Below are 246,308 nucleotides of genomic sequence, written 5' to 3'. Positions count from 1 at the left end.
GGCCCGAACCCAAAGTACTCCCCCCAGTTGGTAAGTGTAGATGGAAATGGAAGTGTAGATGGAACTGGAAGTGAGGAGATGGGGTGGAGGAGGGATGCTGACAAACTTTCAATGAACAGAGATAGGTCTGCTGTGAATTTATACTCTGTCATTGAGTTGATTACTGATTAATCAACAGCTGTGCATGATTTGGTTAATTATCTGAACCTGCTCCTCCCGAACTTTGTTAAATAAAACCTCATTTTGTGAGGTACCTTCATGCGCAAACGCTGCCTACAAAGTCATTGCCTTATAGGGCAGCGAGGCAACAAGTCAGCTGCCTAAGTTTCCGCAACCACCTTTTGGGCTCATTGTGTTGTCTCGTTCTTCATCGAGCAAGGATACGTGAGTATTGCGTTTAATTTAGCCTACCTCAGCTATCAAACACAACCTACAACTTTAATTTCTAATGTGATTAATGTTGCTTCGCTTGCACTGTTTAGTTTTTCATTAGATTTTTCCGCTATTTATTCTCATTCGTTTCTTTGCTCCTCTTGTTCGGCTTTCGGCTACTGTCTGCCATACAGACCCGGTTTTGTTCATTAAATGTTCTGATCTGCCTTTGCTTTTTATGTTTTATTTATTATACTTAAAATACATTTGTATATTCGTTTTTTTCTTTTTTTCTTTTTTTTTCACAAATGTATTACTTTTGGAAGTGCAATTTGATTACCATGAATTAACGAAACCTTCTGTCATTTTTACTCTTCAAAGTGTACACTTTGTGTAGGTGTTGATAGCCCCATTAAATAATAATATAGATAAACAATAAACGATAAAAAGTATAGAATTATCTAACAAAATATTGCCAGAACTTCGTCTCTCAGTTGCTGAATGTTGCGCAACAACGTTGCTACAGCCCTGTCGTGTCTTATAACAATTCTACGTTGTTACAATGTTGCGAGCACGTAGACAGCGACGTTGCCAGAGACGCAACGTAAATGTGTTTGCTGGGAATTAGATTACTGGCAGTTAATCAAAGTCATACATAGCTTACAATACGACCCAGAATCTGCCCCAACTAAATTTATGGTCAGGAGCTGCAGCTGCTACTGGTTAACACTTTGTATGTTAAAACTTATTGCATGAAAGTTTGTACCGTGCCGACGTTTTACCGCAGTGGGTAAAATTTTCAGACGGTCCCTTAATATCATGCGCTTCCGCGTCCGTACATTAACCTGTATAATGCCGCTATAATAACATTTGGCTGTTAGTAATTTTTTATGCCCGTGCACAAATGCTGACTATCATTTAAAACTAAATGTAGTATTTAGATGGAAATCAATTCTGGTCAAAACATCCCTTACGAAAATTAACTATGGTTTTATTATAGTACAAGTGTATGGTCTTTTGACAGATTGATTACCACTTGTAGGCTACAGTTTGACTACAAATACAAATACCATGGTTAAACTAACAAAAACATAGTGGTTACCATGGTCTAACTATATTAACCATGTTTTTTTTGTTTTGTTTTTTAGATATAAAAAAAGTATAGCATGATACATTTTTGTAGCCTAAGGGTAGTTGCTCAATACAATGTATACTGGTACTTACCTAAACGGTATCACATTGTAAGGTGCAAACTCAACTATATAACTAGACAAATTAAATTAAAGTGTTAACACGTCTAATTACGTCAATAACTAGCCTACTTTAACGCTGGACTGATTCAGTTCACTCTTTTTATTTTGAATGATCGGCCAATAAACTTAAAAGCTTCTAAAGTGGTTAATATTCTTACCTTATTCTTCTTCTTTTTAGTTTAACCAGCTCTTCGTGTGTTCCGCCACTACTGGGTGTGATTCCCTGAATGTCGTGTATAGTGGCAGAGTCTTTCTGCTTGTTCTTAAAGCCTTCGCGTTACGCGAACGTCTACAATTATTTCTCTCTCACTGTCTGTGATTATGCATAATCGTCCCAACAAATGAAGTTAAAGAAGCTGAAGCTACTCTTACCAATCATTTTTCTTCTTCATTTCATTTGTACAAAGAATTGTGTGCTTACTGAGGTTTCAAAAAGCTTCTTTTTTTTTCTTCTTTTTTTTTTTTTTTCTTTTTTTGGTGCATTAGGCAAAATTATTCTTCATCGCTGATTGGTTATATCTAAGCATCTTGAGATGTAGAAATATTGTGGATAGGCAACATGTATTTGCCTCTGATCTGTCAAAAGCTGATGAATAAATACAGGGGAAAATGTGAATGTTATTTTCTGGTTGATTAAAGTAAGTGAATTGAAAAAGTGAAATGGATAAAGTGAATTAAAAGCTGGTAAAAATCCTCCACTTCAGTGTCCATTTCCTGATTTAATCTAGAGCAAAATAATAACTGTATTTTAAACAATATCTCAGCGAAGTACACCAGCATCTTTAGCATAAATGTGAAATTGACTGTGCATTTCAGATATATATATTTAAGGTTTAACCTGTTTAGAGCAGGAAGATTATAGTACACTATGGAGGATTTCTTGCATAATTTTTAGCTAAAAATGTATTATTGACCCAGTACCTAAAAAAACAGTGTTCAACACCACTTTATTCCTTTAATGAGTCAATATGATAACCTGTATAAGAGGATTAAGATGTTGATAGAGATCCCATTATTCCGTAGCACCTTTATGTTTGTCAAGATAAAATGCAGACAGTTCTAAAAACACGGTGTGTGTGCACATGATTTAGGAATAAGTGTGGATAATAAATGGATGGATAATTCTAATCTTGGATAGTGTTTAGGGTGAATAGTATGTGACTATATGATGTTTCGGTGTGGTTGCATGCAAACATCAATTTCAGTTGCAAAGCAATAATTTATCTTTTTTTTAAATGTAATGTAAATTCTTTAGTCCAACTGAAATCGTATTGTTTTTTTTTTCTTTGTGAAGGTGGACTTTGCCATTAGTCAAATGCATAATTATGCAAAACCATGCATGAGCAAAGTTCTCTGCTTGAAAGACCCATGACCATGCAGCTACTTTTATATATGGTAGGAAGAATTGTTAAGTAAATGAAATGTGGAGTCAGTATATGAAGACATTGACCGTGACAAGATGATTGCACAGTAAAAATACAGTAAACGGTCCATGGTTTCAAGACTTGCCGACTCTTCTGCTACAGATTTAAAAACATACCGTATATACCCGAATATAAGACGAGGTTTTTTGTCCTAAAAATAGGCTGAAAAATGGGGGGTCGTCTTATATTCGCGATATAGACAAAATCACGGGGGAAAGGGAGAAAGAACAACGGAATTAATATGAAATAGTGACTGAAACGCGACCCATTAAGACAAATGATTTAGGCTATACTTTCATGTAAATTAGAGAAGCAACATAATATCTGTTTAACTGAATTAAAACGCTGCTCCTCTCTGCCATGCGAGACGCAGAGCGAGCGAGAGAGAGAGAGAGAGAGGTGCGCGCGCGAGATGCAGAGCGAGAGGGAGAGAGAGGGGTGCGCGCGCGAGACGCAGAGCAAGAGAGAGAGAGAGAGACAGACAGAGAAAGAGAGGTGCGTGCGCGAGACACAGCAAGAGAGAGAGAGAGAGAAAGGTGCGCGCACGCGCTGGAAGAGAGAGAATGAATTATCACTGCAATTTTTAAATAAAATTATTTTCTGTTAAAACCAGATTTTTTCCACAAAAATCTCCTTTTGTCCCAAAAATAAGTCTGGAAAATGGGGGGGTCGTCTTATATTCAGGGTCGTCTTATAGTCGGGTATATACGGTACTTTTTCTTTACAAAACGAGTACATACTTTAATGTTATAAATAGGCGAATTTGGACATAGCACATGCACTTATATTTACTTTGTGGAATTTGTGGTTATCTGTTCAAATCAATGGTGATTGTTTGATAGACTGTGCACCGGCACTTGAGGGCTTTACTTGTCTACAGTTTACAGTCTTTAGTTCTACAGTAAAACAGCCCTCTAGAGGTGAAATAAAACCAGTCACATAATCTACATGGATTTTGTGACACATGCCTTATTCTTTGCATGTGAAGAAAAAACACTTTATGTCAGCATTTAACTTAAAGGTTATTGCACGGATTGGTGTCGCCTCTGAAGTGGCTGTAGGGGTCGTTTCTGTTGAGAACTGCAAGGCAGATCCAGCAGAAATACTGTTGACAGGAAATGCAGGTCATCTTGTTGCAGCCCAGGTCTTTCTAAAAAAAAAAAATCCAGAAAAGTTGAGACATTTTGTAAAATGCAGTAAAATCAGTAATCTGTGATTTGTTAATTCTCCTGAAGCTTTATTTAACTGACAAAAGTTAATTTTTAACATTCCCAAAGTTGTCACTGACCAGCTTAATTGTAATCGTAAATATAAACAAATTTTGATGGCTGCAACACATTTAAACAGTTGGGACAGAGGCGAAAAGTGAAAAAGCTTATAGAATATCCAACAGTCCACAATTACCAGGGGAATTAGTAGGTGATGGTGTTGTGATTGAGTGTAAAAGGAGCATCCACCAAAGGCTCTTTGCCATGTGCAAAAATCACATTTCTCAATGCAACATTGCAAAGAATTGAGGTATTTCAGCATCTACAGTACATATATATTGTGAAAATATTCAGGGAATCCAAACCTCAGTCTGTGTTGGGCAAGGCAGGAACCTCCGTTGAATCTGCGTGACCTTTGAGCCCTCAGACGGCATTGCATGAGAAACCGTCATGCAACTGTGTTAATATAACCACATGAGCTCGGGAGAACATTTTTGGAAAACTGTTGTCAGTCTGCAGCCCCATCAAGAAATGCAACTCAAATCTCTGTTACTCCAGGAGAAAGCTATACATCTGTTCAATGCTGAGATGCCGCTGAGTTCTCTGGGCCCGAACTCATAGATGGTCTAAAAGAGGAATGATGAATCAGATGGATCCACTTTCCTCAGCGACAGGTGCAAAAGCAAACATCTGTCAAGGTATGGGGGTGCATCAGTGCAAACAGTATGTGTGAAGGTACCATTGACGTAGAGGCATATACTGGGATTGTACAGAGGCATATAATGCCATCAAGATGACATCTTTCCTGAGAAGTCCATGTTTATAAGGAAAAGACAATCCCAGGCCTCATTCTGCACATGCTACAACTGAGTGGCTTTGTAGACACTCTACACCTGCAGTCCAGATCTGTCTCTTATTGAAAATGTATGGCCCATCATGAAAAGGAGAATCAGACAATGACGAGCACGGACTGTTGAGCAGATGTCTTGTATTAGGAGAGATTAGGGAAAAAAATTCCACTTGCAAAACTGCAACAATTAATTTCCTCAATTCCCTCAATTCCCAAATGATTAAAAGTGTCATTAAAAGGAAAGGGGTAAACATGCCTCTGTCCTAACTCAAAATCAAATATTGTTTAAATTTACAAAATAAAATAAATTTAGTCAGTGAAATTTTTTATTTGTAGCCTACTTGTCAGTTAAATATAGGTTAAAGGACAAGTTCGGTATTTTACACTTAAAGCCCTATTTTCAGATTGTTTCTGATGAAATAGAATGGTTTAGAATGAAATTTGGACAGATGCTGCTGATCCGAGAATTTTAGGTTTTTGTGTTATCACCCCCCCCACCTTCACAATGGCTCAATAGGTGCATATATGAACTATCCTTCCTAAAACGCATGTGGGGGCATGTGTCCAAATTTCATTCTTAACCATTCTATTTCATCAGAAACAATCTGAAAATAGGGCTTTAAGTGTAAAATACCGAACTTGTCCTTTAAAGAGAATTAGTGAATAAATGTATCCAGATTTGTCAGTCACTTTTAATGACTAACAAATCCATGTAATTTACGATCAAATCTGATCATACATGAGTCTTATAAATCATGCCCCAATAATGCTGCTCCTGGGTCAATTTCTTTTATCTCAGTCAACAAAAAGAGAAAATGAATCCTTTATTTTTAAAAGCTTTTTACTAAGAATCTACACTGTGAAATGTCTGTTTGCAGTCATGAAGCTAGTAGTTGCTGACCTGTATGTTAATGCGACAGGAAGGGCAGCTTTTAGAGTTATCCCTCACCCAGTCTTCGCTTAAAGCATCATCCTTTACTCTTTGAACTCGCTGATTTTCTTGTAGGTCCTTTTCCATTTGTACTTTGTAGAGGAAAATAAGATTGTCTTGTTATAGCATTACAAAATACATAACCCTGTGTATTGTGAAAAGCAATTAATCCCTGCAAACCCATCAGATGACCTCAAAAATCACTGTTCAAATGGGGTCTACAAAACTAACCTAGGACAGTAGGGAACCTGTGGGTAGTGTTCAATGACCAACTGAGCTTTACCACTCACATTTCAACAGCTTAGGTTTACACACACACATACACTTCTTCTTTTTCACATCTCACCTCTGTTTTAGATAATCTAGCTTTCTAATAAAAAACTGCCATTGTATACTATGAATAGTGTTTGCTTTAATTGCTTCCTTTGTTGTAAGTATCTGCTAAATGCATGAATGTAAATCGCTATACAAGTGAAATTGACTTGCCCTAATTGTACTGGTGTGTATTAAAGGACACTCCACTGAGATCTTACCTTCTTTGCAGAGAGAGAGGGCATGATATGCTCGCTTGCAGAGGGTGCAGAAGACGAATCGGCAAGAGGGGCAGATGCCCATGTTGGCATCAGGCTCGATCATCACAGCCATACAGCAACTCATGCGTGGACAATAAACAACATCTGCCATTAGGTTCAGACTCGACTGCAGGAGGAGGCGGTCATAGCGGGCAAATTCATCTTCACCCACCAGAAGTTTCACCTACAGTATAATAGCAGTACAGTGGCGTTAGTTCCTCTTAATCTACTGTTCAAACAGCTAAAGTGCTTAATAGTCAAAACCTATTCATAGCTCATACTCAGGCACAAACACACAAGAAAAAGTACCTGTGCAGGAGAGGCCATGGACATACACTCGGGCTCAGGACAGGTAAGGCACTGGACTTTGCCATCTCTTATCTGGATCTGAAAGTATTCCTTCACACATGCTTTGCAGTAAACATGCTGACACTCTTTAAAGAGCAAAGAGTTGGAACCCAGATTCTCAGAGAAGCAGATTCCACAGGAAAAAACCTTGCTATCAAACTCCTTCTGTTTCTGAGCTTCATTAAAATCCAGCAGCTGGGTTAGTATATCTGTGTGAGGGTCAACTTCTTGGACTGCTCGTTGGTCCAACTCTTGCACTTTGCTCTTTTCTACAGCAGTGTCTTCTGCTTGGTTCTGACCAGATTCACAGTGAGGCTGCCCACCAATGGTTTGGACCTCGAGGGGAGACTGGATGTTCAGAAATTCCAGAGTTTCTTCCTTTAGAAACTGGATCCAGGTAAAAAGAACCACATTGCCCCTGTTCTCTTCCCAAAGTTCATCCAGTCTCTTGCAAAGTGCAGTGATCTTTTAGACATTAAATAACTTATTAATTGAGCAGAGATTATCTTAATGGTTATGCCATTATCATTATGCCAATATCATGTCCAAAAAAAAAGACCAAATATAAAATATAAAATACATTATTTAATCATTTCATGTTATTTAATTACACAAGCTCAGATCAATGCTAAAAATACAAACCTGAACTCTTGAAAGCCACTTGGAGCTCAAAGTAAAGACTGGAGCCGATGATGAAGGGTAGTCTGTAGGTAGTTCAAAACTCAGAACCAAGGGGGGTAGAAAGGATATTCCAAACTCTACGCATGCCTCTCCTATGAAAAATATGCACAAAACATCAGCTTATAAAGACTTTGGGGAACACATGCAATAGGGCTCCAAAGTTATTTTAATTAAAATCAAGATTGCAATGTGGCCTTTTATTTGCAATTATTAATCCACACAATCTGTGATTTAATTAAATAAATATACTGAGTGTGTACTTGGCACCACTTCGTTCTGCCTGTATCCTATGGAAGCTTGTTTCTGCCACAGAAAAAGAAAAAAAAAGGTAATTGTGAATTTTTGTCTCACAATGTAGACTTTTTCTATGTAAGCTTGTTTCTGCCACAGAATAAAAAATACTTTTTTATTTTCGCGACTTTTTATCTCAGAATATCTCAGAATTTATCTCGCAATTGAGAGTTATACTGTAAAGTCAGAATTGCGCAATATAAACTTGCAATTGTGACATAAAAAGTCAAAATTATCTTTTAAAATGTTTTATCCAGTGGCAGAAACAATTTTAAAAACACAATTTTGAATTCTGAAGAAAAATTCTGGAAAAAAAGGGGAGAATTGTGATATATAAACTTGCAATTGTGAGGAAAGACTGTTTCATTTTCTCTTGGCCTTTGTATCACGTTGGTATCGTGAAGGATCTTAGTACAATAGCTCAAATAACAATATTTTTCAAAATAACAGTTAGTTGTTTTGTTTTTTACCATATCTTGTATGAAATCTTACCCTTGACTAGCAGTCTGAAGTTAGGAGGAACCTCAGGGCACAGATTGATCTTGCCCCTCTGTCTTGATTCTGTCCTGTGAAACTCCTGATCGTCATATATGCTCTCTAGCGCCAGCAGTTCATCTGTTTGTGCTTCCTGGTCGGCTGACATTTGAACATACCTGAGATCAATATAAAAACAAGTATTGTAAAACTGTAGCAAAGTTCATGTTCAGTGCATTGCAAAGTGGTTTCTAGACTCTAGATTGCCCTAGACTGTGGCCACTCCCACTGTTGCCAATCTGCCAAGCCCATGTTGATTGTTTATACTTAACAAAGACTAATAGTTTTAGGTCTACAAATATGATCAAACATAGACTTAAATATTTTACATAAAAAATCAACAGCAACTTTAAGTTCTCAAACTCCACCTCCACTTTGTATGCGCACTTAATCGCTACACTAATCGTACTGCAGTGTTTGTGGGAGGATCGCTTTGAACTTCAAATGGACAAAACTCAATTATCTTAATTTATCAAAGTACAAATAGGTCTTTGAAAGAACAATTAGAGGTTGCCTATTTTTTATAGTGTAAATTTCAGTGTCACCTTGCGCCTGTTTCACACGGGATGCGCAAGCAGAGCCGAGGCAGCGCAGAAGCTGTGCGTATGCAGAACGGGAGCCTCATACACTCACTGGCTGCTTTTGTCACACACAGCTGATTTGTCTGTGTCTCAAACTCAGTGATACACACAATACAAGTCGTCCTCTATCTGTGAACATGATACTTCAGCATTATCTTTGTCTGTATTCCGAAAGAGCAAGTATAAAAAAGCTTTGCCTGGACGTGTTCATCTTAGTTTTCTAACCTATGTACTGGTCGCTGTCAACTCGGGTTTAATGTCATTCCCAGTTATAACAGTCCTCCAACGAGGTAAATGGGCAAGGTGCTTGGGTGGAGCCGGCAGGGCAAGACACTTGGGTGAAGCCGGCAAGGCAAGACGCTTGGGTGGAGCCGGCAGGGCAAGACGCTTGGGTGGAACCGGAAGGGCAAGACGCTTAGGTGGAGCCGGCAGGGCAAGACGTTTGGGTGGAGCCGGCAGGGCAAGACGCTTGGGTGGAGCCGGCAGGGCAAGACGCTTGGGTGGAGCCGGCAGGGCAAGATGCTTGGGTGGAGCCGGCAGGGCAAGACACTTGGGTGAAGCCAGCAGGGCAAGACGCTTGGGTGGAGCCGGCAGGGCAAGACGCTCGGGTGAAGCTAGCAGGGCAAGACGCTTGGGTGGAGCCGGCAGGGCAAGACACTTGGGTGAAGCTAGCAGGGCAAGACGCTTGGGAATGGCCTCCGTGGCCATATCGGGGAGAGCAGGGAGCTCTGGGACCACCAGACCTTGTGAGATGGAAGCCTTCCTCCGCTTACGCCAGCGAGGTGATGGCATGAAGAAATCTGCACTGTTTACTGCTGCCTCAGGTGAAACTACAGTGTCTACAGCCACCTGTGGGGGAGCTGCAGTGTCTACGACCACCTCTGGGGGAACTTCAGTGTATATATTAAGTTTATAACTTTAAACTAAGTTTTAACATACAAAAAAAGGATTTTTTTTTTTGTGAGAAAATGTTTAGTGCATCAAAATGCTTACCAATATAGCTGATGGAAATGCCAATTATCGATACATTTTTGAAAACTTTAGCGCATAAATTCTATGTTGATATTTCAAATGTCGGAAAACACTTTTTCTCGACAATAAATGTGCTGTCACACAGAATCAGCCAAGACACAGAATACGCGTTAGGGCCGTTGTTCACGTTAAAGCACCTTGTTGTCTTGTGTTCCCCTTGTCTTGTGTGGACTTTTGTCATTTCCTGTCCTGTGCCATGTTTTGTAGTCCTTTGTAGTTTTTCTTTGTTCTTGTTTTTCTTGTAGTCTTCCCAGGTGTTTCGAATTAGCCACGCCCCCTTGTTATCTTGTTTAGCTTGTTTGTGTATTTAAGCCCTGTGTCTAGTTTCAGTCTTGGTGAGTTCTTGATGTTGTATGTTGGTTGTTCTGTTCCTGAGTCCTGTTTCCTAGTCTGAGTTTGTCTTTGTCAAGTTTTGAGTTTGTTTAAATAAAGTGTGCTGGACGTGGATCCTGCTTCCTCCTATGTTTCAACCGCAACGTTACAAATGTATCTATTACGGTACATTCATATTATTAAATTGTATATACAATTATTTTGTTACTATTGGTAAGGACAAGACTCATTACTTCTCAAACATCATTTATTCTTATCTTTTTAATTTTGTCTCTTTTTTCTTGATTACACATCTTAATGTGATGTTCAAATTAAAATATATTTGTTTTGTTCTAAAGATGTAAAAGTCAAATTGCATTCTGTACACTTAAAAATGTTAAACTTAAAGGGTTTGTGCTGACTTAAAGTTTTAAGTTTAGTCAATTTAAAAAGTGAAGTTTATTAAGCAACAACTTGGATATTTGAGTTAATAAATCCGGGAAAGTTATTCTGAGTTTTTAAGTTGTGATAATATATATTGCTTTTATAGGCAGCTGTTGGTCCCATTTTAAAAATAATATTACCAACTAAGCATTCTTTTCAGATTACAATCTAAAAAAAAAAGTAAATCAGAAAAATAAAACAACTGCACACGTTTCTGAATATTGATTGATGATCAAGTCAAGTAATAGTTTATATAACGAAGTACAAAAAAAAGAAACATGACACTTGTTAATAAAAATAATTTTATGTAGGCTATACACTCAAAAAAAATGATTTTAGCTCTTTGTTCAATTTAATTAATTAAAATGAGCATATACGACACAACCCTTCATAGAAATGATTCCATCTTAATTTCATTAACCTAATTCATTTGTGTGAAAACTACATGAATCATTGTTGTTGACATCTAACTGGGCAGTGGATCTGTAGTTCCCAGCATGCTTTGCAAGGGACTGCATTAAGAGGGTCAATTTAGGGGAAAAGTGTTATTTTATGTGTTTTTCAGTAAATGGAAAGATGTTGTTAGTTAATGTTAGTGTTTAATGTTCAGTTATGTTAGAAACTTAGAGGACTTTCTGTAATGTTTTTGAATTTTGTGGTTACCATTATGCAGAAGAGTGGTGACCGTGTTTAGGCTGTGGGCTCAGTGTTACACTGTAAGTGTATTAAACCTCGAGTTCAGGCTGTGGGCACTCAGTATACACTATGTGTAACCCTCACTCGCAAACCTGCACAAGTAATATTATATTACTATGTAAAAAATGGTTTTAATTCAATTGAACACTAGTAGTGTATCATTAGAAGTGACCGTAGAGTCAAATTAACTAAAATTATAATGTTGGTGATTTAAGGCAGGACAAAAACTAAATGTAGTTAACCTGACAAAACTTTATCTAGCAGGAATAACTAAATTAATTTAAATTCATACAACAAGATTACAACAAATTATTTCAAACTAATTTGATTTTGTTGGAAAAATGTAATTCAATTTTGTGGAAAACCTTTCCTTAATTTAATTAAGTTCGTTCAACAGATTATTTTTTTGAGTGTACAATTTAATAATGTTTTGTTTTAAAATGGATGAGGAAAATGTAGTGCCTTGGAAATCTCTGCAGCTCGTCAAAAAAAAGGGGGGCATCTGTCAAATGAACGAATGGCTGTTGGAGTTTCCAATGCTGACAAAAAGAAAGAGGTAAAACACACATACTTCTGTATCTGAATAAATATAATTAATGCTATAAAATCACGATTTAATGGTCAGAAGCTGGCTATACTTGACAAATGAAAATCACAAACATGACACTTATTAATAATATAATTTTATAATTAAATATGTATTATTAGTTATTTTGTATAATTATTCATTTATTTAATGTAACAATTTTATCTCAAACAAATTAGGAAAATAAAGTGGTTGAATCCAAAAAGCTCTAAACGAATTTTAGAACTGTTAAGACTGCATCAGTTAAGCTATAGACCATTTAAAAAAAGTTAAATATAGGTATACAAATAAAATGTTTAGGTTACAGCTGCATCTGTATCCGAATTTAAAAAAAAAAAAATATCAGCACGTTTTCGATCCATTTGATGTTTCTGAATTCTAAAACCTATAAGAAAAAATAACTATTTGGTTTGAACAATCTGTATGCGTTCTAGGCCATGTCAAATCTCAATTGGCTTGACTGCATGTTCAAGGCTTATGTTGAAGATTGGATATGACTGAACATTTCACTGTACCAAAATTTTGCATAGGCCTACAGAAAAAAATGAGCTGCCCTGTGTCCAAACCCATGGCCTTTGTCACATAAGGGCGGGTACATGCAGTCAAGTCCCACAAGATCTTCTGATTAATATTTCATAATATTAGTAACAAGCCTTCATAAAACAAATTTCAATTGTCTCATTACTCTCAGCATTTTACAAATATTTAGGTTGCGAATTATACAATATAATTTGCGATATGTGTGAAATTATGTGTGGAAACGTCTAGAGGTTATAATGTTTTAGCATACAACATATAGGGTGACCACCACCATCAAACAAACCAAATGTGGTACGAAGTTTGTGTGGGACAATGTGGGATATGTTACCGACACTAAAACATAACCTGAAACTGTTATATAATGTTTTATCTAACTTATTAAAAACATTTGTATTCTGCCTTTCAGCTGATAAAATTCTTTGTTCTTTAGTCCCTTCCAGAAAACCCCATTACATCACAGTGTAACATAACATGTCTTTATTTTACATGTCATTTAAATTCAACATCACTGAGCCCAAAGGCAGCAGGCATCATGCAGATGACTATTTTTGAAACAGTTCTAAAACTAAACTATAAAATCCAACAAAATAAATAGTGAAAAAATAAAATATAAAACAACATGAAATTAGATCATTGACAGTCTTATAGCTTATATTAAGAATATATTAAACCAAAAGCCATTTTGTCCAGTTGGGTGGAAACAGGCTAGAGGCAGCAAATTTAGCAATCTCTCTCTTTTTTCTTTTCTTTTTTTTAAAACTAAAATTCACTTTGTCGACAACAAAACAAGCAAAAAGTTGATGAAAACTTGGCTAATGTTGTTAACAACTCATTGAAATAGCTTGTACCTAGCCGATGTTTTAACGCAGTGGGTAATTTTCAGACGGTCCCTTAATATCATGCGCTTCCGCGTCCAAACATTTGCCTGTATTATGGAGCTATATGTGTTGGCTTTTATAAGTAATTTGTTTATGCCTGTATACAATTGTTGAATATAATTTAATCTAACTGTGGTATGTATAGGGAAAACAATGGATAGTTCTTAGTTCGAGAGCAGATCCTCACATGCATTTCTACATCTGGTCAAATACTAAAAATGTTTCCCAATAGCCTATAATAATAAAAGGTATGCACCTTGGTAAAGTGCTACTGTCAAACTCAAATTTACATATTAACTACGTTTAATTATGTCAACAGCTGCTTTAAAGCTAGACTGGTCAGTTCACTCGTTTTATTCTGAAAAACCTAAAATAAAGCTTCTAAATTACTTAGTAGTAGCCTCTATTTATTACCTTTTTCTTCTGCTGCTGCTTCTTAGCTCAGGGCGGTTGTCAAATCGGTGTTCCGTCACTACTGGGTGTGAAGCAATGACGTAGAGGCAATAAATCGTATCATTCTGTTTATTTAAGACAAGAGAGCTTTACACAGGATTTGTTTAGCAGATTCACACATTTGAAGAAAAAAAAAAACAACAAAAAAAAACCAATTATTCAATTATTTTATTAGTCTAGCCTATTTCTCTTCTCTAAACGAGTGGCCAACTTCCTGTCACAGATAAAGGCGTATTTTATTTATACATTTGTGAAAATGTATTTTGTTTATTACAAATGTTGTGTAATGTATTATGACTGTTCATTTGGAAATTGTATATGAGTATCGCAATAATTTGGTAATAGCGACACCTACAGGTGAACAATGTGTAGTGTTATAACCTGTCATGTGATCTAGCTAGCTTTGTGAATATCAGAACCACAAGGAACCGTACACGAACTAAGGTGTCTGATTGAGAAGAATATTTGCTTGGAAAAATGTCTCCAAATGTCTCTTAATGTCCCCTGGATTTCTGACTAGAAGGCGCACACGGTATATTTGTTTATTTTTTGGATTTCGTCTGTTAATTTGTAATGTTGTGTGTTGATACTGATTTAATAAGATACGGACTTGGAAACTGATATGGACAGAAATACAGTAACATTATGCATCTAAATGTAATTTTATTTGTTTCAGTTTTCCACGGTATCATGATGCAAAGATGTCAAGATGTTGAAAGATCTTGTCAAACAAGGGTGTCACGATGTTCAACTGGTGTCGAAGTAAGGTCACACGTCTTCTTTTGCAAAGAAGATTTTAAAAGTTAAGACATCAGTTGAAGCATGATTCTTTTAATCAGAAGAAAATCTTCAGGAGCCGTTACAAACTTTTTGTCAGCACCATACACTCATTCTGTGAAAAAACAGGTATCATTATTTGTCCATTATTAATGGAAGAAGGGAAGCAAATGTTTCACACATTGTTATGAAAATTATATTTCCTTCTGAATTGCAAAGTAAAATGGGCCATTCCATACATTGTTCAGAGGTACAACGTAATTTGATTAAAAAGTTGATTGGAGAGGGGAAAGCGTATCTAAAATTATCTCGAATGCTTTAAAATGGTAACAAAAACCTAAAACACGTGGAAGAAAATGAGCAACTACTGATAAAACGGATTGAAGAATAGCCTAGTCAGAATGGCAAAGATTCAGCCAATCATCACCCCCAGAAAGATCAAAGATGATCTGAAATTAGCTGTAAGTACAGCAGAAGACGTTTGATCGAAGCTAAGCTAACAGCAAGCTAACCACGTAAAGAACCTTTTTTCTTTACCATTTCCCCAAAGAGAAATGGCGTAACATTCTGTGGACTGATGAGAGTAAATTTTTCTTTTTGGGTCTAGTGGTCCAACGTGATCTCATGAGAATACATGTTTATTTTTACGTAAAGTTTGGTTCTACCACACATGAATAGTTCAGCCATGAAACTCTATTTGCGTTCGGATTGGTTCACCAAACGTAATGTTCCCAGCCAATTGATTTCACATATCCATTAACATGTCCCTATAACCTCGGAGCATCAAACGAATGCACTATCGCTGCGCACTATGAGACTTCTTTTCTTAGCCCTCCACCTCCCCAGCACCACCTGCCTAGATCTACTCTGGGGGGTTTTCCCTCTCTCTAGCAGCAGCAACACATTTCCTTTAATTTATGTTCTGAGCATTTAGCAGAAGCAAGTCATCCTTGCTCTGCAGCAGAAGCAGCGTAGCAGATCTAGTCCGCCAATACCAACATTACATGTACATTAATTTTCATTAATAAAATGTCTTACAAATTATCCTGAGTTGTCATGACTGAAATACATTTACTTACTTTTTCATACACACAGAAACGTACAATATTGACAGCACTAAAACGTAAAATATTTACATACTGACAGAACTAAAATGTCAATTATTTACATTACTCGGGTAAGATTTGTAAGTACTCCTATTTATGAATATTAAAATCATTGCATTAATGCTTTGATTCTGTTGTATTCAATTGCCATATCAATGATGTCACATTTATTAAATGCAGTTTACTCATCTACTTAATATGAAATATCATTTCATTCTTTTTGTGACTTCTGTAGACTCAGGATTCCAGGATTAGTTTCGAGTTGACAAAACCAAACCACCCCAATCCGGCTTTGTTATACCATGACGCTGATATAACAGTGACATCAGTAGGAAACACTCAAACACATGCCTTGTAACAGAGCAAGTGTGATTAACTTCTTGAGAGAGACAGCGTGATTTCAAAATTCTTCTGTCAAAGTTTGAACCCAGTCATTCACTCCTCAGAGCTGGAAAAAATGGGCATGTAAAGCTGTGGAAAACGGCTTTTTTGGTGAAACATTTCACACTCCAAAAATGTAGTACAGTTTAATTACTTAATTATTTTATATGACAAATAAAATTGAGTAGATATAATCAAAATTATAAAACAACACCGAAGTCTTTAGGATGAGCAGGATTGAAGATTGTTGCATAAAACTTTCAATTGAATGTAATTCTGACAAACGTATAAACTGAGGGTTTTAATTGCTAAAATCATTCCATACTTGCGAGACATCAAACAAGGCAGGCCATCTGTCCTTTATGTCTTTGATGCTCATCTTCAGGCTGATGACATCATGTCTTCTATGTGCAAAAGGTCTGCACATCAAGGCATTGATAGCTATGCTGTCTCTCTTCTTTGATTCTTCAATTAGTTGGTTTCGGTCTACCTCTCGCTGCTCCTTAGTGTCTCCTGCGGGATAGCATGGAAGAAACACCACTTCTCCTTTCCGAGCTTTCTTTACATTATTTTCAGGTGTCCTGTCATCAGGGCGCTTGTTCTAAAATTAATTGCAGGTAACTTCAGGATATCCAAAACTTCTGAGCTTCAATCTGTAATTTCCCATCTTGTACTTAAAGGGGTGGTATAATGCCCTTTTCACAAGATGTAAAATAAATCTCTGATGTCCCCAGAGTGTGTGTGTGAAGTTTTAGCTCAAAATACCCCACAGATATTTTTATATAGCATGTTTAAGTTTTTAGGTTAGCAAAAACGCACCGTTTTGTGTCTGGCCCTTTAAATGCAAATATGCTGCTGCTCCCGACACAGAGGGCGGGGTTTCAAGAGCTCGTGTGTTAGCAGCTCCGATTACCTCACGCAGACACACACTAAAATGACAGAAACTGTTCTGCCTTTTATGTTTAAACGGAGTCACACAAAGATGGAGAGACTCAAGAAGAAGTGACGACACAAAGAATGCAACAGGACGTCTCTGAATGGTTAGTTGATGAATTTATGTTGCTGATGTGGAGTTAACTATCTTCATATTCTGTCATTATAATACATAAATCGCTTGTATAGGAACTGTTGTGAGATGCACACAGAGTGACTTTCTATTGCGTGTGAAAAGACGGATGCTACAGTTTAAGCTGACTCACAAATGCTCAACTACAACAACTCTTCCTCTTCTCAACATGGACTGCGTGTTCTGCGGTTTATGTAAATTTTAGGGTTGGTGATGTCACTAACCCTGGAGGAATGTCGTGTAGTCCCTACCAGCTGTTTGTTGTAATCCTTAAAAAACAATTTCTTTTAAAGCAAATATCTCCCTTTGCTTTGAACTTTGAGCGTTGTAACTTTGCAGATGTTGTTTATGCTCAAAAAGCATTATTACACTCTAACTAAAGTTAGAAAAGTGAAATCATACTCAATCACCCCTTTAATCCACCCAGTCTAACCAGTATGACTGCCTGGTTTTGCCAGACACAGGTGTGTGACAGGTGTGTTTTGACTAAAGCCTCTGCCCCCTCACTGATCTGATGTCCTGTGGGGTAGGCTGTGTATAGCTATACATGTAGTCTACCCATTTTTCCAAAATCTCAGACCTGACCTGAATAGTAGTTAGCAAAGTACCATCTTTGACAAATTTTTCATTGGCATTCTTCAGTACTGCCTCTGCTTGGGCAGAAACATGGAATGATAATTTCATCTGGCCATGATGTCCTATTGGCGCTTCCAAGAGGGGATAGTATAACACTGTCTTGTGGAGACACTATGCCATTTGTTTGGATATCTGACCTTGTGTCAGTAGCAGAGCGTGCACTGGTCTCATTTTCAGTCTGAGCAGTACATGTAACGTTTATCAGCAGGTTCTCTAATTTGATGTTGCCATGGTAAACTTGGTTTACCACGGTGACAGCACACATCAGCGGATAGTGTTGCCGACCACATGATGTGCTGTGCAAACTTCTCGTCAATGCTGCCGCCGTTGTGTTTCACAAAGTCAAACACATCCATGCAGTGCGAGAAACGCTTGAGGACCATGACTTAGAAGTCCTGCTGGTCCTGCCAGTCCAGCAGCTTGATGATGTCCATCGCTTGACCTTTTTTACTGGCCAGGATTGTCAGAGCGACTTCTTTGGAAAGGGGTTCGGGATGATCAGGCTGGAAAAAAGAAACATATGATGTCAGATGAAAAAGCAATGAATGTGTGTAGAGATCATATCATAAATTCCAAGCAATTTAAATCCTAACAGGTCAAGAAGAGCCCTAAATAGTGAATATATGATACAGTAAGATGTCTTGCTTAGGATAAAGTGAGATATCAAAGGATGAGAAATAAATTGTATCAAAAACAATTTGGTAAACTAGAAGTGGTAAGTAAAAAAGAAAAGAATCAAACCTTCTGGCCATCCGCCAAACGAGTGCCTTCATAGACGGCACCAAATCCACCTTGCCCCAGCTTACGGCCAATTTCATATCAGCAGCAAATGTCGTCTGTTCATTTTTTAATGAACCTGCTGAGGAATGTTTAGTGGTGCTTTGCAGATATTGTGAGATTATTGTTGGGGACTGTGGCAGGAAACTCACCCTCAGGTATCATGTTCACTTGGTTATGGAGAGGAGACGTTTCACCTGCTGTCAGACGGACTGGAGCGTCGTGGACTCGAGTTTGAAGCTCAGCAGTGGGAAGGACTTCAGGATCATCGACAGGAGTCAAACCTCATCAAAACCTAAAATAAAACTTCAGAAAGGTGTACAATATGGGACCTTTAACATTCCTGATTGTTTGAATGATCAGCCCTCGGGGGCCCCCTTAAAATCCGGGGCCCCAGGCAATTGCATGGCTTGCCTGCCCTTTTGCGACGCCTCTGGCCATTAGTGTCGCCGAAACTATGTACTTCACCCTAAATACACTATTCTCCAAAATTTTGTCTCTGTGTTTTATTGTTGGATTCTCAGTATTTAGACGTCAGTCCCGTTTTCTCAGAATCAGCTGCTGGTGAAGAGTGAAGCCGCTACAGAGACACAATCACCAGAGACTGAAAACAGTCATCACACACTAATGGGTGTGTGACTTTATAGAACTTTTTTGTTTTAATCTTTTATTGTATAGGTGAAAAGTTTTATTTTACAGAAAATAAAGAGCTACATTTGAGATATACTGTAAGAATGCCAGTGTCCCCAGCAGAGGGCAACATAGATCATGTGAATGAATTTCACAAAATTATTTCAGTAAACATTTTTTTTATATATATATTTTCTAAAAGTAATTTAACTTGTTCTTTGTTTCTTGCATTTGGGATCAGAACACATTTTATCACTAATTCCTAAAGAAGCCCATTTTTAAATTTAGATCAATCTTTGCTATTTTTAAGATATAATAAAGGTTCAGCTCAGTCAGTGGGAATTGAGGGAGGGTTTTTAAGATTTTTTACATTTATGGGAACATAGAATTATAAAAAAAAATTACTTAATTGCATGGTTTTTATAACTTACAAATGTAGCCTGTCGCAAACCTTAGTCGGGCTTGTATTTTTTATGCTTTAAACTTAATATAAACTCAAATACAGTATCTCACAAAAGTGAGTAGCCTACACCCCTCACATTTTTGTAAACATTTTATTATATCTTTTCATGGGACAACATTGAAGAAATTACACTTTGCTACAATGTAAAGTAGTGAGTGTACAGCTTGTATAACAGTGCAAATTTGCTGTCCCCTCAAAATAACTCGACACACAGCCATTAACGTCTAACCCGCTGGCAACAAAAGTGAGTAGGCCTAACACCCCTAAGTGAAAATGTCCAAATGGACCTCTTGTGACGCACTTCCGTTTGGAAGTTCCGTACGTCTCAATTATTTCCGGTTATGTTTACTTTCAATCTACTTTCTATCAATAAGATTTTAAAATTTGGCAATTTTTATTGACAGGTGAAGGTATATTCTGATGTTTACTGTGTGCAGAATTTTCCAAACTTATCGTTTTTAATCCAACCAAAGCCGATCTGAGAAAGCAGCGGGTGTTAAAAATACGCCATTATTTCACCACAGGGTGTCAGTGTTCGTCTAAACTAGTGACCGCGACGCTGAAGTGTATGAGAACAGATGAAAGAACATACGAACCACGAACATTTATTTATTTGGATTAAATATTTTAATCATTCTGTGTCATTTTTCAATGTCAATCTTTTCACATGTTTATGCCCAAAATGCTATACTATTCTAAGTAGTTGACTGTCATTCTCCTCAAAGCTGTGTGCATTATTGATTAAATGGCCTAGCCTATTTAACATCGTTCCAGGCACCTCGCGAGCATTCATTCAACTATTTTAAAAGACTGGAATAAACAACAGCGCACACAAGCAATCCTAGTAATAGTCAATTTCATTTAAAAATGTAAACCCAACAGGTATGAAATGTCAGAAAGAGAAAACGAGATAGGACTGCTGCAGGTTAGTGGATGAATATATTTAGCCTATTTATTATTCAGAATGCACAGTTGGAAAGACAATATATTTATAGGAACATTTCAGCAGGCTCAAGATTATTAGCGTGAGAGCGATAACACCACTTAGCACACCTGGGCTGCGTTCAGCCCCGACAAAACGTTGCACAACGTTTTTTAAACAGAAACGGTGATGCGTTGAACACACTGTTCTGATGACGCAAGAGTTGCAACTATGGCAGCTGAGAAGGCCATTCTTTGTGTTCTTTGTGAAGAATTTTCGGAGCCTGATGAAGTCGGTATAAATATGTGTTTAATACTACAAAATATGCCCGATGTTACAGTTACTGCACTTGCCGCCCAGAACAAAAGAGAACATCCCAATCGAGTGAAGGGATTGCTGAAACTGAAGCACACATCTTACCTAATTCAGACAACACATCTATTTAGCCTCACATAGCCTACTGACTTTATTTGTAGTTCATATTGTTTTAATACCCTGTATTTTCTTTCTTATTTTTAGGAAAAGCTCTTAATTACCATTGTTTATTTCTATAACAAATGTCATACACTTGCAATGAAGCTAAAAATATAAACAACTACATCATTATGTTGATATCCTATATTTTTACAATAAAACTTACGACAAACATGTCTTCTAATATCCTCAGTTGTTGCGTATACCGAGCTGCATCGAACACATTTGTAAATTTCCTTGGACCCATTGTGCAAGTTCACTTTAATACCGCGTGCTTTATATACATGTTGCTGCTGATTGGACGGCAGTTCTGACACACCCACCAAACAAGAGAAAACGTATCTCAAACCCCGTTGCACACCGGTGCGCGCCGTTTCCAGGAAACATGACGTTCAACCCGGAAACCGTAGCAAAACGTTGCGCACCGTTTTGAACTTGAACTTGCCCCAGCTCTCCATTCACACCTGAGACCTTGTAACACTAACGAGTCACATGACACCGGGGAGGAAAAATGGTATAACTGTACATATGAAGTAGACTCGCTCCCTCTGTCAAAATCAAGGGAACGAGGGTCTGTCCATAAACTTCCTTTGTCCACTTCACAAAGTGGAACACACTTCAAAATGGCGGCAGAGATTCCCCTGAGGGGAAGTTTGCAAGTGCATGTCTAAAAGTGGACTGGAACGCAGCCCTGGTCACTGGAAGTTCAACATGGCACCTCATGGCAAAGACCTCTCTGAGGATCTGAAAAAGAGAACTGTTGCTCTACATTAAGATGGCCTAGGCTATAAAAAGATTGCCAACACCCTGAAACTGAGCTGCTGCAGCAGTGGCCAAGACCATACAGCAGTTTAACAGGACAGGTTCCACTCAGAACATGGTCGACCAAAGAAGTTGAGTGCACGTGCTCAGCATCATATCCAGAGATTGGCTTTGCAAAATAGATGTTTGAGCAGTGGCGGCTGGTGTAAAATATCTTAGGTGGGGCTGTGTCATATTCGGTCATTTTCAATAGTCTGGTAATCATGGGACTCGGGTCTTTTAGCGTTGTGGCTCCCAGGTTGTGGGATGCTCTTCCTCAAGACATCCGTCAAGCATCCACCCTTCTCTCCTTCAAAAACCTATTAAAAAATATTACTCTTTAGCTCAAAATCTTTTAATTTTACCTTGTTATGGATATGTTATTTGCTTGAATCTTTAACCTAACTTTATAAGTGACCTCTGTATATTACTTTCTGCCCTTGGTATGTCTATCTTTGATGTTGACGTTTATTTTGTTCAATTCCTTAACCTATATTGTAAAGTGACCTTGGGTGTTGGAAAGGCTATATAAATATAAATTATTATAATTAATAACCACCCAAACACAATTTAAAACAAACTGCAGGATACCAATGCTCTGTGAAAAAGTAATTATTTAATGCCAATATTAAAAGGTTGTAGGCATTCTTGCGCAAAAAAAAACCATATTGCACAAACTTTCCATTTGCATTTGAAATTGAACTCAAACAATATACTTAGTGATTAATTAATAAGATTTTTCAATCAAATATTCCACAACATGTACAGTAAATAGCAAACATAGTATTAAAGGGATAGTTCACCCAAAAATGAAAATGTACTCATCCTGAAGCCATCCTAGGTGTATATGACATTCTTCTTTCAGACGCATACAATCGGAGTTATATTAAAAAATGTCCTGGCTCTTCCAAGCTTCTTGCAAGCTAATTTTCATTTTAGGGTAAACATTGGAATTTCTTTACATTGAAAAATCTGCTATTATTTTGGTGCTTGTGACAGCTTTGTCATAAACCTGGAATCTACTGAGCTAACAAGAATAAGGATGCAAATATAAATCGCAGACCACCTGCTCCATCAATCAGTCAGTCAGATGTGGCAATATGCCATCCTTCAGGGTTTTTTTTTTTTTTTTTTTTAATTACATAGCAACATACCACCACAGACATAACAATCTTTGTAGAGAAAACACTGACTGTTACATCTCAATTTACCTCTGTAGCCAGCCTTTGTTGTTCTCCTGTTCCCAATATCCTCTGTCGCTTTATAGGCTGCTACTGCTCTGTACCGTCCCCACACAGAGAGGGAACAGAGGCCCTGGTCCAAAAATAAAGTTAAAGTTGCTAACCTGTCATTAGACTTCTTAACTCCCACACGTGCACATCCACTGCCCTTACGAAAAAGAAGTTTATTCAAGTGTTCTATTATGGCGCGTTTCCACCGAGCGGTACGGTACGGTACGGTACGGGTCGGTACCCTTTTATTTGCGTTTCCACTGCCAAAAGTTGAGAATGGTACCAAAAAGCCGAACCGTACCGTACCACTTTTTGGGTACCCTTCCGTTGGGGTACCTAGCACAGTGGTACGGTACTAAAAGGTGGAGCTAGACTCACTGCAGGACGTTGATTGGTTGACAGAGAATCGTCACTTGCGCGTGCTACGAGGGGAATGACAACATAAGAAGCGCCATTTTTTTATATACAGTTTAATATAATATACTGTTACTGTGTCACGAAATGTAATTTTAAGAGTTTTTCAGGCGAGAATGTAGTTGTTTAAAGCTCTAATCTGTGGTTTATTTATAAAGATGATTTGTTTTTCCCCGGTTGTGAGATCCATGCGATCAGCGGGCGCTCGGAGCTCATGTTTCCCGGCTGGATGAGCCTTTCCTCGGCTAAGTTAGTTCTTCTGACGTTCGCCGATGACTCCGACGGTAGTGGTTAAACATGAGATATAATTCATCTTGTGCAGACCTAACGGGCGATCTTTGGTCTCGTGAATATATAATTCGTTCCCTGTCAATCGTTTTGACTGAGGGCTAAGTTTAGTTTCATATTATAGGCTATTTGTATTTAACTTTACTGTTGTAATGTTAGACTAGCGCAGCATTTGGACATTTGACTGAATTGTTTGCTTTATTTCTTATTGTATAGCTTCTTGTACCTTTTACTTAAACTTTTATATTGGCTATTATTGATAAAACTGAAATTTTACAAAAAGAAATATGGTTTCTTGTCATTTTCTTATTACAAGATTATCACTGATGTTTATTGCAACATTTGTACAAATGCATATATTGCCTGTAATGTGTAATTTTTTTTATTATTTAAACGAAAAGAGGTAACGTTAGGGTTGTGTTTTAAATCGTTTTGTTATAAATAGAATAACGTATAACGTGCAGTGAATAATCAATATGCGTTGCGCATGAACCACATTTGTGTCCCTATAATGTTTAATTTATTTAAATGAAAACGAAAAGAGGCAGAGTAGTGTTTTATAACATATTTCGTTTTATTGTTGCTTAAATTTGTACATACAGAGTAACAGAGATAACCGGAGTAGCAGAGCGAGCTGAGTGACGCTTTTAAGAACGCGCTGTACCATGTGCATGTAGGAGTGAGTCGCACATGGCAAGTACAAACTTTGCGTACTTAATATTGAGAAAAGCCTAATGTCGGCGCTTGTCTTCTTGTGACAAACATGTCGAGGAGCAAGAACAAGATCTGCTGTATGTCATCCATTGTAGTTTACTATGTTCTTCTTCGCGCGAAAATTACGTCGATCGAAACACCACGCCTATCAAGTAAGGGTACTGTTGGCAGTGGAAACGCTAGCCAGATCATGGTTAACAGACCCGAACCGTACCGTACTGTACCGTACCGTACTGTACTGCTCAGTGGAAACGAGCCATTAGTATACTATACTTCTTTTAAAGGTGCTCTAGGTAACTTTTTAACCTTAACTGAACAGCTTCGGAGTCCGTGGAATAGTTATATTACTTATTTCGGGTTGAATGGTGGTGGTTTCGCACCCCCCTGGTGCCCGAGAGCGGAAAAAACTCACTTGCAACTTTGGGCCGGTGGGTCGGCGTCAGGAAGTATCGCGTGATATCAGGTCTCGCGATGTAACGAATTGCTTGACGGCACTGCACACGTACACGCCCCCATTCAAGCACCGGCTAGCTATAAGCAAAGGGCAACGATAGATTGAGTTATGGCTGAGGCTGTAAAAAAGATGCAGAAAGCTAGGAAATCTTTGTCGGAGGACCAATGAAAGAGGAAACGGGATACTGACCGAGCAAGTCAGACTCGAGTAAATATCGGACCGGCTTTTTCAGAATGGGGAAAACAGAGAAACAGAAGCCTGCAAAACGGATGCTGATCCTGCTGTTGCACTTGTAAGTATCTTTGGAATAAACTGTGTTTAATATTTAAATTTCAAGTAATTGCGACCTCAGGATGTTTGCTATTGTCTGTAAAGGTTTTTATTATGATCGCTCTCTGTTACGGGCTTACTAGTACGCTAGATACTATAACTTTGATGTTAGCATTGTCATTAGCAAACACGTTTGATTTCTGTAGTTGTTTGGCCGTTCCTCTGTCGGTTTTATTTGTGTAACTTACACTTTTATTTTATGTCACTAAGTCAACGTGTCTGATAATAGGCAATAAACATGTTGCACATATCATGATCGAGCTAGAAAAAACGTTCTGATGTTTTCTTAGACAAGCAAAGGTAAACCGTCATTCTACCAGATTAACTTATAGACCTTACTAATATAACTTTAGACAAATATTAGCCTATATATATATATATATATATATTTATATATATATTAATGCTCATGCCCATTCTCCCAAAAACAAACAAACACGAAAGCAGTAGTTCACCTCGTTCATATTGTTCGTTCCCGGTAAAAATACTAGTATGCATGACAACACAATAAAATAAATTAAAAAAATATCGCCATCAGTTGGAAAGAAAATATTGCTTTACTTGCCTCGGTAGACCTAACTGGTTTTGAAATAGCTGGTTCCTCTGCTCAGCTGGGTTGCTCGCGGCGAGGGGGGAGGGACAACAGTTCGTTTTTATGACAGAGTGTTTGAAAGCATTTACTACCAGACACTAGGGGGAGCTATGTAGAGAAAAAACACTCAGACTTGCCTGGTGTCCCTTTAAACTAAAAATAAGAAAGTATACTTTCAGTCTACATTTTATATACTTCTCAAAAATATGTACTTCTCAGAAATACACTTAAAATTACACTTAAGTGTACTTGACTTATACTGAGAGAAAAGTCCAAGTATATTTGGCCTGCACTTGTACACAATCTTTTGATCGAGACATACTTAAAAGTATAATTAAGTATTCAAAGTATACTTGGCTTGTAGTTGTAACTCTTTTGATTGAGTAGCCTATTAAATATACCTTTTTTTATACATAGTTTTTCATATACAGTCTTATAAAATTTACATTGTTTGAAAATATTGATTAGAATACTGAAAAATGTCCAGCTATAAAATAAATTCCAGCAATCCATGTTTTCACTGTTATATGGTAGGGGGCGCTATGGCACATCTAGTACAGAATCTCCAGATCAAAACACAGGAGAAGAAGAAGCTGAAACAAGTGATAGGCCCTGTCCCAAATGGCACACTCCGGACTTGTGGACTTCCTCAGAGTCCGCACTTTGGTGACGTCATGTAGTGCAGACCTATAGGGCCCTTGGCGTGAGTCCACGAGGGCGCATTGAGAGGTATTTTTGGGACAGACTCGATCGGCACGCCGGAAATAACGGCCTGGTTGTTGTTGGACAGGAGAAATCACATTTCTGCGCTCTGATGTCTTATCTCCATGTCAACTACACATCCTAATTTTACAGTTCTATATTTTGATATTGTGCATATCACCTGGGCATTAAACAACAGATATATCATGCTTATTTAAATGATGTATACAGTTGTACATAATAATAGGCTACATAATGTTCCATTTGAACTAAGATTACAATTTTAAAACATAATTTAAACATAATTTTTTCAATTTACAGGTTTCAATATTCATACTATGTTTACATATGACTCAGTAAAGCCCTGACATTCGGTACTATTTATTTAATGAATCATAACACGATCGTATTATTAAACACGCTATTATTATGTTTGAGACATCAACCACTGGTCGATGACCATAATGTTTGTATAAACTGTAGGTAACAACTGGTAAAATGTACATTTAGGTCATAAAAACCGTAATATTTTCTTCTCAGCCATGTCAACAATTATCCGTGAGTGAAATCTCCTCCCATCTGTTGTCTGATTGGCCTTTCGCAAGGATTCCTGGGTAGTTAAAGTGCGTGGAGCCTGCTTCTATGCGGGCTTCGCGGAAGACCGCTTCAAGGGTACAAAGGGGGCGCTGCTGAGCACACTTCAGAGCGGTAAAATGCTGATGGGACCATAGACATCATATATGATGTCTATGGATGGGACGGCCTACGGACTCGTAGACTCAGCGAGCACGCGCAATTCAAGTCCACGAGACCGAAAGTCCGCATGAAGTGCGCCATTTGGGACAGGGCCATAGAAGATTGCTCACTCAAATGTAAAATAATGTGATCATCAAACATTAAACAGCTTGTAAATCAAAACTGCTTAATGTTACCAAATGAAATTAAGCGTAACCCATGAAGAGAAAACGACTGTGAAGCTGTGGGGGTGTTGAACTCGATCTACTCCATCTGTGTTTTGATCATCGTTCTGAATCTGATCAAGGCGTAGTCTTTGACAAAAATGAGATTTTCTCAACTTTTTTGTTTAAAATGTTGGATTTCTTTATGAAACTTACCAACATTCAAGTGTTGATAAAAAAGGATGCATGAAGCTAATAAAATGTTTTTAAAATTACAGTTAAAGGTACGTATACTGCAAGTGAAAAACTAGTATAAAAGTATAATGTTATGTTCACTTAAAGAAAACTTACAAGTATACTTGCAGTATAAACTACTAAATTGGTAGTTTACTGAGAGTAGCCTACACTTCAGTGTGTTCTTTCATAAACTAAAAAATGTAGCCTACTACTTGTATTAAAATAGTAAACTACTAGTATACTTATAAGTTCACTTGTAATACAGATGCATTACAAATGAGAAACCTCATTGTGTACTTAAAGTTTACTACTCTTACACTTATAGTACACTTAAACGTATACTTTTATATACTAAAAGTGGGCCAATTTAGACCCAAGCAGTATTGAAATAGTACACTTACAAGTTTACTACAAGTACACATTGATATCAGTATACTTACTACATAAAGTACAGTATACTTAAAAATATACTTACTTAAGTATACTTCATAAAATGAACTTGAAGTATACTACTTTTTCATAAGGGTGACTTGTACACACATAAGGACTATGTCTAGCAGCAAGTAACCTGTGAGGTACATAATTCAATTTCTATCATTGTTCAATTATATTTATGAGCTGGATGCATTCTGATGTGCATTTTTCCTGTGTATATTATAGTCTAAATTACAATAAAGTTAATCTTTAATAACAACTAGGCCAATTCTAGAAATTGACCTGGTGGACACCTGAATAAGCCTGTTAGAAACTACTTTACCTGCATTATTATCCAAATCTAATGGTCTCTTTGCTTTTAAAATACTAAAACACATATAATTGTAATGGGCTCTATGATAATCATCCACTTGGATGGCTAGGCATATTTAGACACACAGATGGAAATAAGCAAATCACATTTCTAACAACAAAAGCTTTATCAGCCAATAGTAAATACAGTTATTTACCTGATCGTTTGCATGCTGTCTGTGAACCTCTGGACAAGTGCTTTAATGAAGACAGGGTCGATGTTCCTTTTCTGCAGCTGGTTGACCAGCATGTCCACGTGTGGCATGATCTTGTGGAACAGTGCCAGAAAAAAACAGAAAGCCTCGTCTTCAAGCATCCTCACAAAGCCCCCAGCCTCTCGGACAGTTAGGGGATCAAAGTTTCCATTGTCTCTGATGGTCTGAAAACACTTTAGTAGGTCATCCCTGTGTTCGTACACTGTGTTTACAGCGCGACTGTGGAAGTTCCACCGTGTTGTAGAGGCTCTGGGAAGTCTATGGACAACCACTTGGTCAAGCACGGTGGTTCGCTTGGGTGACCTGGAGAAGAAAGCAGAAAATCCTGCAAGATCGGAAAAAAAGTGCAGACTTTGGGGATGTGTGACGTTGCCTGCTGCATGATGAGATTCAGCTGATGTGCATAACAGTGGACGTAGTGAGCATTTTCGTGGACATCCATCACCTTGCCCTGCACTCCGCCGGTGGCTCCCCTCATTACATTAGCTCCGTCATAAGCTTGGCCGATAAGTTTGGCTTTTTGTCCATCTGGAAGTATGATGCTTAGCCTCTCCAGAAGCGCTGTAGCGATGGTGTCTGCCATGGCATTCTGGATAGTAATGAACTCGAAAAACTGCTCTTGGATGTTGTTGTTGCCGCCGTCGATGATGTAATGTAGCACAAGCACCAGCTGGCAGTGGGTGGAAATGTCAGTCGTCTCATCGGCTTGTATGGTGATGAAATCCGCGTGCTTTACTTCCTCCAGAATGTAATCCTTCAGCACTGACAGCATGCAGTCTAATAACTCATTTTGTATGGTCTTTGACGTACCTTTAAAAACGGTGGCTGTCTTAAGGTGCTCCTCCAGCACGCTGTCAAGTGAGGCAACGAAGTCCACCAGTCTCCTGAAAATGCCGGGATTGTTTGAGGTGTCAGTCTCATCATGCCCACGCAAGGCCAGCTCTAAAGCCCCACAAAACTTCACATAGTCGATTATTTTGGATAAGATGTGCCGGTTTTTATCCACCTCCTCGTTGTGTTTCCTCACCGCAACCCTGTGGCCTTCGTCAAGATGCGTAGCGATGTTAACTCTTCCCAGTATAGCTAACATTAGCTTAACGGAATTATCCATGTGTATCGTTACCTTCTAAGACAGGTGCTTCATATCTCTCACTCTGGTAACTGTCCATGCTGGATCTGTCCCCGTAGTTTTAAAAAGTAAGCACGGAAAGCAAAATAAGGCATTAGCATGACCACATCCAGCCAGACAGGCCTTTCTAGTATACCAGCAACGAGAGAAGCCTCACTAGCCTGCTGTCTGATCGAGATATCAGGTTGGTCTGGGCCCAGCTCTTTCACAATCAGTTTATTTGCCAAATTCTCCTATCAAATGGATCTTGGAGGAGAGATTGGTCAAATCCTCTATTGGCCAGCCGTCCCTGCATATGAGCGCTGCCAGCCTGTCAGTGCTCAGACCATATGCCACACACTGCATCGATTTGGTCTGCATGGCTGTCGTCCCAGAAGGAAGCCTCTTCTAAAGATGATACGCAAGAAAGCCCGCAAACAGTTTGCTGAAGACAAGCAGACTAAGGACATGGACACACTTGTCTTTGTACTCGTCATCTGGTTGCCGCCACACACGCTAGACACCATCTGAACCAAATAAGCGTATCTTGGTCTCATCAGACCACAGGACTTCGTTCCAGTATCCTGTGGTCTGATGAGACCAAGATACACTTATTTGGTTCAGATGGTGTCTAGTGTGTGTGGCGGCAACCAGATGAGGAGTACAAAGACAAGTGTGTCTTGCCTACAGTCAAGCATGGTGGTGGTAGCATCATGGTCTGGGGCTGCATGAGTGCTGTCGGCACTGGGGAGCTGAGCTTCACTGAGGGAAACATGAATGCCAACATGTACTGTGACATACTGAAGCAGAGCATGATCTCCTCCCTTCGGAAACTGGGCCACAGGGCAGTGTTCCAGCATGATAACGACCCCAAACACACCGCCAAGACGATCACCGCCTTGCTAAAGAAGCAGAGGGTGAAGGTGGTGGACTGGCCAAGCATGTCTCCAGACCTAAAGCCTATTGAGCATCTGTGGGACGTCCTCAAGCGGAAGGTGGAGGAGCGCAAGGTCTCTAACATCCAGCAGCTCCGTGATGTCGTCATGGAGGAGTGGAAGAGGACTCCAGTGGTAACCTGTGCAGCTCTGGTGAACTCCATGCCCAGGAGGGTTCAGGCACTGCTGGAAAATAATGCTGGCCACACAAAATATTGACAATTGGGCCCAATTTGGACATTTTCACTTAGGGGTGTACTCACTTTTGTTGCCAGCGGTTTAGACATTAATAGCTGTGTGTCGAGTTATTTTGAGGGGACAGCAAATTTACACTGTTATACAAGCTGTACACTCACTACTTTACATAGCAAAGTGTAATTTCTTCAGTGTTATCCCATAAAAACATAAAATAAAATATTTACAAAATTGTGAGGGGTGTACTCACTTTTGTGAGATACTGTATTTTTCATCTAATTCTTCCAAGACAATTATGTGAGCTGTTATCTACCACATACTTTTTTAAGGTAATTAAGTTCAATTATTTTTATTTCAAATTATACTCTTAACCGAATGCCAACAATTCATATTTGAGTCCATTTAGTTTATCCTAAGGAATTTTAGAAGACATCATTGCAAATTAAAACAAATGAAGCACCTCAGCACCTATCCTGGACCAGACCTTTACCTGCAGCCGTTGTGGCAGGACCTGCCTGTCCCGCATATAGGCCTCGTCAGGTCAGCCATCAGCGTGCCTTTAGATGACGTGGATGTCCTTCATAAATGTTTGTTCGCGAAGCCAAGCCATGATGATGATGGATGCATTGATATATGATTGTTTAGGTTTGTTGATTCCAATGTTGATAGCTTGGTGGCTAATTAATTACTAATTCATTAAATAAGTGTCATTACAAAACAAATTCTGCAATAAACAGGCAACAGAGCCCACTTCATTTTATCTCTGTTTTATGTATTGTCCTAATAAAATAACTGTATACTATGTTGTTCTTTACGTTCTGAATTATCATTCTGAGTATATTAAAATATATTTCTATCATACACTTTAGTTTTCTATTAATAAAGTTTTCTAAATCTTTCCTAAATAATCTTGAGTAAATACAGTGAGAAAACAGATGCAAAAATAGTTTATTTTTCTAGAGCACAAAATTTACAGGAAATGAAATATTGAGTTTAAATCTTCCCAAAACATGCTTAGCAGAATCAATTCTGTGAAGTATTTTTTCTGTGAAGTACCAAAAGAACCAAACTACAAGTGTAAACACCCTAAGAAGACCAGCAGAAAAAATAAAATAATAATTATACATTATATATATATATATATATATATATATATATATATATATATATATATATACACACACACACACACACACACATACACACACTATGTAGACAGACTAAAATTGTTCCATTATAACACATAACAAATTTTTATTGTAAAAAAATACATAAAAAAATCTCACACATACAAAGAATGCTCCACCGTGATTAAAAAATGGCCTACCATTTAATAAAAATCAATAAAACTATAGTACACATATTACAGAAATTCATCCTGGAACAACATGGAAGTTCGCAGCATGGCAACAAAACCCCATACCCTTTAACAGTAGGCTACATCTATATATTGTAAAATATAATAATACAGCAAAAAAACTTTTTGTGTAAAACTATTGTTTTCAATTATTTGATTAAGTGTTATGAAATGTTGTTTAAAAAAGGGGTCTTTTTCATATACAATGTGTAAAATATAAGAGCAGTGATTATTAAATTTTAATTACTGATGGTTAATTATTATTATTAACAAATCTGTTAAAGAGTACAAAAGACAACCAAGTGAATAACGTGATGTGTGGAATGTTTTGTTTTCCGATGAGGGTGGCAGTGGTTCAAATTCACACATTTGCTCAGGAAAAAAAAAATCTTGTAGTTGAAATCTCATCTCATCTACCCAACTGAAAAACAAAAGCAAACAAGAATATCATAGTTAAGTCCACTAATAAAACAAAACCATAGTTAAGTCCACTAATAAAACAAAACCGTATTCATTTGGTAGTACCTGCATGCTTTACTGCAACAAATATATTTTGTCACTATATAATTTCCATACTTCCATTTCTATGAATTGTGTTGATGACTTGTGTATTCACCTTCCATGCTGAGTGATATTGGTATGATATAGAGGGGGTCTCCAGTGTCCTGATCATACAAGTATTGGAGAAGCACATTTTTAACCATCTTTAGGCTCAGAGTGTAGCGTACCAGCTCCTCGTGATCTAAAGGCATCATGAACTGTAGCTTAAACTGGGCTGTAGTGTCCCTGTATCGAAACAAGGGGTTCAACGCTCATTTCTGACAACTTTAACTTGATATCAAAGTGAAATGTTTGTTTGGGCCACACCAAAAACTGTGCTATGCAAAAATGATGTGTGGACGAGGTTTAAAAGGCACACTACAGTCTGGACAAAAAAGTAAATAGAAGAGAAGGTGTAAAATGTGACAATGGAGTGTGAAATTGACTCACTGGAGATGATTAATGGTGACATTGGAGAAGTACCGTTCCAACGCAGGAGAAGAACTGTAGACTTCTGTTAGCTGAGGGGAGATGAGATACAGACAGAAAGATTGAGTCTTCAAATCAAAGAATTGACTTAAGCAGTGCAGAGTGAGCCATGATGCCTCCCAGGAACACTGTCACAGTGAAAGTAGAAGTGCGAAGAAGTAGTTGTGGCTCATACACTACCCTGCTCAGTTCAAGCAAGTTTCAGTTTCTTTTAAAGAGTACTTTTCATGCCCTTTTACAAAGTCTGATTTAGTTTTTGGGCTCATAAAAAAACCCCACATTATTCACATATTCTCCATTGTTGCAGCACCTCTCTTCCCAGTCTGTCAGTAACACTCTGTTCTAGTTCCTGTCTCTATGGCTACGTTTACACTGACTTTTTTTTTTACTCCCATCTGACACGGATCGGAATTTGTTGCACACGTGTAAACACAAAATTCCGCACAATATCCGATTTTTCCGCATCCGATCTGAGCCACTTACATATATCCATCAGATACATACTTGTGGGTGACAAGCTTGCCCACAAAGATAGCTTTTTAATTTGATATTATGAAACAGATGTGCCTGTATGCGCTTGCTGTGGAAGTGGAAACTTTATAAAGTAAAGAAATTGAACATTCAGGAGCTGGTTTTCAACCAAAACAGCTTTACTTTGCTGTAATTAAATGAAGTGATAACTTCGCTGTAATTAAACCAACAAGCTTCACTATTAGTGTCTTGTCCATGCTGGCAAATAATCATGGCCACTCAACATGAATTATATAAATAATTTTAATAGCATGGCCATTCAAAACCAGAGGGTCTACCAGGTCGCATAAAGCGATCACCGACAATCACTTTGGGCGGGAATTAATGAGTGTCTAAAGAGAATGTAAACAGGTGGGCCAAAAAAATCTGATATGGTCAAAAGATTGGATCTGTGCATTAAGAAGTGTAAACGCAGCCTATGAAGCCCCTCCTTCTGAAAAGGGCAGTTTGCTCTGATTGACCAGTGTATTTTGATTGGTCAACCGTTCGTGTGTTTCGGCAATGTCACGCCCCTTACCATAACCACGAGTTTCAACATTACTAACTATCTCAACCAGGCCCCACCCTTTTTTTTTTGCATATGTCATTATTTAAATAAGGAATATTGTGACGTTCGTTCTGGGAAGAAAACTCAAGACTACAATGGAGGCGTTTCAGGGAGTTTCAAACAGTGTTTACTGATATAATAGAGCATAACTGCCTTTGTAGGACTTGCAGACCTTTTTCATGCTCAAACAGCAACATTACACACTAAAGAAAGTACAAAAACAAAGATGAATTTCTTTTTTTTTTAAACATAATAGGTCCTCTTTAAATGGTTAGCTCATACAAAAATGAGATTTGTTTTGTACTCAACCTCAAGTTGTCCCAAACCTCTCTTACTTTTTTCTGTGGAACACAAAAAGTGTTTGTTTGTTTTTTGAAAGAAAAAAAATCCTGACATCAGTGGTAGCTCTTCTTATTGGATTAGTGAGAATTTATCAAGAAGTAACGGTGTTCATTTTGTGAAAGCATTGTGTATGTTCATAGTTCTAGAGTCAAATTCATTTCCACAGAAGAAAAAAGTCATGCAGGTTTGGAACGACATGACGGTGAGTAAATTAATTTGTGGATGACTGTATATTCATTTCTGGGTAAACTATCCCTTTAACACAAATGTCCTTAATCATAATGACTCAAGGTGTTTCTAGGGGGTTTTGAAATAGTTTAGTGCACATATTGGTTGTAAAAGTCACAGGACTTTCTGTGCAATAAGAAAAAAACAGTTCAGCTATTTATTTATTTTGTTCATTAAATCAACAGAAACGAAATGATTGTAAATGAGCCAGATTTAGCCATATAGGATAATTGACATATGTTACCATTCAGGCAACCTAAAATTTAAATAAAACAAATTATGACATGAAATGATACATTCAGAACAATATCCATCCCAATACAATACAATCCACCAAATAAATACAAAACAACACGTTAACAACACAGAAAATATAATACAAGCTGCCTGCTAACTTTTTTAGTGTTCACATCAACAATCCACAGCTTCAACTGAGTAAAAAGACTGCAAGTATTAATAATTAAAACCCAAAGTGTTATTAAGATAATTCTCTGGGTTCAGTACAACTATGCAGTTTTTTTACTTCTTCCCTTCAAACTCGGTAACCCGCTAACTTTCAAACAATATATAAATGTATGCGAAAGAGACTTGTATATCTACTGGTTCAACCACCTAGAGTAGTCCCTCCACTAAAATGACGATTTAGACAACTTCACAGCTCAAAGAACACACATTTCTGTCCTGTCTTGCCCTTTAGATGTCACTTGTAAGTGCATTGCTGTCAGTGTAAATGCATTATTTCCTGCACAAACCGAGAGATGAGTCAAAATCATTTTCTGTGGTTATTGATAACATCAGATGGTTGCCATAGATTATAGCATTGTTTTGAACACTGAACATTAATTTAGTTTCAGATTCAATATTAGTGATGAAAATCAAGTGAAACTTGACAAAAGGGTCTGGTTAACATATCTTTAAATCCATGAATCGATTTCAATAATCATACATGTCTGTTTGATATGTCTGACATAACATAAAGAGTATGAATGGGTTTCTCAAACATACTTCAGAGGCATAATGTCAAGTAATGGTCATATCATCATTACCTGCTGTTGCAGCTGCAAGATCTCTTGGTCTGAAGTGAAACTGCTGTTGTTCACAGTAAAATGACCTCTGAAGAAGCGCTTCACCACGAATGCTGATTTATCATAATTTTCATCCCCGTCGTCATCAATAACTTTAAAACACAGAGGGTTACAAAACAACACTCAGAATTAGATTGTTATACAGGAAGTACTTAAAATTGACAAATAACACATCAAGACATGATCATGAAGTTTATGCTGTTAAAATATGATTAAATGAGTAAAGTATGAACAGTTATGATTATTTATGTCATGTTCCATCATCTCAGAAACAGCTGAGAATTCATAGAGAAAGGCTTCTCTGATCTCACTACTTTAAACATCAATTTAAAGCCATATGTTCGAGCCAGATCTGACCGGCATCAGCCAAGAACAAGAAGCTGAGGCTACAGAGCAAATACACTCTATAATATACATAAACTGGAAGTGGAAAAACTCAAAATCTGTCATGACCTGCATGGCGTAAAAGGCTGTAAGGGTCAACGACATAATGGTTTTTGGTTCAGATGTATGATCTGGTGTACCATGTGGTCATGTGACGTGAATAACATGCAGAAAAAAGTAAAACGGGAAGAGAGGACTGTTGCAGGACTGGCTTAACTGCGGTCTTTGCAGACAGCGTTTGTGTACGAAGTACGAAGACTGATTTCAGACAGACTTCTGAGGCAGAATAACGGTTTAATGATCTACAAAATAGGGCAAGCTTAGGTGAAAACTAGGCGAATATTTAATTACTACAATCATTTCTTGCTAGAAATGACATCAAAAGTGGACATTGGATCAAAACATTGGTCAAAAACGTACATAACGTACATTTACACACAAACTGTCCACCAACCACAACTTTCAGACGCCATCTTAATTTTTTTGCTCAACTGTCACAGAATGGAAAGCACAGGATTGTGGGATATCAAAGGCAGTGAAGGATACATCTATGCGGTCTTCAAAACTTGATCAGATGAAGGTATCTCAGGAGACAGGAAGTGAAGATAACATTGGATTCGGACGTGCCTTGATGCCTTTCTGCCTTGAAATGGCACCTCCGAAGGCAGCATTTATCAGCTTTTAGACGCAGAGTCTGAGCTTTCCGAAAATTCCCAGTTTCAAGTTGTAATTACAAGTTCTACGAGTACATGAACACTTATTACAAGTTGGAATTATGACGTGAACACACCATAAGAAGTGTACACATGTATTCAAGGAAAATTACTTTTTTCTTGAGGATTTTTTCTCAATTTCTTATTTTTAGAGGAATTCATATTTTTTTACTACTGTAGGTGGCTAAAAGCTGCTATTGCTGAAGGATAATGCATCACGCAAAAGATCACGCAATTCTCACGGCCTAGAAAAAATGACATCTTCACCCTTTATTTAAATATTAAAATGAAAGTTTTGTTAAAGATTTCATAAATGTTCTTGTGCTATTTGTGATAACACAATAAAACATCCCAAATTGTGCAGACATAACTTTTAACCAGGCTGGAATACAAAGAAATAATGAACACATGCAAAAACAAGAGAGAACCAATGAAATATTATTAACTGATTATGTTGTAGTCAATGTATGCTTTTTCTATGCATTTTTTTTTTTTTTTTTTTGCATAGCAAAATAAAGCCTGTAGCTGTAGTTTGCCTTTTTTGCCAAATGATTGTCAAAAAAATAAATACCTTAAACACATTTAGTGTTTTGTTCTTCCCTCATATTTAAAACATAAAATATTGTACTCATATTTTGATGGTTTAATCAAACTTGTAGGGTCATTAAAAACAAACATCCCCTCTGAACATCACTTTTGGACACTACTGAATAACAAATTGCAGTAGTGACATTATCAATAACACTCATAGTAGAAAATGAAAATCAATGGAGAATCTATACCTGCACACACAATTAATGAGATCCCAATAACCAGAGCGATGACTAAGAAGACGAGAAGTATCACCATCCATAGTTTGAGTTTCCACACCACCACCTCATTCAGTTCTGTCTTCAGGCTCTGCAACTCCCTTCGCCACTGCAATCACAAGGGTTTCTTACACTGTGTTTCAAAGTCCGGATACTGAGAGCGGTTTAATTTACAGTGCACATATTTGCTTTTGCAAACAGTTTTCAGGACCAGTGATCTTGACAACGCATCCTCTTATAAAACAAATAGTGCACATAACTGGACTAATATACTCAGGAGGAATAAACATGCACCACATTTTACCATACACATTATTTCCCCATGTATATACACCTAAATAATGGCTTCTAGTTTTCAGATTTACCTTTGAAGTTTCAGTTTCGTCAGTATCGTCATCAACTCCATCCACTTCATGCTGAGTCCTATTGTTCTCAGCGGCCTGAAAACACAAATCCAGTCAGGTCAAAGTAAACTAAACGATCAGTTTGAGTTGTCAGGGTGCACATATCAAGTGAAGCTTTCTTGAATAACATGAGTGAAAATAGGATTAGAGATTAGAGGCACACTTTTTTTGTATTTGTCAACCAGACATGCATATTTTTTATTTGAGTCATTGCATATCAAGTTTCAGTGCAAGACAAAGTGGAAGGACCAGCTTATGTAGTTGAATGAAAGAAACTATGATGGTTTTGTGCCAAAGCAAACACATTTTGTGGTTATGCATGTCAAAAATGGCTTTGCATTGGCACAAAACCATCAGATTCATTTATTTTAAAGCCTTTCCTGTAGCTCAAAGCAACAGGAAGATCATGGATTCAACAAGGAAATGCATGAACTGATAAAAATGCATACCACAGGGCTGTGCGTTAACTTTTTTTGCACATAGCACTGGTGCTACAGAGGATGAAAGCTTTGTAGCACAGGCCACACAGTTGCAGCACAAGTAGAGGGGTGGGCGATATGGCAAAAATATCATATCATGATTGTTTTCAGGAAAATCACAATTCATGATTTTATCACGCCAAACTAATTTTCCTATTTTAAAAACAAAGCTTTACAGGGTTACAAAATATATAATAAAAAATAATGGCAGACATTTAGGCCAAAGTGGGCGAAGATAAAAATATTTTATCTTTATGTCATTATAAGATAGATCTTTAATAAGATAGACAACATAATATAGAAATGAAATAAATGTGCTTAATTTAATTTTTTCAGCTACATACACATATACTACACTTCACTGTATAAATTATACATTCTCATTAAAGCTACTGTATTAAAGTTCTTCAGCCAAGAGTAGTGAGTGATTTTCTATAAGGGATTAAGGGATAGTTCACCTAAAAATGAAAATTCTGTCATCATTTACTCACTCTCAAGTTGTTTTAAACTTGATGTTTATGTTGAACATAAACGTTTTTGAAGAATGCGGGTAACCAAACAGTTGCTGGTCCTCAAAAAATATATATATTTTTTTGGAAGTCATTGGGGACCAGCAACTGTTAATACCCACATTCTACAAAAGATCTTCTTTTGAATTAAGCACAAGAAAGAAATTAATACAGGCTTGGAACAACATGAGAGTGAGTAAATCATGACAAATTATTTTGAGGTGAACTATCCCTTTAAGCGACAGCATGTTTAGTTAAGACCTGCACACATCTAGAAACGGCTATATACACATTTTCTCTCAACTGTTTTCGTTCACTTGACTTTAGACATAACCAAATGTGTTTATGTAAACCTCGTGTGTATTTGGCAGTATTAGCACAATCAGACGCGAAAGATAAAGTCCAGTTTGGCGCGGTTTGACAGTGCGTGGCGACTGCGCGCGCTTCGGGCGTACGCGCTCAGAAAAAGTGCATCATGTCAGAACAGAAGGCCAATGACATGTTTACCCGGCAAAGCTTTAAATCACGAGCAAATAATTAACTTTTGTGATTGCGAATAAGTGCAGTGTCCTGTGAGTGTAACTCTACCGCTGCATTAACATGTGATATGAATGTACGTCGAGTTTTACAGTATTGGGACTGAAGCGCCAGAACTGCGGCTGATAGAATGTGCGCTGTAGCACGATACTAACATATTTCTTCAAAAGCAGATCGTGGAGACATTAAATCATCCACGATCAAAAATCGTGATATCGCAGAAGCACAAGTATAAAACGACTGTAATCGTGTCTGAAAACAAACACAAGTAACGGAGTTTACAAAACTGTATCGCACGCGTGCTACAGTGGGACATTATTCATCGCACAGACCAATCTTTTCGTAGCACATGCGCACTGTAGGCCTACAGCCCTGCCTTAAATGCAATGTAAATCACTTTAAATAAAAGCGTCTGGCAAATGTAAATCATTTACTTCTTCAGCCAATCAAAAGTTATGCGTAAAAGGCATTTACCTGTGGTGTTGGTAGAAGAGGATTAGAAACTTCATCTGTCCCCGATTCGATGTGGTATGTGCAAGATCCATTTCCTGGAATTACCTGTGAACACTTGCACAATTTACACTATATACACACATATTAAGATACAAATATTGGTCTGTATAGTTGCAGTGTTTTTTAAAATATATCTTTAGATATAACGGCCACTAACAAAACAGTGCCGAACATGGCAACAGGGTCAATGTCATAAAAGAGAGTCCATCATGAAGAAAAGGGTAAATCTTTTAAAAAGAAGGGGAAAACTAGTTTTAAAATGTGCCACGTTCTTAGAAATGTACTCTTTGTAATCATGTTGTTTTCATATGGTTTTGAAATATATTTATACCCTTTTGAAGAAACAACTCAGGCAACCATTATGTAAACATTTCCTATCCACTTTATATATATATATATATATATATATATATATATATACACACACACACACATACATATATATACATAGTTCTAAATGGTTCAAATCTGGACTCTGACCGATGCCAAAACATGAGCCTGATGGACTTGTTCTCAAGCCACTTCTTGGTTGTCTTTCCAATTCCTTTTTAGATAACAACTTTTCATTTGTGGGAAGCAAGTTATTCTGCAATATTCTCCTGTACTCCAAAGCATTATAGCTTTTTGAAATTGCTTAGACACTAAAAGTGGCACTGCACTTGAGGCCAACTCAGTGAAACCATGCATTGACTCATATACTTAATCTTCAGACCAAGTCTGCAAAACTGCAAGCAAATGATCTGCTTTACACACAGTTTGCAGTTGTAAAACAAACCTTTTGAAAAAAAGCTGAACAGTTCTATACATTAGACACATTACTCAACTAACAGCTCTTGTGGTTCATTTGGGAAACACTGCCATCACAATCATTTCACAATTACCTACACCCAACGATCATGTGTGAAAACACTTATACAGGATTTGTTCACTTAGAAATCAAATCTCATTGTTTTGAGGGAGAAATAATTTATTTAACCCCTTTGTTTATAGTGTAAAAATACCAAATTTTAATTTAGAAAACAATGTTTTGAGAAACACATTTTTCACCCTTGCATTTCCGTTTATTTTGTAAATATATACAAGTCACCTCTATTTCTCAAGACTTGAGGGTGAGTAAATCATGCGGTAATTTTCATTTTTGGGTGAACTATCCCTTTAAAACAGGGACTAGTCTTAAGCCTTGTCTGTGAAACCGGGGTACGACTTTTCACAGTTAAGTATCTCACCAATACCAGCAGCTAAAAGGCTCCCCACACAATGACACCTCTTCCCCCATGCTTCACTGTGGTAGAGATGCATTATTATTATATTTCTCGACAGATTTTCGAAGACACCACCAAGGAACATCACCATGCAACTCTGTCTTTGATGTTTTTCTGCCTTTTTAAGCAGTACATTTGCTTAATTTTTGCTAAATTACTGAACAGTTTGTGGTTAAGAAGACCATTAAAAGCATTTAGCCATTTTGCCCATTTTTATTTTTTTATTTTTGACCCAGAAGTGTGAGTGTGTTTGTTTTTCAAGGTTCATTTCATGTATTAATTGAATTTCTAGTGTAGTGTGTTTTATAGAATAATAATGAAATCACAGATAAGAAAAAAATAAATAAAATAAAATTCAGGTCACTTATCCACATAATATAATTCATTAATGGCCATATGTAGCCTTGTAATCCTGCAAACAAACCTAAGATGGTTTGCTTATCTTAGCTGAGGGTTGTTCCATAAAAGACGCTTAGAAAAGCGGGGATTAAACTCCAAAACCAGACTTGAATGAGCCTAACAAATAAGTTGGGGCTAAAGTGGTTCCATAAAAGGTAATTGAAGTTCACGCAATCTCACTAATTTGATCCAGGTTTATCAAGTCTAGATAATTGCGTGTGCACGCGTTTTTGAAGCAGCCCTAGAGGTCGATCGTGGATCAAATCGATCCACCATCAAACAGCGTATATTTTGTGCTGTTTTATGCGTTTGTGACATGTTTTTTTTCTTCCTCAGTGCAACATATATTCTCCATCTGTAAATGTTAGAAAGTCATGCAAATGTATCCATTTTACTGCTAATCTTCATATTGAACGAGCGCTGCTGCGCGCCAAATAGGAGCGCAATAATTCTTACTAAAATATACATTTTGCTTGGAAAATTAATATGCAATATTTTATAACACTAGAAATATCTTCTAATTATTATAATTTATCTTTAGGATGTTGGATAAGTTGCAGTGAACTTCTAGCGAACAGAAGTACTTCAGTGAACAGAAGTAGCCTAATTCAGGGAAGATTTTTTTTTAAGAAACTAAATATATAAAGATACAAAAAATAGTTGTGGGTATAGGACCTATGCTACTTAATAAATATGATGTATACTTATTTAGAATGCTGAGAATTACAGCTTTTAATGCAATAATTTTTTGGAGAAAGCAAGAATCCCCAGTTTTAAATGAGTGGTTAGATTTAGTTTCTAAAGTACATTATGGAGAGGATAACATGAAATTAAGAGCAAATGTATACATTTTGAAAAGATATGTGCAACTCTAAAATCAAAGAGTATTCCATAAAATAAAGGAATATATATTAGCCTACATTAACTACATTTTTATATAACCCTCCCTCCCTTTTATTTCTAGGCTAGTTATTTGTTATTTTATTTATTTGCTTATTTAATATTGAATATTTGATATTCAAATAATATTACTTGAATAACTATTAGGAATTATGTGTCATTATAAGAGTTTGATATAAATATGTGAATGTTAAATTTTTATTAATATTTATTTATTGTTTTTTGTCTTTTTCCCCTTAAATCATATGTAAAAGTGTCTAACTATGTACTTTTTGGTTATTGTTCTAATCATGTGTTTTTTAGGCTATGTGTTGGTGGGTATTATCACAAAAGAAAAAAAGTAGAAGGAAAAATAAGGAATATTTATTGGGGGAAAATATGATGTCTTTAAAGGAACTGTCCATTTGTATAATTGTGTTAAATGTGTTTGAATTGAAAGACATAATAAAGTACATTTTATATATATATATATATGCTAAAATATTTGTTATTTGGACATTAGATGTGCCTTATTTAGAATTTTAAACCTACAAGTGTATTTTTATGATAGCAATAACTGTAAAGGGTCTATTGTAATGGGGTAAATCAAATGTAGGCTAATATACTGTCAATTACTAAGCTCAGATTCATCTTACCAGTTAAAATTCATACTGTGCTTTTGTAATTATTTATTTTTAATTTTGTGATTTTAACTTCTGCTTTACAGAGCTTTTTTTTTTAGATTGTGTTCTAATGTTCTTCTAATAATCATAAACATGTACTACAGCTGCCAAACAAAACCAGAGAGAAATGTATTCATAAATCTTTAAAACAATCTAATTAAATCTTGGGCACAAAACATTCAGCCAGTAAAAAAAGAAAACCTGTAGTATATATATTGTATTTAGGCCTATCTATCTATATATCTATATATCTATATATATATATATATATATATATATATATATACAGTATATATATATATATATGTCTATATTGTCTAATTTATCATTGTAGCCTTATTTAAGTTGATTTTCTGTATACTGTGGACTTATTTTTGGACTAATAATGGTTAATAAAGTCCAATAATGGTGAGAGAGTGTCAGTGGTAATATCGGTCAGTGTTAGAGGATCTGTGTAACAGCTGAGGCTTAGCCTGACAGTTAGCCTGCCCTGGACCAGGCTAGTTTCCCAGCATAAGTTGCCAGGGTAACTGAGTTTGAACTATTTTAAGTTTGCTTTATGAAACAGAAATCACCAACAATAAGTCTGACTAACCAAAATAAGCCTGGCTTGTATTCTAATCTTGTTTTATGGAACAACCCTCTGGTCTCCAAGCCTGGTCTGTTGTCTGGTTTTTTAAGTTTTTAGGAGAATCATTAAACTTGCTGATGACCATCTTGGCCAGGCTGGGAGACCAGTTTAGACCAGACAACTTCTCAGCTGGATACATACATGGTATTCTATGAAGCTGGAATACAATAATGTACAGAAATTACATATGAATGTAGCCTAATAATTTGGGTCATGGTATGCATTTAAGTACTAAGGTAGCCTACAACTACATTACTTTTTGTACGGAATTAATAATCAAAGCGTTTTTTCCATAGATCCTTCGACCAAACAGAAATCATACAAGTCCCTCAGGTTAAAACTAGTGCTCTCTAAACTTGAACGCGCTTGCCCAGACACCATGAGAAACTAAACTAGTCAATGAACATAAGACTAGATTAGAATGAATAAAAGAAACATTTTTGCCAATTTACCTCAATTCCTTGGTCACCGGGGTCGTTATTGTTGTCACAGGCAGCTTTAAAAGGCTTTAACTCCAGCTCGTCGCACATACTTCCATAGACACTATTAAACAGACAACCTGCGAAACACACCCGGAACTGACAAGGCAATGAGTAAGAACTGCGTTTCCCCCTGAGCTGTGTTGTGGCTAGAAACAATGCCGTGTTCACAAATGTTAAATTTTTTTGATAAAGAATAAATAAGCTGATTCCATGTTTCTTCTCAATGTGGATGCTGATAATGATAATACAGGTAAACTCCAAGTGTTAAAGCGTGTCTCGTATTTCAATTGCGAGGACTGTCTGTGTAATAAAGCGAAACTGAAGAGAAGAAAAGTAGGCTAAAGCTGAGCTGGGATGTTACAGTAAGTTCAGGAACTGTGGGTGTAGGACATGCCTTTGCTGAGGTCACAAGTTAATTGTCTTCCACTGACGACTGTGATTCAAATTACACCAATGGCACCAAATGTGTTGACATTCAAATTTTTCCAGGTAAACACAGGTGTAAACCCGTCTGCCCCCTTTTGGACACACATAGACTGCATTTTATGCACATTTAAAAGTAGCCTACTGAAAGTCAGTCACTTTCTCACCCCCTGTATTTCCAAAACTATATTTTATCAGTGGAACACACAAATAAATAGGTTTTGATGTTTTAAAGTGTGTTCACTCTGCATTACAGAGAGTGAGGACTGTGGCTCCGTTTCGAGTGCTTACACAACCTTTGCGCTATTCTTCTGAAGGAACACAGTATTGTGTGAGAAAGAGATTTGTATTTAAAGGGATAGTTCACCCAAATATGAAACTTCTGTCATCATTTTCTCACCCTCAAGTTGTACCAAACCTGTATGAATTTCTTTCTTCTGCTGAACACAAAAGAAGATATTTTGAAAAATATGGGTAGGTAAACTATAGGCTATGGAAGCCCTGAACCGCAGCGTAAACATTTTTTTTTTTTTTGAGACTTTAATCTCGAAATATTTCGACTTTAATAGAGAGACAGTATACAGTTACTGTTAAGTTTTCTCGACCCAGATGGCATTGCCTATAGACGAATACGAAGACATGTAGGCTAGCCTACGAGTCACGTGCCACGTAAAGTTTGGACCAGGATTGTGGTACCTCCTCTGGCGGAGTCTTCGTGCTCGTCTATAGGCACGCCATCTGGGTCGAGAACAATAACAGTAACCGTAGCCTACTGTCTCCCTCTTCACCGTAAATCCTTTATGCACCTGTAGAATTTCCTTTTATTGAAAACCCAGATAAAAGTAAAAAGCTACTATTATGTTTAAATCCTTGTCCGAGGCAGTTTGACTTCACGAGCGCATTTCTTTACTAAAAAAAGAAGAAAAGAACTGATATGGAAGACTGAATTCTTATAATTTGTTATTCTCAAAATATTACGACTTATTCTCCTAATGTTTCGACTTTAATCTCGAAATATTTCAACTTTATTCTCGAAATGCTACGAATTATTATCGTAAATTTTTTTTACGTTGTGGTTCAGGACTTCCATAGTAAACAGTTGATGGGCCCCATTTATTTCCATAGTATTTATTTATTTTTTTACATACTATGGAAGTCAATGGGGCCCATCAACTGTTTAGTTACCCATAATCTTCAAAATATCTTCTTTTGTGTTCAACAAAAATTAAGAAATTCATACAGGTTTGGCGCGACTTGATGACATATTCATTTTTGGGTGAATATCCCTTTAAGTCCAAATTAATTTGAACTCATTCAAATACACCATGGCAAGACATCAAACCAAAGCTCTGTCATTGGTTTTCACATGTCTTGTGCCCAATCACAATTGCCATTTTGATATGTAATATTTCAATGGAAAATCTATTTATATTTAAGAGATTTGTTTGGGATTTTTACCTTTCATTGTATTGAAAAAAAAAAGCCATTCTGCAAAATAACTCGAGTTCCACTGAATAAAAGAAGTTGTTAGTGGGGTGAGTAAATGACAATTTTCAAGAACTATGAAAAAAGAGCAAATATAATTGATAGAGATTAACATTTACAAACCGTTAACCCTAAATTACAGCTGTATGTAATAAAGGAAAGCATCTGGTAAGCGTAAATAAAGCTCTTTATTCAGTCTTATACGGATAATAAAAGGTAATTGCAGTACAGTAGCGTTGCAGTCACAGTGATACATCTCAGGCCTTTTCATTTAAAAATACAATGTTTTTGCATACCAGTGGAGACTGCAGGTAAATTTGGCTTTTGCAATATCTCTGTCACTATTTTGTTTGTATTTAGCTTGTTTACCATGCTCGCAAGATTTAACAAAAAACTTCAATAACCATCAGAAATTAAAAGTGCAGTTAGTGGCTTCTGATTTTGCAACTTCAACTACACATAAATCTCCATAAACCCTCCAGCCAAACCAATGTCGGCGAACCCAAACACTCAAAATGATTGACAGGTACAGTACGTTTCTGATTGGTTAGTTTTCTTACTGTCCAAAAAAATGTGCAGGCCGGCCCTGTTTTTTTGCTATTTATAGAGCCTTGGCCTGTCACAGAGGTATGTGAGATTTTTAAAACACTTATTTCAGTCCTAACCTAAATAACATGATCGTTCATATAGGGTAAAGGCTCGAAAAGTGCTTTCAAAATGGAGAATGCTCTCCAAAGCTGAAAGCATTCTCATTTTCTGAACAGCAAATAAGAATCCATCATAAGTTTACCTGAAAGCATAAGAAAGCAATAAAATCGAGGCATATGAATTACCCTAGAGCAGGGTTCACCAATCTCGGTCCTGGAGGGCCGCTGTCCTGCAGAGTTTAGCTCCAACCAGCTCCAACACACCTGTTTAAAAGTTTCTAGTATGCCTAATGAGACCTTGATTAGCTGGTTCAGGTGTGTTTAATTGGGGTTGGAGCTAAACTCTGCAGGACAGCGGCCCTCCAGGACCGAGATTGGTGAACCCTGCCCTAGAGTATAAATAAAAACTCAAATCCAATCCGACCTCTTGAGAAAACATAATCATTTTCCATTTTGGCAGATTGGTGGCAAATTCGTATGAATAATACAATGTGATTTGTACGAAAATACGTTTCAGAAAAAAGTAAGCATGAAGGTCCATCCTTAAACCTATAACCCACAGTGAGGAGTAAACAGATCATACAAAAACGTACAAATTAGATTGTACAAATTCACCGCCAACTCGCCAAAACGTAAAATGCCATGAGGATGAATTGATAACATCCTTTTGTGTGATATTTGCTTTAGCAATATTAAGTCCCCAAATCCACAATCCTAAAAGAGAAGAATTCAATCCTTGCATTCAGACAGAGTCCATCTTCATCCATCCTGGAGTCTGTTTTTTAGAAACTCCGTTAATTCGTCTGTCGTCTGGAATAACTTTCCCACAATTCTAGTTTGCTAAAGCAATGCTTATCTTGCAAAATAATCCATTTTGATGAGCTTTGGCCTATACGTCTACTCTGCATCCAGCACTTCCTTGTCCTCTTTGACTTCTGCCCTGTCCTCTTCTGTCTCTTCTTTCTCTTCCTCTTGGGCCCGTTTACAGTCACAAGGTTCAAGTCCTCCCTCAGTTACTTCTTCCACTTTTCCTGTATGGGTTACTTCAGTCCACTCATTTTCTTGGGAGACATCTTTGTGCTCTGTCCTGTCTTTTTCCTGCTGTGGGTCATTGGTGGGTTGAGCAGAGTCTGTTTTATCTGCTGTATTCTCCTGCAAAGGCCCACCAATCAGTTCCCCTTCATCCCCATTCTGAAGGTGAGTATCTGGTTGAAACGGAGAGTCATATCCTTCATTCGCTTTTGCCTCGTCACATGCTGACTTCCTGTGTTGCCTCGTGGGCAGCCGGCGCTTGAAAGACAGCCTAGCTCGACTCTGTGGAGTGAATACACAAAATCAGACTAGCCGAGTACAAGCTGATTCCATACACAAGTTTAATAAACTACATGCAACTGTTGTTCCAAAACTTAGTTAGCTGCCATAGGACAGAACCTAATAAAATAATCACTTTGCGTCGGCTGCAACTCCATGTGCCACACAAATAGCCCCAATTGATTCCAGCACTTTGGCATTAGCATTTTGCTAAGCTAACAAAACAATACTCTGAAAGCATACAAATACACAAATACTGGGTGAAATGAAGGCTGTAACCAAATATTTATTATTTACCAGGACTAACTGTATTGAGTCATTCATTGCAAAAATAAACGCCCAGTAATCTGAAATTTAGACGGTGAGGTTTGCTGTGGTAATGGCCCTTGAAAAAGTTATAAATTTTTAATTGCACTGAACTATTTTTATCAATACTTTTCAGTACTAAGTGAAATAAAAGCACATTTATTATCAACATTCTTCTCTACCTATCTTCTTCACCTATCATTTGCAGACAGAGCTGTCGTGTTGCTCTTCACTGACAGGACTCACATTGGGATTATACTAGATTTTAAGGACACACAACACAAACAGGATTTAGTAGTTTTATGTTAAACATGGACTCAGAGTAACCATTGACAACCTGCAGTAAGCTATGTATAATGTAATCCTAGCATACTGGACAAAGCAGTGAACACTACATCAGGGGAGTTTCTAGCCATGGGCAAACTGAACCATAAAAAAATTCAGACCTTGTCGGTCAGATATGATCAAAAGTGAGATTTATTTGCAAATCTGGCATCATTCGTTCTGATTCTGATAGAAAACAGGCACAACATGATTGCTGAAATAAGGGATATACAGGATCTCCACATTTCTGAATATTCAAAATGTTCAACTTTTTTCTTGGTTTGAAAAATTTAAGGGAACATTCCATTTTAGAATTTTGAAAACATTATTGAGACATTATTTTTTAACGTTCTGAAAAAGTAGTAACATTTAAAAAACGTTTGTTTTGTTTTTTCATGAAAAATGTATAAAAATTATTTTGTGTTAACGTTTTAAGAACATTGTTAAAGACCACTTTGAACAAACATTTTATCAACATTACTGGAAGAACTTTTGTTCATAACTGAAAGAACCTTGACAACGTTAGCCAAAGTTCTGAGGATGTTCCCTGTTAGCTGGAATACTGCCTATTTCACCTTAAGGGTCACTGTGATTTTGCCAAGACATGTTTTGTTGATCCTGGAACAACATTCCTGTCTGAAAATGTAGTCATAACCCTAACCCTAACCCTACCCCTAAATCTAACCCTACCCATAACTTCTCCCTAAAATCAAAGGGAAATTATATGTGAATGACATTGATGTAGAAGCACATAACCCTGGTTGCAAGCCTAAACTTGACATAAACTGTAAACTTGTCCCTCAAATCTGATTGGTTTATTGGAATGTTGTTCCATGATCAACAAAGATGTTGATCCAGGAACATGTAATACTTGGTGAAATCAAGAACAGTACATGATGCAGTATGAAATACGCAATGATAAACATTTCAGAATGTCAAAGAAAAGTTTAAATTCGCAGTTGATATTACTACCAATTCTTTTGTCACACTGAAATTGTAATGTTAAGTTGAGGCCAAATGCATTATGGGATATAGTTTTCAATGCATAACCATACAGCATAGTTCAGGAGCTAAAAACTCCTTTAACAGAGTACAAACGACACATATCATGGCTGGCTTCTGCTGTGAATGCTCTTAGGAGAGGTACAGATGGTGAGAGGCCTGATTGGATTACAGTTCTCAAACCCTGTTATGTCCTCGGGCAGTGCATGGAAAGTCTCTATTGGCTTACTCAGAGCTTAAGCACACAATAATGGCTGCATGCAAAGGGACGTGCACCTTCGTGCTGATATCATCAGATCTCGTTCTGCACACATCACAGATTCTCTGAGAAACAGCAAGACTGTAAAAGGTTACTGCTGAACTTTCAAGAGATCAGGTTTTGCCATTACATTAGTTTGCAACAAATACAGGTTTTCAATGACCAGTTAAACTTAATTTAATCACCCACAGTCATAAACTGTATTATGTGATTACAGCCTTGCAAAGTACCAGTTATTATTTACTGATTCTATCCTAATCCTGTCACAGCATGTTGGTTATTCATATACTTATAATTGAAATAGTGATGGGGAAAAATTAGATGGGAGTAAAACTTTGTTTTCTCGCAAAAGTACTAGGTTCCCTTGAGAAAATGTGCATTTTGCATTCCCTCATGAAACAAATGTGCGTTTTGCGTTCCCCCATAAAAAAAAAATCAGTTTTCTAACCCTAAAAAAAAATCTAACCCTTTGAGAAAAATTGTATTCTCTCGCAAAAGTGTTGAGTTCCCCCATGAAACTTTGCAATCTCTCGCAAAAGTATTGCGTTACCCCAAGAAAAAACGTATTCTTTCGCAAAAGTATTGCATTCCCCCATGAAACTTTGCGTTCTCTCGCAAAAGTATTGCATTCCCCCATGAAACTTTGCGTTCTCTCGCAAAAGTACTACGTTCCCCCAAGAAAATATGAAGAGTTCAGATGCAAAAGCCTCTAGGTGCCATCTGTCATTTTTATCAAGCTCGTATATTTAAGTTCAGTAATTTCACTTAAATGACAATTAATAGGTAATTTTCATTGCCATTTAAGTGAAATCACTGAACTTAAATATACGAGCTTGATAAAAATGATCATTCTAGAAGAAAATTTCAGATGGCACTTAGAGGCTTTTGCATCTGAACTCTTCATATGTATTCTCTCGCAAAAGTATTGCGTTACCCCAAGAAAATTTGTATTCTCGCACAAAAATATTATGTTCCCCCATGAAACTTTAAGTTTTCCCATGAAACTTTGCGTTTTCTTGCAAAAGTAATACGTTACCCAAAGAAATTTTTTAATTCTCTCGCAAAAGTATTGCGTTCCCCCATGAAACTTTGCATTCTCTAGCAAAATTATTGCGTTACTCCATGAAACTTTGCGTTCTCTCGCAAAAGTATTGCGTTATCCCAAGAAAATTTGTATTCTCTCACAAAAGTATTACGTTCTCCCATGAACCTTTGCGTTCTCTCGCAAAAGTTTTGCGTTTCCCCATAAAACAAATGTGTGTTTTGCATTCCCCCATGAAACTTAGGTATCTCCAAAAGTATTGCGTTCCCCCCCAAAAAAATTGTATTCTCTCGCAAAAGTATTGCATTCCCCCATGAACCTTTGTGTTCTCTCGCAAAAGTTTTGCGTTCCCCCATAAAACAAATGTGTTTCGCGTTCCCCCATGAAACTTAGCATTATCTTCAAAAGTATTGCGTTCCCCCATGAAACTTTGCGTTCTCTAGCAAAATTATTGCGTTACTCCATGAAACTTTGCGTTCTCTCAAAAGTATTGCGTTCCCCCATAAAACTTTGCATTCTTTCGTAAAAGTATTACGTTCTCCCATGAACCTTTGTATTCTCTCAAAAAGAATCGCATTCCCCTGTGAAACTTTGCATTTTCCTCCCATCTTATTATTATTATTATTTTGCCATCACTGTGTCCTTTTAGGGGCACCGTACATTTCCACCGTTTTGAAGTAAGGAATTTGTATCAGCCGTGTTTTAAGTAGTGTAAATATTTTGAATTGAATGTAAGTGAATGTCACTTCTTTATCTGAACCAAATCTTAGACCTGAAAGACAGGTTTGTGTTACATTGTAGGTAAGTTCCTAAACATCAGTGAAGAAAACCATTTAAAATGTATTTTGTTGCATTTGAAAGTGACATTAAGCTAGTTGACCTTGTTGATGTTGGGCAGTGGAGTGCCCTCGACCGGCTGCTCGAAGCTAACCGGCGCCTCATCTTCACAGGACAGATGAATGGGCTGCAGGGTGGAGCTCACGGGATGGCACGGACTGATGGGACAGGACGCTGTGGGTGGCTCTTTAGACTCTGGACTTTTGGGTGGGGAGAGCAGGACAGTTGGAGAGAGAGCAAGATTGGCCTGAAAGAGAGAAGAAAATAATGTTTTTAATGCTCCTGCAAAATGTTCTTTAATAGAGACAAAGCCAGTGGTCAACTGATATGGGTTTTAAAGGTCAATATAGAGAGAGTAGAGGATGACAGAATGCAGATATAAACATAATGCAACTTACTGATGATGAGACAACATAAAATTGTAGGAACTATATGAAAAATTACCTTACTTTTGTTTAATGTTTGGTGGCACAGAGGGCAGTGTGTTGCTAAAGACATAGGCCTACTGTATAAGAAACTGTTGTGGTATCAAGGTATGATTATTTTCATTAACTAAAACTAAAACCATAATACAAATAAATGTTAACTGAAATAAAAGATATATGTTGAAAGAAAAATATTTATTGTGTGTATATATATATATACATTCACTAGGGTATATATGTTTTTTAAAGAATATTTTTCTTTATAAAAAAAAAAAAAGTAGTAAAAAGTAAAATTCACAAAAAATTATAGAAATTAATGTCAGTGCGACAGTGTCAGTAGAATTTGAGGGGACACTTTTAAAAAACTATAAATGGCGATTAAAAGACATTCATCAGACCATTAATAGTATTATCTAAGTTCTTAAAATAATCTTCTTCCTGACTACACAGATACCGTCTTACACGTGTTTAACCTCTTTCATAGTCTACTGGACTAGTTTATATTCCACCGGTGCTGCCTAAAATAAATCAGCCTAATCTCAACAAACTAGAAAGCCGACAAATGATCTAAATCTTAACGTTCAGGTGATTTAGGCTATTATCTATATGACTGAAGTGAACTGGATATATATACACGTCAATTAACAGCAACTTAAAACACCACAAAAAAAGGCTTGATTGAGCTCTTCTTGCACTGTAAAATAAAAGAGCCTTATCCGAAAATGAATATCTCCTACCTGTGCAGGAGAGAACAGGAAGAGAGAGAAACGGCAACCCTTTTGTCCCATGACTGCCTGATGGCTGCTACAGTGAGTCTAGCTCAGCACTACACTGCACTGGATAAACCCTTATCTCATTACAGACCTTGTCTGAGCCAATTGGAGGAGACCGTGCAGACCCGTCCCTTTCATGAGCAAATGTATTCCACAGACCAATCACAGGTCAAACTAACTAAACACCTCTCAGGAGAGATGCTGTGTGGGGTTTAGGTGCAGGTATTGGCCTTGCAGTTGTACAGTTTAAACTCTAGGAGGCAGAAGAGTTGCATAAAAACCTTGGCTTTGTTTGCAATAATGAAAACTTCACGATATACACTGCATACCACCTACTAGTCTTAAGAAAAATGTGCAAGTGAGTCCAGTTTTCACATTTTGGCAGTTTAATAAAATAATGATTTAAGGAAGATGATACATTTGTGACCCTGGACCACAAAACCAGTCACATGGGTCACAATTTTGAAATTGAGATGTGTACATCATATGAAAGCTGAATAAATATGCTTTCCATTGATGTGTGGTTTGTTAGACTATGACAATATTTGGCCGAGATACAACTATTTGAAAATCTGGAATCTGAGGGTGCAAAAAAATCGAAACATTGAGAAAATCGCCTTTAAAGTTGTCCATTTATGTTCACGATTGTGCTGCATTCACTCACAAAAATAAATGTTTTATATATTTCCGGTAGGAAATTTACAAAATATCTTCATGGAACATGATCTTTACTTAATATCCTAATGATTTTTGCCATAAAAGAAAAATCGATAATTTTGACCCATACAATGTATTGTTGGCCATTGCCACAAATATACCCGTGCTACTTGTGACTGGTTTTGTGATCCAGGGTCACATTTGTTTAATTATATATTACTTCTAGTTTATTCTTCAAAGTAGAAAAATGGCATTTGCATTCTATAGTATGCATACTATTTACTGCATATTACTGCATATTAGCTTCATAAATGTAACAGCATATAAACAAAATTCTATAATATGACTGATATTTTGGTGTTAAAGTTAGACAACAAATTGGCCTTTACTCAAAAAGTTCACTTTAGATTCTACTATAACTTTGCTACTACATGTTAGTAGAATGTCTAAAGTGGACTATCAAAATAAAGTGTTACCAAAAAAATTATTTGAAAAGATTCCCATTAATGATGCATATGTACCTTAAAATACACTGAAAATGCAAACAATTCCCAGCATACATGCAGGTTGCTTTAAACTATCTATTTCAGCAAATAGCTTTATGATGCGACAGATTTCCTGTTTCCTGTATGAAAGATGACTTCGGAAATGATACATGAGATTGAAAGGCAGCCTCAATATGCTGCTAGGATGGCATCTTTCAAATGCAAATCATAAACTTGTGCTGAAACTAAGATCTTGTATGAAATGGATAATCAAGCAGATAGATCTCACCTGAAGTTTTTCTATGAGGGGTGAACTCTTTAACTTCATCTTGGGAGGATGAAGAGAGTTAGACGACTTCTGTACCAGAAAAGTCAAAGACATTGAATAAGACCATTTTAAATTCACTATAAAACTGGCATAAAGGTAGAGTATAACAAGGTGTGTTAACATTAATCAATTACTAAGAGGCCGTTTACACGGCACCGTTTTCAACTAAAAACAGAAACATTTTTATGCGTTTTGGCCGTTCGTTTACACGACAATTGCATTTTGGGGGCCTGAATACACAAACTTTTTAAAACTGGTTTCAAAATGTACGTTTTTGAAAACAATACCATTATAATACTCTTTGTAAACTACAAATATGCAAATTTGTGAAAACGGTAACATCATGCGCATTACTTGTTCAGTCTACAGGTGAGCAGTGTTTCTTTACAAAATGATATCGCCAACTACTGGCCTGGCAGCAGAATACAGCGTTTTTAGCCGCTTTTCCAGATCCGTGTGAATGGGGATCGTGAATGCAAAAACACAAAGGAAAACTTTCCCGTTTTTACTACATAATTTTCGTGTAATTGTACCCTAATATCTAACTCAGTAAACTTAGGGTACATTTACATGACAATGATGTACTAAAGACGGAAACGTTTTTCCTTTGCATTTTTGAAAAGTTTCGCATACAGTCGACAACGTTGTCAAAATGATCCTCAACTCTGTATTATTCATGCCAGGCCAGTAGATGGCGATGTCTCTGTGTAAAGAAACACTACGTGCCTTCAAACTGAACACATAATACGCATGCGAATGATGACACTGTTTTCACAAATCCACATTTATGTAGTTTACAAGGAGACGATAACGGTAATTTTTAAGTTTGCGTGTTCAGGCCCCCAAAACGCAATTTTCGTGTGAATGATCGGCTAAAACGCATAAAAAGTTTTCTGTTTTTACTTGAAAATGATGTCATGTAAACATCCCCTTAAAACTGAAGTTCTGTTCTGTATTAATAATTAAAAAATGTACTGAGAAAAAAAATCAACTATATTTATCTATAATTCATATACTCCCAGTCTGGCATGAAAAAAAATCACTTGTTTCTAACTTTCCTGAGTGTCGATATGTCAGTAAAGTCACATGCGCACCTTTTCTTGTTCATGTTCTTCATCTTTTTGGTTGTTTATCACCAGAGAACAGTGGGGTCTCCTCATAGATTTCACCTGCAATTCAGTAACACAAGCTATATAATACATGATTACTGCTAGAAAGTCTTGATTATGACATTTCAGTGGCACACATTGTTGTTTCTGAACCTTTCCTCAATGTTTATTTCGCCCAAACTTTGTAATATTCGCATTATGAACATATGAATAAAAACAAATTTAATTTTGTTTAGGAACAACCAATAAGAGACCAACAGAAAGACGTCAGATGTTCCACTACCTCCATGTTTCCTGGCATTGGCAGTGCGTGACCTTTGAGTCTTCCAGCCAGCTGAGCCACGGACGGCTTGACTGGAGCTTCCTCCTGCAAACAGAGAAGCAGACCGTTTGTTGGATGTTCTTCTCTGATGTCCAGTATCCTGATCTCACTTTATTGACACAGGATCCCACAGGGCCTGTAGTGAAGCTCAGACCACCAAACACGAGCGAGGAAACTTGCGGGGGGAAGCACACACCCAACTGCTCATTTTACACACGGCTCCATTACATAAGACAAGCATGATGCAATAATGGCCTCCAAATTCAGCATGTGCTTGTTTTTACTAGACATGTTTTCTTACTTAACAGCAACTGGAAAATGAAAGGCCTTTCAAAAGTAAGAAATGGTGACGTCAGAAGCACAGAGACGGGGTGTGGTGGAGAGAAGGGCGATGTTTGGCAGAAAACACATTACCGCTCTATTTCTGCAGAATGTTTTCAGTATAGTTTCTGAAAGCACAATTAGATGTGCTTTCTATTATTTAATCAGATTATTCTTAATATTTAACCAGACTCGTTATTTAATCAGAGATTTGAGAATCCAAATGTGAGAAATATAGTCAAAATGATGAGAAATAAAGCATCGACTGTGATATAGTCACAAATTGGCAAATACAAAGTCTTAATTGTAAGATATAAAGCCACAATTATGAGGGAAAAACCATGCAACTGTGAGATATAAAGTCATAATTAGGAGATATACATTTGTAATTGTGAGATATAAAGTCACGATTCTGAGAAAAAAGTTGCAATTCTGAGATATAAAGTCGCAACTGAGACATAAAGTTGCAAATTGTGATAAAGTCACAAGTGTGGGAAATTCAGGAATTACAGGGAAATAGTCTTTAATACTTAAATCCAATAGGTACCGGGAAACTCAGGAGAAAGATAGCACAACCATGAATAACACCAATGATACGGAACAAAGAACTGAATGAACTGAAGGTGTGTATATATATACACAAGATAAACTCAAATACAAACAGGTGTGCTCTAATTGCCATGACAACCCAGGAACAATCGGGAACACAGAACAAAGGAACCAGAAAACATTCTAAAAGTCTTGAAAAACAAAACCAAAACACAATAAACTAAGCATAACTGTGACAGAAATATAGTTGAAATAATGAGAAATAAATGAGCAATTGTGAGATATGAAGTCATAATTAGGCGAAAAAAGTTGCAATTATGACAAAAAAGTCTCAATTGCGAGATATAAAGTCATAATTAGGTGATACTCTCTGAATTGCAATATAAAGTTGCAATTGAGAGAAAGTCACAAATACACATATTGTATAAACAAAAACTTTTTTATAGACGTGATTAATCACGATTCATATATATATATATATATATATATATATTGCAATTGTATGATTAAGTTGCAATTATGAGAGAGAAGTCACAATTGTGAGATATAAAGTTGCAATTATCAGACATTTAAAGTCACAATTTGGAGAGCTACATTTTTAATTGACAGATATAAAGTCACAATAATGAGAAACGTTGCAATAGTGAGATATAAAGTTGCAATTTTTATTTTAGGTGGAAACAGGCAACTTTTCTCCGTATCGTCTATTGAAAAATCCATATTGTTAACCACTGCATATCACTTTTGGTAATGTTTATTTTTACACTATGCATACTGTTATATACTTTTTTTAATACACTGTATATACTTTGTAATGTTGCTAGTATTGCATTCTGGACAAAGCAGCTGTTTGCATCAAAGAACAAATACGGTTTAGTTTATCAGCAAAACAGCTGACCAGCATCACACTTACAGCCTGGGGGAGTCTACATCTTTCTCATCACGAGGAACATATCACTGTTTCAATGAAAAATGAAGAAAATTTTTCATAAATGCCTTAGTCAGAGTATGCTTTAAAGCCACAAACACGAGTGTAAGCACTAGTTCTTCTAATTGCACACTTGTCTTTTTCTCCCAGTGTGCCTCTGCCAGGCTTTGCAAACAGAAACGTGTCTCTCCCACAACATTCTTCTCAAATCTCCCAAATACAAACACTTTCCACATTTTAATAACACTTTGTTTAATTAGCACGTTGACCCCACTCACTTTGCTTCCTCAGCTACAAAAACACACAATCTCACTTAATATCACACACTTTCTGAACACCACATGAGTGCTTACACGCACAGAAAGAAGACGTGTTTCCCCCCCCGATCCACTTCCCTCCATTTCCTGCAGTTCCTTTCCTTCACCCATGATAAGCAGAATTCCCCTGAGACCACCCACCCCTTGACTCATTATTTTGGCGCCCATGATTGTTAACTCTTTCCTGTCCCTCGAAAACAAAGCCACTGTAAAAAGGGTAAACTTCACAACGAGGACAATAGAGTCAAGAATTTGTTTGATGCTTTTTTCATAACCCACCCATGTTGGTTTTAATGGAAACTTCAACTTATTTTCATCACGAAATACAAAAAATAAAAGAGGTCATTTTTATCTCGCAATTCAGACTTTGTCGCAATTGTGAGTTTATATCTCGCAATTCGGACTGTATAAATCACAATTGCAAGTTTATTTTATTTTTGAAGAAAAAAGTTTCAAATTCGGTGGGGAAAAGAAGTCTGAATTGCGAGATATAAACTCAAAATTGCAAGTTAGTTTCTGTGGTGGAAACAAGCATCCATATGTTGTTGTTGTTTTGTAAAAAGGACTGGAAAAAGAACCATATAAGAAACAAACACCACAATGGAGATCTCTGGAATAATTTATAGTGAAAAATAGTAGTAAAAATTCACAGTAAAAATAATTCTCTCATTTATTTGTATTTGTAAAAAAAATATATATATATATAATATATAAATATATATGTAAAAAAATAAAATTATATATATATATATAAATATATATATATATATATATATATATATATATATATATATATATATATATATATATATATATATATACATATAATGTAGCATAAGGAATGTACATGAACTTATTATAGTAAAGTCGATTTTGTCAAAACATTCAGTTCCAATTAAAGGCGTAAAATGTGTTGAACAAAACAAGACACACAAATTATGAGCAGTAAATCAGTAAGCCGGAGATGATTTGAACCCTATGTTTGGATAAGTCTGTAGGATGGGTGGGAATTATGGGCTCATTTTGGGAGTGGGAGTACAGAAAGCTCTATTTTAGGCTGCTGTGGCCTGAGAAATAAACCACAGACCGGCTCATGAAGGTCTGGGTCAGTGATCATCCAGCAAAACTGTGTCAGTGGAGAAAGATCTTGTGCAGTTTGTGGAATGAGAAGCACTGGAAATACACACTGTGTATACATGAATACAATACTGTAACTTTAACGTATTGGACATTTTATGGAAACATTATGGAAACTTTTAGGCCTGCAGCTTTATTTGCTTATTAACATAACTCTGATTTCTGGCTTATAATACTGAGTGTTTTGTTTGTTTGTTTTTTAAATTATGTCAATAAAATCTAAAACCATTTTAACCAGTATATTGAATGAGGATTTGAATGAGTAATGAGTAATGAGTAATGAGGATTGAATGAGTAAATTATGACAGATTTTTCATTATTAGGGATGTTAATTACAATTAAATGAAAATATTTATTTGAAACCATAAATGTGCAAGTTAAAATGTATAATTAATTTGAATTTTTTAACTAATTTGAGCGTTTTTAACCTACTTAAGTAGGACATGAGTTGTACATTTTTAAGTGTACTGGGACTACATATAGAAAGAAACCCTTAGAAACCCTTGTTATTAGCGACACATATAATTTCAACGAACATCCAGACGGCATTCACGTTGCTGAGAGCGACGTTTAGATGAATATGTAAATATGTGATGCACGCTTTCCTCTCAATAACAAAATAAACACACATCAACAATGACAGCAGTGAGAAAACAGCAGCTTGGAAAGCATCTGATCGTAGCGATACAAGCACAAGCTTTGCAATTGACCAGCATCAGGTTGACAGATGAGGTCATTAAAATTACACTCTTATTATGATAGTTTGATTATAAAGTATATTTGAGGCTATAGACTACATAGATCTGTCTGTAAGACTATAGTTTGAATTAATGGCTTTGCATGACACATTGACATTACAGTACTGAATGGCTCTTTCATTATTATCCTGAACATTGTATAAGCATTCGTTTCAAGTGTCACTGAATGGAAGAGAGGCTCTTGGATCTTCTCAGTTCTCGCGCATGCGTCGTGGCGCTCTCGTGAACTCATATCAGAGGCCCACACAAAAGAAAATGAATAGTTGAATAAAGTCGTTATTTTTGTTTTGTTTTTGCACACAAAAAGTATTCTCGTCACTTGATAAACTTAAGGTTGAGCCACTCACTTGGACTATTTTAACAATGTCTTTACTAACTTTTCTGGGCCGGCAGAAGCAATTACCTAGCCTAGCAGACTATGAAGTGAGACAGCTCTCAGATTTCATCAAAAATATCTTAATTTGTGTTCCGAAGATGAACGAAAGTCTTACAGGGTTGAAACAACATGAGGGTGAGTAATTACTGACAGATTGGGTGAACTAACCCTTTAATCTTTGTTAATGTTAGTTAATAAAAATACTAGAGCCCGACCGATATGGATTTTTGGGCGCCGATGCCGATACCGATAAAAAAAGCCAGATACCGATATATCGGCCGATATTATTTATGTGTATATTATAATACAGTAGCAATATTATTTATGTGTATTATAGTACAGTAAGTTTGGACACACTTTCCAATTGGTGTGTACAAACTTTTGATGGGTACTGTATATAGAATACACAGTATAAACAGAATAAATATATAAACGTTTTGCAATGATCACTCAAATGTGGTGATCAAACACTTGTGTGACAAAGATATGTAATGGAGGCAGGGTGAATGATAGAATGAGAATTTGAGCTGTAACCAAACTAGTTTGCATTGCATTTTATATTATATTATATTCTAAATACTGTTGCATAATCTTCACTAACGACTTTGTCTTTTAATTTAGTCACGTTATTTAAAACATAACTTGTATCAATAAATATATCAAAAGTGTCACTGACAAAACCTTATCTTCTATTTTTAATCTTAATTTCTCTAATATCTACCAGTGGAGGAAGAACTCAGATCTTTTTAGTAAAGTAAAATTAATAATATCATAATGAAAACGTTTATAATTACATATGTACAGTAGTTTTATACTATTTTAAATAAGTAGTAAGCAAAATGTACTAAACGTGAAACTAGGCTACTCTCAATGCAAAATGGCCCTATATAAAGTGTTATAATTATATACATTTTTGGAATATTGCTTGATGTTGTAACGTAGCAGAATGAGCTTTAACACTGTGTCTACACCGGACGCGGCCGTTATTTTTTGCCACTTTTGCCAGTTCTTTGTGACAGCTTTTAGGTGCTTTATTGGCAGCGCCATCCTTACATAAATCACCGCACGCTGCATTTTTTTAAATATTAATTTATCGGCCATTATAAATGCCGATACCGATAGTTAGGAAAATGCCTAATATTGGCCGATAATATCGGCCCGCCGATATATCGGTCGGGCTCTAAAAAATACAGCTGTTCATTGTTTGTTCATGTTAATGTTAACAAATACAACCTTTGATTTTAATAATGTATTAGTAAATGTTGAAATTAATATTAACTAAGATTAATAAATGCTTTAGAAGTACATGTTAACCACTGAGTCTCACACAGGACTGCCCTACTTGAGCAGATGTTTATCTGACTGGCAAAAAAAGCGACCAAATCATAATCAAAAGATGATCCAACAACAAAACCACTCCAGGGACAGCTGAAACTACTGCTCCAGAGCACCAGACACAACATCGGTCATATCTCAGATTATCATCTTCCGTTGGAAGGGCGTAAATTAACGCAAGAGGAAACCACAGAAGAAAAAAACTAAATTGCCTATGGTTTTGTGAAATACCCAGACAATGCATTACAATTTACACTTTAAACAGTGAATTATCATGATTTATTACAGCAATAAACCACTACAGGCAATGGATTACAGTGATTTTTCCACTTTTTTTCTTTATCTAAAGGTTTAGCTAGTTAGCAATGTCCAAACTTCCACTGAGATGAATGTGAATGCTAAATGGACACTTTCCAGGTTTGCCAGACCTGTTTGAAAAGTACCAATTTGACATACCATACTTACCATCGGATACCATGGTACCACCACAGTACTTTTTGTAAGACTCTAAATCATGTGCTAGAAAATGTTACAGCTGACCTCATAGTACACTATGATGTCCTGCACAGTGGAGCGCTCTTTGTCGAAGAGTGAACACTATTAGTAGACACATGATGCACATAATGCCATTTTCTTTAATCCATGCTTTCTGGACGCACACCTCTGAGAGTTCAGCCAAGGTTCAAACCCATTGGGGTCATGAGGATATACACTATATATGAGGTAAAAGGGAAAATATGGACCATATACACAAAAAAACCCTGTAAAAATGGTGTTTAAATGAGGTAAAGAGAAGAGAATGGATTTTACATAATTAATTCATAAGTAATCTAGACTGATTCCCTCTGGTTGAGTGGTCTTGTGGGCTAAGACTCGAGTAATATGGTCATTTCATGTCTTGTTACTACGAGAACAGACATGTAAGTCTCCCTCTCAGCCATTCCAGGAAAACATGAGTGTTTGAATTTTACATCATCGTAAGATCACACTTTTCCACTGCCTTTGCCGGCCTTTCAGGCACACAGCTTGTGTTTTTACAAAGGCCCTCTGTGTGTTACATCACTCAAAGCAATGGGATAAACAGCTACCACATCATGAGGCCTGACAGGAGGGAACATAACGGCATTGACAAGGTGTACAACAGGAATTAATACCAATGTTTGACAGCAAAGACAAGTTGTATAATACTAAAGATAAGCTGGACAGAATGTTTATTCTTTATTTATTACATATCTACAGCTTCAAAACCGTTTTTTTATTCAAAGCTGAAGTTTTGAGCCCTTATTATGCTATTTAAAGGCTCCTACTTTTGTTTCAGAGGTCTCCTACAATAGGTTTACATGCATCCTAGGTCAAAAAAACACTAGTTTTCTCATAATATACATTGGAGCATCACCTCTTTTCGTACAGTGCCTAAAACGGCTTGATAAAGGATTCGTTCTCTCTAAACCCCTCCCTTCTGAAAGCCTACTCTGCTCTGATTGGTCAGATGCCCCAGTCTGTTGTGATTGGTCGACCGCTTGCATCATGTGTCGGAAACAAAACGCCCGTTACCATAACTGAATATCAGCTTCGGAACGATGGCATCGGTTTTACCGTATTAATTAGTCTTTTCAACAACACAAACCAAACTCTTCCAGGCTTCAATGTGTTCCTCACAAAGCTATTGTATGACTTCACAAGATTTAACAGGTCATTGTCCTTTTGTGTTCCACTGAAGAGAGAAAGTCATACAGATTTGGAATGGAATGTGGAATAATAGGAGTAAATGTGAAGGGCCGTACACACCGGGACGAATATCGGCTCGCGTTATTCGCCAGCGTTTTTCAACGCGTTTTTTGTGTTCACACCCAAGCGTTTTTCGCTGACGATGAGCCGAGTGAACATGCAAATTCATTCCCTGACATTAGATGGCGCTCAATGTAAAACAGAAATATCCCGGTACACAAGGTCCATTTGCTCTGCAATACCACTCCATAACAGTTCTCTTTTATCAAGATTTTTGTAGTCACTGTCGCGTTTGTCATATAGTTCTTTATGTTCCGACACCAACGAGACCAGCAGCTCTACATTCATCTTGCCTTGGTTCTTCCTCGTCTTATTTCTTCCCAGTGTAGACGCTACTTGGCGTATATCTTCTTCGCCGTTACGTATGTGTGCTCGGCAAGACCGTTTTGTGTTTGAGCGCCCCCAAGTTGTGTTTTACTGTAACTTCAGAAGCTCCAAACACGTGAGCAAAAGCGCCAATCTCATTGGTCGGATAGTTTTTGACGTGGTGCGTCAAACCAAAAAAACGAACCCGAGGCGTTTTTTTTTTTAAATTACGCTTTTACGCGTGGCGTTTTTCGTGTCGGTGTGCACACTCACATTGGCGTCCTTTGTTTAGTCACGAGGCGTTAAACGTCGGCGAATATCGCACGCGAAATTCGTCCCGGTGTGAACAGGCCTTTACAGACTGTAAAAATTATCGTAATTTAAACTGTAAAAGACTGCTACGGTAAAAACCTGTTACTTGGTTAATGGTAAGTTCACTTATAAACTGTAAAAAACTGTAATAAATCTAATGAGTTTATTTACGTTATATCAGTTAATGAAATACCACAATTTTTACTGTAAATTTAGATTCAATCTGTAAAACCATTTTTTTACAGTAAAGGTCTAGCAACCACAGATGGCTGTTTTTTTTTTACCATAAGAAAGCTTCTTTTTTAATATACATTTTTTCATTAACTGTTTCTTTAAACTTCCATCCATCTATATTTGTAGCAAATAACAGGTGCTCTTATGATTAATTGCATTTGAGGCAGTGTACACTCTGTAACTGTGGCAGCTTCCAATAGCACTTGTAATATTGTTGGCTTACTAAATATTACTTAATATAACATGTGGCCCACATATTTGGCAAACCCAGCCTACTTTATTACATCTTCAGTTACCCTGAGTTCGCTTTCCTTCTTCCACAACATGAAGATCCAACCGCACTCAAGCAGAGGGGACTCCCCGTTCTCTAAGCGTAATGGCATGTGGGATTTTCCTCATCTTTCTCACATGGTCTTGCTTTCTGCAGTGCTGTGACTCTGTGAAGCTCTTCTTTTCTCTTTACCTTAATCTACTAGCTTGTGTAGTTGTGCTACGTAAAGAGATTTCCCTCATGGGAATGAACCTGCCATATGTTTCCCCTCTCAGTCATCCTTCACTCTCTCTCTTCCTCTCACTCATCAATGTAAACTTTCCAGGCACTGAAAATGAACACGCTGATGCTTTCATTGTAGCACAAAACAAAGGTTTGGAAACCCCTTCTTATTCATTATGACCAATTTCTACATTTTAGAATAATAATAACAATGGAAGCACAGACAGAAGTATGGGAATTCTGTAACCAAAATATGCATCTGTGATGCTTTTTAACCCTCTGATGCATGACTACAGAGGACAGAATCACTCATGTTGTATCCAAACCATTATTACCTTTGACCCTTACCCATAATTCAACTGACTGTCCTTTTAGTCATTTTATTTTTAACGACTTCAATTCAACATGGCAATATTTAAATTCCAATCATAGACAGTAAAAGAAATGGACACAGCGACCCCATTGGATTCAACGGAGACAAAGTGAAGCCAATTAGAAACTCTTACTTCCTGGGGGTCCAGCGTACTGCGCAGACTCAAACTGAGCTTGACGCCGTAGATGTGACGTGAGCAAACCGTCTGTCTTCTAGTAGCTGTGCCAAGAGAAATCTGAATCATTCCCTTCCGAGACTTGCAGAGACGGAGAGTGTGAGTAGGAGCTGTCTATAAGCTAGGAGCAGGAGAAACTTTTAGTAGGTGTTCTGATTAATTACTTTGTCATTTTGCCTCCACGTCCTCCCGATTGCCCGCGCGCTTCTCCTCCTGTCCATACGGTAATTTCTCTACTGTGCGACAGAGAGTCGCGTGGCTATGACGCAATCGTTAGCCTATTTTTACAAAAATTGCTTCTACGGGGCCATAACGTAAGCTACAAGGTAATGAAGCCTTTTATACATTTTCGTGTTTCTTTAGAAATAAATAATGGACGAATGGAGTCTTTAAACGCCTCAGATGTAAAGTTATTCGCTGTCAAAGTGACGCCAAAATGAATGGGAGTCAATGGGATGCTAACAGCAGGTGGGGGTCCGCTAGCCAATGGCGGCGCCCGGGGGTACCTTCAAAATAATAGAAATCCATGCCCCCCTGATTCCAATAGGCAGACAACAATTTTAAACGGGCCATATGATGCTATTGTAAAAGTTATTTTGGTTATTGGGTGTAATAGAATAGGTTACCATGCTTTATTGTTCAAAAAAACTTATTTTTCACATACTGTACATTATTGCAGCACCTCTATTCCCAGCCTGTCTGAAACACACAGATTTCTACAAAGCCCCTCCTACTGGAAAGCCCAGGGTGCTCTGATTGGCTAGCTGACCTAATGTGCTGTGATTGGCCAAACATCTCAAGCATGTGTCCGTAAATGTAACGCCCCTAACCATAATTGCAAGCTTAAGATTCCAAGGCTTTTCTAAACACAAACAGTTAAAGTATAATTTTAACAGCTCCAGGGTTTTCATTAAAACTACAGATTATACTTCTGCATTTTTATATCCCCGCCCAGGTACAGTCGGATCAGCAGAGGGTTATTAACAGAACAGTGTTTGTAAGAGCAGGTTTATCACTTAAAATTGTATCATACTTTATCTAATCTTTAAACAGAATTATGATGAAAGTGGAACACTATGGCAACAGCTTTCTTACCTGAACGCAACAGTGTTTTGCTTCGGGTGGAACTGACAGAACGGCAGATTTGTTCAGTTTTCCCCCTTTCCATTTGACCTAAAACACTGTGTTCATGGTCATCTAGTTTGAAATGCTGACTATAAACACAGAGGTTTTTCAGATTGTCTGTTGCGCTGTTCTCTCTGTATTTACGACTCTTTGCAGCCTTTAGCCGCTGCCTATCCTTCACTGGAAACGAAAGTAACTCACTCCCGCTAAACGTTTACTCTTTGAATTCTTGCACCCGGAACAATTCAAGTCAACACCATTATGACTAAATGTTTGCTAAGAAGTATTTCCTACTAAAGCAAGGCAGTATTTGACTCTAGTAAGTGTATCATAGCAGACTGGTGGGAGTGGCCTTGGACGGCAACATGCCCAGTGCATTATGGGTGTTGAAGTTTTCCTATCTATTTGGCAAAAGTGAAGGAACAACATTTTTTCTTTTTTCTCTAGTCAAGTAGCACCAGTGTTTAAAAAAAAAATCGCTTATACTGTATAGTATATAGTATATGCAGCCAAGATTAATTGATATCCCATTTTGCCAGTGGTTAAGTACCGATTATAATGTCATCAGTTTTACTATATCAGCTCAAGCCTCAGTCAGATTCTGAAAGTGCAGATGACCAAGCCAATCGATTAGAACCAACTTCACAAGCATGACTTGAGCAGAAGATTTCACAGTGGTAAACACACAACGTCTCCACAACATGGTGGCAACACTTCAATTCACTGAAGCCTCGCATATTTCACATTGTGTCGTAAACGTTTGCGGAAGTAATATCTGGACTTCGATCTATGCGTTTATACCATGTTTAATGGAAACATGACTGAAGCCTGTTGTATTTAATTTTGCATGAGTGGTGTGTGAGTCACCAGCCAAAAATGTAATACGATTTGCGTGAAGCGCTCTAATCGACATACACTGGCCTAAAAGCATGGTAATGAGAGAGAAGCCAGAGCTTTAAACTCTGGACCTTCATGAATTATAGACCAAGTTATAGTTTTCTCAGATAAAATGTGTTCTGTTCTAATGATGTCTGATATTAGGGAAAAACCTGGCTTTCTGATATCCAAAAAGATCATTAAGAGCCTGAAGAAATGAAAACAATAGCCTATCTGTTAAGAGTAGGAAACGTCTAGAAGTAGATGTTAAGTGAAGTTAGAAATAGACGTTAAGTGAAGAAAATTGTCAAACTGAAAAGGTTCCAGATGCCTAAATAATATAAAATACTTAATTCCTGTGTTTCCTACGCAAAAAAATGAATTATGTGAATTATTAATCAAATGCGGTAATAAACTTTGCATGTGTGCGTAGGTAAGCTACCACAAAAAATATTTTGCAAAAAAAAAACCAAAGGTTCAAACCAAATCTACGCCCTTGTATTATGTCATTTAAATATTCATGATAGATAGGTTAAACATTATTGGAGAAGTTACTTGACATTTGTTGGCTGCTCTCTTCCTGTTCGCTCAATTTTTTTTTTTTTTTTTTTTTTTGACATACAGTACAGGCAAATATGTTTAAGAAACTAATTCCAGTCCTATAAGCAAAAGCCTTTAGATAGGTTTTTAGGATCATGATTAGAAACATTTTGATGGTAGTGCGGACATGTACTTTCTGTGGAAAAGCATACCTCCCCTTTTCACATCCCTTTTAAGATGAACTCCAAGAAAAGAGTTGAATGCTCTTTGATTACACTTGCAGAACAACCTGAGCACCACACGCCACGTGAGGAACTTTAATGCCTGTGGCTAAGAGGAAAATCAAAGCTCATGCTTTTTCACACAGACAGAGGAAGATATTTTGCAGACGGCCCTTCCTTCCTCACTTTGTGGTATTTTGGGGATAAAACAGTCTGAGAAGTAATTTTACCAGCACGTGTCTGTTAGTTTATCTGCAAGTCACTTTAGCCACTAACTGAGATTTAAGGTTAAACATATTTTGGAGGACATCTGGGTCCAAATGAAAGGATTAACCTAAAGATACAAACTTTCTTTCATTTCCTATAAATATATTTTTTAGTTTCGTCAGAGGGAGTCTTCTAAATTTAAGCAGCAACCCTTAAACTGTCCATAACTATTAACAAACATTATTGCAACAAGGCTTGACGGGTCATTAAAGCACATTCATGCAGTTTGAAATATCATAATACATAGGCTATTACAGTATATAGGCTACTATTAGGCATATGAGTATTATCACTATTCATAATAGTGTTGCTGGAAGTTAAATTAATGCTTAGATGTCAATACAAACACACGTGACAGACATTTGATTTAATTTCTTACTGTTATTAAGCCAACTGGAGTATCAGCTGGATTCATGCTATAGGCTGCTAGTATTCATATTATGTCTTGCGCAGTTAAAAAAATAAAAACAATCAGGACCCAGGGGCAAAAAGTAATAGATAAATAAAACAAAATCATACCTCCATCCTCAAACACGTTTATCCGCGTTGATCTTCTGTATCCAAGCGGAGTGTGGAGATGCGTCTCTCTGCTCTCCAGTCTGACAGCAGCTTCACTTCACTTTCTTTAGTCAGCAACACCCAGATCTGCGAACACTTCAAAACGCAAACGACAAAGGAAGAGAAACTGTGTGGCGTCGAGAGCGCAAAAGCGCTGCGCAACTTCGTCTGATCGCGATTGCCCAACTTTTCTCACTCATATCAAACTGAAAGACGAAGTGTTATGAGTCATGGTCAGGGGATATTATGACAAACGCACTGGCTGTGTACAACCCCTTGTGTCCTGCCTATCAGCCTAGTCAGTATTTTGGCCATTTGAATTTATGGGGTTTTTATATTGATGCATTTGAGCATCAGGCGCGTTGGACATCGGAATTGAGAGTTTTGAATTTGATGCATCTTATGCGCGATGTCTTATTAAAAATAAGCTATACTGTAGGAATAAGATTTCCAAAATGCGAATAAAAAAGTATGATGTGGATATTTTTATTCGGTAGGCTATTTGACCAGTGGGCTTCGCAAGTAAAATACCCCAATATTTAGCCTATTCCACAGAGTTTCAGTGAAATGGCAAAATGAATCACACAGGCATATAACGTGTAGGCTACTGCCAGTCTAATTTGAAAAAGATGAGATAGCTATATAGCTAATGTAAGTGTAAGCCTAAAAAAAACTATAAAACCTATACGTTTTGTGACCATTCTTAAAGTCCCCCTGCATATAGTCAATAATTGTATCCCTTAAAACTTATCTTTGATCACTGAAATTATGTATTTTAAAAAAAAAATCTTCATGCCTTAAAATAGCTTGAATGTAACTCTACACCCTTGTCTCATTTAGTTGGTAACACTGCAAATGCAAATGAGCCCCGCCTCCAATCATACCAGCTGAGAGATCCACTCGTTGACGATCACATGTTGACCTGATTGGTTAAAAGGTAGTTTGTGACGTCAGAAACACCAGCGATTTCAAACCTAGATTTGAGACTGTCTTTGGGTCACTGCAGTTTTAAGGAGAAAATACTCAGCAATGGTGCTGACTTATGAATTTGCACATGGTTTGTCTCAAAGCATATTAAAAACATAGACATATAAACAACATTAAAAACATGATTTTCACCACAGGGGGACTTTTTAGTATTTTATGATTTGGTCAGGTGGTTACAAATTTGTATGAATTAATATGTCATTTGTACATTTTTAGTCATCATAATTTGCATACAAGTCAGATTGTACAAATTCATATATTTATGGTGGGGCCAATGTATGCATGATATAGGCTTGAGGTAGGCCTATGGGCCCTATGGGATTGTGTTCCATGATATCAGCCCAATATGAATTAGCCCCAATATGGTTTAAAATGTGGTATATAACTGTAAATATCTCCATGAAAGGAAGTTGGCATGTTGGATGACAGTTAATATCATGCTTATTTCTTAAACACTACAGTACTTCATCAGAGGGAGGAAGCATTTTACACAGAAATGCAGTTCATGTCAAGCATGTGACAGAGGAATGTGAAGAGGCTTGCTCTCTCTCTCTCTCTCTCTGTGTGTGTGTGTGTGTGTGTGTGTGTGTGTGTGTGTGAGAGAGTGAGTGAGTGAGTGAGAGAGAGAGAGAGAGAGAGAGAGAGAGAGAGAGAGAGAGAGAGAGAGAGAGAGAGAGAGAGAGAGAGAGAGAGAGAGAGAGAGAGAGAGAGAGATCAACAAAGCAAAGCATGAAAAGGACAGTTGCAGATAAATAATCCATTTGAATTGTAATGACTGTGGTGCTGCCCCAATCAGCTGACCATCTTATTAAATAAATATAGGTATTATTAATCAATGCATTATAGCCCTCTGAGCAGTTTAGTCCAGGAGACCGTATTTCACCTACGTTTGCATGCACAAACATTATCCTTTTATAATCGGATTGATGGCTCAACCAGACTGAAAAGCCTTCATGTAAACACCTCAATCGATTTCGATCTGAATTCAGTTTCATTCAGATTGAAAGGAGAGGTGTAGACCTGAAATGGGCTAATCTGATTAACAGAAAAATATTAAGCACATGAACGCTTGAATCTAAAAATACTTCCCAAATATTTGTTTGATAATTTTTTGATTTTATACACTTGCTACACAGGTTTTGTATTTATTTCTGAAAATGATTGATCGTAGTCATCAAAAAGGTGTTGCAGGGTTTTCAGCACAGCAATAGGGCTAGAATCCATTTATCAAAAATATCTTTGGGTGATAGTTGAATTACAAGGTGACCTAGACCCAGAGTTCCCTTCCTTTGTGAAGACCCCTTCCTTCTCTCTTTCATTCACATATTTATAAACATGGCCACAGCTGAGTCCTGTGGAGCTTGAGATTAGCTCCTCAGAGCAAACAAGCTCTCCATCAAGAGGAACAAAGCAAGGTCCTGATAATAGTGCTTTGAAGGTGTTTGGAACAAAGACACGAGGAAAGCCAATGACATTACACATGGCCGTCTGACGAAAGAAGTAATGTCTCAATGCCTTCTGGGACGCTTCTTTCTTGACACTAAAAGAGATAGTTCAGTCATGTGGGATCAGACCTGTAGTAACGATCTTACACCAGTAAAGAAACATTACTGTGACATTAGCATGCAGGCAGTAACAGCTGGATGATTTCAGAAACTGTTACTGGAGAATTATATGTAATAAGACAATTGTTAAATACATCTATTATAGAAGAACTGAACTACAATTAAGGTTTCAGAATACTGGGAGAACCAGAATGTATGAAAATGATAAAAGTCAACCAAATCTAAAATAATTTAGGGCAGATATTTTCTGGTATTCATTTATTTTTATTTTTTTGTTTGAATCATCCATACTGCTGATAAAAATAAATTATGAATGAAATTATTTTTAATTGAATCTGATTCATTTAATTAAATATTTGTGTTATTTTATTAATACAAAATGTTGCTCTCACCTCACAAAAGATCATTTTTCTGTGGTCAAGCATATGAGATAATGTCTCCCCCTGCTGAATAAGCACTGTACAATAGGTACAGTTATCTTCAAAACAATGGAGATTTTACAGTATCAGCGTTTCTACACTAAGTTTTGTCTGGATCTATTCAATTACTCAAAAAAAGTTGCATTAAATGGAACTCATACAAAATTATTCTTTTCTATACTTGAATTAAAATTTTGAAATTAAAATGAAGTGTAATGTTTTTGTGGGGGTTAAAATAATATATGTGTATATATATATATATATAAATATATATATATATATATATATATATATATATAAATATATATATATATATATAACATTTTTACTTTGAGCCCCACTTACTTAAAAAAGGGCAAAATTATTATATAAAAAGATTTTAAAAAAAGATTAAAATGTTTAAACAGCACAAGGAAACAGGGTTCGCACTTTTATTTATTAATATTTATATTAGTCAAAACAAATTTAGTTTTTTAAAATGTTCACTTACTGCTGAAAGACTGCTTTGTTATCATCAATGCTGTCAAATCACTACAGCTGCACATCAAAAATGAGGAAAGCCACAAAAAAATTATTTCCATTCACAAAAGAATAATATCATATTATTTAAAGATTACAATACAATACTACTATAATGGATAAGAATATGTACAAAGGAAATTACATCCAACAGGGCAGAATAGAATCATTTGTGGACACAATACATGAAAATACAAATAAAACATTACAGCAATGAGATTACCATAACATAACTCGGTGATTATGATGTCATGAATCACCATTTTGTCATGCACTTAATGGTAAACTAGTTTTAATTTTCACTTAAAAGATTTGGATGATGCTTTCTGTAAGACATAAAAACATAAAATGACTTAAGATGCGGTTATGTTAAATTAGAAATTACGCACACAATCACTGTGAACGGCATTTGTGTCTGCAATGGTTTACAATTCATCATTACTGGCTTGTTAACCACTCACAGTTTATGAAAAAGTCAAAATCTAGTCAATTTCAGTCACAAAATGTCCATTAATTGTTTTATATATAACCTATTATCACATTATTGATCTAAACAACATGATTACTATCACTAAAATGATAAATTATTAGTGTGTACTAGTAATAACTGTAATATTAACTTGTGTGAAACCCAGTCATTTCCCCCTGCACAGTGACTGTCACAAGCTGTTTCCAGTTTCAAACTCATTTTTCCTTTTGTTCACACCACTTATCCCAGCTCTCATCCAATAAGCCCACATTTCTTCACTTCTCTCAGGTTCCTGCGCTCTTCAGCTGGGATGATGTTCCTATAAGCCCTCCTCCGTCATCATTAGGGTTGGGTATAGAATTTTATCGATTCCAATTCTGATTCCGCTTATCAATTCCCAGTTTAGATTCCAATTAGGTTAGAAAAATACAAACATTTAGATATCCAACATATTAATTCTGTGATTTCTTGACAAACTCTCGGTTGCAGCTGAATACCATTATTTTATATCACAGACACTCAGACACAGACACTCAATTTGCCACAGAAGAACCATGACAGTTTATAGCGCATATAAGCACAACAATGTCAATATATCAATGAAACATGGTCATCCGATGCAGGTTTGTTTTCATCAGGTGGAAACAAAACCTTTAGGTTCACTCAGACAATGTTAACAGGCTGCATATTACTATACAGAAAATATAAACAAACATGGCCACCAACATGATCATTATAAAAGGTGTTTAAATGACAAAACACATGCGCACTCAAATATTTGAGAATCGGAATATCAGATAGTTTATGATATAGAAAAATGAAATAAGCGATACATCTGTCATGGCTGTGGTGTGTCAAATGACAAGCATGAAGCATCATCATGAAAATACGGTGATACATATTTTAAACTTGCGTGCAAAAGGGTTAAAGTTACAAAAGTTATTCAGCCAATATCAGTGAGTGATTTTCTTTTTCTTTTGTTGTTTGATTAACATTAACAGACGGCGGCAAGTTTATTAGGCTGCTGTCACTTTAAGAGCTGCACGGATCCAATATACTGTTTCACATGCGTTTTCTTTCTCAAATGTTTACATTCACTTAAGACAAAACCGACTGTTTATGAGGATATTTTTGACATCATTTTCTGTGTATTTGCTCATTCAAGCACAAGACGACAGGAGAACTCAATTCAGTATTCACGCACTACATGAGAGGTGACTTTTTGCGTGCACATGCACTTTGTATGTGTGCGCATCAGAGAAAACGAGTTCTGTTTCGCATCTTCTTGCACTAGAATGGTAGCCTGGGAAAACCCAGACAAACTTCCGGCAAATTTAGATTTGCTCTGCAAGTAGTCTGGCAAAGAGCCCATTCAAGCCGATTTCTAATCCGTCCAAATCGCGGCACCAATCAGAAACATTGGAGCGGGCTTTACACAATGACGATCGCTCTGATTGGTTTTAGGTCTATCCAGTTGTGCCCAGAGGCATTTGAGCGACGTCTGTTGGTGAAGCGCACCAACTTTTAAATGCATTATTATATTCAAATTGCAAACACATGAGGACAGTCTCCATGAAAGACCCACTGGCAGATGAACGTGCTACTACATTTCTCTCCGAGACGGTAGGAAATTAAATTAGATTTAATAGAGGATTTTAACTGTGACACGATGATTGACAGGGCAGTTTACGTGACAGGATGCACGCGACAGATCCGTCCGATAAAGAAGTAGTATGTCCCAAAGCTTGCCTATTTTTTTGCTACACATTCAAAAGTAAATACCTTTTCTTCACAAAAAGAGTCCATACTTTTATGGCGTAGTGTAACTTAGGCGAATTGGGACGCAGCATACGGCTTTACACGATGACGATCGCTCTGATTGGTTTTAGGTCTATCCAATTGCGCCCAGAGGCATTTGAGCGACGTCCGTTGGTGACGCCCCTTTGGAAATGAGTTATTAATGAAGCTTTGCCAGACCATAACTCAGTTACTACTGAGAATGGTCTGGTTTTAACCAGGCTACTAGAATGGTTGAAAATCACATTAAAATGCGCACACACAGGAATCGTTAATCAGAATCGAAATGCATGCGTCTAATCAAATCCACAGTCTTTGGAGATTTGGAAACAGTTCTAAAATGGAACAGGCTCTTGAGACTCAGCACTAGTCATCATGGTCTCTTTCATCACATTCAACGTCTCTGTGCAGGCGGTGGTGTCATCATGCGTCGAGATATGCCTCCGGTTGGGGCCGTGGTGACCCCTACGGGGGAAGAGGAAGAGGTGTTTGACGGCAGAGCGGTACTTGTTGGACATGAGGTTGTAGAGGACTGGGTTAACTGAGGCGCTCAGGTAGAAGAGCACCATGGAGGCCACGTTGAAGTTCTGACTGAGGCGGGCCGAGTGGTAGTCATCAACGTGAGTGAAGAGGAACCGACCGATGTGGTAAGGCAGCCAGCATATGGCAAAGACCAATACAACAACAGCTAAGAGAAGAGGGAGATGGGATATCGGGTTAATAGAAGAATGAGGTACGTCAATGTTATGGATGGTCGCTTACTGACACTGATTTATTAAGGCTTCTAATAAACATAAAACAGCCACATTCACTAACCCAACATAAAGGGCATGATTAATGAATAGACAAGATTTTACACATTTGCAAGGTCTGTCAGGCTTCATCTCACACAAGTTGACACCATTAATTTACATTGCAAATACGTTTCTAAAAAGTGACTAATTTACCCTTTTTGCACTGATGACATTTCCAGTTATCAACATCGCAAATCTCTCTATATTGTTTCCCTCTCAGCATCCTCCTGAAGTAACAAAGAGCTTGGTGTTCAAATATAAAGAATTTAGAAGGAAAAAATATTTTTGGAGGAAGTAAAAATTAACATTTCACCATGTATTTATTCAATGGTTTTTCTAGTTAAAAACAGAACTAGAATATGTGTTATTAAACTCACCTTTGGTGGTGGGGTGGGTCGCAACAACACCACTTTGCAAATAGACGTTGGAAAATTATATCAGTTAGATAAATAGCACATAAATCCAGTTACAAACATTAAAGGCAAAAGTGTTACAATCCTCTTGCTGGTCATCATGATCCTTGGGTGCAGTGTTGGACTTGGTCTCAAGTCCAAAGACCATATTTTGATGCTTTTGTCTTGGACTCGGTCTTGACTCAGACTCGAGATAGTCTCTGATCTTGAGTGCTGCTACAACACCGACATGGAACCAGGCTTTATTCATACTAAAGGAAAACATATTTACGCTTTATGTATTACTCAGACCCTCTTCAGGTCTCTGTCTTGACTGACACAACCTACTCCGGTCTCAGCCTGGACTCGACTACAACATTGCTAAGGTGATCTGTGTGTTTTTTAACACATTGCTAGTTGCTACACAGTTGATAGTGGTGTTGTGAATGGATCAAAAGAGCCTTCCTCTTTTCTCTATGGCATTCTGATCTCTAAATATGGCTCAGATCTGTCCCTCAGTGCAAGTCTTATGGGATTTTGTTTCCCTGTTTTTTTGGTCTACCAAACAAAAATCATTAGCATGATCTGAAGTAATCTCACACCTTACCTCAACAAGCCTCATGATTTGTCATGTTCATGTCTACAGCACAAACCTTGTAGGATGATTTATACTCCAAGGTTGATACTTAGGGTCAGTGGCTTGTCCAGATCCCTAAACCGTAAGAATGAACCTTAGCAAGCACAACTATCCATGGCTCATTCCTAAAAGCTGGAATACAGTACACGACTTTGGACTAGATTTTATTGCCCCGATTGTCAGTCGCGCTAGTTGCCAAGTCAGTGCCAGTCTGCAGATTTTGGACAGTCAGAGTTGACAGATTTCTCAGAATATTGTGTAGTGTATGATGAGCACAGACTCAGATTTTTGCTTTACACTATGATTCCATCCAGTCGAAGGATATCAAACATGCTTGATATTTTGAGGCGATCTTAGAACACATATTGTTTTAATTTGTCATCCATTTTCCTAGCAACAAGGTGTATCTTTCTGCGTGAGTTTGTTGTGTGACCAGACCAGATAGTCTGGTAGTGTGTGATCTTCAGTCATTTAATGTATAAACAGCAATTGTTCTCTGTAAACTTTATCAATTTAAAATCTGTTCCAATGTTGAAAGTCGTGTAGTGCATTCCAGCCTTAACACTTCCCAAGACCAACTCACCCAGAATCTTGACAGTCTGCCGATTAACCTTCTGTCTTGCTGCCGCATTAGGCCCATGAAGCTCATGACGACTCTTCCACAACTTTCGGCCGATGGATCCGTAGAGGAAGAGCAGGCAAAACATGGGGCAGAAGAAGTAGGTGGTGGACACCCAGATGGTGGTGTGCAGCAGCCCCGAGTCGATGGCATAGCGCGTGTGCTTGCACTGCCGGGTCCCTGGGTCAGGTATCGTCTCGTTCTCGTACTCCACGCCCATCAAGAAGAACATTGGTGCGGCGGATAGTAGGGCGAAGCCCCACAGAGCCAAGATGACATACTTGACCCTCCTCTTGGTGATGGCAGCCTTGGCTTTGAAAGGGAAGCAGATGGCCAGGTAACGCTCCATGCTGAGCACTGTGATGTGGAGGATGGTGGCGTTGGTGCACGCTTCATTGATGTAGTGCGATAGACTGCACACCAGCCCCCCGAAGACCCAAGGTACGTACTTCCAGAGGCGGTAGAGGTCGAAGGGGAGGCTGAGGAAGATGACCAGGTCTGAGATGGCCATGCTGGAGAGATACAGGTTGGTGGTGGTCTTCATGTCCTTGAAGCGCTGGATAATGAGAATGGTCATGGTGTTGCCGGTTACGCCAACGATGAAGAGCAGGACGCAAATGGTGGTGACAGGAATGAGGGTGGAGGTTGGGAAGAGAGAGTCTCCGCAATGGTGGTCCTCCATATTGAGGCAAGTATGCAGCTGTCGCTTGATAAGGTCTAAGTGTACAAAAGACCTTTACAAAAGAGTGAGGATGAACTCAGCTGATGAGACTCCTTCACTGAAAGTCCATTTGTAATAAGAGGCCAAAAACATCAAGGAAGGCAGAACCAAACGGGTGGTGCGTTTGAGATGAAACAGACAAGACTTGTGGAGGTTGTATCTGGTGCTCTGCTGGAGGAGAGAGAGCATCACCTCTTTTCTACTGTGTGCGTGCATAACATCACTTAGTCCAGTTCTTAATTAAATATTGAGATCACAGGAGGCGGAGACAATGTAGACGGATAGGGAGGGAGGTGAGAGGCGGGGCTTTGGCTTTCAATGCGTGCATTCATATGCTAAACAGATCTTGGTTCATGTGTAAATATAAATAGTTGTCTGCTATTATTTATTGAATTATTTGCATATCAGTATAGAAGTAATAATTTGGATAAAACATTGAACTTGCAATTGTGACCCACACATATCAAACCTTTTTATAGAAATATTTGCTTAAATTTCATCAAGAATATATATTTTGTTAAATTACAGTTCATATGGTATATATAATAACAGCATGACCTTATTGTGTTCTTTTTCTTATGAACAAGTGATAAGTATTAATGTTGGCAATGTTAACACAATCTTTATTCATATGTTCACTTCAGATCTATTTTGAAACATTACAGAGAAATACATTTAGATCATCTTAACGTCTAATATGCTATAACACTTGATACAAGTGCTGAAGAATAATCAAATTTAATAGACAATCTGTCTGGAGCGAGATCTCTAACCCAATGACCCTGGTGGCTCTTTCTTTCTTTGTGGATGAAACCATGAGCGAGAGGAATGATCTTTCACACAAAACAACATTATTGTGATATGAATCTGCATACAATTGGCAACATGCAGTAAAAGAAGACGATTAAGAATTATAAATCTTTTATTGTGCATGGATCCGTCTGTAGATATCATGACTATACAGACACACTTTAGATACATATATATGATTATACATTTCCTATCTGATAACATTTTAAAGTGATATGTCTGGTAGTATGTATCCTATAACAAATTTTTGTTTTGGAATGTACGGTGTATGAGGTAACTGCAAACATTAAAATTACATAAAAATGGTCTCATTTTTTGTGCATATTTTATTGATTTTTTGTCGTTTTTTCTTTCTCCCAAGAACCAATCGCCTACCATGGTGGGGAGATGTTAAAATGGCACACTTTGCAATTACACTGTATCACTATCAAAAATAGGAATTTGAGTTTTTTTTTCTTTTTCTTCAATGACAAACAGAAGACATTTGCAGAATATCTATTAGACCAAATCATGTAATTCATTTTCATTCAACTTCTTGCAAGGTACCTGTAGTTGTTAACGGTTGTTGACAGCACTCATATGCCCATAACCAAAGCACAAAACACGAAACCCTACGACCGGACCGTCATGCTGTCGTCACGCAGCGTTGACAATCAGTCACAAGACTTTAACACACAGAGAAAAAGGCAAAAATTTCGATTTCACAGGAAGTACATGTAGGATTAACACAATTCATTACTGCGGTTGTTTTGTTTCTTGCGCTTTTCTTAATTTCTTTGCTGGACAGAATTAACTTAAAGGTTTTATTTTCCATATAAAAAAATAAAGTTCAAATGTGTGATTTAAACAAGGAGAAAAAACAAACAAATCAAAACATATCTGAAAATATTTAGTCATATATTCAATAATCTCGAGATTACATCAAAAAAATAATATTGCTAAAAGTAAAGGTTAACAATGTGATAATTTGGTTTCTAAAACTAAACAACTCCCTTCCCCCACCTCCCCAAAATGACCAATACTATATGACTTTTGAAATCATGATTATTGTCAGAATTAACCATTTCAAGAACAAATTTTGTGGTACTACATTTTTTAAAAACAGCCAAAACACATTGAGGGCTTGCACAACTGGAAAACATGTTCCATAAAACGCATCACAAGATCAAGACGCATTCAATAAGTATTTTTTTTTTCTCTTCTCACTAAGGTGCAAAGGTAAAGACTGAAGGAAAGGTTTCCGAGAAAGCGTACATTGTTTGTGCTGAACGACAATATTTTGGAGCAAAGCAGCTGCTTGATTGTAAAAACAAGCTACAGTATACGTACATGATAGTAAAAATAACTATTAAGCTGAGTTAGTTTGGTATTCATAGTCATAGTCTTACTCCCCGTACTAAGCCAGAATCTCAGGTCCTCGTATCATACTGTACAAAAATATACTAACATTTCTCTAGTTATTTTTGCATCCTTTACACATTCTGAACATCAAAAAAAGTTCTGAGGAAAGTGCTAAATCAACGTTCGCTAATTCGAGCGGTATCAGTCTCGCCTCCCCTTCCATACGCCGTAGACTTTATCTCCCCGGGGATCGTTCGGGACCCCCCTCGCTGACGGTGTAGTCACTGGCCCTCAAGTCCCAGGCCCAAAATAGCATACCGGTGAGCGACGCGACCACCGAGCTAGCTTTGGAACACTGAACGAAATTACACTCGACAGTTTACAACTGAAATTATACTTATAAATAACATAAAGACTACAGCTACACAAATAAATGAAGTGGTACGATGAGTATGCGACGAGCAGTAAGCTTCGCTGCTGATCCTTCAATAAATCGAGTCCGTCGGGAAGGGAACGGCGTTCTTTTGACAGCATGCGCAGAAGGCGAGCGAGAAAGATAGAACGATAGATTGGGTGAAGTGAATCTACAACTTCCTTTTCTCCATCCTTCCCTTCAAGCGGCTCCTCGACGCTTGTGCCGGAAACGAAAATAAAGAAACGAAAACAAACATCAACAAACCAAACTCGCTTTGACGATGTAACGCGGCACCGAGGCTCATTCGATCACGAAGTACTGGATGGCGACCGCGATGAGGATGGAGGTCACGGCCAAGAGGGCGATGATGAGGAAAGAAAACTGTTCGTCCGTCAGGCTGCGTTTTGGCTTCTGGGCCTCGGCTGCTTTGGACCCCGTGGCGCCGGAGGCCCCGGGGGTGTCGATGCGAGGCGGGAGCAGGATGACGGTGGAGCTGTAGGGCCCGATGATTTCGGGGGCGTCCTGGCACTGCCGAACGGCGCAGACGCGAAATCGGTAGTCCGTGGACGAGCTCAAGTTAGGGAGCTGGAAGGAAGTGGCCGAGCCCCTGTAGATCTGAGAGGATTGGAGACGGAAATTTAAAATGAGTACGTTGCAAAAAATGCTTACATTTTCTGTGGAATATTATATAAACACTACACTACCGTTCAAAAGTTTGGAGTCAGTAAAATATATCATTATTACAATTTTAAATATCTGTTTTGTATTTTAATTAGTGCTGGGCAACGATTAATCACGATAAAAGTTTGTTTACATAATATATGTGTGTGTACTGTGTATAATTATTTTGTATATATACAGTAAATACACAATATACATGTATATACATAATATATATTTATACATTATTTAAATTATCTATAAATATTAATATTTTATATTTAAATAACACATTTTTCTAAAATGTATACATGAATGTGTGTATTTATATATACAAAATAATTATACACAGTACAAACATATATTATGTGAACACAAACTTTAATTTTAATATATTTAAAAATTTAATTTATTATTCCTGTGATCAAAGCTGAATTTTCAGCATCATTACTCCAGTCTTCAGTCACATGATCCTTCAGAAATCATTCTAATATGCTGATTTGATGCTCAAGAGACTTTTCTTAATTGAAAACCGTTGTGCTGCTTCATATTTTTGTGCAAACAGAGATACATTTTTTCTTTCATGAATATCAAGTAAAAAAGAAAAGCATTTATTTATTTAATTTCTTATATATCTATACTGACCCCAAATATGTGTAGTGTAGTGCATATAATAACATTTATTATTCTATAGTGTATTTAATAGAAGTATTGTCAAGTATTTAGGCCCAATTCTCAATCAAAACCACATTCAGGATTTGCTAAGACCTAAAATGTGCACATTTTTGAATAGATCAGTAATCAGTATATAGAACAATATTCAGCACTGCATTCATGTCTAAAAGACATTATACTAAGGAGAAAAGAACTGATGAAGTCTATTTTAAAGATGCAGATGTGTAGGAAGAGAAGTAATACGCCTGAAGAACATGAATATACGCATATGAAGTCCTGCACGTGTGTGTGTGGGCTGCATCAACACAAACAGACAAGCCTCCCATCATGCCTGCAGTCTCCCACAGCGTCTCTCTCAGCAGGAGGCGATGAGTCAGAGCCAGTGAGACTGCTTTACCCTTCCATTACACTCATTTCTACAGTCACTCACAGGCAGCCGGCGCAGGTGCTCACACTAGAGTGGATTCAAGTTAAATCAAACAGATCTGTCGGGTCCCGTCTGACACAGTATTTTCAGTGACAATTAAATTCAATACTGCAAATTCAGACATCTAGGTGATGCTTCTACCCGGCTCTCCAGCAGGCCCCTTAGGACCCACATTTAAAGGGACAATTTACCCTAAAATGAAATTTCGGTCAATTTATTCCCCATGTCTTTCCAAAACCATATGATTGAGATGGAGAAAAGGAGATATCTTGCAGAATGTCTATGTAGTTTTTTTTCTTCTTCTTTTTTTAAATAAATGTACCATAAAAGTAGTATTATCCGTTTTCTGAAGCAATATGCTTTGTGGAACAGACCGAATTTTAAGTCGTCAAATCTTATCTGTTTTTGCACATTATGTACATTATAAAAACATGGCACCACAAGATGTTACTGTGCCAAGTTTGACACCAATGTTCTCACGCTAAAGTTTCTCATGCATTTTGTGATCAATTGCAACGAGTTTAAATGTTTTGAATAATGCACAACTGAAATTTCAGATCTACAGCTGAAGTTATTTCAGTAAAAAACAAAACTTGTGGTCTGTTCCTCACTCAAAGCTATCATATGACAGCTGGGACATTCTTCTTTTGGATGAAATCTGAAAGCTTTCTGTTTCTCCATTGACAGCTACACAACTACCACTTTGACGCGTCAAACAAGTTCATAAAGAGATCGTAAAACTAATCCATTTAAATTGAGCAGTTCAGTCCAAATTTACTGAACAGACTCAATCACTTTATATAATGAACAGATTTAATTTAGACCTTTATTCACGTCAGCGAACATAAATAGAAGCTCAACTGAAGAATGAACCTTATTGGTTCAAGCTCAAACGTGCTGCGTAACACACGAAAATGAACCTCATTGGTTCTCGCACGTTAAGCGAACATGCTTGCGCTTCCATTAACCATGTCTGATGTGTGCATTGATGAATGTTTGTATGAGAATAAAAGCCTAAATTCAATCTGTTCATCATATAAAGTGATCGTGTCTCTTGAGAAAATTTGGACTAAACCACTCGATTCATATGAATTAGTTTTTGAAGCATCAAAGTGGTAGTTGCGTGGCCGTCAATGGAGCGACAGAAAGCTCTAAGATTTCATCAAAAAGACCTTAATATGTGTTCCGAAGATGAACTAACAGAATTTTCATTTTTGGGTGAACTAACCACTGATCTATATAATGACTGGATAGCTCATGACGTTCTAAACTGCCACTAGGCAGTGAAGCCACCGGAAGTGTTCGAGCGGCCATCTTACGATTCCCTACCAGCAGAGGGCTCATACGGCTGTTATACAGAGATTGGTAGCTCCGACGGCACTTTTAAGATGACCCGCTGTGCAGCATACAAGTGTAAAACGACGTTCACAAAAGGATGTAGGAAAAACTGCCCATAGGTTGTAATTCAAGCCCTATAAGTAGTAATTTATATGCAAAATTGTCGCTATGCCCGTGTTGTTTTCTCCGAGGCAAGAGCTGCTGCTTCTTCAAAAAACAACGATAAAACAGTCAACAGTAGCCTATAAGAAACCTCAGAGCAGCAATAATCACAATTAAGTGTCCAACAGCGACACCATTTGACAAGAGCTTTGACATTTCAAAAGAGCTTCGTGCAGAGTCCATTTACCGTTACATTAACCCATAGCCTACAATTTGTATTATGCATTTCCTGAACATGTACTTGCTAATCAAACACTTTATATGAACAAACTACTAATCTATAAAACACAATCGGTCTACCGACCTTTTACTATTGTGTCAATTGATGTTGATATGCGCGAGGGAGAGAGAGAGCAATACAGCGCTTGTGTTGCCGGGGCTCTCTCTCTGCTTGCTATGCGCCCTGTCCACTGATCTAAATAATTCGTTGTTACGACGACTTGAACGATGAACTAATTCCCTCCCTCATTTTGATTTAACGAATTACAACGTGGCTACAATATAATAAAACGAGGGAACAAATTAGTATAACATGCTGAGCTCAGATACCTAGGTATTATTAATTCGTGGCTACGAAACAATATTCACCTGAATATTCACAAAAATAAAGGTCTTTAGCATTCACTATTTAATTATTAGTATCAAACTGTTTTTCTTACCTGTGAAGATAGCTCTTCAGTGAAGGCCGACTAGTGTTCTTGTACAGCTTTTTATTCATTTTGCAAAGAAATTGGCGTTTTTTAATAAGCAGGAAAAATGTCCGACTTTAAACAAATACCCATTTAAATGCTTAGGATGTTTGCGTTGTAAAAATGTACAGGGAGACTTTAGATTTTAAAACGGTGTCTCGTTAGGGAATGTTTTCTCAGTCAAATCATAAAATTTCCTATTGATTCAATAGAACGCGTGAGCTCACTAGGGAATACCAATATGGCGGCGCGGTGGCTTCACAGTTTATGACGTCATGAACTATCCAGTCATTCTATATAGATCAGTGGAACTAGCCCTGTAAGCACCAACCCTACTAATTCTATTCTGTACTTTGGTGCTTCTTAACCTTTATGGTGGCTTTGCTAACAGGGGTTATGAAGGCCATTGTCACAAAATGATGTCCGAATATAGATCATGTACAATCAAAGCACAAATTTCAGAGGCTAGATTTGATTTGGCCCTAACATTAAGTGTAATAACCGTCACTAAGCCGTTCAGTAATGACCACTTGATGGCCATTATGCTATGATAATATTCCTCAACACCTGCTGTCTGCTGAGCGCACCTGCTGAGTGCCGTGACCTCTGTGTGATGTGCTCACAAGTGGGGAACGACATTTGAGACGCTCTGGCCTCACAGTGCAAAGAGACACTATAATTGAGATGCTGTATTGAGGCTGAAATTGAGGTTTTTTGGTGTTTGGTGAGCTACTGAAAACTGTTCATGGAGATGATAGTGTGGTGTAGGTACCTGTTTGAACTCAGAATTTCCCTGCATGCTTTGCAAACAGTAGATGACTGGATCTCCCTTCATAGGCGGCAGCGTCTCCCAGCTCACCTCACACGACTCGTCCACACGCTCCACGCGAGGAGCTGAAGAGAGAAATGTGCTTTTTTATATAATATGTCCTGATCATGTTCATGACAGGTTTTGTGAGATACATGAGGTAACCCAAACTTGAGTGTTTACAAACAAGCAAAAACCTGTCTACAGAAATGCAATTACAATGGAGGTTTATGGGGCAAGCGTGTGGCAGCTGCGGTACCTTTCAGGGGTGCAGGAGGGGAGAGGGGGGTGGTGAAGGTGTAAACAGTGGAGAAGGGCCCCTCGCCCGCCTCGTTAAAGGCCTGGATGCGGAACGCGTACGAGGTAGACTCATTTAGCCTCTGCACTTTGTGAGTGTGACAGGGTCCTTTATACAAGGATATAAACCTTCAGGAAGAGACAACAACAGAGAGAGAACCAGAGACAATGTTATAGAGTTGAACTCTATAAAGCCACGAAACACACAATATTACAAAACCAAGGGATTTTCAAAACAGACTTGAAGGCAGACCTACACAAATCTGAGTGAGTTTCAAATATGTAAATAAATGTGTAAATCTGTAAGATTTTTTTTTTTTTAAATGTGTTTGAAAGAAGTCTCTATTCGATCAAAAATACAGTAAAACAGTATTACTGTAAAATATGATTACAATTTACAGAAACTGTTTTCTTTTTTTAACAGGTTTTGCATTTTAAGAGTTTTAGTTGCATTTTAATGTTTTTGTTAGCCTTTCCAGTTGAAACATTGCAGAAATAGAGAAGATTAATGCATCAAAGCCGTAACCCAGGCCGTTTCCAGTGTTTTCTATGTAAACAAGCGTCACACGGACATCTTTTACTGTTGCACTAGCGTCTCGCAACAGAGAGCCGCATGTTTAAAAGCCATGTAAAGTTAAAAGTAGTTCATCTTTTTAAAAACATGTCTTGAGACTTATTTTTTCCTTTCCATTCCATTGCATCTCATGTTTTTAACGAAAAAAAGAAATCTGTGATCGCCGCTTCAGCTCTTTTTATTAAACTAGGCATAAATGCATGATGGGTCATTCTAAGTCAACTCAACCAAAGGTCCTCAGCAAAAAAATTTTATTGTTAATATTTGTTCTGTAGAAAGACAAACATAAATAGTGATGAAAGCCAAAATCTTAAATGTCACAGACGTATATTGACTTAGTAATCCACTGTTTTGTAGATGGGGGTCAAAATGTCAATTTTCACCAGTGATTTGGAGCCAATTTACAGGGCTGCAAAAATTACTACAGAGATTGGTAGGTCTATTAGTTAAATATGTTGACTTTAGCAATCTTTGTTGCATTATATGCCAACGGTGACTGCTCAAATATGGCAAAAAGCACTTCTTGTGTTTTTTTCCCGAGGTTTGCATGCCTGTAACTCATAAAGTATTAAAGATATCTTAAAATCCCTTAAACTTTCCTTTTGGCGTCTTTATTTTAAAGGCCCTCGATGGCTCAATTCCGGCTCCATGAGTAAACTGTACACATTTTCAGTGGTCAAAAACCAAATGTGGGTCACTTTGCATACAGCTGCTGATACTTTTTTCTTTTAAAGAGGTATATCTAAAGAACAAATAATGTTGAAACTAGAAATATATATAAATTTTGTCTATCAACACGATTGCATAGAATATACCTGTCTGAGTGCTATTCTTTTTGTAAAGTTGTCATGCCTGTAACTCTAAAAGTATTCAAGATATCTTAATATCCTTGAATTTGACCCATTTTCAATGATCAAGAACCAAATGTAGGTACAATTTTAAACAGCTGATAGTTATTGTGTTTAAAGAAGAATGAAATAACTCAGAGAGAGTTATGTTTTTGCAATTCTTTTAATTGAGGGAAACAAGATACATTTCTAGTTTAAACATTATTTATTCTTCAGACATTCCTCTTCAAATGCAATCAGCTGTGTGCAAAGTGAACCACGTTTGGTTTTCAATCATTGAAAATGGGTAAAATTCAACAATTTGAACATGGAGCTGCTTTGAGCTCCCCATATCTAAGGGACTGAACTTTATAGGACCTTGAAAATGAAGATTCCAAAAAAAAAGTTTATTAAGAATGAGAATCTAGAAGGATATTAAGATATCTTTAATACTTTTAGAGTTACAGGCATGCAAAGTTTGGAAAAGGAATATTTATGGCACTTTAAGTATAGACCAACCAATCGCTGTGTAAAAATAAAATGATGATGCTGCCATTTTTCTAAAGTCATTTTTACAACCCTGTAATTTTACTCCAAATCTCAGGGTGAAAATTGTAATTTTTTGACCCTCATCTACAAAACAGTGGATTACTCTGTAAATATACATCTGTGGCATGTAATATTTTGGCTTTCATCACTATTTATGTTTGTCTTTCTACAGAAAAAATATGAACAAAATAAAAAATTTATTTTGAGCCGGAGAAGTTTCCGAAATGTAGTTGATTTGACACGGAATGACCCTGATGCCGTTTTGCTCATAATTGTTTATGCAATTTACAGATCGAGGGTGTTCACACTTGTAGTTCAGTTCTTTTGGTTCTTTTGGAAAAAACTGGAATGTTTGAGCATTCTGTCCTTTTTAGAGTTGCATCTTGACATCATGTCCTGTTTTTGGTTCATTTAGATGTCTTTGGTCCATGTTGTGTTCATATTTAATTCGCACCGCACCAGAGTTCATTTTGAAGCGGACAGAGACACATAATCACTCCCATTGCAAAACGCTAACTTGGGGGGATAAAAATCTTTGTTAAAATTAAAATAGTTATATTTCAAGACATAAGAACTGACATCGCCTCAACCCCAATCTTACCGACGCCAAACTTGTGAATGGTAATGTATAATTGGCTGATTTGAACAAAGGCACAAATAATGTAGCAACTTACCTCCCATTTCTATCCTCCATTTGGAGATGGTACTGTAGGGAATCGGTGGGTTGGGCCTTGGCCGGGCCGTCGCCCCACTTGAGCCTGAGGGTCTGGTGGCTGGAGGCGGTGCACTCCAGACGGGGAGGGAGGGGTGGCAGTGGCTTGGTCTTCAGTTTAAAGGTGTGACTAAAGGGTCCTGCACCCAGACTATTCAGAGCCTGGATCCTTATCCTTCAAACACACAAACACAAGATTCATTCAGTCACAGCTGGGCTTATTATAGCTTGGAATAATTCAGATTTATTTTTTTTATTTTTTTTAAAGAAAATATGCCCACCAAAGCTGCATTTATTTGATCGAAAAATACATCAAACAGCAATATTGTGAAATATTACTACAATTTAAAATAACAGTTTGATTAATTCGATTAAATTGTGATTAAATTTTAAAATATAATTTATTCCTTTGATCAAAGCTGAATTTTCAGCATCATTACTCCAGTCTTCAGTGTCACATGATCCTTCAGAAATCATTCTAATATGATGATTTGATGCTCAAGAAACACTGACCATGTGACTGGAGTAATGATGCTGAAAATACAGCTTTAGTCACAGGAATACATTACATTTTAAAATTAGAGCTGTTGGTTTAACACGTTTATTTGGTGTGATTAATTATGAAAAAAAAAAAAAAAACATGTTAAACTTAAAATTATTAACGCTTTTAACGCACCCCGCCCCGGACCCAGACCTGTACATCATCTTACATTACATGCAGTTTAGTTACGTAAATAATGTAGAAGCCTATAAATGCAGTAAAAAAGCCACTAAAATTGAAGATATGAGGGGTTTTTGTCTTATATTTGTATCATATGATATAGTTTACCAATATCACATGAGCAAGAGTGCTGTTTATTTGACGGATAATATTATATATTAGGGGTGGGCGATATGACCAAAATCTTACGAAACGAAACAAGTTATTTTATTTCATGATAATGATATATATCACGATATATACAGAATAGTTCATTCGAGTCATTCACTCGCAAAAGACTATACTGGTCACACTGCATGTTTGCTGTTGCCAGTGTTTTGTGCCACAGATTTCGTTGTACCTGTAGGTGGTGTCGGGCTGCAGATTCTGGATGATGTATTTGGTTACGGGCCCTGTAAGGATGGGTTGTTTCTCTCCCAGGTCGATCAGGTAAGACGTGATCTCTGATCCGTGATCACACGGCGCCTCCCAGCGCAGCCCGAGGCAGGTGGACGGAGAGTAGAGGAGAGGAGTGGCCTCTTCATCCTCCTCTTCCTCCTCCTCCTCATCCTCCTCCCTCTCCGTAGTCCTGCACTCCACTCTCATCTCGGACTCGCGGAGAGCGTGGACACTGCTGACCATCGCTGGCACAGAGCAGGGCGTCTGGCAGAGCACAGCGTCGCTGAAGAGCCCCACGCCGGCTACATTCACCGCCTGAGGCACAAATCACAGTCAGTGACTAGAGGTTCAACAGGCCTGAGAAGAACATCAAAGAAACCTTTCATCTTTAACCTTCAGTTCATGCAAAGACACAGCAAACGTGTTAGAAAACGAAACAAAAAGTAAATACAAAAAAAGAAAAAAAAAAGTTACAAAAAGCAAATACAAGAAAACGAAAGGCAAAACCAAACAAAAAGCAATTACAAAAAACTAAATAATAGGCATTTAAGCCATGCCTCTGTAATGCAAAGACACAACAAAAGTGTTAGAAAACTAAACAAAAAGCAAAAACAAAAAAACATCTACAAAAAAAATTAACGCAAAACAAAAATCAAATACAAGAAAACAAAACAAAAAGCAAAAACAAAAAACGTACAAATTTTTTTTATAGCAAAACAAAAATCAAATACAAGAAAACAAAACTAAAAGCAAAAAACGTACAAAAAAAATGAACGAACGCAAAACAAAAATCAAATACAAGAAAATTAAACAAAAAGCAAAAACAAAAAGACATGTAAAAAAAACGAATGAACAAAACAAAAATCAAATAGAAGAAAACAAAAAGCAAATACAAAAAACTAAACAAAAAGCAAAAACAAAAAAAACATGTACAAAAAAAATGAATGAACGCAAAACAAAAATCAAATACAAGAAAACAAAACAAAAAGCAAATACAAATAACTAAATAATATGCACTAATCACACTTAGTGACTAAAGTTTGAACAGGCCTGACAAGACCATCAAGTACACCTTTAATCTTTAACCTTCATTTAGTGGATTCTAGCAGAGCCAGCAGAAAACTCAAGACTAATTATACTAGACTAACAGTAAATGCACTGAAAAAGAAAAATGTAATGCATCAATTATAGAATTGATTAACTCATTCTGATTTTTGTAACACCAAACTATTTCAAACTCCGTTCCTAAAACTGAATTAGAATTGTATCACTCTAGTAAATCTGCAGCAACAGTCAGGGATTGAGCTTTTTTATATATATAATTACAAACTGTACCAATGAACAAAATTTCAGCCAACAATTAGTAGACAACAGCCCTCAATACAGTAATAAAGAGCTTATTTTAAAGCCCACAGAAGAAAAAAAAAAATCTATATTTGTCTGTCAACACTGGGTGGCGCTGACAATATAAAGTTGGCACTTGCCCAGTCATCTAATATTTATGAATCATCAAGCTGATTGTTTTGCACTTACGGGAAGTAAAAGCATAATCAGCCACCAGACTGCTATTTCCTGGTTTGTTATGTCATATCTTGCCATTAACAGCTCAAACATACAGTGTTTTGGCAGAAATAAGCATGTGTATGACAGCGTTAGTTTCTCACCTGGACTCTGCAGAAGTAGTTGGTGGCAGGCAGCAGCCCCCTCATCTCATGGGACAGTGCAGCACCGGTGTAACACAGCTGCATACTGCCCTCTGCCGCCCCCCACTCCAGGCGATACTCGGAGACCGCCGCTCCGTTACAGGCAGGGGCCTGCGGGGGTGCCAAACACGTGTGAGAGAGAATAAACACCACAGAAAAAGCAATCAAAAAATATACAAAACAGAACAAAACTAAACAAAAACACCAAAAAACTAAACAAGATTAAAAACAAAAAACAAATGTAAACAAATAAAAAGCAAAAACACCAAACAAAATTAAACAAATAAAAATAAAAAGAACCAAAAAGCAATAAAAGCACTACAAAACTACTTAAGGGGGGAAAAGTTTTCATCTATGATATTATTTAAATAAAAGCTCATAGCCAAAAACAAACTGAAAAATATATTTAAAAAAAAAATTATATTGCAGAAAAAAATATGCTACAAATTAAAAATTAAACACTCAAATCACTCGAATTAAATTCTGATGTAGTCGTGTTATTTTAAGATCAAGTTTTTATTAATATTTTAAGTAAGATTTTATTTTTATAAAATCTAATTTTTGTATTAATTTTAATTATTCTGTTTTTTGTTGTTGTTGTTTTTTGTTAATGTAATAGTTTTAGTAATTTTGTTTCATGTTTTTTATTTATTTATTTATTTATTTTTAAATATGTCTATATATTTTTTATTAAGTTTTTGTTGGCAACTAGCTAAAATCAAATAAGTTTAAGTTTCAAAGTGTATAATAAAAAATAAAATAAAAATTATATATATATATATATATATATATCTATATATATATATATATCTATATATATATATATATATATATATATATATATATATATATATATATATATATATATATATATATATATATATATCTATATATATATATATATATCTATATATATATATATATATCTATATATATATATATATATATATATATTTATGTGTGTGTGTATGTATATTTTTATTTTTTCAGTTAATGTTTCATTATCAAGTAATGGGTTTTTTTTTTTTTATGATGTAAGTTAACGGTAATAACCGTTATTCACTCACAGCAAAATAATTTGCTAAAATGAACCTGAACTCTCAAAGGTACTAAGGAGTTGCTTGATACAGTAAGAAAACTTTGCATCATGGGCAGTGGCGGAGCCAGAGGGGGGTCCGGGGTGGCACTGGACACCCCTGACATGCGATTGGCCACCCCGGGTGCCACCCCAAAATTTTATTTGCTACTGGCAGTTGCTGATGCTGATTTAAAAAAAAAAATTACGTTCGCCTGCAGCGCGGCGCGCGCGCAGTTTTCAAACGGACGAGCAGAGGACGAGAGATGGTTGCAAGATAGGCTACCGAACTTCACCGAATAAGAAAACATCATATTTGAAGTAAGTTTTCAAGGTTTAGCATCAGGGTGGTTTGCTCCGAATAGCCTACATTAGGCCTAATACACGCATATGCAGTACCTTGCCGTGTGTACGTTACAGTATACAAATGTTCTTCTAGCTAATGTGAGGATAGGAGATCAAAACAGGCAAAGAATAGCAGAAACAAGTGATATCATAATGCGATCACTATAGGACTATGAAGCTTTATGGGTGTAGGGTGTTGATGGACATAAATCATGATGGAAAAAAAATGCGATTTTCTCAGCTTTTTGCTCATGTTGCTTTTTATGAAACTTGCCAACATTCAAGTGTTGATAAAAAAAGACGCACAAAGCTAGAATAAAACAATTTTTTGTCTGTTCATTCTTTTGGTATGTTCAGATATTAATACAACAAAATATTCTGGGGTGCCATGAAATTGTGAAAATTACCAAAAACACCTTTTTTTTTTATATAGGCTACTGCGAGAAAGAGTTAAGATAAAAATGTTGGTAATTGGATGATGATTAGAATATAAATATGATTGGAATCATATTTTAAATTTGTCATATTTTTGAACAGGGTCAATTAAACATGAAAAGAAAGGGAGAGATATCAGAGTACTTTTTAAATAAGCACAAACATAGTCCAGTCATTTTATGAAAAAAGGTTGAACAAATTGCAACAGAAGCAAACTCAAATAATTTTGTATCCTCAATTTGTCCTGAGTAAGGAAAAAAAGTCTAGAAGAATCCCATTAGGGGAAAGTTTCGAAAACTGTTTCTGGGGATTCACTTTTTATTTTACCTTTTGTCCTTTGCATTCTCCTTACCATTGTCTCCTGTTCTTCCCTCAGACTCGTCCCCCAGAAACAGTCCCACAGACCCAGTCCCAAACCCAATCTCTTGCTTCTGTTTAGTTTGCTTCTGTTGCAATTTGTTCAAGGTTGACCCCCATTTTGGCTTAAAATGACTAACAGGCAGATCAGGTGCAAACAGACCCCAGCCCTTGCATCACCACTGGCTAGTCAGAGTCAGTGTGGTCAGACTTCAGGACCAGCAACAGGTCAGAGCATCTACCAGACACAGGCAGTCAATCACATACACAATTCATGAATTTAAGTTGAGATGATTTTGCCAGATTAAAAGGATAGTTCACCCAAAAATGAACACAAAAAAATAATTATATTTAGAAAGAATAATTATAAATTATTGTAAAGAAAGAATTATGTTGTATTAAATCTTCCTAGGATAAGATTTTATATTGATGGGCAATACAATTGTTTACATTTTTCAAGTACAATTAAAAAAACAGTTTTTTTTTGTAAATGTGAGTTTATTTGTAAATGCAGCAGTAGGCCTACATAACAGACACATGCTACGGTATCTTATCTCCTTGGTGCTTAAGCTTTGTTTTCTGCAAATATTTTGGATGTTCAACACTTATAGACACAAACAGAGTGACCCAATTCCTTCCATAAGCTTTTCCACTGTGTGTGTACTGTGTACCCCCGAAAGTAGCAGTGGCCACCCCCTGGCCACCCCATGTATAAAACTCTAGTTCCGCCACTGATCATGGGATATTCTCACCTCCCAGCTGACCACAGCACACGTGGGTGATTTACAGGTGAAACAAGGGGCCCGACACGTCTCAGGGGCCCCCGGACCTGTCGTGACCTCAGAGCGCTCCGAGAAAGGGCCGTACTGTTGAACGCAAACAAAAATATGAAACAACTTGCTAGCTGACACAAACATATATGTGGCGCATTTTATGGAAAGAGCATTATTAGCAACTATGAAACAAAGTCTGTGACATTTGTACGGCTTGCGCTCACCCCAGCTTTGTTGGCAGCTCTGATCCGGAAAGCGTAGGTCCTGCCGGGCAGTAAACTGCCCACTGTGCAGTCCAGTTCACAGCCCTGGTACACTTCCCTGCTCTCTTCCACCTGCGGAGCGAACATTTCCACGCTGTACGAAGACACTGCACTTCCTCCATCCACCAGAGGGGGCGCTGACAGATGCAACGAGAGAAAGCGTTTAGATTAGGGCTGTCAAAGTTAGCGCGTTAATAACGCGTTAACGCAAAATCATATTAACGGCACTAATTTTTTTAACGGGCTATTAACGCAGCGCATATTTTCTGTTTGACCCGTGGCCCAACCCCTAGTTAGAGAAATGGAGATACACAGTGTTGGCAACTTAGCGACATTGCAGACCCCTTTAGCGATTTTTTTTCCTTCAACAAAGCGCCCAAACCTTATTTAGTTTCTGAGAACGGTACCGCACTGCTGTCTCAGCACGCGCGCGCGCCTCTCTCTCTCTCTGCGTCTCGCGCGGAGCAGCGCTTTAATTCAGTTAAACAGGTATTATGTTGCTTCTCTAATTTTACAAATATACACGGATATTGTCTTTAGCTTATGTGTATTTGATTTCACCAGACGACGGCTCGATTATCAGAATTTTTGTGCAGTTTAACGTCTTGGAAGGGAGAGCTGGTTATGTTTATTGGGTCGCGTTTCAGTCACCATTTCATATTCATTCCGTTGTTTGACAACAGAAACAGTAAAATATACCAATGAAAACAGTTTTATTGAGAATTTAGCTTCATCAAAATGGGCACAGAGAGATACAAACTACAATGTAATAATAAATGCTAAATGTACATTTAGCATTTTCAGAAGAGCTGCCCTGTCATGCAAAAATCTAAACATTTTTTGTTAGTAAATTGCTCAGTGCAAAGAAAGAGAAGTAATGGGAACATGGTATTTCTTTGTTCTTTCTACATTTGTCTAATAGACATGAACAAGTTCTTTGAAATAACATCTATGACCTTTGAAACATGTCTCATCTTCATGCTCTATATTCACTATGGTTTCAATAATAAACATACATTTGCATAAAGCATCTATATTTATCCATGCCCACGTTGATTAGAGTATTACAAACTTGAAAAGTATTAATTTAAGGTATATTTAGAACAAATAAAAAAATGTGCGATTAAATGCGATTAATCACGAGTTAACTCACGACAATCATGTGATTAATCGATTAAAAATTTTAATCGATTGACAGCCCTAGTTTAGATGCATCAATCATTCTCCCTCTCAAACACACACGTATCTGAAATACCACGTATTCAGCAAGGACACATTAAATCGATCAAAAGTGACAGTGAAGAATTTTACATTTTTACAAGACAAATTAAATGATCTGCTCTGAAAAATAAATATCCTGAAAAATACTTTATCACAGATTCCACAAAAAATAAAGCAGCACAACATTGATCATTTAAAATGCTTGATTTCTCAAAGATCATGTGACACTGAAGACTGGAGTAATGATGCTGAAAATTCAGCTTTACATAATAGGAATAGATTACATTTAAAATTATTTAAATTTCACATCATAACCGTTTTTTTTTTTTTTTTTTAATGGAAGCTTGTTTCTGCCACCACAAACATTACAAAAGGTAATTGCAACTTGTCTCATAATTCAGATTTTTTCCTTCACAATTGCGAGTTTATATCCTGCAATTCTGACACTCCCACCCACTTTTCTGTAAAAGTCGCAATTACAAAAACAAGCTTGCATATACTTTACTATATTTTTGATCAAATAAATGCAGCATTAATGATCATAAGAGACTTCTTTTAAAAACATAAAAACATTATTCTAAACTTTTAAAGAGCAGTGTACAGTGTTGGGGGTAATGCATTACAAGAGAAAAGTAATCTGATTACATAACTTGCATTACAAGTAACTAATAAAGTAACTCATTAGTTTTATATTTACAACAAAATAAGTTAATTTTGCAATTGCTTGTTTAAAAAACAAACAAGCAAGCCCCGCCCAGGTGAGAAAAAGTAATGCAAAGTAACAGAACGCATTACTTTCCATAAAAAAGTAACCAAGTAATGCAATTAGTTACTTTTTTCAGGAGTAACGAAAGATTGTAATAACCTACATTTAATAGTAACTTTCCCTAACACATTTATGTGAAATACATCATTCAAGCCCCCTCCCCCCGATTAGCCGCAAATACATACTTAATTATTTATATGCAATTAATAAGCACACACAGGCCAAGCTTACCCCAGCGTATCTGCACCTCTCTCGCTTTGGGTTTGCCCACGACCCTGGGCGGCTGACACGGACCAGGAGGAACAGGAGGCGTCTGGACCTGCAAGGCCTCCGTCAACTGAAAACAACAAGCATGAGAAATCAGAAAGACTGGCGAATCTTGACCACTTTAATGGTGTTCCCCCTCCTGGACGAGAAGAGTGCGTGTGTGTGTGTGTGTGTGTGGGCACCGGCTGAAACACAGACAGCAGACCACAGCCATGTGAGCATCCCAGACGCTGCCAACATGAGTCATAGCTGTGCGCTGGCAAGTCCCGCATGCAGATATACATCTGTAAACCGCCAACAGTGACATCACAGCTGGGATCAGAAGACGGAGGAGAGAAATTACTCTCTTACAGCCGCTTGCCAAAAGCACTCTGTGATGATGACGTCAGCCCGGCGTTTACAATGTGTCTGGACATTTTTATTACAAAATAATTTGTGACAATGTGAATAGTGACTTGAGACAGTTAACATTGTTAGTTCGAACACATCCCAAAACTCTTTTCAAACATGAGTTATTAATGCGTGGTTATTCGGCTACGATCGAGGCTACTTCAAATATTAAAAGCATGCATTTTTTTTTTAAACAACTGTAATGCTAATTTTAATTTTGTAATGCTTTAAAGAATTACACTTATTTTGATGTGTTGACAGCACATGTAAAGTACTTGATTATAATTTTAACTGTACTGTTATTTGATATCACATTGAAAGTTATGTACTAAACTGCAACTTCAATACAAATGTGTAACTAAAAATATATTAAAATACACGACATACGAGTTTGAATAGAAATGACATTCAAGTATATTTTAGTTTACCATAAATACACTTCAACCATATGTCAAAGACAACAGAATTATGAAATTATATATATAAAGATACTTAAATCCTATCAGATAGTTGCATTTAATATAAAATTCAACTTTAATATATGAATATATCCACAATAAGTGCTTTATTAAAATTATGCTAAAAACACAAGGGACTCACAGACATGAAGACACCCCAAAATAAAAGTTTGTGTTTACATAATATGTGTACTGTGTATAATTATTTAGTATATATAAATAAACACATGCATGTATATATTTGAGATATATAACATTTTCTCAAATATATACATGCATGTGTGTGTATTTATATATACTAAATAATTATACACAGTACACATATTATGTAAACACAAACTTTTATTTTGGATGCGATTAATCGTGATTAATCGTTGCAGTCCTATAACATTGCTAGCACTATAAAGCTCAGTGTTAGAGTGGTGGGACATTCTCATTCTAGAGAGCATTTCATTGGCCAATATTTTGTATAGGCGATATGAGCGATATGAGCAAAGGTTTAACATGGCACTAAGAGGACTAAGGAAGGCATGATTTGTGTGACATACCGGGCTCTCGCCTCCCGCACTGATGCAGTGAACTCTAGCCTGGTATGAACATCCTGGGCTCAGACCGTCACAAACACACTCCATAGCCGAACCGCTGTACACCTGATTCCAAGAAGACCCTGAAAACACACACACAATCAGTGAAATAACCGTAATAATAACAGAAAGCACACCAGGAAACCTCAGTGGAACGTACCACATAACCCTTCAGACAACTCCACCACATACTTCGTCACATCTGAGCCGCCACTGTCTTTGGGAGGCTCTGAGGGGAAACCACAAAAAACATCCTTAGTATTACTTAGTAGTACAACTTCAGCTAGTTCTTGATACTGAGGTACATTACATTTTAATTTCATCAGTTTAGTTGCCTAGCAGGAAAATTTAGTCGCATATGCGAGTGATTTACTCGCATTGTAAAGGGTTTTATGAGGACTAAATTAAAGATGATGTTTTTTTCTGTGATGTGTGATCGTAACATGCTGAACTGACCCCAGGTCAGGCGGAAACTGGTCGGGTGAGGTTTGCCCTTCACAGCGAGTCTGCAGGGGCAGCTCGGCCTATCAGGGGCCGTGGTGAACTCGGACACAGCGCTGGGGTTACTCTTCCCTTCCGCGTTATAGGCCACAACCTGCAATGATGAAAAAGAAAAAGAAAAAATTAGGCAGAGTGTGTGTGTGTGTGTGTGTGTGTGTGTGTGTGTGTGTGTGTGTTGGTTCATTAATGATTCAAAATGTCACAATGCAAAAAATCTGAATGGTCCTAAAAATAGGCTTCATTATGACTCAAACAAACACTGGGTTCAGAGGAAATGCAAATCTCTAGGGCCTTTTAAAAGCCTTTATATTCACCACCGAATTTATCTCGCTCAGAAAGAGTTTTTTCCCCTGACAAAAGTGCAGGATGAGGAAGCGTTTCGCGGTTAGGAAATGAACGGTGGTGTTGTGATGTCATCTGTCACAGTAATTGTCAGTAATTGGGGATGCGAGCTCTCGGCAGGTAATCAGCTCCTCTCATCAGGACACACGCAGCCGTTCTGAGCGCATTAATACACTTTTGTTTTTGGAAACGAGATTATGATCAAGCACATCCCCTAACGACAGCAGAGAACAGTGACCGATCGCATCAGTGCACCACCTGCTTCATCTCACGGCCACTGGAAAACAGGTGAATCACGACCGGGAGATGAAGAGAGAAAACAAAACTAGAACAAACAACAAAGGAAAGAACAAACAAACTAATGATGGAATGAACAAAAGAAAAACAACAGCAAGATTAAAAGAAGAAAGAGAACTAGAACAATAAAATATGAAATGAGCTAAAAAAACAAACAAAAGGAGGATAGAGCAAGCAAGACAACAAAGAATGAAACAAAAGAAACTGATCATGAAAGAAAATACTTAATGAACAAATGAAGAAAAAAGCTAATCAAAAAAAGAACTAGAAAAAGACTGAAAGAGAAAGAAAATAAATGAAAGACAGCAAGGAAAGAATGAGGACAAAGACAAAAAACAAAACAAGAAAGAAAGAAAAAATGAGCTAACAAAAAAGAAAAAGCAAGCAAGAAAACAAAGAATGAAACAAAACAAACTGATAATGAAAGAAAAAACAAAGGAAAGAGCAATAAAAGACTGACAAGAATAAACAAACAGAAAAGAAAAAAATACTTCTTAATCAAAAATAAAAGAACAAGAAAAGACAAAGAAACCATGAATGAAAGACAGCAAGAAAAGAATGAAGGACAAAAAATGTGCAAAAAAAGAGATTAAAATAACAAACGAAAGAACTAACAAACAGAGAGAGAGAGAGAGAGAGAGAGAGAGAGAAACAAACAAACAAACAAGAAACAACAAAAGAAACAAGCAAATAAGCAACAAAAAAAAAACCCACTAATAAAAAGAAAGAAAAAGCAAACAAACAAACAAAAAAGAAAGACAAACAAAAGAAACAAACAAACAAACAAGCTGACAAAATACAAAATAAGTGGACACTCAAGGAGTCACACATCCAGTATAGTCACGAAGGCAAGCAGCCAGTGCGGGTGTGTGTTAGTGAGTGAGTGAGTGTGTGTGTGTGTGTGTGTGTTTCTCGCCCTGAAGCGGTACGTGGTGCTCCTGTGGAGGTTTCTGACGGTGTGTGATGGTCAAGTCAAGTCAAGTCAAGTATATTTGTATAGCGCTTTTCACAATACATATTGTATCAAAGCAGCTTCACAGTATTAAATTAAAATAATACAACAAGGTTTGTTTCTAGTGGAATTTATTGATTGATACAATTAAATTAAATATCCCCAAAATATCCCCAACTGAGCAAGCCAAAGGCAACAGTGGCAAGGAACCGAAAAACTCCATCAAGTGACCTAATGGAGAAAAAAAAACCTTGGGAGAACCCAGGCTCAGTCGGGGGCCAGTTCTCCTCTGGCATTTATGAACTAGAGGCCGGATTGTAGTTTGAACTGTAAGATTAAAAATATTATATGAATGCCTGGCTGAAGTCTGAAACTGGGAGAGTGAGTCTGAGCAACGAACAGTATCAGGAAGGCTATTCCAGAGTTTTGGAGCTAAATGTGAAAATGCTCTCCTTCCTTTGGTTGATCTGGATATCCTAGGTATGACCAAAAGCCTCGAATTTATTGATCTTAAAGAGCGCGATGGATTATAGGGCGATAGAAGATCCGTTAGATAGACTGGAGCTAAACCGTTTAGGGCTTTATAAGTCAGTAGCAATACCTTGTAATTAATACGGAACTTTATAGGTAACCAATGTAGTGATGATAAAATCGGTGTTATATGATCATATTTTGGTGGCATTTTGGACTAACTGTAGCTTGTTTATTGAGGATGCAGGACAACCAGCTAATAAAGCATTACAGTAATCTAGTCTCGAGGTCATGAATGCATGAACTAACTTTTCTGCATCAGAAACTGATAGCATATTACGTAGCTTAGCAATGTTTCTAAGGTGGAAAAAGGCTGTTCTTGTAACATATGAAATATGATTTTCAAAAGACAGGTTGCAGTCTAGTATAACACCCAGGTCTTTTACTGTAGTGGATAAAGTAACAGGACATCCTACTATGTTAAAGTTGTATTGTGAGAGGTTTTGTGGGTGGTTTTTTGAACCGATAAGTATTACCTCTGTCTTGTCTGGATTTAATAAAAGAAAATTACACGTCATCCAGTATTTTATATCTTTAACACACTCTGTCAATTTGGATAATTTAGCGTTTTCATCCGGCCGTGATGAAATATATATTTGAGTGTCATCAGCATAACAATGGAAACTAATTCCATGTTTCCTTATAATATTTCCAAGTGGCATCATATATATTGAGAATAATAGAGGGCCTAACACAGATCCCTGCGGCACTCCATAATTTACTGGAGTTATGATCGATTTTTCTCCATTTAAATAGACAAAATGGTAGCGGTCAGATAAGTATGATCTAAACCAGCTTAATGCTTGTCCTTGAACACCAGTATAATTTTGTAGATGATCTAAGAGTATTGTGTGATCTATAGCAGGGTTCACCAATCTCGGTCCTGGAGGGCCGCTGTCCTGCAGAGTTTAGCTCCAACCAGCTCCAACACACCTGTTTGAAAGTTTCTAGTATGCCTAGTGAGACCTTGATTAGCTGGTTCAGGTGTGTTTAATTGGGGTTGGAGCTAAACTCTGCAGGACAGCAGCCCTCCAGGACCGAGATTGGTGAACCCTGGTCTATAGTATCGAACGCAGCACTAAGATCAAGTAAAACTAGTATTGAGATACAGCCTTGGTCAGAAGCTAAGAGTAAATCATTTGTAATTTTAACGAGCGCAGTTTCTGTGCTATGATGCGGCCTGAATCCTGACTGAAATTTTTCATAGATGTCATTTTCTTGCAAGAAAGAGCCAAGTTGAGCGGACACAACTTTTTCTAATATTTTAGACATAAATGGAAGATTTGAAATGGGTCTATAATTTGCTAGATTATTATGATCTAATTGTGGTTTCTTAATGAGTGGTTTTATAACTGCCAGTTTAAATGTTCTTGGAACATGACCTAAAGATAAAGACGAGTTAATAATATTGAGAAGAGGCTCTTCCACTACAGGTAACACTTCTTTCAGTAGTTTAGTTGGTATAGGATCTAATAAACATGTTGTTGTTTTAGATGAAGTGATAAGTGTGGTGTGTGTGTGTTTCTCACCCTGAAGCGGTACGTGGTGCTCCTGTGGAGGTTTCTGACGGTGTGTGTTAGTGTGTGTGTGTGTGTGTGTGTGTGTTTCTCACCCTGAAGCGGTCACGTGGTGCTACTGTGGAGGTTTCTGATGGTGTGTGTTAGTTAGTGTGTGTGTGTGTGTGTGTGTGTGTGTGTGTCTGTCTCACCCTGAAGCGGTCACGTGGTGCTACTGTGGAGGTTTCTGACGGTGTGTGATAGTGTGTGTTTGTGTGTGTGTTTCTCACCCTGAAGCAGTACGTGGTGCTCCTGTGGAGGTTTCTGATGGTGTGTGTTTGTGTGTGTGTGTGTGTGTGTGTGTGTTTCTCACCCTGAAGCGGTACGTGGTGCTCCTGTGGAGGTTTCTGATGGTGTGTGATGGTGTGTGTTAGTGTGTGTGTGTGTGTTTCTCACCCTGAAGCGGTACGTGGTGCTCTTGTGGAGGTTTCTGATGGTGTGTGATGGGGTGTGTGTGTGTGTGTGTGTGTGTGTGTGTGTGTGTTTCTCACCCTGAAGCGGTACGTGGTGCTCCTGTGGAGGTTTCTGACGGTGTGTGACAGCTCGTCTCCATCATAACTGGCCTGGAACCCGTAACCCTGTGCAACACATTCATGAGAACACAATCACACACAGTGACTCACAGTGACGCATGAAACAAACCTGGCCTTCTGAAACTGAACCCGAATCTTTCGGGACAATCCTTAGACCCTTCACTAGAAGCCAGCCGACACAGATCGCTGTTTATTACACATGACATGAAGGCTTACTTTAACTCTCAAGTGCCTTGGCTTGATACGTTTTTATGAACATGAATATACATTTGTTTCCATTTTTTCTCAAAACAACTTAGTTATTATTGTCATTTTATGACTAAAATAATTATATTTTAATAATATGATTTAAATAAAAAAAAATACAATGCTTTTAATTGTTTTTTTTTTTGTAGTCAAAAATAAATAAAACAGACATATCTTTTATCAGACATATAGACAAAAAGGTAACACTTTACAATAAGGTTCATTAGTTAATATTAGTTTATGTATTAACTAACATGAACTAACAATGAGCAATACATTTGTTATAGTATTTGTTAATCTTTGTTAACGAAAATACAGTCATTCGCTGCTTGTTCATGCTAGTTCACAGTTTATTAACTAATGTTAACAAGATTTGAATAACTAATGTTAACAAGATCTTAATAATGTATTAGTAAATGTTGAAATTAACAAAGATTAATAAATGCTGTATAAGCGCAGTTCATTATTAGTTCAAGCTAATTAATGTAGTTAACCAATGAACCATTTTGTAAAGTGTTACCGACAAAAATAATATCTGCAGTAAAGAAAAAAAAAAAATAATTGTCAATGTCTACTGCATGTATATGTTAAATTACACAACAGCGTGCTGTACATAGCTGGTTATAAAAAAAAAATTAAAAAAAAATAAAAAAACTTTTTTGTAGGTGTCCAGGATTCATGAGGACAAACTGATGTTTACACTACTATCAGAGATGGAGGATCATACAGTCTGAAAGCAGGGCTGCCTATGGCAACTTCCGTTTCATGCTGACTTGGTATGGGTGTGTGTGTGATGTCTGTGAAAGTGTGTGTGATTTCTGCAAAAGTGTGTGTGAATCTCTCACTCACTGAGCCCTCCTCTTCCATCTCCAGCACGTAGCCGATGTCGTCCTCTTTAGGCGAGCCGGCCGGCCGTTGCCAGCGCACACAGAGCCATGTGACCCCGGGCTGAACCAACTCAGGGCTTAAGGGGGGGGCAGGAACACTGCACGATGTCATGATGTGGACCACTTCACTGAACTCACTACCCAAACAGGAAAACACAGGTAAACCATCGCATTGACATCAAGACAGAAATAATGCTAACACTTTATTTTACAGTGTCCTTGTTACACATGTTACAGTGCCTGTACTAATAACTGTAAATGATGCATAATTACATGCAACTTACCATAACCCTATAGTAAGTGGGTTACACTTTGTTTTAAGGTGTCATTGTTACATTGTAATTATATATTTAAGTATTGAGTAATATTAAGCAACTACATGCACTTACTCTAGGGTTAGTGTAGGATTAGGGTTTGGTTGAGGGTTAGTTGCATGTAATTATGCATAATTTACTGTTATTACTATGGTAAGTACATGCAACGTGTAACAAGGACACTGTAAAATAAAGTGTTACCAAATAATGTGTAACAAAAATATTTTTAAATTATTTCTTCTATTTTATCTGCCATTAGCATGGTTAATTTTTAACTTTTATCACTGTATGACACATTGTTTACGGTCTCCTTCTTCAGGAGCATCCCGACTGATACACACCTGACCCCCATGTCATTTTTGGCTGCCAGCCGGAAGGAATATCTGGAAGCTGTGGAGAGTTTGGTGAGTCTGTACTGCTTCTGAGGGCCGTAGTAGCACTGTTCAAACACAGACGTCCCTTTCCCCTGTTCACAGAGCACAGGATTAGCACTATTCAAACCCAACGTGATTCAACAAGTGAATGAACCAACATTCCAATCAACCAATCAGATTTGAGGGACAAGTTTACAGTTTATGTCAAGTTTAGGCTTACAACCAGGGTTAAGTGCTTCTACATCACTGTTATTCACATATCATTTCCCTCTGATTTTAGGGAGAAGTTGGGTTTGATTAGGACTACATTTTCGGACAGGAATGTTGTTCCAGGATTGACAAAATATGTTGATCCAGGAACATGTCTTACAGACCCCAGATCAGCTGAGGAACTACGTTTTGCATAAATAAAGTCTATTTTTTGGACCATTATTAAAAAAAAGTCACAGTGACTACTTGTTTTGATAATTTAGCACATTTTCCCCTAGCTCTCGATGCCGTACTGCGTCTATTAAAAACAGTGTTTAAATTTAGTACAACAAATACTAATGTATAAATACTATTTGTTCACATTACAGTTATGAAAACTGCTTCATGTTTAATTGTCATGAAAATAAAGCAAAATCTTAAAGTTCCTAAAAATGGGCTTGATCTTTCAATTAAAAAAAGGAAAGGAAAGAAAAGAAAAATGAAAAATAACATACCTCGTCCCACTGAAGAATATAGTTTTGGATTTTGGAACCATTGTCACACGGCGCCTAGGAAGAAGTATTTTTGTGAATGTTCTGCACTTAATGTCAGTTTTGACCATGCAGCGTGGGATTGCTGAGATGTGAATGTGTTACTGCACACCTTCCACTGCAGGACGAGGCTGCTCTTGGTGCCGCTGGCTTTGCGTGGAGGGCTGGGTGTATCGGGCTCACAGCTCAGAGTGGTGAAGCTCACAGGCTCTGAAGGGATGCCTTGTAAACAGTTACACATGGCCTGGACCCTAAAAACACACACACTTATATCAGTATACAGAGACAGTGTACAAATACCAATATTAAACAAAAGAATAGTTTTAGAATGAATTTTATTTTTAAAGAATCTTTAAAGAATTTTTAAAAATGTAATATTTTATTTTGTTTAATGAATTTACATTCTTATAACTAACATACCTATATTATTATTATTTTATTTTATTATTATATAACTATATTATTACTATTAGTAGTAGTATTAATATAACTACATATTCATTTAAACTATATATATATATATATATATATATATATATATATATATATATATATTTTTTTTTTTTTTTTTTTTTTTAAATAACATTATTTATAAAGAAACTAAGTATAACTAAGTATAACTACTAAGTATAATATTATTAATAATATATTAACTTTAAATGTAACCATATATTTTTGGTTTAGTTATATTTAACTACATGTATAAAGAAAATGTTTTTATGAAGAATTTACATTCTTATAACAACTATATTTTTATTAATATTATTATATTATTATTTTAACAACATTCTTTAACAAATATAACTATAATTAATAAATAATTTTATTTATGAAAACATTCATTTATAATCGATAAATATTTTGTCTTAATAATAATATATTATTTAATAATATAGTTATTTTAATATTTTAAAACTACATTATAAAGAATTATTATAAAGAAAATTAGATTTTTAAATAATTATTTATATAATATAGCTAATATAACTACATTCTCATTAAGAATAAAACTATACATTACTATAACTATAACTTTAAATGAAACTATATTTTTAGCTATATTTAACTACACATAAATAAATCTATATTATTATAATGAACATAACTATATTATGATTATAACTACATATTCATTTTTAATAAATACAACTATATTAAGAATTTTATTTATGAAAATAATTTTCTTATAACTAATATAATAATAATAATAATAATAATAATAATAATAATAACAACAATACAACTTTACATTATTTATAAAGAATTATTAATATAATATAGCTAATCTCCATTCACTTTCATTGTATGGAATAGAGCAACTTGAACAATGAGTTTTAATCAAGATGAGGGTGAGTGAAAAACAAACAACTGTCGATTTGACTGAGCATCACTGTAAAAACAATTCAGATTCTGATAATGTGGTGTGTGCATTTCAAAGTCAAAAACCACAGACCTGACGTGGTAGTCTGTTGCTGGTCTTAAGTCTTGTAAGGTTGCACTTAGTTCCACACCACTGACACAAGCAAGAGACAAAGAAAAGAAAACATTAGTAGTACCGTTGCAGACCGTACACATTCAAAACAACTTGCTCTCCAGGGTTGATCTAGAGCTGCAGATGTCAGGTGAACTGCTGATGACCTTTAGCAAACCACAGAAAACATCAGCGAGTTCCTCAACTGCACCCACATCCTGCCCAGTGACACACACACACGCTCACCTGTGGGCGGCCTTGTACTTCCCGTCCTTGCCGTTATACGAAACCGAGACCTCGTACGTAAGGCTGGGCTCCGCGGGGACTTCTTCTCCCTCTTTGGGCTCCTCGTCCCCTTCTGTCCGTGACGGGGCCACCCAACTCAAACTGGCCCCTCTGGCCTGGATGTCCGTCACCTGACGACGACACAAGAGGACAACCGTTTTTACATGCAGAAACTGATAGAAAGAAAGAAAAGCGATTTAACCGAGCTAGTTTTGAATTCAACTTCTATTAGATGTGGCACAGATCTTGAATTATCGTTTGATTAGAAGTAAAAATGTAATCTTAAATAATAACATAATAACAATAATAAATTGTTAAATCCAACTACTTTCATTATTGCAATAAAAAAAAGGTTTAATATATTGACAAGATTGCAGATGCTAATTTTTTGTATTAATTTGTATTGAGTTCAATAACATTATTTAGATTTATTATTTGAGATTACATTTAAATGATTCACTTTCTAATGTCTTTATCTCTTTCCCCACCAGCATTTATTTTTTTTAAGTTGCCAGCCACCGCCAGCATTTTTTATCCTTTTCACAAAAGTTTCATGGCACCCAGAATATTTTGTTGCATGAATATCTTAACATACAATATATCAAAAGAAAAGCTTCTGCTTTGAAACAAAAATGCTTTATGCAATCTCTTTTATCAACACCTGAATGTGGGTAAGTTTTATTAAAAAAAGGCAACGTTTGAGAAAATATTGTCAAAGATTATGTCCGAATGGGATTCAGAACGATGATCAAAACATAGATGTAGTAGATCGAGTCCATCAACACCCACAAAGCTTCACAGTCCAATATAAAAACTAATATAGTAACAATAGTGCCTTTGCTAGACAAAACTTCTTAGGTTTGAAATCTACTCTACGTTTGTTGTCTAAGAACATTTTGGTTGTATTGCCTGTAAACTTGCATTGATTGGGTTTCTGGCCCAAGTCTCGGTAATTATGCAAAACTAACTCGTGAAAATCTTTAAAATTGATGGTTCTTATTTCCAATATCTCTTTTCCTACTTTTCTTATAACGAATCTTGTTCCATTTTGTCAAGCCTCTCAAAATGTATTAGCTGGATTTTTGGTTTTCGCCACCATTACGTCCAAACAAAAGAGTTGAATAAAAGATGGAAGTCAGTTGACAAAGCAAAGGAAATATCAGTAGAATTCTCTGCAAACTTGTATAGAATGAGTTTCTGGCCCAAGTCTGGTCTCGTTAAGTAAATTTAAGGATGAGCTAAACTACATATTGTCATAACTAACTTGTCAGAAAGTTGCCTGACCAACTAATGGTTTCAAGAAAGCCCTGAATAATAGGGCTTGCATAGACTCCTTGTACCATGTCTTATTTTGCCTATGATTGCCAAAAAACATTGGGCTATCAATTAATAAGCACTTGACAAAATATTATGTCTTTTTTTAACCGTAACAAATCATAAGTACTTGAGTAACTCTGGTATTGTTTAGATAATTAACAAACAAGAAAAAATCAGTAGTCCTGCAACCCCAACTGCACAATATGGCTAATTTCAGGTCGCGTCCTCTAGACCAGGGTTCACCAATCTCGGTCCTGGAGGGCCGCTGTCCTGCAGAGTTTAGCTCCAACCCCAATTAAACACACCTGAACCAGCTAATCAAGGTCTCACTAGGCATACTAGAAACTTTCAAACAGGTGTGTTGGAGCTGGTTGGAGCTAAACTCTGCAGGGACAGAGATTGGTGAACCCTGCTCTAGACAGACGAACGGAAATCTGTTTGTAAACGTGATGCACGAGGACAGCCAAGGGACTGTATACGCAGATGAAAAGGAAAAAATGTAAATGAGTGAAAACTGATGTAACAAGATGCGTGATAACCAAATGTGAAGCCATTTTGTTGTGTTCAACTGATTTCAGAGGTTAATTGTTTCCTGGGGCGAACTGACTATATATTTAACTACACGCACTTGTTTATGTGGGAAATACATGCGTCTGCTTGTTTCGCCTGGAAAGTGTCACTTTAGTTTATTTTAATGACGTGGTGCCTCCCCTCCGGAACAAAAGAGAACTCCTGTTATGCAAGAGGGAATATTTTTAGCTTTATTCCAGTTGAGAAACAAGTGTCTCCTTTAGTTATGGATGCATGACTGTGTACCTTTCGGGTTTTCAGACAAGAATAGCTGAAGCTAGCGTGCATTACTGAGACAAAACTGACTTAAAAAGAACCTATTTATCTGTGCCTCGCGGGGAACGATTCTCTCCTCTACACTTTTCTCAATGCTTGAGCCGTGGAAATAATCAGTCCATTACTGATGCAACTGATCTACATGAAGCTGACCGATGTGTTTGACTTATCATTCTGAGCAGGCAAATCAAGTCAATAAATAACGCACCGTTTTATGAGCGGTGAGGTCAACATACTTTGTGAAAATTAACATTAACCTGCATTTGCTTAATTTTTGCATCATAAATTTAGGGAAAATTGGTTATTAATGCAAAACTTAGGCTACTCTTGTAGACATTTTTAATTGGTTGTTATGGTGGCCTTAATTTATTTATTCTTTGTGGAGTTAAGAAGAGACAGAACGATATTTAAAAAAAGATGCAATATCTCGCCAGTTTTCCACCAACAAATTATATTCCATCCTCACCAAATTTGTCTCATAATCTTCAAATCAAGCCTTACAAAAGTTATTGGCTGAATGATTATTTTTTTGCCAACTTTATGCCTGAAGGAAGTCAACAGAGTTGAATAAAGGATGGAAGTCAGACTGACAAATCTCTGCGCTATTAGAAAACAACTGCTCATTCCCATCCAACTAATATTCCAGTGTCAGCCATATTATCTGAATTTTGTAACATTTTGATGTATTGAAGGTGTTCAAAATCTTCAAAATGTGTTTGCTTTTCCAAAATTTTCTTTTAATCTATATAAAAACAGCTACTAAAATAAAATATTTATTTCTGAGTTTAAAGAAAAAAAGTGTAAAAAAAAAGTGTTTTATTCCAATTACAAATTAAGAAAACACTTCTGGTGAAGGTTTAGGATGCTGCAGCTTTAAAAACAAAAATTAAGATAATGAAATAAAAGCCAATGGTTTTGACACTAGTTTGGGAACATACTGTACTGCAAAAATTGGCTTGAACGGCATGCTTAAATGGCCTTTTTAAAATCTATTCGTAGTGCCCCTATTATTTATTCATATCTCAAGGGCTATAGCGATTAAAAAACAAACGCTGCTCAGGACATAATCTAAAAAAATAAATAAAAAAGGTTTAAATGTCTAATGAAAAAGGCACAGGATCATTATTATAGTGATTATAGCGATCTCTGCAAAACTGAACTCACTGTTTCATGAAAACACCAATAAACCAGAGCCCAGCACACCACCAGAGACAAGACAGCCATTTAGCTTCCTCGATGAATCAAATCAAACACAGCATTAATGGCCCATTACGGAGAGCCATTACTGTCTTCTTGTGGGGACTGTAATCATGCATGGATGTAGAGTTTTTGAGACCGTGGAAATGACTGTCATTAAGAAATCTGTTGACGCAGCAAGCAGTCGTACAGTCCTTCAGAAGGTGGTTACTCGGTGAGAACAGTGTCAAATGTAGCATAAAGGCCTTTCCAATTGCACACTTAGAAGAACAGTATGCCATATCTGTACATTTATATCAGTGATAGACTGATGTGTTGGCCAGGCAGGCTTATTAAAGAGATAGTTCACGCAAAAATTTAAATTCTGTCATCATTAACTCACCCTCATGTCATTCCAGACCCATAAGACTTTTATTCATCTTTGAAGCATAAATGAAGATATTTTTAATGAAACCTGAGAGATTACTTCCCCTCTGTTGGAAGTCTATTCACACAAACCTCTTCAAAATGTTCATAAAAAGATTGTAAAATAATTTCAAATTAATTAAGTCTTGATCGCTTTATATATAATGAATAGATTTAATTTAGGCTTTTATTCACATATAATCACTTGTCAGAAAACACACTTGGAGCATTCAAAACCGAAACCAATGAGGTTCGTTCTAATGCATCAAACAAGTTTGTTCTCACGCATCAAACAAGTTTTACTATCTCTTCATGAACATTTTAAAGAGTTTTGGGTGAATAGACATTCAATAGAGGGCCATAAATCTCACACTTTTAATTAAAATATATCTTAATTTGTGTTTTGAAGAAGAAAAAAAGTCTTTGGTTTTGAACGATTGATGACAATTTTCATTTTTGGGTAAACTAAACCTTTAAATAGACTGATATTTGGCCAGTTTGAGATCTTCAGAATTGTCCACCCTCAATTTCAAAATGTCAAGCCTTAATGTAACCTTTTTTTTTAAAAAAAAGGGAGGATTTTGAATAAATATGGATAAAAAATAAGATTTCGCAAGTCAAGCAGGTAAGCATTATTTAATAGCATGGCTGGTGAAACCTGGAGAAACATTGTGCATTGAACGAAGTTATAAAAGGCTTTTTTAGTCTACAAATCACCATCATTCACCATGGATTTTATGTAGCAAAGCTAACAGTAACCATGGTATTGTGGCAATAGACAAACGTTTTGTGTTTTTTATTTTTTATTTTAGGGTTCGTACAACCCTTTGAGAGTGGAATTCAAGCAATTTTCAAAGACTTTCAAGAGCTTCACACAACTTTTTTCCAAAACTTCAAAGCTCTAAATATTACCCAACTTAATGTGATGACCAAAAGCATTATTTGTTCATCCTTCAAAGACTGTCCATTTGTAAAACTCAAGACATTGGAAAACTAACACTTGGGGCCCTATCTTGCACCCAGCGCAATTGACTTTGTACACCGACGCATGTATCATTCCTATTTTGCACCCGACGCACAGCAGACTTTTCCCTCCACAGACGCACGTCGGTAAATTAGGGAATGAACTTGCGCTCCCGGGGGCGGTTCAGCGAAATGAGGCGGCGTGTTCCGGCGCAAACGTTCCCTGGTGCTATTTTGCAGTTCCAGAAAACAATTCCGGGGAAAAACCTAGTCTAAAGTCAGTGGCGCGTTATACAGATGCTATTTTAAGGGCGCATGCTTGGCCATAATGTAGCGTGTGCACAACGCACATACACTTTGCTTCTCTCATCTACACAGACGCAGCAGTTGCCATTTTTGCAAACCATACATAATTGCAAGGAAAAATATTACCACACGAGGGAAATCATTGTGGTGAAAAAATAGGCATAAATCTAGCTTACACATTTACCCAAATTGTTATACGCCTGTTTAACCGAAGCTAATTTGGGTGTGTTTCTCCCATCCCCATACAATGTCACTTCTCTGTCTTTTACGGCCCTGACAAGAACGTGCCGGCTGTGAACCGCTCCTGGTGTGTGCCTGGCAAATCCGCCGTTATAATAGCATCCGCCATGGAACAAGCGCGCCTGCTCTTAAAGGGAATGTGAGATGATGCTGATTGGTTTATTTCACGTTACACCCAAACCACACCTGTGAGTAATGTAGCAACTTCAGACCAACCCATTTTAGATTTGTGTCGGGATCTGCCCACAAAATGACTTGCGTTTCGCGTTTGATGCGTTTCAGATCGTTAAAAAAGGGCCCTTAGTGGCAAACAAAAACGTTTATTTAAAACTAAAAAGACAAGAAATGACTACTATAACCAGTAGATGGCGGAAGAGGAGCACTTATTGGCTTATTAGCCATTTCCACTCCCTAACTTATTTTTTCCCACAGGTTTTGCTTTTGAATTGATATTTAGACATTATGAAGTCACATTTATAAAATATCAAATCATCAAGAAATACATTTTTGCCAAAGTGTGGCACTTTTTGTACTGAAGTAAGTCACAAAATCTCATGAAAAACAAAACCTTTTCCAAATTGTGAAAGCAAGTAAAGAGTGTTACTTTTATAATAACTGAAGCTGTCGGTCAGTTCAGTAAGAACCTATAGAAGCCTGCTCTCAAATATTAGTCTGCTGGAGCCCTGAATTAACTCAATGCTTCCTTGCTAAATAAATGTATTCATATCCTTAAAAAAAAAAAAAAAATTAGTATGTGTGCGTGTGTGAGAGAGAGCGTGTTAACATTTAAGAAATTAAAATACAGAAATTGCATATAAATACTAAATAATTAACAAATAAAATCTCCTTACCACTGGTTTGCAGATGGAGTTTAAGCAATCCTGAAGAGCCTTTGCTTCTTCGTCCAGTTCTGCGAAATAATAATAAAAAGACAACAACTCCATTATAAACTGATTCAAAAAGAGAACAGGGCTTCACACTCAAACGGCTTTTCCGTGTTAGAGACACTCTTATTTTCTATGAATGGATTAATAGATACACCAGCAAAGTTTAGTCGGCGTACAGTAGCTACAGCAGAGTTCCTTCAGGCTGGAGTTAGTTAGCGCTGATAAATGACTGAGTCAGTGCAAGAGTAATTACAGCTAATGTTATCTGCAGCAGCCTAAAGCTGAGGGAGCTAATGAGACCAGAGATGAGCTCTGCTCGGGCCGGGTTACAGCGGGGCCCCGTTACACCTCCTGATGGGCTCCTGGACGGACTTTAGCCTGGAACCCGAGATATGATAGACCTAGGAAAAAGACGACTTAATGGGACATTAATGTCTGTTAATGCTAATAACTTCTTCCTAATAAACCTCCATCAGTGGCCGCATGCATGAGTAACTCCAATTGGTTATTAATTGAGGGGGAGCTAAAGAGTAAACATGTAATTCCCTGGTCATTTTAAGTAAGTTTATCTTTAATTAAATGTAGATTTTAATTAAAGTCTAATTCGTAAAACGATTTTGGCGCTGAAATCTGATTGGATAAGACAAAGCTGATACAAAACAGCTGATATATGCAAACTTATTGCACTGTATATGTACAGTATACATTATCTCACTATTAGGCTAATGAACTGAAGCAGGGTTCAAAAGTCTGAGACAATACTGAAAAACTGGGATTTTCATTTCATCTCATTTAAACCTGAAAATACATAAAGTTTGGATTTAAACAACTGTGAAGTAAAAGAAAGTAGAAGCATTTAATTAGAATTGTTCACTAATAAAATGTTAACAAATCGGTGACCGTGATCACATGAAATGATTATCGTTTAACTTTCATTACATTGTTTTTAGGTACAGTACTTTTTTATACTGTTAATTTAATTTGTAACAAAAAGCAAAAAAAAAACACACTAGTGGTCTCAGTCTTTTGGACCCCATTAGATTACTATAAATAAATGTAACTACTTCTTTACCACTGATGTCTCATATTGCTGATTCTACTGTTCTATAAAAGCAGTAAAGCTACAAGAGGCAGCGAGTAACATTTTCATAGAGTTAACACGGGTAACTCCGCTTCACATGGTGCCAAACGACGCACTTTAACTGTGTTAAAAACACTGTTACACACAGCATCCCGTGCCTTACTGCTTTATTGTACTGGTTCTAGGAACCCTACAGTATATTCTACCTCCAGACTCCGCCTCCTTCCCTCTTCCTGGGCTCTTGCCCAGGCCGGCGACAGCAGCGCTGGGCTGTGCCTGCTCCTCTGCACCCTTACCCCCCAGCCCGTTCTGCAGATCTCCTCCTGAGGGCGGTGTCCCGCGGCTCTTCTGCGGAGATGGAGGGGGACTGTCTTTGGAGGGGGCCAAGCCTCCAACTCCCCCTCCGCCCACCCCTTGCCTCTCCTTCAGTTTCTTTTGCAGACGCTCATAGGTTTTGCTAGCCCTTTCATCTCTGTGAGCAAATGCCGCGCGTCCGTGTTGGGGGTGAGTTTCTGAGGAAATTGGAAAACAGAGAGACATGTAAGGAATAATGCGTAACGGAACATTGAATTATTGAAAACCAATGCACAGATGATAATCCTGCTATGGCGTCTCTCTTTGGAAATTAATTAACTATATAACTTTTTTTTTTTTTTTATCCTAGATATGCAAAAAGTTTCTTTAAGGAATAAGGGTCTGTAGTTAATATAATTATGTAAAAACAATAGTAGTTTGTTATGCCTAGTGTTATTTTAGTATATTTTATATACTATTATATTAATATTTTTATATTCTTAGTTTCCATTTAAATTTTTATTTAAGTTTTTGAAACTTAAACATATTTTGTATAATGCTATTATATTTTAAGTTAAATTATTATATTTTATAATATTATTAAATGATATATTTAACTTTAATATAGATTTCTATTTCAGTTAAAACTTAAATATTTATTTTACATAGTTACCAAAGCAACATTTCAAATATTCCTTTAAGTATTCATCTAATATTTCTATTTTATTTCAGCTATAACAGTTAAACCCCTTTAGTTTAAAACAACAGCAACAACACTTATAATGCCATTAATATTAATAAAACAATACTGTTTATTACTTTTCTCTTTATTGCTGACTGTTTACTTGAAAAACGTACGCAGTATTTAAATGAAAAAACAATACATGACAATGATTTAAGCTTTTTTTTTATTATGTATTAATATTATTAATAAATATATTTATTAATAGACATACAATTATTGCTTTTAAATTTAATAATTAATAATGTTTAAACATTAAAAAGGGTTGTGTTTAATAGCATATTACATATACTGGAATTTTAGTAAAGTGACACCCCGAGTTTCCAACAGGATTTTGTTTTTGTTGTGTTGACTATTTTATAGGCTTCCAGTCTTTCTCTCTCTGAGAGTTCATAACTCAGCTAAAATATAGTCTTATATTTTTGTCAAAGCGCTGTAGAGTCAGCAGTGGTGCAGCATTTTTTGGTGAAGAAAAAGTGTGTGTGTGTATGTGTATGTACTGACCCTGCTCTGAGTAGATGGCGGTGTGTGCTGGGTGGTACTGGGAGATGTACTGGGGGTTCATATCCCCGGTTCCTCCAGCCATGCCTGAGTACAGGTGAGGGGGAGCGTGCATGATGTGCGGGTGCGGGATGAAGGCCTGCAGGTGGTGGGTCGGCGGTGGGGGCGGGTGGTGAAGCGGGGAATGGCCCCCCGGATGAAACTCCGTCTGAGGTAAGACCAACACCCGCCTCACTCCATTCTCCTCAATGATCTACACAGAAAGAAAGAGAAGTTAAGACCCTGATATGAACTGGTGTGACTTCATTTTGAACAAAATTTTTGTTTCAGGAGTTCGAAACAGCTTGCCAAAGTGAACTTTCCAGGAAAAGTTTGTTCCAGCTGGTAAACACCTCTGAACTACCATTGGTCCGGGGTGATTATGTAATAGGTGGGTGTGGCTCTGAGGCCCCGCCTTCTTTGACGTGGAAATCTTCTCTGGTTAATTTCTTCTGTTCAGTCCATTGAGGTCAGACGCGAGTATAAGCATGAACACACTAGAGAGCCGCTTTATAGTAGAAATCGAAGTTGTAATTCTAATTAAATGAGACTGACACTGTTTTTTATGTTTAATACTGTAAACTGCTTGATTTAAAGGTGCAGTAAGTGATTTCTGAGAATCACTGTTGATATTTGAAATCAACCAAAACAAAAACACCCCTCCCTTTGTTGCTCCAACCCTAAAATGCACACAATGCAAGAGTGAATGTCTCTATCATATTTTCATGAAGATGACGAATGGATGACAAGGAAGAACAAAAAATGAACACAATACACAAGAGCAAGAGTTGTTTGTTAGACACCAGCAGCACAGCAGCTCCAGGCAAACAATGACACTCAAAACTGTCCTGTTACTATAGCTAACATTACAACATCAGCATTTCTTAGTTCTGTGAAACACAGCAAAACCAGTGTTACTCGCGTATAGAGCAGAAACAAAGCAACCCGCCGTCTGTTTTCAGACCTTCCCGCTTATGTCTCTCCAGCGCTGGGTAGCTTTTCTAATATCAACACGAGTCCTAAAGCTCTTGCCTGATCATAACGCTTCTTTTTCCAGTGATATTCCTCTGACCTTTTCTCTTTTGTAATGTCTCTCAGCCATCTCTCTCTCTACAGTCTTTCTTCAAATCTCCATCTTCCTCACTTTTTCTTCTCCCCCATCATGAGTGCATACGCCCCCTACTGCTGATTGGCTCACTCTCTCTTCTCCCCCATCATGAGTGGAAATGCCCCCTATTACTGATTGGCTCTCTCTCTCTCTCTCCTCCCCCATCATGAGTGGACATGCCCCCTATTACTGATTGGCTCACTCTCTCTCCACCCCCATCATGAGTGGACACACCCCCTATTACTGATTGGCTCACTCTCTCCTCCCCCATCATGAGTGGACACGCCCCCTATTACTGATTGGCTCACGCTCTCCTCCCCCATCATGAGTGGACACGCCCCCCATTACTGATTGGCTCACTCTCTCTCCCATCAGGAGTGGGCACGCGCCCTACTACTGATTGGCTCACTCTCTCCCCCATCATGCGTGGACACGCCCCTTCTACTACTGATTGGCTCACGCTCTCCTCCCCCATCATGAGTGGACACGCCCCCTATTACTGATTGGCTCACTCTCTCCCCCATCATGAGTGGACACGCCCCCTACTACTGATTGGCTCACTCTCTCTCCTCCCCCATCATGAGTGGACACACCCCCTACTGCTGGTTGGCTACAAGTGTGTTGTGGCTCACAATCTTGTATAAAGAGCTAAATAAACGTGACGTGACTCCACAAGAATGCTTAATTTCAGAGCTGGTGCAAACACATCCACATCGCTATGATCAGATGCTTTCTGAACCGCCGTTTTTTCACTGTTGCTATTTTTGTTGTGTTTATTTTGTTAATGAGAGTAAAGCGCACAGCATATATTTGCATATTCAGCAGCTAACAGCTGCTAACAGCATAATGCTGCAAATGTATTTCCAGTTTCGGAAGAAGAGAAAAACATAAGAACTTAATCAGCATATCAGGACCTTTACATAGATAAGCTCTGTTCCATAAAATGAATGGATAAATCCCAATGCTCAATATGGCAGATGGACCAACCTGAACAGTGTATTTTAGCCTGATTTGAGCTAAAGGTTTTGCCATCTTTGTTGAAATATACACCATCCCGGAGATTTTTTTGTGAAAACAATTATTGTGTGAAAGCCTCCTAAGGCAGCATCATTTTGCTGACTAATGTTTGGAACAGCCTTCACGTCGATGATGCCTGATAACACTGTTAGGTGGGAAGCTCCACAGGTTTGGAAAAGGGCCATAGAGATGTAAATTAGACTGAAAATTGCATCCTTTTCTCCAAACCAAAACAACAACTCAACCTATAAAAATAATAAAAAAGTAGTACTGTAATGACTCGCCTGTTGAACGTATCCAGGAGGCACATAGATTTGAGGCACTGAACCGTTTGGGGACATCATGGGAACCTGAGCAGGACCTGTGGAGGAAACATCATGAGCAAATCAATACATTAAGTCAGTGTTCAAGCAATTCAGCTTTGCCATTCCAGGAATGAATCACATTTTAAAATATGGAAAAACGGTTATTTTAAATTGTAATAATATTTCACAACTTTGTTTTTATTGTTGTCTGATCAAATAAATGCAGCCATGGTGATCATAAGAGACACACTAGATTCTTCCTTTCTTCAATTTTTATCTTCAACTAACTTCAAATGCAAAGCAGGTCGGAAAATCTGTCATATTTACAGATGTGTGCAGTTCACTTTCCAGAGCTCAGTTTTTGGCCAAACACTGATAAGCTTATTTACTAACGTCAATGCAAATAATTCCTGAAATTTACTCAGCTGGGTAAAGAAACACACTGAAAAACGACAGAGTCCGTGGAAGTTTTAGCACTGGAGTGTTTGTTTCAGGAAAAACTGTGACTCAGCAAAGCCTGTTACAGAACGGCTCTTTCATGCCTTCCTTTGCAATCTGACACTTTCACTTTCAGAAAAGACTCGGAGAGCTTGTTAGAGCTGGATGATGCAAAGGACGGCAAACACACACGCAAATGCAAAACGACAAGTAAACACAGACCTCCGTCCTGCTGTGCAGGTGTACTTCCTTCGTTCATGGTAAAAGGGCAAAGAAACAGAGAAAATAACAGTCCTCCACGAAGAACGGGAATGTGCGTGTGAGCTTATGTTTTGTTTGTTTTTTTTCGTCCTCTTCCCTCTCTTCAGAGCAAAGGTTTCTAGCTCCACCTCTCCAGGCTAGAGTCGCCAGTCACAGGTAAAAGGTAAAAGTCCTCGGCACTACAACTACAGACTAAAGGGTTCAATGTTTTGGCTGGCATGGTCAAGTTAACTCCTGCTAGTAGACGCCCTAACTACACCATTCTGTAGGCAAAAACATTAATGTATATATATATAAAAATATATATATAAAAAAAAAAATATATATATATATATATACATACAGTGAGGAAAATAAGTATTTGAACACCCTGCTATTTTGCAAGTTCTCCCACTTGGAAATCATGGAGGGGTCTGAAATTGTCATCGTAGGTGCATGTCCACTGTGAGAGACATAATCTAAAAAAAAAAATCCAGAAATCACAATATATGATTTTTTTAACTATTTATTTGTATGATACAGCTGCAAATAAGTATTTGAACACCTGTCTATCAGCTAGAATTCTGACCCTCAAAGACCTGTTAGTCTGCCTTTAAAATGTCCACCTCCACTCCATTTATTATCCTAAATTAGATGCACCTGTTTGAGGTCGTTAGCTGCATAAAGACACCTGTCCACCCCATACAATCAGTAAGAATCCAACTACTAACATGGCCAAGACCAAAGAGCTGTCCAAAGACACTAGAGACAAAATTGTACACCTCCACAAGGCTGGAAAGGGCTACGGGGAAATTGCCAAGCAGCTTGGTGAAAAAAGGTCCACTGTTGGAGCAATCATTAGAAAATGGAAGAAGCTAAACATGACTGTCAATCTCCCTCGGACTGGGGCTCCATGCAAGATCTCACCTCGTGGGGTCTCAATGATCCTAAGAAAGGTGAGAAATCAGCCCAGAACTACACGGGAGGAGCTGGTCAATGACCTGAAAAGAGCTGGGACCACCATTTCCAAGGTTACTGTTGGTAATACACTAAGACGTCATGGTTTGAAATCATGCATGGCACGGAAGGTTCCCCTACTTAAACCAGCACATGTAAAGGCCCGTCTTAAGTTTGCCAATGACCATTTGGATGATCCAGAGGAGTCATGGGAGAAAGTCATGTGGTCAGATGAGACCAAAATAGAACTTTTTGGTCATAATTCCACTAAACGTGTTTGGAGGAAGAAGAATGATGAGTACCATCCCAAGAACACCATCCCTACTGTGAAGCATGGGGGTGGTAGCATCATGCTTTGGGGGTGTTTTTCTGCACATGGGACAGGGCGACTGCACTGTATTAAGGAGAGGATGACCGGGGCCATGTATTGCGAGATTTTGGGGAACAACCTCCTTCCCTCAGTTAGAGCATTGAAGATGGGTCGAGGCTGAGTCTTCCAACATGACAATGACCCGAAGCACACAGCCAGGATAACCAAGGAGTGGCTCTGTAAGAAGCATATCAAGGTTCTGGCGTGGCCTAGCCAGTCTCCAGACCTAAACCCAATAGAGAATCTTTGGAGGGAGCTCAAACTCCGTGTTTCTCAGCGACAGCCCAGAAACCTGACTGATCTAGAGAAGATCTGTGTGGAGGAGTGGGCCAAAATCCCTCCTGCAGTGTGTGCAAACCTGGTGAAAAACTACAGGAAACGTTTGACCTCTGTAATTGCAAACAAAGGCTACTGTACCAAATATTAACATTGATTTTCTCAGGTGTTCAAATACTTATTTGCAGCTGTATCATACAAATAAATAGTTAAAAAATCATACATTGTGATTTCTGATTTTTTTTTTTTAGATTATGTCTCTCACAGTGGGCATGCACCTACGATGACAATTTCAGACCCCTCCATGATTTCTAAGTGGGAGAACTTGCAAAATAGCAGGGTGTTCAAATACTTATTTTCCTCACTGTATGTATATATATATATATATATATATATATATATATATATATATATATATATATATATATATATATATATATATATATATATATATATATATATAAAATTAAAAATGTCATTTAATTAATGTGAAAAATAAAGCAAAAGAAAAACAAAAAAACAAAACAATTTTTTTTTTAATTAATGGATAAAAAAAGCAGAAAAAAACACCACTAAACAAAAAAAAAAAAAAAAAAAAAGAGCATAGTTAAGCAACAAAGAAAAAAAAGAAGAAAAAAATCAACTGAAAACCAAACAAGCAAAGCAAACCATCTAGGTATTCTAAATATTCATTTAACATATTGTTTTATTAATACAGCTATAGGAAAGGAAATATATAATATCAGTAGATGAATAATCTAATCTTGGCAATGCCAATTTAAAAAACAAAACAACTGCAAAAAAAAAAACCCAACAACAATAACAAAAAAATAAAAAAATAAAACACGGATAACATTAACATTGTTATGATGTTTTACATATCACCTGAAACCCCAAGCCATAGATTTTTATTTGTCATTGTAGACATTTTTAAAGAAGCGTACAGTTCTCTTAACTATATAACACACTATTTTTCTCCTGTGTTTTTAAGTAGTCTGCCGGCAGCAGAACTAAGAATGGCCATTCAGTTTAAACATTCAGATCACTATTCAAGTCACACATTTTCCACACATTTCTCTGATGTTGTCTTTCATGGAAACAGCAGCACCATTACTTGTATAAGCCACACCAGAAAAACACAATGAAGAGATAAAATTGAGCCTAAGCACCTGGATGTAGCGTAATGGAGGAACCCGCTGACCCGCTCTGCTCAACCTGACCAAAAACAGGCCTTATTAATCTACCCAGATCCAGGAGTGGCTCATCCTAACATTTCCAAGAGCCGAGGATCCTCACGTTCCACCCGAGGATCAGAAAACTGATCTACCAAACATTGGATTCCAGTCGAATTGTTTTTAATATAGGATATCAGATGCACAAACACACAAACATGGGGCGGTTTAATGGTTCTTGTTTCTACATCATGTGTCACTCTTGTATTAGCTCACAGTTCACATCCTCCCCTCGCCTGGATCGCAGCTGTTTTCACTCCATGAACAGGCTAACTCACATAATCAGCGAGTGCTTGCTGGAAGTAATTACGGCGCGCGTAAGCCTTCGCTGCTCTATAATCAGCGTCAAAGTGGGTCTCCGTGTGTAAATGAGTGTGTACGTGGTTGGTGACATGCTCAAAACAGAAATGTCTGATCTTTCGATCGGAGTAACTCTATACTCTGCATTTTATTTGACATTAATTGTGAGTTATGCAAAGCAGTCGCATCATGGAAAACAAGAATTTACTTGGATTTTCGATGCTACGTAGACATGTGCTAATGTTCATTATGCAAAGCTTCGTTGACAGTTCATTACAAAGAATTAAAAAAAAAAGATAATGACAAAAATAGGGACAGGAATCATTAAAATTAATGATTATGTTCACTTAATGAATTGTTTATTAGTGATTCTATAATATTAAAGTCCCCCTGTGGTAAAAATCAAGCTTTTAAATGTTGTTTACATGTCTATGTGGTGTTTTTAATATGGTTTGAGAAAAAAACATGTACAAAATGCACAAGTCAACACCATTGCTGAGTATTTTCTCCTTAAAACTGCAGTGAACCAAAGACAGTCTCAAAAACAAAAATTTGAAATCGCTGATGTAACCAATCAGGTCAACGAGTGATCGTCAACGAGTGGATCTCTGAGCTGGTGTGAGTGAGTGGAGACGGGGCTAATTTGCATATTCATAGAACAGTGTATACTAAATTACATTAATTACATTCAAGCTATTTTAAGGCATGAAGAATTTGTTTAAGGAAAAAAACATTTAAATGTATCATTTTGGTGATCAAATATGACTTTTAAGGGATAATATTATTTACTACAGGGGGACTTTAAAAGTACACGGTGTAGCTTAAGTATTTTATTAGCTAAAATCAATGTCTTTATTCATAAATATGTCCTCACTGGTGTAAAATTACCTCTGCCAATGATCTGACTTATCTTCATAAGCGAAGAATTTCTTATCTTTATTTACATTGGACGGGTAAGTCCAAGGAGGCTTCCATGTCGTTCCGCCATTTTGAAAAACTATAATAGCAGAGAGGGACAAAAAACACTAGCCTACCTCAACGTGTTTCCACAACGCGTTTTCGTTCAGAGCCAGCGTCACGTGACTGAAACCAGGAGATCAGTGAGAGGCGCTTGTCACTGCCCCGGCAAATTTGAAAGGCTACTTCATAATGCAGGATCATACTTTTGCTGAGCCACAGCAGAAGGAATCCTCGTCGCCAAAAAAGCGAAATAACGAACCTCATCACCCGAAAGAAAACTCGATGAAGTGCTATTGGAAGACATGTTGTCATAGCTTCTTTGTACATATCGGCTACCGTAGTTGCAACATGCGTTTGAAAAAGCGAGGCGCTAGAGAGCACTATTCGTTTGAATGCAAAATACAATTTCACTGCTAAATGGGAGAAATTCCTACACAGTGTACCTTTAAATAAAAACACAAACAAAAATGTCGTAGCAGTGGATTACAAAAGCAAAAGTCTCACCATTAAAGGCCATGACCCAATCACACAATTATAATGTTCTCATAACTTTATGTAGCCTATATGACAGCCTTGCTTAACTGTATTTTCCTTTTTTTGAAGAGATTTCAATCATATTTCAAGCTATTCAAAACCATTATGGAGAACAGTGCGCATCGGAAGTGTCTCAGCTGAAGGAAAAAATCCATTATTTATCGGCTTTAATATATCAGCCAAATTTTCTTAACAATATCAGCCAATAACAATAACATTAAAAATTAACATATATCGGTCGATACTGATTTGGTGGCCGATATATCATAAATCCCTAGCATTTATATAAGTTGGTCTTCACTGGTCAATGCTGTATGTGAGTAATTTATTTAGAAATCATCTAGACAACAGTTTAAAAAAAAATCAAAAAAAAAAAATCAACTCAAGAGTCATCAATTTGCCAGAGTAATGAAGCACAGTGTTTACCACAAGTGGACAAAAATGGAATTGCAAGAATAACGAATTCTTTCAGATGAGCTTCCTAAACGTACTCCCCGTTTCCCAAAGGTTAGTCAGACAAACAGCCTCGCTTCAAACTCTGGTTGAGCCAATGCCGTTCAGCTGCTCTATAGACAAGGCATTAGCTATTAAAACACCATTTTGGTCAACTACTAATGCTAATATTTAAAAAAAAAACAACACTACTACTCATACATCCGATTAAAATCATTAGCCTGTCTTATAATAAGCCTTGTAGTATTACAAAGAGCATAGAGGACTATTAGCTCTTTACTTTGATGTGGAGTGCTGTGCTGGCTTTGAAGCCCGTTTTAGGAGAGACTCAAGCAGACTAATTGATGACTAATGACTCAGACTCAGGTCATCTCAGATGCAAAAAACCCTGAGCGTGGGAGGAACCTGATCCAATTCTCCATCAGAGAGCCTCCTGAGTAAGATGATCGATTTCTGATTTACGATATGGTTTGCTGGCGGGGGCGTGGAAAGATGCTAATGTTGCATCCGTCTGCGGCAAACGAAGGCAACAAGCATGAACGAATGAATGAAGTACAAAAAAAGAGGGATGGCTAGAAAGGTAAGAGGATGAATGGGTTGTAACAGCAAAAGGAGGATGGGATGGGTGTTGAAAAAAGGGGGATGGGCTTGGAAGAGAAAAAAAAAAAAAAAAAGACACCCACACTTTTACATCAGACTGACGCACAAGCACAGACAGAGATCAGACACAAAAGGCCACATCCCCCTCCCTCTTTCTGTTTCTTTCCCTCTCATTTCAGATCCTGAAGAGCATGGGCGGTCTGCTGTTCTGCTGACGTGGACCCCCAGTGCCAGCCTTCCAGAGGAAACATCAACAAACACGTAGAGGACGAGAAAAACACACCGCACCGAGCCAAGAATAACTCCAAACAAACAGGCAGTTCTGTTCTGAGAATAAACAGCCGTTAAATCATCTCTCTCAGACACAAACACAACCAGAACCGACAGGTTTAAACAGAAACTATCACTCAGAAGCTCTGAAACACATTTCGTGGATTGGGATTGGATCACACAAACCTTTTGAGGATATCTCTGGATATTCAGGATGTTCAATAAATGATCCAAACGCTCCACTGAAATCCGATAAGATGAATAGGAATACTAGGCTACAACCTGACAGGGTTCGACATCTCGATAAGCTCATCCTTAGCTGATATCCGGACAGACAGTCCCCAATGCAGCTCTCCGTTTCTTAGTTCTAGTTTCTGAACTTGAGAGATACATCTCTAACAGTTAGTCGGCCCTTCAATCCTGAATTCAAGACAATGCAGTGGTCTTCATTTTTGTCATGGTAATGAAAGAAGAGCACATGCTGGAGGTCGCTCAGTCGCTGTACGGTTCGTTGCAACCTTCTTAAAGGGCATCTTGCAGGTTAGAAGACCCAACGAGTCAATGTATAGAAAAATAATATAGGAACTAGATTTTCTATTTTTTAAAACGTATAAATACGCTACAGTGGCTTCTGGAGTCGTTTTTGTGAGAAAATTTTACTTCTGCATCTGAAAATGGGCGTGACGGGCGTGACGTAGCACGAGGGAGAGCGGTCGATTCAAACAACAGGGAAATAATGGATCGCTGAGGCTGATGCTGATGCTGAGGAAATTGTTCATACCAACTTACTCGTATGACGGACCACAGCTATACAATTATGAGCCTGCTAGGCAGCCAAGAGAGCAGGGACAGGCCAGGATTAATGTTAGAACAACGGTCAGAGGAGACAAATTGATTTAATATGGTATTTTCATACACGGTTCTATATTCATTTTGATTTTTTTTTTTACCTGCAATATGCTCTTTAAATTTAACCATATCATCAAGAAGAGGATCACGTGAGCTTCATGGTCATGGATTCATAAAGTTCTACACAAAACTCAAAATCATACATGAACCCTCACGTCACCACAAGTTAGAAAATGAATGACTTCCAGTCGCTTTGTCAGTGCAAATGGATATTTAACTTTGTGCTCCTGAATCGAGGAAAGACTAAGCTCATAGGGGCGGTTTACACGACAACGTTTTCAACTAAAAACTTAAAACTCTTTTATTCGTTTCGGCCATTCGTTTACACGACAACAGCGTTTTAGGTGCCTGAAAACGCAAACCTTTAAAAACTGATTTCAAAGTGCAAGTTTTTGAAAACGGTCTCCGTGTAAACAACAAAAACGTTTTGACAATGGTGTCGCCTGTAAGTGGAAAACTCAAAGGAAAAACTTTTTAAGCATATCGTTGTCGTGTAAACGTACCCTTAGTTGCAGCTAATCCAACATAAAACACTGGGAATGTGTCACAAGCTCCGGGTCTAATTACGCTGGCCCCGGAAATTATCAAATCAAACACAGTTCCACCAACCCCTCGTCTAGGCTAATTGCTAATTACAAAACGTTAACCCAGCTCTACACTGGCATTGCTGATTATCTGTTGTCTGATTAGTTCTAACTAATTTACTTTCTTTCTTTCTTTAGGTGTAATAGAGGCTCTATCCTCTTAACACTTTGTCACCGGTTGAGAGGGTCCTACAGCGTTCCATTAGCGGATTAGAGTGTCACTAGCGTTGGTCGACAGCATTCAGGGAAGGTGACATGCAGGTCGGGTGAACAGATAGAAGGATTAACAAAGTACAAGTTATACTTAGACGGTTATAATTTAATGACCAACCCTCTCCTGTGCAATATGGAGAAATTTAACAAGGAGTCCTTTTTTGAATGCTAAATGTTTTATTTGCATCCTTCACAGCTGTGTAACAAGCATCCGTCACGCCCGGCGGACTGAGTGACGTCCGTCTACATGCGCAGAGGGAGGAAAAGACCACAGCGATGTTTATGGAACAGAAGAAACTCAATTTGGCGAGCCTCCCACTGTCTCCTCTCGTGATGCTTCAAAGAATAACGCAATAGAGAAAGAAAGGTTGGGGGAAGTCAAGCTTACTGGGATAATATGCTTTCGTCCTCATTCCTTGGACAGTACTCAATGGGGTATGATAAATCCCTTGTCTAAATTGGAAAGCCCACACAGATTTATCAGTGCATGGAATCTGTTTTTACCGCCCCAAGAGTTATGCAAAGACAACATGGCATGCAATGGCGTGCATGTAAGTGGGATATAAAATAAGAGTATTGATTAAGCTTGCTGAACCCTGCACCCATCTAATTGTTGAAGGATTATCATCAAATAAACCAAAACACACTTGGATCTTTCGCCAAACCATCTCTTATCCCCCCCCTCTCTCTCTCTCCATCCATCCCTAAAGGCTTGAGCAAAGTGGGATGAGTCATCGACTCATTCATTCCAAAACCTATGGACTGCAGATGCAGTGAATGAAGCGCGTACGGGAAAAACTGAAAGAGAGCGGATTCATAAAATGAATATATATTGCGACCTATCTTTCTGCAGAGACCCCACATATAAAAAATACAAATGCATCAGGTTCAGTCATGAATCCCGAGCAGAACGTTTCAAAATGTTCATAAAACCATTGTTGTGTAATTTGTCTCATTCAATCTACTGCATGAATAATTTAAAAGCAGTTTATAAAAAGATTTGTTCTTGCGCTTCATGAATGAGGCCCACTGAACACATTATATGTTAAAATTGACCAATAATAGTTTAAAGTTACAATGAAATTTAAGAAGTTGTGGATATTTTCTTCCTATTATGACATAAATCTGAGTGAAACAGAACAAATTATCAAAAAAAGAATTATCGAAAGAAGAAGAAAGGCAGGATGGGACTTGGTCCTATCCATCGTTTGTTGATGGGATTTTGAGAAAAATGAATGTGAGCTTCTAGATGCTTCATCTTCACAATGTGAGAATGTGATTGTGGAGGGGAGGGGTTTGAGCCCGATTTAAAGCATGACATGCAATGAAAACTGGTCCCATCTATTTTCTAAATGCCTGTTATTGATCTTATTGTGAACAATTCAGATGCATTCATTTCATTTTTTCTAACTTTTTTTGACTTCGTAATTATTAAAGGGGTCATGACATGAGAAATCTGATCTGAAATCTGAGAACTGATAACAATGTAAATGTGTTCCTTGAAATGCAAATCAAATTTGCCTTGATATTTTGAAATATAAAGGGTCTTTGTAACATTAAAACACCCTGCAAGTGTCATAGCTTAAAATGTCATCCTCATTATAAACATAGCATTTATTTAATAGTGAACAAACATGGTGTTTGCCTGTTGTTTTTTGAAAAACAATTTTCTCTCTGGGGTACTTGATTCTGATTGGTCAATTGCGGTATCCTTTTTGGTCAAATATTTTTCTATGATTGCCATTTAACTATAATTGTCCGCTGTTCCAGGCTACTAATTTTCTGCTGTGATAGATTCAGGTGTGGTATCATTGCGTGACCCCTTAAATTTCAATTAATAAAATAATTTAAACTCAAATCAATTCAAATTCATGTATTTTATTCATGAATGCATCCCTAGTGCTTTACCTTCTCTGTGTGAAAAGCACATTCAGACCAACATGCCCTTTGATGTCGACCTGAAGGCAAACTATCATTTTGTTTAGTCTCAAATAAGGGTGAAACAAAGATTAACATGTTCTTTGATGTTAACCTATAAGCAAACAATCATTCAGTTTAGTTTCAAATGAGTGATTTGTCTTTTTATGTATCGTGGGAGAGAGAAGAGCTCTACACACAGTTCATTGCGATGGAATTAAGCTGCACTTGGTGACATTAGTAAGGGCTTCTCTTGGATGGGTGAATGGATCGGGTCACAGTACTGAGAGCTCACCGCTGGCTTCAGTCGCAATCAAGAGTTGCTTCGGTGAGTAATACACCCACAGAAAATGTCCACTCGCAGGGAATGTTCCCACCCACACACACACAAGTGCACTACTAATGCCTCCCAAAAAACATAACCCAGCGGATGTCTGTGCCAGTTCACACACCAGACAGCAGACACAACCATAAACACGAATGCTCTACCACACAATCTGTTTGAATGTTCTTAGTGTAGTCATTTAAGCTGTTAAGAATTATAGTCTTATTGACCTTAAAACCTTTACGCCCTTTTACAAAACCCATTACGCCCTTTTACAAAGTCTTGATTTTGCTTTTGGGGTGTACTAGCATATGTTTTCATGCTTGATTGTTAAAAAAACTAATTTTTCACATATTTTAAATTATTACAGCACCTCTCTGCCCAGTCTGGCTCGAACTTGCCAATTTCGATGAAGCCCCTCCTTTCGAAATACAAAATGTGCTGTGATTGGTTAGCTGGCCCAGTGTGTTGTGATTAGCACAGCTTAGCGCGTTCGGGAAATGTCCTGCCTCTCCATAACTGCGAGTTCTGCTCTAGTGTAAATATGAATAAGGATGGCGTCAATTTCAAACTATTTCGAGCCCGATTCAGACCCTGACAATGTTAACGAACAAGAGGATCATGCAGAACAGATTTCATGCACAGACTTTGCTAGCAAAGATTTCACAGGACGTTTCAGATCGGTATGTTTTTTAAAAAAAAATTCTTATTCGTTATAGATATGATGTTATCCACCATTTAATCATAATATTTGTCGTAAAACTAAGGTAATGCAAACAGTAATCGATCACAAAACCATGGTTAATTTTCCTAAGGAGCGGTGAACAGTAACAGAAAACAAGCTGTTCTCCAAAAAAACCCAAAAAAAACCAGCATCTCTGCAACATAGCGACAACACTGTCTTCTCTAGCACAGCTCAATCAGGCCTCGCCCCCCTTTTTTGCGCATTCCGTGGGTGGAGATTATTTAAATTAGTAACATTGTGACTTCATAAGATCCGGAAAAATCACACTGTAGTCAGAACGATTAAAATAAAGGTGCTCTTTTATCTAGGGTATATCATAGTCCATCAACAAAGTTCTGGGATGATCATGGCCCTCTTGTAATGGCAAAATTGAAATGATGAGATACTAAGTCACAATTATAAATTAAAAAGGGTCATGACTTAAGTAGAAATTGACAAAAGTTGGTTATGGCATAATTTAAATAATGAGATACCAAGGAACAATTTTGAAATAAAATTGTTATAATTCGAAATTGACAAGTAGTTAGTTAAATTATGAGATAAAAAGCAACAAACATTGTCAATTTCATCTTATTTCATAATATGACTTATTACGGCAATTTTGACTTCTCATAATTATGAAAAATCATAATTCGAAGATAAAATGGAAATCACCACATTTGGATATACTGTGTAATAACTCGGCATGTTTAGATACAGTGTCTTAACTTTGTCGTATTTATGAATTTTCTCATAAATATTAGTTTGTATGTCAAAAGTACAACTTTTTGTTATGATTTACCAAAGCATGATTGGGCTGACTGGACTGATGATATCTGTGTTATAATTTTAACCTGTAGTGTCAATAAGACAATTAATCATTGCTATTACTAATGCTCATACTTAAGTATTCAACTTTTTTAGTTTATCCTACTGCAAAGAATGATTTCTTTAAAAAAAATATGATATTACCAATCGCAAAAACCATGGTATTCAACTTTTTTCTTTTTTTTTTTTAAAGAGTCAAAGTCATAAAAGGGTATGTTTTATAGTTGTTCATATAGTTTGGAGAGCAAATGTTTTCATAGAAACCAGTTGATTTATAGAGAAGTGTCAGCATCTTGGACACATACAGTGAGGAAAATAAGTATTTGAACACCCTGCTATTTTGCAAGTTCTCCCACTTAGAAATCATGGAGGGGTCTGAAATTGTCATCGTAGGTGCATGTCCACTGTGAGAGACATAATCTAAAAAAAATATCCAGAAATCACAATGTATGATTTTTTAACTATTTATTTGTATGATACAGCTGCAAATAAGTATTTGAACACCTGTCTATCAGCTAGAATTCTGACCCTCAAAGACCTGTTAGTCTGCCTTTAAAATGTCCACCTCCACTCCATTTATTATCCTAAATTAGATGCACCTGTTTGAGGTCGTTAGCTGCATAAAGACACCTGTCCACCCCATACAATCAGTAAGAATCCAACTACTAACATGGCCAAGACCAAAGAGCTGTCCAAAGACACTAGAGACAAAATTGTACACCTCCACAAGGCTGGAAAGGGCTACGGGGAAATTGCCAAGCAGCTTGGTGAAAAAAGGTCCACTGTTGGAGCAATCATTAGAAAATGGAAGAAGCTAAACATGACTGTCAATCTCCCTCGGACTGGGGCTCCATGCAAGATCTCACCTCGTGGGGTCTCAATGATCCTAAGAAAGGTGAGAAATCAGCCCAGAACTACACGGGAGGAGCTGGTCAATGACCTGAAAATAGCTGGGACCACCGTTTCCAAGGTTACTGTTGGTAATACACTAAGACGTCATGGTTTGAAATCATGCATGGCACGGAAGGTTCCCCTGCTTAAACCAGCACATGTCAAGGCCCGTCTTAAGTTTGCCAATGACCATTTGGATGATCCAGAGGAGTCATGGGAGAAAGTCATGTGGTCAGATGAGACCAAAATAGAACTTTTTGGTCATAATTCCACTAAACGTGTTTGCAGGAAGAAGAATGATGAGTACCATCCCAAGAACACCATCCCTACTGTGAAGCATGGGGGTGGTAGCATCATGCTTTGGGGGTGTTTTTCTGCACATGGGACAGGGCGACTGCACTGTATTAAGGAGAGGATGACCGGGGCCATGTATTGCAAGATTTTGGGGAACAACCTCCTTCCCTCAGTTAGAGCATTGAAGATGGGTCGAGGCTGGGTCTTCCAACATGACAATGACCCGAAGCACACAGCCAGGATAACCAAGGAGTGGCTCTGTAAGAAGCATATCAAGGTTCTGGCGTGGCCTAGCCAGTCTCCAGACCTAAACCCAATAGAGAATCTTTGGAGGGAGCTCAAACTCCGTTTCTCTCAGCGACAGCCCAGAAACCTGACTGATCTAGAGAAGATCTGTGTGGAGGAGTGGGCCAAAATCCCTCCTGCAGTGTGTGCAAACCTGGTGAAAAACTACAGGAAACGTTTGACCTCTGTAATTGCAAACAAAGGCTACTGTACCAAATATTAACATTGATTTTCTCAGGTGTTCAAATACTTATTTGCAGCTGTATCATACAAATAAAGTTAAAAAATCATACATTGTGATTTCTGGATATTTTTTTTAGATTATGTCTCTCACAGTGGACATGCACCTACGATGACAATTTCAGACGCCTCCATGATTTCTAAGTGGGAGAACTTGCAAAATAGCAGGGTGTTCAAATACTTATTTTCCTCACTGTATGTTGCCTGTATCTTGCTCAGTCTTCTACAAACCAAAATCTGAGTTGCTTTGCCCTGTATCTGACGTCAACGCAGCAGCTTCTCCGATGGCTACTCTGATCGGCCAAAACATTGCAAGCAAAAAACAACAACAACAACAAAAAAAAAAAAACATACTAAAAGGCAGGTAATGCACAAGTCTACAGTGAGTCAAGTGTGTGATGTCACCTGGACTATGTAATCAGGCCGTGACTGTCTGCACTTAGATGTCTGAATGTCAGAGTGGAAATAAACCAAGTGCCAGATGTGGCCCATCGCAAACAGTGTCAACGCAAGAGCAAGTACTCATGACGAGCAGAAGAGGATGAAAGAATATTGAAGTCGTTGAGGGAACAAAGTCAACTCACCCCTACAATACTGTTCGAGTGTTGATAGAGGGTCTTGCTCTATGGTTACTAAGATGTTCCGTTTACTGGCAAGAGCCAAAAGAGTCCAACTTGATATTCTGCAGCCGGTTGCACAAAACCACTTAAGCTATGAAAACCCTTAGTGATAAACATTTTTATTAACAACATTTTTTTTTTAACTTAAGTGGTTTTGTAGACCTAGGTCCTGGTGCTTAGATACGGCTCAGGGCAAGTCTATAGGAAATCTTTTCTAGACATTTTTTTCTTTTATAAGAACCGAACTCAGAATTGTGAACAGAGTAGAAAAGAACCCAGTTATTTTCATTCATACTGTTCGTGGCCATCCCAATCGCTCTGAGGAAGAAAGACGTTTTGCACAATATTTATGGTTCCAATGCATGAAAATGGCTACACATATTATAATGCCAAATTAAAGGAAACCTGAAGCAATTTGCATTTTCAATGCACAATATAAGGAAGTCACACTCAGAATAACCTCCTAAGTTAATTTTGAAGATTTATACTTATAAAAAGGCAAACCACAAAAGGAAAGAGGTGGTGAAAGAAACAACTATTACAAGACTATTGTCCATAGTCCAGCTAGTCAGAGAGCGGAGGAACGTCAGTAACTCTTGGCCAACATCCTACACGAGTAATGAAAACACAAACAAGAGCACGCAAATCAACGTGAGCGTATTTACAGGCTGACCGTCAATGACCACATCTAGGGCGGCGAACGTCAAAGATGCGTCAACGCCAGGATGTTAAAAGGCCATGTTATGTTTCCCCCCTCTGATGTAATTCTCCTCAAACACAGCCAACCCCCGGCAGTCTGGGATGCCTTAAATTAAGTTCTCTCTTCCCCTCACAAGGCTGCTTCTTCAAATTAAACAGACAGTAATGAAGCTCCATAGTGTGCATATGGTATTCATGTACTTCCAGCTACTGAAAACACATGAATGAATTCAGAAATAGAACAAACAACCATCTGTACCGAAAAAGAAATCAGGAAGAGAGGGACAAACCAGTTCCATCTGGCTTATCCTGCGGATTTTAGCATTACCTCCGGCTCGCTCTTAGGTTAGGGGTTAAAAACGCACACACACACACTCTTCCCTCGGCTCCCGCAACGGTGAGTCATCACTCCATTCACGTCACTGACAGACAACAGCTCCCAGTGACAGACCAGTGCAAAGCAGTCCGCTCGCCCGCACGTTACTCTTCCTCATCAACTCCTTCCTCTCAGAGAGAGGTGAAGCTCGCATCTAAATTTAGCAACTCTTGCCCCCCTTTTTGAAAGAGAAGGGCTTCTTTGTCCCACAAAGACCTCGACTGTGTTGAGACGCACATTCAAAATGCCTAAATTACTGCTATGGGTCATCAGTGACGCTTGGCTTCTTTCAAAAACAATGTTTAGTTAAATAAAGCAAAAAGACACCGTGCATTACAGTGAGAACATTTAGTGACTCCTTCAGCAGATGACATAATAAATGTTTTTACGCTTTTCGCACCTTTCCATGCAATTACAATTGTTGGTGATTGGTGCATTTAAACCTCAAAAAGCAATATTCAGAGAAAAAACAAAACATTTTGTTTATGAAGCAGACATGAGTGACATCTCAGTCCCAATTCACTGCTTAGAAAAGAGAGACCAGTACATTGTTCAAAAATCTAATTTTAATTTATAGGTGGCCTATCCTTGTAAAGACACCATGAAAGAAAATGCACTCCATTTTTCAAATGCATGTTATAGAGTGCAATGTGAACGATTCTTCCATGAATAAGTCTTTCTTTTTTGACCTCATAACCAGGGTTTTGAAATTAACACCCACCAACCTGCCAAATGCGGGTAAAAATCAACTGTGGCGGGTAACGCTGTCAACTCACTAGCCAATTTGGCATGTTATTATGTTTGCTCACTTTGCTGGAAAAGTTTGTGTAAGCCAAATCTGCACAGATTTAGCGCAAATACTCAACATCATGATATATTAAATACAGCGTATGCGCAGAATCTGCTTATATCTGGCTTACTTACATGCCCATCACTACGTTCATTTGCATTGAAGCAATTGCGAAGATTAAAAAGCATTTGGTTAACAGAAAATAAAGGCATTGCTATTTTCCAGCATCCTACATTTTCTTTGTACTGTATTGATCGGTCCACCTAAAACACATTTTTGGTGATGAGGATGAAGATGAAGGGAGGAGATAAGAAATGAATGTATGAAATCCAAATTTTATTGTATTATATATATATAGATGTGACGCAGTTAATCTGGTTCATTTCTTTTTTCTTTTAGGCTAGTAGAAGTTCTGAATGGCCGGTAACTTAATTTAGTAGCCAAATTGGCTGGTGGGTTGAAATGTCATAATAACTTGATCATCTGGTGAGAAAAAATATTTTCTTTGGTGGCATATGCCAGATTTCTCCAGTCATTTAGTCAGTTTAAATAGTGCCCCTTCAAAATCGACTGCAAGCTAAAACTCCCACATTTCAAACACCAATCAACAACCGTTGGATAGAACCAAGGCCTCGCACTACATTATTTCGAAAATCTGTTACAATCGAATGCATGTCACAATATGGAAGAAAAAAATATGTCGCTACTTCCACTTCATAGCAACTTTAAGGGGTTTCTACTTCAGTCACATCGTGCTGGGCAGCACCGCCCACAAAGAACATATTTAGCTTAAGTTATCTTTCCACTTATGTTGAACATATCTTCATATGGATTGGGTGATCACCTGACTTTGTGTCATTCAGTGTTCGCTTCCCGATAAGAGACAAGCTAACAAAGTACTAGCCGTAAATGTAAAAGAAAAAAAATGATGCCCTTAGGTTTTAAGAACAAATTGGTTACCACATCCATTTGGGTTTTCAGTCAAACGCTAATGCCGGATGATAACATCAATCTCATTTCAATGCAGCTGACTGCTTCACAAGTTCAAATCCTTGCCAAGCTAATCAGGCAAGCTAGGGATGGAACAATCAGGCTTACCGCATACAATGAGCTGGATGCTATTGTTTTTCTAATCAATAGCTTCCCAAGGCACAGTAATCTTTCAATTACAGTCACACTCCACTTCTTCCTATTGCAGCAACTGCCAATCAGGGAGGTTGGCAGTTCGTAGCCTGTTCGCACCGTCCCACACAATGGCTGTAGACAAAAAGAGCTCTTCGCAAACTGAGAGGGGGTGTAAGACATCTCATTGCAACCCTGCCGAGACCCACCGAGCACTAGCTGACTGTTGTGACTGAGCTTCCGACACATATGGCAATTATACCCAACACTGGATGGCTCTTTTAGTGAATGAGGATGTGTTGGAATTGGAATTGGATGTGAATTGGAGGATGACTAGGAGTCATGATGCAGTCGTGTGGAAAGTGAGTTCAGTGGGGGGTATTACAGTGTAGGTCAGTAAAACAAAGTATTTGAAAAGAACAGACAGTATTTAAGCACCTCATCCAAACCAGGAAGTTCTTTGTCTGTCCTCACTGAAAGCAAAATGTTGAGATTTGACTGTGGCAAAGAGCTAACCAGCAAAATAAATAATACAAAATATTGATTTATTGCTTGATATGACGGCAAAAAAAAAAATTAAAAGAAATCAAAACATGTCAATGTGTGACGTTACTGACTGTCACGACTAGTTACAACAAAAATTCTGCAACTCTAAATACTTACTGCTTGTGGAAAAAAATCCAACGGCAAAGTTTTCTGATAAAATAGTAATTAATAGATCTTTTTTTTTTATAAATTAATTTAGGCAGAAAACCACAGGAAGCCCTGAAATCTCCTCTTTTGTTGATAGCCATTTTAAGCCCAAAGTATACATTGGCCGTCCATGTTCCGCAACGGTCCTCGCACTGTCCGCGTGACGTAATTTTCGTTATCAGGAGGTTCTGCAGACATCCGGGAACACTGTCCGCATGCAGCCGCAATTTTGTGTCCGCGCGGATGCACGTTATAAGTAGTGCTGCGTATAGCTCAAAAGTTTAAGTTTGATATCGATACAGATATACCTTGACTTCGAAACCGGTTCCTGAACGATACTTTTTTCTATACCAATTTTATGAAATCCGTTTTAACAAGATTATATTACCTAAAAAAAAAAAAGTGGTTGAAGTTGCTGACTCGCTTTACCGCAGTATACTGAAACGTGCGCATGCACCTTTCATTTGGATTACATAATCAGAGAGTATTTGTTTTTTAATTTGAATTGGTTCGTTTAAAAGTAGACATTTCAAGCTTTCTCATGTCTGCGAGGCAAGTATACTATATGCTGAGTTTCGGTTCATTTACGTGACGCGCTCCAGTTCTTCTTGCAGTCGAAGGAGGAGCAACTTTCTGCTCTTAAGTTTATTCCATGCACTGTCAAGTGCTTAAACAGTTTTGTTGTGTTGCTGGTCTTGGCGGTAATTATCTTGCTGCAAATATTGCATCCTTGACGATTTAATCACACAAAGCCATATTGAAATTTAAATTAATCATGCAGACATAGCTTGATTGTTTTGCACCTCGTGGAGTGTGCGCATAAACTTAATTGAAATCCAATGGTATAGGGCAGTGCATCACGTTAGATTAGACTGATCATCCTTTTACTGCGTTGGTCTCAGTTACTCATGTTGCCTCAAATCAACAACTCTCACTGGAAATGAATAACGTCTAGACAGAGATAGAAACTCGGGTCTGCGACTTGGACTCGATTCGCACTTAAGTCGATTTGGACTCGTGAACAAGAGACTCGAGACTTGACTTGAAGACGGAGACTTGTGAAAAACAAGTCATTTTGGTACAACATTCCTGATTATATTCTCTCTTTCATACCCCACATGAGAGCATGAAACAACATTTTACTTTTCATTCATAACTGCAATATCAAACTGGGCTGCAGCCAGCATTATTTAATAAATACGTGACGCATCTTAACGCACACATAGCCTATTCACCACCCATTGGAAAAGTGCTGTTATTTAAATGAACAGCAACAAACAGTAACAATATAGCCAAGTCTTACCGTGAGATAATCTTTGTGTCATTTAATTTGAAAAGCAATCAATTAATCCAAAGGGGAGGTGTGGTGTTGCAAAGCTGTCAAGAGGTTTGCTTCCTGTCTATTTTCAAGAAGTATACATTTCCATGTCCTTTTCATGTTAAACACTGTTCATTACAACTATTAATTAATTAGCTGAAAGAACTATTGCTAAAAATAGAACAAAAACTTGAGACTTGGACCTCAAAGACTTGACACTTGACTTGGCCTTTAGGGACTTGTGAACATGTCTGCTTCTAGATGCTTTGATGCTCTGATGCTCGTAAACAGGGACCTAATAAAGACTTTTTATAAGGGTATACCTGGCTTCACTCTATCGAGATTGAAAATTGTAGTAGTTGCATTCCATATAAATCTAAACACTAGATTAAAAGGGTAAATTACGGCATAGTTTAAACTTTAGAAGGGGCATTTGGGGACACTGAGGATTTGTGTTATTTACGATTGTTTAAAAAGAAAAAAATAGTACCCTCAATTATCTGGGAACAGAGACACTCAAATCTCTCCAATAAATTTGGAGAACTTACACAGATACTGCAATCAATTACGAAGGAAGCCCCAAAGTGGTAATAACAATCATCTGAACTTGTGATTTGGCTAAATTAAATGCCACCTGTTCGTAGACGAATGTAATTATGTCTTAAATTACACAGAAATACTACTCAACACAAGAGGAACTTCTTGAATCTTACCTGTGATACACTGAAACTGACCATCATCTCGCTGGATGGTGAAGGCCTCTCCTGGGTTTACCTGCACCAAGATTACCTGAAGAAGGCAAGAAAGATACTGTTAGAGGAAACCAGCCTATTCAGACCACTTCAAAGCTCAGTACTTAGCTAAATACATTCCCTGATTCCGTAAAATTACATAAGCCGCTTGGATGATAGATAACGCGCTGAATAAAGATACACGGTATCGATTTGAATGGCCCTACCTGTGAGGGCTCCATGAATAAAATCTAAAAGACTAAACTTCCTGCTGCCTTCATCTTGACCTCATGTAACGCCAGCGCAGAGATACACACGGCTCAGTTTTATCTAGGCTAATATATCTAGCATAAAAGTGGCCATCATTCAGCCAGCCAAAAACAAGCTTTTACTACCATCATTTTCTTGTGTGGCTATACATAACTGACACACAAATAGATGAAAATGCATCTGAGTGCAGCAGAAAGTGGAAAAACTGTTTACTGACATGACGAAAAGGCTCTGATTCCCAGAAAAAGGAGATGAAAAACAGGAATATATATATATATTTTAAACTCCTCTAGTTTTACGATCTATGACTGCGGCTTAGAGTAATCTGAATCATGAAACAACCACCAATTTCATTAAAAGTTTTACCCACTCAAACCCACTCATATTTCACACTCTTCCATAACATTCTAGACAATATTGACAATAAAACTATAAAAATGGCCAAATAAAGACAGCAAGAAGAGTAATATAGGGACCAAAACACAACACAGACACCCCAGGTGAATAGAAAAAAAAATAACTAATAGATATCAGCATGAAACTTCCCCAGTTGATTACTGACATTAAGACAAATATCTTTTGTATTACAAGTTTTTAGAATATTTGTTTAAATATGCAAATTAGGTATTATCTCATTAAAAATGTGCTAATTTACATATATTTCCAGAAGAGAAATCTGAACATTGGATAAAGCCAGATTCAAAATTCTTGTTTCATTTTGTTGACATATTAGAGTCAAAGGTTTTTACAGAGGGGATTTTGGATCTCTCTTTTTATCACTCCATTAATCAGAAAAAATCCAGTTTGCCCCGTTTTTAGGTATAAAATGTTGTATAAATCTGAATCTGAACGATATATGAACAAACCCCTCTGTAAAAACCTTAAGAAATATAGATAGGAATACAACTGGAAAGTTTGGTTTATGTAAGTGCTGCTGAAGTGGAGATTTCTGGCTCAGGGTATGAGAAAAAACCCATTTTGAGAAAACGGCCTTTAAAGATTTGTATTGTAAAAATTCATACTTTTTTAGTGGAAACAACTATTTACAGACAAAATATCTTTAGCAATCAACAATACAAACCACCTAAAACACATCAAAACTTATATAACAGCATTTATGGCCTTCAACTGAACAGAACCCCAGTGAAAAAGAGTCAAAAACACACTCTGGAAATGTCAGAGCACGTCACGTGATGCATCTGAACGAATCACGTTGTCAGAAATTGACATCAGCCAATGAGATTTTGCTTTTAGAGTTAAATGCCCCATTGTACTTTCACGATTGGTTGCTGATAAAAAGGGAATGACCATATTTGGATCCGACAGCATTGTACAGGAGAGAAAGAGCTTTCCAACGGTATATGTGATGACAGTGTGCAGACAGCGATCGCGGGGCAGCGATTTAGAACGGCAACTTTTGATGAATTTAGGAGAAATCTACAGACGCAAATAGACAAAGTGTAGTAAAATAAAGACCTAAATGTGTATTTCGGACTTTTTTTCACCACAAGTCTGAAAGAAGACATGTTATTGAAGACAAATAGTCCAAAATCTCAAAATTGACCAGTGAAAAAAAAAACGATGTTTTTTGCCTGCCGTGTCAAGAAAAAAATAAATAAATACATTACAACCTCCATAAACATACCAACAACCTTAAAGCCACATGCCAGCAACCACTCAAAACTAGGGGTGTAACAATACATAGTTATATCGCAATAAAAATGTGATGATTTGAATCATTGATGTAAACAATATCCGTGATAGAGTTAGTTTTATCCAAGGCTCAGCTTAATGCATTTATAAGGTATAATTCACCCAGAAAATGTAAATTTTGTCGTCATGTACTCACTCCTTAAGTCGTTTCAAACATATAAGATTTTCGTTCAACTTCCAAACACAAATTAAGACATTTTTATGCAACCCGAGAGCTTCAGTGCCTCCATTTAAAGTCCAAAGTCCATTCCTCTAAAACTTAAAGATCCCAAAAATGTCAAAGGCATCATGCAAATAATCAATCGAGTAGCCTAATCCAAATCCAACAAAAACGCAACAATAACTCTTACATCATCATCGCATCTCGTGTGCCACTGATAAGGCTGCCATTCGTACACCAAAAATTTTCAATGCGCCATTTTTATTTTAGTCAACAAATATTCTAAATTTTAATTTAATTTGACAGCCCTAGTAAGTAACACTGACAAAGCCTTCTCTCTTATTATCTGTCACTCCCGAAAGAGGCTCATCATTTGCCTAAAGATAAAACTCAAACTAGCTGGACGTGTCCACATCTGGTCGGCAGAGGTTGCTGTTGTTCGTGTCACCAGAAGTCACCCGCTCTCACTGAAAATCAATGATATTAGTGTCGCTAGAAGTCGCTGTGTAGGTGGACAGGGTTTTAGCAATTAGAAGACAACCTCCTGGCAAACACTCCAACAACATGGCAGGGAGTTCTGGGCAAGCACCACTCACATTTTTTTCTGAAAAGTGCTAATTCAGTGAGCTCCAAACGAGTGCTCTAAATTGCTCCTTGGTAATGTGTCTGCCAAGTAATTAAATGTGAAAGCACCCAAACCAACTAAGTGCAGGAAACTGTCTTTTTTATAACTCTGTCTTATAAAAAAATCTAAATAATTCTGTAAATAATAGCCCTCTACAATACCACATAACAAAGAAGGGCAAGGCAGGACTCCACCGTTCAATAGACCTGGTGCAAATCGACACATTAGATCACTCAAGGATGAATGATGATAAAGTGGAGAGGACAACATCACTGGCTGTGACGTCCAAACCCACGTCACTCGCATGGCTCTGAAACGAGATGGAGAGGTTGGTTCAGCGCTCATCAGAGTACAACTTGTTCCATGAAAATCGCTCTGAGTCAGTCTTCCATTGAGCTTTTGTTAAGGCACTATTGATGACACATCTGTCTCGGAGACGAGCAGGGGCACTGATCTATTTCAGTAGAGCAGGGGTCCTGATCTGAAAGCCTCCAGCAGGAAGTCATTTGACTGGCTGATTTTAAAACATATGCCACCTCGTTCAGCTCTCTGCAGTCCTTCACTAAAAGGCTCAATGTTTATGCCTTTCTCATGAGAGGATATGGAATGGGGTTGAGTCACATCAAAAGGTGCAGATGAACCGAGATAAATGTCATGCCGTGACCGAGAAATGCATTTTCCTATCAGTCAACAGGTAGAATAAACACAAGGAGAGTTCAGAATCCTAAAAATGTAATTAAGACATTCAGTCAAAACAACATTGCTGAAAGCAGAAAGAAAAAAGACATTGTCCTTTTGGAGAACGCACTTTGAAAATAATCAGGGATCCTGGCATACAGATTATTAAAGAGTTGTTTCTCCAGCATCAGTTAAGAATGTGTACGTGTTCTCAAAAGAGTTGAACTCTGGAGCAAAAACATTGCAAATAACACGTCATGCCAAGAACAACAGGAACATGTGGCTCTCGCCTCAGCTGAGGGTTAAGAACTGACAGTCCTTCCGGAGATAAAAAAAAAAAAAACAACTGAACGAAAGGACCAGCTTTCGTTTATCTCATTCTCATCTAAAAGCCAACAGCATCAGTCAAGAATGACGGGGGGAAAAAAGGTCTACAAGAAGAGAATATTTATCTACTTAATAGATACAAACACAAATGAATTTCAGTCTCATAGCCTAACCTAAAAATGAGCACAGCATTTTCCCTAACAGTGTGCGTTTCAAAGAAAATAAATGTGTCAGCGCAGGCAATTTATTTACCTCAGACTTGGGGTGGAAGTCACAATTATAGCGCCTGAACTCCCACGGCTTGGGGCTCCAACTGCGGGTCTCCCCTAACACAGCCATCCTCTGTACGTCCGTCTCACTCTCTGTTCCCATTCATAAGTGCCACCGAGACACACCAGCTATCCCTCGACTGCTGCACACACACACACACACAGGAGCGTGTTCTCGATCGACCACATGCGCAGCAGAGAAGAGCGATGCATGAGCAACAGCACACGCAATGATGGGGGTGGCTGAGGGAGGTCTTATTGAATTAAGGTTCAAGCAGCTACATGCTGTTGCGTTCACGTGTGTATGTGAGCCCGAGCTCGCAATTACTCCTTCTTGCTCACTCCTTTGTTCTGCAACACAGCTGTTTACCCCCCCCCCCCTCCTCTCCACTCCACTCTCTGTTACAAGTCTCATATACTGCATTATTGACACATTCTCCAGGTCTCTTTCCTTTGCCAACATGCAGTTTTAGACAAAGAAACGTATGTTGTGTGAGAAAAGACTGAATCTTCACTTACTGTAGCCCGCATCTCCCTCTCATCCAGCCACAGCTGCTTCAACAGGCTGGCCGATATTTTAAGGTATCTGGTACCCTCCTGGGGGTCCGAGCCACCCTTCTCCGGCTTCACCCAGTGCTCATGAGATTGGAAGGGCTGCGCGGTGGGTTCGACACATGGGGGCCTGCGTGAACTCTTCACCCTCTTAAGCAAAGCGAGAGGAAGGGATATAAGTCTCGCCTAAGTGCGCTAGCTGGAAGCCGTTCACAAGATAACAGGAGCGAAGCCCATGTTTGCACTCTCCCTTTCTCTTTTTTTTTTAATCTCTCCTCCTCTCTCTGCAGTAGATGGATGACTCTCCCTCTTCTCTCTCTTTCTGGCTCCAACTCTGCCTCGCCACCACCGCCAGTCTCCACGGCAACCCCTTCAACAAATAAGCCCTGGCGATGTCCGCAGCGCGCCACCAATGAGGAGGACAGCTAATCGCCTGTGTTACGCTCGCGAGGGGAGGAGGACCACGAAAAGGAGCGAGGGAGGAAGGCCACGGGCGAGTGGATACAATAGCTCTTTCCACCGAGGGTACTTTGTAATTCTCACCTTTCCCTCTGTGCCTTACCGGCATTGACTCGTGACTGTTCTTTGGTGAGCGGTTTGTGTGAAAGCGAGTGAATATGGATGTCGTCCAGACTTTACAACCCACCTTCAGGTAGTGCCAAGTACTGGACTGGCATGGATCCAGCAATTAAAAACAAGGATAGGGGTCCTTAAGTTATCCTTGACTTCTTTGTTCTGCGTTTTGCTTTGGTGACAATAGTGAGGGCGCACCGAGCGACACGCACTCATTCACAGACAGTCACTCACGCATGTCCTCCCTCCTCCTCCTATCCGTCTTCTCTCTATTCTCCATTCACGGAGCGACGCTGCTTCTATTAATACCATGATCGATGTGCACGGATATGAAGTTCAGGTAGTGTAACAGCTTTCGCACCTCAGCCCTCACTATTACAGCAGTGTGTTTTGGTCCTCTTGCTGCAATACACAGCACGGAAGAGAGGTGCGAAAAGTAGATGCATGAATAGAAGTAACACCCATGGATAATATGAACCTACCTGTTTTTCTTTGAAAATTATCAATTAAGCCCGTCCTTGATGATACTCGACACAGAAGGAAAGGGAAAAGAAGACTCAAGTTTCTTTGACATTTCTCAGACTACAGAAAGACGTTTTTCTCAGGCTACAAAAACTTCCTCTTAAGATGGGAATGCCCGAAGGCAGAATGTTCTCATATACTTTACCTGTGTGTTACAGTCAAATCCAGAGAAGACATTTGTTTTCCTTAAAGCCGTAAGAAAGAGTACATTGGTTGGTCGTCTGAACGACTAGTTGGTTAAGGATGCCATTTAAAATTAAACCGATTTAGTGTCAAGTTCGTCAGACTCCGGTCAGACATGTGACGTCCCTTAGAAACATTAGCCCTTCAAATTGGGTAGCTGACAAATATCCAACAAATAAATATGCCTTATAACCAGGATGGGAAAAAATAAATAGGTTCACTCTTACCAGAATCAGTATTATAACGTTTCTGTTTCCGTTTCATCTTTTATAACACAATATTTTGACCAAATGTATTAAACCACAGGAAAATCTGCCAGTTAAATGATTTAAGTAAATTTTTGGCTATTTGCGCATGTAAGACTAAACCCTTGGAAAACTGGGTTTTTTTTAATGGGTCAGACACATCCATTCTAATTTAATTTGATTTAATTTAACAATCTTGTCGGTTAACAGTTAATGATCGGTTAACAAGCATCAATTGTCAGTCAGGAAAAAATAAATAAATAAACATCCCTCGGTTCTACACTATCCTGCAATTTCTGCTGGTTTCAAAACATACACTAAGCTGCAAATTCCCTGACATTCTTTTTTTCACATAAATGTAATGCTTTAACAGTTGGTGACATATCCCTAGTTGGTGACTATTCCTATCACACATTCAGTTAAAAGTTATACTCAGAATCTGGAAAACATACTTTTTCTTTTCATGCTCCCTGGGCTTGGACCAGCCTGCAAAATGTAGTTAAACTAGAGATACTGCTATCTCTGAATACTTTTAATACTCTCTTCTGCAAAATGTTTTAAAGGTGTCTTGCAAGTGCTTTTCTTGATTTTACTTTTATTAATTGTTATGTATGAGTATTGTTTCTTCTTTTGTTTCTTTTTTTGTGGCTATCTCTGTGTGAAATTCTTTGTGCTGCTGTCTTGACCAGTCTCCCTGGAAGAAGAGATTGGGATATCTAAATGGGATTTTCCTGGTTAAATAAAGGATAAATAAATAAATATCCATGGAAAACCTCTAATGGCAGCACATTGCCATTGCAACTAACCCATTTAGAGTGAAATGCCAAGTCATGTTGGACGCGTCAATGTCACATTTGCGGAGGCCGTACTATTTTAATTCATGATTGGTTGACTGCCAAATAAAAATAATAAACAGAACCATAAAATAACGTTATTAATCGGTTAATGGCAATTTCAAATAAGCATTTCTGTTCAGAACGATTAAACAATTTCGTTTACGTTTTTGTTTACGTTCCTTGAACGGGTTCAGAGCCCTGCTAATAACTAAGCTTAAAACCCATCACAGTCCTCACAATAAAACCTACAGACTACACAATAGGCGTGTTTCCATTACCCTTCAAATTGCGCAAATTGAAAAAATACCGAATGGAAACACGTTAATTTGGCAAAAATTCCAATATAGTTGAGGTGGTTTTTCAGGCAATTAGAAATATTAAATATTTCATAAAACAAAAAACGGCAATGGAAACCATTTACAGGTCACCTGACGTAGATGACAGAAGACATGACAGAGTTCTTCATTAAACTCATAAAAGGAGGAAGAAACACTTCATATGTGCCACTCCCAAGTTTAAGGGGATTTCCTTGCCATTAATGCTTGGATAACACACCTACGTCTCACCTGTTAACAGGAAAGAGTGTATGAGACCAAAAGGAAAGTGAATCAAAAACATATCAATGCTTTCTGGTCGATTTAGAGCCAATTATATGAGAGGCTTAATGGAAACGCCGTCATGTCGCAGTAGTTTTTTATCGACATTTAGAAAATATCACAAAAGTTTTGTGAAAATCTGTAATGGAAACGCAGCTAATGACAAAAACAAAGCTCAGTGAAGCGATTTGATGCTCAACAGTAATTGTCTTTAAATAGATTGCTATGGGGTCACGACGATGCTGCTATATTTGCATTGTAAAGTTGTCATGTCATGATGCACGGTTGCTTCCACAGTCAGCTTGGTAAAACCCTCTCCACAGTCCACACCTAAATGAACCTATATTAAAATATGAAATTATAAAAATCATCCTGAATCATCCAAATACAGCTCTATGAAGCGTTCATCTACTTATTTTGTCTCTATACATATTCAAGCAAACTGGCAGGCAATTTCTTTAATATGTTCAGACTATAAATTGAGGCAGTAAAATGTCAGAGATAAGAGATGTAGTATCCAGGTGGTTGAGTGACAATGATTTGTACGAGCAAAGATTAGAGATGGGAACATTGTTGCTCTAATGCGTCACGACCAGGATGAACTTGCCGGGTTTAGGCACAAGGCCATCAGGAGGGGAGGGAGCGAGAGTGATTAGCAAACACAGCTACAGTGGTTAGCGCTGGCTTTATTACCCTGGAGATGGGCCAGTGGTGCCGTTGCGTTCACGGCTGTTAGCAACTGACGTCTGTGCTTCTCCGATGAGTCAGGGCTCAGGTTCCTCACTATTTGTTCCTCTTTAATTGTTTACCGTGTGACAACGTGGCACTGCAGCTGGGCTGACACGAAACAGAAATGTGTGACATCGAAGAGGAGCCTCTGGATGACGATGCCATGCAGAAATAAGCAAGAACCATGAAAACATAGGTTCACATAGTCTCAAAGGAAAAGACTTCAAGGCAGAGACTTCAAGACTTCTTTTCTATGGTTTAGATGGCACAGAATATAGTTCAATAGTCTGAAACTGCTGTGTTTCCTATGTTCTTAGCATTAGTACAACTGCAGCTAATGCCAAGCTAACTGAATTGTGTCAAAAACAGACATACATAGGCCTCTGGCACTTTGCGTTACTGTTGCAAAGCAAGAGACCTCAGCAAGCTCTGGCAGAAGAGCTTTACATTGAGACTGTGGGAAGTATTGATTTACCAAGCAAAAAGCCTCAAGGCATCGTGCCTTTGGTAAGAGTGGGTGATGCTGTTGTTGGTCCAATAAGGGTTTTTGCAATAGTGGTCATTTCTTCCTCCTCCTCCCTTGGCTTGCTCTCTTCAAGCCTGATGTGCCACGCAGAAGCTAACGCTAAATATTTTTAGCTTAAATAAAGGTGTTAGCGGGGAAAGTGATGGTAAGTCATTGTTCAGTACATTTGAAGTGTAAATACAGGTGGTTATCTATAGGAAAAGCTATTTGAAGAGGCCGCTTTATAATAAAACAGTAAATAAAGGTCAAAAGTGACAGCTAAATTTGAGTAGCAAAATAAAAAATGCAAAACTGTGACAAGATACTGATCTTTGACAGTCAACCTGAGGCGCGTACAATGAGTGCAAAGTGCAACCTTAACCTGTGACGAATCGAATATGTGCCCCCAATCCAAAGCCTGCTAACATCAAAGCTGGACTAATATCTGCAATTTGTATTCCATCACAAGCATTGCAGGTGAACCTAAACTATAGGTGAATGGGAGAGAACCAGCATTGTAGGGAGCCATTGTGTGAAAGCAACCTCACCCTTTTTCCATGATGGTGCAGACAAGAGTGAGAATTCAGCTCCACAACAGAGAATGGGAAACGGTTACTTGAGATGACTGTCAGCTCTACAAAGAATTGTCCATTTTCTCTCCTATTAGGTGATAAGTGAGACACCCACAAGAGAGAGGGAGAGAGACAAAGACTGAAACTCATTGCTATGGAAACATTGCTTAGTTCACCAATGAGCACAGGGAGGAGCAACGTGTGTGGGGGGTGGGGGGGAGTGGGGACAAAGGGAAAGATTAATGTTTGGTTCAGCCATTTTATGGTTTCAGAGGGCACGGCTCGATGAATGCCCGTAACTCAGGCACTGCGTGGTATCACGGGCACGACACATGAATCCACCCCCAGCTCTGGTCTTAGGCCCAGCTGTGCGTCCCCTGTCCACCTCCTCACGTCAGGATGGTGTTAAGCAGAGCAGGATGGTGAGGGGGTATTCACTTTCATTTCACCCAACTGACTCACTCGATAAAAACAGCCTCATTATCCACATCATGTGGGGGTAATTTCTTTGTGTGCTTAAAAGCCATTTAATGAAGCAGAGTAATGCATTCCTGTATGCATTTTGTAACCCACAAGTCGACTAGTCTAAAAGTAAGAACCCCTCTAAAGACTTGTGTATATATGATCCATTTGAAACACTCATGAATCAAACAGTCAAATCCCATAATAAATGGCGCACACTTGGCGAATAAACCTGATTCTGATTCTGAAGCTCAGTTGTTTTTTCAGAGCTGAAGTGAAAACGCGATTTGCTTGCTTCGGCTAGCTTTGGCTGTGCTGAATTACGCCAGTTTAACATGACAAAGCTTACATAAAACTTTTCAGTTTAATTTCTAATTCAAAATACTCCCGCATCTCGTTTGCCTGATGAGCGGTCATTTCTGTGCTCTCCACGACAAGAAGAAAACGCATTGGAATTTGAGATAAAATGATTAGGCAATACCTCTTAATGTATTATGTTTCCAAGTGTTCTATATTAATGTGCTATTTAAAATGCTTTTAAATATAAAATTTAACAAAGTTCAAGGCGCATGGAAGAAGGGGAACCGGTAAACGGAACTTTTAAAATAAATAAAACGAAAGTAAACGGCAGGTGCTTCATAGCAGACTACCGCCCATACATTGACAAACCAAGCGGCAACCTTCCGGTCTCTCTCTTGAATTCAACACGGCAGTGACTTAAACTGCAATTCATCGACTGACTGCTAGAGACAGGTAGCCTGACTACGTCAAACTTCGTACTTCCACTCAATTTCAGTTCGCTTCTGTACCCAGTCTGAGATAGCGACCTATCTCCCAGTTTTCCTCCGGCCTCAAAACAGCCGGCCAATCAACGAACAGAGGGCGGGCTGAGGGCCGTGACGTAGACGCTGATTGTACCGTGGATGCGTAGATTTACTTCACATAATCTGCAAAAGTCATTCACAGCCACGTTCACTGCGGTATCTCGCTCGATGGTTTTGTTTTCGCATCATACATGTGTTTACAGTGGAAGTTCGATGTGGCTGAGCTGGCGCATAACACACGTCATAACCAAACGTTATGTGATTGGCTTACGGGTAACCAATGATTTTAAACTTCAGAAACCTACGGGTGATGTCACGGACACTACGTCCATATTTTTTTTACAGTCTATGGACGAAACGCAACGTTGTCACTCCTGTTGTCACTCCTCCTCTTATCCTTCGGAGCTCCTGGGACTCGAGACTGGTGCAGCACGTAGTGACGTTCATTAACACTTGCGCCACTGGCCTCACTCCATTTCCACGGCTCGCGCCCTGCTCTTCACCGTAACATTAAAACCACAATAATTTGAATTATAAAATCTTGTGTATTTTCTTCTGTGTAATCGACAATTGTTTTCAGTGTCGACTAGTCTTGCACATCCCTACCTCACAATACCATACACATTGTGAAACAGTGATTTTGTAAGTGGATATAGAATAAAACTGCTAAGAGATGCTCAGAGTATTGGTGAGATAGACTGAACCTTCAGGTTTCGGCATCTCTCTTCACGTCGTTTTTGTCCAGGATGGCGAATCATAAAAAGCAGCTCTGACAGCAATGAGAAATGCTAGTTTCAGAGTTTTCTCCTTATTTAGACAACCAGTTGCTTTACTAATTGAACTGTATAGTAAATTATATGCACAAATGAATAAAATTAAGAACAACTGACATACATCAATATCCATTATAATGGAACACCCTAATTGCGTTTACAGACCAATAAAAGTAAACGAGAGAAAAGACTGTCTTTCGCTTCGACTTCCTGTTAACAGGAAAGAGTGTATGAGACCAAAAGGAAAGTGAATCAAAAACATATCAATGCTTTCTGGTCGATTTGGAGCCATTTATATGAGAGGCTTTTCGGCACAACTAAGATCACTCTGTTCTTATCCAGCACAGGCTTCCTGCAGAGTGGCCGTTTCTACTCTGCCTAGAGTTTTTGCTCTTAAGGTAAGCCTGGCTGCCCGGTGTGTGCACATACAACCAGAGTGTTTGAAGTCCACATAAAAACCTGAAACGATCCAAGGCAGAGGGAGGAAAAGACTTTAAATGAAAGCGTAAAAGGCCTCTTGCTGGGAGGAGGGAGGAAAGGGGGGTTCCACCGAATCTTTACAATGAAGAGAACAGCTGGGCACCTGGGCACCTATTAGTAAGTATTGATAAACAATGGCCTGATTCATCTTGTTCTGGCTCTGGCACAGACAAACAGGCATGCAGGGAGTAGAGAGGAGAGGAGAGACATGGGTGTAGGTAAGAATGGGAAATGAATAGAAACTGTGATTCATTGTGCATGTATTCCACTTTGCTTTCATGAGAGAGCAGCAGCGATGTTGCCACACTGATATTTCTCTTCCCTCAGTGCAACTGCGACGTCAAATGCACAAGTGCTACGCGGCACACAGTAGAAAGGAGGAGGGAACCCGGTTACGGAGTGAGAGTCCAGTGGGAAAGGTCAGGTCAGAGGTGCAAGTCATCGTGGCACGTTGTCACTACTGTTTTCGCCAGGATATGTCACTCGGTCCAGGGTCACGGGGACTCAGGGTTCCCTCAGTTCTGGTGAAAACTCCTTCCCCAGTCTCTCTTACGCAAACACACCTCCTCAAAACACAGACCAGGAGTCAATCGCTTTACCTTGAGCTCTCCCAGTTGCAAACATCAAACACACACCTGGGGAGGCACCACGGTCGTGATTAGTTGTAGGAATAAAAGGCCACATATGAAGAGAAATGCCAAAGGCACAAACAAAGACGCTTGCGTGGTAATTATCACAGAGCTAGCCCTGGCATTTCACACTGGTAAAGACTCATTTGTATTCTTGCACTGCTGTGGAAGCTTGACATGAAACCCATCATGCTATCTCTTGCATATGTGGATCTTGACAGGTGGCATATACCTGTTCCCTAACGGAAGAAAGCGTCTGCATCCTAATATTGCTTTCCATTGCGTCTAGACACCAAGAAAAACTAGGGTAAGGGATAAAAAAAACGCATTATCATTGTATACAGTATATTCCATGCTCTACAGAAGCCATTTCTATCAATGACTCCAACCAATGCAATTCTCCAACCTGTGGTTTTATGAATGAGGAGAGCAGAAGGTGATAAAAATGAACGGGGATAAAAAGGGTCATAGGAATGGAAGATTGGAGCAGGGGACGGTGTGTATGCATTTTCTGCCTCTTTAAGTGCTCAGTGGACCAAAGGGAAGATTGGGAAGGGCTTGTCAGGTGATCGCTGCAGGGAGTTGAAAGTCAACAGCACGCTATTAAAAACACGGCCTTGCCGGCCCTCGATAGACTTCCACTACACGTGGCGGGTGAGTAAAACATCCTTAAACAACTTCCACCATTCTTCAGACTTGAGGATTTAAATCTAAAAGAGCCTGAAACAATGGTTAACACTTATCTGAGTGCACTATAATTTGCCAAGCCACAAGTGTACATAAGAGTGCAATTACTCATTGCAATTTAGGGTAATTACCAATGAGATGGACTGAAATTCCACTTCCTAAAAACAAACCAAAATATGACGCATTCAAAAAAGTGAAACGCATTATAGTTTCTCCTTCTTTGGAACAGCAGTCACGACCACTAAAGAGAAATCAGCCTGACGTTGGTGAGAGTGACAGCAGTAGCACCAAGCCTTGTCACGGACACTGACTCTCGCCATGACAGCCCCAGGGGCGACGGACGGACAGCTCCTCGCCTTGGACTTTACTCCCACTATCACACTTCTCCGTGCAGGGTCAGGGTCAGGGTCAGTGACGCAATGAATGCCCAGAGCCATTAGAGCTGATGCCGACACTTTGAGAGTTACACCACTCGTCCTCGTCTATGATGACGGGATGTTAAAAACATCACAAGAACAATTGCTGTGCAGCAACAGAACTCACTAAATTGTCATTATAATGATTTTTAAGCAGCATCATTTATTTAATAATGCGCTGTCAGTCATTGTAAAACTTCACGGTTTTATGGACACCGCCATGTTTGATACTGTTACTATGGTTCATTAGAAAGCAGTTGTGACTTCAGCGGTTTGATCACACAGCTGAATGAACATATTCAAGCAGCTACTTTAACCTCCTGAATGAACAAAACATTTCAGGATTCACACTTGATGCTGTAAACAGCAATTGATGCTGTAAATCCCCAAAAGTGACTGTGAACGTAGACATATTAAACACCTTTCCTAATTAGGCCTACACTGCATAAACCTTATCTTTTGTCATAAATAGTATCATTAGGTAAAACCATTAGGGGGGAATCATTACATTATTCGATTAATCAAAAAAAAAAAAATTATAATAATAATAATAATAAATAAATAAATTTAGATTAAGCAATTAAAAAATAAATAAAAAGGATCCATAAAATTAGTTCAAGCCCTAAATATGCATTTGCCCCTTGTTTTACACCACGTTCTCGTGCCACGAATATGAAATATTAAGATATAGATAGCCAGAGATGCGATGATCATGATGTGCATCTAATATCGATTACAGTTTCCACGTCACCTTAAATCGACCATTATGGATTATTTAAGGGTTTTTTTTAAGAGCTGCTTGCATGTAATTGAAATGAGCCACTATAAAACATGCAGTGCATCAGACTAAATTTAGACTAAATTCGATTTTACTTTAATTAATTGTGCTGCCCTATTTATTCATTAATGATTTAATTATCAGCTTTTCATCATCTCGTGAATCTTCTGCAGTTCCCTCATCGTTTGGGAAACCTGGTGTCACAGTTTTGTGTATTTGTTCATTGCGATTTTTATTATTACTATTATTAGTAGAAGTAGATAATTTATTACAAAATTTATTATAGTAACTTAAATTTATTTAAAAACAAAATATTTTGCATTTAATTAGTTTATTTATATTACATTCTTTGTCTTTTCATTGTGTTGGATGTTGGTGATATATTACTTACTAGATGATAATCTTAGGTAATATTAGGAGCTATTGAGGAGAACACGTGTAATATTAAATAACAGTAGGACCTAATGACAGGAGACTTGAAAAGATAAGTGCTATGCCGTTTGGTCGGGAGTTATTTAATAAATCTTTCTGAATTATACTCCACCTTGTAACCCGCTTTATTATTATTTTTCTCACGTCCGAGGCGCTGTGTAAGCCTAAAAATAAGCTTTTCATTTTCGTCATACCACTTCCCCCTCTGAACTGCTCAGTCTGGTCTTGTCGACACTGCCCTATGCTGTATTTATTTTGGATTATATTTATTTGGATAATTACCTAACTATTGCAAAAGTCTGAAGTCTTAAAAGAGGCTTGTGTATTGTTCGCCATCAAATATGACAAAAGAGTTGCAAAGTCAGAGTAACCGGTTTGTTTGTCACGTCTCCATAATTCTCAGGGCACAAAGTACCAGCATGCCATTTTGCATGTTTTAACACTAGAACTACCAAGGCAGTCATTTTGACCGATTTAAAATTTTGCAATGTAATAACTTTATTGAAATAAAACCCATGTAACTATAGGACCCTGACTTTTCCTAAATGCGTCTATATTTTATTCTATCATTGTTATTTTATTAAAATTACAAGACACAAAAGAGTTTTGAGTATTTCTACCTTGAATGGCCATAACAGTCATACAATTTTCATTGTAATTTTACAGCATGATATTTTTACTCACTAAAACAGTTTATCATATTTTCATACTCTTTTTCCCGTGACGGTCAGAATGACTGTTTTGGCCAGTTTGGGGCATATGCGTTTCTTTCATATGTGCCCATAAAAGTTTTACCTATGCATTGAAATGCATATTGACAATGTTTTCGTAAGTTATTGTATTCTAATATCCAAGGATGAATACATTTGTTTTCATTTTACAAAGATAATAATAGAAAATGTATCATTTTTGACTTTGCATCTGTAATTACAATAGCTGTTCTGTGGTTGTCGATTAACTAATACATTTTCACATAGGCCTACATTAGAGTTAAAATGTAGTGTTCTAATGTTTATTATTACCTATCCTAACATTACAGATCCATTTATTCTTTGATTTGATAGTTTATTGAAATTATATGCAAATAATGTATGAGCGGTCAGAATGACTGCTATGGCCATTATAGTAGTTATAGAATTCCGGTAGTTCTAGTGTTAAAATGCCTTAATACAAAATATAAGTGTTAGTATTGCTAAGAAATAAGGTAGGAAAATATATATTTTATTGTAAAACTGCTTTTTTTTTACAAAATATAAAACAGAAATTTTATAAATATTGACATACATCAACATCAACTAAATCGTCCACTCATTCTCATACATTCTCAAATCAACAGACAGACCTGGCTTAGCTTTCTCTCCTGGGTTCAGCAGAACCATACAAGCGAGTCTGTCATGAGAAATTATTTCAGCAGAACTTCAGCTGTTTGCGGAGTAGAAAATTGCTTTTCCTGCAGAACATAGCTCAAGGACTTGAGGGAGGAAAAACCGATGCCGACTTCTCCTACCTGTTGTGGTCCGTCTCCGTTGACGATGTTGGGCGGGTGCGGAGGGGGTGGCGGGGAGTTGAGCATTGGGATGTCTGGGCTGAGCAACTGGCCGGACTCCAGTGGGGAGGTGTGTTCAGCCATGACTCCCTCATCCACACTACAGGAGAGGCACTGCTTGCTCCTGAAACCACAAAGGATTCAATCAATTACATGTACATTTCAAATATTACAATTATGAAACTAAATTTTTCACAAATTTGGAAATTTACATATGAGATTTTAGCTGGATTTTGACAAAGCATCATGTTCTATGTAAAGCTATACTACTACAGAACATATTTTGGCTTGTAAAACTTATTTTTGATTAGTGACAGATTTTTTTTAAAACCCTTAACCACTAAAAACTTTTTTTGCAATGCTTTTGCTATATGGCACTACAAATCGTGCAACTTACACTTAAATGAATAGGTCTGATGTTACTTTAACTGTGCGTTCACACCGGACGCGAATAGCGCGTCAAATTCGCGCCTGCCGCGTCTAGTTATACGCTTGACCACTTTGTGTCCAATTTCGCTCTTGACGCGCGTAAAAACAAAAGTTTGAAGCGAAATTTACGCGCGGCAGAGGCGAAAGTTTCGAAACCCGTTGGCGCCCATCTTTTTACAAGATGTCTGATGTTGATCGATCATTTATCGAGAGTCACCGCTCTGTATTTGCTCTGGAGAGCAGAACAGCGGCGTAGGGATCATCGTCGCCGTATTTGGGTCCACCAGACCCTTCGGAGACGAACCCAGTTTGGCGAGTTTCACCATTTGCTCCAGGAGCTGCGCCTGGATGACGGCTGCTATCAGCGGTGCTTCCGCCTGTCTCGCGCCCAGTTTAATGACCTGTTGTCCCGCATCGGAGCGAGGATCACCCTCGCCCACATAATCTGTCATTTATTTTTGTACTGATGATAAATGGAGCCAGCCTCCAAAAGTAATTAACCTGTCCTGTGTTTTCTTTTTCTCTCACAACCCTGTCCAGACACGAACTCTTATACACTAAAGTATATTGGTTGTCTTTACATTAGAATAATAATGTTTCATATAATCTGGATTTAGATATGGAATAAAAAGCATTCAATACAAAATGAATGTCTCGTATGTTGAAATCAAGTTATGTGATAAAAGATTTACTTTGTTTTTACTTCACCACGTGACAGCAGCAAGCAGGCTCCTGATTGGTTAACGCGGCGCGAATTGACGCAGAAGTTCAGATTTTTCAACTCGGGCGGCAGACGCGAATTCGCGTCAAACGCGCGAATGCACAAAACGCACTACATAAAATCATTTGCGAGTAACGCGCTTAACACGCCAGATGCTCAATTCGCGCCAGACACGCGAATGAGGTGTATTTGCGTCTACCGCGCCGCGCTCTACGCCTCATTCGCGCCGCAGGAATTTTTTACGCACGTCTTTGCATTGACTTAACATCGAAATCACTCGCGCCATAAGGGGTCGACCGATTGAACGTTTTTACCGTAATCGGCACCGATAACCGATTGCTGGAACAATCGTTATCGTCAAAAACGCATACAATAGTTTTTGAGAAGGGTCTGCTGGCATTATACAGCACGAGAGCGGCCTCTAGAGGCGAAATAAAAACTATCACTGACGCCTCGTGGAGTTTGTTTTGACACGAGAGACACTTCACATGCGGATTTAAAACAGACAATGAAACGGTGTTATGGTGTGTTCACACCAAACGCGAAGTGTATATTCGCATCGCGTTACTCGCTCTAGATTACTCGCGGGATGTTTTTCTTGTTTTTCGCGTCACTCGCGAATAAAAACATCCCGCGAAAAGGAGTGTGTCATCATCATCAAGAACAACACAATTTCTTTCTGCCATAATTTTTCCGTCATGTCTGAAATAAATGATATTGCTGCTCTGTACTTGTTGTGGAAGTCCCAAATACGGAGGAAAGCCAAATGCCGACGTGTCTGGGTTCACAGCACCATCCAGAGGCGCACTCAACTCTGTGAATTTCACCGTCTTCACGCGAATTTTCCGCTCGAGTTGAAATTTTTCAACTTGCGTGGAAGACACGATTGAGGCGATTATCGAGCTTTCGCGGCAAACGCGTCGCCCAATTCGCGTCTCTTCGCGTCTTTGCATTGACTTTGTATGTAATCTACTTGCGCAAATAACGCCATTATACAGCACACTACCATACATGTTTTCATATCACTATAAATTAATTAATTTGTTGACTAGATGATGCATTAGTGGAGAACAGTAGTATGTTTGCCATCGAGGCTGAGAGGACGCTAACATTAGTAGTACCTCAAGCAGTTAAAACAGTGGAAAAAAATTCACGCAAGTCCGACCAAAATGTTTAATGTCACGATTGTTACCATCTATTTGCATTAGTTTATATCCAGCTGGTCGCATTTATGTAGTTGTTATGCAGTAAAGTTGCATATTTAAAGCTTGTGACATGAGAAAGCAAACTATCGTCATGCAGCTAACAGAAACATGCAAACAAATCAGAATCGCATTCGATTTCAGTTTTTTTTTTATCGTCGCTGTAATGCATATTTTGTTATAAGATAATCATCAAGTGTTCTAAAATAGAAGCAAAAAAAGTGTTTGAGTATACTAATAGTATGTGTCTAATTTCAATGCTAAGGCGTTTGTGGAAAATAGATATTTAAAGATGGCCATCTTTAAGAATGACTGTTTGGATTGTGAAACGCTAACACTTTACACTAAAAGTCCATTTGCAATTTGTAACTTTCCAACGTGATGACGTAATACGTGGCGCATCTCAGAGATGGTACAAGACGGGCATTTGTGGTTAAAAAGTATATATATATATATATATATATATATTTATATATATTTATTTTATTTTTTTAGAAAATGACCAATCGTTTTGCTAGATAAGACCCTTATTTCTTTAAAAACTTTGAAGCTGCATTGAGACGGACATTTGAACCTTCTTTGAACATTGGTATAGTTGGTTGCCATTGAAGTCCATTCTGTGTAGAAAAATCCTGGAATGTTTTCCTCAAAAACCTTAATTTCTTTTCGACTGAAGAAAGAAAGACATGGATATCTTGGATGACATCGGGGTGAGTAAATTATCAGCAGAAAATGTTTTGAAAGTGAACTAATACTTTAACTAAGGTTAATATGAGTATTGTTCATTGTTAATTTCAACATTTACGAATACATTTTTACATTTTAAAGTTGTACCTCTAAACATTAGTTAATGCACTTTGAACTAACATGAATGATCAAGATATTTATATTGTAATTTAAAAAGTACAGTACATTTTCATGGTTCAGTACAGTTTTTTCAGCACTATTAGATGTGTTGTATGCATTATGTGTTTTTTCATTCAGTATCCATTAAAAAAAAAAAAACTCTCAGTTGATTAATCGGTTATCGGTCAGCGTGGTCCAACCAAGTTATTGTCATCTTTAAAATTCACTATCGGTCGACCTCTATACAATTTAAATTCAAAAGTTTTGTCAGTAAAATTAAAAGTTTCTTATTCTCACCAAGGCAGCATTTATTTCATGAAAAAATACAGTGAAAACAGTAATTCTAAAAAAATTCTAAATAACTGTTTTCGGTTTTAATACATTTTAAAATGTTATTTATTCCAGTGATGGAGAAGCTGACATTTCAGCAGCTATTACTCCAGTCTTCAGTGTCACCTAATATTTATTAATATTTTTTGTGTGTGTGTGATGAAACCATGATATATTTTTTTTATTCTTTGATGAATAGAAAGTTTAAAAGAAAAGCACTTATTTACTATTGATCAATTTAATGCACTCTTGCTGAAAAAAACTATATTTTTTTTGTTTCTTTCACACAAAAAAATGACTGACCCCAAACTTTGGAACAGTAGTGCAAGTAATATCCCCTATACATTTTTTTTTTAAAAACTCTTCAAACACCATTTTAAAAAAAGTGTTATATAAAGTTGGTGAGCCATTTAAAAAAAGCCATGGCGTTTTCAAACATGATCATCGCATTAGCATTTAAGAATAATTCCTTCCAATGCTCATGAGGTCATTTTCAGCCTTACACCCACAGTGGTATGGACATCCTTTAGGCTTGACTTTTAATTTCACTGTTGAGTTTAAACAATTCATAACTTTACGGGGGAAGTACAATATATAAAAAAAGACCAAGTATTTCCATTCACGAATGTGTGCCCTTGTACTTAGATTTAATAGTTGGGCAGTTCAGAAAACTGTACTGTACTGTCTTGTCAGGGTCAGTCATGGTTTCGAGCGTAGAGTGGGATGTCACTTGTTTCTTATTTTAGAATTGTGCGCAAGAGAAAATATAATCTATTTTAAGCTCCATTCATTGTATCCATGACCTCTTTGACCTGTCTGGGTGCTGTGCAGCAGAGGAATGAAAATGCGCCATTCGTTCCCTGCCACGTCTGCACACGCACACTCCAAAACGAATTCAAATTGACTAATCAACTCATAGTATGGAGTACAGCCCGGTGTGAAGCACGCGCACTCTCTCTCTCTCTCTCTCTCTCTCTCTCTCTCGCTCTCTCTCTCATGTATCAGACCCGCAATGAGTCACAAGCAGAAGGTAATAAGGAGGAAATGACATGTGTCCTTGAAGCACATTAGTATCTAGCGCATGCGTTCTCACCGGCCGCAGCGATCAGCCTAATCCGTTAGCTAGTCCCCTACTTAAACCCGCACATAGAGTGATGCTCAATAAGACGAATCCTGCGAAGACTTAACAAACCGCTTTTCAGCAGACACAGGCTTTAGGAAGATGGGCAAATGAAGCACCTGCGCCTGTCGGTCGGGTATTAACAGCGTTACAGGTTTAATTTAGTTGTGCTTTGTGCACCACGTTTGGTACATCCCTTCCAAGTCGATACTTAAGGTACTGGAGTTGTCATCCAACACCATTTTTTGTATGAATAGATGTTAAAACTTCAAAAGAGGTTTGCCATTATCAATCAGACTTCCAGTTCTTGACTGGCAGATGTAAAAACGGATAGAAAATCCCATTGACTTCATTTGAAGGAGGGACCAGAGTCATTTCTAGGGTGAAGAATATTATAGAAATTTGGGGGTGAGCTCTTTTGACTTGGGTCAGTATAAGCAACCACCCACGACACTATAATAATTATGTAGCAACGTGCTAACAATTACTCAGAATACCTTACCAAATGCATAGCAACTCTGGTGACCCCTTAAGTATTGTGGTGGACCGTTTTGTACAGGCAATCAACACAAAAGTTTACACACACACACATATTATATATACATACATATATACATACACACACACATACATATTATATATACATACACATATACATACACACACATACATACACACATACATACATACACACACACATATACACATACCTTTATTATTTCATTTCAGTATTATTATTCTTTACTTTTATTAGTAAAAAGTAGTATGTTTGCATTAAAAAAAACTTCTGGCACTCTTTATTTGTATGTTTATTCTGTTGTTGTTTTTTGCTTATAAATGTAATTTTACAATTTATTTTTTAAAAGTAAAATTCAATTATTTAATTAATTTGGCATTTTTTTGTTAATTGTTAAATATATTAAATATAATATAATGTATATGTATTGTCTTAAATAATATTTTTTTTAATAATTGATCATTTAAATATACTCTCATGGTGTATATAAACAATGCGCTCACCAAGGCTGCATTTATTTGATCAAAGATACTGTAAAATATTGTGAGATTACAATGTAAAATACAATTTATTGTTATAATTTACTATATTTAAAAATGTAATTAATTCCAGTGATGGCTGATTTCCTGCTCAAGAAACAGTTGTGCTGCTTAATTTATTTGTGTAAAACTGTGATGCATTATTTCTTGAATACTCTTACAAAGAGAAAGTTCAAAATAACAGCATTTATTTAAAAAATATATATATTTTGTCACATTATAAAAATCTTCTCTGTCACTTTTGAGAAATGTAATGCATCCTTGTTAAATAAAAGTTGTGTTTTTTTTTTGTTTTTTTTAAATGTACTTTTTAACAGTAGGATAAGTATCAAAATTGGCATCAAGAATCTGCTATAGGTATTGAGACGAGAAATTCTGCGATTGCTACAACAACACTAGAACATATGTGAAGCCCCACTGACTCACTGATTTACCAGTCAGGTTATTCCAGTGCACAACTGTTGAGCAACAAAGAAAACGAGAAACGTACTGGTTCTTTTCAGTTGTAAACCTCCTATTTTGAAACCGCAACACCATAATATGAGGGAGGCCACAGCGGGGCACAACAGTTGAGTGCTTTCCGCGGTCTAATTCCTCTTCTCAGCAAGAGAGCGGATGACGCCAACAGTGGAGCGTGGCCTAAGGGTGCAAATCTGTTCTAGGAGGGGCAAGAGGTCAGACACTGGAGGTGATGGCTTCCTATTAGGAGGTGTAATGAGAAGATTGGAGGATGGGGGGGGGGGGTGTGTCGAATGACAGCCCTTCACATTCACCGGAACTGTAATTGTTTCAAGTGATTACGTGGCGAACACCTCCAACCTCTTCTAAGAGCACAAAAAATGAGCTCTCGCTGTGAGTTGGTAGTACCTGAAAATGACAAACCGATGTTTCGTCAGCGGGAAGTGTGGGGGAGGAGGGAATGACTTCATAGATTAGACTGCAACCACTCTTTCATTCGATTCTGGTCACCATTACATACGAAAACCAATTTTCGTGCATAGTACTGTCTGTCATCAGTGCCTACAGGGAAAACAGCTGGAAATTTCTAGGGGAAATTAACAACGGCAAACAAGATCTTTATACTTTCTGAAGCAAATGTGAAACTTCACATACTTTCTGCAAAACTTTCCACCTTGATGGTCTGATGATCTGACTATGTGTGAAAATATTTAGGCCTAAATGTAAGATGCATGTATTTTGATTGCATTTAAAATTGCTATCTATTTGGATTACACGGTTTTAACAGAAACTAATAAACTTAATGTTATGCATATTTGTCAGTGATCCATAAATGAGAGATTTTTGCACTCAAAAACATAATGATGTTGTTATTAATAGTGCTGTAACAAAGCACAGGCACCACAGTTCGGCACGCGTGTTATTCATGGATTATTCATGGTTTCTAATTCTTGCCAATTTAACATTCAAGCGATTTTAAACCATTCAAGCGCAAGAGGCAAAAGAGAACTCAATTCGGTACTCGCACGCCGTTTTGAACCTATTCTTCTTTAGCGTCTCATTGCGCTTGAACAGACACATATACACAAAATTATCTTAAAATACAATTTTCGGGAAGTATTCAACGTAAACTCAGTTATTTATGTCTTAAGTGAACTTAAACAGCTGAGAAACAAATCGGATGTGTAACATATTGGATCCGTGCATTCGGTCTTAAAGGGACAGCAGCCTTTAAATACCCGCTTTAATAAAACAACAAAACACAGCTTTAACAAAGATGTGAACACAATGCAGTGTTATTTTACACATTACATTTCTGTACCAGAGTACTACTGTTAGTTAGACCTTACTTTATGTGTTACTTTGTTATATTGTATTTATCTATGCTTTTTAATTTGTGTATCTGTTCTTTTATTACTGACTTTTCACTTGTATTTAAATGTTAATAACGTTTGAACTTTATTAGCTGAGCTAATAGTTTTTCCTGTGGCATTGAAGTACCACATACTTTAAAAAGTATGACCATGGTTAAAACATGAAAACATGAATATGGAAAAGGCCATATTAAATCAGTTAAAATGTATAAGAAAAGTTTTGATTGATTGATTGATTTTATTGATGATAAACAAATCTGGTTATTGTGCATTTAAAACATAGTTAATTAGTACTACTACAGAAATACCTGTTTCTTGCGCGTTTCATTTATGCATGTCTGACAAATATGCATCACAAAGTTGATTAGATTGTGTTAAAAACTAGGTAATCCAAATGGATGGAAATGGTATATGCAATCCAAATTTTAAATTAAAAATGTATGCTTACACTTAAATCTTGCCGTAGACGCGAGTGCAACAGTCAAACACGTCAATCTAGTGCATTAACATAGAAAAGTAAACGGAAAAGTAGCGCAGTGTAGGGCTGCACAATTAATCGAATTTCTAATCGCGCAATTTCGATTGCGGATGCCACAATTACGTAATCGCTCAAAGCCGCGATAAAAAAAAAAAAAGAAGAAGTGCACTTGCATTATTCTGCGTGCTTAAGAGGCGTTTAGAGCATGTTACGTTGTGAGAGGCGAATCACAACTACTTCAGAGAACCCAGCACAATAGGAACTACCAGTGACGAAAGTGTACGCTGATTGGTCGAACACACGTGAAACACCAGCACCCGCCATTTTTAAAAAGCAGTGTACACAGCCTATATATTTACCATAGACAGTAAAATAAATGGACACAGCGACCCCATTGGATTCAACGGAGACAAGTGAAGTCAATTAGAAGCTCTCACTTCCTGATGGTCGAGCGTACTGCGCAGACTCAAACTGAGCTTGACGACGTAGATGTGACGTGAGCAACCAGTCTGTCTTCTAGTAGCTGTGCCAAGAGAAATCTGAATCATTCCCTTCCGAAACTTGCAGAGACGGAGAGTGTGAGTAGGAGGTGTCCATGAGCTAGGAGCAGGAGCAACTTTTGCTAAGTATTCAGATTAATTATTTTGTCATTTTGCCTCCACGTCCCCCCGATTGCCCGTGAGCTTCTCCTCCTGTCCATACGGTAATTTCTCTACTGTGCGACAGAGAGTCGCGTGGCTATGACGCAATCGTTAGCCTATTTTTACAAAAACTGCTTCTACGGGGCCATAACGTAAGGTACAACAAGGTAATGGAGCCTTTTATACATTTTCGTGTTTCTTTAGAAATAAATAATGGACAAATGGAGTCTTTAAATGCCTCAGATGTAAAGTTATTCGCTGTCAAAATGAATGGGAGTCAATGGAATGCTAACAGCAGGTGAGGGTCTGCTAATCAATGGCGGAAGGGAAGCTTAAATTTTTTATGAAACATTGCCCCCCTGATATTTTCTCCACAAACTAACTCTACGAACAGGAAAAACAGTGATAGATGGACCTCTCAAGCTTTACGCCAAGGAGAAAATCCAACGCAACTTTAAGGGGACCAACGAAACATGATTATGTATTTCTGCTCAGCTAGCGACATTGGGCAACAACCACACGGCAAACGCTAATACTTTTTCATATACTGTCTACTTTGTATAACAGTTCTATTTAATAACAGGACTGTTAAACAGATAGTAAACTAATGAAACTAATGAATGGGATTTTTACCATTATAGGGTGGTTGTGTTCACACTGCCGACAAACATTTATGTTTAAACACCATGTAAAAGCATAACTTTAACTCAAATATGACATCTAAAACGTAAAAAAATTGGATCACAACGGTGAGGCTCAGAGGGGAAAATCCAATTTGGTGTGTGGGAGAACGAGGAATTTCCAAAGTTCCTGTGGCCTTTCTTGATTTTGCTTTGAACGAGATGAAAATAACCTGCTAAGAATGCAATCATTAGAATTTTTCTTAGTAAATGCTGCAAAAAACCCATAAAAAATACAATCTACAGAGAGAAACTGAAGTGTATGGCATGCAATACGTTATCATCATCAGCACTGTGATGCACATATTAATTTCTGCACTGAACAGTACGTTTACATACATGATATTAGGATGATTAAGCTCAAAGTGGAAATGAGCAAGGTCATGTGATCGCTTTAAAGGGACAGTTCACCAAACAGTTTCGTCATCATTTACTCATCCTCATGTCATTCCAAAACTGCATGACTGACTGACTTCTGTGGAACATAAAAGATGATATTTGGAGAAATGCATCAGTGTTTTTTTTTTTTTTTTCAACAGGGTCCAAAGTTGTTTGGTTCTTAATAAATAATGACAATTTTCATTTAGGGGTGAACTATCCCTTTAAACTGTGCTTTTTGAAAGGGAAGTTTTTAATGAGTGACGCAGCATTTTTTTTGTGGCTTTTTTCTAACAGCTTCGAATTCATGTGTCTGATGTCAAGAGCAAAATTTTCTTTCACTTTTTCTTTACCGAGTTCTCTCCGAAACCTTGAAACAGGATTTTATATTGAACTGAACTGCTGTAACTCAAGAACTGACAATGAATGGCATGTCAAAATAAGTCCTTCATTTCTTTGTTTTACTACTGAATGTTTATTTGCCTTGAATAATTGAACCAGGGGCCATTTTAACAGTTTTCAATTTTGATATATATTGAAATGTCTTTTATTCCTGTGATTAAAGCTGAATTTTCAGCATCATTACTCAGTCATATTCTTCAGAAATCATTATAATATGCTGATTTACAGCTCAAGAAAAAAATTCTTCTTAGTACCAATGTTGAATACAGTTGTGCTGCAAATTTTTAAGTAAAAAAAAAACTTGAAATAAATCTTACTGACCGCAAACTTTTAAACGGTAGTGTATATTACACTTCATTTGTAGTCACATCGGGAATGACTATAGTAATTTCAGTACAAACTGAAAGTTGAAGCTGAATATTGTTGATGGAAGAAAGAACCGTAGGTTCTGTTAACGCACATTAAGATGCTTTAAATCACATTTACAACTAGTCTCTTAGTTTGGTTTTGTACATTCTGTAAAGACCGTCACTACCTGAATAACTTGTGGGCGAGTTCGGTTGTAGAATGCGTTTGTCACTGTGTAAACTGAACGGGATTTGTGCCGCGTTGTCGTAATGATCGTATTTACGACTTGAGTGCACATGAACCATAAAGTCGTAATTACCGGTGGGAAATGACTTGAGGTCATTGAGGACGTGTCGAATACAGAATTAGGGTGGAAGCAAATTGCTATTGATTATAATACATTGTAATTGTGAATGTTGACTGAATAATTTAGTTTGCACTACTGTTTATGAAGAAGACCTTGCAAGAAAACACTAGTCATGTAGCAGGTTTATGAGACACAGACAGACTGCATTTCCCATCATTCTCTGTGGCTACACAGGAATGATAAAATACACATATAAAGTATGGATTACACACCTAATGCACATCATTTGCACTTTATTTGTTGCATTAGTGCTTTGTTTCCCATTTTAGTCAGGAAGTGAAAGAGAGACAGGAAAAATAGCCTATTGCCTACCAATAGGCTTTTTTTTTCTTTTTTTTTGAGTCATCGTGATTTCTGAAACTGTAAGGAAGAACAGGAGAACTTGGGTGTACACAGCCATTGAAACCTCGATTCAAGATTCTGACTGAAGATGGAAAAAAAAATAAACCAGGAAGACAGAAAGCATCAAGCTTGACAACATCTGCCTTTCAGTTAAAAGAAAAACATTCTGGAGAGTGAATCAGAAAGTCCCTTATGCAGATGCAAGAATGAAATGTAAATGATCTGAGCAGAGAAAAAATAGATATGGTGAGAAAATAAGACTCTGTTCCCACTGCAGCCAATTCATGGTCAAGTTTTATTAATTTGATGCCTTGTTTTTGTTGAATTGTGGAAATTTAGTAAAAATCCAATTTAAGCTTTTCATCTTTTTTATTAATTTATTTTTTTTTTTTTGTAGGTCATGAAGCTAGTTATGCAATATGTAAAACAAAAGATTCGAGAAACCATGCTTGAAATCGACACCAAAACAGCAAAAATTTGGGGAACAAGCCTCAAGAGCAAGAAGACATTCCCACGCAGTTATAATCAAATTTGGCAAAATGTCAGCTTATCAGATGTTCTTGCAAACGAACCTTCTGATTGTGCGTCAACGTATCAGTTTCAGTGGTTAGAACAGGAGTTTTCAGACTGTCCAAACAGGGTAGTTTCACTCCCAGTTTGCCTCATGCAGCTGTCGAGCTGCAGCTGATCATCTTTTAGTCCAACCGCAAACCACTTGTAATGCAAACGGTGACCAGTGCAATTCTCATCTTCTGACTAAATGGGATATAAATGGTTTAGAAAGCCATTGTGAGTGTCCTTCTGTTGTATTTGAAATCCGGTGGTTTTCCTAGCAACTTCATAAAGCTTGTGTGACCACCACTATTACAACATTTTAGATCATTAAAGGACTGGAAAAGATTGGAAAACACTAAACTAACTCAAGTGGACAGTAGGGATGGGAATTGCCAGAGGCCCCATGATATGATATCACGATTCTTAAGCCACGAAATGATACTATTGCGATTTTAAACGTTTTGCGAAATTTTTATTTAAATGGGCAGCGGCTTAAGAGTCTATGATTGGATCATTATGATTGGATCATTATTGCAGTGGTTATGACGTTTCTAGCATGTTATATGTTTGGCAACAGTTCTTCTAACCCTAACTGATGGAGTGTGTAGCTTTTCATTTCTTAAACAACCACGTAGGAAGAGACACATCATGGCCATATTCCAGGATGACAATGTCAAGATTCATCAGACTCAAACTGTGAGAGACTGGTTGGCACCTCTTGATGGATATAACACCACAACATTGATTTATTCCATCAAGAGGTGCATACATTTTTGGTCGAGATCTTGTATTGGCAATGCAAGAGTCCAGCACTCTGTAAAGTCTCCTCCAGCACATCCCAAAGACTTTCAGTGAATTTGGTCTGGACTCAGAGGAGACAATTCATGTGTGAAAATGATTCTTCATGCTCCGTCCCAACCATTCTTTCACAGTTTGAGTCTGATGAATCTTGACATTGTCATCCTGGAATATGGCCATGATGTGTCTCTTCCTACATGGTGGTATAAGAAATGAAAAGCTACACACTCCATCAGTTAGTGTTAGAAGAACTGTTGCCAAACATATAACATGCTAGAAACGTAATAATCACTGCAATAATGATCCCATCATAGAATTTTGCCCATCATTTACCCATTTAAATCCAAACAGCGACTTTTTTTTTCTGGTTGGGCAGTGTATATAACGATATACTGTGATTAATTACAGTTTTTTCAACTGCAAATGTCCCCTTTGTTCGTCTACATATGTTTTTATCGAATAAGATGAAGTTCTCAGTCTGTTAACGTCACATCTTCATGTTAGGCTTGCTGCTGGTGTTCGGCCGTACACAGATTACTGTACTTGCCCACCGTGGCACCGCACTCAATGTTGGTTTGCTTTTTTATAGAAATAAAAACCATTAGCTCAGTTGGACAAGAGTTATAAACTGTTATTTTGACATCTGACAGTTATAAACTGAAAGCGTCTTCTCTGCTCCATTCAACACAAGCTGCAGAGTCGCAGCAAATGAAAGTGAAAAGCAACCGCGGATTCAAAAGTGATTTCAATACACAGCATATTGATAGCGGCTCACTAATGCCTGCAAATTATATACAATCTTTAAACAGCCAACCGGCTACACTCTTTTAAAGGTCCCGTATTATGCCCCTTTTCACAAGATGTAAAATAAGTCTCTGATGTCCCCAGAGTGTGTATGTGAAGTTTTAGCTCAAAATACCCCACAGATCATTTTTTACAGCATGTTTAAATTGTCATTTTTTGGGGCACAGAAAAACGCGCTGTTTTAGTGTGTGCCCTTTAAATGCAAATAAGCTGCTGCTGGACGACCTAGGGGGCGGAGCTTCATGAGCTCGCGCTCAGTCTCTCAGGACAATTTCATCTCACGGAATGATGATAATATCAGAAACTCTCAGTAATGGTGTTCATTTCGAGTCGGACAATAATGCCTACAGAGTCAGAGTGCTGTATAGAGATGGAACAGGTATAGTTTAGTAGTTTAATTACGGTTATTATAACGTATTTGTCATCTGCTTGTATGTATCCATTATTTATTAATAGCCTACAAGTCTGCTGTTTCGGACCAGGTCCGAATGATGATCAAACATATACTGATGAGTTTAAAGTTTATTGTACATCACACAAAAGATGAAGCGTCAGTTTTACTTCAGAAAATCACCGTAAGAGCTGAGTAAACACAGTAAGTTATAAGAAGTGCGCAAGTACATAAACGCATTGAACTTTGAGCTTTATAATTGTACAGATATTATTTATGCTCTAACAGCAACATTACACACTAACTAAAGTTTGAAACATGGGATCACGAAGAACGGGACCTCAAATTGTATATATTGTATTAATTGTAATAAATTGTATATATACTTCTTTACCCTCTCACAACATTAGACACATTTGACTGCTGCTGTCTTTCTTGTCAAACGTGTTGTATTATGATTATGAACGAGCACGATGACAGTGTAGGTATGGCATTATGTAGACAGTTTCCTTCTAATAGCCTGGGTATACTTCATTTTCTGTGTTCCGCATTTGTGTCTGCATACTTTCAGCACGATACTGGAAAAAACTGATATTGCGATGTTTTGTTTTTCTGAGATATATATATATGAAATTTTCACCAATTTTGTAGGGGAGTGAAACTGCATAGAAAATAAACAAATTACAAGCAGATAAATCCAGTAGAACAAAGATACAAATGAAATAAACAGTGCTTTACGTTTTTAAGTCTGACAGTATTCGGGTACAGAAACTGAAAAATCAAATGTAAAAACACCGGATAGTCTTCACTGTGTGAATTAAATATGATTAATCTTTTCCGACTTACTAGAACTAGACTTGCGAACAGCCATTACCAGAAGCCAGTGATTATAGTTTATAAAGTTATAAATATTTTTCTTACAAATACGCATCGCTTCAGAAGGCCTTTATTAACCCCCGTGGAGCCGTATGGATTACTTTTATGATGGATGGATGCGCTTTTTTGGGGGGCTTTAAAATCTAAGGTACCATTCACTCCCATTATAAAGCTTGGAAGAGCCAGGATATTCTTTAATATTACTCTGTGTTTGGCTGAAAGAAGAAAGTCATATACACCTAGGATGGCTTGAGGGTGATTAATTATGTGATCATTTTCATTTTTTGGTGAACTAAGCATTCAAAGCTACAAAAGTGATTTTCTCTCTGTATTTTGATGTTACAGACAGCAGAAGGAATATTAGGCTGCCGTCACTTTAAGACCGAATGCACAGATCCAATACAATGATAAGCATCTGTTTTCTTTCTCAATTGTTTGTTCACATAAGCGACTGCGTTTACGCGGATCCTCACAGAGACGGGCATTTTGACATTATTTTGTGTGTATGTGTCTGTTCAAGGGCAAGGAGACGTGTTTGCGACGTTCGTGCACACAGAAAACAGCACAAATTCCAAATCCTCTTTTGCTTAAAGTTTAAAATAGCTTGAATGTTTAAACTGACAACCTAAAATGCGTGCAAAAAAAAAAAAAAAAAAAACTTTCGCTTTATGATGGTTAAACTTTGCAATTAATCCGAGAATGACATACGTTTCGGACCAGGGAGCATGGTCCGTATGGATCAACTACGATCCCTATTCTTGACAACACACATCCTGCGATGTGACTACGCACCTATACAGGACATTTGCTTAGAAGGATAAAAGAAGTGGCGAATACGCCACTGCATGCAAAGTTTAGAACAATAGCCAAAATAAAAATGACGGAGAAGGATATGCTGCTTTGCATCGCTCTTTCCGCACTTTTCTTTGACTACTGGTACCATTAAGCTGGCAACACAGTTATTTAGCCTTCATTGCAAAAGTCAATGTTCATAAATATGCAAGAACGCACAAGCAGCAACAGGGAGAGAGGGAGAGAGAGAGAGAGAGAGAGAGAGAGAGAGAGAGAGAGAGAGAGAGAGAGGGAGAGAGAGAGAGAGAGAGAGAGAGAGAGAGAGAGAGAAATGAGTAGCTCTGATTTACTCACACTGTGAAACTACAGGTATGAAAGAAAGATTTCCCAACATTATTACAATTTCAATAATATTCAAGCCCTGAAAAGATCAACGGCATCCATGTATTGATACAATATCCTCACGCAAAATATCATATTTATCATAATACTATGTTGTACCGATTTTTTCCCATCGATAGTGGACAGTGGTGGTGTAACAAAAGCTCTCATCACAATCTAAAATATATGCATTTCCTCAGAACACAGTGTCCAAGAAAACAAGTTTGCTCTATGCTGTGATGGATAACAGATCTGTATCAAAGCACAGATGCATAACATACGCGCTATGATTGACAGGTGAAACAGGAAGCATGCATGCTCTAAAGCAGCGGGGAATATAATGTACAACACATGATTTTAAAGTTTCTTACATGCCAAGCAAAGCATGTTGCAAATAAATAAAGAGACATTTGGGAATGATACTTATGAAATAACCATGCAGCTGTAAATGTGGACTCTATAATATTACAGGGAAAAGTGTAGACTCATTCAAAACAACATAAGTAAATGCAGCACAGCATGAAGCGGTCTAAAACAAGCAATGATGTTTGCATAGTTATTAGCCATGACTCTATTAATAAATAACCAAGTGTCCTGCAGTGCCGTGATGGAAAACTAGCTGTAAAATAGCCTCGGTTTTAGCCTGTCATTTTGTGAAAAACAAAATAACTGAAAGCTAGTGAAAGTTTTAAAAATAATATAATTTTTAATTTTGTCTTCTTCACCATAAAACTTTTATTTATTCAATTTTATTTATTCTTTAAAGGGGTCATGACATGAGAAATCAAATTTTCCTTGAGCTTTTTTTACATATAAGAGGTATTTGTACCATTAAAACATCCTGCAAGCATTTATTTTATTAAGCATCAAAAACATCTCATTTGGATATTGTGGGATTTGTGACATCACAAGGGTATATAAATTTGCATATGACTGCCTCTAGATCAAGACAACGCACCATTGGCCCCGCCCACTGGCATTCAGTTACTTAAAGTCCCCCTGTAATCAATCATTGTATCCCTTTAAACTCATATTTGATCACCAAAATTACATATTTAAAAAATATTGAAAAAAATTGTTATGCCTTAAAATAAAAATGTAATGTTTATATGTCCGTGTTGTTTTTAATATGCTTTAAGACAAACCATGTGCAAATTCATACACCATTGCTGAGTATTTTCTCCTTAAAACTGCAGTGAACCAAAGACAGTCTCAAAAACACGGTCTGAAATCGCTGGTGTTTCTGACGTCACAAACTACCCTGTAACCAATCAGATCAACGGGTGATCGTCAACGAGTAGATCTCTGAGCTGGTGTGAGTGAGTGGAGGCGGGGCTCATTTGTATATTCATAGAACCGCATATACTAAATGAGTCAAGAGTCATTTTCATTGTGTGCTGTATGTACAATTAATATTACCTTGTCTTTACTTTATTCATATTTTTTCAAACAATTTTTTTTTTTTTTATGAAAAATACTGCAATAGGATTACAGATTCAAGAAGTTTCCATCTAATTTCAGATTTGCTTTTATTCATTTTATGCCATTCAAATTATTTATTTCAATTTTTTTTAATAATAATTAAAATATCGGTCAACCACTCGTCTGCTCTCATGGTACTTTGATGTCATGCACTGATCGGTCTGCGCAGAACCGATTCAAGTCCAACACAACTAACATGTTTGTTCAAAGCATTTGACTGCAGATTGTTTTGTAAAGGAGGCACAGTGTAATGGAGAGTTCACAAAGACACTTGCACTGTAAGATAAAGCAGCCGGCTGTATTGGATCTGACAACAGCAAATGCTTTGCCTGTAAATACAATAGAGAGTGGCCATTGATACTGTTTTCTATGCAATGGGGTTAGCCAATCATAACAGTTGCCATTTACTGACAAGCTTTAAAGGAGCCGTCCCTTAAAAAACAGATCATTTCAGACAGGTTTTTTTATATATATATATTATATAACAGCTGTTTTTGGGGGTTTTTTTGCAAAAAACTTTATTAATAGTATAAGTGAACTAAAATAATAATAATAATTGTAGGTGGTGGTGTGAGCATAATATTGCCAGAAAGGAATTACTGAACATTTCTGGCATCTTGTGGTAAACTGGATTATAACAGGGAATGAAGCTGGACTGAGTAGATTTTTAAAGGTAAAGTGTGTGTGTGTGTGTGTGTGTGTGTGTGTGTTTTACAAAATACATTCCATTTCAGTGTAATATGTAGAAAAATGATAAGAAAGACATTTATAAGCTGAGTCCTGTGACACTTTCAAAACAGCATCCCAATCAGTCCAACCAATAGCATGTGTTTGGGGTGGGACTGTCTGTTTGTCCAACTAATGGAGGACAAGAGGACCATAATAATAATAATAATAATAATAATAACTACATTAATTCTGAATTTGATGGCACTGGTGGTGGAAAAAGGCACACTTAACCTTTAATATTAGAATCCCAAACTACACACAATACTACATAGCTCAGAGCAATAATTAGTCAACTACTTAAAATAAACATAATTTGGTCAATGGTGCCTAATGTTAAAACTTTAAGAAAACAAAGGCTGGTTTTAGGTCTTAAAACTGACGCATTGAGAAACTGCTCGTTAATTGTTAATAGAATTGATTATTAAAAAAAAAAAAAAATCAAATTTATATTGATCCAATTTAAAGGAGCACAATTAAAACAAAACTGTGACTGTCTCTCAAAACCTAGCGAGTACCCAACAACAACGTTGTTGTTGGGTACTTCCGAACATTTGAATCGAACATTTTTGGCCATCAACTTTCAAATAAAACATTTCTATTACTACAGACCAGTACGAACTAATATTTTGTGTGCATCATAGGAACATTCAAAAAAGTTCAAACCAAACATTTAGCCCCGAATCGAACGTTCAAATCTAAACATTTCAGCAACAAAAATCGCAAGAACGTTCGAACCCACTTTTTTGTTATTTAAAATGCATTCGAACTTTGTACCTGAACATTTTAAGCGCAAAGTGAAAGTTTAAATTGAACATTTTTGCTCACCATCACCGGCACCCTCCAATCGAACACTTTCGGAACATCATGCATTGCCGAAGAACGTTCGAATCGAACATTAGGTGACATAAGTTAGTTATGTAAACGCCGAAATCGAATACTTTTTTTTTTTTTTTTACGCGACAATTAAGACCAAACTACACGCTGCACGCGCATGCTGCCCAGAAATGCAGTCTATCTAGAAAGCTCAGTAGCTTTTGAGACACGGCCAGAGTGAGTATAGTGACTGCAGCAGTATTTAATCTGCAGCTCTGTGATCAGATGACGTTGACGTGTGCACTTCAGGCCCTACTCTGTTTCTTTCATAGTCACTTTTAAAACATATGCAGATCATTGCACATTAAAAGTGACTCAAAAGATAGGTCACTTACACAATCAAATCTAAATGCGTGGAGTAAACAAACGCGCATTCTCTGTAGTGAGCATATGTGCAAATGCACATTTAATAAAAACCAAATCATTTGCAAACGTGAATCGACTCACCAACAGCTCGTTCCGCTTTGTATATCTTATTCTCCCGATCACTCCTCTTCTTCAGGTTGATGTGTATGTGTGGAGGCTTTAAAAGCACTAGGCCAGTGTGTGTGTGTGTGTGTGATCTGGATCTCTATAAGCTACGTGGCTCTTTCACACTTGAATATTACACCAGTTTACAGTCTCAGCCTTTATCCACTCGCTTTTTCCGACGTCTGCAAACGTCCAGGGGTCGAGACAGATCACGATCTTCCAAAGCAAACAACTTTTCCCCGTAAGTGTTGTTAGTTTTCACGGCCACCTCCATCCATAGCGAGCTCAGGCTCTTCAAGCGTCTGGATAATCGCCATCATTTTCCGCTCAAGAATGTACACACACGTCACTGCGCATGCGTATCACAGCCGCGTCAAATTTCATCCCTTTCCTCTTTCTGTCTGTATAGTTATGTAATATATAGCCAGCATTTTTTTGCTGACGTGTTGTTGACAGGGTAAATCGAAACTGACATAAAGGCTGCATAGAGTGTAGAATCTATATCTGGTTAAATATTTAGTTCAGTATTCTGTCATAAATAGGCCTTGTTACAATTATTTGTCCTAGCACTAGAAAATGACTTTTGAAATTCAAATTTCATTTGTCCGACTACCTGAAATTGTCTATGGAGGTTTTAGTGTTCCTCATTGTACCCGACAGATGGCGTCCGACAGGGGGAGCCCTCGCGGTTTGTTTACAAACGCAACGCTTCTGGGTCTCTCTTTTTTTTTTTTTTTACTGAACTTAGACTTTGATACAATTTTTCTGAATTCCTAAAACACATTTCTTGAAACCATGAATCACTTTCTCAAAACCTTAAACATAACCAAATTTTCAAACCACATTCAGAGAACCTCTGACTCTGATGCTTTCAATGCTTTTAGATCATACACACAGCGAGGCTATATTATAAACATTACAGATCATTCGTTAAAAAAATGGAGAACACAGCATCCAAAGCATGCAGTTACAGAAAAAAAGTATATAAAAAAATGCAATTACGTAAAAAAAACGTATGCTATAGTAATGACAACTTGCAGTAGTAAGGTGAATAGCCTAAATGCACTGCAAGTATAGTATTTTACTGAATATTGTATAGCCTAGTATTGAATGTCTGTATATTCAGCACTTAAAAATTAAAAAACTCTAAATGAAAAGCATGTTACAGTAAAGTACACTCAGAAGAGTTGTGAGATTTTATTCTGCTTCTGCATCATGTCTTCATGTTGGGTCCGGCCGGAGGACTTTGTCCACATCACAATGTCATTTCTGCAGGCAAAGAGAAAACCCTAAAGCAGATCCAGCCTTGACAACGTTCTCCACACATTACTCTTTCTTGTCCTCCTCCTCTTCCTCCTTGTTCACCACTTCTTACACACATACTCTTCCTCTTCTCTCATTTCCATTCATTGTTGGTATCAACATTCAGTTCAACATTTTGAGTCAGTTCTGGCACTCTGAACTGACTTGAATTATGTACAGTTGGTTTGATCACACATCATTAGAAAAAAGTGTGAACAATTTTGAGTCGTTGTGTGTAAACGATGACAACTGTGTTGTAGTGTGTTTAACTTTTGCCTGCCTGTGCTTAGTGTTTTGAAACATAAATGCATCACAGTGCAAAATGTGTTTTAGTGAGTGAGAATGTGTTTAGAGTTTTGCAAAAAGAGTGCATGAGATTTGCAAACAGTGTTTTAACTGCTGAACTTGTTTAAAGTTTTACAGAAAGAGTGATTTATTCGACAAATTGGTTTAGGCTATGAGAATTTGGTTCAGAGAATGGGATTTAGTGTTTTAGCAGTTCAGAAAAACTGTATACTGATTTCTGAGGGATCATGCAACACTGAAGACTGGAGTAATGATGCTGAAAATTCAGCTTTGAAATCACAAGTACAACTTATATATTGACACATATTCAAACAGAAAAAAAGTTATTTTAGATTGAAATATTTCAAAATATTACTGTTTACTGTACTCTTAATAAATAAATGTAGCTTTGGTGAGCAGAAGAGACTTTCAAAAACATTAAAAAGCTTACATTATGAACACACAGATGAACACACCATTGAAGTTGACAATCTGTAGGTTAGTATTACAGTTTTTCTCGATTGCTTTCACATTAATTGAAACTATGCCTCGTATTCTCAAAACTGTAAACACAAATCCATAACGTCTCACCCAGTTCCCTAAACATCCTATTTTCAGGTCAAAATGAAGCTCTAGACTCAAAACCATTCACTCTTGCTGAAAAACCAAACTTTGCCCTCAGACATCACACACAAGCCCTCAAAATCACACACACTACAACATAGTCTAACACACTGGTGCAATAAATTCAAAACAACATTTCCAAAACTGGTAAGTTATGTTGCTTGTGGTTCCCCCCTCACAAACCTTTTCACATGATGAACACAAAAGACACAACCAATGGATACATTGGCGCATTTTTATTCATTCATGTACTACACAGTACAACACACACACAACAACAACAAAAAAAACTTTTTTCCCTGTTTTACTTTTTTTTACAGTATTTTTTTTTTTATTCTCTCCTCTAAAAAATGTTTTATATTTACTTAAGATGTGTGTGACCATCATATGACAGTAAAAGAGCACACACAAACCATATTCTAATATCGTTAGCCTCATAGCATAATTGCCAACGTCCTATTTAAAATAAATGAGCAATTATGAGGCTAACGATATGGAATTGTATTGGAATGGTAAAGAGTGTTGGGACGTGACAGGAGGGCCTCCACTCAAGGATACAATATGATGAACACGTCTAAGAATGTTCCATATGGTTGAAATACCGTCATTGGCCTAGAAAGAAAACATTCTGGGAGTCGAGACTATAAAGGAGAAAGGATGCCCTCCCTTCACTGTCACTGCAGCCACTCTGTGTGACTGTACGACTACTGGCCTTTTCTTGCAAGAAAATAAACCTCATCAAAGACTATTGGAAATGTTTGTCTCTTATTCAGTGATAGAATTTTGTTTGCCACCACACCTCCCTGAAGGTTCTCGAGGCGACGGTGAAGCGACTCAAGTTTGGCCTTACTCGTAACCCAGCCTCCCTCATAGTCATACCATTGACAAAGACATGGGCAACTAGAGTGGCTTGAATTTCATCTGAGACTGCTTGTCTTCTTACCCTTGCCCTTCCTCCTCCTCCTCCTCCTCCTCCTCCTCCTCCTCCTCCTCCTCCTCCTCCTCCTCCTCCTCCTCCTCCTCCTCATCCCTCCTCGATCTCTTCCTTCATGTCTTTCTGGATCCATTGTTCCAAAACTCAATAAACTGATTTGGGCCCTTTTATCAATCTACTGAAGGATCTGATTGATGTGTGTTAAATTTTGACTCTTAGTGTTTCCACCTGGGTAATTGTGTGCTAACTGAGCTGAAGCTGTGCTGACTTGAGTGAACAATAATAAATGCTATTGCTTTCTATATGACAACATGGTCTAGGCAATGAGAAATGAAGGGATTTGTGTGTAGAGTTTTGCAGTGACAGTTCAACAAATCTGACTCGTGTGTCAAAACAGGGAATAGTGTTTATAGTTTAGAGAAATGGGTGTGATTTTTGTTAAATGGCGTTATGGTTTTGAAATTTTAGTTCAAAAGCCTGGTTATAGTGTTTAAGCAATCGAGAAAAACTGTAATTGCAATGTTTCAAATAAATCATATTTTGCAAGCAAGGTCATGTCCGAGAGTGTCTTCATATGAGCGAATGTAGTGGTGTAGCGAGTGAGTGGTTGTTATAATATAGCCTATATACAGTATATAGCCTATATATATTAGAATATAAAGCTATAAAAGCTAAAAAAAAATTAGAGCTTATGTTTACTGACTTTTTAAAGGAAGACAGCATAAATGGATTGCATTTATGCTGTTCCTTTGCATGTCTTCCTTCCTTTGTTGCATTTAAATAAAAGGTCTAAAAAAATATATAAATAACAAGTATTATCTATCTAAATTCTAGTAAACTAACTAGTAAAATTCATATCTTTAATACCTGTTCTGCTGAAATATGGAAAAAAACTGCTGAGGGAGACAATAAAGTAAAAACTGCTCTAGCATCTCCTCTAAACATTTGAAGACTTCAGATGCAAAAGCCTCTAAGTTCGTCTAAAGGTGTTGTTTAATATTAACATTTTATCAGGCTCCTATGTAGGCTATAGGTTTCTATCCAAGTGCCGGCATTTCTGAATGGGCTGAGGCTGGGATTTAGTGAGTTTGAAGTGGAAGTAGGCTATTTGATGATGAACATATAGTATGTGCGGAGAGCATTCACTCAATATTATTATCTCATTTTTGGCAGAGGTGGCTTTTAGAGGCTTTTGCATCGGAGGTCTTCATATGTTCTTCAACTGTCGCTGTTGATCGCTCTAGTGAGCCTGCAGAGGGCGCCATGGCGTCGTGTAAAGTTAAACTCTCTGACGTGACGTCTGCCTCTTGGAAATGACAGTTTCTCTCAATCGAGAACATCAGAAATTCTCAAAAACAAAACTACTTGTTCAATCTCCACATCATCTACTCACTTGTGCACATCATAAAATTAATTTCTCATTCTTCTGAAAAAGTTGCAAATGTTTTGGATTCATGCAATTGATAACTTGGCTACATGCCTACAGTTGTCTGCTGTTTATCAATTAGGTCTTACACCTCAAAACATCTAGGCATTAGTTCCTTGCATAAGTCATTCAATGCAAAATGGTTGAACTAGTTGTAAAAATGCGTTTCTTTATAGGTTACATTATATAAGGATTTGAGCAAGTAGGTTTTTGCAGGTAGTCCATTTTGTGGTGCTGTATACAAATTGTTTAGAGAAATGAACATACTGGTTTGCAAATGTTAAGGATGGTTCGAGAAATGTACCAAAGCGACTGAGAAACACTGAAAAAAGAACAGTTTCACACTCAGAGAGCCTGTATGAAGTGATGATATTGTCTCGTCCGGCATGTTGAAGCTGCAGCCGATGTTTCGAGGATCAAGCGTTGCAAAGAAGGACTCAAGATGATAGGCTACAAGGTAAAATAAAATCCTATTTATTAATTTCTTGTCGGGTTGGTTTCCAAAAGTGAAACTTGTCGCGCGTTTATCTGATTCATGATAAAATAACTCTGATGCTGTTTCAGCTAATATTCATATAAAGCATCTCGACCTGCAAGTTTAACATGGCGAATATTTGGCTTTTGTAACTTACATATGTTGCATTGAATTGTTTTACTATTCAGTAAACACAATATAATTGGCTATATCTGATATAACATTTTCTTTGAACTGCAGAATATATTGATGTTTGGACGGGTCCTCCAAATTCAGTCAAAGAGCTTGAGTCCAGCCAGACAGTTTTTCTCAATCGATTTGACACATTTCTCCAAACTCAGGTCACTGTTCTCTAAACAGTTAACACAGTGATCTGAACACTTTGTTACTGTCCTAAACAGGTTGTAAATTTTCCTTCATTTCATGCAAATTGCAAATCACATGCATCATTTTTTTCAAAACGCTGTGCACAAAATTCTTAAATGGTTTCATATTAGTTCATACAGCCAACCGAAACTTTAATATATCAGGAAAAACAATTGCAGCTCTTTATTTTATTGGTTTTCACAAAAATCACAATCATTTGTGCACCATTTTTCCAAACACAAACAGAACTCTTTTATTTGTTAAATTCTCAGTTAATTCATTAGTCAGTTAGCCCCATATAGCCTAAATACACTGCAAAAAATGGTTTCTTAATTAGTATTTTTGTTTTGTTTCCAGTCCAAATATCTTCTTCAAAAATTCTTACATCAAGAAGCATTTACTAGAGAAGTAAAATGACATAAGAAATTATATTTTGTTTTAAGATAAAAAGAAAGTCATTTAAGTAATTTTTGCTTAAAACAAGCAAAATTATCTGCCAATGGGGTAAGAAAAATAATCTTGTTTTCCATTTGAATTAGGGCTGGGCGATTTAAATCGTGAGATTGTTATTCGCATCTCGTCAGTAAAGCCGGTTCCTTGATTAGTAGTAAATCGCCATCACCTGCTTTCAGATGGAGCGGCATTTACTACAAAGAGCCGTAGTTAACTGACAAGCTGAGCCATATCGCATTAAAATCGCGGACGTATCGCCTGCGATTTTTAATGCGATATGGCTCAGCTTGTCATTTAACTACGGCTCTTTGTAGTAAATGCCGCTCCATCTGAAAGCAGGTGATTGCGATTTACTACTAATCAAGGAACCGGCTTTACTGACGAGATGCGCATAACAATCTCACGATTTAAATCGCCCAGCCCTAATTTGAATTAAGATTTTTTTTCTTGGTTTCCATTCAAATTCAGATTTTTTTTCTTACCCCATTGGCAGATAATTTAGCTTGTTTTAAGCAAAAATTATTTAAATGACTTTCTTTTTATCTTAAAACAAAATAGAATTTCTTATGTCATTTTACTTCTCTAGTAAATGCTTCTTGATTTAAGAATTTTTTGATATTTGGACTGGAAACAAAACAAAAATACTAAGTGAGAAAAGCATTTTTTAAAGTGTATCTACTGAGTTAGTAATACACACATCACAGGACATGCAAACTTCCTTATTGTTTACAGTAAATAAAAGGGGAAAATAAAAAAAGAAGAAGAATGTCAAAAGGAAGAGTGAGAGATTTTTGAGAGGATAGAGGAAGGGTAATATTGAGAGGGACAGGAACAGTAGAAGAGGAATATATGGTATAGTTAGAGGAGATGGAGAAAGAAACATTGAGGATTTAGGAGAAGCCAGATTTTAAATGAAACATGATCAGGAGCAAATTGAGCGAAATTGTGTAGTTGTACAATTTCACTATTCAGCACTGGAGAAACTAAGAGTGGTTTGAACATCATCCACATTTCAGGACGGTGTTCCTTCCAGCATATTCACCTCTTAGAGATGGAAAGTATATGATCCCAGCCCTTACAGAGTAAGTCTTCTTCAAGCGAGGGAAGAGGCCTGTGGAGAAGTTGAGGCACAAGGATGGAGCCAGCATTCACAGCTTTTTTCCCCACGACTCATGAAAATATATGCTACGATGTTGATGAAATTCTTTGACTAGATGTAAATGAGAGGCAAGATCTAAAAAGATCAATGATTGCAGTACTTTATTTATTTATTTATTTAGGGTGAAAATTCATAGTTATACAACTAAACTCGTCATTAAAGAACTTTGAAGAACATGATTAAAGAACACGGAAAACATGTATTTTCATTCATGTATTTGTGTATCTACAGCTGAATTTGTTATCAAATCAACAGAGAACACACTTGTAGTTTTGATGTTACTATTTATTTTTGATAAATGCATTACTAGAATAAAATACAGTGCTTCATTATGCAGTAAAATTGAAGAGTGTGTTTAGTTTGCTGTGTTAATTGTTTTGAGAGCAACTACATTCACTTGAAGAAATGTGTCAAATTGATTGAGAAAAACTTTAATTCAAAAATTGTAATTTGGAAATAATTCTATAACATTAATGGGGCAATCAAAACGCAGGTGGATTTTAAAAAAGAACCTCAGTTACATTTTTTTTTTCACAAAACAGTTTTTTGATGTTGCTATAATTATTTTATAATCATTGTATCACTCACATACAATTGATACATTTAATAATTTATTTTATTTTATTTTTTGTATTTTTAACAAAATGTTATACTGAAAAATTAGAAATAATTAGAAGGCTAAATAAATAAATAGGCAGGTCCGTTTTGGCATTATTGTATTATAAAAAATAATGTTACATTGAATAGATAGATAGATAGATAGATAGATAGATAGATAGATAGATAGATAGATAGATAGATAGATAGATAGATAGATAGCAATAAAAACTATCTTTGAAACATTTACAATATTACAACACAAACAATAACTGATACACATCAAAACAAGTCTTTTGATTGGGAAATGTATAACCAGCACAAAATATGTACTTTAAAGGAATCCCTTTGAGCTGTACACATGTAAGCACTTACTGACAAGTATGTACAAACATTCAATAAATTACTAGCGTATGTTTCCTAGAAGAGTATAAAGTGTCTTTTTATAGCTCAGGACAATTATTGGAGTTTTGTTTAAATATCCATTTGATTCAAATCTTTGTTCTAAAATTAATTGATATCACCTTAATTCCTTAAAGGGATAGTTCACTTAAAAACACAAAAGATACAGTGCTTTGAAGAGCATACAGCAATTTTACAACATGTTAATGGCTTAATTTTGTGGTTAACCATCGATAAAAATGAGCCAATGTTGACATAGAGTAAGAGCACAGAACAATAAAACAAATGTGTTCTGGTCTGAAAATTTGATGGGAAATATTGATTTCACATTGAAAATTTAGACACTGTGAGACATTGTCTGAAACTCTAGAGGAAACACAAGCAAAATAAGATCTTTTTCCTCAGGAGAAACATCTGAGAAGCAGAAGACTCAGTTTAATCAACTGAGACATTATTTCTCGAGATCTCATTTATCGTCAGCAGTGTTTCCATCCATGTACTGTATTTTATGCCAATTCTTTTGGTTTTGCATGAAAAAAAACATAAGGAAACACCAAGATTTAACTTAAAACTAAAAGAAATGATCAATTGAGGTGGATCATTTTATTATCCAATAAGAGGACCTGCACATAAACTACAATGGAAACACATTTTCTACATCAGTTCCTCCATGTGCAACAAAAAAATATTCATAAGCAATATTCACATTAGTTCAATTCACAACAATGGTTGGAAACATAGCTATAGTGACTTTCTGGAGGTTAATCAAGTTCTTCCTGGACCACAAGTCCAACACAGATCAGATCTTCTTTCAGGAATTTCCCCCTCAAGTCCCGACAGGTCCCAACTAAGGGCTCTATATCGGTGTGAATCTTCCCTCTATATCGCGGTTTATCTTCTCCAATACTTTCACGTTCTGCTCAGTTATACAACTCTGTCTTCTGGGTGTGTGCTGTCGCCAAAAGTTAATGAAGTTTTCCCCTACGAAAAAGAAAAGCAGCGGATCCAGGCAACTGTTTCCCGAGGCCAGAACGTGTGTGATGACCGCGGCCTTTCTCAGGCTTTCAATATAATTGCAGGACTCTCCATAACCGTTGTTTTTAACGTGCATCTCCGCCTCCAAAAATAGAGTTCGGACGATGTGATACGGCATAAAGCACACGAGGAAAATCAGCAGAACGATGATCACGAGAGAACAGGACTTCTTGAGATTGGACTGAGACCTTTGATTCTGCCGGGTCTTCTTGAGCTTCAGCAAATAAAAGGCCGCAAAAATGTAACAGACCGAGATGACCGCGAAGGGCATGACGAAGCCTAAAAACAAGGTGCTTCGATTTAACATGATAATGGTGCTCAACTGGGACGGGTTCAGTTCTAGGCATTTGATCTGTCCAGACTCCTCAGAAGTTCCGGCTCCCAGGAGCGGGATGGACATCAGGGACACGATCAGCCAGATGACGATGCATATCATCCAGGCTCTCCGAGAGGTTTGCCAGCGCACGTATGCGAACGGCTTCACGATGGCCACGAAGCGAACCATGCTCAGGACCATGAGAAAGTAGACGCTGCCGTACATGTTGATGTAGAAGACGTAGGACATGATCCGACAGGTGACGTCTCCGAAGGCCCATTTGGAGCTCATGAGATAGTAGGCGGCTCGGAAGGGCAACGAACACACCATCATCAGATCGGACAGAAGGAGATTGAGCATTAGGATGTTGACTGGAGAAAGAGGCACTTTTTTTCTCAACGAAGAGGAAATGAAGAAGAACAAGGATATTAGGTTGCAAACAAGCCCAAGGGAAAACATGAACAGATATGCAATTGGGTAGACGGTGTGCTTGAAATCACTGATGGAGCAGTTATTTGATGTGGTATTCCGATCCCCCATGGTTGGGTCGGGAATTCTGTGAACAGGACATACATTAAATCAAAGAGATCACATTAGAGAATGATAAGGAATTTGAATCATTTTCAAACTAGACAGCCTAATGGGTGTTTGTTCAATGTCAGGCTCTATGTTTCCAAGGCTTTGATTAAAACTAACAGATTTTTAACTTTATTTTGCAATCTTTTCACAATGCCTTTATTATTTACAGTTTTTCCTCAATCGCTTTAGCTCAATTCTTCAAAATATCTTTTTTTGTGTTCAACAGTTTAGAAATAAACTCATACAGGTTTGAAACAACATGAGGGCGAGTAAGTGATGGCAAATGTTTCCTTTTTGGGTGAACTAACCCTCGGTCTTACTGTTTACAGACCATTAATATGCAAATTAGTCCCGCCTCCACTCAATCACACCAGCTCAGAGATTCCACTTGGTTAACCGTATAGTAAATGCTACATGGAAATATTGATTCAATAACCATATATGATTGAACCTGAAACTGTATCAGAATGTGTTTTATGTATCGTTCTCTACAACGTCGGACACATAGCGGTATTTGATATGATTAGCCTTTTGCTTGACTAAGTTATCAAACAGCTAATAAGGTCTTGTTAATGTTACACAAACCATGTTCCCGTTCAACATCTCAGAGTCAGGCAACTGTCTTCTAAAAATCAGCAGAACATCAAAGATCAGGGGTGTCCAATCCTGCTAATGAAGGGCCACTGTCCTGCAGAGTTTCTCCAACCCTAAACACATGATCACATGCTAATCAAGCTCTTCAGACCAGGCTGTGTTCGAAATCTCCTCCTAAAACCTTAAATAGGGCACTATTTGAGGGGACAGCCATTTGGTGTCCAAAATCATAGTGGACGTTATCGAGTGCACTCATTCATACACCGACCAGTCTGCACTGCGCAAGTCAAACACACCTAACAGCTACAGAATACCCATAATGCACTGTGAGAGTCGCGCACCGAATGAATTCCCACGTCTCACAAGATGGCACCTGCAGCTGAATCATCCACCCATCCATTTTCCAAAACCGCTGGTCCAATGTGGCTACAGCGTAATATAATACAGGCATACATTCCTTTTTAATTGATTATTAAATTTTCTGATTAAAGGAGTCATGACCTGTAATTTTCACTTTTCCACGAAAAAAAATGTATGTTATGATTGCCTAACGATTATACACTGGCCGGGAAGCCGATATTTAAAAGTGAAGCGTTTGTTTATCCCTGGGTTCGTCAACCAGCCCACGTGCACACGCACTCAAATACGTGATGTTAAATGTTAAATTCTGCGTCAAGTCGGTGCAGGATATACCATATATGGACACCGCAGACCTAATGCTGCAGGAAGCAGCAAGATCTCGTGAGACAATAATGCCTTCAGAAATAAGGGTCAGAGGAGCTCTGTGTTTATTTTTTTCCACTTTTTTTCCACTTTTCTTTTTTAGAAGGGCCTGAAAGACTATAATAGAGCGTGGGTATCCAAGGTAATACTAGGTTATGACTCCTTTAAGGTTTATACATGCTAGTTTCCATGAGAGTTCAAGATAAATCCTTTCATTACCAATGGAGCTGCCAGTTTGCTAAGTTTCAAATAATTATTAAACAGCAACCTATGCAAAAGCGGCAGCCATTCTGACGCACTCAGTGTCCGAATTCACTCGTTTTCCTTCATTCCTTCAAGTGGGCTATATTAATGGAGTAATGTAGGGAATTTGAATGAGGATATAGGGGGGCGATTTCGAACACAGCCACTAGAAACTTCCAGGCAAGTGTGTTGGAGCTAAAGTGTGCAGGACGTTGGCCCTCTCCCTGTCATAGAAAGTCCGTGGAGAAAAGCCCCACATGTTGACGGGATTGGATTGGTTACATTAGTAGGAAACGGGCGATTTCAAACCGCGTTTGTGTCTTCGGTTCACTCAGTTTTAAGGAGAAAAAACTCAGCAATGGTGTTGACTAAACACCACAACAACATTAAACACTTGGTTTTCACCACAGGGTGTCTTTAACACCCAAAAAAGCTTGTCTTTTTAACCCATTTTGCACATGACATGCTCCATCTGTGTACTAAGTGCATTTTCAGTAAATCACCGGCAGAGCTTTTATTTCCCATTGGCGCTTTTATGGGTTTGTGGTCTCGTGCTAATTTGTCCTGTTTGGTTATACTGGCCCTTAGTTTCGTGTTCAAACCAGATTCGAATTTCCTAATTGTTTAAGCTAATTGCACATTTGTCTGAGCCATCGCACGCAGAATGATCCATTCAGTTATCAATTTCAGTCAAACATTTATATTCCACAAATTAAATGTTTGTGATGTCTGCTAAACTGGCAAATGACCTGCGAGAAATAGGATCACACTCTTGTGTAAGACATGTTCCTGGATCAACATATTTTGTCAAGCCTGGAACAAAATTCCTGTCCGAAAATGTAGTCCTAACTCCTAAATCTAACCCTACCCATAACTTCTCTCTAAAATCAGAGGGAAATGATATGTGAAAACACTGATGTGGAAGCACTTAACCCCGATTGTAAGCCTAAACTTGACATAAACTGTAAACTTGTCCCTCAAACCTGATTGGTTGATGTTGTTCCAGGATCAAAAAAATGTTGATCCGAGAACACACTGCACTTAATGAAATCACGTTTATCAAGGAGACAGTGAAGGGTTGCAATGCGTGAAGAAACTAAAGCAAAAACAAGGGTAAATGCCACTTGAAATCTAAATATCTTATATTGTGCATAGTTTTCAATCGAGCTATAAAAATCGTGAAGAAACATTTTTCCTTTAGAAATTGCTAAATTTGACTAAGAACATGTTGAATTAAACATTTTAGTATTTCACTACGTACAGTACTCCACTGACCTTTGTTTTATTTACATCTTACAACAAAAAAAAACTTTTTTTTTTTACAATGATTTTGTCAAATTATGACAAAAATCTAAATATGACTTAAATGTGTGTATTTAGGACACATAAAATGATAGTTATGAGATTTACCATAAGAAAAACAAAGGGATTAGCCATTTTTATTCCAAATCCAAAATGTTAAAAATGGTCATTTCCACCACAGAATATTGTTGAACGCAGTTGATTTCTAAACAGTCAAAACCATCTATTCATTAGTTGGATAAATTTTCATTTTATAACACAATCTGGTATTGATTATACAAGGTCAAATAGAAAGGAAAAATGCACATCTGATATCTGCCCAAGGCAAAAGCACTTGAGTAAGAATATCCTATTTCAGCACAGCAGCCCAAAGTACTCAACCATGACTGATCAAAAACTGTACGAGTTTGTACTGACATGCAAAGAAAAACTAGGCAAATTTATGCAAAAAAGGGGAAAGTTTGTATTATTAAGAGAAGTTAGGATTTCTTTTCCAGTTACAGCTGTTGATGTTGTTGATAACAGCCTGTTTAGTTCAAAGTATTGTTCACTTAAATGCTGCCTTAAAAACACCAAACACAACATTTGAACATATACAGGCTTCATATTATTGAACAAAGACCCATAAGGAATACATTTTTAGATCATTTGTCTGGTTTGGTTTGACATGTCTGCCTCAGAGAAAGAGATAAATCAAAATTCTCTAGAACAGTCTTAAAAAGAGATATTTTTAACACCATTTTTGTTATAGTAAATTATAAGAATGCATATGGTAAAATTACAGTATATGCTTCACTACCAATAGTCCATTGAAACATATAAAACATCTAATGCACATACCTGTAAGAGGTTGCCAAAAAAAATGAATCCAAAAATTCCAATTCCCACAAATATACGCTAAATCCTGTGCAGCAGGAAGACTGGTGAGATGAAGCCATATAAAGGCATGATTCTACACAACTGCTGCTCTAGAAAAATGACACGATTTCACAGACTACAGACACACCCATTCCTGATTTTGTGCTTGAGGCATCAGCATATAAGCATACAGTTAGATAGATAGATCTCTCTCTCTCTCTCTCTCTCTCTCTCTCTCTCTCTATGTGCGCGGTTCGGGTGTGTGAGGCTGTGCGCACAGTTAACAGTAAAATTTGTCTGATCCAAGATAAACTCAGTTTGTGTGTATACATGATCCAGTCTAGTGATTTCCTTGTTGATGCATGACATTTCCTGAGTTTCTTCAGTCATAAAATACTGAGTAAAGATTTTTTGAGGAGGATTTATGGGATAGCCTACATTTAGAATTGGTAACAAGAACAAAAACAAATATCAACATGTTTGGTTGAATATCTAACTGACGTCTTTTTTCCAGGGTGGCACCACTCCTTCAAATTTTGTTTATGCCAGGCCGTCGCACCACCAGCACAGGTTAGGCACAGTTGGAATTTGTAAGAAAATATATAACAAATGTGGGGAAATGTGTATGTAAAAGGGTTCAAGATGAGGAAGGATGAAGTCAGGGTCGGATTTACTGAGACTCGTGCTTTTTATTCAGTATTCACAAGTCAAAACAAAGTCGCGCTCACTGAACTTCCCATAAACTCATAAACTTCATAAAACACACAGTTGTTGTTGCCTCAATCGCTCTGCTGCACGAGTCCTCAGTCGCTTTCTCTCTTCTTACTTCCTCTTCCCCAGCGGCTTTTAAGTGGTCTCTCCATGCCTATTACTGTAACCAGACACAGGTGTTTGTCATTTGCACTACACCTACTTACACACCGCGTGTCTCCTGTCTCTCTCTCCCATTGTGGACCTCGCTGAACAATGCCCCCCTCGCCACATACCCCCACCACCCAACTCAGGCCGGGGAGCCATGGGTGAAAGCCTGTTGACACTGCTCCGTCCACTGGACCGGATCTGGCGCTTCCTTTTTAGTGAGGTCAGTCAGCGGGCTGGTGAGGTCTGAATAATGAAGCCCCAGGAACTGCCTCCTTTTGGGTCTTGGGTCTCCGGCAGGTTGCAACTGCTGCTGTCTTATTAATTTGAGGACGCACCTGCCCATGACCCAAGTGGAAGCCCAGATACCTGACCTCCACACGCCCAACCGCACACTTTTTCTGTCCGGCCACTCTCAGCGCTCTCAGGACAGCACGCAGATGCTCCATATGACGCTGCCGATGCTGCCAATGCTGCCAATGCAGCACGCGGCCGCAGAATCCTGTCCATGAGACGCTGAAAAGTGGCCGGTGCCCCGAACAACCCTAGCAGCGTTGTGAAGGCTGTTTTTTCCTTGGGTATAGGTGATAAGGGGATCTGCCAATATCCTTTAATTAAATACAGTCTCGAACAAAATCGAGCTGTACCAAGCCGATCAAGCCATTCGTCAACCCGTGGCATTGGATATGCTTCGAATTTTGACACAGCATTCACCTTGCGATAATCCACACATAATCCTGGAGACTGACGCAGGGCTGGAGAAAAGAATGACCAGGGTGGTGCTGGCAGGATGGGAAGCCTCCAGGGTGGCACTATTTGCATGGGCTGCTAGGGTGGTGCCGGTAGCGCAGGGAGCCAGGGAGATGGAGACAGTTCAGCGGGTCAGGGAGGTACCGTCAGTGCAGGGAGCCATGGAGGCACCGGCGGTTCATTGGGTCAGGGAGGTACCGTCAGTGCAGGGAGCCATGGAGGCACCAGCGGTTCATTGGGTCAGGGAGGCACCGGCAGTGCAGGGAGCCATGGAGGCGCCGGCAGTTCACCGGGTCAGGGAGGCACCGGCAGCTCAGGGAGCCAGGGAGACGCCGGCAGTTCAGCGGGTCAGGGAGTTACCGGCAGTGCAGGGAGTCAGGGAGGCGGCGGCAGTTTAGCGGGTCAGGGAGGTACCGGCAGTGCAGGAAGCCAGGGAGGTACCGGCAGTTCATCGGGTCAGGGAGGTACTGGCAGTGCAGGGAGCCAGGGAGGTACCGGCAGTTTAGTGGGTCAGGGAGGTACCGGCAGTGCAGGAAGCCAGGGAGGTACCGGCAGTTTAGCGGGTCAGGGAGGTACCTGTTCAGTGGGTCAGGGAGTGCAGGGAGCCAGGGAGGTGCCGGCAGTTCACCGGGTCAGGGAGGCACCGGCAGTGCAGGGAGTCAGGGAGGTGGCAGCAGTTCATCGGGTCAGGGAGGTACTGGCAGTGCAGGGAGCCAGGGAGGTACCGGCAGTTAAGCGGGTCAGGGAGTGCAGGGAGCCAGGGAGGCGCCGGCAGTTCAGCAGGTCAGGGAGGTACCGGCAGTGCAGGGAGCCAGGGAGGTGGCAGCAGTTCATCGGGTCAGGGAGGTACTGGCAGTTAAGCGGGTCAGGGAGTTCAGCAGGTCAGGGAGGTACCGGCAGGTCAGGTACTTCCCAGTTCAGCAGGTCAGGGAGGTACCGGCAGTGCAGGGAGCCAGGGAGGTACCAGCAGTTCAGTGGGTCAGGGAGGTACCAGCAGTTCAGTGGGTCAGGGAGGTACTGGCAGTGCAGGGAGCCAGGGAGGTTCCGGCAGTTAAGCGGGTCAGGGACTGCAGGGAGTGCAGGGAGCCAGGGAGGTACCGGCAGTGCAGGGAGCCAGGGAGATACCGGCAATTTAGCGGGTCAGGGAGTGCAGGGAGCCAGGGAGGCGCCGGCAGTTCAGCAGGTCAGGGAGGTACCGGCAGTGCAGGGAGCCAGGGAGGTGGCAGCAGTTCATCGGGTCAGGGAGGTACTGGCAGTTAAGCGGGTCAGGGAGTTCAGCAGGTCAGGGAGGTACCGGCAGGTCAGGTACTTCCCAGTTCAGCAGGTCAGGGAGGTACTGGCAGTGCAGGGAGCCAGGGAGGTACCGGCAGTTAAGCGGGTCAGGGAGTGCAGGGAGCCAGGGAGGCGCCGGCAGTTCAGCAGGTCAGGGAGGTACCGGCAGTGCAGGGAGCCAGGGAGGTGGCAGCAGTTCATCGGGTCAGGGAGGTACTGGCAGTTAAGCGGGTCAGGGAGTTCAGCAGGTCAGGGAGGTACCGGCAGGTCAGGTACTTCCCAGTTCAGCAGGTCAGGGAGGTACCGGCAGTGCAGGGAGCCAGGGAGGTACCAGCAGTTCAGTGGGTCAGGGAGGTACCAGCAGTTCAGTGGGTCAGGGAGGTACTGGCAGTGCAGGGAGCCAGGGAGGTTCCGGCAGTTAAGCGGGTCAGGGAGTGCAGGGAGTGCAGGGAGCCAGGGAGGTACCGGCAGTGCAGGGAGCCAGGGAGATACCGGCAATTTAGCGGGTCAGGGAGGTACCGGCAGTTCAGCGGGTCAGGGAGGTACCGGCAGTGCAGGAAGCCAGGGAGGTACCGGCAGTTTAGCGGGTCAGGGAGGTATTAAATAGAATTTTTAAATTCACCTTGTAATCTATTTCAGGGTTCGCGTTCTCGAGCCACCAGGCACTGTTTCGTGCGGATGAGCGAGCCGGAGTGTGATGAGTGTTTTCTATTAGAACGGTATCGTGTTAGCGGCCCCTAAGTTAATAACTAATGATCTTTGCAACGTAGGTGAATCAATCAATCAAAACTAACTTTACCTGGACAATAATTTTATTCTAGAGCTGGTGTAAAGCCAAAACAATCTCTGTTACTGTAATTTCCAATTATCACTGCAAAGCTGCTTTGAAACAATCTATATTGTTAAAAGTGCTATATAAATAAAGGTGACTTGACTTGACTTTACAAAGTCTAAAAAGGTCCCCCGAGGACCATCGACGGGCAGGCATGCCCTTGTTTGCTCATTAAAGCTGGCGTAGAGAGCCCGAAAAGCCGCTGCTTTCTGCACCCGTAAGGGCCTGTTTGAATGGAACGTGATGCCTTTCAGACTGTGCAACGCGCCGGCCATGTTCCAGAGGCTCATGGATCGTGTCCTGGTGGGGCTGCAGTAGGAGACCTGTTTGGTCTACCTCAATGACATCATTGTCCTGGGGTGGGACGAAACTGAAATGTTGGAGCGGCTGAGTCAAGTGTTCGGCAGACTACGCGCAGCCAACCTGAAACTTAAACCGTCAAAGTGTGTCCTGTTCCGAGAGCAAGTGGCTTACTTGGGGCACATTGTCTCCGCCAAAGGTGTCGCCACCGACCCCCAAAAGATCCAAAAAGTGGCTGGGTGGCCCGCACCCCAAAACATATCTGAAGTGTGTCAGTTTATCGGCCTGGCATCGTATTACCGACGCTTCGTTAAAGATTTCGTGGCAATCTACAGGCAATCTACAGAAACCATTAAACAATACATGACTGACCTTGGTCTTGGCGATAGCTGGAGACTTACAAACCCAAACTCAAGAGAATACAGTTATTTTTCAGCAGTTCATAAATCATATTCACGTATTGATTATTTCCTAACAAGCAATTCCCTCATCCCTGACATTTTAAATACAACAATACACCCTATCATTATTTCTGACCATGCACCAATTACTATAACTATTAACAACAGGAATGATACTAAAAAATCACTTAGATGGAGGATGAATACTTCATTACTTCAAGATAATGAGTTTAATGAATACTTTAAAAAAAGAATGGGCATTCTTCATGGAAACAAACAACACTCCAGACATATCTGCTGCAACTCTCTGGGAAACCGCTAAAGTTGTACTAAGAGGAAAGATCATATCATACTCTGCATATAAATACAAAAAGGAACAAAGTCGAGAAAAAGAATTAGAAAATAAAATACATTCATTTACTCTCATACTCCCAATGAACAGATCCTAAAGGAAATAAATAAAACAAAAGATGAACATAAAGACATAATACATAAAAAGATAGAATTCCAAAAACAATGCTTAAGACATACACACTTTGAACATAATGACAAATCAGGTAAATATCTTGCTAATCTACTCAAACGTAATAGAGAAAAGACACTTATCCCGGTGATCAATAGTCCAGAAGGAAAGAAACTTCACACCTTACAAGACATCAATGATACTTTTCGTACATTTTATAAACATCTATACAAAACCAAAAATTAATGACACTAAATTATTTCTTAACAATGTATTTTTACCCAGTCTAACCACAGCACAAAGAGAATCATTAGAAGAATCCATATCAGCAACTGAATATAAACAAGCTCTTGAATCTCTATCAAACAATAAAGCCCCAGGTTTAGATGGATACCCACCAGAATATTACAAACATTTCTGGTCAACTATATCACCATTATTCTTGTGAATGACGGCAGAAATTAAAAACACTTCTTTTATTCCACCTCACATGAACACAGCACTAATTTCAGTCTTACTTAAACCAAACAAAGAAACAAACGTTAGCAAATAAAAATCATCTATACAGATTTAATAACATTTTCAGTCCACTGCTCTCATCCTTAAATATTGATTAAAACTAGCTAGGTAGTCGATGCCTCAACTTAAATCTTTGGTATACTAAATGGATTAATAATAAGAAAGTGCAATATGCATAATTATTTATTATTATTATTTCTATAATAAATAATCTCTGAGTATTATTAAAGAATCAGTCGTGTATACATATATATGTGTGTGTTTATATTGTGTTCTATACGCTATACTTTTTGTTTTACATGTAAAAGCTGCATATTATTATTATTTATTGTTGTTGTTGGTAAGGGTAGTAGTAGGGACGGTGGTATTGGTATTGATATTATAAAACCATTTGTATTCTTTTTTTAATCTGGGTCAGGCGACTATTCTGGGTGCTGTCGGTGGGTATGACTAGCACGACCTGTCGACATATTCATTAGTAACTCGGTTCATGGATTTACTGGCCTCTCATTTTTACCACCTTTGCCCCAATTCCAGGCTTCTGTTATGCAAAATAAATGTGTTGGATGGATATCTGGGCTGGATGTGGTGTCTCTGGCTAGGGAGCTAACCAGGGCACTCTAGGGTCCAAGCCATAGATCACCTAAAAAAAAATATATATATATATAAAAAAATAAAAATAAAAAAATAAATAAAATAAAAATTTTGGACTTTGGTCCTGTCAGGTCACAACCAGACTAGGTGAGCTGGGTCTGGAGGTGCCTGTAATGGTGCCATAGCATATTTTACTGAGGAAGACTCAGCAATACATAGGGGGGTGGGGGTGGGGTGGGGGGGGGGGTGGATCGGTGAATCTGAGGGAGGTGTCTTTGTTGGGGGGGTCTGTTGGTTGTGCTCACTGGCAGTAGTAGAGTGGCCCCCAGGCCTAGAGAATAATGTCCTAAAATATGGTATTAGTATTATTATTATAAATACAGTACTGCCACTACTACTACCGTTACTATTATTATCATGAATATTAGTGTTACCACTACTACCACTACTATTTCTACTACTATTATTATTTTTGTTCTAATTATTATTATTAATAGTAGTATGAATACTACTTTTACTACAACACTGTCACAATTACTATGATTTTCTTAAATTGCCTTATATTAAATCTATATCACTAAAATTTCTCATTGCTTAAACTTACCAATGTACCTGCATACATTGATGACAATATATGACATTGATCTTTTACCTTGTATAAGCTACAATGTTTTAACTTGCAAAAAAAGAAAAAAAAGAAAAGTGTTCTATCAAACGAAAAAAAAAAAAAAAAAAAAAGATTTCGCCTCCGTTGCCAAGCCCCTCCATGAACTGACCAAAAAGTATGCACGTTTTAAAAGTATCTGACGTCAGCACCCGTGCTGGGCTATCCCCTCGACAGTGGCCAGTTGCTCCTCCAAACGGATGCCAGTGACTGGGGAGTTGGAGCAGTCCTCTCCCAAGTGCAAGAAGGTGAGGAGAGAGTACTCGCTTATGGGAGCAGGAGATTGTCAGCCACTGAGCAAAACTATTGCACCACCAGACGAGAACTTCTGGCAGCTGTCGAATTCACCTCTCATTTCCGGCAGTACCTGCTAGGGAGATCATTCATCATACGGACTGACCACAGCAGCCTGCGCTGGTTGACTCGGATGAGGGAGCCTGAGGGCCAACTCGCTCGCTGGCTGGAAAAACTGGCAGAGCAACCTCCAGTGGGGGTAGTGGTGCCCAAAGGTAGCTATAGAGGCAGTCCTGCAGTCGAGCCTAAGTATCTTCCAGTGGGGGTAGTGGAAGCTGTCAGTGACAAGTCCAGGTGTCGTTCCGTCCAGGTGTCTACAGGGTCAGTGAGCCAGCCCAAACCAACCTGTTCGGTGGTTGGACCAGGGAGGAGTTAATCAGTGCCCAAGAAGCTGACCCAGATATAGCACCAGTGAGGAAGTGGATGGACAAAGGGATGGGCGGGCCATCCTGGGTTGACATAGCACCCTACAGCCCTGCCACCAAAGCCTACTGGTCGCAGTGGAAAAGGCTCTACCAGAAAGACAAAGTTTTGTTAAGAAGGTTTTACTGTACGGATGGAAGGGTGTTCTATACACAGATCCTGCTGCCTCAAGAGTACCGCATCTCAGTGACAGACATTAAATGAAACTGAAAGGCACAACCGCTACATAATAGTAGTACAGGACTACTTTAGCAAATGGGTGGAAGCCTATCCTGTTCCCAACGAACAAGCAATGACAGTGGCTGAAAAGATTGTTTCTGAGTGGGTGTGTAGGTACGGAGTGTTGTGAACTTAGAATCGAAAGACCAGGAGACTTGGTTGTTTCTTCAGCAGGTTTCTTTATTGAGAACACGAGCCGTCGGTAGCTGAAGTCACCAAGCCTGACGTGAATGTTCTCTTACAGTTTATATACATTTAGGGGCAGGAACCGAAAAAGACAGGTTTAGGAACTGGTTTTAGACTGAGAGCATTGCCCACCCTAGTCCACTCAGCATATCTATTCAAACACTGAGACCCGAGTACAGGACTGGCTGGACTTTCTTGCTAAAACACAAACTCCAAGAGTTTCAGTAAAACAGGACTGACCAGAGTCGTTTGCTAGAAAACTCTGATAATCATAATTTATACCTAACCTTAACATGCTAAATTCAATGTAAACCTAAATTAAACATTTTAATACATGTGTATTCCCACATTTGCCCCTTTGAGAGTCTTAAAAAAAACTCTCACAAAATACAAATTTATACACTTAAAAGTTAATTCTTGTAACTTGTGTAAGTTACAGGCACATAGCAAGTTCAATCTTGTAACTTGTGTAAGTTACAGGCACAAAGCAAGTTCAATCTTGTAACTTGTGTAAGTTACAGGCACATAGCAAGTTCAATCTTGTAACTTGTGTAAGTTACAGGCACAAAGAAAGTTCAATCTTGTAACTTGTGTCAGTTACAGGCACAAAACATGATCTGTGTTGTTCATCTGTAATTGCATGCTGACACAGAAACAAACATGCAATTAGAGTCCGTGAAGTTCTTACGGGTAATATTCTTTTATGGTTGGACCAGTCACTTTCTCGTGCGAGGCGTGAGTCATTTGTTGAATGAAACACTTGATACTGTGGAAGCATACGTAGAACGCCAGTAGGAGAAATAACAGCAGCATTGCTATTTCTTTAATCCACAGCCAGGGTTTACCTATCAAGTTTCCGAACCATGAAGAATTGTCTTCAGTCATCTGGTGTAATTTTGTTGAAAGATCAAGAATGTCTTGTTGGATTTTGTTCAAGTTCTCTGTTGGATCCATTAACCCGGTACAGCACTCAGGTACACCATACGATGGGATTAATGCTCCAAGAGTTCTTGACCACCACGTTTGAACACAAGTGAGTCCTGGAATGCAGCCATCTTTGTTGGTAGAAGGAGCTGAATTTTGTCATTTCTTGACATATTCATCAGCTCTAAGAAGATGTTGTTTCTGGGGTCCACACTTTGTGCGATGTCCATGATGGTTAGTAGTAGTACGACAATCTTGATCATGATGAGGGATGACTGAAGTTCCCGTAGGTGAGTCTGCGTTGTGTATTTTTTTCTTCTGTGTTGGTTGTAGTCTCTGCAGTTGGTCTAGTTGTTTTCTGGAGGTTGGGTCTTCATATGCAGGTGTGTAGGTCAGTGCATATGGTTAAAAACAAACAAACAAAGAACAACTGCAACAGACCAGTATTCATTGTAAAGACTCTGTTCAATCTGTATCTGCTAATTGTGGTTCCTTCTTTAATTCACTTTCTGACCACAATGGAATCGCAAAGCCACCCTTTTCCGTTGTGGGGATCAGTCTGGCATTTTTTCTAAACATTTCTGTGGTTTTCTGTGTTACCACACAATAAACAAAAAAAAAACTAAAACTTCTCTAGGGTACACTTGTTAACACATCAGCTATTGCTAACTTTCCAAATGACCAACACTTCACACTTAACCTCCCTGCCTACAAAAAAACAGAGGATAAAACAAAATATTAGCAATTTACGCTAAAATCTTCCCTGCCTACAAAAAAACAGAGGATAAAACAAAATATTAGCAATTTACGCTAAAATCTTCCCTGCCTACAAAAAACAGAGGATCAAACTAAATATTTAGCAATTTACGCTAAAATCTTCCCTGCCTACAAAAAACAGAGGATCAAACTAAATATTTAGCAATTTATGCTAAAATCTTCCCTGCCTACAAAAAACAGAGGATCAAACTAAATATTTAGCAATTTATGCTAAAATCTTCCCTGCCTACAAAAAACAGAGGATCAAACTAAATATTTAGCAATTTACGCTAAAATCTTCCCTGCCTACAAAAAACAGAGGATCAAACTAAATATTTAGCAATTTATGCTAAAATCTTCCCTGCCTACAAAAACAGAGGATCAAACGAAATAACTAGCACGTAAAGCTAATTCTTCTCTGCCTAAAGCAAAGGGTACACAATATTAACCTGTAATGTTAATCTTCCCTGACGGGCAGAGGGTATCTTTCATCTCTAAAAAAAAACTTTTTTTTAAAGGATAACTTAGTTAACAAAACCCTGCAGCTGTCTGTTAACTCTTCTCTGAACGGCGCAGAGGAAAAACACATATACTGGTCTGTAGCAGTTCTTTGAATGGAGTCAAAAACTCACCAACCCTTGGTTGTAAAGGAAGATTCTGGAACTCAGTCAGGCTTTGAGATCTTTGAGCTTGAAGTTTCAATCTGGAGGAAGCTGGAAAAATTCAGTCTGGTAATCTTTGTTTAGCTGGAAGTTTCTCTTTGGATTCCAAAAGATGCAGTCTGGAAAGCAGATCTTTTGTTGAGCTTGCTGTTTCAATCTGGATTCAGGTCTTTGAGTTTGAAGTTCCTTGAGTTTCCTTTTTCTCCATCCGGGTTCACGGCACCAAGTTGTTGTGAACTTAGAATCGAAAGACCAGGAGACTTGGTTGTTTCTTCAGCAGGTTTCTTTATTGAGAACACGAGCCGTCGGCAGCTGCAGTCACCAAGCCTGACGTGAATGTTCTCTTACAGTTTATATACATTTAGGGGCAGGAACCGAAAAAGACAGGTTTAGGAACTGGTTTTAGACTGAGAGCATTGCCCACCCTAGTCCACTCAGCATATCTATTCAAACACTGAGACCCGAGTACAGGACTGGCTGGACTTTCTTGCTAAAACACAAACTCCAAGAGTTTCAGTAAAACAGGACTGACCAGAGTCGTTTGCTAGAAAACTCTGATAATCATAATTTATACCTAACCTTAACATGCTAAATTCAATGTAAACCTAAATTAAACATTTGAATACGTGTATTCCCACAGGAGCTCCACAGTGCCTACATAGCGACCAAGGTACCAATTTCGAGTCAGCTGTGTTCCAGGAAATGTGTGAGCTGCTGGGAATCGACAAGACACGGACCACGCCGTTTCGCCCACAGTCAGATGGCCAAGTAGAGCGTTTCAATGCCACCCTGCAGAAAATCATAGCCACCACTGCAGAACGATGTCATTGGGACTGGGACATTATGACACCATGCAGTCATGGCTTACCGCACTACCAAACACAGTTCCACGGGCCTGACGCCTAATATGATGTTGTTCGGACGGGAAATTACAGAGCCAGTGGATCTTGTTGCTGGGCTGCCACCTGACCCAGACAACACTACTACCCCTCCATCTTATGTTGTACAGCTCAGGAAACGATTCGAGCTATCTCGCCAGTTGGCCCGAGAGGCGCTGGGAAAATCTGTTGAGCGTGCTAAACGACAGTACAATAAAAACGTTTGTGGAAGACCAACACCAAGTCGGTGATGCAGTATGGCTCTTGGTCAAAGGCACAAAGAGAGTACAGAATAAAGTGCGAAAGTTCCTGCCTTCCTACGAGGGCCCATACTTCGTCGTTGGTGTACTGGACGATTTGGTCTATCGGATTAAAAGGGGCCCGAGGACAAAAATGAAAGTCACGACAAACGTTCATCACGACAAACTTAAAGCTTTCCATTCCAGGACAACACTAGACAATGGCTGGGTCTTTCAGGAGGCTGAAATGTGGGCACCAGTGGAGGCACCACCCCCGTTGTCAGACCCCAGCTCTTCAGAAATCAATATTAGCCCCCTTGACCTTTGGGGCGAATCACCAGAGACAGAGGACCCTGTGGTGGGTTCCCTTCCGGGTCTTTTCTCTTTACCACCATCATCGGCAGCTTCACCGAGCAGCGGCCAGCTCCCTTGCCACCCCGCTGAGCCTTCACTAATTGAGGCTGGGACCCAGCATGATGCCAGGGGACAAGCTGCTCGCCCTGTTTTGAACTCCACCCCTCGGAGTCAACCCCGGAGGGTCCACAGAGCTCCTAACATGTTTGGTGATTGGATTGGTTATTGAGCACATCTGCCTGAGGTTGGGTGTAGGCAGATCGCTGCCCTCCTCAGAGGAAAAGAGTTCCAGTAAAAAGAAAGACAACAAAACAAAAGAGTTCATGTGTTGTCAAAAACAAAAGAGTTCCAGTATTGTATCATTACATAAGTAACTTGTTTATGTTGAGGTTAAAAAAGTGAAGATGGTTTGGGCTTAATATAATTGTTTACTATCAACAGTCGGTAATTTGGATACTAATGGACTACATAGTTTTGTTATAGCATCCTGGGTATGTTTACTGCTAAGAACTTAGTTTAACAGAATATTTTGCTTCAGTTTTGCACTTGAAATCCTGCACCCCTGGGTAATTTTACGCTAAGTTTGGGTTGAGTGGTTAAAGTAATAGTCCCATTTTTCTCAGGGAATGTATATAAGTGTCATGTCTACATTGCCTAGGACATTTGCTTACATGCGTAGGAGTATGCAATATGCTTTAATGGACATTGCCTCTTCACCTTAACATTCCACTGGAGGAGGGCCCTTCAAGGACTGTGGGAAATACGGGTTATGGTTGGGGATGTTTGTATAATGACTGTCTAATTAATATTTCCCTGTGTACAGTGTAATGATGCTGGAGATATATTAAAGGTTTAATCATTCTCCAGAGTGGGGAGAGTGTTGCAATCTCTGCCTCCCTCTGGCTGCTTGTTGACAAAAAGAAACGCGTATGCATGACGAAGTGAGCCTTTTGGGTTTCCTTAGTGTAAACAAAGTATAGCGGGGAGTCAGTCTGAGTTAACAGTGAAAAATTGTGGTAGTGACGCAGTCTATGTTCCAGTCGAATGCTAGCAAGCAAAGTGCCTTTATGCTGTGAATGTGTACCACTGTGAGTAATAAAGCCCGAGTTCATTGTTGAAATCAACCGACGCATCGTTTTGCGTTTCGGCTCTGTTAGCCCGGATCACTAGACGCAAGTTACCTGCCACGAGCCAAATTATTATGTTGAGACCAGCTCGCTCCCAACTACGGTTCGGAGCGTGAAAGCTGTAAAGGTAACACGTGGTAAAATACCCTTAATGAGCAATCGAGAAATGGCGTCAGGCATTACAGTTGTAAAAAATCCCTTGTGTGGTCCTCGAGGGTTCTGCCTTGCTGTTCCAGGCAGAGCATTCGTACTGCTGGCAAGTCCATTTTCATTTAGGGGTCCTGTATTCTGTCACAATTTGGTAGCTGTAGTAACGAGCATGACAAAGAAGTAAACAAAATAGTATTTAATAGCAAATTCAAGACAAGGAAACACGCTGGAGTTAACATGGAGACACGGAATATAGCAACCAGCTACAACATAAATGTTAAACAATACAGGACAACAAACAGACTGAAACTGAGAACTTAAATACATACTGGGACGCTGTTGAATTCTCCTGAAGTCTATTACTTGGTCACATGCCTCTTTAAATAATAATAAACAACCACGGCAAGCACAAAAACATAGGCAATACCTTTTCCCTTTAAGGCTGAGTTTTGTCAAGACTTTACTGCAACAGAACATTAAAACTACATCCACAGAGAGCACATGGCACTAATGCATATACATACATTACACATACTAAGTATGTATGTGTCAGTGAATATACATGTAGTGCGTTATTGACCATCATGACCTTAGACACTTTACATTTCTCATACAGCTATCAGGAGAACAGCAGAATAAAATGGATAAGAAGTTCAAACTGACACTTCTCTTTCTACAAAATATAACTCTTGCTTAAAGGTGCTCTAAACGATGTTGGGTGAAGTCACTTGTTGACGTTCGAGGCTAGCTCGACCCTTCCTCCTCCTCATCCCGTCCCCTCCTCATCCCGTCCCCTCCCCCTCCCTTCCGTGCTTCCTGAAACAGGCGCTAACCATTTAGAAAAACCAAACTGGATTTACCCACCTGTCCAGCAAAAACAGAGCCACCTGAATTTCGGATTGGAAGCCCTTCTGCTGGCGGAGTTCTCGCCACCTTTTGAACGCTTTTCCGATGTAAATTCGGGACTTTGCGCGTTCCTTCTCCTTTTCCCTCTTCTTTGTTATTTGTTCATCGGAACGTCGTCTCTTTGGACGTGTGTCGGCCATATAAAAATTCTCAAGAATATCACTTTTTAACGTTAGTCGTTGTCGTTGTCTAGGACATCTCTCCTCTAGCTAACTTCCCCTCTTCATGCTTCTCTCTCCTCCATGTGCACACGCACTAACCCCCCAACCCCCACCCCCAAATCATTCTTGTCGGTTATTGGCTGGAACACTGTTTGTTATGTGTCGTGGTCCAGGCTGGGACAGTTTGTTTTTCTTGCCGTTTGTGGAGCCTGGGCTGTCTACAGAGATCGTGTTTTTTTTACAGTGTGTTCAGGGGACATGCAGCTAGTGGATAGTGAGGAGATGTTTGCTGTATGTGACAAAAAATGTTTTGGCCTAAAAAACGTGTGACATCGCTTAGAGCACCTTTAATTTGCCTGTGTGACCAAATTAATGAATTATAAAACAAGTACAAGTACATGAGTAAACGCTGTTACTGCATTCCTGACATGGGTCAGACCCTCTGTCAACTCTCAGATACCAAATATATGATTCTGAATATCTGAATGTCTACATCATTGCCTGTAACATTAAATCCTGAATAGATACACTGGTTTAAAAAAAATAAAAAAAACTATGATTACCAATTCATTATATAACACAAAAGTCTTGGCTACAAAAAAAGCAATTTAATATATATATTTTTTTCCCCTAGAGAAAAGATACAATTCACAGATCACTGAGACAATGGGATGTCACAATGGGAATATGTCAGTTTATAATTTTTTTTTTTTTGGCCAAGCATATATTTTGTAACATTTATGCCACAATGGTAGTACCATTGCACTAATACAATATATATATATTTTCTGTCAGCGGGTCTAATAGCCTACAGCTACACTGTGTGTATCATTAATATTTCATTTAACCACAATTTATTATGGTTTTAGAAAAGTACCAATATCGAGGGGTGTAAGATACTCAAGCAACTGTATTGTTTTGGAGCATTTACTTTGCTCAAGTGCAATTAGTTTTACCTAATTACATTTTCAAAAAAAAAAAGAAAAAAAAAGAAGTTATTTTTAGACTACAATATTATGTTGACTTGCAAAGCAGAATTTTGCATTGGTGTTTTGAAGTTTGATGGTCAGGTTGTTATTATCCAAAGAGTTTTTTTTTTTTTTTTTCGTGATTTAGTGCAACAATATTATTAATAATCCATAAAGAAAAAAAAAAAACATTTAGACCTTTTGTGAGCTCTGAAGATAGTATGCTTCAGAAGAAGTCAGTATGACTTATTGTTTAATCGACTGGTCCATGGTAACTTCACTACGGATGCAAATTTTTCAGCAATATTGATATACAATATTCGTATTTTGATGGCCATTATAAATGTTATAAATCTCAAAACAATTAGTGTTTTAAATAAACAATTATAAAATGCTAAACATATTGTAAATGCCTCATGATTATTATGTTCTTACCAGGGAGGCTTTTCTTTTGTTGTTATTTTGCATGGTTATTTCTAATTTTTTAATACTTTAAAAAGTTGAAGTTGTATTTATTATTATTATTATTATTATTACTTTCACTCAAGTTTATTTTTGGCTAGGCTATATTAGACTTTTAATTGAGTTAAAATTTTCACTCGTTATCTATACTTTCACTTAAGTATAATTTTTGATTAGTTTTTACACCCCCTACCCATGCCATTTTACTGTAGTTGCCATAGTAATTTGTTTGTAACGGAAGTTTGGCTCAAATCCAGATTACAATCCACCCTTATGACACACACACGCACACACACACTGCTAGCAGAGAAGAAGACTGCACACATCCACAGCTATGCTCTCCTCTCTCCTAGCCATGCAAACCTGACCGCTTCTCCACGTCTACATCACCTATTGACACCGGGAATGAAGACTTTGGAGTTTATATTAACACAAGGTAAACAGTTAACGTTAGAGAGTTTTAATTTTAAAACCTCGCGTGAGTTGGATTGACACTTCTCTATGACGTCAATCTATCTATCTATCTCTCCAGCCGGCTAACATCAGCTAGCAGCTTAACCAATTCAAACACCTCTAAATATGTTATAACAACTGCTGTTCAGCTGCAGACAGGGCATTTAACATCTAAGCTTGAGTCTTAAACCAGATTATGGATTGTTTTTTATCTCTGTAAACAGAGGAGGTGTTATAAATATGTTAGCTTGTTAGCTAACAGCCGAGTAACAACACGCGCGTTTATTTACATAAACATTCATATAACTTAGGCTACTTTCTAATCCTGACTAACAACTAGTGTAGAAGTTGTTGTTTGGTAACATATTATTTTTTCAGCAATGTCTTTTTTTTAATCTATGTCAGGTAAAATAACCTGTCTTACTTAAGTAAAATGTATAATTTAACTATGTTGCTTTATTATTTAATTTCACATGCAAAGATTTAACGTTATTTCATATTCATGGGTTTCCCCTTACAATGACGTGCTTTTGTGGGGCCATGCTACTTATTTTCAGGCACACCATAGTTCTACCTTTCTACATATTGATAAACACAATAGTAAACACCTATTGGTTGTATGTCTTTCTTACAATGAAAATGACATGCTACTCTACACTGGATCTTAAAGCAGGGCTTTTCATTCTTTTAGATGGCCATCATGGACCCCCAAAATATGATAATTTGCGTAAAAGACAGTACTGTACTGTTAGATGTAAGTTAGATAATGTTTTATTCATATATTTATTATAAATTGATTTATTTTAATCATTTATTATTATTTAAATTTTATTTTAGCTATTAAGTTTAATCTTTCCTAAAAATGCTGTCTAGTTAGGCAGGCAACTATTTGTGTGAGATGCTGCTTCAGCTTTCTTTAACGTGAGTGTATGTGTTTTACCACAGAGTAGTATGCTGGACGTGGGAAAGTGGCCGGTGTTCGCCCTCCTGCCCCCTGAGGAGCTGCGGCTCGTCCGTCAAGCCTGTGTGTTCGGCAGCGCTGCCAATGAGGCCATCTACGTTACCGTCAGTGATGAGGTGCAGTAATGCTGAAAGCTTTTACTGGACAGATCAAGCATAATGAGGACAGATCCTCGCTGTTCATTAGGTTGGGTGGAGCTTGTGCTCCGTCACACTCACACACACATCAGGATGCTTCAGTAAGACGAGCTTCAAAATGACAAACCAGTCAAAAGTACTGTGAATGGTTTACATCATTTTTTAATTTAGAGTAAATCTGTATAACTATTATATTGCTGATTTTAGTGTGTAATATTAATGAAAATATAAATATAGAGATTTATATATAGCCATGCTGTTTATTAGCAGGGCTCGACATTAACGCTTGTCCCTGGGACAAGTGGGTTTTTTGAAGGGGATTGATTACAAAAATAACAAGGGAATCACCAAAACTTGAGAATGAATCTGATTTTATTATATTTAGCGTAAGTGGTGATCAATAGTGCATAATAATATATAATGTATAATGTACTGACGGGTTACATTAGTTAACATGTTATGGTAAATATTCAAAATGTGGAGTTTTTATATTTATATACCATATATTACAGTTAAGCAACATCACACGACCAAGAGTGGTGTTTTCCTGAATACTTTCACGATTGAAAATGTGACACTGATTTCACACGACAATCCAATAAACAAGTAGTTAATGTTAAGTCACTTACATTTTAGACGCAATATTGTCTGTTTTAGCAGCGAAAATAGTTCCAAACAAAGATCACAGGAGAATTATAGCTCATCTCACAGCAACACTCAGCCGTGTTTCAAAATGATTTAGTGCTTTGAACGAATTGGTTAAGTCAAAGATTCAATGACCCATTCATAAACAACTCTGGCTGCGTCTGAAATCGCATACTTCCCTACTATATGTAGGCGAAAAACAGTATGTGACAAAAGAAGTATGTCTGAATTTACTGTACTCGTAAAAGAGTGGGCGAAAAGTACCCGGATAACCTACATCAACTAGTGAGATTGTGAAGTGCTTTACTATCCCATGAGGCCACTGGAGAGGATTTATGAATGGCAGTTTAGAGACGTAACTAATGCTGGTAGGTCACATGATAATGACAACATGGCGAATGTAGTCCGGATTACATTCATTAACATATTATTTAAAAAAAAAAATTATTTACAGTTTTAGACAGTATATGGGTCAATGACATATAATGATTTTCGACAGGCCAATTTTAAAATACAAAAATTAATTATTAAAAAAAAATTATACATTTTAAATTAAGTGATTTTAGTGTTTTTTTCATCTAAATGAATTGGCCGTAGTCTTAAAAAATGTCATGTGGTGCGACCGTGATTAATCTTAAAATGAATTAATTTCCTTAACATAAATTAATCTTTTTTTACATTCTCATACATTAAAGTGTTTAAAAACAAAGTATTTGCATTTCTTTTGAGTTTTTGTATATAATGACCTCATATTTTTGTTCTGCAATTTCAGTCGCCTTCTTAAATGCAGTTAACAGACTTATTTTTCCTGTAAATCACATGAAACTGATAAAAATGTTTTAAAAATACCATTCACTTAAGCATACTGTATCAGTGATTTATAATTCAGCCACAGAAATGAGAGATTTTATTTTGTAATTTAATACAGTTATTGCTATTATTGGTCACACCACATGATGAGTGGTCGCTCCAAATGACACGAAGACCTTATATTGTTAAAAATCTATTTACAAAGATCAGTAAACAATACATTTCATACAAAGAATAGATTTAAACTAGATTTTATTAAAATTTCACAGAATTGTTATGAACAAACATTTTATAAACATTTGTTATGAAAATCATCACAAACATAACTTAATGGAGACAATGGAATTAATACATTTTGATTTCATTTTGATCAGAACCATGTATAATCATGCCTCATCAACTGTTAGTGGCCTTGTGAACAAACATTTAATTGTTATTTCTGAACTTTGCCCAATCCTGGCTGCTCAATTTAGAGTAGCGAGAGGTTGCTGGCTCAGGTTCTGAGATGAACATCTTTCTTACATTAGAAAATGACATCTGGAGTTTGTGGCCACATGAATAAGTTATTTTCACCTGACTGCCGCATGAAGCTAACCTGGACTTCCTCTCCCACAACCTCAAGGACCTGACCTCTTCATAGGTTACAATCCCAAACTTGCCACTCAAGTCTTGAAGACTAGCTTGTTCTCTTGGTGGCTCAGGAGTGCTTGAGGGATCCTCAGTGTGGCACATAGTGTCCCTCAGGTCTACTTTTACTGGCTGATAACATAAGTCTTTAGTTCTGCATGCTTGCAGAAGCACGCCACTTCCCTATGACTAATTTGTGCAGCTTGTGAATACAAAACCTGGTGTATCTGTAAGGTGCCTTTATCTTTAAAGTTTCATCTCTGGACAGCAAATTGATAACAGCTTGCTTTCTCTCTGCTGATGGTTTGCTTGAATGTTTCACGTAGGCCTAGTTGTTGTCTTGCCATTAACCTCTTCCTAACTCTTTCTGAATTTATCATTTCGTTTTCTCATCTCTGCTAGCTGTTTCCTCAGTGTTAAGACCTGCTTTTTCAGTTAACACTTCTCTTTCTGCAGTCTTTTGCTACGTTTCTCTGCTATTCCTTCTCTGATCTCTCTCTGGTGTGGTGGACACTGGTGGATTAAAATCCTCATTCAGAGGTATGGGGTCTACCACAGCTTGACCTGGGTTTTCTGGCTGCTCTTGTGCTACATCGATCAGAACTGCTGGAATTATCTCCATAGATGGCAGTGGAAGGTCTAACACAGCGTTTGCCATCTTTTTCCTTTCCTTTTAAGCACTAGATGCAGCCCTCCATTTCTCTCTGTGTTTCTTTTTCTCCCTCTCAAGACATGGAATCTTTCCCTGCCGCTTTCTTCTCTGGTAGCTGAAACAGTAATGTAATATAGCATCATGTCATAAATCTATGGTGCATCTTCTGCTTTACTTTGGACCAATTATAGATGACAGCAGAAGAAAATTTTAATGAAAAAAAGCATTTCTTCCAGGTAATGAAAAACACACAAGTTGTCCAAACTCCATGTTGCTTTATTTATAGTTTTCATTTTTAACATTTTTGTTGTTGTTGCTTTTAATGCTTTATTTAACAAACACAAAACAAAGTAACATAAGTTGCCCGACACACAACAGAGATAAACACAAAAGTGTACATAAAATAACAACAAGGCATTGTACTATAAAGAAAAAGAAAAAGTGCATCAGGACCAGCAGAGAACAAGGAAAAAAAAACAAAAGACAAATAGTACCTCTGGAGGCACTATATCATACCAAAACTCAGAATACCACAAATAGAGGCATTTATACTGTCCAAGTGCGAATACAAGTATCAGTTGTAGAGTGAATAAAACATGTTAGAAGTTCCAGAGGAATAGTCTCTCTAATAACTGAATGCCATCCCTTAGAGGGAGGTTTATCGCTGATCCACGACAATGGATAAATTAAATTCAGTAAATACTTCCTGGCAGCAAAAGTTAACAGGCTAAAAAGACGTCTTTTATGGTTATTAGAAATAAGCTTACATGGGAAACCCAGGAGAAGAGACAAAGGGTCAGGATCCAAGGCCAAACCTAAGATGTTATTCAATTGAGCTACGATTCTGGACCAGTAGGTCTGGATCACATGACAATCCCATACACAGTGAATATAATCTCCTATGACAGATTTACATTTGGGGCAGAGTGGTGAGTGAGCTGGATTATATTTGTGTCTTAGAAGAGGTGTAATATGTATTCTGTGGAGGATCCTAAGTTGAATGGCTCTTGCTTTATTGCAAACTGAAAGCCTATTGGCTAGAGACCAAACCATCTCCCATTCATTCTCTGAGATATCCACCCCAAGCTCTCTTTCCCAAATTAATCTGAGGTGCGAGGTATTAACTGTACCATAAGAGCACAAGGCTTTGTAGAAGAAGGAGATCAACTTTTGTGTAGGAGGGTTTAAAAGTATCCTCTCAATTACAGAAAATGAATATTTAGAAGTAAGTGTAGTATTTCTGAATATATAATCTCTAATTTGCAAGAATCTAAAAAAATGTTGCCTCGTATATTAATTATATTTTGAGGCTATGATGTCAAAGGTCAATAGTGATCCCTCCTCAAATAGGTCACCTATCCTACATATACCATTAGCCAGCCAAAGATTGAAACCAGGGTCCGTGGTACTTGGCAAAAACTCTGGATTGTTCAGGATTGGCAAAAGAGGAGAGGTTGTGTCGATCCTATCTTCTAATCTTTGAATTACACGCCACGCCTTGAGAGTATTACCTACTAAAGGATTATCACACATAGCTCTCCTCATCTTAGAATTACGGACAAATAGTAAGTTTTGTAAAGGGCATTTGGACTGTGAAGATTCAAGATCAAGCCAAACTGATTTAGGGTCTTCGTTAAGCCACTCAGCAATGAATCGAAGCTGGCAAGCCAACTGATACAGTTTAAAATTTGGGAGATCCAAACCGCCCTTTGCGCCAGGGAGTTGAAGCTTTGATAATTTCAATCTGGGTTTTCTTTTGCTCCAGATAAATGAACTTAGCCACCCATTCAGCTCTTTTATAACCTTATTAGACAGTAAATTAGGAATCATCTGCATTGGGTACAGTAAGCGAGGTAGGACATTCATCTTTATCATGGCAACCCGTCCCAACCAGGACAGAGGGAGAGTCATCCACCTGGTCAAATCATCTCGGATTTTTTCTAGCACTGGTGTAAAATTGGCTTTGTATAATTTCCTAAAAGTAGGGGTTATGTTAATACCTAAATAAGTAAAACCTTCCTCGGAATATTTAAAAGGAAAGGAGGAAGGTTGATTTATGGACTTTTTATTCCCTATAAATAGGGCGACTGATTTAGAAAAATTTATCTTGTACCCGGAAAATTGCCCAAATTCCTGAATGAGGTCAACAACCGCTGGCACAGAGCTCTCGGGGTCCGAAAAAAAAAGTAACACATTGTCCGCATATAAGGAGATTTTGTGCCGCCTACCTCCCAGAGACACCCCTGGCTCCATTGCCATTGCAAAGAGCAATGGAGAGAGGGGACAGCCCTGCCTAGTATCCCGGGATAAAGAAAAATTATCGGATCTGTGACCGTTGGTAATAACTGCGGAGAGGGGATCTTTATAAAGTATTCGCACCCACTTGAAATATTCCCCAAGGCCAAATTTTTCTAATGTATAAAACAGATACGGCCACTCCACAGAATGAAAAGCTTTCTCCGCGTCTAGGGACAAAATACAAGAGCTAGTACTGAGGTTATGGGAAAGGTCAATAATGTTTAAAAGCCTCCTGACATTATGAGTGGAATTTCTGCCTTTAATAAACTGTCTGGTCTTCATGGATAATAGATGGCAGAACCTTTTCCAATCTTAGCGCTAAAATTTTAGATAACAATTTTAAATCTGAATTAAGCAAAGCGATCGGCCTATAGGAGCCACAATTTTCTGGGTCCTTGCCTTTTTTTAAAATAAGAGAAATATTTGCCTCGCGAAGCGAGGGGGTAGCCTGTCAGTCAAGAACGAATGAAGAGTGATGGGACTGATAGAGAACAGAGTAGAACTGTTTACAAGTATTGTTAATAATACGAGAATCAAAATGACGCACTCCCATAGGGTCTACTATAGAAGTAATAAATTGTGAGTCAGAATTGGACTTTGTTAAATGAGCTAAATATTTACTAGGTTTATTACCCCATTCGTATAGTTTTTGCTTTGAATATAATATATTTGAATGAGACTGTGAGTTAGTAATGAATTTAAAGAGGCCCGCACAGCACTTATTTTTTCTAACAGAACTGGGGAGGGATAGTTCAAGTATCTGCTAGTGGCAGTATTTAGTTCTAACTCTTAGACTTTAGACTAACTTTTAGGTGTTTCTGCTCCTCTGACTGTTTTCTTTTTTTGGTTGTAAAGTATGAAATAACAAGGCCTCTAATGTATGCTTTAGTCGTCTCCCAGAGAAGTGAGGGATTATTTGTGGATTCTGAGTTAATTGATAAAAATATCTTAAACTCTGAATTAAAGTATGAGAGAAATTTATCATCTTTGAGTAATAAATTATTAAATCTCCAACTTCTAACAGGTCTAAGAAACCCCTTTACACAAACATCTAGCACCACTGTAGCGTGATCAGATATAACAATGTCTCCTATATTGCAGCGTGAAATTGCATGCATTATAGTCTTAGGAGCAAAAAAGTAGTCGACCCTAGAGTGACAGTTATGTGGGTGAGAAAAAAAAGTGAATTTCTTCTGATACGGGTTCAAAGTGCGCCAAACATCCAAGTATTCTAAATCATCACACAGTGCAGCAAGAGCTTTGGACTGTTTACTGAAGAGAGAGTCCCTGGGGGGAAAACGGTCTAGTAATGAATTCAATAAACAATTAAAGTCTCCTCCGATAATACACAATCCAGATGCACATTCTTTAAATTCAAGGAAAGCTTTTGTAAGAAATTCTGAGGAGTAGTTTGGGGGGCAATATATGTTTAAGAGTGAAATTTCCTCTGTGTTCAAAGTCCCCTTAATAATGATGTATCTACCATGTTTGTCTTTAAAACTGTCTGTGATCCTAAAAGGTATACTTTTACTAATCAAAATGGCTACTCCTCTACTGCTTTTCGTAAAGGATGAGAAGTGAATCTGACCAACCCATTTGTTATGTGTTAGATTCAAATGTTCTCCATCACTCAAATGGGTTTCTTGTAATAAGGCTACATCTATATTCTCCTTATGGAGTCGCGTGAGCACTTTACGAATTTTTATTCGCCCATGTAAACCCCTTACGTTCCATGTACAAAGTCTTAAGTTACCAGCCATTACTTAAAGTTAAAGAATAGATCAGGTGGTGCTCTCCCCATTTCAAAAATCTTCCTAATCATTACCCTGTCATTAGGTCCAGCAAACAGGTACGCGTGTGTCGAGGCATTACAGTAAACAATAACGCATATTAAAACACGCCAAACTGGCAACATGAAAAGAAAGAAAAAAAAGAAAAGAAAAAAATAGCACAAGGAAATAAAAAAATAGAAAAAAAGGGGCCGTTTCCCCACATCGAGGGGAAAGCTCTTCATCCCAAAAACAGTCAGTATCTCGTTGACTCTCCAGTAGCAACGATACATAAAAGTAACACACACCCAAAATGTAAATGAAAGTTATTGAGACAGCCCCCGTCACTCAAAAAAAGAGAGAAATAGAAAATAAAGTACGCAAACTAGAACTCACATCGTTGCACATTACAACGCATGAAGCCAGACCAGTCCGCCTGTCAGAAAACCCGATAAAGATCAGGTGCTGGAGTTTGAATCGCTCTTGTCCAGGTACTGCGAGACTGCGGCCGCCGTCTCGAAGACTTTAAGGGTACTTCCAATATTGACTCGTAGCTTGGCTGGATACAGCATCGTGTAGCGAGCACCCATGTCTCGAAGTCGCTGCTTGACTGCGTTGAATTCCTTACACTTCCGTATTACTGAAGCCGAAAAATCCTGGTAGAATGATATTTTGCTGTCCTCATACCGCAAATCTCCATCCGCCGATCGTTTCCTGCTGGCATCGAGAACCCTCTGCTTGTCACCATAGTTGTGGAACCGGACAATCAGTGGCCGTGGCCTATCCTTAGCACCCGGTTTTGGGGCCAGCGTACGATGTGCCCTTTCAATCTTAATGCGACCACTCTTAGTATGCAGGCCAAGAAATTCGGGGATCCACGATTCAAGAAAAGTAACTGCATTGGCACCCTCTACCTCTTCGCGAAGGCCCAGAATGCGGATATTTTTGCGCCGGCCTCTATTTTCCAAGTCATCGATATGCTCGGTAAGCGTGGCAACTTGTTTTTCAAGAGTGCAAGTGCGGGATTGCGCGTCCTCCGAGGATGCCTCCACCACCATGATTCTCAATCGACCGTTAACACTTTCCAGCTGCTGGGTATGATTATGCACCGTTTCTGCCAGCGGGCCGAGTTTTTCATCTATTGCATTAGAAATCTTCTCGGTCATAATTTGAAGTGCTTTTGCAAGCGCCGGGCTAAGTTCAGCTTCGCTGCCAGCATCTGCCTGACTCTGTTCAGGCTCGTCGGCCGATCCCTCAGCGGTCAAATCTTTTTTCGCCGTTTTCTTAGCAGGTCTTGGCATTTTCGGCAAAGATTGCGGCCAGAAAGTCTCTAGCGACATGCTACACAAGATTTATAGTCGAAAATCAGAGCTTGCGTATTTCACTTAGCGAGTGTGAAAAGAAAACGAGTAAGCGTGACAGGAGCAACCTAAAACTGCTGCTACTTCTAAGCCGCCATCTTGCGCCCCCCATTTTTAACATTTTTTAACATACCTTTCTCTTCTCCTAGCAAGGTACTCCTCTCTTGCTGCAGGGTCAGAATTGACATTATCTGCTTATTGCGAGAGGTTTTTATTTCGCTTGGCAGTGGTATCTGGTAAAATAGATTAAAAAGGTTATACATAAATACATAATAAATTACTAATAAATAATTAATTACCAAACTGAAATGACATGCTCTAAATTATGTTTTTGCATTTTTCTCATATTGTACAAAGATGACCCAAATTGCATAAAAATCTATTCCAAATGATACTAAAATAAAGTACTTTATGTAAATAAACCATCAATTGAATATAAAAGCACAAAAACGGCCAATCTAGGACATATCATGGACTATGATATAACACTGCAGTGGTCGCACCACATGATATTTTCAAATTCAGTCAAAATTTACAGGCACAGAATTGGCCACCTAAACAAAACAAGCTAGCTTCCCACAAAAGGTCACTATGAAATTTATAATAAAAATATATATTTGTGGAAATAACTTAATATTCATTGTTTTTTTTTTTGTTTTTTTTTTGAGGTCATACCACGTGATGTCCAAAACTACATACCAGCTATTAAAAAGTTTTTTTTTTTTTTTTTAAATTTAAGAGAGAGTTACAATCCTGCTTGCTGCTTCCATGGGTCCTTGGCAAATTGGTATATGATGCAACTTCCTGTCTTTGAATGGATTTCAACATAAAAGTCCCAAAGTGGTAGTTTCTTGATGGTCGCACCGCATGCTATTTCATAAAATGGACATCATCGGGCAAAGTTTGTGTAAATATTATGATGGAAATATAAATGCAAATGCTTTGAAATTTTGTAAAGGATTATAAAATGCTTTGAAAATCATTCCAAATAGTGCAGAAAATAAATTTGAATAAATTTAGAGCAATTTCAAAGACGTTTCCAAAACAGCAGCTATGGCCGCCGCACGGTCGCACCACATGATATTTTGACACTTTACATAACAGAAAAATTACAAATAACTAATGTTTTTTGAAAAGTTAAAGTGAGTGGTACTAAATATATATGGTATCTTTTTAAGCATTTAAATCCATTTTTAACTGAAAAAAAATGCAATCGGACAGAAAATGTAGGCGTCACGTCATTGACCCATATATTGAATTTTATTGGCCGTAACATGAAAATAACTATCAGCATAATTTTTGAATTGGTACATTAAAGTGTGTCAGGGTGAGTAGAAATCTAGTCTACATCAGACAAAAAAGTTTTGTCGAGCCCTGCACAGATATACCGACAGGAAAGGGACAAAGCCAGAGTGATCTTGGGCTGCTGATAAGCAGATAGAAAGAGGCTATATTTAGGCCTGTAATACTTACACAAGCCTTGTTTGCTTCCTGAGAGGAGCTTTGGTGCATGTCCTGAGCCTGGACACTTCATTTTTTTAGCTCTGTTTTCCTTGTAGCTTAGATAGATATCTGAATAGAAAACAAAACAAAACATGGAGAACAGTTAAGGTACCATTTACCTTTACAACAGAGGTTTTGTCATCAAAACAAGTCTTGAGAAAGTTTCTTTCACGTTGTTTCAACACATTAGCAGGGATCAAGTGCTAAAGTGACAACACACAGTGCCTTTAAGAATGCTAAACAGGATTGTAGTTACACTAGAAGGAGCAATCAGAGCCGTAACTATCCGCAAACCCTCTTTTGGTGTTAAAAAACTAATGTTTGGAAGACATTAAGTGACAAACTAGCGCTGAAAAGGCGTGGACACAGTTATTTGTATGGCTGACCTTATGGCTTATCACTTTTTGATAGATGTGCCGCTTTCAAGACTTGGAAGTAAACGCCCGCTGCTATGAGTAACAGTTTTGCATATTAAAATGATATTCAACCACGTCATTACACGTGTGAGTTCTGTGAAATTTTGAAAACCTCTGAATAACCGAATTATGAATGAATGTACCATCGTTTGTTGCACTGTCATTCTATTAGTCACCTTTCATCATTTACAGTAAAGTGAGTACATATAAAACGATCTGTAACAGACAAAGCAATAGACACATGGTAAAAACGCTGTTACTCAAACTTGTGTGTTGCGAGACTTATTAGTCCAATATTAGTCATCTCTGCATCATCTTTTATTTTCTGTCTCTCTGAAGATTATTTAAAGGGGACATATCATGACAATCTGACTTTTTCCATGTTTAAGTGCTATAATCGTGTCCCCTGTGCATCTACCAACCCAGAAAACGTGAAAAGTGACAACCCAGTAACTTTGTTTTTATAAGCCTTTCTCTGCAAGCATGTCAAAAAATAAGCCAATCAGATTTTTTCAGAACTTAATATAATATTACTGCCCCTTATTCTGCACGTTTCCACCCACGGCGCCGCCATTTGGTTTTGCAAGCAACAACGGCGTAACCAGTTCTAATGCAATGGCAAAAGTTGGAGCAAAGCAGGCAAACTGTTCTGTCGTTGCTGCACAGACGAGCACTGAACGCTATTAGACCAAAATAAAGACCTCAGGGAACTGTGTCAATTTGTGTAAAAGTTAAACATGACTGTACATACAAGTTGATGACATGAATCAATGTATCTCCACAACAACTACATAAATACGTCCATTAACCATTCAGAAACGTCCAGGTGCAGTCTAAAAGTCTCTCCGTAAGTCTGCACTCGCTCCTAGTTATTTCTGAGATTTTGGATGAGTGAGATTATTCTTGTGTTTTGTTATTGCCGGAGTATCCGAAGCTCGTGTAAAGGATCGGCCGTCTTCTGAACGGAGGCGGGGAGCAGCAGCTCATTTGCATTTAAAGGGACACACACAAAAACGGTGTGTTTTTGCTCACACCCAAAAAGGGGCAAATTTGACAAGCTATAATAAATTATCTGGGGGGTATTTTGAGCTGAAATTTCACAGACACATTCTGGGGACACCATAGATTTATATTACATCTTTTAAAAAGCGGCATAATTAATATGTCACCATTAACGGCCAAAAAAAGCATGTCTTAAAGGATTAGTTCACCCCAAAATGAAAATTTCCTAATAATTTACTCACCCCAATGCCATCCAAGATATCCATGTCTTTCTTTCCTCAGTGGGAGAGAAATGATGTTTTTTGAGGAAAACATTTCTGGATTTTTCTTCTAGCAATGGACTTCATTGGTTGCCATCGTTTTTATGTCCAAATCAATGCAGTTTCAAAAGTCTTTGAAGTGTTTAAACGGGCTGTACGCGATCACAGCTGAAGAAGAGGTTGTTATCTAGCGAAACGATAGGTCATTTAAAAAAAAAAAAATCATAATTTATAGACTTTTTACCTTCAATAGTTTGGATTGAGCTGATCAACAAACGGACAGGGAACTACGTCATCACGTTGAAAGGTCACGCCGGCGCCGGCGGAAGTACCGCCCCACTGTTTACAATGGGACCATACGTAGGAGGATAGTTCAAATAGTATTGTTTGCTATTATATATATATATATATATATATATATATATATACAGTACCAGTCAAAAGTTTGGAAACGTTACTATTTTTAATGTTTTTGAAAGAAGTCTCTTATGCTCATCAAGCCTGCAGTTAAAAACAAACAAAAAAAAAACAGTAATATTATGAAATATTATTACAATTTAAAATAATGGTTCTCTTTTTTTAATATACTTTAAAATGCAATTTATTTTTGTGATGCAAAGCTGGATTTTCATCAGCAAGTACTCCAGTCTTTGGTGTCTTATGATCCTTCAGAAATCATTCTAATATGCTGATTTATGATCAATGTTGGAAACAGTTGTGCTGCTTAATATTTTTTTTATAACCTGAGATACTTTTTTCAGGATTATTTGATGAATAAAAAGTTAAAAAGAACTGTATTTATTTAGAATAGAAATCTTTTGTAACAATATACACTACCGTTCAAAAGTTTGGGAACAATAACTATTTTTTTTTAAAGAAATTAGGAAAATTTCAACAAGGATGCGTTAAATTGATAAAAGGTGATGGTAACGATTTATATTGTTAGAAATGTTTTTATTTTGAATAAATGCTGTTTTTATGAATAAATGCTGTTAACGTTTTACTCATCAATGAATCCTGAAAAAAGTATTCCAAAAAAATATATTAAACAGCACAACTGTTTCCATCATTGATAATAACTGAGTATCAAATCATCATATTAGAATGATTTCTGAAGGATCATAAGACACCAAAGACTGGAGTACTTGCTGATGAAAATTCAGCTTTGCATCACAAAAATAAATTACATTTTAAAGTATATTATAAAAGAGAACCATTATTTTAAATTGTAATAATATTTCATAATATTACAGTTTTTTTTAGTTTTTAGTTTTTTTAACTGCAGGCTTGATGAGCATAAGAGACTTCTTTCAAAAACATTAAAAATAGTAATGTTTCCAAACTTTTAACTGGTACTGTATATATATATATATATATATATATATATATATATATATATATATATATATATATATATATATATAGTAATAGTATTCAGTGAATATGAATATGAATAGTATATGAATAACATTCTGATGAATATGAATAGTAGTTCAAATAGTATTGCCGGCGCCGGCGTGACCTTTCAACGTGATGACGTAGTTCCCTGTCCGTTTGTTGATCAGCTCAATCCAAACTATTGAAGGTGAAGGTCTCTCTTTTTTTAAATGACCTATCGTTTCGCTAGATAACAACCTCGTCTTCAGCTGTGATCGCGTACAGCCCGTTTAAACACTTCAAAGACTTTTGAAACTGCATTGATTTGGACATAAAAACGATGGTAATTGATGATTTGTTCTTAGCTAAGAACAAAATCTATGCACTCTTACGCACTTAACAATTGTTGTTTCATGTCATGAATCTAACGTAGACTTTTCTTAGGAAGTCTATTGTTAGAAGGAAAATCCAGAAATGTTTTCCTCAAAAAACATAATTTCTCTCCCACTGAGGAACGAAAGACATGGATATCTTGGATGGCATTGGGGTAATGTAAATTATTAGGAAATTTTCATTTTGGGGTGAACTAATCCTTTAACCATTTTTGTCCTTGACATTCTGTGATAGTTGCTGTAGGAGGAATCGCAGAGAGCGCATGGTAGAAGGGGGAGAATTGTATCCACTCAGAGGAAGAAGTTTTCACCCTCAGAACTTCAGACAATCCCATCTGTGTTTTTATGGGATTGCGCTCTCTTGCTAATTTGCCCTATTTAGTATATCTGGCACATGGTCCATAATGAAATATAAGTAAACTTTATATAAAACTCATGTGAGAAGAACCATTAGTACCCAAACTCATGTGTTTGTGTGTCCGCCCGCAGGTGTTTGCACTTGGGACGAACTGCAGTGGCTGTCTGGGCCTCGGGGACACGCAGAGCTCCATTGAGCCCAGGCGGATCGACATCTTGTGTGGGAAGAAAATTGTCTCTTTGAGCTACGGCACAGGGCCACACGTGGTCATCGCCACTGCAGGTTTGACAAATCTTTTTAACATGGAACAATGGCAGTGATTTGGTATTTTGTTGGACCAAATAATTTCCAAATCCTAACATGGTAAAAAACGTTTCTTTAAATTTTCACTTGATTATGCTGGTGGCCTCATGACATTCTGGCACGTCCAAGCATGAAACATAATTCATATTCATAGCCTATTAATAACAACATAAAAGCACCCCAATATTCTAATAATAATAATAATCAGTGTTTGGGAAAGTTTCTTTTAAAAGTTATGCATTACAATATTACGTTACTCTGTAAAAAAGTAACTTATTGTGTTACTTTTTATAGAAAGTAATGTGCTACGTTACTTTTGCGCAACATTTTCTCGCCTGGGCTGCGCCTGCTTGTTTGTTTTTTAATAAACCTTTCACACCAAAAGTAAACTGAATGAGCCTCATGCTGAAGGAAATGCAAATTCACATCTGTACAGTACAGTATTATTTTGTCTTCACTGTGCAGCCCGTTAAAAAGTGTTCATATGTTATCATTAGGGCTGGGTATTGACACAGATTTCACAATTCGATTCGATTTCGATTCACAAGCTTGCGATTCGATTCGATTTCGATTACGATTTGATTCGATTCAATATCGATTATTTTGGATATCAGGTTGTAAATTTTCTCAAGGAAAACTGGAAAATAAAAGGGAAAAAAATTATTGTAAACTATGGGAGTCAGTTGTAGCCTATAGGCTTCATTAGCCTACTATAATATTGAAGGTAAAAATTAACTGATTTCTATGCAATACACTTTTATTTATTTTTATAATAATAAAGTTATATGAAAATATAAAAATTTAAATGGTGGCTGTCATAAAAACTTTCCAGATTTATTCAAACATGCATTAAATATTGAAGAACAATAAAAATTATGATGATTATGTAATATGGTGCATATATTTAGCAAAATGCTCCTCTCTAGAGTTAATTTTTCTAGCTGACTAACGAGTTTATGGTCACTGGATATGGTTTTTCTGAGGTAAATGTGACGTTACATGACATTGTTTACTAACATCTTTCCACGGTTGAAACACTGATTGAGCGATTCCATGTGACATGATACGGACTTCGATAAGTTGTACTCTATCTTTTAACACACTTTCAGATGCTCATTCGTGTTTATTTCGCGCTGTAACTGGTGTTATTAATGCGGAAGAGAAGATCAAGATCATATCTTGTCCCTAATGATATTTACACTAGTTTGTCAAGATAGTAAATGTATATACACAGACCTTGGGGAAGTGGGTGTGGATCTGATTTTGGAAATGATCACAAGCAAAAGAGCATTGAGAGGGATGTAAAGAAGTGTAATGGCTACATCATAGTTTAATTATTATTCATTTTTAAATAATAATTATTAGTATTTATGCAATATTTTTAACATGAAGGAAGGTGTTCAATGGCTTTTCAGTTTTTGTTGTGGTGTCAAATTTCTGTTGAGAATTTTAGTATCCGGTTAATTCACTAGTTGAAGTTTAATCTTCTATCTAGTGTTTATTGTTTTCAGTCTTGAGATTACATTACAGCATTTCATGGGAGATGTATTGTGTTGTGTTGAGACGTGATTTGGCTGACTTAACTCTGTATCAGATTTGGCTTTGGAAAGTGTGATGTCTCTGAGGTCAGTGTTCATCTGTTTAATATAATTCTAATAACAATGCTAAGACCTTGAAGACTGCATTTCTGCTGTTTCACTCAGAAATACACCACAATATGGAAGTAAAGTTGGTCACAACGTCCATTTCGTGCCTAATATTTTGTGGTGAAATCCTCGAGATATTTTTAAAACAACATCTTTATGCTGTCTAATTTTGCTGTATTTGGTGGTGACTTGATCATGTGAGAAATATTCTACGTGTCGCAACATGGAGTTTTGGAGAATGAAGGGCCTCATTCACCAACCGTTCTTACAAAGAAATGTTTTCTTAAACCCCACTTATGCACTTTTTATGAAGATTCTGACATTCACTAATGTTTTCTTGGCTAAGAACAAAATCTATGCACACTCAAGAGCACTCTTACGCACTTAACAATTGTTGTTTCATGTCATGAATGTAACGTAGACTTTTCTTAGGAAGTTTATTAAGTACAAAGTTAATAAAATTCTTAGGAAAATATTGGTGAATGAGGCCCATTGTGTTTTCACGGAGGTAAAAGTTGAGACACAACAGATGTTTTCAGATAGTCAGCAATAGGCCTGAGTCTTTAATTAAATCATGTGTGTCAGATGTTCAAGTTCAGTCAAATTTTTGCTTTTATTTGGCCTTGTCTAGTAGATTGTGTAAGTGTATCTACTTATTATTTATAAGGACTTGAGCCAGTGATTCATCCTCAGGGGTCTCATTTATAAAACTGTGCGTAGGAACCTTACTAAAAGTGTACGTGCCCTCGAAAGCCAAAAATGACGTACGCAAAAAAATATTCAGACTTATAAAACCGTTCGTACGCCAGAACCTGCGCAGAATTAACTTTATAAATCCCAGTCAGCGGAAGATTGTGCGCACATGCGTCTCCTCCCCGAAATAACCATATATGGAGCTTACAACACCTAGTTTTACTATGCAGATCCTCATCTGCATATCATTTGCATATGATTATTCATCCACGTGATAACATTTAACGGTACAAGACACATTACATTAATAAAAATCAAGTAGTTGCCTATCCTTGCCTTGTTTTTGAATACATAAATCAAATAGTGTAAAATACATTTCAGAGAAAGTGTTTCTCAATCTTTTCCACTGGCCGAATTGTATTTTTAATTGATTTATATTTTTAATGGAAACAGATAGGCCTTGGGCATTATTTGCACAAAACTATTTTCTCAGACAATCTGGTATTATCATGATAAGCAATTATCTCTGTGGTTTAAAACATTAAAGCACGCCACAGGAAAAGTGTTCAAAAACATCGCATCCACAACAAATATTTCTATTGATTGAATATGAAAAATGCTGTAACTTCTCAGTAATGATTTCATGTTTAAGTGCTTAACTCCATTAATTTGAATGGCATATTTAATCTAAATGTTTATATCAGAAGTAAAACATAGTTTAAATCATTATTTTATTTATTTAAACTGTTATTTGCGTTAGTTTCACTAAACGGCCCAACGCGCTCGCTGGCGCGGACATTTAAGAAGGGATGGATATTTGCTTCGAGTGACAGGCTTGGTGAGTGAAAATATATTTGTATTATCTTTTTGTATAGTTTAATTTTCTTTAGATTTTCTGTCTAAAAGTGACCAAAAAGACATTTAACTCCAGCTCACCATCGGTGTCGCCAAACTGCTCCATCTCCAAAACGTTCGTACGCATGGGTCAGAGTTTGCGTGCAGGTGCGCACATTTTCCCGTCAAGTTTGTTTTTATAAATCACAACTTATGCGTCGGAAGTGGCGTACGCCTCTTTCAGGGCCTGTTTTGTGCGTACACAACGGTTATAAATGAGGCCCCAGATCTGTATCTTGTCCTCTGTGCCTGTAGATGGAGAAGTTTATGCCTGGGGTCACAATGGCTACAGTCAGCTGGGCAACGGCACCACCAACCACGGCCTGACTCCTGCCCTGGTTTCCACCAACCTCATCAGCAAGAGAGTGACGGAGGTGGCCTGCGGCTCCCACCACACCATAGCCCTCACCTCCGAGGGAGAGGTAAGAAAGAGATATTATCAAACAAAAATGAGGAAATGGATCTTAAGACAGATTAGAGTGGGACTTTTAAAAACAAACACATGTTGACCAAAGCGCTTTACACAAGAGAAACATTTTTTTATAATACCTAGCATATTAGGGCTGCACGATATTGTAAAAAACTTCACCAGATGGCTTGAATAGCTCTGTTTGGAAAGAATGAATCATTCTAGAATGATTGTGGTGGTTTTGTAGGGGAGTGAATCTGCATAAAAAATAATAAACAAATTACAATCATAGGTAAAATCTTCAAAATCCTCTAAACAGAAATAACCATGACATGTTGTTTGGAAAAGTAACTTTTTTATTTTCTGTTTGCACTAAGGCTGTCAATGAACAGAGATATCAAATTCAGGAAAATGTGTTAACAAAATTATAACATACTAAAATTAGCTAAACATTAGTTTGAGAATTCCCAAAATATTGTAAATAGTTTTTTACTGACCCCCAGTACTTGGATGTTTCACTGTTTGTGAGTGACTGAAGTGAACAGACATTAACAATGCAAAACCTCAGTTCTGTTACGGCCAATTTGCACTGCACCTACAGAAGGGGACAGACACTTTGTTTGGTTTTGTCGGATCAGTGTGTTGGCATCTGTTGGAGCTTGTTTTCGCAGATTGAACATGTTAAATCGGTGCTTGTCGGGTCGTGGATAGTCTGAGAAGTGACACACTGTAATCTGGTGATTGTCTGTGTTGATTGGCGTCTGTCAGTTGTCCACTTCAGTTTTTTAATATAATGGAAAAACAAAGTTATAAAAATTTAAGTTAGTAAAAAATATAAGGCAACTATCGGATTGAATACAGGTATGAAAATTACAGTAAATTGGTGAGTAAACCTGTCTGCACTCATTTAACATGATTACAAAATAATTATCAATGTTCGTGCATTTCCAAAGAAACATTTTTCCTTGGAGATACAGGTATGGAAAAATTCCCAACAAAATCTTGAACACTGTTCTTGAAAATTACTAGCTGGAATAAAGACATTAAGGATGTTTCCATGGTACTGAACATACATAATAACACATTGAAGTATTTGATCATGAAGACAGAGCAGGTGTGCATCTGAGTGTCCCTGCATGAAGCCGTATTTGGGAATGCTTAAGGTATTTCTGAAGGAGTGGCAGTCGTCTAACACAGAGATGGGATAAAACTGCATGAGACAACAATAACATACACTGTTCATGTATCTCAATAAAAGCATGTAGTCATTAAAAACAGCCTCATAACCTGTCACCAGATAGATAGATAGATAGAACTTCCCAATATAACAAAAGGTCTCTAACGTTGTGTTTTGTGCTATTGTTTTTATAAAGTATCCGTCAAAAGAACTAAAATCGAATGCAGTATGGCTTATTGCCTTTATCAAATCGCAAAAGTTTGTGATTTTATGAAATAATTATGCCTGTATACCACAAATGATTATTTGCAATTTTCTGATCCATTTCATGTCCTCTCTTGTGCACAGGTGTTTGCCTGGGGCTACAACAACTCCGGGCAGGTGGGCTCGGGATCCACGGCCAACCAGCCCACCCCGCGCAGGGTCAGCAGCTGCTTGCAGAACAAGGTGGTGGTCAACATCGCCTGCGGACAGCTCTGCTCCATGGCCGTCCTGGACAATGGAGAGGTGAGCTGAGATTAATTACAAGAGTTTAATCAATACCTACTCATTACAAAAAAATAATCAAATAAATTCAATGATATTTATTCACAATCAGTATTAGGTGTAACGCATTACATGTGACACGAGTAACGTAATCATATTACTTTAAGTAACAAGTAACGCATTACTTTACTGTAAATCAAATTTACAACAAAATATCTGAGTTAGTTTTACAAACAAGTTATGCAAGTTACTTTGTTTTCTCATGTATTGACTGACAGCTCTCCTGTCCTCATGTTGAGAGAAATCGTGAGTAAGTGCAGAGGCGTTGTGTGCGCTGTGTGTGAACATGACGTTATTGTAGATCTAGACTAAATGTGAACATGCATTTACTCATCTCACTTGCACAAAAACACATTCAGTATTCCTCAAAATGAATAAAAACAGTCAAACGCTGTTGTAATTCCCTTGTTTTGTGAGTGTGAGAAGGAAGGAGACCGGGGTCGGCTGGCTGAGGCTCGTGGGTATTTTATTAAATAAACTCGTATAACAATCAAACTCAAATACTCATTCAACAGTTCAAATTACTCGGCAGCATTCGTCTTTCTCGCTCAGAGTTCTCTGTTCACGGTCCCACGAGTCCTCAGCCCTCTCTCCTCGATCGCTGGTTCCAGTCTGGCTTATATACGGTCTCCCCACGCCAATTACTGCAACGAGACACAGGTGACCTACTTACCGCCGCTCGTCTCGCCACTCTCTCTCCCGTCGCAGAGCTCGCTGAACCACGCCTCCCCCGCCACAAACGCAAACTCAGAATTTCACTCAAACCTGCAATGTCCAATGTCTAACCAATGTCTCTGGCTGCATTTACTCTTGGCATTAACATGCGATCACCGTGATCCGATCAAGCTGATCGGATCATAAGCCAATCAGGACACGGTGCGTTTACACCTGTCCTCATCAAGTGGCTTCTGTATCTGGATAACAGATCGGATCTCGCATTCCCGCGAAAAAAGAAAGAAAAAAGGATGGATCCGGTACAAAGTCGACCTGAAGCAAAATCAGGAGGATGAAGAGGCTGCAAGTGCTAATAATGTGGATCGATGCCATAATGGAAACGGTACAGAGAAACGTATCCCAGCTGTGGTGGCGAAAATGCGCATTCTTTACAGAAAATGAATGGTTCTGCAACTTTAGGGTGCAAAAGCAAACATTTCAGTATATTTCGATGTACTTTGCACTCGACTGTATCGCAAAACAGGTCGCATGTTAATGCCAAGTGTAAACGCAGCCTCTGCTGTTGACCTTTGATCCAATTCAACCAGTTCAATCCAATGACACCAGTGCCACTAAGTTTTACAGATGATGGTGCCAGAACATGATTTGTTTCTCATGAAATGGCAGCTTTTATCAGTTCGGCAATGTGGTGGTGGCACCAGTACGACCTCTAAAATTTTGTTGCACCGGCTGGAAAAAAAATCACACTTTTTTTTGTTTTTTTGTTGCTGAAGTAAGAGTGTTGAATTTTCTTCTCCTGCGTCGTATTCCTCTGGGATCCAGAAGGGCAGCACAGCTGAAAAGCTTGTTTGAGCTGCGCAATCTACAGCTCCATTTCCAGAAAAGTTGGGACATTTTGTAAAATGCAATAAAATCAAGAATCTGTGATTTTGTTAATTATCTTTAACCTTTATTTAACTGACAAAAGTAAAAAAAAAAAAAAAAAGTCCAATGTTTTCACTGATCAACGTAATTGTACTTTGTAGATATAAACATATTTTGATTTTGATGGCTGCTACACACTCCATGAAAGTTGGGACAAAGATTATAGCATATCCAAGTTAAACTCTTTTGAAACTGTCCACAATGAGCAGGTGAACTGGTGATAGGTGAGGGTATCATGTTTGAGTGTTAAAGGAGCATCCACCAAAAACTCGGTCTTTGCAAGCAAAGATGGGTCATGCCTCACCACTTTGTGCCAAATTTCATGAGAGAACTGACAAACAATTCTGATTTCTTAATTTATCAATGCAAGATTGCAGACAATTGTGGTCTTTCACCATCTACCATACTTAATCTACCAAGATTCAGGGAATCCAGAGAAATCTCAGTCTTGTTGGGCAAGGCAGGAGACCTCAGTTGAATGTGCGTGACCTTTGAGTCCTCAGACGAAATTACACGAGAAACAATCATGCTACTGTGTTAAATATAGGCTCAGGAGTACTTTGGAAAACCATTGTCACTCAACACAGATTGTTGATTTTATTGCATTATACAAAATGTCCCAACTTTCTAAAAATGGGGTTGAACTGTACAGACGTGAATTTGCATTTCCTTCAGCCTGAGGCTCATTCATTTCACTTTTGGTGTGAAAGGGCCTGAACATTTGCCAAAAATAGAGCTTTAAAGAAACAAACAAGCAAGCCCAACCCAGGTGCGAAAAAGTAACGTAACACATTACTTTCCATAAAAATTAACCAACACAATTAGTTACTTTTTTTAGGGAGAAACTAAATTTTGTAACGCATTACTTTTAAAAGTAACTTTACTTAACACTGTTCACAAGTAATAACATGTATTACTATTTGGTGGATTAGCAACCACATAAAGAAAATAAAATTCCTTTTTTATTATTATTTTTATTATTCCTTTTTTTTGGAATTTAGGCATGTGTCATGGGGCATGAATAATAATTTTTGTTTTTTTTCCTAACTAACTGCACCAAGTACTGTGAGCATGCAGTCGGGACATGTTGGCATGCTGTCTGGACATGATATTTAGTTCAGTCACTCTGTTTTATTATGTTGCAAACTGTGATTGTAACTGTCTTGGCTGTCAGCCAGGATGTTCATTTCTGTGCCTTATTATGTCTTAAAGACAAATACCATGAGAAACCGTGAGAACTGTAAGTAGTTATAGCCTTTTTAGATTTACACAAATTTGCTACATTCATCTAGTTTCTGGATTCAGTAGTATGGAGGAGTTTTTAAAACTCTACAACTGTTAATGTTCTGGTTCTTCTCAATTATACTTTTCTCACACCCAATGTTGAGAGTTTTTCTTGTTAGAAAGTTGTCGCAGTAAAATGATAATTGTAGTTGGTTTTCTGTTGTTGCTGTGCATTACGTGCTGTAATCAGCACTAGGTTTAACTCAAGGCTCTGTGTCCACAGACATATGGCTGGGGTTATAACTGCAATGGGCAGCTCGGTTTGGGCAACAATGGCAACCAGCAAACCCCCTGCCGGATCGCTGCCTTACAGGGAATCAACATCGTACAGGTGACTAACAAAGACTTCTGGGTACTAATCAGTGGGATATGGTGGCTTTCCTGAGAAAAACTTAGGGAACAGCTTTTACTTTGCAATGATCAAGGAAAAAATGGTATAACTAATTCTTTGCTAATAATAACATACATTTCAAGTCACATCAAAATATTTTATGCATATTTAATTTTTTGCATTGATTGAAAATAATAACTAATAATAAAGTAAAATGCAGTGTTGTTTTAGTATTATTTATTTGGTATTATAGTATATAAGTTAGATTTTTTTTCAAAGTTTGAATTTTTTGAATGTCTATTTAGCTTTAATTTATATTTAATTCAGTTTTAGTTTGATTAATTTTAATGCTTAAGTACAACTTAAACTGATTTGATTTCAGTTATATAGTTATAAAAAAATCTATTATTTATATTTTATTTCAGCTTTATTTCTATTAACGAAAACTATTTTTAAAAGTTTTAGTTAACAGAAACAACAATGGTAAAAAAAATGGTTTTATTATTATTTTCTAAAAGTGACAGATTTATACATTCTTTTGTATTTCTTAATGTTCTGTTTAATTGTTTTTCTGTCAGTTATTTTGTAATCCATATTTATTTGAGTAAGGTCGTGCACAGAAAATAATTTGTCTTAATACCAGGAGTGATTTCCTAATATCAAGACTAATTATTTTCTGTGCACGACCTTTAAAAGATCCACAGACGAACAAAAGTAAATAGAATTATAAAAAATATTAGACAAAAAAAATTAAATGATAAAATTGTTCATTGTTCAAACTAATTTTGGTATATGGTCTTGTCAGTCATATCAGTTGCTTTGAAACAGTATGTGACCGCCCTGTTCAACCACACGAATAGCCAAATACTACTACATTAATCTCAATTACCGTGCTATTGTAAACATTCACCGTCACCGTAGATGTCTGGTGCAAATAAGGTGCTTCTATCAGCCCTGATCTGTCTTCTCTCCACAGGTGGTATGTGGATACGCACACACACTGGCTCTGACAGACGAGGGATTTGTTTACTCTTGGGGTGCGAACTCCTACGGACAGCTGGGTACGGGCAACAAGAGCAACCAGGCTGTGCCCACCCTCATCAACATGGACAAGGAGAGGTTAGATCCACATCGCGGCTTCCCACCTGACTGATTTCACAGAGACAGTTGATCTGGTGGAAATAATTTACCTGTCATCTTCTCACCTGGTTTTCTGTGCAGTTGAATGCATCTGGGTGACAGTTTAGACATATTGCTATTCACCCATGTCATGTATTTCCTTAACATTTATCAAAGACAATCAAATTGAGTGAGAAAAGTATGTGGTTCATAAAGCTAGGAATGGTTAAGGAAGCACTTCAACAGGCGTTATCACACGTGGGCGTCCACTCAAGAATTGTGGGAAACTGAGAGAGCTCTTCTCAGACAGTTGGGATTTGGAAAAAAGTTTTAGTTGACAATTTATACTTGAACTCAGCTCAAAACACTAATGATCAATGATAAACACACTTTTTGATTCTTGAGAGGAGAAGGCACACAGCACATGGCCTGCAATTTTATTGTACTTGTCATTTGAAAATATCAGCATATACGTTTTTAAAATAATCAGAGATGATTTATTTGATTCAAATTGACATTTTATGACTGTGTATAACATTATAGCCCTAAAACCAACTGTCCTCGGACCATAATGCAGTACTTCATATAGATTAATGTACATATTAAACTTAAAATAAACAGAAAATATGGAAATTGGAAATTGTTTCACGGTTTCCACAGAAATATTAAGCAGCACAACAGTTTTCAACATTGATAATAATCAGAAATGTTTCTTGAGCATCAGATCAGCGTATTAGAATGATTTCTGAAGGATCATGTGACACTGAAGACTGGAGTAATGATGCTGACAATACAGCTTTGATCACAGGAATAAATTACATTTTACTATATATTTCAAATTTTAAATTGCAATTATATTTCACAACTGTTTTACTTTATTTTTGATCAAATAAATATGTGTGAGAGAATGTTCAGAATAATCCAAAATAGTTCCTCTGTAAATAAACCTTTTTAGTTCTGTAGTTTCTTTCCAGTACTCAAGATTCTGTTTTTGAAGAATGTGTCAATAACATAAAGAATGAATTACTGTATGTGTTGGATTTCTTGCTGATATCTCCTAGTTATTTTACCGTTTACCAATCAAAATGTCTTTTATCTTATGTATGAAACGTATGAAGAAGCTTTTAATGATATAACAGCAGCATCTGTGTGTCCTGCAGAATGGTGGAGGTCGCTGCGTGTCACACCAGTCACACATCGGCGGCCAAAACACAGAGCGGTCAGGTTCTGATGTGGGGTCAGTGTCGGGGTCAGGCCGTGGCTTACCCTCACCTCACACACTTCACCAGCACTGACGACGTCTTCGCATGCTTCGCCACACCGGCGGTCACCTGGCATCTCCTGTCTGTGGGTAAGAGCGCTGTTCCAAAATCAGCTTTCTCACTGGATACTAAAGCTCTTGTCACAGCACAATTGTGTTTTAGTGCTCAATCATGATCGCCCACAAATTCTTCGCTAAACAGTCTTGGACCAAACCAACCGGCTCTGAGAAGAGCCAGTATTGCAGCATTTTATCTGGGGGTTGTGAGAGTTAATGTTAGGTTAAAAGTTGGCTAATGTTAGCTGACGTTACCTAGTTAGCATCTACTAGCATGCAAAAACTCACCACTGTGGAGATTGGCAGGATTCCCGTTACTACAGTGCTCTGCACATGACTTGCAGTGAAAAAATATATCATGGCCACTGCATAAAAACAAGGGAATGAATTAGAAGACTGATTTAAAGACTGTATGTGTGAAAGGGTCTAATGTCAAGTACAAGTAATGTCCCAATAAATCAGCATTGACTGAATTGTAGTAAATACAGTGGTGTGAAAAAGTGTTTGCCCCCTTGGTAAATATGATCAAATATGGCTGTAAAAAAATAAATCTGCATTTTTAATCCTTTTGATATTTTATTTAAAAAATGTGCAAAAATCTAACCTTTCATTGAAGTAAAATAATTGAAAGTGGGGGGAAAATCACATTATGAAATAAATGTTTTTCTCCAAAACACGTTGGGAACAATTGTTTGCTCCCTTTTATTAAATACTTTTTGCAACCTCTTTTTTCCAAGATAACAGCTCTGAGTTTTCTCCTATAATGCCTGATGAGTTTGGAGAACACCTGACCAGAGATCAGAGACCGTTCCTCCATACAGAATCTCTCCATCCTGTTCTCCGTTATAAGATTTCTAGCACAGGCTGTCAGGTTTAGATTTTTTATCTGTTGGCATTTGATCGAATCCGTGATGCCATGTATCTGAACAAGATGTCAAGGACCTCTGGCAGAAAATTGGGCCCACAGCATTAAAGATACAGCAGAGTATTTCATTTTACACACGGGGTACTTTTCTATCCCTGTGTGCACCAAACTCATCTTAAGTGTTTGCTGCCAAAAAAAGCTAATGTTTTTGTTTCATCTGACCATAGAGCATTTGAAAAGTAACTGACACTACTGGAACTTCAAACGGGACGGGTTCTATGGTCAGATGAATAGAACCCGTCCCGTGTTTAATGCTGTGGGCCCAATTTTCTGCCAGAGAAAATTAATTTCTGCCAGCTCTAAATTTTCTAGATTTTCTTCACACACAGTATGATTTGCAGTCTGACATGTTTTTCCACACCCTTTTGATTGACAGGATATAATCGGCCCTGATCATCGGCTGTTTTTAAACAATCGGTGATAGCATACACATATATATATATATATATTTATATATATATGTATATATATATGTATTTGTTAAACCCATCTCCTAACAGGACGCTTCACTTTGAGATGTAATGTTTTATGTTGTATTTTCTGACTCTTTTCTGCTCATTAGACGGAGATGACTACCTGACTGTTGCCCAGTCGCTAAAGCGAGAGTTTGACAGCCCAGAAATCTCTGACCTGAAGTTCCTGGTAGATGGGAAGTGTATTCACGTGCACAAAGCCCTTCTTAAAATCAGGTAATCTGAAACCTGCAATACAATAATCTCTAAAGGCTTTTGCCTTTTTAGTAAAAATCATGCTTTCCTGTTGTGTGATTTGTCAACAGAAGATTTGGGTTTTCCCCTTCGTTATCATTCCCATCATTAAACACATTCTCAATTCAGCTGAACTGTTGACATGAACATGTACAGACACACTCCTGACTGCGTACTGTTGCATAAGTATTACTCTTTGTCTCTGCAGTCACTGTTTTAATATGTGTTCTGTCTGTATCTTATGAGAGCAGTTCTGTAGTTAAAGTTTGTTTTTCTTTCCAGTTGTGGGAAACAATGAGAGTCGGGGATGCAAGTGCAGACAGGACAATGAGAAGGAAGCTGTAAAAAATACAGTGCAAATTAGACATAATAATACAGGGCAAACTAAGACGTGTAGTTCAGCTTCACAGAACAATGTCAATAATACTAGTTTGTGTATAGTACACAATGATTACAAAATTTGTCTAATTTGTAAGGATTAAAGCGAAATACACATAAGCATTATTCATTTAATAGTTTATATGACTGTTGCATTGTATGACTGAGAACCAGATTCATGTCAGACTCACACACACTCACACTCTCTCTCTCTCTCTCTCTCTCTCTCTCTCTCTCTCTCTCACACACACGCACACACTCTCTCTCTCACACACTCTCTCACATCTCACATGCACACACACACTCTCGCATGCACACACTTTCTCTCTCTCTCTCCCTCTCTCACACACACACACACACACACACACACACACACACACACACACAACAAACATACAGCATGTATTTGTGAACAAATGATTCTTCTGAGCTGTTAAAAATAACAGATTTTTTTTTTTTACAATAGATGGAATTTTTAACAAATATCAAAAATAAATAGCATTCATTTAAAAAAATGTAATTTTGTGGTTGTGTTGGTAGGTGTGAGCATTTCCGAGCACTGCTGAACGAGACCGATGAAGAGACCATAGAGATTCATCAGTTCTCTTATCTGGTGTATCGTGCATTCCTGGAATACCTGTATACTGATACCATCAACCTCCCACCTGAGGACGCTATTGGTAAAACACCCCTTCATGCTGACGGCCATATCACACTCTGAACTCAATTGAACGCAGATATATACCTGTTTAAAATGGTTTTAGATGGAGTCCAGCATGTCACGCTGAAAGACTTGTTAACTGCCCCCTAGAGCAGCACTCGTGTGCTGAAATGTCTAAGTGATGATGTTGTTTGGTCTTTATGATCCTGTGATGGTTTGCATTGTACAGGTCTGCTGGATTTGGCCACATACTACCGTGAGAGTCGTCTGAAAAGACTGTGTCAGGAGACCATCAAGAGAGGCATCACAGAGGAGAACGCCGTAACACTGCTCTCAGCTGCTGTCAAGTATGAAGCACGGGTGAGACTCGATCATTCAGCCGTATATCCATCCACTTACATATAGGTCCTGTTCCAAACGTCAGTGATTAACATTAGGATGATGCTAAGCTAACAACTCAATACTCAAAGATAGCTCATGTGAAGTAAACAGTAGACTCAACTAACATATTGCTAAGCTAACGACGTGGTACACTAATAATGAAAAATGCAAAGAACACAGATATTGGTTGAATAGCTCACATGAAGTGCAGAAAAGATTTGACTAACAATCATTGATTCAGCAGAGTTTGATGTTAGCATAGTACAGCTTGTTTGTTTTTTTACAATCACTAGGACCCATTTTTCTCAGTTTCCCAGATAATTTTTCCAAACTCTTCACACAGTTTCTCATAACCAACTTTCATCTTTAGTCAGCTGCAAATATGGCTTGACCCCAAAAAATTCTAACAAAAGGTTTCTCAGTGGTTTACAGTAGTATCAGATGTACTTAAAAACATACTAAAAGTTTACCAAAGTTTGACTCCAGGAAAGGCCCCATTTTCAAAATGGCGGCTGTCAGGTTCTTTAACCCTCTGGGGACCATGGTGTTTTTGGGGCCCTTGGGATGTTTTGACATGCCCTGACATTTGTGCTTTTTTCAGTTATTTATAAACATGTTAATGGCAAAGGTGTAAATTAACTCTATATAGCACAAACGGGGCTACCATAATATGTAAGTAACATGTATGTACATGTTTGTATTTTTAAGAGAATAATGTTTATGCGTGGTTATTGAAAAAAATAAAAATGAAAGTGGCTGAAATAAGACCACAAAACACATACTAAATATGTTTCCCCAAGACTTTTGAGTAATGGATGTTGTCGCTTCGAGTTCTGGCTTCAAAATGATGTGAAAATCATCCTGCCTAATCGTTCTCATAAAACAATACATTGATTTAAACATTGTAAGACAGTTTTTTTGTCAGAAGAGGTTTATGCATGGGAGTGGTAATGGCCTATCAATATTAATGAGATTCAGACCAGGGGTGTGACATAGACACCAACCCCCCAACCTAAAGTGCTACTTTCTGTGACACACCACAGAGCTCTGCAATAAGCTGTTCCATGAACTGTTTATGGGTCATGTTACCACATAGCTCTTTGTGGATAAGGAAACCATTGGTGGCAGCAATGTCCAAGAAGTGTAGAAAGATCTTTCTGTACCACTTCATGGTTTTGTGTTGTGCAGTGTAGTACTGTAAGAGTTGATCGGACAGGTCCACACCCCCCATGTTTTTGTTGTAGGCAGTCACAGGTGCAGGACATGGAAATGTCATTGTCCTCCATGTATCTTGTGTTTTCACGAATCCACCTGATGGATCCCCTGGCAGATTTTTTTGAGAGTGAATTAGTTGTATCACGTGGGCAGTCATTTCTGTTGTCCCTGTAAGTACCACATGCACCAAACTTCATTGCAAACAAGTCTTTTAGGAGCTTTGGGCTTGTGTAAAAATTGTCCATGTACACATGGTACCCCGAGCCTAAAACTTTACAGTCTAAAAGAGATGTTACAGCATCATATGACAGTCCATGCCCTGTGGGAAAGTTGTTCTTTCCTGTGTACACAGAAAAGTCCACAGTGTATCCATTTGAGGAGTCTGCAAGAACAAACAACTTGAAACCCCATCTGGTTGGCTTAGCTTTCATGTACTGTGTCATACCTGTGTGTGCTTTGCATGCCACCATTCTTTCATCCACAGCTAAGTTTCTTCTAGGATGATAGATGGATTTACAAGCATGACGGATAGTGTCCATGAGAGGTTTGACTCTGAAAAGACGGTCATGTTCAGGTGACCGTCGGTCGGTCATGTCGGTCGGTCGGTCGTCGGTCATGTTCAGGTGGTCATGTTCAGGTGTGCCCCTCTTTCTGTCATTCTCCTTATCTGCATCTGGGTTACTCATGTGCACATTCCATGAAATGGTGCGGTATCTCTCTCTTGCCATGATTGTGGCAGGAAAAGGCAAAGAGAAAAGACTGTCTTGCCGCCAGTAGTCCTTGATGGAGCTCACCTTCACCATGGCCATGTAAAACACCAGCCCAATGTAGCGGTACATCTCACTGATGCTGACATCAGTCCATTTAAATTTGCGCCCCCTTGCAATTGCACCAGCAGCCTGAGCATTGGTGTTGTGGCACAGAGTTGACACTGCATTCTCAGAAAAAAACATTTTGAAGAGAGTCTGTGGAGTGTGTGTCTCAGCTGTGGTCCAAGTTCCCAGGCAGGCAGGAATCTCAGAGTCTGTGGAACCATATCAATGTCAGTCTCTGTTTCCCATGACAGAGTGGACTCCTTGTTGCTCGTCTGAATGTTTGTCTTGGCCCTCTTTGCCACATTCCTATAAAAATAATAATAAAATAAAGGTTAATAAAGTTTGATCAAAGTACTATCAGCATGTCAGGGCTATCAGGGCAATCAGCATGTTGATAAAACAAAAAAATATATAAGCTCTTTTATATTAACATTACCAATCAATAATTGTAATATTGTGCATGCATAACACACTTTTTGCAAAGCCACAGTAGTAGGTAAAAAATAGTAGATAAATATGTACTTACTCTTTTTGATTTCCGTTGCTGCGTGTCCTGCGAGTTGCAGTGGAAGGCGAGAGTGAACAAGATACATTCCTTTTAAAAAAAGTTAAAAACTATTATCATATATTTTACAGAGTACTATTCCAGCACATGCATAAATGATGGACATTTAGCAATGCTGATAAAGCAACACAATATAAGCTCTTTTATATTAACATTACCAATCAATAATTGTTATATTGTGCATGCATAACACATTTTTTGCAAAGCCACACAGGCACATATACATTTGTATCATCACTAAGTATATAAACAAAATGTAACTAACATCTGTAAAATAGTAGGTAAATTTATACTTACTCTTTTTGATTTTTGTTGCTGCGTGTCCTCGTTGCAGTGGAAGGCGAGAGTGAACAAGCTACATTCCTTTTAAAAAAAGTTAAAAACTATTATTATCATATATTTTACAGAGTACTATTCCAGCACATGCATAACTGATGGACATTTAGCAATGCTGATAACAAAAAACATATGTAACATCATCAACCAATCTCAAAAAATAAATAATAAAGTCATACAGGCTCATATTGTATTAACACTAAGTATAAACAAAATTGAACTAACATCTGTAAAATAGTGGGTAAATATGTACTTACTCTTTCTGCTTTCTGACTGTGTTGCTAAGCGCACTCTGAGTTGCAGGCGGAGGTAGTGATGAAGCTACATTCCTTTTAAAAAAGTTGAAGAATATTATTACATAAATATAACTATTAGTCTATAATGAATAACTGATGTAAATAATTTTAGACGCGTGCAATAAGCCTATATGCGTGTCAATGGGCCATTACCGGAGAGGCACACCGCAAACATCTGCGCACTTCATTAACTGGGTATATTTACACATTTCAGCACATTTACACACATTTACAACTGATATTTGCGAGCATGCATCGTTAATGATAATGAGGCAGCATTTAAACTAGTCAAAATATAATCTAAACACCTAGGCCTATTTTCTAAAATAATTTCTAAATCCTAGCTTTCATACATAATGATCTAAACATATAATTTACACATACAGATACAAATTTCCTAACCAAGGGGTTTACAGTGCGTAGCATATGCACTAAATTTTTTTTTAAATGGTACGAGATATTAAATTCATGGTATAGATATGCACTTTCATTAGATCGTGTTGAATAGGCTATAGGTAGATATCAAATGTCAATACTCTGGATGGCAAGTGGAAAATAGACCCAGTATAATATGTAAGCTTCATGTTTATATTGAATAGCTTGTCAACTAATGCAAGTAAGACTAAATACTTACTCATCCGAAATTCTATCCACGGCTGGATCAAGTCGCTCTTCAAAATACAAACGGTCGTCATCAGAGTAGTCACGCTCTTCTTCTGATGAAAATCTGGACTCTTCGTCGCTAGTATCCAGGACGAGTTGAAGAGCTTCTGCACCGGTGTATCGTGCCATCTTCCCAACGCGCAGGTGACTGAATGATGAAACTTGAAGCGTTTAATGCATTTGCTTGGGGGTGTTTACCTGTTTTGCATACATGGCTTAACACATTATCTTGTGAATAGCGCGCTCCGTGAGTAGGCGTGAACGAATTAAAGTGAATGAGCTCGTAATGAGCTCGACTGGAATCACTCTCTTTTCATACAGATAACAGAAGCTGAGAATATTTATTTTTTATATAAATTACTTCATTTAAAAGATGAGATCTCAAGCTTTATTCCCGTGGGTATGTTTGCCTGTTTGACTGAATTTTCGCGGAGTTACAGATCATTTTCATACGCGTTTCAAATTGGAGTTCATGACAGAGAGAGTGCAGAACTCGCATCATGTTAATTTTTCTTTATTTGGCAAAAAGCAAAACACTTTATTTTTATTGTGAGTACACAGAAAAAAAATAGAAACTGAACAGGATCGATTGATGTATAACACGAGAATGAAAGTTCAAAATTAACAGAGCATTATGAACTTAATTTACATTGCTAAAAAGAAAACGAGCAAAACGCGCGGGCGCGTTTTTGGTCCCCAGAGGGTTAAATTGACCATTACTCATTTGTATTCCTCCTAGACCAGGAATAATGGTGCCTGATGCATGTTTTGGCCATGTAATATTCTAATTAGCATATTTGCATGATAGATAAGTGATTTACAAGTACAATTATATATTAAAGATATTGGTTACAAGCGTATTTATGTGAAAAATAAGTATGATTTCCCTTAAGTAATTGCATATTTCTCCTCTCTCATATCGTTTTGCCTAGTGTTGGTGGTTTCTGTGGTTCATAACCAATCTTTTGATTCCAATAAAGAATAAATTAATTAGAACTGTGTGGTACTGCAAAATTTGTCAAAACAGGGCTGCACGTGAACGCTCAGTACCGCTAACCCCTTTTATTTTTTTTATTTTTTTTTATAATGCGTTTGTTAGTTTTTTTTGCCTTTTTTAAATATTTATTTAATAATTTATCTTATCTATACATATCTTTTTCTATTTTCCTCAGTTGTTTCCTCTAGATTCACTAGATTTACCATTAGTCGTCACACTCTTCCTCCCATAGAGGTTGATTATAGTGATTCTCACAATTCCCAACTTGACATGGTCCACAAGCAGGCATGCATAGTAGTCCATATGCCCTGCAACTGCACCGTTGTTTTCGGCAGGCAGTTGTGCAATTACAGTGGATCATCTGCAGGAGGCTTTCTGGGGCAGCAGTCTTACTGGTCATAACTGGCAGGAACCGGTTGTTCACCAGTTTCCATCCCCAATCCACTGTGTTCATGTCACCTTCCTTTCCAATCCACACTATGATCTGGAAGTAAACTCTTTGGCAGTGGTATTTGGTTACAGACGTTCTGGGGTAACAAATGATTTGGCGGTAACGATTTTCTTGCTAAAAAGGTTGTAGCGCAAAGAGGCAAGTGAATCGGTACTCTTTCCGCCAAACAACACTGCCATTGCCTTGGTCCCATGGTCCTCTATGACATTCCTTGCTTGATGTGGGAGCAGAAACACATTTGCACAGGACTGGATGGTTGATTCACCATTCACAAGTTTCTAGAATGCTGTCTGTTTGCCAACACTAAAAATGCGTGAAGTTGTATCACATCCTGTGAAGGCATGAATAAACAGCAACTGGGAACACAAGTCACTACCCAGGACTTGTTTCATCTCACTGATATTGTACACTTTAGTAGCTTTGGACTTGTCTGAACGAAAATAGAGGCCTCTATTGTTCGTCCCAGCATAGTAGAGGAGAAGAATGAGTAAGTCTGTATCCTCCCCTATCAAGGTTGTGGGCTGATGTTCTGAGGACTTGACTGCAGCTTTGACAATGTCCATGTCTGCATCACTTGATGCATTGATAACAGTGCAGCCCTTCTTCTCCAGCTCCTTGTTCATAAGATTGATAAGTCCTTGTTTGTTGCAAGATCTGGAAAGGAAATCATCTTTTCTTCCCACAAACTCAGTCTCTGCATTGAAGTTAACGATGGGGTGAGTGTTTTCACCAAGTCTCTGATGCGTATTGTCTTTGATGGAAGGACATTCATCAAAAACGACTGTTGCTTTACCATAATGGCGTATGGTAAAGTCTGCATATGACTGTGCAATGGCACCGTAACTGTCACCCTTTTTCCATGCCAAGTGGTGAACCAGGGAGCCACCATCAAGGATATAATGCTCAGTTGGTGGGATGGAATCCAGGACAGTTTTGTTAGATTTTTTGCTTGAGAACTCAGTGACTGTCTGCGCTAGTTGGGGCTTGTTGGCTTTACGGAAGATTTCCTTGCCTTTGAACAGGGCTGCAGGAAATGAGCAGAGCTCATAGCTTATTACATCTTCCAGTGAAAACTGTTCAGTTTTCGACATGATCAGGAACCGTTGGAACAGCAAAGCAGGATCAATGGTTCGGTCTTGGGCAACTTTGATGGTGGAGTCATCTGCATGGGTTTTTTCCCGGTCTTTCCGTTTGAAGGATATTCCAAAAATGGGTTTTCCAATCATCTTTTCAATGATCTCATTGCCAACAGTCTCAAACTCATGCACATTCACCTCCTCTTTGGCAACAACACCAGTTACAATGTTTCTCGGAGATGGGTCGGGAGAGAATGGTGTGCAAATGCTAAGCTTTTCCTTGATTTTTTTCTAGATCAGAGTACTGAGTAGGAGTTACATGACATAGGCTAAATCGTTTACATCTCTGGTTCACCCCAAACAAAGAATTTAGACAAGTCCAATGGATTCACAGACCCAGAAAACATGGGGTTAGACACCAAAGATACTTGGCTAGGTCAAATAATGAAGGAGTTAGGATATTATAAGGGCTTCCTGCCCATCTTGGACGACATCTTGAAAATTACACCTTTCTAGTGGTCAAACTTTGGTAAACTTTTAGTATGTTATTAAGGACACCTAATACTACCAAAAACAGCTGAGAAACCTTTTGTTCAAAATTTTTAGGGTTAGTTTTTTAGGGTTAGTTCTGCATATCATATATGCAGCCGCCTACTTGGCACAGCAGTGAAAACACTTAATTCATGTCTCAAATCAACTCATTCTTCTGTGACACTAGCAAAGTTTTTCACCCAATAAACACAATGTCACTCATAAAACAACAACCTAAAACACACTAACAACAGGAGCATTACACAATGTTTTCTTTTGTAAAATATCTTTATAAAACAAGAATCACACTCTCAACTGTTTATGAACTGCAGTTTAAGTTACATGGTCCGTGTTTATATTAGAGCACAAAATTAGTTTTGACCTTTTGTCTAGATTGTAATGAAATTGAAAGACTAACACCTGTGTAGGTGTTCAGCTGTATCTAATTGTTTTGATATATTACGAATCTAAAAAATAATATTTAAAAATGGTATTACTGTAAAAATGTAGCAAACTGCTGTCTTTCAGCTTTGTATTATGTTAGGTTTTGAACTTAAGTTTAACAGTTTTGAAGAGTATGCAAGCATGTGCAAAGTGGCCTGTAGGTATAAAGAGTTTGTCTAAGTAAGAAAATAATTAATGTAATTAAAAAGATGAAGCCATTGAAGGCATTTCGTGCCAAAACACTGGTAAATGATTCATATGCTGCTGTTGTGCTAACTGTGTGAAGAGCTTTGAAAAAGTGACCCAAGAGAAATGTTTCCTAGCGATTGTAAAAAACTTAAAGCTGATGACTTAAAACACTAATAAGGAATAAATACGTAAACGCAAATATTGTTGGAAATGGCTGATACGAAGCACAAAAATACGAAGCAATTAGAAAACAGCAGTTAAGAAAGCATATGATCGTAGGGATATGGATATGTTTGCAGCCGATCTGCGATTCACCGGCATCGAGGTCATCAAAATTACACTATTATGATAGTTTGATTAATACGTTTATTTGAGGCTATAGACTATATAGATCTGTCTGTGAGACTATAGTTTGAATGAAACACTTTTCTTTGCATGACACGTTACAGTACAGTACAGAATGACTCTTTCATTATTATCCTGAACATTGTATAAGCATTCGTTTCATGTGTCACTGAACGGAAGGGAGGCTTTCAGGAGCGCGTGTACACGTCACATCCTTTTGATTTTCCTGGCAAAAACGTCCCGAGTCCAGGCTTTCATAGAGAACCTAGGAAGTCAGGGAAGGTTTTGTTTTTTTAAGATTCGTTAAAAGCTGGTCAAACATTGGCAATAAAAAAAGCGATTAAAACATGAAAATTCTTACATATAGCCCCTTTAAGGGAAAAAAATGTCCCAAAAATGTATTCTCTTATCATTTACACACCCTCATCCCATCCCAATCAAAACTACTGTCAGGATTTACTAAAGAAAGACGTGAAATTTATTTGAGGAGAGATTTTAAATGAATCATGCTAGGTGATTACCTAAGGTTTGCGCTCGTCAATTTACCAGTATTATTTATCGCCCAAAAAAGCATGTCTTAAACTAGATGCTAATTTGCGCTGCTCTTGGTAGATTGCATTGATCATTATGGAAATTATCTGGCTGCGTATTTTTCAGTTGATCACGCGCTGAACTTTCCACTCTCATCTGCACTTTTTTGGAATTGCGCTCTCACGCTAAGTTGCCCTGTTTAGTAAATCTGGCCCTATATGTTCGGAGCTCACGGTAAAGTTATGCGCAATACTCGCAATTCCAGGCTGAAATTCAGGCCCTGAAAAGATCAATACAATATTCCCATGCAAAATATCACGACACTAAGCTGGATTGTTTTTTTTTTTCCCCATAATAACTACACCTAAAGTTAGCACACCTATGATGTCTAAAAATATCGTCTAGGTAGACAGCTCACTAGGTTTTGGAACAGAGCCCTAAACATGTACATATATTTGCGGTTTCATATATTATTCTGTAGGTCTTTGGTGGTGGTTCTCTTTCTCATTGAATCAGTCCGTCCGCTCTTCATGTGCAGGATCTGGAAGAGTTCTGTTTCAAGTTTTGCGTTAACCACCTGACGGCCATCACTCAGACGCAGGCCTTCGCCGACATGGACCACGATCTGCTGAAGAATTTTATCAGCAAAGCCAGCCGCTACGGGGCCTTCAAAAACTGAGAGAGATGGAGTCTAGGCTGGTCTTCTGCTCGGGCGCTGCTGCATCCAGGCATGTTATCCCAAATGCCTGATCTGGAGAGAGTTAAGCCAAATTCCGGTGGTTTGAGCGTGAAGAAGTGGGAAGCCACTGCACTGGTTGTCTTCTGGGTACCAGTGCCTTTAAAATACATCCCCATCTGAAGCCCTACATAAGCGGAAGAATCCAAGACTAGTGTCTCTGGATTCAAAGGGATGAGGCGAGTTTAAATAGATTGTAATGGAATAGCTAAACAAACAAACACCTCTGAGGTGCTTTACGAGCAAGGGAAGCAAAAGGGAAGAACCATCTCATGTAGGAAAGTGTTGATGGAGAAAGAGTTGCTTTTCTGTTACTGAATTATTGTTTTGGGTCAAGGTTACCAAATCCATCTCTTATTGTCATGATGGCCTTTATAAAGCAGGCCAACAGCTGAACCTCCTGCGTGGTTTCAGAGATAAAGGTGTGTCATAGGATATCATCATTTCTTTTCTTTTTCTGGCATTAGAAGTAACTTGACACAGTAATATGTCATATAAGAGCAGTAGCCTATAGCGTATTTTTTTATTTAGTATCAACTTTGGCACACATTTCATTTACAGATCCAACTAATGTCATTTATGTTGTTTTTTTACTGACAGTAATGTTACTTTTGATATCTTTGCACTCTTCCTGTGTAACAGTGTTATTTTGAATAGGTTAATGTCCGAAAGGTCAATGTCTATGTTTCTGTGCAGTCATATTTTTACAAGCACTAACACGAGGGAATCTCGCAAAATCTGTCAAGAAAATGACCAAACCATACTTCACCCCAAAATCAAAATAATAATAATAAATATATTATTATTATTATTATTATTATTATTTTTGCATAAAGAAAAGATATTTAAAATGAATTTCCCCCCAATTCTCATGAATTGATTTCTTAAATTTGGAGTGAAATGTGAGCAGGACATTTCTTCATGGCATTCACACATCTGCACTGCTATTGTTGGGAAACGGTGCCGTCTGGTGGTGGCGATGCAAATCTAAACGTGCCCATATTCTGTTAAAGAATTCACTTTCTGTTGACAGCTAAAGATTTTCTTGTACCCACAGTGAATCCAAACTCCTTTCAGATATGTTTTATCATCACTCGTCATAGCATCAGCCAACCAACCTAATCTTGAAATAGCACTTGCAACAACAAGCATATGTTTAAATCCAAGGGTTTACAGGAAGTTAAGAGGTGTTGTTCAAGCAAGGTCAATCAGAGAGCGCTTTCACTCTCTCCATGTGTTCTTGATGGTCAATTGTTACAGTCTGTGCATATTTGTTTACACACAGTCAGGGGTTTCTGTTCTGTTGTGGATACATGATTTCCTTCTTTTGTAACCCCTTCACTGAGGGTCAGGACTGCTAACCCTGCCCGATTGCCAAGAGAGGGTCTGTTAAATGTTCCCCAGTGGTCATTTAACACTTGAATAATCTCTGTTTTAAGATGATACCAAACTGCTTGTTTTCCTTTAAACAAATATCATACAGCACTTTGAATATTTAAATAAATGTCCTTTATGTTGATACTGATGTGCTACATAACTGTTTTGGAAACGTTCTAATTACAAATATAATATTGTAATACAAATATTACACTTGTTTCTTTTTTCACTTTTTTTTTTACAAGTGATAATATATTAATTAATTAATTCATATGCATTACAGTATATATATATATATATATATATATATATATATATAATTTATTTAAATACATTTTACGTTTTTATTGAACACACTTTGACTAAAGTCCTGTTCACACCAAGGACATTAATAAAATGACAACTATAAAGTCTTAAAGGTAGAGTATGTTTTTTGACTGTACTAAAGCATAAAAATACCATAATATGATTGCAGATATTTAAGAAACATGCTAAGTTCAAATACTTGTTTCTCCGTAAAACAATGCTACAGCCAGTTATTCTACTTTGAAATGTGCATTCTGTGTTGAATGTCTGTTTTTGTTTTGGTCTGTTTGATCGCGTCCACTCCCGTTGTATTTCGACACCCCGGGTTGGCAGTTCATGGAAAACAAAGCATTTTGCAGCCATGGAAGCCAGCAAACAAACTGGGTCAGAGATCACAGATTCTATCCGACCTAAAAAGCCTCGGCAATAAAAACATTGCAAACGTAGTATACATTAGCTGATCAACTTACAGTGTAAGGCTCATCGCTTCCCATTGTCAATTGCGCTCGTTCCTGTTGCACGTCATCAACCTGGCAACCCGTGTGAGGAGGAGGGGGCGGGAGAAACAACTCTGCAATATTTAAAATTTGGAGTGCAGTACCCATTTCAACCACTAGCTGTAAATATTACATACTGCACCTTTAATAATCATAATTCTATGAGAACAGGAAATCCACACCACTTCTATAACGTGAGAAAGGTACAATATCGTTGGTATCACTGCAATCTGACTTTAAAGAGCTCTGCACACAACATAATGTTTCCGGTTACTAAACGTAACCTCGATGAGGGAGCGAGACGTTCCAACAGAAGTTGACTCGTTGACTTAATTGGCAAACACCTTTCAACTAGAATGACTGAAGCTTGATTGGAATAACACAGTTGTTCTATGTTGGCCAATGGCGTTCAAGCTCATGAATTAGAGGCGGGAACTATATAATGCGCCGCTGAATGGCATTTTATCAGAATCTTTCGACTGAATGGAGCGAATGCTTGCGAAACTCCACTGCAGCAGGGGCTCAGATTTAATGAAACTGGCGAGGTGGCGGCAGCGCCAGCTGCTGTAAGAATACGGGCCATCCTGCAAATCTGCACTGGTGATGAGGGCTATCTAAATATAGAAGCAGGTACTTTCCAGATGTACAAGATTAGACCTCCAGCCAACCTGTGAGAGGATCTGTTTCAACACGATCAGCGGACAGGGAGCTTCTGATAATGCACTCGTAACACTGGGGCGTTTTAGTGTTTGCACGGCAGTCAGTCTTTTTTCAGTCAGCAACCTGTGCTTTTTATATGGAGCTCGCCACTTAAAGGCAAGAGGCTAGAGAAAATAATTCTCATAGGCTTCAGAAGCACCTTCTGTCTTCCAGCTTTGTCGCACTGCACAGTGCAACAACCATAGCACTAAGACAACTAGTGATCTCAGTGCCCGCAATAGGCAGGGAAACCAAGAGAGGAGTAAGATAGCGGGTAGACTTTACTGTAAATCTGACTACAATCCTATGCTGCACGTTCCTCATGTCGGGAATGAATGGCATTTCAGCCACGAGTTTATCATAGAAGGCAATGAACAGCCGCAGCGTATAGGCATATATAGCGGTCAGAGTAAGCAACACATCCACTGGCTGCAAACAAGTGTGGGTATCTGCAGGTTGGAGTAATGCCGAAAGGTAGGGGCATGTAGAAAGGTCTTTATCGTTGGTCGTGAAAGCTGTCTGTTAGGGTGTGGGGTTAGGGGTTAATTTATGTTGTAGCAATTGTAGCCTATTACTCAGACCTGCAGCTAATGCTATCCCTGTCTCGCTGCAAACAATCATAATTGATGGACAGCTTTGCGCGGGAAAAGACAACAGCAGTCTGGCACTGAGAAGCGAAGAAGCCAAGATGAATCCCGTGCATCACTTTTAGGTATGTTCACAAACATGTGAAATTTTATATTTTTGGCTATTGAAGGTGAGATTAATGGTGCTAATAGGTGAGATTAATTAAACGTGTTTAATGCCGTTAATAATTTGACCACTTGCATCTGATTTTATACTAATGCAATTTGTGTCATATAATTTCAATTATTTTAATGTGCTATGCACTGCGTTTGCAGAGGAGAAATGATTCCTCGATTAAATTTGAGTGCTCGATCAAAATAAATAAATTCTCGATTGCAGTTTACCCGTGTCAATTAACTGGCAAAATACCGGGAGTGGCGCATTGCACAGACGAGAATCCATGAACCGTATTATTAGACCGTTTTCT

General features: G+C 37.9%; 8 protein-coding genes across 20 annotated transcripts; 1 reads left to right on the top strand and 7 right to left on the bottom strand.

The window, feature by feature from the left end:
- Positions 1-2,606: 2,606 nt before the first annotated feature.
- Positions 2,607-13,997, bottom strand: LOC311091224 (E3 ubiquitin-protein ligase RNF14-like). Its single transcript, XM_084127045.1, has 7 exons — positions 13,948-13,997; positions 8,423-8,583; positions 7,601-7,731; positions 6,920-7,423; positions 6,572-6,794; positions 6,009-6,130; positions 2,607-4,199 (listed from the first exon to the last, which is right to left on the bottom strand). The coding sequence occupies exons 2-7, from the start codon at positions 8,571-8,573 to the stop codon at positions 4,065-4,067; spliced, it is 1,266 nt and encodes a 421-aa protein (XP_083983171.1). The 5' UTR covers positions 8,574-8,583; positions 13,948-13,997; the 3' UTR covers positions 2,607-4,064.
- An 18,357-nt stretch (positions 13,998-32,354) lies between these two features.
- Positions 32,355-45,302, bottom strand: c15h3orf52 (chromosome 15 C3orf52 homolog). The gene is made up of 8 exons (XM_084126518.1): positions 44,894-45,302; positions 40,549-40,632; positions 38,511-38,585; positions 38,119-38,254; positions 36,201-36,331; positions 33,468-33,538; positions 33,094-33,263; positions 32,355-32,898 (listed from the first exon to the last, which is right to left on the bottom strand). Exons 1-8 carry the CDS (start codon positions 44,969-44,971, stop codon positions 32,891-32,893), a joined length of 753 nt encoding a protein of 250 aa, XP_083982644.1. The 5' UTR covers positions 44,972-45,302; the 3' UTR covers positions 32,355-32,890.
- A 1,698-nt stretch (positions 45,303-47,000) lies between these two features.
- On the bottom strand, positions 47,001-69,907 carry LOC311090666 (capZ-interacting protein). 5 transcript variants are annotated; one of them, XR_014607931.1, is made up of 7 exons: positions 69,609-69,872; positions 56,620-56,703; positions 56,322-56,396; positions 55,189-55,257; positions 52,603-52,806; positions 47,862-48,792; positions 47,001-47,703 (listed from the first exon to the last, which is right to left on the bottom strand). XR_014607931.1 is itself a non-coding variant. In XM_084126094.1 (6 exons), the coding sequence occupies exons 1-6, from the start codon at positions 69,612-69,614 to the stop codon at positions 48,376-48,378; spliced, it is 855 nt and encodes a 284-aa protein (XP_083982220.1). In that variant the 5' UTR covers positions 69,615-69,907; the 3' UTR covers positions 47,001-48,375. The 5 variants fall into 5 exon arrangements, 1 of the variants encoding a protein (XP_083982220.1); XR_014607932.1 differs by having other exon boundaries at positions 47,001-47,692; positions 47,903-48,792; XR_014607933.1 differs by having other exon boundaries at positions 47,001-47,692; positions 47,867-48,792; positions 69,609-69,821.
- A 3,134-nt stretch (positions 69,908-73,041) lies between these two features.
- mlnr (motilin receptor) lies at positions 73,042-79,171 on the bottom strand. The gene is made up of 2 exons (XM_084126686.1): positions 77,810-79,171; positions 73,042-76,091 (listed from the first exon to the last, which is right to left on the bottom strand). The coding sequence occupies exons 1-2, from the start codon at positions 78,525-78,527 to the stop codon at positions 75,739-75,741; spliced, it is 1,071 nt and encodes a 356-aa protein (XP_083982812.1). The 5' UTR covers positions 78,528-79,171; the 3' UTR covers positions 73,042-75,738.
- A 299-nt stretch (positions 79,172-79,470) lies between these two features.
- Positions 79,471-175,110, bottom strand: fndc3a (fibronectin type III domain containing 3A). Of its 8 annotated transcripts, none has more exons than XM_084126678.1 (26): positions 174,735-175,110; positions 155,396-155,558; positions 139,035-139,110; positions 118,843-118,919; positions 116,398-116,647; positions 115,064-115,369; positions 113,741-113,799; positions 107,577-107,746; positions 107,313-107,372; positions 105,972-106,110; positions 105,824-105,877; positions 105,087-105,211; positions 104,394-104,568; positions 103,257-103,343; positions 99,043-99,181; positions 98,747-98,815; positions 98,551-98,669; positions 97,119-97,224; positions 94,862-95,037; positions 94,617-94,730; positions 91,614-91,763; positions 89,912-90,264; positions 88,813-89,025; positions 86,151-86,317; positions 85,856-85,977; positions 79,471-81,747 (listed from the first exon to the last, which is right to left on the bottom strand). In XM_084126678.1, exons 2-26 carry the CDS (start codon positions 155,516-155,518, stop codon positions 81,433-81,435), a joined length of 3,744 nt encoding a protein of 1,247 aa, XP_083982804.1. In that variant the 5' UTR covers positions 155,519-155,558; positions 174,735-175,110; the 3' UTR covers positions 79,471-81,432. The 8 variants fall into 8 exon arrangements, with proteins under 8 accessions (XP_083982804.1, XP_083982807.1, XP_083982805.1 ...); XM_084126681.1 differs by having other exon boundaries at positions 115,154-115,369; XM_084126679.1 differs by lacking the exon at positions 174,735-175,110 and adding an exon at positions 174,240-174,665.
- A 5,968-nt stretch (positions 175,111-181,078) lies between these two features.
- Positions 181,079-188,730, bottom strand: cysltr2b (cysteinyl leukotriene receptor 2b). The gene is made up of 2 exons (XM_084125387.1): positions 188,414-188,730; positions 181,079-184,688 (listed from the first exon to the last, which is right to left on the bottom strand). Exons 1-2 carry the CDS (start codon positions 188,509-188,511, stop codon positions 183,638-183,640), a joined length of 1,149 nt encoding a protein of 382 aa, XP_083981513.1. The 5' UTR covers positions 188,512-188,730; the 3' UTR covers positions 181,079-183,637.
- Positions 188,731-204,049: 15,319 nt separating this feature from the next.
- rcbtb2 (regulator of chromosome condensation (RCC1) and BTB (POZ) domain containing protein 2) lies at positions 204,050-243,896 on the top strand. Of its 2 annotated transcripts, none has more exons than XM_084125385.1 (12): positions 204,050-204,229; positions 205,192-205,323; positions 218,946-219,096; positions 222,606-222,772; positions 224,285-224,443; positions 227,589-227,696; positions 228,673-228,815; positions 229,976-230,166; positions 231,621-231,747; positions 232,684-232,823; positions 233,034-233,164; positions 242,178-243,896. In XM_084125385.1, exons 2-12 carry the CDS (start codon positions 205,198-205,200, stop codon positions 242,316-242,318), a joined length of 1,584 nt encoding a protein of 527 aa, XP_083981511.1. In that variant the 5' UTR covers positions 204,050-204,229; positions 205,192-205,197; the 3' UTR covers positions 242,319-243,896. The 2 variants fall into 2 exon arrangements, with proteins under 2 accessions (XP_083981511.1, XP_083981512.1); XM_084125386.1 differs by having other exon boundaries at positions 242,121-242,259.
- LOC311090214 (piggyBac transposable element-derived protein 4-like) lies at positions 233,177-236,119 on the bottom strand. Its single transcript, XM_084125388.1, has 3 exons — positions 236,078-236,119; positions 235,742-235,810; positions 233,177-235,521 (listed from the first exon to the last, which is right to left on the bottom strand). The coding sequence occupies exon 3, from the start codon at positions 235,351-235,353 to the stop codon at positions 234,271-234,273; it is 1,083 nt and encodes a 360-aa protein (XP_083981514.1). The 5' UTR covers positions 235,354-235,521; positions 235,742-235,810; positions 236,078-236,119; the 3' UTR covers positions 233,177-234,270.
- Positions 243,897-246,308: the final 2,412 nt, after the last annotated feature.

This window comes from Abramis brama (assembly GCF_963993115.1).
Source record: "Abramis brama genome assembly, chromosome: 10".
NCBI lineage: Eukaryota > Metazoa > Chordata > Actinopteri > Cypriniformes > Leuciscidae > Abramis > Abramis brama.
Note: the sequence above shows the minus strand (reverse complement) of the source record. Positions and strands in the feature narration are given on the sequence as shown.

Excerpts from the sequence above, each read along its gene's own strand:
- LOC311091224 (XM_084127045.1), bottom strand. The coding sequence starts at position 8,573 with ATGTCAGCCGACCAGGAAGCACAAACAGATGAACTGCTGGCGCTAGAG. Across the intron at positions 7,732-8,422 it reads CTTCAGACTGCTAGTCAAGG|GAGAGGCATGCGTAGAGTTT; the intron begins GTAAGATTTCAT and ends TATTTTTCATAG. Across the intron at positions 7,424-7,600 it reads AGTGGCTTTCAAGAGTTCAG|ATCACTGCACTTTGCAAGAG; the intron begins GTTTGTATTTTT and ends AATGTCTAAAAG.
- c15h3orf52 (XM_084126518.1), bottom strand. The coding sequence starts at position 44,971 with ATGTGCGACGAGCTGGAGTTAAAGCCTTTTAAAGCTGCCTGTGACAAC. Across the intron at positions 38,586-40,548 it reads CTCTTCTACCAACACCACAG|GCCGCTGAGAACAATAGGAC; the intron begins GTAAATGCCTTT and ends TTGTGTTTTCAG. Across the intron at positions 36,332-38,118 it reads CTCATTAATTGTGTGTGCAG|TTATTGATGACGACGGGGAT; the intron begins GTATAGATTCTC and ends TGTGTTTTAAAG.
- LOC311090666 (XM_084126094.1), bottom strand. Across the intron at positions 55,258-56,321 it reads AAGAACATGAACAAGAAAAG|AAGTCGTCTAACTCTCTTCA; the intron begins GTGCGCATGTGA and ends TTTCTGGTACAG. Across the intron at positions 48,793-52,602 it reads CACTGCCCAACATCAACAAG|AGTCGAGCTAGGCTGTCTTT; the intron begins GTCAACTAGCTT and ends TTCACTCCACAG.
- mlnr (XM_084126686.1), bottom strand. The coding sequence starts at position 78,527 with ATGGAGGACCACCATTGCGGAGACTCTCTCTTCCCAACCTCCACCCTC. Across the intron at positions 76,092-77,809 it reads GCAGACTGTCAAGATTCTGG|CTGTTGTTGTATTGGTCTTT; the intron begins GTGAGTTGGTCT and ends CTCTTCTCTTAG.
- fndc3a (XM_084126678.1), bottom strand. The coding sequence starts at position 155,518 with ATGGCTGAACACACCTCCCCACTGGAGTCCGGCCAGTTGCTCAGCCCA. Across the intron at positions 91,764-94,616 it reads GTGCTGTGGTCAGCTGGGAG|GCCCCTGCCTGTAACGGAGC; the intron begins GTGAGAATATCC and ends GCACCCCCGCAG. Across the intron at positions 86,318-88,812 it reads ATGGAGGATAGAAATGGGAG|GTTTATATCCTTGTATAAAG; the intron begins GTAAGTTGCTAC and ends CTCTTCCTGAAG.
- cysltr2b (XM_084125387.1), bottom strand. The coding sequence starts at position 188,511 with ATGGCTTCATCTCACCAGTCTTCCTGCTGCACAGGATTTAGCGTATAT. Across the intron at positions 184,689-188,413 it reads TTTTTGGCAACCTCTTACAG|AATTCCCGACCCAACCATGG; the intron begins GTATGTGCATTA and ends TCCTGTTCACAG.
- rcbtb2 (XM_084125385.1), top strand. The coding sequence starts at position 205,198 with ATGCTGGACGTGGGAAAGTGGCCGGTGTTCGCCCTCCTGCCCCCTGAG. Across the intron at positions 222,773-224,284 it reads CCCTCACCTCCGAGGGAGAG|GTGTTTGCCTGGGGCTACAA; the intron begins GTAAGAAAGAGA and ends TCTTGTGCACAG. Across the intron at positions 232,824-233,033 it reads CCCACCTGAGGACGCTATTG|GTCTGCTGGATTTGGCCACA; the intron begins GTAAAACACCCC and ends TGCATTGTACAG.
- LOC311090214 (XM_084125388.1), bottom strand. The coding sequence starts at position 235,353 with ATGTTTTTTTCTGAGAATGCAGTGTCAACTCTGTGCCACAACACCAAT.